This window comes from Trachurus trachurus (assembly GCF_905171665.1).
Source record: "Trachurus trachurus genome assembly, chromosome: 2".
NCBI lineage: Eukaryota > Metazoa > Chordata > Actinopteri > Carangiformes > Carangidae > Trachurus > Trachurus trachurus.
This window is the reverse complement of record NC_139914.1, coordinates 1679240-1940823: the sequence shown is the minus strand read 5'-3', so window position 1 is coordinate 1940823 and position 261584 is coordinate 1679240. Positions and strand designations below refer to the sequence as shown.

The 261584-nt window shown below is 42.9% G+C and overlaps 15 protein-coding genes and 2 long non-coding RNA genes across 29 annotated transcripts; 13 read left to right on the top strand and 4 right to left on the bottom strand.

Moving 5' to 3' along the window:
* Positions 1 to 17760: 17760 nt before the first annotated feature.
* Positions 17761 to 23105, top strand: LOC310997737 (uncharacterized protein; the record flags this gene model as incomplete). The annotated part of the gene is given in 4 exon segments (XM_083987528.1): positions 17761 to 18276; positions 19143 to 19667; positions 19669 to 19696; positions 23089 to 23105. Coding segments are annotated over 4 exon segments (1086 nt in total).
* On the top strand, positions 22129 to 37105 carry LOC310995598 (major facilitator superfamily domain-containing protein 6-A-like). Of its 2 annotated transcripts, XM_083984692.1 has the most exons (8): positions 22129 to 22369; positions 23586 to 24349; positions 25895 to 26601; positions 28945 to 29042; positions 30494 to 30655; positions 30748 to 30846; positions 32483 to 32778; positions 35349 to 37105. In XM_083984692.1, the coding sequence occupies exons 2-8, from the start codon at positions 23588 to 23590 to the stop codon at positions 35550 to 35552; spliced, it is 2328 nt and encodes a 775-aa protein (XP_083840818.1). In that variant the 5' UTR covers positions 22129 to 22369; positions 23586 to 23587; the 3' UTR covers positions 35553 to 37105. The 2 variants fall into 2 exon arrangements, with proteins under 2 accessions (XP_083840818.1, XP_083840819.1); XM_083984693.1 differs by lacking the exon at positions 22129 to 22369 and having other exon boundaries at positions 23551 to 24349.
* A 21860-nt stretch (positions 37106 to 58965) lies between these two features.
* On the top strand, positions 58966 to 73198 carry LOC311000506 (NGFI-A-binding protein 1-like). The gene is made up of 8 exons (XM_083991241.1): positions 58966 to 59032; positions 64182 to 64984; positions 65092 to 65225; positions 65331 to 65382; positions 66444 to 66563; positions 67834 to 68002; positions 70053 to 70232; positions 71035 to 73198. The coding sequence occupies exons 2-8, from the start codon at positions 64184 to 64186 to the stop codon at positions 71109 to 71111; spliced, it is 1533 nt and encodes a 510-aa protein (XP_083847367.1). The 5' UTR covers positions 58966 to 59032; positions 64182 to 64183; the 3' UTR covers positions 71112 to 73198.
* A 5361-nt stretch (positions 73199 to 78559) lies between these two features.
* glsa (glutaminase a) lies at positions 78560 to 94076 on the top strand. Its single transcript, XM_083990531.1, has 18 exons — positions 78560 to 78973; positions 83819 to 83915; positions 84476 to 84594; positions 85707 to 85836; positions 85917 to 85996; positions 86847 to 87010; positions 87344 to 87402; positions 89372 to 89404; positions 89520 to 89578; positions 89671 to 89737; positions 90649 to 90699; positions 90822 to 90998; positions 91086 to 91217; positions 91551 to 91643; positions 91745 to 91806; positions 91908 to 91984; positions 92077 to 92140; positions 93495 to 94076. Exons 1-18 carry the CDS (start codon positions 78714 to 78716, stop codon positions 93646 to 93648), a joined length of 1878 nt encoding a protein of 625 aa, XP_083846657.1. The 5' UTR covers positions 78560 to 78713; the 3' UTR covers positions 93649 to 94076.
* A 1311-nt stretch (positions 94077 to 95387) lies between these two features.
* On the bottom strand, positions 95388 to 108322 carry stat1a (signal transducer and activator of transcription 1a). 5 transcript variants are annotated; one of them, XM_083990914.1, is made up of 25 exons: positions 108214 to 108322; positions 106803 to 106933; positions 106573 to 106717; positions 106370 to 106465; positions 105963 to 106049; positions 105771 to 105849; positions 105566 to 105657; positions 105287 to 105438; positions 103401 to 103559; positions 103177 to 103269; positions 102646 to 102705; positions 102461 to 102481; positions 102278 to 102368; positions 101721 to 101762; positions 101544 to 101633; positions 101356 to 101454; positions 101046 to 101181; positions 100269 to 100324; positions 99759 to 99856; positions 99534 to 99673; positions 98386 to 98574; positions 98222 to 98300; positions 98033 to 98129; positions 96593 to 96634; positions 95388 to 95616 (listed from the first exon to the last, which is right to left on the bottom strand). In XM_083990914.1, exons 2-25 carry the CDS (start codon positions 106928 to 106930, stop codon positions 95590 to 95592), a joined length of 2298 nt encoding a protein of 765 aa, XP_083847040.1. In that variant the 5' UTR covers positions 106931 to 106933; positions 108214 to 108322; the 3' UTR covers positions 95388 to 95589. The 5 variants fall into 5 exon arrangements, with proteins under 5 accessions (XP_083847040.1, XP_083847043.1, XP_083847041.1 ...); XM_083990917.1 differs by having other exon boundaries at positions 99759 to 99853; XM_083990915.1 differs by having other exon boundaries at positions 106803 to 106930; positions 108214 to 108320.
* A 2341-nt stretch (positions 108323 to 110663) lies between these two features.
* LOC310999328 (growth/differentiation factor 8-like) lies at positions 110664 to 114924 on the bottom strand. The gene is made up of 3 exons (XM_083989686.1): positions 114246 to 114924; positions 112849 to 113219; positions 110664 to 111665 (listed from the first exon to the last, which is right to left on the bottom strand). The coding sequence occupies exons 1-3, from the start codon at positions 114589 to 114591 to the stop codon at positions 111285 to 111287; spliced, it is 1098 nt and encodes a 365-aa protein (XP_083845812.1). The 5' UTR covers positions 114592 to 114924; the 3' UTR covers positions 110664 to 111284.
* Positions 114925 to 120497: 5573 nt separating this feature from the next.
* Positions 120498 to 126172, top strand: LOC310997728 (NLR family CARD domain-containing protein 3-like). Its single transcript, XM_083987518.1, has 11 exons — positions 120498 to 120516; positions 121018 to 121125; positions 121368 to 121475; positions 121643 to 121732; positions 121936 to 121996; positions 122110 to 122332; positions 122441 to 124241; positions 124490 to 124663; positions 124853 to 125026; positions 125293 to 125339; positions 125438 to 126172. The coding sequence occupies exons 1-11, from the start codon at positions 120509 to 120511 to the stop codon at positions 125965 to 125967; spliced, it is 3324 nt and encodes a 1107-aa protein (XP_083843644.1). The 5' UTR covers positions 120498 to 120508; the 3' UTR covers positions 125968 to 126172.
* Positions 126173 to 128538: 2366 nt separating this feature from the next.
* LOC310997717 (high affinity choline transporter 1-like) lies at positions 128539 to 134973 on the top strand (the record flags this gene model as incomplete). Its single annotated transcript, XM_083987507.1, has 8 exons — positions 128539 to 128722; positions 129148 to 129261; positions 131001 to 131156; positions 131245 to 131393; positions 131743 to 131886; positions 132812 to 132965; positions 133656 to 133870; positions 134449 to 134973. The coding sequence occupies 8 exons, from the start codon at positions 128539 to 128541 to the stop codon at positions 134971 to 134973; spliced, it is 1641 nt and encodes a 546-aa protein (XP_083843633.1).
* Positions 134974 to 135680: 707 nt separating this feature from the next.
* On the top strand, positions 135681 to 144276 carry LOC310996235. Of its 4 annotated transcripts, none has more exons than XR_014595889.1 (6): positions 135681 to 135743; positions 136327 to 136400; positions 136771 to 136835; positions 136931 to 137005; positions 137461 to 137524; positions 144187 to 144276. It is a non-coding gene; the product is annotated as an uncharacterized lncRNA (long non-coding RNA). The 4 variants fall into 4 exon arrangements; XR_014595892.1 differs by lacking the exon at positions 144187 to 144276 and adding an exon at positions 137671 to 137719; XR_014595890.1 differs by having other exon boundaries at positions 135693 to 135743; positions 136789 to 136835.
* Positions 144277 to 155020: 10744 nt separating this feature from the next.
* Positions 155021 to 158723, top strand: LOC310996125 (protein NLRC3-like). 2 transcript variants are annotated; one of them, XM_083985461.1, is made up of 6 exons: positions 155021 to 155245; positions 155406 to 157203; positions 157286 to 157459; positions 157689 to 157862; positions 157999 to 158045; positions 158171 to 158723. In XM_083985461.1, the coding sequence occupies exons 1-6, from the start codon at positions 155032 to 155034 to the stop codon at positions 158710 to 158712; spliced, it is 2949 nt and encodes a 982-aa protein (XP_083841587.1). In that variant the 5' UTR covers positions 155021 to 155031; the 3' UTR covers positions 158713 to 158723. The 2 variants fall into 2 exon arrangements, with proteins under 2 accessions (XP_083841587.1, XP_083841588.1); XM_083985462.1 differs by lacking the exon at positions 157689 to 157862.
* A 1094-nt stretch (positions 158724 to 159817) lies between these two features.
* Positions 159818 to 179312, top strand: LOC310996116 (protein NLRC3-like). Of its 2 annotated transcripts, XM_083985439.1 has the most exons (11): positions 159818 to 159867; positions 162016 to 162102; positions 163449 to 163561; positions 173906 to 174019; positions 174353 to 174431; positions 174592 to 174820; positions 175131 to 176931; positions 177928 to 178101; positions 178193 to 178366; positions 178535 to 178581; positions 178706 to 179312. In XM_083985439.1, exons 3-11 carry the CDS (start codon positions 163485 to 163487, stop codon positions 179278 to 179280), a joined length of 3270 nt encoding a protein of 1089 aa, XP_083841565.1. In that variant the 5' UTR covers positions 159818 to 159867; positions 162016 to 162102; positions 163449 to 163484; the 3' UTR covers positions 179281 to 179312. The 2 variants fall into 2 exon arrangements, with proteins under 2 accessions (XP_083841565.1, XP_083841564.1); XM_083985438.1 differs by lacking the exons at positions 159818 to 159867; positions 162016 to 162102; positions 163449 to 163561; ... (2 more) ...; positions 174592 to 174820; positions 175131 to 176931 and adding exons at positions 163809 to 163877; positions 164215 to 164293; positions 164454 to 164667; ... (1 more) ...; positions 167210 to 167383; positions 167475 to 167648.
* A 7706-nt stretch (positions 179313 to 187018) lies between these two features.
* LOC310997706 (protein NLRC3-like) lies at positions 187019 to 202308 on the top strand (the record flags this gene model as incomplete). The annotated part of the gene is made up of 13 exons (XM_083987497.1): positions 187019 to 187061; positions 187779 to 187898; positions 187980 to 188114; positions 188226 to 188339; positions 188488 to 188601; positions 188969 to 189047; positions 189208 to 189412; positions 189718 to 191515; positions 191605 to 191778; positions 191878 to 192051; positions 200240 to 200413; positions 200503 to 200676; positions 202272 to 202308. Exons 2-13 carry the CDS (start codon positions 187828 to 187830, stop codon positions 202306 to 202308), a joined length of 3249 nt encoding a protein of 1082 aa, XP_083843623.1. The 5' UTR covers positions 187019 to 187061; positions 187779 to 187827.
* On the top strand, positions 196067 to 197059 carry LOC310996260. The gene is made up of 3 exons (XR_014595894.1): positions 196067 to 196098; positions 196731 to 196849; positions 196935 to 197059. It is a non-coding gene; the product is annotated as an uncharacterized lncRNA (long non-coding RNA).
* Positions 197214 to 199818, top strand: LOC310997444 (NACHT, LRR and PYD domains-containing protein 3-like; the record flags this gene model as incomplete). The annotated part of the gene is made up of 5 exons (XM_083987137.1): positions 197214 to 197282; positions 197649 to 197727; positions 197888 to 198104; positions 198364 to 198784; positions 199797 to 199818. The coding sequence occupies exons 2-5, from the start codon at positions 197719 to 197721 to the stop codon at positions 199816 to 199818; spliced, it is 669 nt and encodes a 222-aa protein (XP_083843263.1). The 5' UTR covers positions 197214 to 197282; positions 197649 to 197718.
* Positions 202309 to 223778: 21470 nt separating the features above from the next.
* pomca (proopiomelanocortin a) lies at positions 223779 to 226080 on the top strand (the record flags this gene model as incomplete). Of its 2 annotated transcripts, none has more annotated exons than XM_083985899.1 (3): positions 223779 to 223850; positions 224253 to 224373; positions 225505 to 226080. In XM_083985899.1, the coding sequence occupies exons 2-3, from the start codon at positions 224257 to 224259 to the stop codon at positions 226078 to 226080; spliced, it is 693 nt and encodes a 230-aa protein (XP_083842025.1). In that variant the 5' UTR covers positions 223779 to 223850; positions 224253 to 224256. The 2 variants fall into 2 exon arrangements, with proteins under 2 accessions (XP_083842025.1, XP_083842024.1); XM_083985898.1 differs by having other exon boundaries at positions 223807 to 223855.
* A 1244-nt stretch (positions 226081 to 227324) lies between these two features.
* On the bottom strand, positions 227325 to 247005 carry LOC310996407 (protein EFR3 homolog B-like; the record flags this gene model as incomplete). Its single annotated transcript, XM_083985786.1, has 22 exons — positions 227325 to 227459; positions 229648 to 229754; positions 229838 to 229886; positions 230396 to 230487; positions 230581 to 230720; positions 231710 to 231777; positions 231901 to 232032; positions 233141 to 233302; positions 233382 to 233457; positions 234230 to 234405; positions 234508 to 234559; positions 235637 to 235748; positions 235838 to 235990; positions 238407 to 238542; positions 239153 to 239231; positions 239714 to 239809; positions 239980 to 240129; positions 240232 to 240353; positions 242406 to 242556; positions 242653 to 242780; positions 243581 to 243657; positions 246735 to 247005. The coding sequence occupies 22 exons, from the start codon at positions 247003 to 247005 to the stop codon at positions 227325 to 227327; spliced, it is 2664 nt and encodes an 887-aa protein (XP_083841912.1).
* A 3407-nt stretch (positions 247006 to 250412) lies between these two features.
* Positions 250413 to 261053, bottom strand: iqcb1 (IQ motif containing B1). Of its 2 annotated transcripts, none has more exons than XM_083985372.1 (15): positions 260915 to 261053; positions 259960 to 260091; positions 259126 to 259300; positions 258249 to 258366; positions 258088 to 258163; positions 257873 to 257972; positions 257593 to 257765; positions 257167 to 257276; positions 256910 to 257028; positions 256267 to 256333; positions 256100 to 256175; positions 255041 to 255204; positions 254804 to 254941; positions 251365 to 251521; positions 250413 to 250657 (listed from the first exon to the last, which is right to left on the bottom strand). In XM_083985372.1, the coding sequence occupies exons 1-15, from the start codon at positions 260973 to 260975 to the stop codon at positions 250416 to 250418; spliced, it is 1908 nt and encodes a 635-aa protein (XP_083841498.1). In that variant the 5' UTR covers positions 260976 to 261053; the 3' UTR covers positions 250413 to 250415. The 2 variants fall into 2 exon arrangements, with proteins under 2 accessions (XP_083841498.1, XP_083841499.1); XM_083985373.1 differs by having other exon boundaries at positions 250630 to 250715.
* Between the last annotated feature and the right edge of the window lie 531 nt (positions 261054 to 261584).

Below are 261584 nucleotides of genomic sequence, written 5' to 3'. Positions count from 1 at the left end.
AACACACGGACAAACTTGAACCTCCTTCTACTTCTTTTTATTCTTCCAGGAGAAACGTTACAGCAGTGTGAGTACGTGCTGCTTTCACTGGTGCACTAACTGCTGGAAATCTGAGTTTCCTCCCATGGTAACATTTCCACAAACAGCCATGAGATTTGGACTGAACACACCAACAGATTATTTAAAAAACATTACATGCGTGTTTCGTTCGTCACCTAGACGTAGAAGAGTCGTACCGTACCGTAGGCTTTAGTGGATGTTGTTCGTCCTGGTGCTTTTACATGTCGACAAAAAAAAACGAAAACAGCATTTCATTCCTTTATATTGTTGAGATGAGATTTAAACAAAGTGTAAAAGGTTGAAATCAGAGGGCGGAGCGGTCGAGAGGTTGTTTTTATTTATCCTAATGCTGCATTTTAGCCTATTTGAGGTTTACAACGATGTTGTGCACTTAACATGTAAATAAGAGACAGAGTCAGAGAGGATCTGATTCGTCCGTCAGTGGCACTGAAATCAAACAAAAGAAAGCATTTTTGTTTCCTGACCGGAGACAGTGTGAAACTCTCCCGTTAATGCCTTGTCTGGGCGGCCGCGGCCACTCAGACTCCCGCTTACTTTACCCTGCAGTGATGTCGTGTGGGAAACACTGAGTGCACTTAAATGCACACACCAAACCATTAAAGGACCTAATTGTAAATAATAGATTACGACTGAAGGCGGAAGAGGAAGTGCATGTTCTTATTTCTCAAGTTTTTTGTTTTCCTATAATCACTAAATTTTGATTAATATTATAATAATTATTATTATTATTATTAATCCATGATTGAGAGAAATGTCAGGAGCAGGAGATTTAAATGTGGTCACATCCTTCAACACAGACTTTAATGACCAGGAGTTCAAAAGTTTGTGATTGAAATATCAACAAGAGACTCAAACTCACCAGAGCTAACAGACACAAGTAGGCCGATCAAACACAACTGTACTTAACTACACTACTACCGCTCTTGAACGTCTCACCAGGTTAAGGATCTCTCTCTGGGCTTCTCTCTCAGAAGCTTCCAGTCTTTTAGCATTTAGCACCGACTCAGAAACCAAATGAGAAACACACGTGTGTGCAGTCGCTCCGTCGTTGAATGTCTCGCGTAAAAAAAAAAACACAAAACACAAAACACAAAGCTTTTGTTTCACGACAGAAAGGTGCTTCAAAGATGTTGTTAGTGTTGGTAGCTGAGGACGAAACTCATTTACAAATTTGCCTCTCTTTTTTTTTTTTTTTTGTAAACTGACTTCATAGAAAACAGATTATTTAAAACCAGTTGTGAGATCAAATGATGTATGAAAGAAAAAAAAATTATGAAGAGACAATCATTTTCCAGGGCGTTTCAAATTGTGTGAGTGTATATAACTGTGTTTTCTATCGACGTGGTTGCAAGCACTACTTTAACTCACTGCTCTTACAGACCGTCTCCAGCACTGACAGTAGTCTTGTAGAAAAAACAACAACAAAAAAAGCATTTTATGACTCTGTGTTGTTTGAATATTGTTCCCGAGAGTTGTGTGTTTTATCTTTATGTCATGTTTGAGGACAGTTTGTCACTTTAGCTCAAAACAAAATGGTGCCATATTATTAAAACGGTAAGACAGACTTACTGTACCTCTGAAGAAATCAATATATTTCAGAAACACTTGAGCAACATTTTATGTAAAAAAGAAAAGAAAAAAAACTTTTTTTTCCTGAAGTCTATCTTTTAGTATCTTTAAAATCCACTTTGTCCACAGATGACCTTTGAAAAACTGAATTAACTGCTTTATATTTATGTTCTCAGCCATTTCTGTCAGAGTTGAACTGGAACTGAACTTTGAGAAAACCAAACTCTCCATAAGCTGTTTAAATGGTGGTTCATGTTTTTAAAAAAAAAGGCACACGGACGTTATTTTGCTACTTTTATCACTGAAAGTCGTAGGTGTGTGTAAACAGGGTTTTTAAAAATGCAGTTTGTCTTCGAGCCGTGTGTTGAAATGTGCTCTTGGATCCTGGAAATAAAGGATTTTGTGCAATCACCCTGAACCGTCTCCGTCGTGCTGATGTCTCCTGTCTTTTTTTTTTCCAGAGCCTGTCCTTCCCCACCTGCCCACCAGGCGTCAGTGTAGCTCCTCCCCCCTCCTCCCCTCCCTCCCTCCCTCCCTCCATCCCTCCATCCATCTCCCATCCCTCCTCCCAAGTTCAGAGTAGCCATCCAGCCAGAGTTACTGTAGGTAAGAGATGAACAGCAGCTTCATTAAAACACAAACACAGGTCGGTTGTTTCACTTTATTGCTCTTAATGCACATTAACAGGCATCTTGAGATTGAGCCTCATCTGTCACGCAGAGATATCACTGTATAAAGGTAGAGCACACATACACTTATCTAGTTCTGACTGTAACTACAAAAAGGGATATTTAAAACAATAAATTAATAAAAAAATAAGTAAAATGTGAATAATAACAGTTATTTAAATAAAATTTAAATTTTGACGTATAAAGGGTCTCATAAAAATAGGTACTTTTCACTGTAACTGGGCATCATGTAGACACATGTTGTTAAATTGAAATCCACCAGTAAATAGTGCTTTTGTTTCACTTAAATGTGAATATTTCCACATTTAGTCAAGATTTTACCAATGAATAGCACTTTTTCTTATTATTATATATCAACTGAGATGCATCCACTCCTGTCAGAGCTACAAACAGCTGCTTGTATTGGTTCAGGAAACAGATGGTGACAGGTGTGTGTGGGAAAAACCTCCACTAAGGTGAAATGACCTCAGAGAGTTGAAACAGTGAAGTGAGGCACGCCACCAACAACCTGACCAAGCTTTTAGATGCTGTCACTGACACACACACATACACGCTGCACTACTGTCCATTTACACCCATGCATTCTTACGCTTTTTGCACCAGCGGCGGATGTGTGAACTCGCGCCCCGCCTGAGAGCAAACAAACACACACTGATACGGCAGGAGATGATCCTGAAACCTGGTTTACTTCTGCTGGGTGTCCGTTGTAGCTCAGACGACACAAACAAGCTGCTGCTACGGCAACGATCGGATTTAATTCCTCAGAACAGACAAACAGTCTGAGAGCGACGGCGTTTAAACTCCAGACTCAGATCACTGTGCTGTAACCTCATGAGTTGTGACAGTAGTGGGCAGAAGTGGATTTGAAAACCAGCATTAATGTATTTTCTGAGAGGAGCAGCCGCCGCCCAGGAAGACGTTTTCCCTCCCGAGTGCAAAACACTGTCTGCAGCCGACGTTACATCTTTAATGAAGCGCCCAGAATCATTTATGAGAGTTTTTCTTCTCCCGCAGTCTTCAGCCGGTTAACTTTGCCCGCTTGTGACGTGATCAATCATCCAAGCAAGATGTTGTGTGTCCCACTTTAGCTTCCTCGGGCCGCCACCGCCGCTGCAGCCGCCGCCGCCGAGGCCCGCTGGGAGAGCTGCAACCGACCGACCGACCACACAGCAGCAGCAGCAGCAGCAGCCGGGAGCCAGGAAGCTGCTGTTGTGTTGGTCACTGAGATAATTCAGCACATTACAAACCAGAGGGAAGGTGACTCAGTGTTGTCGTTGTGTTAATTACTCCACTGTGAGCCGACACCACAGCTGCAGAACCATGAAATCTGAAGCGTTTATTCTCTTTAAAGGTGCATTGGACTGTGCCGACACCTGTTGGTTTGTATAATTCATCAATACTGATTCCCAATCAGAGCAACACATGATATTGTAACATGAGAGTGAATCAAAACAGACAAACAGTGCAGGTTTAACCCTCCTGTTGTCCTCCTGTGTCAAGGAAGAAAGGAAGGAAGGAAGGACAAAGGGAAAGATGGGAGGAAAGATAGAAGGAGGGAAGGAACAGATTGGGTCAAAAAGGAAGGAAGAAGTAAGGACAAAGGGAAGGGGGGGAAAAAGGAAGTAAAGAAAGATGGAGGGAGGGAACAGATTTGTTCAAGGAAGGAAGGAAGTAAAGAAGGAAGGGGAAAAGGATTGTGGAAAGAAGGAAGGAAGGATGGAGGAAGGGAACAGATTGGGTCAATGTGACCCAGAAGGACAACAGGAGGGTTAAGTCATATTGGTTTGTATAATTCATCAATACTGATTCCCAGTCAGAGCTAAACACAACAACACGTTATGTTGTAACAGAGGACGAATCAAAACAAACAGTGCAGTCAGTGCAGCTTTAAAAACGTCTAAACAGAGCAGATTTAACACTTGACGTCCACTCTGTGTGTGTGTGTGTGTGTGTGTGTGGTATTTCACACCTCGATCAGGAGTGTGTGAGGTTGTGCGTCGCCTCTGCTGCACGGAAAAGATATGAAATATTTACTGACCATCTATAACCACTCAGGCCTCCCTCCCTCTCTCTGCTGCTGCTGCTGCTGCTGCTGCTGCTGCTGCTGCTGCTGCTGCTGCTGCTGCTGACCTGTTTTCAGACTCTGCTGCTCACACATCACAAGGTAGAACTCTGATGTTTGATTTCCTACATCTCCCACGATGCCTTTCACCAAAACATGACACAACAGCTGAGTTTAGAGGTTTTTTTATTGATGTTTTGGTCAGACAAATACTGTAACTGTTAGATTATTATACTTACATGTATAATAATAGTCTTTTATTCCCCTTTACAAACTGAATGAATTAATAAAATAATAAAATGTTAAGATTAGTTTAGTTTAATTTAGTTTATTCGATCTTTTACACAAAATTATTTACAGTTGAGCATCAATCACAGTCCGTCAACCTTCTATAATACCGTCATTCGTTCAACTAGTTCATAAATAGATGGAAAAGGTGCAGACTGAAGCTATCTAGCTTATAGATGCCTACCCTTTAATTCAATATTCCATTAAATCCATTAGAGCTCTTCATAGTTTCAGAGTCATAGAAAGAAACAAATATCCAACAATTAACAAATGTAGCCTAAAATAAATAGATAATTAAACAGTATTACAGTTGCAATCAACACCCAATTAATCAATCCTGTTTATAGCTTTCTTTATTTCTATTTCTATTTCTATTTCTATTTCTAAATGGAGTCTGCATCCAGCAACAACGTACAAATCAAGCCAAAACTACAACACAAAGCAAAAAACAACAGCCTAAGAAGTCTACATACAGTAGTTTAAACATCCTGTACCTGATGCAGAGGTAGGTGCTGTCATCTGATCTAATAATGGCCCCCATACTTTATTAATATTTATAAGAGTTTTCCTTTTATACTATAATAAACTCATCTCATCCTATAGTTTCCAGTATAGAAATGTGCATTTTTCATTCTTCGAACTGACGATGAGCCTCCGATTTGATCACCGACATGTTGATTTTTCACCCTTTTCCATCCTTCTCCTTGTATCCGTCCATATGCAGAGCTGCAGCAGGAAACACCGATCTGTGTCTGTGTCTGCACACACACACACAGAGAGACACACACACCCCCGGTCTCCACCCGTCGGCCTGTCACTGTGCATTAGCTCCAGCTGGACAAACAGATACTCCTGCACTTCCTCTGCATCAAGGTAAAACACACTCCTCCTCCTCTTCCTCGGTGATAGAGGAGCTCTGAGAGGCCACCATGAATAATGGACATGGACTTTATTTGTGGCAGCACTTTACAATAACAGATACAAAGTGTTTTACAGACAATAAAACATGAATAAATAAAGTGGGAACAATGAAACAGGACAGGACGTCCAATCTGAGAGAAGGGGATAAAAAAATTAAAATATAAATTAAAAAAACGCACATCCTCTGCTCACCTTTGCTCGCCGGCCGTGACCTGGCTGTGACCGCGCTCCGACTGGAGATAAAAACTCTTCCTCCTCTTTTTTTTTTTTTTTTTTTTAATTCATCACCGGGTGACACAGAAACGTCTGAATGCAAAGCGCAGTGTAAGCTGCTGCCATAAAGGTTTAAACACACAGCTACAGCTAATGGCCGGTGTTAACGGGCAGGACAGGCTTTCAGCGTGGAGACACACACACACTCACACACACACACACTCCACCTCCACCTCGCATCACTGTAACCCAGATCTGAGCTCTGTTCCCTTCCTCCATCCTTCCCTCTTTCCTTCCTTTCTCCTTTCCTTCTTTCCACAATCCCTTTTCCCTTCCTTCCTTCCTTCCTTCCTTCCTTGAACCAATCTGTTCCCTCCCTCCATCTTTCTTTCCTTCCTTTCTCCCTTTCCTTCTTTCCACAATCCTTTTTCCCTTCCTTCTTTCCTTCCTTCCTTCTTTCCCTTCGTCCTTCCTGCCTTCCTTCCTTCCTTCCTTCTTTACCTTCGTCCTTCCTTCCTTCCTTCCTTCCTTCCTTCCTTCCTTCCTTCCTTCCTTCCTTCCTTCCTTCCTTCCTTCCTTCCTTCCTTCCTTCCTTCCTTCCTTCCTTCCTTCCTTCCTTCCTTCCATCTTTCCCTTCGTCCTTCCTTCCTTGACCCAGGAGGACAACAGGAAGGTTAAAGGAGTTTTTGCTCCTTTTAGTTCAACTGTGTGTGAGTCGAGCTTCTGCAGCCATGTATTATTATTATTATGGGCTGTAGTGATCAGTTTTTATTAATAGATAATCAATCAAATCCACAGTGAGAGCACGACGGACGGGTTTGAGTCTGTTTGCTGAACTCCTGGTTCAGAAGTTGCAGGTGGTCCCAGTGGACGTGCAGCAAGATAAAAGGTCACAAACCCTCCAGAGGACAGTGTGTGTGTGTGTGTGTGTGTGTGTGTGTGTGTGTGTGTGTGTGTGTGTGTGTGTGTGTGTGTGTGTGTGTGTGTGTGTGTGTGTGTGTGTGTGTCTGCAGGACGCTGCGGTTGAATGTCCTGACCTTTTCCTGAGTGTCGGCGGCGTTGAGCCTGCAGGCGTGGACCTCAGCGTGACGCTCGGGTCAAACCACCACACCGTTTCTTCTTGTGTGTGTGGAGTCGGACCGCGCCGGCTTTGACTGACAGCTCACGGAGACGGAGACACGCCCACCTGACTGCGCCGCACAAACAAACAAACAAAATAACAACATTCACAGACAGAACAAGTTTCTTTTGAACATTTATTGTGATTGAATAAGTTGAAACACCGACGCCACGTGGCCACAGAAGCAACTGCTGCCCTACTAAGGCAAAGTCCAGTATCTGTCAAAATGCCAAACTGAGAAAAACAGCTTTTTTTGTTTTTCATTGTCACGTTTAAGCATCAAATTATGAATAAATGCTGCATAAATTATACAAAGTATGAATTAAATGTATTTTGTAGTTTGTCTTTCTGACCAATTTTGACCGTTTTATGGCAGATACGGCACTTTGCCTTGGTTTCACGGTGCTTTTTTGGATGGACAGCAAAATAAAAAGCCCAATAATTGTAGCAGTACCAATATCAGATTCCACCAGATTGAAGAGAAAAAAAATGTAAAAACTGCAGATACTGCACTTTGCCTTTGTAGGGCAGAACTGTGGCGTCTTGTGTCTGTACTGTAATGTAAAAAAGTACAGGATGCTGTTTTGTTTGTTTACGCCGGCTGTAAACGCGTCATCGCCGTGGTAATGGGCAGCTGCAGACTGAGAGAGAGGAAGGGGATGTGTTTACTGTTTGTGTTGTGATGGTGTTTGACAGGAGAGCGTTTCTCTCTTGTTTTCTCTCCCCGTGACGCTTCACTGAGCAGCTTCACCCGCACGGTTTGACCTTTAACCCCCGCCCTCTCACACACACACTCCTCAGTGTGTGTGTGTGTGTGTGTGCGGTTACGTGGCCGGTGCTGCAGCGTTCCTCCGTGTCAGTGTGCCACAACAGGTTGGATCAGTGCGTTTGTTTAGTCGACCCTGGCAGACGAGGCGGGTGGAGAGGTCGACTCGGCAGATATCGATGCCGGAGGCTGAAACACAAAACAACTGGTCCCCAAGTTTATCTGCTGACTCACTCCTTCTCCTTCTTTTCTTTTCTTTTCCTTCTTCTTTTTCTTCCTTTTCCTCTCCTTCTTTCAACAATCCCTTTTCCCTCCCTTCCTTCCTTCTTGACCCAATCTGTTTCCTCCCTCCATCTATCTTTCCTTAATGTTTCTCTTCCTTCTTTCCTCCCATCTTTCCCTTTGCCCTTCCTTCCTTCCTTCTTTCCCTTCATCCTTCCTGCCTTCTTTCCTCCCATCTTTCCCTTTGTCCTGCCTTCCTTCCTTCCTTCTTTCCCTTCCTCCTTCCTTCCTGCCTTCCTTCCTTCATCCTTCCTTCCTTCCTTCTTTCCCTTCATCCTTCCTTCCTGCCTTCCTTCCTTCCTTCTTTCCCTTCCTCCTTCCTTCCTTCTTTCCCTTCGTCCTTCCTTCCTGCCTTCCTTCTTTCCTTCTTTCCCTTCGTCCTTCCTTCCTGCCTTCCTTCCTTCCTTTTCCTTCATCCTTCCTTCCTTCATTCTTTCCCTTCGTCCTTCCTTCCTTCCTTCTTTTCCTTCGTCCTTCCTTCCTTGACCCAGGATGACAACAGGTTCAACTGTGTGTGAGTTGAGCTTAATTAATGATTTGAACAGTTTTAAAAACATTTGGCGCCACAAAGCCATGCTTTACACTGCCCCACACTCATTTATTTATTAGTTTTATGTAAATCTGCACTTTCTTTGGGCACTGTTGCACTAACATCTTGGTCTTCTTCCTTCACCCCCTGCCAGTCGGAGCTGTAGTCTAGTAAATCCTTCACGGCAGCAACAGGTCTCTATAGCAGTTAGTGTGCGTTTGACGGGATCCTCTGATTGGCTGGCTGTCGGCTGTCGGCGACGGCGACAGCGACATGACCACGCTGAATAATTCAGAGTGTTTTCCGTGTCCTGCCGCCGCCCGCTTGGGTTTTCCAGGAAACTGCTGAAGCTCACAGATCGGCCTGACCTAAAAGCTCTGACATCTCAAGGGGCGATCGCACACTGAGCTGCCAAAAATACTCTGAGAGTGTGTCTGTGTCTGTGTGTGTGTGTGTGTCTTCAAACTACAGAGCAGACACACAACCTTGACCTAGATACTGAAAAACAACCAGAGGAGGGTTCAAGGAGAAGAAGAGGAGGAGAAAACAGGGAGAGAGGAAGAGGAGCAGGACATGAAAAATGAAGGAGAAACAAAAAGAAAGGAAGAGCAGAGAAAGAAGAGGAAGAAAGGAGGAGAGAGGATGAGGAGGAGGAGGAGGAAGGTGTGGTCGTGGCCGTGCTGTTGCGTTCAGGAGCAGCAGGAACTGTGGGAACTGCAGCTGTAGTTGTATTTACATATATAACTGTAGTAGTAGTAGAAGTGGTGGAGGAGAGGGAGGACGGAGGAGGAGAAGTGAGGAGAGGTCACGGCCTCCCCCCTGTGGGCCTGATGGATCCACACTGACAACCACACACCACTGGAGACTCCGTGTGTGTGTGTGTGTGTGTCTCTTTCTCACACACACAGACACACACACAGGGGTCTGAGGTCACACAGGAAGTAGCTGAGCCGTACAGACGGCAGGTTTCACAACCATCACAGCAGTCGCAGCATCGCCGTCACCGTCATCGTATTTTTCGTCGTATCTTCGAATTACAAACATTTAAGGCACAATTTATGATACAAAGATAGAAAATGTTGAACAAGCTTCCAAAACAAATTTAAAAAAACCCCAACAGAATACAAGAAAAGAGTAAAGGAAATGAAAATGTGAGGGTTTTATTCAAGAAGGGTGAACAAGTTCCTGTAAAGAAAAGAGTCTCTGGGGGTTTCTGTTTGTCGTGTAATACTTAGCTTAAGTTCATTCTTCCATCCGTTGATGTGGGGCTTCACCTTGAGGTATTTGCATCTATTGATAAAATGTTTTCCAAGTGTAATTAAATTGTTCAGCAAGAAGTCGAGGTTCTTCTCCTTTAGCTGCACTCTGCAACTTTAATAGACAAAGTCATTTGTTTGGTTAACAACCAGCTTTGTTCCACCATTTCAACGTCTCTCTCGCAAAAAAAAACACACACATTCTTGTCCCAGTTAAATCTTGCAGTGGTTAGTTATGGATTAATATCATTTAGTATTTTAAAGGTAACCTCTTTGGCTTTATGAGGGATTGGATAAAAAAAAATACGTTTATTTATAGAGCACCTTATAACAACCTAGGTTGACCAAGGTGCTTTACATAAAATAGATAACAATAAAATACAATAGTACATTTCAAAAGATCATTTCAGCAGTGACACATACATTCAGCTAACCAAACAACTTCGTCTCACACAGGTCCAATAGCCTGGGAGAAAAAATGGGTTTTGAGAGAGGACTTAAAAATCTCCAGAGTCTAGGGTTAGGGTTAGGGGATATGCATAGCCAAAACATTTCTAATCAACTTATTAGAGAATAGTTTACCACCTAAACTGACTCCTTTCACATTTTCTGAAACATTTGAATGAACCACCAGTTGTTGAGTAGTACTTTTAGAAGTAGCAGCAGTACTATCAGTGGAAGTAATACCACCACTAGTAGTAGTAGTAGTAGTAGTAGTAGTAGTAGTCACAAGTAGCAGTAGTAGCAGAAGGTGTGAATCAAGAACAGGATGAAACCAGTTGAGTGGTGCTGATGTGATGATGGAGACGATGACACTCGATGACAGCAGCGACACTCAGAGTGACGATGATGATGATGATGATGATGATGATGAAGATGATGATGATGACAGTGACAGCGGCGATGATGTTTATTGGTAGAAATGGCTTCACACTCGGTGAGGAGTCTGTATCGGTGTTTAATGTCTCTGCATGACGGACTGGGAGTGTGAAGTGAGCTCATACTGAAGTCGGAAACTCTATATATCTATATATCTGTATTATTATTATTATTATGGACATTGATTATCCTTCATTTATAGATTTTGTTATCATTTTAACACTTGAACAGTTAAATCTCAGCAGCACGTTGTTGTGTCTTGTCTGAATCCTCACCTGTCTTTAAACAGGCAGCTCTGCCAGCGTCAGCGTCGTTGTAGCGTGAGAATATTATCTTAGGACTCGTCCGACTGTCACGGAGCGGAAGCGTCTCCAGCGTTTTCTATAAAAACACCGAGGCATGGAGGGTGGAGGAGGACGAGAGCCGGAGGAAGCTGCTGCCAACGCGCCGTCAATAGCTCCTATTGTGTTGTGATAATCCACTCAACCTGGACGCTTTCATCCACAGGCCCGCCCCTGTTTACTTTACAGACAAACCCATCACACCGCGGCTCAGCCTCTGACAAACTGTCACTAATTACAGCTCAGCCAACTCCTGCTGTGCACCAACCTGCCTGCACCAGAATAAACTCACGTCACTGTGATGGGAAATTAACTTCTGATTCAAAAATGGCTTTTTAAACTTCAGTTTCAACTCGTCAATGTTCAGTTCAGGACAAATTAAAGCTTAGTTTAGTTTATTTGCACTTTATATAGCCGACAATAGGGAAGATGAAAGCCCATTGAATGTCTTATATGATATGAATGGATGTCTGAGGAAAACTTAAAGGGATAGTTCAACATTTTGGCAAATTGCCATAATCCCTATAGTCATAGCAGTAGGTTCGTTACCTTTAATTGTCAGTGCAAGCTGTTTTTAGAACGGCGGAGCAGAGCCGTGAGCTGCTCAGAGCTACGCTACGGAGGCTCATGGGATTTCTTGGTTTCCCTCATCAAACTCATCAAATACACAATCCAACAACTCCACAACGCTCTGGTGGACAAGTTGTGACCTGCACATTCACCACGCTATGAGATAATAACACAACGTTACCAGACAGAGTTGTTTTAGAGGGAAATGCAGAGACTGTTTGATGAAAAACTGCCCCAGACGGGAACGTGCATCAGCGGTTTTGCATGAATTTACCTCTAAAACAACTCCAATTTGCCAAAATGTTGAACTATCCCTTTTTTTTTCAAGATTATGAACTTTATTCAGGAATTTGCATGAATTTCATAGATTCAAACATTTCTACAGATGTTTATGTCAAAAGATGTCAAGGTCAAACCCAGTCTGTTTGTCAGATCTGAGGACCTGATTGAGGACTTGACGACGGGCGGCAGGGACAATCTGTTCCCGTGGTAACGCCCTCTGACCCCCGTGACCTCCCCCACCTCCCCCCACACCGTCTCTTCCTGTCACAGACTCAGAGATGCCACGTCGGATCTGAGGAGGGGCGAGAACGAAGACGCCGCGCTGTCGCCTTCATAAACACCTCCGTCTGTCACACACACACACACATTCACACGTACTGTACCAGTTTACACACCTAGAGTTATTGTTAAAACACACACACACACAGTTTGCTGACTGTCCTGTTGTAAAGCAGCTTCACGTCAGCTCAGATCTCCTCAACGATGCTTCTGTGAATAAATGAGACGTGACAGAGGCGACTGACACGGAGCTGTGTGATTGACAGCTGATGCTCCGTCATCAGGTGTAAAAACAAAGTGTAAATGTGTCTATTAAAACATATGAACAGAGTCTAGAGCCCCGCCCACCTACCACATCTAAACCCTCTGTTAAACCTTTCTTCTTTTTTTTGTTATTAAACTTTTTATCTGAAGGAAAGAAACAGCTCGTACATGTACAGCTCATCAAGCCTTATCATTGAAGCATATACAGAAAGAAAATAGGTTAAAAGGGAAAAGAAACAAGAGCGCCTACATTCTCTAACACAGCACCCCTGAACATGTATACTACCTAAATGTATAGGTAACTTGAGTATCCAATAGAATGAGAGATAATAATTACAAAGTAACACTAATAACTGTAATAATAGTGAGATTATCTGCCCCAAATGCACCTTCCTTTATTTCTCCTGTGGGCAGTACCTTATCAAGGGGTGATAACAGCAATGACAAAAGCTTCATTAACTAAAATAATAATAATAGTAATAGTAAATAAAATAAAGTAAAGATAGCTTGCTGCCTACATGTACATGAATACCACTGAACTAAAAAGCAGTTTTCACACCTCCAGTAAAAATAAAAGACTAAACATCAACAGAACAGATTTCTATGTCAATACAGTAAACGCTGCTCTCTTCTCCTTTCAGACAGGTCGGTGGCGCCCCCCTCTGGTCGACAGCAGGAACTGCAGCCTGACGACACTTGGACGACCTCATCACCTGCTCAGAGACACAACAGGTGAGACGGACTCACACATGTTTAACTGATCAATAACTGGACGGACGGACTGGATGTGAATCCGATCAGAGGTTTAGATCAGATTTAACCCTCCTGTTGCCCTCCTGGCTCAAGGAAGGAAGAAGGAAGGAAGGAAGGAAGGAAGGAAGGAAGGAAGGAAGGAAGGAAGGAAGGAAGGAAGGAAGGACAAAGGGAAAGATGGGAAGAAGGAAGGAAGAAAGGAAGGGAGAAGAAAGGAAAGAAAGAGGGAGGGAACAGATCAAGTCAATTGGGTCAAAAGGGAAGGAAGAAGTAAGGATGAAGGGAACGAAGGACTGAAGGAAGGAAAAGGGAAGGGAAAAAGGAAGGAAGGAAAGAAATATGGAGGGAGGGAACAGATTAGGTCAAGGAAGGAAGCAGAATAATGGACAAAGGGAGGGAGGAAGGAAGGAAGGAAGGAAAGAAGGAAGGAAGGAAGGAAGGAAGGAAGGAAGGAAGGAAGGAAGGAAGGACTGTGGAAATAAGGAAGGGGAAAGGAAAGAAAGATGGAGGGAGGGAACAGATCAGGTAAACTGGATCAAAAAGGAAGGAAGGAGTAAGGACAAAGGAAGGAAAGAAAGATGGAGGGAGGGAACAGATTAGGTCAATGAAGGAAGCAGAAGGATGGACGAAGGGAAAGAAGTAAGGGAAAAAGAATGGAAAGAAAGATGGAGGGAGGGAACATTGGTTCAAGGAAGGGGAAAAGGATTGTGGAAAGAAGGAAGGGAGAAAGGAAGGAAGGAAAGAGGGAAGGATGGAGGAAGGGAACAGATATGGCAGCAATTTGACCCAGAAGGACAACAGGAGGGTTAAGATCTTGTTCAGTGGATAGAGAATTAAAAGAAAACACCAAACACCGGCTGCATCATCATCATCATGATTCAATAACACAAAATAATCATTCATTTCATTCATATTTTTATTTAAACCAATATTATTATAACTCCTGGGGCTCCTTCCCTACACAGTACGATATAAATAACATGCTACAGTCTTTATTACTGTAATCCCATGATGACACCATAGTGAAACACAGTGTAACATACATCGAAACGTCCAGATTAACAAACATAAAAAGTTGTCAATCAGCGTGAAGACACAGAGAGACTGTAATGTCCAGCAGCAGCAGCAGAACATGGACGTCCAGTACTAATCCTGGTCCACGGGGATTAACCATTAGATTAGCGTCTTCGTTCCCAGGCCGCCGCGGCTTTCAAGCGCTTCGCTGTCAGGGTTTGTGTCTTCCTCTAATCCGCCGGCTCTCTGATACTGTCGTCCCACAGGTCAACACACACTCAGCTGGACCGCACAACAGTAAAGTAAAAGTGGTGAGAGTTGGTGGATGAGCTACTCTACCCTTCAGCATTTTTACAATACAGGGAAAAAACAAACATAAAAAACATAAAAAAAGACCACAACCAACAACGTTAACAGTAATTAAACACAGGAGTAGAGAAGAAATCGTTAAATAACTGAGAAAATAATATAAATAATATATATATATGTAATATAATAAAATCATTAACACTTCTAACCTTCAGAAACTGCCCTAAATACCATTTTTTTGAAAACCGTAAATGAACTACACATTGTTTTATCCATGTTAGCGTTACACTATAGTTTAACTCCAACAATAACAGATATAGTACATCTCCTTTTAGTCTCTTTTCTAGCTTTTTGTACAACTAATATTACAAATAAATCATCTTTTCTCTCTCTCTCTCTTTTCTAATTGTTTTATGTTGTTCTTCACATTACTGTAAGTTAAATTTATGTTGAATGTTTATCTTTAGGAGGACCACTTTCTCCTGCACATTTGCTTTATCTACTGTATACTTTGTATGTTTTGTTGTTCCACTTTTTATGCTGTTTTATATATCTTTTATGTGCTAATACAATACAATACAATCATATTTGGACTCAGACAGGAAGTAACTTTAACTTTGCTCAATACATTATTTGCATCATTTTAGAATAAACCAAATCATTAGATGTCATAACATGAGAACCAGCCTTATTAATAATACGCATGGCTGCTTTTTGTAGGAGGACTGTAGCATTTACTGTTGTTTTATACGTCGACCACCACACTCCCACACAGTCTCATGTATAAGGAAGTAGAAGTGAGCAATAAATGACATGTAGAGCCTTAGAATTGAATATATTTCTATATATTTTGTGGTTGACATCAGAGGCTCCTGTGATCATCAGGTGGAGGTAACTGAAGTAGTTTCCAGCCGCTGTCATTGTGCAGCACAATTATCCAGGTCGAGTCGGAGGCAGCTGTGAAACTGGAGCCGCGGCCGCAGCAGCAGACACACAATACTGTATCTGAGAGAGGAAACCAGGAAAATTGCATGAAGAAGAAGAAGAAGAAGAGGAGGTGACAGGTTGGGAAACACAAAACAAAACAAACAGCTGCCATGAAAACCACAACACATGTAGGGGATCTCAATGAAACTACAGTTTTATGGATGAGATGGGCCAAAGATGTAAAAACTGACATGAATACACCATCAATACTAATCAAACATCTGAAAATGAACTCACATACTGTAGATTATTATATTGTTGTCCAGTGAGAACATTTATTTTCTAACAATAGAACGTTTTCTTCTTGGTTTTTGTGGTAAAACCTGAACCAGACACATCACACAACGTCCTCCTCTCAGGCCTGAGGACGCGTGGGACTCGGCTGAAACATGAAAAGCCAAACAAAACAAAACAGAGCTGGGGGGTAAAACAAGAAAAGCTGCAGGACGAGTTCCACGACAAACTCTGCTTCCTCAATTAATGGAGGTGGACGGACAAACGGACGGAGGCAGAGTGGTTTATCTGGGCCGGGGATTTGGACGGCATTAGTGTAATCTTTCTCTCTGTGACCAACAGGTCTGTCATCATCCTCCCGCCTCATCCTACACAGCAGAGTAAATACTGTCACATCTGTCGGCAAAGACTCACAACTTCAACTTCTCAACCTCCGTTCTCACAGGTGACACCTACAATCATGTTTTACAACTTTTTTTTTTTTTTTTTTTTTAATCTCATCTAGAAACAGATTTCTTTCTGTTGGATCAAAGACAAAATCATTTTTATACATTGTTCAACTTAAACCAGAGCAGCTTTTATTTTATTTTATTCCAGAAGAAGTCACAGACCACAGGAGGCTTTTACAACTGCAACTGCATGAAGGTGAATAATAATAAAAACACCTGCTGCTTCATGCAGACAACACATGACAGAGAAAACAACCTCACAGCAGGAAAGATTCAGATTCAGATTCAGAAAACCTTTATTGTCCTGCAAAAATGGAAAGTGGAAATTCTTCTTTGACATGTGCTACTTCCTGAAACATAAGTTAAAACCACAGTTTGACATAAAACAAACAATACAGATACAGAATAAGACATTAAAAAGATTTCATAGTGGATGAGATTTATAGAAATGTTTGTTGTCAGGAAGAAAACTGTGAGACTAAATATAAAACACTTCATGTCCATCACAGAGTGCGTTGTCCTGCAGGTTTTTTTTTTGTCACGAGTTGAGAGAATTTGTTCGTCGACGTGGACAAAAGAACTTGTTGCTTGTTGATTGAACATGTGCCTATAAATAAAAGCTGGGAACAGTCTGCAGATAAACACCCTCCGCCTGCAATCAATCAAATCTGTCCAGACCCTCTAATTCTCCGCTCCGTGGCCCAGTTTGGCTCCAATCTCTTAAAGCCTAACCCCCTCCCACCACTACTCAACCACAGCGCTGCTGGTGAATAATTGACGAGCTCCCCCTCCTCCTCTTCTCCTCCTCCCCCTCCTCCTCTCTGTGTCTCTTTCCATCACTCTGTCTTTGTGCTGTCCCTTGTCAGTGTTTTCCAGGCAGCTCCCTCCCTCCCTCTCTCACCTCCGTCATGTCCAGTTTCCACCTGTCGCCGTCGCCGCTGCCGACCGCTGCTGCTGCTGCACGTTGACGACAGTCAGGTAACCAGACGGAAACAGAGGAGCAGCTGGTAAGAACCCACACAGAACTGCTTTTAACTTTGTTCAGGTTTTATTTATTCTTTGCACTAAAATCAACTCTGACAATTTGTTGTATTTACTTTTGTACATGACATTTTATTTGCTACTGCTATTTTGCTATTTTATTATGTATAGTTTGTTCTTTTTAATCTTATCCTATATGTTGTTATCGTCACTGTGTTTTTTTATTTATTTAACCTTTATTTAACCAGGCAGAATCAATTAAGAACAAGTTCTTATTTACAATGATGATGTGTGTAATACTGCTGCTGCACTGTAATGTATATCTATCTATCTATCTATCTATCTATCTATCTATCTATCTATCTATCTATCTATCTATCTATCTATCTATCTATCTATCTATCTATCTATCTATCTATCTATCTATTTGATCACAAGATAAAACGGTAAAGTGCAGCTTCTCCACATGTTGGATGTTTATTAGAGCGTGAATCAGCTGTTTGATGTAAACCTCGGCTTCAGAAGAGAAATACTCAGATTATTCCACTCTGGACTGAAGATAAACTCTGGATTAAAACACCTGCTCTGATTTGTTTTTCAGTGTGTGATGTGAATCTGCTCTGGTTGTTGTCAGGAAGCGTCATGAAGGAGTTGTTCCTCCTCCTCCTCCTCCTCCTCCTCCTGGCGGGGGCCGAGGCGTCCTCCAGGTCTCACACCAGCAGCAGCAGCTGGTGTGAGCCGGGCTGTGACTGTCGAGGAGACCTCCGGTTCACCATCTGCTCCCGGGCGCGGCTGACCCTGTTACCCGGCCGCGTGGCGCCCAGCACCGAGCTGCTGGACCTGTCCGACAACCACGTCTCCGTCCTGCCCCGGGACTCCTTCGCCAAGAACCGCAAGCTGCGCGTGCTGCTGCTGCAGAACAACAACATCAGCCTGGTGGAGGACGGAGCCTTCTCCCGCCTGGAGTTCCTGCAGAAGCTGGACCTGAGCTGGAACCGGATCTCCGTCCTGAGCGAGGGCTTCTCCTCCGGCCTGGCGCTGCTGAGGGAGCTGCAGCTGGCACACAACCGCCTCAGCAGCCTGGACAGCCGCAGCTTCCTGCACCTGGACGGCCTGCAGAGGCTCAACCTCACCAGCAACGCCATCCACACCATACAGGTGTGTACCCACACACATCACCCACAAACTGAAAACCAGTGAGATGGGGGGAAAAAAGACAGTGTAAGAACTTTTATAGAGAGCCTAAGCAGAAGCAGGAAGAGCAGCTCGCCATGGGACCTCAGTTCAGTAAAAATCTCCATGTAAGTGAATGGGACTCAACATTTTATTTCTAATCCGATTGAATTGTGTCATGATAAAAATCTCTGACCTCTACCTGTTTAAAACATTGTTTCATGCCAAGAAATCAGCAGTTTGTTGTAAAACTATTATAAAATCCGTGACCAGAAAGACTCCAGGTGGCGTAGGTGACGTCACCACATGGCCCTTTCCTGTGTCAGCTGCTCCACTGTCTGTTACTGTAGTAGAGCGTCTGCACTAAATACATTCTTCTGTTGCCGTTTTACAACAAACTGCTGATTTTTTAGCATTAAACGTGATGTTTTAAATTGGTAGAGGTCAGATAGTTGTCTCATGACGCAATTCAGTCGGATTAGAAATACAATTTTGAGTCCGGTTCACTTAGATGGAGATTTTTTCCACACTGAGGTCCCATGGCGAGCTGCTCTTCCGCTTCCGCTTAGGCTCTCTATTACAACGCCAAATTTTATTTTCAATAACAAAAGTTTTTATTACAACGGCAAATTCAGTTTTTATTCTCTAAAGTTTTTATTACAACGGCAAAAGTTTTTATTACAACGCCAAATTCAGTTTTTATTACAACGCCAAAAGTTTTTATTACAACACCAAATTCTGTTTTTATTCTCAAAAGTTTTTATTACAACGCCAAAAGTTTTTATTACAACGTCAAATTCAGTTTTCATTGCCGAAGTCTAAAGTCCAGGATGTGGGATGTGCCTCCCCAGGTGCGGTCCTTCTCCTCCATGAGCTCGCTGCGGCAGCTCCACCTGCAGGACAACCGGCTGACGGCGCTGCGCAGCGGCATCTTCTCCATGCTGCGCTCCCTGGAGGTGCTCAACCTGGCCGGCAACCGCATCCACGAGATGGAGGCGACGGTGTTCAAGCCGCTGGTCAGCATGACGCTGCTGGACCTGGCCGACAACCGGCTGAGCACCGTGTCCTTCAAGACGTTCCTGAGCCTCCACACCTACAGCACGCACGTCCTGCTGGAGGGAAACCCCTGGAGCTGCGACTGCGACCTGCAGCGTCTGTTCAGGAAGCTGCGCAGCGTGCAGCGCCTCTTCCTGGACGACTACTACAACCTGAGCTGCAAGGCTCCGGCCGTGCTGCTCGACTACCGGCTCACCGACGTGGACTCGGAGCTGTGCATCGCCGAGACGGTCACCGTGCTCATCATCACCGTCACCGTGGTGATCACCGTGCTGGCCGCCATGCTGATGGGCGAGAGGAAGAGGAAGAAGAAGAAGAGGGGGAAGCACTGGACGCAGCAGGGAGAGCTGTCGGATGAGTCGGACTACTGAGACACACCTTCATCCTCTTCCTCCCTCCTCTTCCTCTTCCTCCTCCTCCCTCCTCCTCCTCTTCATCCTCCTCTTCCTCTTCCTCCTCCTCCTCCTCCCTCCTCCTCCTATTCCTCCTCCTCCTCTTCCTCCTCCTCCTCCTCCTCCTCTTCCTCCTCTCTCCAACGCCTCCTCCTCTTCCTCCTCCTCTTCCTCCTCTCTCCTCCTCTCTCCTCCTCCTCCTCTCTCCAACACCTCCTCCTCTTCCTCCTATCTCCTCCTCCTCCTCTTCCTCCTCCTCCTCCTCTTCCTCTCTCCTCCTCCCTCCCTCCTGCTCCTCCTCCTCCTCCTCTTCCTCTCTCCTCCTCCCTCCCTCCTGCTCCTCCTCCTCCTCTTCCTCCTCTCTTCACCTCCTCTTCCTCCTCCTCCTCCTCCTCCTCCTCCTCCTCCTCTTCCTCTCTCCTCCTCCCTCCCTCCTGCTCCTCCTCCTCCTCCTCTTCCTCCTCTCTTCACCTCCTCTTCCTCCTCCTCCTCCTCCTCCTCCTCCTCTTCCTCTCTCCTCCTCCTCTTCCTCCTCCTCCTCTCTCCCCCTCCTCCTCTCTCCTCCTCCTCCTCCTCCTCCTCTTCCTCCTCTTCCTCCTCCCTCCTCCTCCTCCTCCTCCTCCTCCTTTCTCACCACACTTTCCTCCCGTCCTTTATTCCTCTTCATTTTCAGGAACTCTCCGTCGTTACCTAATTCCCCCTCTGGAACATCTGCACGCCTGGAAAGAGATTTGGGATTCTGCCGTTCATTTGGTCGGATTTCTGCAGGAAGGATTTTCCATCTGCTTCAGTCAAACACAACATCTGCTTCAAACACTTCCTTTTTTTATCGAACTGCATTATATTTATCAAGATATTACTCTCTCATTTAACTAATGTATTCATTTTAAAACTATATTTTCTAATCTGAAACGTTTCATTTCTCTGTGAATGTTGTTTCTCATCCTGATGTGACATTAAACAGGAAGTTGTGACGCTTCGCTGTATGAAGTTTCTCTTTTTAACACAAACATTTCTACACTTTTACAGCAGAAAACAACACAACACAAACACTTCTCAGGTCAGTTCACATCGGTTCACATCAGCTGCAGCTGCTGGATGCTGCAGTCTACAGCGACCTCTGCAGGTTAGGAGAGGTATTGCATGGAAAAACATCAAACGACCGTTGATTTCATTTTCCTGTAGCGCCCCATGGGTGGGGTTTGTTTCCTGGTTAGAAAAAAAATGTTATATGTTATGACTCACTCCAGGAACTGTCATTAATGATTATTTTTTAAATTAGTTTCCTCTCCTCTTTGTCACTTTAATTTAACTAATCAGTAAGCAACAAAAAAAAAGACACAACTGTATTAAAATAGAAAATATCTGCAGGATTTTAAAGACTTTTAACGTCAAAGCTTTAATTTCCTATAGATGATTTAAATAAATAAAGGTAAGTACACATTAGTAATGCAGAATAATGTTTATTTTTCATTGTATTATACAGAGCAACAACCACCACAATAAAATGATGTTTGATTTATCTGTGTTATTGATAGATAGTAATGCATTTTAACGCATCTATAATCATTTATGATCATGTTATTAATATGTTATCGCCATAGGGAACATGGTATTTATGTTTATGGATGTTTTCACTGTCATTAATACAAGTTTCCCCTTTAATTGACACACTGGAGACGTTCAGGCGGAGTCGCTCTGATGAGTCAAAGAGCCCGGATTGACCCCCGAGGACTTCCGGATGTAGACAAAATAAAAGCACAGCACACGCCCAGACAAAGAGAACACAGGTAAATGAGCTGGAATAATATTGAATGTTTTTATTTTATTTTATTTTTTATTTTATTTCATTCAGCCGTTATTTATACAAGTAAATTTGTTGAGAGACAGACATGCAATATTACAATTGTTTGGTTAGTTTTTAATCCTGTGTCCTACACAAAAGGTAATTCTTCATTGCAGTTCATAGTTTCTTGAAATGTAAGGGCTTATTATAATTTTTCACAGCCCTTGTGGTGCGTTTAATTGCTTTGATGTCGAACCCAAATATATCCAGTGACGTAACATGTTAACAGTTATACTTTAAATTTGAATGCCTATTTATCATTTAATATGACTGACTTGGTTTGCTGCTGGTTGATTTTGTCTATATCAAGTTTCAGCTTTACATGTATCCAGAAAATTACGATTTACATCATATGCATATGGTTTTTAAGTGCATTATAATAATTAAAGCTGTGATTAACTACATTTAAGAAATTATTTTTCAATGAAATAATATAGGCTAATATATTACAAACAATACAACAATAACAAAGGCTTTTATTTTGAAGGTGGTAACCGGAAGTTGCCCAGCCGGTCGGTGTCACTTTCAGGACAGGTTTAACGAGCCGCTGTTGTTCTCAATACAAAGAGAGCCGAGCCGGGGAAACACTGGGAATTCACAGCAAGAGAAAAACGCGAGCTATTTTATTTCCCCTCATTTTTTTTTAACCATTTATCTCGTGATAAAAGTAACAATTAATACAATTATGCTCGGTTTAATGTGAGAAATGTCCGAGCGAGGAGAAAGAAAGAAATCCATCAGGAACTGCGCAGTCATAGTTTAATGGGAGCGGTGACCTGAGCAGGTGAGTTAATTAAATTCATGTGTTTTATTTTTATTTGACACTGGGTGTTTGTTTTTATTTTTCAGTGTTTAAATAGTTGAATGAGGTTTTCATTTCAGGAGACTCTGTCTGTGTCATTTCCTGCCCGTTCAACCGGTTCATCGACCGGACACGTCGACTTCACTTCGACTGTTTCCGTAAATTCTCCTTTAAATGAACTCGGTTCGTTTTTATATTTTTATTTTATTTCATTCCCCCTTTTTTAACTGTAGTTTTCATGCAGATGTGTCACACACTTCCGCATAGGACCGTCAGTGACGGGGAGACGGTTTCCAAACGTGGGTCTGCGGACCCCCAGCGGTCCCTGTGGGCTCACCTGGGCCGGTCCTGGTGCGTTCACGGTCCACGTTTACAGTGTAGTAATCCTGGGTTTCTGAATGATGCCGTCTTATAGTTTAGTAGTTATCAAATCTGTGCTACTTTGTTTATTTAATTGTTATATTTACATTTCATCATCCTCACTACTTCCTTGTTTTTATTGTGTGTCTATTTAGTCTTTATATGTAGGAAAAGTTTCCCCACAGTTACAGACTGAACTGTGCCAAAAGATTAAAAATAAATCTATTATTGGCAGCAGAACAAAGGCTCATCACACCACAGGCTGCGGCGCTGTGTGACGTTGTGTCTGTGTGTTTCACTGTGTGGGTAAAAAATAACTCCTGATTCTTCTGTTTTCACAGCAAGGAAGAGGAGATAACAGAAATCTCAGGATGTTAAAACCTTCTATTGACGATAATTCATGCATTTAAAAAAAAAAAAAACCCTGATTAGGCTGTTTGTGTGTAACTTAGTCACACCTAAAAAAAAACAGGAACAACAGAATGAGTGTGTTTAAAGCTTCCTAAATGTTCCTCCAAAGACAGATCTATTTATACCGGAGCTGTTTGATTAACGCCAGACTGGGAGGAACTGAAGCTGGAGCGTCTCCAGAGTAATGAACCTTTTTATAGTGAGAGAAAGAATCGGCTCGTTCATCACCGGAGGACGTTTCTCCTCCTCACAGCTGCTGCAGAGGAGCAGCGCCGTCTCTCCATCGGAGCGCCGTGAAATCCTGGTTTGACTTCCGGCCAAACCTCCGACTGTGCTGAGCTGAGCGGCGCGGAGCGGAGCAGACGAGGCGGCGGATGAGCTCAGCATCATTTGTTTAACAACTGCCGTTTTCCTTATCTGGTTGCAGATATGGCAGCTGACGACAAGGTTGCCATCCTGACCGACGACGAGGAGGAGCAGAAGAGGAAGTATGTCCTGGCCGAGCCGTTCAACACTCTGTCGCTGCAGCGGAAGGCCGGCGTCTCCACGGCGACCGGAGATGCACCACCGGAGCAGCAGCAGCAGCCGGCGGCGTCCTCGTCCTCGCAGCCCGACGCCATCGGCTGCTGCCAGCGGTTGTGTCTCCGCGTCAACAGCCACCTGCTGGTCTCCAAGATCTTCTACTTTTTCTTCTACGCGGCCTACGGCTCGCTGCACCCGCTGCTGGCCGTCTACTACAAGCAGCTGGGCATGTCGGCCAGCCGCAGCGGCCTGCTGGTCGGCATCCGCTACTTCATCGAGTTCTGCAGCGCGCCCTTCTGGGGCGTGGTGGCCGACCGCTTCAAGAAGGGCAAGGCCGTGCTGCTGTTCTCCGTCTTCTGCTGGCTGGTCTTCAACAGCGGCATCGGCTTCGTCAAACCGGCCGAGATGAGATGCGAGGAGAAAGACGCCGGCGTTCCCGTGACGACGACGGTGGCGCCCGAGATGACGACAAACGGCACGAGTCTGAGCGGCAACTTCACCAGGAGTCGGCGCAGCATCTTTGAGTTCCCACAGCTGCTGCACAGACACGTACGAAGCGCCGACGGCAACACCACGACGACGACGCCCCCCAACGCCACCACGCTCACGCCCAACGGCACCACCACCGCCGCCACCACCACCACCTCGCCGGCTCCGACCAAGGCCAAGGTAGGGCTGGGACGATACGCTTTTCTCCCGATTTGATTCTTCTACGATTTTTTGGATGCCGATACGATTTAAATTGCGATTCTACGAAATTGCCGATTTTCTCGATTTTTAGTCTGCATTGTTAAAGCAGAAGTAAGCAATATTTTTGTGTTAATATAAGTCTTAAATAGTTTTATCTTCCGACAGCAATCACTTATATAGAGTGTTTGGTCTGAAACACGGGTCTCTCAGTCACTCTGCTCTGCTCTGAGCCGAGGAGAAAACTTTTCTTTTATCCAATGAGGAGAGAGAACGGCATGCAGGGCTGTGTGTGCAGCCAAGGGATGCGCCTGAATGTGGTGACGTAGGGACGAGGACCAATAGATCCATGACGAGGGCGGGGGCTGCTAACTCCATCGGCTGACAAGACGTTATGGTGCATTCAAGGCAGCCCGTAACTCGTGTTTTTCCGACCTGTGAAGTGGTACCAGTTCGATCTGGTACGAGTTCACGGGTCGGAAGTTACGAGTGGCCGTTATAGTGACTTTCACAGGTAAAACAGGTCGGAAAAACACGAGTGGGTTGCCTGGAACGCTACAAAGTCGTAAGTCGTGACTTGAAGCTGTAATTTACGGTTTCAAAAGCCTGCCTGGAACGCAGCATTAGCCAAAACGACCGGATCGCTTACTTCTGCTTTAACACCAGTGAAACAGTTGAATGATTATGATTGTCTACAGACTATTCCAGGAGCCATATTTCTCCAAAAAATACACACCACATGTAAGTCAGTTTTTCAGATTTATTCAGCAGCAATATGTTTACTCTCTTTTCAAAAGCCTGGACTGCATAAAAGAGGCAAAAATAAAAGATAGATAGAAAAAACAGGCTCCTGACAAAATGAGATATAGACTGAGGTAAACTGCTACATTTTAACATTTATCTGCACACAAATAATAATAATGTAGGAGCCTATAAATTAACATACTCCATTATAAAGTGAACTTAAACCCTTTTCAAAACCTGGACTCTCTGTATGTAAAAAAGGCGAACAAATGCACATTGGCATTGCACAAAATAAAATAAAATAAATAGATTTTTGAAAAATCGATTTAAAGGATAATTACCGTTTTTTTTACAATCTGGACCTTATTTCTAGCATAAAATCCGATCATTTCCTCACCCAGATAACTTTGGTGTCATTACAAGTCGTTCTGATGAAATGAGCTCCAGCTGAGAGCCGTGTATATCCGTATAATGGAGTCTACAGGGCAGCAGAATGCAGCCTATAAATAACACATTATCTGCAGAGAAACTCCTTCATTTCACCAATATTTAGTTCTGATAGGCTAGTGCTATTCCCCTCTGAGTCCGGGGTTAGCTGTTATCAACATCCGGGGTCTGTAGGTTGACCTACTGACCTCTGACCTGGATGATGTCATCGTACTTGAAATAATATGCTAGAAATAAGGTCCAGATTGAAATAAGCGGTAATTATCCTTTAAAAATCGTCAAAAAAATATTGCGATACTTGTGTGAATCTATTCTTTCTCCCACCGCTACGCCAAGGAGTACCAGATCGTCTTCAACCAGGACCAGGTGGAGACCATCTTCCTGCTCATCCTGCTGGTCATCATCGTGGGCGAGTTCTTCAGCGCGCCGGCCGTCACCATCGTTGACACGGTGACGCTGCAGTACCTGGGGAAGGCGCGCGACCGCTACGGCCTGCAGCGCATGTGGGGCTCTCTGGGCTGGGGGCTGGCCATGCTGCTGGTCGGCATCTGGATCGACCACACGCACGTCCAGGCGGTGATCGACGGCCTGGGCTGCGTCCCGCCCGACTTCCGCCTCCACAACTACCGCATCGCCTTCATCGTGTTCGGCGTGCTGATGGCCGTGGCCTTCATCGTCGCCACGCAGTTCTACTTCGAATCGGCCGACGACTACCGGCTGGAGCCTCCAGAGGGCGTGGTGGAGCACGCCGACGCCTCCTCCTCCACCTCCTCCTCGTCGGACCAGACTCCCAGCGGCGCTCCGGAGTTCCACTACAGCGACCTGCTGAAGCTGCTGTTCACCGTGCGCTACAGCTCGGTGCTGTTCGTGGCCTGGTTCATGGGCTTCGGCTACGGCTTCGTCTTCAGCTTCCTCTACTGGCACCTGGAGGACCTGAAGGGGACCACCACGCTGTTCGGCGTCTGCTCCGTCCTCAGCCACGTCTCCGAGCTCGCCGCCTACTTCACCAGCCACAAGTTCATCGAGCTGGTGGGGCACGTCAGGTGAGACCATCCAGACAAGACACTGAGAACATTTAACAACCCTGTCAATGAATGAATGAATTTATTTCAGACGAACGAGTCTAAAATGAAAAAAATATATATATATAAGCATCTTCAAATTATAATATGCACAAGTTTAAGAAAGGAGTAGGAAGAAGTATGCACCCCTTTCTACTCACCATGGTTTATATATCTACTACATAAATATCTATATCAATAAACATATAGATCCACATATATATATATATATATATATATATATATATATATATATATATATATATATATATATATATATATATATATATATATATATATATATATATATATTACATAAATATAAATATATATAATATAAATATATTAACGTATAATATCCCATGTATTTAGCAGTTTGTTTTTATCCCTCATCTTCCATATAACTATTTAGAAATAATTATTTATACCTCTTTTTCAGTATATTTATGTTATATTTATGTATCATCATTTAAAAGCTTTGCGTTAACTTACATGAACCTACTCTAGACACATTTTTTACTCCATAATCTAAATAAATAATGATAAAATGATCAGTTATTGACATGTATCTCTGTTGAACAGAAACCACAATGGTTTCTATTCATTGTAAATTCTGCAAAAGGTTAAAAAAGGAGGGGGAAAAAAGTATTTTTATTATTATTATTGTAATTTTTATTCCAAGCTGAATGTGTCTTGTTCAGAATAATTATGTACTGAGTGAGGGATAGACAATATAAAATTAATCTTCTCCCTTCTCCTTTCCAACCAGGGAATAAGAAAGTATTGGCTAAGAGAGAGAAAGAAAGTCTGTAGTTGATATAGAAAAGAAAAACATGAAATTAGAGAATATTTGTCTGTTTTTTTTCAGATTTTGCTTGAATGCATTGCATTTATTTCAGCTCAAATCAAACTCTGTCTAAAGAATCCTTGTGGATTTATTTGATTATAAAACACTCGGCGTCGTGTCATCACAGCTTCAGTCGTGCTGCTGCTGCTGCTGCTGCTGCTGCTGGTGTTGTCATTGTCGTTGTCATTGTTGTGTGAAAGCGTCCGAGCAGCGCAGAGTGAATCTGCCTCTGGAGGGAAACAATGGCGTCATTGATGCTCGGTGGGTTTTTCTGCCGGAGCGAGTCCGGCTCTGCAGCTCACAGGCAGCGGGGACATTTGAGAGGCCGGTGTTAGATGTCAGGCTGCAGCTCCACACACAAAACACACACAACACACACAGAACGACATCCACAAAACGTTAAGGAGCCTCTTAAAGGCCAACGTTGCAACGAAGGGAAGATTCAGATCAACGACCAGCAGAGAAGTGAAATGAAAACTTCACAGCAGGTTGATCTCCGTTGTGTTGTCTGTTGTTGTGTGTCTTCTTGTGTGTGAGGATGTGACACTTTGTGCTGCGAACACACAACATACACACTTCCTGCTTCAACATCGCTCACTGTCACCTGTCTGTTTATAGACGGGACAACTGTGTGTGTGTGTGTGTGTGTGTGTGTTAAATGACCTGTTAGCACTAGAAACAGTCTGAAAGTGAAACCTGACTGTGTCGCCTCGTTTCCAACCACCTGTTTCTATGCACAATTTACATTTAAGCTGATTTGTGCAAAATTATTTTGTATTTTATCATTTTTTGAGTCGATTAAATCTAAATGTTGAAGCATTTCACTGAAACCAACACCAGTACATGAAGAAATGTCACGTTTCGTTAACAACGTTGTCTAAATTTGGATGGAAACTTGTTATAAACTCATTCATTTAACTTGTATTATTAATAATTACATGGCTGATTGACAGTGAGTCAATGCAGTTCAATTTTTTGTCTTCAATAATCAACTTTATTTAACTTTTCATAATGCAGAATAATTGAAGATTTCAGTTGGAAAACAATGCTAAGAAGCTGTTTTTTCTGCACGAGTCGTTTCAGTCGTCATGTGAGTTTTGTTTTAAAGCCCTTATCACCTGGTTGGTTGGTTTGTTTGTTGGATGCTGGTTCGATTCCTGTGTCTGTGTCTTTACGTTAACATCACAGAAAGAGAAGGAGGAGATCTAAATGTTAACAAACATAAAGTAAGAACAATAGAAAAGCGTGTGCATATCAAGCGATAAAACAAAGCACAAACATAAATATATTTAAAAAGAGGTATAAAAAATTATTCTATATAGAAGAGGAAGTGTGATGAGGGATATAAATAAATTTCTTAGATATTTATGTGGATATTTATGTAGTGTATATATAGAAATATATAAACCGTGATGAGTTAAAAGAGTATATTTCTTCCTACTCCTTGATGATACTTTTATTTTTTGTCTCCTCCTCAGGGTGCTGTACATCGGCCTGGCCTGCAACACGGCTCGCTACCTGTACATCTCCTACCTGCAGAACGCCTGGACCGTCCTGCCCATGGAGGTCCTGCAAGGTAACAGCCAGAGGAGGGAGGGGGAGGGAGGAGGGAGGGGTGAAGGAGGGAGGGAATCTAGGACCCAGGGGAGCCGGCGGGATCCAGCTGTGTTTGTCTAACTAACAGGAGGCTTATCATCATCAGCTGCCGGTCTGCTTCCTCCTGCAGCCCGGATCAGCAGGACCTGCAGCAGTTTACACACAAACAGCAGCAGCAGACTGTACTTTAGAGGGGAAAATGAATATTTAAAATACTTATTGTTATTGTCTGTCAACTTGTATTTAACAAGTTTAAACACAAACAGGAAGCTGCATGGATTTAGTGCTGGAGCAGGATGCAGCTTATCAATAACCTCTGAATAAAGATCAACAATAACCTGCAGAGTCGTCAGACAGAGGCAGAACATCATAGTAAAGCCACATTTGACTTTCTATTTACCGTACATCCCCCAAAGCATTATGGGAGCTGTAGTCCCACTCCCACCACGACATTCAGACATTTAGATATTTAAAGATATGTAAAAAAAAAAAAAAAAAAAGGAGAAGCTGCAACCAGAAAATGTTTGCTGCCTTTGTTCAAACTGAAGTGGATGAAAAATGTGAAGCAGGTGGAAAACAAAAGAGCGCTGACGTTCAGTCAACACATCACGGCTCCTCTGTGTGTGTGTGTGTGTGTGTGTGTGTCCGCCCTGAGAAAACACGTCACCTCCCAGAATAAACAAGGTAAAACTCGTCAGCCTCAAGTTCAGCGTCTGTTTCCACTGTGAAGCTGAAACCGGTACTGTAGATCTCAGTGTGACTGGAGGAGACAGGAAGGCAGGAAGCCTTTAAAAATAAAAGCCTTTTGTCTGAGCTCTGATTAAAAACCAAAAAAACATGACCTGTAGGGATGTCACAATTACTTGTTTTCACAATTAATCACGGTATTAAACGCCACAATTAATTGATCGTAAATATTCCTAAATACCGTCACTTTCCAAAAAAGATTATGTCGGAACCATATCGGCAGATGTAGCGCCAAAGTAAAGGTAAATGCACAGATAAAGTCCATTTACATAACATTGAATTGGTAGGAATTTAAATGCTAGAGTGTAATTTGTAATAAAAAAAAAAAAGATTAAAATTAACTTAAACATTTGGTATCGATGACACTTCCCCTGGCGGATTAATAATTGGTCATATTTTAATAGATATCTAAAATATTTTATAATTAGTAATGTATATTTGAACTATATTTTATTTTACACATTAATAGTGTTGTGAAATTAATTAATTCATTATAATCGTGATTATTTCTCTGACAATAATCGTACCAAGAAAATCTGTAATTGTGACATCCCTACAAAATAAAAGCCTTTCCTCTGAGCTGTGATTTAAAAAAAAAAAAAAAAAACATGACCTGAGTTATGTTTTTCACCGGAAATGAACAATATGGAGTGAAATAAAAATAAAGATGTTTTCCTCCTCCAGGTGTGAGCCACGCCTCGGTGTGGGCGGCCTGCATCTCCTTCCTGAGCGCGGCCGTGCCCCCCGCCCTGCGGACGTCGGCGCAGGGCATCCTGCAGGGCCTGCACCTGGGGCTGGGCCGCGGCTGTGGCGCCATGGTGGGCGGCGTCTTCGTCAGCTACTTCGGTACCAAATCATCTTTTCCTTTAATAAAAAAACAAAAACAAAGAGAGGAGATGTTTTGAGTGTTTCTGAGTTTCCCTCTGTTCCCTCTGCAGGCGCCGCCGCCACCTTCAGAGGGATCGGCATGGCGTCCCTCGTCATCCTCCTCATCTTCGCCCTCATCCAGTGTTTGTCTGGAGAGTCTGAGGACAAAGGTGACGATGACACGCAACAAATATTCAACTTTGATCTTTTCTTTTTTTCTTTTTTTTTGATCAACATTTTATTTCAATTTTCAATTTAGAAGAAAAGAACATGAGTGAATAATAGAAAGGCACGGGAGGGGTATACATATAGACAATACACATTACTCAAAAAGACACTCACAAGACGCACACAGAAAATAAAGCAACTTTAAAGTAAGTTAAAAAATGGCTAAAGGATATACAGCTCTGGGGAAAAAATTAAGAGACCACCTCAAAATGATCAGTTCCTCTGGTTTTACTATTCATAGCTATGTGTTTGAGTAAAATGAACACTTTTGTTTCATTCTATAACCTACTGACAACATTTCTCCCAAATGGGAAATAAAAATATTGTCATTTAGAGCATTTATTTACAGAAAATGGCAACAGGTCAAAATAACAAAAAAATTCTGGTGTTTTCAGTCCTTGTATAATACAAAGAAAACAAGCTCATATTCATTTTAAAACAACACAACACTACTTTTTAAACTTAGGAAGAGTTTAGAATAAGAGAATTGTTAGAATTGTTGGAATAATCCCAATTTTTAATCGCAGCAGTGTTTTTTTTATTCATTTATAATCTTTCTTCCTCATTAAATATGATTTGGTTCAGGTTCAATAGACACTGGAATTGATGGCTGCCATACATGTAGAGAAGCTGGGGGGGTATTTTACTGTAGTCTCTCTCTCTCTCTTTCTCACACACACACACACACACACACACACACACACACACACACACACACACACACACACACACACACACACACCTGCGTCTTTACTGTAACTGCTCTGAAGCAGTGCGCTTCTTGTCTGTTCCTCTGAGCTCCTAGATGACCATGGATCAACAATGGGCTCCTACATTTAACTCAACGGGCTGGTACCGAGAATGAAGTCGGGCCGCGCCGGTCCGCGGTCCCGTTAAAAACAATGAACACCGCCGATGATTTCATTAAAAAAAAAAAACCCGGACGCCTCGGACAGGACGTGAAATGTGGACATGTCTGGGCAAACAGGACGTTTGGTCACCGTAAACGTAGCATGCCTGATAAAGTTAACGTCAGCTAGCTGCGGATAATGGTTAATAATAATAAGACTACAACATTGTAGTGACCAGCCCTGTGCACACGTAGCGGTGAGGGGGAGAGGGGGTGTACCTGCCTGCTGCTGTGTGCGTGTGTGAAGGGAGAGAGAGAGAGAGACAGAGGAGGCGGCGTATTTTTGACTGACAACCCATGCAGACGCAGTGCAAGTTATTTATTTTTTTTACTTTGTAACGGAAGCTATTTAAAATAAAATAAAAATTAACATTTCACTCGTCCTCCTGCATGTAGTAGCACCGGAGCGACCACATTACATTTTAACTCGCACCTTAAGAAATTAAGTCGCATATGTGACCTAATAGGTCGCACGCTGGAGCCCTGGTTATAGATATATATTCTTATACACAGAACTCCTAGTGGTCATTGGAATAACTTTTGATTACGTTGCTCGAACAGAAAAAAGACAAAAAAACAAAAACACAACAGCAAAACAAACGGAAAACAGACAAAAGACAAAGATAACAACAAAATAGAACTAAACATCTTTTTTATTCTCTTCTCAGAGGACAAGATCTTAGCGGAGAACATCCCGGTCCCGTCCAGCCCGGTGCCCATCGCCACCATCGACCTGGTGCAGAGCCAGCACGCCGCCGGCAGCCCGTCTCCGCTCCGCCACGCGCCGGCTGCGCTGCCCATGAGGAAGACCAAGCACCAGGAGGAGCAGGAGGACGTGACGCGGCCGGCGTGGGTCCTGTCCGGGGCGCCGTGGGTTACCATCGCCTTCGCCATCGTCCAGATCAAAGAGATGATGAACCTGGCCAGGAGCGGCGGCCCGCCACCGGAGAACCAGCCGCTGCAGGTACACACACACAACACACAGTGGGTTTATGGATCAATACACAAAGTTAAAGGGATAGTTCAACATTTTGGCAAATTGGGCCATTGCCATAATCGCTATAGTCATAGCAGTAGGTTCGTAACCTCATGGCTCATGGGATTTCTTGGTTTCCCTCATCAAACTCATCAAACTCATCAAACACACAATCCAACAACTCCACAACGCTCTGGTGGACAAGTTGTGACCTGCACATTCACCACGCTATGAGATAATAACACAACGTTACCAGACAGAGTTGTTTTAGAGGGAAATGCAGAGACTGTTGATGAAAAACTGTCCCTGAAGGCAATGCGCATCAGTAGTTTTACATGAATTTCCCTCTAAAACAACTCAGTCTGGTAACGTTGTGTTATTATATCATAGTGTGGTGAATGTGCAGCTCACAACTTGTCCACCAGAGTGTTTTTGAGTTGTTGGATTGTGTATTTGATGAGTTTGATGAGGGAAACCAAGAAATCCCATGAGCCTCCGTAGCGTAGCTCTGAGCAGCTCACGGCTCTGCTCCGCCGTTCTAAAAATAGCTTGCACCGACAATTAAAGGTAACAAACCTACTGCTATGACTATAGGGATTATGGCAATGGGCCAGTTTGCCAAAATGTTGAACTATCCCTTTAACAATCAATACACTGATCGATCAGCTCGTCGTCAGAATTGATTCATCTGACGAGTAGTTTCCAGATCAATCGAAGTGAAAACCCAAAAAGGTTTCTCACGTCTTCCTGTTTTAAAACCGACAGTTTAGATTCTCCTTTGAGGTAAATGTGGTTGGTTGCCGTGGCGACACGTGCCACGTGATAATAACAGACTGTTTCCATGTTTTGTGTGTGTGTGTCATCGTCATCATCTGCGCGGCTGCCCACACACACACACACCGAAAGAAAGGTGAGACGGGTTCGTGTGCAAAGGTCGATGGAAAACTACCGTGTGTGTGTGTGTGTGTGTGGTATGTGGGCGTGTACATGCATGCATACGTCTGTGTGTGTCGGTGAAAACTCCTACGCATGAGTCCAGACGTCATGTGAGGTTCATGCATGACTGGGTTACTCCCACTCTGTCTAAGCCACGCCCCCTTTCCCACCCTGACTCCGCCCCCTGGTTAACAGTCAGACATCTATCGCCTGTTGGAGGAATTATAATCAATAGATTTATCAGATCTGAGCAAAGGAAAATGACAGAGAGAGAAATTTTTTTTTAAAAGAAAAGTTTTTGAAGAAGCGAGGAGGAGCTGCGGCTGTCGATGCCGATGTCGTGGCGAGAGAGGGAGAGAGAGCCAATCAGAGCAGAGGAGAGAGCGACAGGATTCACACAGGTCAGTGCAGCCAGGTCACATGACGACGTCTGTTTTTTAAGATTCAGCATCATCAGGTTCAAGATACAAGTGAGTTAAGGCTGCAACTAACCATTATTTGTTGGTCAATAAAATGTTAAAAACAAAGAAACCAGAAATATTCACATTGAAGAAGCTGAAAACAGAGAATTTGGACTTTTTTTCTTTAAAAACTACTCAAATCGATTATAAGATCATCAAACTAGTTGATGATTAATTTAATAATTAATAATAATCGATTATTGTACGATTAATCAATGAATTGTTGCAGCTCTAGAGTTAGGCCTCGTTCTGACACAAAAGACTCTTCTAAGTAATATTTAATATGTGAGCAACAACACTGTTTGCATTGGATCGGATCAGAATTGCATTGAAACCAGCTCCGTATGTGGTTTGAATCCGTTTTGGAAAAATTGGATCTTGTGGGTTTTTTTGGCTGTTCAGACCGTCAAAATATCAAACTAGATACAATATGGATATGACAAAAATCCGATGTGGAGCCAAGGTTATCAACAAGTGATGAATCAGTTTTAGTTTAGTTTTTATTTTAGAGGAATTGACAAGTTTTTATTTAGTTTTTTTATTTAGTCTTAGTTTTAGTTTTTCAGGTTTTAGGAGAAAGCCTCTGAAGATGAACTTCCACATTTGTGGGATTTCCCCTTTTAGTTACATCCCATAATGTCCTCATCAGGTTGCATTCACTCTTATCTACCTGTGGTATCTGGTATCTGCAGTTCAGTGTTGTTTCAGTTAGTTTTGCATCGTCCATTGTAGTTTTTATTTAGTTCTCGTTTTTGGGGAAATTTGCCTTTTTTATTTTAATTTCAGTTTACTAAATTATTTTTCCACTGCTAGTCTTAGTTTTAGTTAATTATAATAACTCTGGTTTGGAGTGACAGTGTCAACAAGGCCTTAATGTGAGTTATGTAGTTAGTTAGTTTATCAGTTTATTAGTTAGTTAGTTTATTAGTTTATTTAATTATGGTAGTTAGTTAGTTTATTAGATAGATAGATAGATAGATAGATAGTTGGTTTATTAGTTAGTTAGTTAGACGTTACAGTTTTATCTTTATTCAGAGTTCAATAAAACATCCATGTTCCTCCATGTTGGTGCCAGATGTGTGTGTGTGTGTGTGTGTGTGTTGCACCTGGATAACCAGCTCCTCTCCGACACCATCACTGTTTGTTCCTCTCCGTTGCCAGGTGCCTAACGACCGGGCGTCGACCGAGTACGCGGCGGTGGCCGACAACGGCGCCGACGCACAGCCGCCCACACAACCAGACGCCACCCGACCCGACGGAGACCAAACGCACCCGGCCTCAGACGGAGGAGGAGGAGGAGGAGGAGGAGGAGGAGGAGGAGGGGCCAGAGAAAACCCCGCCTTCACAGCAGGAAGCACAGACTGAAGCTCCTGTTATTGCTGCAGAAACACGTCAACACTGTATTTGTACAGATTTACTGAGCTTGTAAATGTTTTAGAGACCGTAACTGAGACTTTGGATGAAAAAACGAGGCGTGTTCGTTGGAGGCGAGCAAATCCAACGCACCCCTCGGCTCCGTGCACTGTGTTAACTAACTGCCCTTTACCGGTGGAGTGAGAAGGAAGAGACTGTGCCTCCCACTTTGTTTACATGAAGAAACAAATGAAAGAATCTGAGCAGTAACGTGATTCTACATTTACTTTAACAATCTGAACTCATCAGGTTTTTATTTATTTCTCCTGTTTTAATCCACAGGTTCCCGATGTTTCTGCACCACAGGTTTTATAGAGTGTTTCTTGTTTGTTTTTCACAATAAAAGCCTGTGTGTGTCACCAACAGCAGCAGCAGCAAAGAGTAGAAATTTAAAAAAAAGACTTTTAATTAAAGGGATAGTTCACCCAAAATTCAAATTTCACTCATTATCTCCTCCCCCTCATGTGGACTAAGGGCTGGGAGAAGTTTCAGAGTCCTCCGTGGCTTCTCTGAGTTACAGCGGGGCTCCGTGCAGCACTGCATGTCCATATGACGGTTGAGAACGGGGCTCACTTTTCTTCGTCCAAAAAGACACACCAAAAAACATCCAAATACCTCCATAGTGCTCGTCTGTAATGTCCCTCTTGTATTGAAGCCCCGACATGAGAAATTGTTCCGAAAAAAATTAAGTATGTCTATGTTTTAAGCTTGTTTGTAGCGGAAGCTCCCAGCACTGCTCTTCCTGGTCCATCCAAATCTCACACGATTTGCACTGACGCCGGCGCAAATCGCACGATGAAGAAAATTGAGCCCCGTTCGTAGTTCCCCGTTCGTTGAACTATCCCTTTAAGGATTTAATTGTGTGCACCTGCTGTGTAAACTGCAGCCTGTTCACACGGTCTCTGCTGCTGCTGCTGAGTTTAATTAATCAGATTTTAATTTGATCTGGACCCTCGTCACCCATCACACATCATGTTTAGCTGATGCAAAACTCCTGTTAAGTTGCGTTCAACATGCTGTAATTAATCGTTAATCTGTGGTGCCGGGGTTGGGAACATTTTTTTTTTTACAAATATACGAACTTAACGCAGTGTTTTAGCAAATTCTTGAGCCTTAAATGAAAGTTAATCTGTTTCAGAAAAGCTGCGTTTCTGGAAGGACTTCACATTCTCTTTTAGTTTCAGATTTCATCATCACTCCAAAACAAAAGACTGTGCAGCCGAGGATGAGCTGCTGCTGTTTGATCGCTGTGTATAGTGAAGAAGAAGTGCCTCCGTTAAAGCCGCTGTAAGCCTCTTTAATCATCGTTGTCGTCCAAACTAATTATTAGAAGATGTCAGGAGAAGGATCCCTTTACTCAAACTCACTCCCACAGGAACACCTGTCACACAGGGGATGTTTTTTTTTAAGGTTAATCCCACTGTTTTTGTATTGAAACTGCCAATAACAGAAAGACACACTCTCTCTCTCTATCTCTCTATTTACTGTACAGACTCTGTTTCTGATTTTCATGCCAAATAATTCCCAGTGTTCAGTGTCGATTAAAGGACTTTGGAAAAATCTGTGACGGAGTCGTGGCGACAATTTAACATTAGACTGGTTAAAAACAATGATCAGCACAACTGTTACAAGAGATAAATATTGTACTTTTTACTTTGTACTTAACTTTTAAAACCCTCCTGTTGTCCTCCTGGGTCAAGGAAGGAAGGAAGGAAGGACAAAGGGATGGGATGAAAAAAGGAAGGAAAACAGGAAGGAAAGATAGAAGGAGGGAGGGAACTCTTTTTTGAGGGAACAAAAAGAAAGGAAGAAGTAAGGACGAAGGGAAGGAAGGGGAAAAGGATTGTGGAAAGAAGGAAGGGAAAAAGGAAGAAAAGAAATATGGAGGGAGGGAACAGATTCGTTCAAGGAAGGAAGAAGGAAGGAAGGGAGGGGAAAAGGATTGTGGAAAGAAGGAAGGGAAAAAGGAAGTAAAGAAAGATGGAGGGAGGGAACAGATTTGTTCAAGGAAGGAAAGAAAGATGGAGGTATGGGGAACAGATTGGGTCAATTGGATCAAAAGAGGAAGGAAGAAGAAGTAAGGACGAAGGGAAGGAAGGAAGGGAAAAAGGATTGTGGACAGAAGGAAGGGAGAAAGGAAGGAAAGAAGGAAGGATGGAGGAAGGAAACAGAAGGGTGAAGTTATTAAATAAATACAGTTGAATAAAAGCGTTATTATTATTATTATAAATAGATAAATTAGAAACATTCAGTGCAGTCGGCTCTAATGTTTCAATAAATAAAGACATGAGGGCGATGTTGATGCAGCGACAGCAGGCGGCCACTTGATGGCAGTAGTGATCTGAGAGTGTTAAATGACTAAACAGGCCTGTGTGTGTGTGTGTGTGTGTGTGTGTGTGTGGAGGGTTATTGAGGTTGTGGTGCGCCTGCTACTGATGGGTGTGTGTGGGAGGACAGTAATAGGCTTCCTCAAAAAGTAGACTGTGTGCTGTTGTAAAAAAAAAAGTGTATATATATTTATATATATATATACATATAAATAAATATATGTATATATATATATATATATATATAAATAATAGAATGAGGCGTCTTGGCATTCTCGCCCTCATCCTGTCTGATATCCATATGGAGAAATGTCCTCAGCCTCTGTTCTGTGGATGCTGCTGCTGTTGTTCCCCGATAATAATGAAATAAGAGTATAATGGAGTTGTGTCATGACCATGAGGCGCAACAATGCTGCATGTTTCAATCCGACTGAGGCCGAGGGTTGAGGCGAGACAAGCTTTTTATTCTCTGACACGACTCAGGAAATTGCAGGGAATTAACTGCAGCGCTGACCTGCAGACGTCTTTCCAATTACTGCAACAAAGAGGAGTCGCACATGTTAATCACTGCAGCTTCTTGCTTGTGGGCACTTTGGCAGGACGGTTGGACATTTAGTCTGTTATTTACATGACTTTTCTTCAACTGGACGACCTCTTATTGACCTGATCGGCTGCAAAAATGTCAATAATACATCAAATTCCTATTATAAGTTTTGTATTCAGTTAAACGGGGCCTTCACACCTGAGAAAAAAAGGACACTAAAGGACATTTTCCACCGTCTCAGCTTCTTAACATCCTGTTTTTTTTCTCTCTCTCTTAACGTGCTTGTGGTTTTGTTTCCTCTCAGCCACCCAGACCCAACCAGTCAACACATGCACAGAAAAAAAAAAAAAATGCTTTTATCCACAACCTCTGCACACACCTGAGCCTTAACGGCGTTCAAATCTCTTGTTAATGCCTCGCAAATGGCACAAGCACGTCGTCAAAACACAATAACCGCCTCTTCCACGGCCCATCTTTGTTAATTGCACCCAATTACTATCAATATAAATAAATATGAACGTTATGCTAATCGGTTGCTTCCAGCCAACCGCTGCCCAGATACAACCTGAGGCTATTTTTAGCGTCTCTCTCTCCTCCCTGTGCCGTGATGGAGAGTGGAGCCAGGCGCCCTGAGGAGGCGACTTGGCAGGAACTGTTGAGTCAAGGTGATGACAGCTCCTCTTGTCCTCCTCCACGACTCTCCGCAGAGATCAGGGACCTTTCCCCAGCCCAAACACAGCGTCCATATTGCTCAAAAAGCACCTCGGGGACAACAGGACACTGAGAGGACGCCTGCTCCAACATGCAGTCAGTATGTTTCTAGAAACTTTTCATACAGTTTTGACCAAATTCAAAACTCTGCCCCATTTTTAAAAAGTATGAAAAACAAGACAAGCTGCAGAGCGTCACTAATGTGCTTCTGACTTAGAGTTTATAGTTCAGTTCAGTGGGGAAGACTTTGCTGCAATGTTGATGTCAAGGATGAACTTCTCCTGCATTTATATTTTTGTACATTTTTCCATTTAAAGGGATAGTTCAACGTCTTGGCAAAGTGGCCCATTGCCATCATCCCTATAGTCATAGCAGTAGGTTTGTTACCTTTAATTGTCGGTGCAAGCTATTTTTAGAATGGCGGAGCAGAGCCGTGAGCTGCTCAGAGCTACGCTACGGAGGCTCATGGGATTTCTTGGTTTTAAATACACAATCCAACAACTCCACAACGCTCTGGTAGACAAGTTGTGACCTGCACATTCACCACGCTATGAGATAATAACACAATGTTACCAGACAGAGTTGTTTTAGAGGGAAATTCATGCAAAACCGCTGATGCGCGTTGCCTTCAGGGACAGTTTTTCATCAACAGTCTCTGTATTTCCCTCTAAAACAACTCTGTCTGGTAACGTTGTGTTATTATCTCATAGCGTGGTGAATGTGCAGGTCACAACTTGTCCACCAGAGCGTTGTGGAGTTGTTGGATTGTGTATTTGATGAGTTTGATGAGGGAAACCAAAGAAATCCCATGAGCCTCCGTAGCATAGCTCTGAGCAGCTCACGGCTCTGCTCCACCGTTCTAAAAACAGCTTGCACCGACAATTAAAGGTAACGAACCTACTGCTATGACTATAGGGATTATCTGCCAAAATGTTGAACTATCCCTTTAACCAACAGAAAAAAACAATTCCTGGCTCCTACATGTCTGTTAACTTGTCTTTTCACGTCACCAGTACGTATTAGCTGATCTCTGACCTCAGATCAGATCATAACAACCTGAGTGACAGAGTCAGACATGACAGGTGTAATGACTGTTGCCGCGGCGCCCTCAGCCTCACTGTTTTGGTTTGACTGTGTGTGTGTTGTCGGCTACAAGCTGGTAAACAACACTGTGATGTAACAGAAACCTGCAGTCTGTTGTGCTGCTGCTGGAGACCACCGAGATAAATGACTAAGGTGTAACTGAGCCGTCAGGTCACGGGTTACAGATGAAACCCCCCCTCCCCCTCCTCCTCTTCCTCCTCCTCCTCCTCCTCTTCCTCCCAGACGACCCCGGTTCGACGGCCTGCCTGCAGCGGTGCGATCAGGACCACCTGAGTCAGGTCTGAGTCAGAGTCAAGACCACAGAGAGCCGTGTTATTGGCAGGAAGCTGCAGACTAAACACCACGCGGCTGCTTCCCTCTCCTTCTCTTTTTAGATGGAGAGATAGTTTCAAACACATAGCTATGCTGATTTTAGCTGAGGAGACACAACAACAACAACATCAACACAACACAACTCAGTCCCCATGTGGTGTTTCTCCACAGTGACGCTGGTTGTGTTTGTGCGACTGTCTGCAGAAAAATGAAACCTAACTCTGTCCAGGACTTTCGGGGGGGTTTCCCCATCTCAAACTATCGCCTATACCCCTACCCATCAAACTAATACTAATACTAGCTGCTACTACACACGTCACATCATGTAAAAAAAGAAAAAAAAAGTGAATCATAAATGTGTAATTTATGGATGTAAACTCCCCTTAAATAAAATCCCTGTTGAGTTTACAGTACGTAACAGCACAATGTCTTTGCGTCTGAATTGAACCCACGATCACTGACAAATCAATAGGGTGAAGTCAGCTATTATGGGACATATAAGGTCTGAGGCATTTTGCAATTACAATATTACCAGCCAATGCCGAAAAAATGTCTTTGAGTTGTTGCCGTAACACCTCTTGACAGAAAACAATCAATTTGATTAGTTGTTGGTCACCATGAAGTTCTTGATGACATCTAATCTTCTCAACAAAAAAACAACTATTTAAGTATCTGCAAATTTGTATTTTTATGATGTGTTTAATGAAGTCTTATAATTCTGATAAAAATGTTTGTCAAATACACATCGTTTTTCTTTTTTGTCAATGTTTGATACTATGGGACAAAGATTTCAGCTATATTGGGACACTTTATAAACTGTTATAGTTGTGATGAGCAGTTATGGTGAACAATCCTGTTGTTAGTGTTGTTGTTGGTACTTTTTGTATAATTTTTAACCTTGTACACATTTTGCCTCACACAGTAATAACAATAATCTCTAGGCTAATGTAGTCTAGTCAAGGCTAACAATGTGAATCTACAGTAGGGATTGGTTGCTTTAGCCTGTTAAATTAAATGTGCCAAAATCAGTTTTTGAGAGGATTGATCATTGATTGTTTGCATCTTCTACTGTATGTTTAAAAACCGAACTCAGCACATATATGTTCAGATAAAGAAAAGAAAATCTGTGTGAAAATGAATGTCCCGTGTTACCTGAAACTTGTCTTTCAGTGACTTTATAGGTCTGTAGTTTCCAAACTAATATCTACTTTACAACATAATTTCACAACAGAACTATTGAAGAGATCTGTGAGAAATTATAAAAACACAAATAAAGTGAGTAACCACCTTTTTCTATTTCTTTCTTCTTCTTTTTTTGGTCAGAGTTATTTATTCTTAAGTAATTTGTCAGACCGTGTAGGCTAGCTCTAATTTCAAAATGAATTGAACCCTTTCCATGCAGGGAATGTGTAAATTATAATCTATTATGATTTTGTCAGTAATGTCCGTGCATGGAACAAATAGAAATTAAATAAAAACTGGTACTAAAACAAGAGAAATAAGATTAATGAGTCTATGTAAAGCAGTTAAATATGAACTTGCAGCATTTATTTTCTATAACTCTATGTTTGCATGTTGCATGATTTTTGACTTGGCACGGTTTGTTGAAAGTGTGGCGTCCATAATTAACACATTGTTTAGCTGCTGCGGCTGCTCCCCTGGTCCTGGTACAGTAACACTGACAGTGTGCGGCGGTGGTGTGAACCGGGTGCAGCCGACTAAGACGTATCGGAGCCGACAGCTGTCACAGCCGCTCTGGCTTCAGCACCGCTGGCTCCGCTCATGCTGCCTCCTCACGCTGTTTACACCGGAGCAGTGGAGCCGGACGCCGCGTTGTTGTTACCTGTCACCTGTGACCGTGAACGCAGCACGATGGTTTGATTCACTAATGTCTTTTTTATTTTTTATCAATGCAGGACGGAGGAGAGTGGACGAGCAGCTGATCGTGTTGAGGAGCAGAGCTGTTGAACGGTGAGCGTTCACATCTCAGAGGTGTCGATAAATCAGTTCATACCAGAGATGGACAGAGTACTCCATCCCAGTATGAGTACAAATACTACTGGTCAAAATTTACTCCGTTACAAGTAAAAGTAGCTCAGTCGACATGTTACTCCAGTAAGAGTAAAAAAGTACTTGCTTTTAAAGGTACTTAAAGCAGAAGTAAGCGGAATATGTGTGTTAATATAAGTCTTAAATAGTTATATCTTCCGACAGCAATCACTTATACAGAGTGTTTGGTCTGAAACACGGGTCTGTCAGTCACTCTGCTCTGCTGTAAGCCCAGGAGAAAACTTTCCTTGTATCCTACAACCTTTATCCAATGAGGAGAGAGAACGGCATAAAGGGGCGGTCCCGCGCGTGAATGTGGTGACGTAGGGACGAGGGCGGGGACTGCTAACTCCATCGGCTGACAGGAAGTTAGCCAAAACCACCGGATCACTTACTTCTGCTTTAAAGCAGAAGTGAGTGATATATTTGTGTTAATATAAGTCTTAAATAGTTATATCTTCTGACAGCAATCACTTACATAGAGTGTTTGGACTGAAACACGGGTCTGTCAGTCCCTCTGCTCTGCTCTGAGCCGAAGAGAAAACATTTATCGTATCCTACAGTTTTTTTTTTTTTTTTTTTTTTTTTTTATTGATGTTTATGACAGACAGATACAAACAAATACTTGTTACCTTATTGCAGTTACATGGATAAGATACACATCTTGTATGCATTTATCAGTATCTATCTGCCCAGTCTTTTTTTTTTTTTTCGTATCCTACAGTTTTTATCCAATGAGGAGAGAGAACGGCATGCAGGGCTGTGTGTGCAGCCAAGGAACGCCGTGAATGTGGTGACGTAGCGACGAGGACTGTTATGGTGCGTTCAAGGAAACTCGTGTTTTTCCGACCTGTGAAGTGGTACCAGTTCGATCTGGTACGAGTTCACCGGTCAGAAGTTACGAGTGGCCGTTATAGTGACTTTCACAGTCAAAACAGGTCGGAAAAACACGAGTGGGTTGCCTGGAACGCTACAAAGTCGTAAGTTGTGACTTGAAGCTGTAATTTACGATTTCAAAAGCCTGCCTGGAACGCAGCATTAGCGAAAACGACCGGATCACTCACTTCTGCTTTAAGTACAGTACTCAAGTAAATTTACTCCGTTACTGTCCACCACTGGTTCATACACAGCTGTAAACAAGTTAAAATAATCGTTGTCATTAGTGAAACTGAGCTAATAATCTCCTCCTGCACCAGTAAACAGACTCACACATGTCAAAGCACCTTTGTTTTAAGGAGCTTTAATCCCGGCGCTCCTCAGGGAACCACCCCGGGTCCCCCTGTGGTTTTAATCTGGAAAACCTTAAAGGTTTCCTTTAGGGCCTTTCATGTTTCACAGTGTGCAGGCACGGTAATGTATTTTAAAACATCTTAAGCACATTACGAGCGTGTTGCTCACCATTCTGTTTGTATAATCACATTTGGAAATGACATGCATCATTATCAAGGGAGGAAATTAACATTTTCATCCACCGGCCATAATGGTTGGTGCCTTCCAGAGTCTTTCACCGCTCCACCAGCCAAACATGGATCCTGGGAGAAGCAGGATGGGAGGTTACCGACATGTAGCTGCAGGCTGTTGATGTTTTTCTACCATAAACAGATTAGCGTGTGCAGACACTGTGTTTTTATATTACCAGGAAATACCTGAGAAAAGACACAAAATCAGAGTTGGAAATAACATGAAACCAAAGAGAGAGAGAGAGAAAATAAAGCACAAAACAGAGCAGCTTCATCCATTTTCCTGGCACCACTCATCCATTCACTGGTTCTGACTCATGCACCATATAGATAACATAGCGCGCTCATGCTGTAGATTAGACGTCATGTAGTCGTGAAGTCACAATGGACGTGCACGGCTGATCAATGACAGCGGGCGGTCTGACAGGGTTAATGGTGGATTATGATGATAATTAGCAGAGCAGCAACACACAGTAACCAGACTAATTACAACTAAGTCTCGTTTCCCCCCCAGATGCATCAACATCTGCAGTCTCTGATGGATGGGAGTCAGAGGGGGCGAGGCATCGCTACAGGTGGAGTACAAACATGTCCGCCGCCTTTTAGAGCCTTTAACCCCTCTGTGGTTTAAACACAACACACAACACGTCTCCACTTGACCTTTGACTCTCACATAAATCCACAGGTTTTACTTTTTATGACGACTCGCAACTGCACAAATGGTGCGTTCGCTGCCGCGCGAAAAGTCCCAAGCATCGTAATTCCCCGTGAATAAACTAAAAAAAGCTTTTTATCTGCAATCAAGAAGAATCATTTTGCATTTACAACAAAGAAAGATCACGTCCCTCCCTCTGTTTTTGTGGAGAAGAGCTTTTATTTTGTAGGAGCGGCTGGATTCATGAAGCTCAAATACAGGTAAAACAAAACTCTTCCTGTTCAGATAGATAGATAGATAGATAGATAGATAGATAGATAGATAGATAGATAGATAGATAGATAGATAGATAGATAGATAGATAGATAGATAGATAGATAGATAGATAGATAGATAGAATGGGTTAAAGCATTACAGCAACATCTGTAAACAACCATACACAACAACAACTAAAAGTACATTTTCTTCTTCTTCTTCTTCTTCACCTCCAGCAGCTCCCTGGACTTGAGAACAGGAAGTCGTCGTCGTGAGGCGTCGTTCACACTCACTTTCCACACGTCGACTTATGGAAACTTTCTTGGAAACTGACAATAAATGTATTTACATATCGCTCCACCATCTTTCCATGGTCACAGGAAGACGAGACGACCTCTGAACTTACTTGACTTACTTAAATTCAACTTTTTTTTTAACCAAGCACCAAAACTATGAGAAAATATATATTTAAACTTTGTTTTGCTTGTATTTCTATTTACATAATTTCATCATCTACTGTCTGTTTTCATCGTCCTTCACGTTGGGCTACATCTAATGTTTGTAAAACGCTCTTTAAATAAACTTCATGATGATTATACTCACTGTTATTATTGTTTTTTATTATATTTCTGATGCATTTTTGTTTTATTGTTGTATTTAGTTTGAAGCTGGAGAAATTTATGAACTGTTTCAGTTAAGGTTTGGTTGTTTACTCAGATTTATTGGCCAAGCTCCTTAAATTCATTTAGAAAAAATTATAGTAAATAATTGACGTGAAAAATAAGAAATGTACTCTTACTCTTACTTTTACTTAGAGTAAATTTAAAAGCATGTACTTTTGGATACTTAAGTACCTTTAAAAGCAAGTACTTTTTTACTCTTACTGGAGTAACATGTCGACTGAGCTACTTTTACTTGTAACAGAGTAAATTTTGACCAGTAGTATTTGTACTCATACTCAAGTACTGGGGTGGAGTACTCTGTCCATCTCTGCTTAGTAGTAATAGTAGTGTAGTATAGTAGTAGTAGTACTGTAGTAGTAGTATAGTAGTCTAGTAGTAGAGCAGTACTGGTGTGAGCTGCAGCCGCCTTGCTCTGCTCTGAGCTGAGCTGAGCTGAGCTGAGCTCTCTCTTCCTGCTGCTGCAGCTCCGGCTCAACAACAGGGAGACGTTTTGTCCTGGCTGGGATCAATCGCTCCATAGATGACGCCCACCGGCCCAGGCCTCTCCGTGGGCGGCTGCAGCCCAGCAGACCGGCCCGGTCCGGCCCCGCCTGGGCCTCCTCCGGCCCCCGCAGCCCGCAGGGTCAGCACAGCAGGAGAGCAGAGCAGGAGAGCTGCTCTTCACATCTGAAAGCTTTTCGCTGACACTCCAGTGAACTTTAAAGTCGCTGAAAGAGAGAGCGGAGAGAGCTTTCTTCCACAGCCAGAGAGCGGGAATCACACTGCAAATACAGATAAAATGATTAAAGCAGAAGTAAGCAGAATATGTGTGTTAATATAAGTCTTAAATAGTTCTATCTTCCAACAGCAATCACTTCTATAGAGTGTTTGGTCTGAAACACGGGTCTGTCAGTCACTCTGCTCTGCTGTAAGCCGAGGAGAAAACTTTCCTTGTATCCTACAACCTTTATCCAATGAGGAGAGAGAACGGCATAAAGGGGCGGTCCTATCTGTGTGTGCAGCCAAGGGATGCGCGTGAATGTGGTGACATAGGGGCGAGGGCGGGGGCTGCTAACTCCATCGGCTGACAGGAAGCCAAAACCACCGGATCGCTTACTTCTGCTTTAAAGCTAAAATCAGGGAGATAATTCTAATACCAGACGTGTTTTTGTGCAGATTTTTATCCAAACTTTGCTCGTGTTTTAACTTCATATCCAGAAAATAATCTTCTTTATGGCGTTGGAGTGAACAGTTCCCTCTAGATTTGACTTTATTAACACTTTTAGGCGTCGGTTTTCAGCAGCACAAAGTCACATTAAAGGAGAAATAACTCCAACGCTGAGGCAGCAGGTGGTTCCTCACTCAGCGTGGATTTGTAGTGAACCCGTCAGCATCTGTTGCTGTGGTAACAATATAGGTGTTGATAGGGAGGATGATACTGTACACCTGAGTCATCCGCCTGATCCGCGGTCGGTCACGTCCCTGTCGTTAATTCACTGAACCGAAGGAAACCCGGCAGGATATTAACAGCTATATTTACATCCACATTTGCATTTTTTACTCACTCACCTGCAGCTGCTTTACCTGCGGGAGCTTCCAGTGAAGTCCATGGATGTATTATATTATCTTATTATAGATCCATGGTGAAGTCCCAACCACTTCCTGGTTCCCCGACACGAGCAGGAAGCTGCAGCCGGGCCACGTAGAGGTCAACCTTGTGGGTATTTTTTGAATGAGAAGACTAAGACTCATGTCAGTGGAAAAACAATGGCTCTTACTTTGCATAGATTTCCTTTTCTGAATTTTGTTTTGTTTCATTAAATGTCAAGTTTTTTTCCATATACAGTAAACTTTACCCTAACCCTAGCTGTAACATTTCCCTCGGCGTAATTCACCCAGAATTCATTACCTTGATTCAACTTTCCAGACTTCAAACATGCACAAAGAGAAACAACAGAAACTTTACTGAATAAACTTCAAAATCGCCTGATTCTGTTTTTACTTTTTTTTACTTTTTGAACCAAAATCTGAAACATGACGAACCTCTGAAACCAAACTGCGGGTCGTGCTCCTGCCTGTGGACGCAGCCGATCAATAGCGACCGGTTGAGTTTCTCTGCAGCTGTTCAGCGGACGATATCTGATATTTAATTAAAGGCAGATGAATCTTTATTTCCTCTGCGTGCTCGGCCGCTGTTGTCTCTTCGCGCCGTCTCATCGCAGTGTGTGTGTGTTATGTGTGTGTGTGTACATTAGTTGTCAGCGGCGTCTTTGCATTAATGTCACCGCCACAAATCCCTGTGCATTCATTGTGCGCGGCGATTAAAGCGATGGCGGTTGTGATGTGCTGCAGGGACGTGGGCAGGGCGATGTGGGTACTTGTGTGTGAGGAGCCCTAAGTTGCAGAGGTTTTTTTCTAATTGAGTCAGGGACTTATGCTGGCAAGGTAGGCGTGTGAGTGGGGGGGAGACTAATCCCAAGCTGCTGTTGTTTTTCGTGCCTGCTGGCTTGAGATCAAAAACTTAACAGCAATAATCATGCAAAATGTGTGGCTTCACTTCAAAGCCTGCCTCAACTTTGCTCACACCCTTGTAGCTCGCATTGTTTCATCATTTCTACCAGTTTTTCTTCTTCCTGCGAGGGATTTTTTCCCTCCACTGTTTATCTTTTGTCACATTTCAACATGTCAGCCCGCGAGGTTCACGGCGATCTCATAGATTGTTGTGACCTTTCAGCAGCAGCAGCAGCAGCAGCCTCGCATTAATACTTTTAACAGATTAAACACCTTCAGATAAGCTCAAAGTTGAGGTGTTTTTTGCCACACACACACACTCACACACACGCACACACCACATGTGAGGCCGGATGGTTTCTCTCTGACTGCAGTGTGTGGTCGTGGCAGAGGGAGCGGAGATAGCAGACATGTCAGACGTCAGCAGCTTCTCTCAGGGCGAGGAGGCCGTGGGCGGCGAGGGTCGCTGAGGCCCATACGTGGCCAAAATGGGCAAATCCCCTCCACGTCAGCCCACGGCCCGTCAGCAGGGAGATACAGAGCTTCCCACTGCAGCTTTTAAAGGTGCAACACACACACACACATACTGTAACGCTGCAAAGACCAGTAAAAACCACCTCACTAATGACGTCTGGCCTACTTTTCTCTGTGAACCCACTTCTTTCACACCACAGCAAATAATGCAAATTTGTACTTGACCTTTTTTTTTCTTTTATATATAATTTCTAAACTAGATCAAGTTCCCTCGGCGCCGTTTGGCAGCGCGCACCAAATTTAACTTTGGATCTCGCACACTTCCTGGATGCAGATAGATTATTAACTACAGAGCAAGCCAGCGGCTCTGCAGAGGCCCCGCCCATTTTTGGATTATCTGGGAATTTGGGGGCGGAGTCAGCCAAGGTGCAGTGCTAAACTAACACTCACGCTCACACACTTTAGTCAACAACATGAGCTGTTTGTGTGACGTCTCTTCAAAGACACACCAACACTTTGAACGTCTCAGGCTTTTTCTTTTTTCTGCAGCAGCAGCAGTTTAACCTTTCAACCAGAGCAGGTGAGTCATGACCAACGTGTCACTCGCTGTCTGACGACACACGGAGTCTCCACTTAATCACGACATTTACAATATTCAGTCAAACCCGGTAAATATTGAAGGCGCAGATTTGCATGTTGAGAGGGAAAAGGTTAGTCACTTAAATCAGGTCTTGTTCAGTGAAACAAACCAATGATCTCTGAACTCCTCGTCATTAAAAACATTAATTATGGTTTTACGTTAGCATTTAGCAGCAGCTTGAGCTTCTGTTTCCTCGTGCTACATTCAGGGCACGTCGTAAAAATTCCATAATAAGCATCAAATTTGTGAATTTTTTCCTTTTGTGTTTTATTCTAACTTAATTTCAAATCAAAATAATTCAGATTATTTTTGGAATAACCTTCCGTGATCGCAAGAACAAATTCGACAGCTTCTTATGTCCATATGAACAAATATTTATCAATAAATGATGATTGCAGAATCACCTATTCCACAATATTTAGTCTGTAGGTAACCCCTTAATTTACAGGCCTTTAATTATGTGATAATTTCAAGAAATAGCCTAGAAATAACAGTTAGTTTGATAGTAATGTCATGTTTTTCATAAAGGCAAAAGATTACACGTGCTTTTTTTTTTTTACACATTTTTTGGGAAAGGCCAGATTTTTTCTCCATCAAGTCGTCGCAATCAATTGTTGTTTCTCGGCTATTTCTTGACATTATCACGTAATTAGTGGCCTGTAAATTAAAAGGGGGGGGTTACCGAAAATCTACATTTGTCATAATTGTCAAACCGGGACGCTGATGCAAACGTGGATTTTGAACAGTTTTATCAGATACTGTATGTGCGTGCGTGACGAAAAGCAGCAGAAGTTGCCGATTCGCTCTCTGTCCTTTGATTTACTGTAGGTGGAGCCGTTTTTTTTGTCTTTGTCTCTGTCTTTGTCTCTCCGGACGGTGATGGGACACAGTTTCTCGGCTCCGTGTGTTGATGGAGCAGCAGTGGATGATGATGATGATGCAGATGTAGATGCAGATGCCAGACTCAGATTATTTCCAGGCACATTAGCAGCAGCAGCAGCAGCAGCAGCAGCAGTATCAGCAGGGCCCCTATAGCAGCAGCAGCTTCTGCAGTCCAGACTCTGCAGCAGTAAAGTTTCACACACATAAACACACTGCAGCTAGGAACACTGCAGTCTCTATCTGTATGTCACATAACCTCCGCCTACGCACACTACGCCCACACACATCCTTGCCCAAAACGCCCACACATACACACACACACACACACACACAAGTGTAATGTGTGCAAAGACTCACTCCACACACACACACACACACACATCGCCCCTATACACACTCCCCGCCCACGCAGGCACACACGTGTTCAGTCAGACATAAGCCGCTCATACCATCCCACACTTTCTCAACAGACACAAAGTAAGACTAACCAGGGAGCCTGTGCAAACACACCAGCTTTAGCCACGCACACACACACACTTACACACACAAATACACACACACACTTGCACACGAGCTGTGACCTCGTACGGCATTGTAAACTCAAAAAATATGTTGTGCTTTTATAGACAGAAAACCTGCTCGGCTGCTTTGGCGACCAGGTTTTTTTGATTTCACAACATTGTCTCTTTCTTTCTCTCTCCTTCTTTCTCTCCTTTTTTACTCTACTCATCCACGCCCGACTAAACTAAAAATGCGTCTGCCACCCAAAACGGCAACACAACACAACGACGGCCCAGGGTGGAGTCGACAATAGGAGGCACCACCACCACCGACAGACAAACTCCAGACGAGCCATCCAGCGTTATTATTATTGAGATTTTTAAACTGCTGCTCTCGGCATCACAGTCACGCTGTAACCCATATTCCCTCCAAATGAAAAGGGACACTCCATGACAAGCACTACCACCGCCTGGAGACTGAATCATGCTGCTCTGTTGTTCCTCCTCTTTTTTTTTCTTCCTCCAAAAGAGGAACTTGGATGAAAAGAGCTGCTTTTTTAGAGCGCAAAGTGTTGAGGATGTGGGTTGGAGGGAAGAAGAAGGAGAAGGGGGGGGGAAGGAGGAGACGGAGGGGAGCAGAGCAGCGTGGGCGCTCTGACAGGGCGAGGGGCTGACAGGCCCAGGCGTGGGCGTGTCATTGAAATGTGTTTCTACTCCAGGGGGGGGGGGGGGGGGGAGGAGAGAAGATGGGAAAAAAAAGTTGCAGGGAGAAAGAAAAAGAAGAAAAAGGAGGAGGAGGTGGAGGAGGAGGAGAAGAGAGAGCGAGACGCTGCAGGAATGAAAGGAGCAGCGTCTCCTCCTGAAAAGTGAAATATGAAGAGATGAGATGAGAAAATAAAAAGAAATCAATAAATGTATAAAAAGTGACGCCCACTCTTCAGGGATGATTGACAGGGACGACGCCGTTGCCGTTGCCGTGTGAAACCGTCGTCGTCGTCGTCGTCGTCTCGGCCTCGGAGCGTTTGGAGTAAATTAGAGGATGAGAGGAGTTTTCTGTTTCACACACCAAACTAAAATCTGTGTTTGACTTTTTCTCAGAGATCTGAACCTGCAGCTCCAATACTACTGCTACTACTGCACAGTACTAATCCTGCTCCCACTAAATAACTGATCCAAGGTCAGTACTGATTACTACTACTAAATCATATCTTATATTATTTTACTGCTACACATCACAGAGTCTAATATACTCATACATATGTATACGGGTCAACGATAGGCTCTCGTACACATGTTTTTATATTACATGTACATGAATATTTAATGTACACGTCGTAGTCTGAGTACTCCTGACCCGGCGCTCCTTCACACGTTAACGAGCCGGGAGATGAACAGGAAGTGGCGCGGCGGGCGGCGTGTCTGAGTGGAATAACGTTTGTATTTTTTAACAAGCTGCTGCTGATTCAACAACATTACAACTATCCAACAATCGGCTCATTAAATATGCAGATGTTCAGTCAAAGAAAAACATTATATTTGTGATACATATAGGGCTGGGTCGTGAGATATCCAAAATCCTCCTCTGTAAAAACTTCTGACTATAATATGTCAACAAAATAAAACAAGAATTTTGAAAGTAGCTTTATCCATTGTTCAGATTTCGGTTCTGGAAATTAGTGCATATTTCATTAGATATCGCCTCATTTACATATTTAAACATAAAATTTGACAAAACTTGTAATACAAAAAACATTTGTCTTAATGTGAGTGATAAACTTGGGAAGTTTCATGGTGAAATCTGTTTTTTTTACTTTAAAATACATTACAGTTTTTCTCGATTGTTTACACACAATTTCTGGTTCTTGAGGCACAATGGAACCACGTCTGCTAAACTACAAGCACAATTCCTGCTTTACACTCAATTTGCAGTTCTATAACACACTTTTTTTCAAAACACTACACACAATTTTCTGCATTTGGCTCAATTTTCATGAAGAAAATCTCTTGTTTTCACGAGTAACACACTGTTATTCAAAATTCTAAAGTTAGTTTCCCTACTATGCACACTGACTCATCACATGGGTAAACACCTGTCACACAGTTTTACAATTAGCCATCATAGCTAAGCAAAAAAGGGCAACAGGCAGTGATGGACTGACACCAAAAAGAGAGAAACCCAACACACAGCACGGCTGCATCGTCACACGACCACCTCGGTCGCGTCTTCACGCATTTAATTTGTTACCGTGTATTTGAGTGTTCTGAGTATCAAAACAATATTCTAAAATTTTACAACACATTTATATATATATATATATATATATATATATATATATATATATATATATATATATATATATATATATATATATATATATATAACTGTACTGTCTGTAGTTACAGTAAAAAAAAAAAAAAAAGCCTAAGTCATTATGATGAATGGAGTAGAAGTGTTTTCCATTCATCCTAGTGTTTTACACTGAGCACATCAGTGTTCAACTAGTTCTTATAAATGTCTATTCATATGATGGTCTGTGTGTGTCATTTGAAACTAAAATAGCATTTTGAGAATAAATAACATTGTTTTGAATGTAAAGTTTCATTTTGCAGGAGAAGTGAGGGGTTTTGCCCATTGTGTGTGTGTTTTTGGATTTGTGTGTAGAGTTCTGAGAGTATGAGGCATGCTTTCAGAAAATGTGTGTAAATAATCGAGAAAAACTGTAAAAAAAAAAAAACAAAAAAAAAAACCATAGGCGGAGGTTGAAGGGTCATGGATGTGGTTAAAATGCATCACGGATCCAAAACAATGGACTTTCATTCTGAAATTCGGGACATCCAGAGTTTACCCAGAGATACACCTCCTTGCCAAAAATGAGGCCCCAGTGACCTTTCATTTGACCGTGGGGGAGTTGGTAAAGTGTGAGAGGTGGACGACAAAAATGGAGGTTCAGTGGAGCTTTTATTTTGAAGGAGCTCTGATAATCACATTTCCAAAAGGGAGAACAAGTAAAGTAAAGCTTTAAAGTTGAATTCTTATGTCATTTTCTAGCGTCTGTGAAAACAATCAGGTAAATAAAGCAGTGGTGGCGGCGGCGTGGAGACCAAACTGGGGAAACTGGGACTTGTGGGAACAGGCAGCAGCCTGGGTGTCGACTGCCTCACCGTGTGGGTGGACATCCCATTTCCTGCCGCCGCCGCCGCCGCCACCGCTCTAATTTGCTCTTGTTTGGCTCTTGTTGTTAGTTATTGAGCTCAGTGTGTGTGTGTGTGTGTGTGTGTGTGTGTGTGTGTGTGTGTGTGTGTGTGTGTGTGTGTGTGTGTGTGTGTAGGTGAGACAGAGGGGTGAGGAGGGAGGGAGGTCAAAAGACAGAGATATGGAGCTGATACTTCTCCTCCTCCCTCTCCTCCTCCTCCTCCTCCTCCTCCTCTTCCTCCTCCTCCTCCTCCTCTTCCTCCTCCTCCTCCTCTTCCTCCTCTTCCTCCTCCTCCTCCTCCTCCTCCTCCTCCTCTTCCCCCTCCTCCTCCTCCTCCTCCTCCTCTTCCCCCTCCTCCTCTTCCTCCTCCTCCTCTTCCTCCTCCTCCTCCTCTCCTGGTTCTGTTCAGAATTTGATTTGATCCCCGTCTGCTCGGAGGCTGATCCATGGGAACGCCGTTAGAAGGTCATATCTGCATAATAACACACACACACACACACACACACACACATGGATTTAGAGGCTGGAGGTGGGCGGACTGGAATCCGTATACCTGCCCACCTGCTCCATGTGTGCGTTTGGAAAACACATCATAAACATTTGCATGAGAATCACAGCTTTTTCCGGAGCTTTCGACCACACGGCATGGTCTTCACGTGTGTGTGTGTCTGTGTGTGTACAGTATATGTGTGTACATGTACATGTGTGTGTGTAGTAGTAGCCTACCCTCCCCCCCCCTCTCCCGCAGGATTTTTTTTTATATTTCAGCAAATCTGCAGTTTTGCTTTGATATTTGTTTTAGTTTCCTTCTGAAATTAATTAGAGGATCTGAAAAGCAAGGAGTTCCACCCCACCCGCCCACGCACGCACACACACACACACACACACACACACACACACACACACACACACACACACACACACACAGACAAACACGCTGTACAAATACTAGTTTTCTCATCATTTGGGCTTTTGAAGACACATGAAAGCCGCTGCAGCGCTCGGTGTAAATTGCACTTCTTTTATTTTACTTTATTGCCGCTGTGTTCTTCGGGGTGTAGAGGCGGGTGGAGGTGGATGAAGATGATGATGATGATGAAGATGGTGATGAAGATAGAGGGGTTTGAGGGGTGGAGGGGTGGGAGTAAGGGGAGGTTTGATCCCCGGGGGGTTTTTCTACTGGTGGCGGCGGCTGGCCTAGTTCCCCAGAATAGCTCCTGTACTCACTTCTCTCTGGGCTTCGTCTCACCCAGAATGCAGTGCCACATTAAAGGGATACTTCACCCCAAAAATCGATAATTCACCAATCATTTTACTCACCGTCATGCCAAGGAAGGGTTTGGAGAACTTTCAGAGTCATCAAAACGCTTTAGGAGTTCCAGGGCAACGGGTTTTCATATAATGGCGGTGGATAGAGTTCACTTTTGAATGGTCCAAAACACACACTATGAAACATCCAGACACCTCCATACTGCTGGTCTGTACTGACCCAAGTGTCCTGAAGCCGCCACATGGAAAAGTTGTTGGGAAAACATTCATTTGATCTCTGTTTTTAGATGTTCTTCCGTGTTTACATCAAACATCCAATAGTTTACAACGACAACTTTTTCATGTGGCGGCTTCGGGACACTTGGGTCAGTACAGACGAAGTATCTGGATGTTTCATAGTGTGTGTTTTGGACCAGTCAATAGTGAACTCTATCCACCGCCATTATATGAAAACCCGTCACCAGCCGGACCCCCCTGGAACTCCTAAAGAGTTTTGATTGATGACTCTGAAAGTTCTCCAAACCCTTCCTTGGCATGACGGAGAGTATATGGTTGGTGAATTATTATTATTATTTTGGGTGAAGTATCCCTTTAAGCATAAAATTTGACAAAACTTGTAATACAAAAAATATTTGTCTTAATGTAAGTAATACATTTGAGGAGTTTCAAGGTGAAATCTGTTAGTTTAAATGTTTACCCTATTCACCTGTAGTGTCTCATATTACTCTATATAGTGTTAGAAGGAGCTGAGGTCATATCTGGGGTAATTGCATCATGCCAGATGACAGACAGACCATAATAGCAATGGTACTACATATAGTGCAGTTGCAGTATAGCTGCAATAGTACACAGGAATCAGTACCAACACTTCTAGTATTACAGTAAGTACAGCTGATACAGTGGTAGAAGTAGTATTCATTTAGTGCAAGTAAGTTTTACACATGTGACACACACACACACACACACACACACACACACACACACACTGCATGTCCCGTCACATCGCTGCTGCTTCATGAAGAATTGTGAAATCTGAATCTGAGTATTTGCATAAAGGCGTCGTCTCGGTGACGCACACGCCACTCCACGGACTCACACATGACCGACACACACTCGCACGCACACGCACACACACACACGCACTTCACACTCACCATTTGGGGCAAAAACACACACACACACACACACACAGAGAGTTTCATTTATCAGATGCTATGGGATGTCTGACTCTTTAATGTATTAAACTTAATATAAATACACATACACATTATATATAGACAAACACAAGTTAAAAACACAACTATACAGACTTCTACATATATGACAGTAACACACAGCAGCACAAGTCTATATACAAATATATAGATAAATAAAACACACATACATGATGTAAAATAAACAAATAGTGACATTTCTGATGGTGAAGATGTGACAGTTACCATGGACACAAACGTCTGCATGTTGTCAACAGAGTCTGTGTGTTAATATTCTTTTTGATGAAAATATTATAATGAAATATAAACGTTATGTACACAAAAACACCTCATACAACACATGTAAAGTATATTATAGACATAAATATGTTAATATTGACATTTTACAGGCTGAACATGCAGATATTTGACATTACACATAGAAAACTTACACGTATTAACATCTATACACACACATACATGATGTATCTGTGCATATGGACAAAATAAAGTTCTTTTATTCACTGTGGCATGCAAATACACTTATCAAAGAGGATTTTAATGAATCAAAGCGCCAAAAAAATAAAAAATCAAACTATATAAAAAGCTGTAGCAGAACTCCGTGGATCAGTGTCTATCAGATATCAGATATCTATAATCTATCGACTATTGGTTTTTTCTGCGGAGGATCAAATAATGAAATAAGATCCGCGTTTTTAATTGAGTTTGAGAACATGAAGTGTGCAAACTGCTGCGTCTCTGCGTGTCTCTGTGGGTGTTGAACCTGCCTGTGTTTGGTATTCCGTGCAGAAAGCCTCCCACGCCCCGTGTGTCCGCCCACGCGCGGATTTGCGTCACGCAGGGAGCAGCGTGGGCGCGAGAGAGAGAGAGAGAGAGAGGCTCTGTGGCAACCGCGCGGAATATCCCACTTTCTGCTGCTGCCGCGTGAAGCTGGCGCGCGCCGAGGACACGGCAGACAGGAAGCGTCTACAAAATAAAAGCACCTGACCTTTTGTCTTCCAAACGAAAATGATCAGGAGGATAAATATCTACAAAAATACAAAATAAAAAGAACAAGAGTCTCAGATTCTGAATGAATTGATTGGTCAAACCATCATAGCTATTCAAAATAATCCAGGCTATATTGATTAACCAGTAAAAGGACTGATGATGTTCTGTTTTATTGATGTTTATGTGAAGAACAGTGACACCGAGCTCCAGGAAATATATATTATATATATAAAAACTATAGATTTGCACCAATGGACAAGGAATTATAATAATCCAGTCATGTAGGCCTAATATAATAATAATAATAGTAATCTACAGAAATAAACACTTTTACTTTGAAATTATCCGACTTTTACATCCAATTAAATGATAAATTCAGTATATTGTAGTTTTAGTACTGTTCAAAATAAAAGCACCTGGCCTTTGTCTTCCAAACGAAAATGATTGATAAACACAAAAAATACAAAATAAAAAGAACATGAACAAGAGCCTCAGATACTGAATGAACTGATCAAAATAATCCAGGCTATTGATTAACCAGTAAAAGGACTGATAAACTGTGCATGGTGCTCTGATCTACAGGAAATATATGTTTTATTGAAGACTAAAATGTCTGTAGATAAATAAAAAAAACTATAGATTTGCACCAATGGACACGGAATTATAATAATCCAGTCATGTAATATAATAATAATCTACAGAAATAAACACTTTTACTTTGAAATGACCTGACTTTCTGCATCAAATTAAATGATAAATTCATTATACTGTAGTTTTAGTGCTGTTCCACTGCTCCACTGCAGATTTCTTGGTGTTTCTAATTTTATTGTGATCTTTGAATATTAGTTGTATTATTATATTATAATATTAACTTTTTTTTAAGTCCTAAGAGAGACAGTAAACGTTGACGTTGAACTGGAGTCTAATTATGTAGCCTATTATTTAAGTTATTTCACATTAAAAGTGCACAGTTTAGTTTTGAATAACTTTATTTGTAGGAATAATGAATAATGTTATGTAGGCCGACCATTCTGCCTCTGAGCTTTTATTTTGTAACGCAAAGCGGAAGTGTGTGTGTGTGCGCCTGCGTGCGTTGACGGTGTGTCGAGCAGTGAGTGCAGGGGGAGTGGAGAGACGCTGGGAGAGGACTGAAACACTCACACACACTCACACACACATACACTCACTCACTCACTCACTCACACACGCACAGACACACACTCGTCACAGCGGTGCGCACACACACACTCGGAGGAGAAAGAGACGCACCGAAAAGACGCACACGAAGGTCACAGCGACTGTCTCTGTCTGTGTGTGTCCGTCTGCGTCCTCTCCGAGCGGCGGGAGACAGAAAAAGTTTCCCAGAAGAGAGAAGAGAGAGAGAGACGCGGAGGAGAGAGGGAGCCGAGCCGAGCCGAGCCGAGCCGAGTCCGGGACTTTATCCTCCGACTGGCTCCACTTCATTTTTACGCTTTTTTTGAATTTTACGCGCGGAGCTTTTCTCTGGTTGGATCCTGTTTACGGGCTTTTTTTTGTTGTTGCTTTTTTGTAATTTTTTTTGCAACATATTGACACACGGGGTTTGTGTTGTGTTGTGTTGATACACAGCGAGGAAGAGGAAGAAGAGGAAGAAGAGGAGCCAGACCAGGGCGGACCAAAGGGGGCCAGAGACTCACCAGGTAGGCACGGCTCTAATCTAATCCTGCACCTTACAGTACCTGCTGCTGCTGCTGCTGCTGCTGCTGCTGCACGCTGCCCTGCAGAGGAAACACTACAATAATGTCATTTAAAACATCTGCTCAACTCTTTATTAACAAGCAAACATCTGGATGTAGAACAGACGGATACAGATGCAGCAGCAGCGTCGCAGCTGCTGTGTGTTTCATCTCAGAATATTATATTATTATTAGTGGAGGGGTTTTTGTGGGGGTTTTTTAAAATCACAAACAGCTCAAAACTCATGTGCATGTCAATGAATGTGATGCAGATGTATCATTACAGGTTATTATGTGATGTTTACAGTAACACCTGAGAGGAGAAGTTACTGTAGGAACATTAGGGAAGATGTTTCTGCTGTACAGTAAATCCACTTTTAACTCCACGACTGCACTAAATGTGATGTTGAAAGACTCCAGTGGACACACACACACACACACACTCACTCACTCACTTACACACTGACACACACTCACTCACTCGCACACATAAGGTCATAGTGATGATGAGTACGACAGCATTGTTTGGCGTTGACAAACTGGAAAATTCCTCTTGAATCAGAGTGAAATCAAAGAGCTCCTGGTGTCTGAGGGAGGAGGGAGGAGGGCACAGATAACCGTGGTCGGCTGCGTGGCATTTCACCTGGAAAACTACACACTACACACTACACACCACCTCTGTGTGTGTGTGTGTGTGTGTGTGTGTGTGTGTGTGTGTGTGTGTGTCTGTGCTATTGTATGAGTGCACACCTTCTTTTCCAGGTCAAAAGCTGAACTCGCCAAACTCGCTTTGTGAAGCAGGACTTCAATTAGAGCCTGACACTCACTGCTGCTTATTATACACACACAACACACACACAGACACACACAGACACACACACACACACACACACACACACTGGAGTCAATTTAAACTGTGTGGTGCTTTTAAAGCTGCAGGAATATTTGTATTTGCTCAGGTGCAACTCACCCTTTAACCCTCCTTTTTTTCCCTTCAAAAACGTCCACCTCTGCCTATGGGTTTTTTAATGTATTTTAAAGTAAACAATTTTAACTAACAGATATCACCATGAAACTTCCCAAGTTTATCTCTCACAGTAAGAGAAATATTTTTTGTATTACAAGTTTTGTCAAATTTTAGGTTTAAATATGTAAATGAGGCGATATCTAATGAAATATGCACTAATTTCCAGAGCCCCATAGAAATGTTGTGTTTTTGCAGCAAAAACAACTGGCCAGGAAGGGGTTAAACATTTTGAAACACATGTCAAAAGTGGTTTTCATGTTTAGTCAAGACCCAGCCCGATATGTATCACAAATATTTGGGGAGTAGTTGATGTCTAAATTTTGTCCAGGGGTCATGGAAGTGGTATTATTATTATAGATATAATAGTATTATAGAGTCTGCATTTATAATACAACCAGTCAAACACACTGAGACCTCCTCCTCCTCCTCCTCCTCCTCCTCCTCCTCCTCCTCCTCCTCCTCCTCCTCTATGCGGCCCACTGGCTCGGACCTCGTTGTTCCCTAAAAATCTCAAGACGTTCCCGAACGCATCGCAGAGACGGCTGTGACTCCCACACAGTCGAAGGATAAAAAACGCCCGTTGTCGTCGTCATCGTCATCGTCGTTGTAGTTTATTTTTACAAGTTTATAAAGTGTGTTTATGAAATTCATTCACAGGAAGCTCGGTGTGTGTGTGTGTGTGTGTGTGTGTGTGTGTGTGTGTGTGTGTGTGTGTGTGTGTGTGTGTGTGTGTGTGTGTGTGTGTGTGTGTGTGTGTGTGTGTGTGTGTGTGTGTGTGTGTGTGTGTGTGTGTGTGTGTGTGACTGTGAGACATACAGTAACTTCTACACAGCTGCATGACTCCCAAACTTCTGGGAAGACGAGTAGAAATCCCGGGTGTTGTTGGGGAAACTCCTCGTTTCTTCAAAGGTGCCTTCAAGGACACACTGGGAATGTGTCAATCTCAGTCTCGGCCTCTGATTGGTCTCCCTTGGGGGGTCAACACAGGTCAGCTGCTGCAGAATCAGACCTGATGTGAATATATGTATCTTTAAATCTAAATCTAAAACACTCGCAGCGTCTTTTCTGGTGTGTCGAGTCGAGTGCGATCGCAGAAACACGACGACGGGTAGAAGGAGCTGACTGAATGGTCACTGTTTCCATTCATTGTCCTTCGTCGTGTCACACACGTTGAACTTCCTGTCGTCTCTGACTTTATTTCACCACAGTGAATTTTTGCTGTGTCACCACTTTCTCTCCCTCTCTGTCTCTCTGTCTCAGCTCATCGGTCGTAAACAACAAACTAACTGACAGAGTTTCACATGGAAATTCAGCAGGTTTCTGAAACTCACAACGGCTCAAAGTCCTCACATTAAAGCTCCTTCAGAATAAAGATGTTAAAGTTAAAGCTCCTTCAGAATAAAGATGTTAAAGTTAAAGCTCCTTCAGAATAAAGGTAGAAGTTTCTATTAAAGCTCCTTCAGAATAAAAGTTTCTATTAAAGCTCCATACAGTAGAAAGATGTTTGGATGGAAAACTACAGAGACGGTTTTCAGCTCTTCTCATGGATGCAACCTTTCAAAATAAAACACAGGAAGCGTTAATATAATGTTTTAAAATTAAAGTTGCAGGCTTTAACATGACCTTAGTTTTTATCTCACACAAACACACGCACACATTGACTCAGAGGTTTGAGTAGATAATCATTTATTTCAGTGTAAACTCAGGTGCGTGGGATTGTTTTTTCTTAAATTTCAGGAGTTGGAGTTGACCTTTGCCTCGCTGCTGTCACACTGACCTCCTCATCTGTGTCACAGCAGAGAAACTGAAGGTGCTGATGGTTAAAGGGATAGTTCACCCAAAATTGAAATTTCACTCATTATCTACTCCCCCTCATGTGGACTAAGGGCTGGGAGAAGTTTCAGAGTCCTCCGTGGCTTCTCTGAGTTACAGGGGGTCTCGGCGTAGCAGTGCATGTCCATATAACGGTTGCAAATGGATACCAACTGTCTTCGTAACAAAAAGACACACCAAAAAACATCCAAATACCTCCATGCTGCTCGTATGTAATGTCCGTCTTGTATTGAATCCCCGAAATGCAAAATTGTCCCGAAAAAAATTAAATAAGTCTATATTTCAAGCTTGTTTGTAGCGGAAGCTTCGTCCAAATTTGACGAACCGGGAAGAGGAGCTTCGAGAAGCTTCCGCTACAAACAAGCTTGAAATATAGATGTATTTAATTTTTTTCTGAACAATTTCGCATTTCAGGGCTTCAATATAAGACGGACATTACATACGAGCAGCATGGAGGTATTTGGATGTTTTTTGGTGTGTCTTTTTGTTACGAAGACAGTTGGTATCCATTTGCAACCGTTATATGGACATGCAGTGCTGCATGGAGCCCCGCTGTAACTCAGAGAAGCCACGGAGGACTCTGAAACTTCTCCCAGCCCTTAGTCGACATGAGGGTGAGTAGATAATGAGTGAAATTTCAATTTTGGGTGAACTATCCCTTTAAATGTGGGATGGTTGTGCTCGTCGAGGCCTGCCTGGCTCCCTGGGCTGAGTCTCCCTCCCTCCCTCTCTCTGGGCCTATTCTGGGCGAGGCGAGCCCACCACCTACACATCCTGCAGGGGTGGAGAGAGGCATGTGGTCCGGGCCTGCTGACTGCCACTCCTCTGTTCGCTGGGCTTCCGCAGGGCCTCGCATGCACACACAGGGAGGAGGAGAAGAGTGAGAAACAAGCCTCTCTCTCAGATCTCCCACCTCCCCCCCCCAATCCCCCAACCCTCCTTCTGTCTCAGTTTAAGGTGGCGAGTGACAGGAGTCTGGCACAGATCTGAACGACGTTTCTCTGCTCCGAGATTGTACTGTAGGCAGCAGCAGCGTGAGTGACGGACGGCGTCGCTTTGGGAGATAAATAGCGATCTGACGGGCTGTCAGGGCAGCAAACAGCCCAACGTCACCAGCCAGAAGAAGTTTATTCACTGGGCTCTGCAAACGTGGAGTCTCTAATGCGTGTAGAAACAAAGTGACGGCTGGAATAGTCGATTCAAAAACACAGTTTGAGAGAAATATCCGTCTTCGGTTGTAGATGGACTGAATTAGCTCCTTTAAAGGTGTCTTTTAATTCTATGAGTTTACTCCACACCTGAACATTTTTTTTACCTTCGATCGCCAAAAACACTTCGACATCCTGAATTATTCGAGCTAAAAATTCAGCAGCGGTGGCAAAAAGTCAAATTTTAACCTTTTTCATGCACCTGTGGAGGCCTGATAACCTGAAACCTGCAGCTGGCAGCGGTGGCGAGAGGATTCATGTGTCTGCTTCAGTCTGCAGGATAATGTGCTTCCAGGATCATTTGTGACATGAAATAACCAAGATGTGTAATTTAAAAATGTGCTAATGTTGAGATATTTTAAAGAGCAGGATCATCTACCTTTATTCTGAAGGAGCTTTAACACAAACATCTACCTTTATTCTGAAGGAGCTTTGATAGAAACATCTACCTTTATTCTGAAGGAGCTTTAATAGAAACATCTACCTTTATTCTGAAGGAGCTTTGATAGAAACATCTACCTTTATTCTGAAGGAGCTTTAACATAAACATCTACCTTTATTCTGAAGGAGCTTTGATAGAAAGATCTACCTTTATTCTGAAGGAGCTTTAATAGAAACATCTACCTTTATTCTGAAGGAGCTTTGATAGAAACATCTACCTTTATTCTGAAGGAGCTTTAATAGAAACATCTACTTTTATTCTGAAGGAGCTTTAATACAAACATCTACCTTTATTCTGAAGGAGCTTTAATACAAACGTCTACTTTTATTCTGAAGGAGCTTTAATAGAAACGTCTACCTTTATTCTGAAGGAGCTTTAATAGAAACTTCTACCTTTATTCTGAAGGAGCAAACATCTACCTTTATTCTGAAGGAGCTTTAATAGAAACATCTACCTTTATTCTGAAGGAGCTTTAATGTTTGAGATGTTGTGAGTTTGTGAAATGGTTTGACCCAACAGTCAGAGTTTAGTCAAACCTACTGTGCAAATAACTCTTTCCCAGGATGCCTTGCTGCTCCTCTGATGTTGTCCCTGTGTGTGCAGGTATGGCGGCGGTGTTGCCGAGGACGCTGGGCGAGCTGCAGCTGTACCGCATCCTGCAGCGAGCCAACCTGCTGTACTACTACGAGGCCTTCATCCAGCAGGGCGGCGACGACGTGCAGCAGCTGTGTGAGGCCGGCGAGGAGGAGTTCCTGGAGATCATGGCCCTGGTGGGCATGGCCAGCAAGCCGCTGCACGTGCGGCGTCTGCAGAAGGCGCTGCGCGACTGGGTCACCAACCCCGCCATCTTCAACCAGCCGCTCACCTCGCTGCCCGTCTGCAGCATCCCCGTCTACAAGCTGCCCGAGGGCTCGCCCACGCTGCTGGGCGCTCAGGACCGGGCCAACACCGCCAGCGTCAAGATGTCCAAATCCGTGGGCGCCGCCTGCTCCGACCCGGGGAAGCTGGACGTGGCCAGGGACAAAGTGTCGGCCGGGTCGCCGCTGCAGGGCGGCAGCGAGGCGCGCTTCTGGTCGGGCCACAGCAACGACAGCGAGCACAGCCTGTCGCCGTCCGACCTGGGCTCCCCGTCCTCGCCCAGAGACGCCCTGGAGGCTCTGGACGCCGCCGCCGTGCAGTCCGTCCTGGAGTGCGTGGACCGGATGGCGCCGGGGCTTCCCAAGACGGACGTGGGCGAGGTCAAAGAGCAGCTGAAGAACAACAAGAAGCTGGCCAAGATGATCGGACACATCTTCGAGATGAGCGACGACGACCCGCGGAGGGAGGAGGAGATCCGGAAATACAGCGCCATCTACGGCCGCTTCGACTCCAAGAGGAGGGACGGGAAACACCTGACGCTGCACGAGGTGGGACCACGGAGCGGCCGTACACACCACCTTCTGTGATGCTGTGTGTTTCTGCTCCACTAACCTGTGTGTGTGTGTGTGTGTGTGTGTGTGTGTGTGGCGAGCAGCTGACGGTGAACGAGGCGGCGGCTCAGCTCTGCATGAGGGACATGGCGCTGCTGACGCGTCGAGACGAGCTGTTTGGACTCGCACGCCAGATCTCCAGAGAGGTCACCTACAAATACACCTACCGCACCAGCAAGTAAGAGCCACGTCTGTCCTCCGTCTGTCCTCCGTCTGTCTCCGTCTGTCCTCCGTCTGTAGTTGTGTAAAGTGTTGACGTTCATCTCCTGTCGTGTCTCTGCAGGTCTCGTTGTGGAGACAGAGACGAGCCGTCCCCCAAGAGGATAAAAACAGAGGTGAGGTTCCACTTCCACTTTGTGGTTAGGGTCGCCACTGGATGAGGAAGTCTAACACCGTCACCAAGAGATGAGAAACAAACTGGATGAAAAAAAAGTTTTTAGTGTTTTTTTACAGCTAATTTAAAGGGATAGTTCAACATTTTGGCAAATTGGCCCATTGCCATAATCCCTATAGTCATAGCAGTAGGTTCGTTACCTTTAATTGTCGGTGCAAGCTGTTTTTAGAACGACGGAGCAGAGCCGTGAGCTGCTCAGAGCTACGCTACGGAGGCTCATGGGATTTCTTGGTTTCCCTCATCACACTCATCAAATACACAATCCAACAACTCCACAACGCTCTGGTGGACAAGTTGTGACCTGTACATTCACCACACTATGAGATAATAACACAACGTTACCAGACAGAGTTGTTTTAGAGGGAAATTCATGCAAAACCGCTGATGTGCGTTGCCTTCAGGGACAGTTTTTCATCAAGCAGTCTCTGTATTTCCCTCTCAAACAACTCTGTCTGGTAACGTTGTGTTATTATCTCATAGCGTGGTGAATGTGCAGGTCACAACTTGTCCACCAGAGAGTTGTGGAGTTGTTGGATTGTGTATTTGATGAGTTTGATGAGAGAAACCAAGAAATCCCATGAGCCTCCATAACTTGAACCTAAACTGAACACAACCAGGTGAATCACAGTCGAGCCCCTCGGCCTCTTCGTCTGGCGCTGGTTTTTCCTACATCACTTGAACTCACCAGCGCATGTAGACACACAGAGGAAGTGTAACCTCCGTGATACAGACTGTAACTGCAACAAATCTGGACTCTAAATAACATCAAGTTTTGTCTGTGTGACCTCTGACCTCCTCCTCTGAGAGAGGAACAAAGCTGCTTCTTCAGCCCGAGGTCGTCCCTGAGCTCTGATTGGCTGCTCTCACTCAACAGGAAGAGACACCTGCTCGCTGAAGGGAGTTCCCTCAGGATGCAGTTTTATTGTGTTTATGTTGATTTAACTGTTACAGAACTTTATTTTGTGGGAGTTGCCTGACGTCCTGACTCTCTCTGACCCGCAGGAGAACTTCTTCGACATCCAGGAGGCGCTGCAGGCGATCCACATGAGGCAGGAGATGCTGAGGGAGCAGCTGGCCTGCGCCAAGTTGAAAGGGGAGGAGACGGTCGGGAGAAATCTACAGGTGAGATGTTAGACAGGTGAAGAGGAGAGAGATAGATGAGGAGGAGTGAGACAGGAAACAGCTGTATCAGTCCGCTGCAGAAAATAGTCCCTGACAAATGACTGATAAATAAAACCTCCCTCAAATGCCACGTTATATTTTTGTCTTTGTTTTCTATGTAAATTATTTTTGTTTTGTGCAACAGGATGTTTTTTTTATTATTCCTTTGGTCAAACTTCTATTTTCAAAGTAAAAGTCTAGTTTTTTCTCTTTTTTTTAGTTTTTTTAAATCGTTTTTAATGTGAACCGTGGCGTTTCTTCAGTGCACCTTTTTTAATGCTGTCACGTTAGCGAGGTCTCCGTGGCGACTCGTCTCCGTGTCGGCAGATGTTTGAGGCAGCGGGACCCAGTTTGATCCCAGTAACGGTGGCGACTGGTTTCCTGCTGCTGCTGTGGTTTGTTCCTAATTAGAGCCGGAGAGTGGGAGGAGAGCTTTATGATAACTCATTACCCTCTGAGTGTGTGTGTGTGTGTGTGTGTGTGTGTGTGTGTGTGTGCCCCTTCGCTTCTTCATGCGTGTTGAACATGTGGCCTGTCTTATGTAGATGCGTGTTTATCTGTGTGTGTGTGTGTGTGTGTGTGTGTGTGTGTGTGTGTGTGTGTGTGTGTGTGTGTGTGTGTGTGTGTGTGTGTGTGTGTGTGTGTGTGTGTGTGTGTGTGTGTGTATGTGTGTGTGTGTGTGTGTGTGTGTGTGTATGTGTGTGTGTGTGTGTGTGTGTGCTGCAGTTCCACTTGTCATTTTGATGTGATTTCCAGAAATCGCATTCAAAAGGAAGAAGAGATTTCATGGCTCCATTCACACCACCGGCCTTCTGAACATCCCATAATAATTCAAACTGACAGTAAAGCACAGACAGACGTCAACGCTGTTTGTTTGTTTTTATTTTTTATTTTATTTTTTGTATTATTCTTTAGCGTTTCAGCCGCAGTTTGGACGTCAGTCGTCCTGCATGTTGTGTTCACTGACAGTCTGTTAGTTACAGCCACTTCTGTTAATACAAGTCCGTATGACAGAGATGGGAGTAGTTGTAGACTTTCAAAATAAAAGTGCTTTGCGTTAATATAAGTACATATCTGTCTATGCATCCGAACAGGAAGTTTAGTTTCTAAGGGTATTTGAGCTTCATGAATCCAGCTGCTCCTACAAAATAAAAGCACAGCGATTATTCTTGATATTCATTTAGCGATGACGCAAACTGACCGCAGTGTGTTCATGTCCATGTCCACCCAGATGCAGCTGGAGCGGCTGCTGGCGAGGCAGATGGAGATCCTGCAGGACGCCGCCGTGCAGGAGCGGCTGCAGGCGCTGGACTGGAGGATCCCGCCCGCCGCGCTCAAGTACCTCAACGACGCCCAGAACACTAACGGAGCGGCGGCCGACGCCTCCAGAGACAACCAAGGTGAGACACACACCGCCTGCTCTTTAAAGGGATAGTTCAACATTTTGCCGTGAGCTGCTCAGAGCTACGCTACGGAGGCTCATGGGATTTCTTGGTTTCCCTCATCAAACTCATCAAATACACAATCCAACAACTCCACAACGCTCTGGTGGACAAGTTGTGACCTGCACATTCACCACGCTATGAGATAATAACACAACGTTACCAGACAGAGTTGTTTTAGAGGGAAATACAGAGACTGCTTGATGATAAACTGTCCCTGAAGGCAACGCACATCAGTGGTTTTGCATGAATTTCCCTCTAAAACAACTCTGTCTGGTAACGTTGTGTTATTATCTCATAGCGTGGTGAATGTGCAGGTCACAACTCGTCCACCAGAGCAAAAATCATGGGATTTCTCTGTCCACCAGAGAAATCCCATGAGCCTCCGTAGCGTAGCTCTGAGCAGCTCGCGGCTCTGCTCCGCCGTTCTAAAAACAGCTTGCACTGACAATTAAAGGTAACGAACCTACTGCTATGACTATAGGGATTATGGCAATGGGCCAATTTGACAAAATGTTGAACTGTCCCTACAACTATCGATGAGACGGAGCGTCCCTGAACGCCACACGGTGTTCAACAACACCTGTACACATGGCAGCTGTCACGTCTCCTCCTCCTCCTCTTCTTCTTCTTTTCTTCTTCATCTCCATGTTTTGGTCTCCCTCTCTGTGAGCTGTGAGTCGGGAGGAAGACGAGAGGAGACACATCATCATTATTCAGGATCGTACTTCTCCTCCAGGCCTCGTCTCATTTCCATCCTTCGCCTCCTTCACCCACTCCGACAGCTCATTATAACGCTGTTCCCACAAACGCCACAATGCACCTGTAATTATCACGCCCACGCCTGTTTACCTCCAGCCAGTTGCCCAGAGGGGGGCGTCTCTCTCCTCCCCCTCTTCTTTTCCTTCTTCTCTGCTTTCCTTCCTCTTGTCCCCTCTCTCCATGTCATTTGTCATCTCTTATTTTTCCTCTTCACATCCTCTGTTTGTCTTAATCTCTCCTTTCTCATCCCTCCCTCTCTTCTTCGAAATGTTCTTAAGAGTGAAAACTGAGAATCAGAAACAGAAAACTTATGTAACAGAATAATAATAATAATTCACCCCACCTCATATTCAAACATAAACAAACTACAGATAAATAGTTCAATATTAACATGTATTCAAAATAAGTTTAGTTCAATTTTTTGGCTCCATTCTCAGTCATAATCAATCAGATGACAGGAAATGAACCAACAACAATCGATTAATCTTCAATCTTCTCTATATACGTATACTACAACAGGCTTTTATTTTGTTATTTCCTGACCTTTTTTTGTTATTAAACTTTTTATTTGAAGAAAAGAAACAGCTCATACATGTACAGCTCAGTCTTATCGTTGAAGCATATACAGAAAGAAAATAGGTAAAAAAGGAAATAAATGGGTGAAAGGGAGGGGTGAAAAAAAAGAAAAAAAAAGAAATTCGAAATTCATTTATTACAAAAGCAGCTACATTCTCTAACACAGCACCCCTGAACATGTATACTACCTAAATTTATAGGTAACTTGAGTAATTTCCTGACCTTTTTATTACTTAGATAATTAAAGTAATCTCTCGACACGTCTGACTCAAAGATGAATTTATTCTCAGACAGAACCAGTGACATGGCCTTCGATCATAGGGAAAGAAAATAATGAAAAGAATAAGAAAACTTACAGAACGCAGCGCTGAGAATCAACCTGTAAAATAAAAAACACAGATTAATGTGAGAGAAGCAGAAGAAGCAGGTTCCTCTTTGTCTCTGGAGGAATGAAAGACAAACACAAGGGATCAGCAGCTTCAACGCACACAAACACAAAACTCACTTTGTTTCCGATGGGAATATTCAACATGTTCAACAAAAGGAGCACATCTGGGCTGATGTTCGCTGCTCGTTTCCTGCTGGATTTGTTTCGACTGAATCTGAAATTGTAATTGAGTTTTTATAACAAAGTGTGATAATAAGTCAGAGTTGTGTTTCCTCTGTGCAGACGAGCGTCCCATCAACCTGCGTGTGGTCAGTCAGAGCATGCAGGAGGGAGACCTCCCGCTGGGCAAGCAGCTGGCCAACGAGCTGAAGCGCCATCACAACAGTAACCACAGCAACCACAACAGCAACAACAACAACAGCAACAACAACAACACAGACGAGACCAAAACACCAGCAACAGGTCGGTTTATCTATCTATCTATCTATCTATCTATCTATCTATCTATCTATCTATCTATCTATCGTTCTATCTATCGTTCTATCTATCGTTCTATCTATCGTTCTATCTATCGTTCTATCTATCGCTCTATCTATCTATCTATCTATCTATCTATCTATCTATCTATCTATCGATCTATCTATCTATCTATCTATCTATCTATCGTTCTATCTATCGTTCTATCTATCGTTCTATCTATCGTTCTATCTATCGTTCTATCTATCGCTCTATCTATCTATCTATCTATCTATCTATCTATCTATCTATCTATCTATCTATCTATCTATCTATCTATCTATCTATCTATCTATCGTTATATCGTTATATCTATCGATCTTTCTTGTCAAAATGTCTCGTTTCTAAGTTTTGATAATCAAAACTAATCTCTTTCTACTTACATAAGACTCATCACCTAAAAATGAACTTGTTTTTAGGTCATTTTCACTTGTTTCAAACAAATTTTCACTTAAAATAAGTAGAAAAATCTGCCAGTGAAAGCAAGTTTTTTTGTGCTGGTAATACAGTAAGGAAGAAAAACTTGCTCCACTATCAGATTTTTCTACTTATTTCAAGTGAAAATTTGCTTGAAAGAAGTAAAAAGTGTCTAAAAACAAACTGCTTTTTAATGTGATGAGTCTTATTTTAAGTAGAATGAGATTGTTTTGACTAGAAATGAGACAAATATTCTTGAGTTTTGCAGTGAGGAGAGTTTCCTGCTCCTGTTTCCTGTTCTAAACTTCTTCTTCTCCTTCTTCTTGTGTAGAAAACGGGACGTCGCAGCGGTCGTCCAGCAGCGCAGAGAAGAAGATCATCAAGTCAGAGCCTGAAGACTCCACATAGTGCCTCCTGCCCCCCACCCTCCTCCTGCCCCCGACGTCACTCTACTCACACCTGACCGTATGCAGTTATTACCCGTCAATAGATACTAAGCAAGCACAGCCACAGTAGAGCCTTAACAACCAATGTTGCCTCATGAATAGCATTTATTTCTATTTTTATTTTATTTTCTCTTGTTGTTTTTAATGTTTTTAATTTTTTAATTTTTAAGGTATTTTTGCCAAAGCACCTGGAGCGGCCGTTGCAGCTCTGCAGGTCTTTGTCTGTTGATTATTAATGTGGATGTAATTTAAGAGCGATGTGTAACTCTGGACCTCTGCTCCCTGGTTGTTTCTCCTCCTGTTGCTTCCTGTTGACGCGTCGGCTCCTAACCGAGTCCTAAACTCTACACTCGACGCTCTGCGTGACGGCTGGAACCTCCCGACTCGCTCCGGTGCTGTTTGCTGCACTTTGACTGAATTATTAACCCAATATTGGACATTAATTGCACTAAATTAGCATTTTGATTTATGAACTGACTGAACTGAAGTTTATTTTTATATCGGCAGCAAATTTTAAAGTCAATAGAGCGGCGAAGTCCCGGTACACGGGTCCTCAAAAGTGAAAAATGATCAATGGGTAGATAAAAATTATTTTCTGGTCCCGTTTGAATTGTGCCACGGATTTCACACATTGTTTCTGATATTTAAAGATAATTTTTCACGCAAAGAAGACGACAATTTAGCACAAAGAATTTTGATAATGTTAGGTTTTGTATGAGCCGCTTTGTGACACGTATGATTTACGTCACCACCTGCACTTGAACTCTGCAACAAATCTAACTGAACAATGGCTCAATAAACAGTCAAACTCTTGACATATCATTTAAACCTATAAACAACATGTGTGTAATCCAAGGCACAACGACCGGGGGATCAGAAAATAAGTATTTCATTCATTTTTTACGCTCTGAAAGGTCCCATGGGGTTTCCAGCGGACTTCGCCACTCTATAATCATTAACTCATATTAAAAATAAAACATTTTAAAGGTGCTGGTGGTCAGATGTTGATGTGCACATGGTTACGGTCGTCATGCAAAGTGTTGGATTGACGAGGAAAGACGTAAACCTGTCAGCGTTTTGCAGATTACCGAGTTAGGATTCAGCCCCTGTAGCAGGTTCCTTCTCCCCTCCCTCCCCTTCCTTCCGTCGCTCTCGTCTTGTGTATATTTATGGGATGTAATTTAAGCAGAGGACGAATAACGGAGGCCGAAGCGAATCGGTTCGTTTCACTTTGTAATTTAGCCGAAACACACTGCTGTTGAACCAAAAAAAACAAAAAAAAAACCAACAACAACAACGTGCGTCTGCAAACAAACAGGGAGAATTTCAGGAATTATAAAAAGAAGAAAAATATTGAAGATAACAATAATAATAATAATGAACAGTTTGTGGTTTTATCAGCAGCAGCAGAAAAAAGAAGAAAAAAAAAAAAAAGAGGTCAACTTCCTGTTTGTTGCTGTTCCTCCACTGTAAATACTAGTACTGTACCATGATAACAGATGTGTTCGCCTAATCTCTCAACCAACCAGGGTTTTATCTTGTCCAGTGTAACTTTGCTGTAGATTCTTGGTGTCGATACAGTGTTCATGTTCGTAGAGCAAAATCTAAAAAACACAAAACACAAAAAGAAGAAGACGAACTCTTTAACATGTCTTATGAGGAGACAAAAAAACAAAAAACACAAGTGTGAACGTGTCTGGTGTACAAAAACCTGCTTTACATGATGATGATGATGATGATGATGATGATGATGATGATGATGATTAGCCTTAGCTCCTAACACTTTTTACGCCATCAGAGACGTTGTGTAATGTGTTGTTGCTGTTTAGACGTAGAAACATAACAAAATGAGTGTTCGCTGTGTTTTTTCTGTGTGCGTTCGTTCGCCACATTGTGTAAATACTGTTCGTCCCGAAAAACGTCCACAACTGTGTGTGTGTGTGTGTGCAGATAGTTTTAGTGTCACCACGACGACACGCCAATGCAATATTTCTGTAAGTAATAAGTGTGTGGATCCATCGTACCTGTCGTCTCCTGTATTTAAAGACTTTCTCTCAGCTCTTCTCATCACCTTCTTCTTGTTATTGATGTTGATGTTGATGTTGTTTTGTTTTCGAGCCGCAGGAAAATTCAAATTAACGAGGATCTGAAAAAAACCGACCGTCGTTACGATATATATATATCTATTTTTTTTCTTTTTCCCGGAGAACGGCGCTGCGTCTCAGCGATCAGCCGCTCTCCTCACCGGTTATTGTAAAGTGATAGATTAGGCTTCACCTAGTTATGCACCTGTTTTTTAAACACTAATATATTTTATTTGTTATACAGCACATAAACATTAAACTTTATTTTTTTGAACTCTATTGTGTGGTGCGTTCTGTCATCAATGTCGTCCCCGCGACTCGAGTGTCCTACTAATGTTAGCTCCGGCCCTGCTGGCCGAGTTAATTCCTGGGAAGGCTGAAAAGTACTCTTTTTTTTTTTTTTTCGAAAATCCTATTGGACACAAGCTGTGTTTGTCAGAGAAGGAAACCCTAACCCCTAAAAGCAGCACATCAGTGCAGCTGCTTTCAAAGAGTTCATTCTCACTAACAAGAGTTAAAAGCTCCTTACATTCATTTAGAAACAATTAGAGTCATTCATTGATGTGAAAAAGAAGAAATTTACTCTTACTCTGACTTAAAGTAAACTAAAAGCATGTACTTTTGGATACTTAAGTACCTTTAAAAGCAAGTACTTTTTTACTCTTATTTGAGTAACATGTCGACTGAGCTACTTTTACTTGTAACAGAGTAAATTTTGACCAGTAGTAGGCCTATTTGTACTCATACTGAGGTGGAGTAACTCTGTCCATCCCTGGCTGCTGCTCAGTCAGAAAGTTGTTTAAATGACCTTGGAAGACATTTATTTCTTTAATTTTTGTTTTTTTGGTGCCATAGCTGCAGATTTAAACCAAAAAAAAGAAAAAAATCTGCATGTACATACCCAGCCATCACCGCGTCTCAAGACGTCTTAAGATGTGTCTTAAGACACATCTGTTGAGATGTCTTGAGACGTCTTGGTAATGTCAAGACGTGTCTATAAGACGCGTCTATAGACATGCGTCTTAAGATGTCTTGAGATGTCTTAAGATGTCTTAAGATGTCTTGGAAATACGAAGATGTCTTAAGATGTCTCAAGATGTCTCAAGATGTCTTAGAAATATTTCTGTCTTGAGACGTCTTAAGGTAAAATATCACTGTCCACTATTGCTTTTTCATAGTTGAATTACATTTTAATTTTTAAACACTTTAACACGTTTATCCAGGAAAATGTGTTTAGGTTTTAAACACTTTATCCAACACCATGATTCCTTTGAATGCGTGTTCCTCCTTTTCCTCCTCTGCTGCCACCCCCCTCCAAAAGCTGTAAATCTATAGGGGAAACACTGGAATAATGGAGTAATACAGAACATTGTACTTTAAACTTCTTTATTTTAACTATTATTATTCTATGTTACATTTTATAAAATAATTTACACACATAAAAATATTATATATTAGGCTATATGAAGAACACATTCATACATTACATGTACATAGAAGATCAAAACACAGACACACACGTCCTTGTTCAGGCCAAAATCTTTGAAAAGAATCTGAAATGGAGAAAAATGCAAAAGAGATTGTAATAATACTATACATCAGTGGGATTTTGTATAACAGTAAACTGTTGCTGTGTATGAAAATAATGACCTGTATTTGGCTGATTTCGGGCCAGTGAACGGGTCCCCAATCACGTGGTGCTGGAGGAAGCTGGAAGTAGGTGGGCTACACGTTTGGATAGTTGAGATGGCTCATGTAGGACACCCCCAGGAGGACAATGTGGCATCCAGGACGGTGTTTGCCTGGGTGAAAATGAAAAAACCCTCAGTCACTTCAGTTCAACATCAGTCATATTTGCCATGATGGCAGCAAAAAGGAAACAGTACGACCTGTAAGTTTGGTTGTAAAATTAGTGAACAAACCTCAGGAGAAGTAGCAGCCTCCAAACACACGTCAAACTGCTGTCCAGCAACACAGAGGTCTTCCTCTTCACCCCGCTCCTCTTCTTCCTTCTGCTCACGTGACTGTACGTGCGACCTGCGCTGCCTCTGTCTGTAAAGCAAAAATAGCGTTTTACTATTAAATCTACAAGCATTACATAAAGATAGTTTAATAGCTGTTAATCACGGCATTCCACACACTTTGTAAGGTCTGTTATTTCTTTCTAACAGGCCGTTGCTATGTATAACAGACCGTTGCCAGGGGCCACTCAGCCGTTACTATGGACGCATAGCAACAGCTGTTTATAACTGCTACATGCAGTTTTTCTTTCAGAGGCAATTTATAGATTAAAAAAGATCGCTTTTTCATCACAATTTGTCTTAAATTATTCATTTCACCTGTAAACAGCATTGCAATAACCGAGTACTGAATGAGCAGAGCAGGTTGTCCCTCACTTAACTAGCAGTTAGCCGTTGGCTAGCCTACCGTTGCCGGCCATTATTAGGGTTCATATTAGAGACGATATGGAAGAAAATAAGCGAAAAGTAAACAGTACGACATGTAAATTTAGTTGTAAAATTAGTGAACAAACCTCAGGAGAAGTAGCTGTCTCCAAACAAACGTCAAACTGCTGTCCAGCAACTCAGACGTCCTCTTCTCCCCGCTCCTCCTCTTCGTTTTGACGGCTCAACGGCAGACTGCGGCTCACGTCACCGTGCGTGTACGTGCCCTGCGTCAAGTCTGTCAGGCGAGTTTACTTGAGTTTGACCCGTGACCTGCGCTGTGTCTGTCAGGCTGCATAACCTGTCTCACTTACTCTCAAGCCTTGAAGACAGGCCACATATACAGTGTCTTAAGCCATCTTAAGATTTGAATGTCTTAAGATGTCTCAAGATGTCTCAAGACACTCAATGTCTTCAAGACACAAAATTCTGTCTGAGAGCATCCCGTGTGCTGCCCTTGCATGTCTTAAGACATGGGTGCATGTCTTCAAATTTTTGTCTTAAGATGTCTTAAGACGTCTTGATGTGCAGAAATGTCTTGAGACGTCTTGATTCCACTTATTGAGACATCTTAAGACGTCTTGAGACGCAGTGATGGCTGGGTATGTAGCTGCTGGTGTTAGCATGTTGTAGCATGTTAGCAGGTCTTTGTGCTGCAGTAATCACAGGTTACAGCCTCGGCACTAAAATGCAGTGATGATGATAATGTTTTGCTTGATTATACATCAGCTGCAGGGAGGAGCTGCTGGCTGGAGCATCGCCGGTTTGAATCCTGCATGGCTGAGACTCCCAGTGTGTGTGTGTGTGTGTGTGTGTGTGTGTGTGCAGCACAGGTGAGCAGGAGCGTCGGACGGTGCAGCTTCCTTTAAAGGAGCTTCTTCCCTCTTCTGTTTGTTTTTTTGTGCCATGAGTCTCTTCGTCTCAGGCCATTTGCATCAGCGTCACATCAACACATTGTGAAACCGGCTGATGAGTCACGGTGACGCAGGTCCTTTTCACATACCTCCCATCATCCCCCTCTCCACCCCACGCCCTGCTCTCTCTCTCTCTCACACACACACACACACGCACACACACACACACACACGCGTAGACAGATTTTCTCTGGAGAATAGCTCAGCTCATGAACACCCACGCCGGTTGCTGCTCACAGTGGCAGCCCTGCTCCCCTCCCCTCCCCTCTCTGTCCTCCTCCTCCTCTCCTCCTCCTCCTCCGGTGCAAGTCACTGATGATGATGTGTTGCCGTGGCAACCGCGGGGATGTGGGCGGCTCCACGGGCGGTGGGTGGAAGCCAGCCGCTAAGCAGCGTGGGAGGGATTCTGCCGAGCGCACCCATCACCCTCTTTTTTTTTGTGTTGAAAAGGAGCAGGAAGCTGACTGCTTTGAGAAGGTGTGGGCGTCGGTGAATTATCGCCTCTCCTCCCTGCAGCTTCGTTAAGGATCGCCTTGTTTGTCTCCCTTCCTTCCTTCCCTCCTTTGTTTTCCGCCTCACTGCAGCATGCAGGAGGGAGGGAAAAAAGAAGAGAAAGAAATGCAGCTGCTCTGTGCAAACATTAGAATTAAACTTTGACAGCAGCCCAGAGAAAAAAGTGACACAGATAAAAAGCAAAGACATTAGAGGATTAGAAACCTGTCTCCTTCCATATTCATCCACTGACCAACAGGCTCAAGGAAAATCAATATGACTGAGATGGAAAATGTAACTTGATGTTTATTCTGACAAAAACAAAACAGCAGAAAGTGGAGTAAAGATAAAATAACTCTAACTATTAACACCGACACATGGGAGTCAGTGAGTTCTCCTCCTGAGGATTCAGCCCTAATTCAGGACAGTCTCATGTCCTGTGTGAGACACCATTAGTCAGTGTCAGGTTTGTTTGCTTTAACCTACTTGGAGCTCCAGGTGGGTGGAGTTTACTGCAATTCAAGATAAAGTCAGATGAAAAAGTTTGGGAGCTGCAGGAAAGTAAACCGAAGCAACCCTTCCCTGTGAGTAATCTCCCTCTCTCCCTCTCTCTCTCCTTCTTTTTTTTCTTTGTCTTTTGTAGGTCATTATTTTTACACTGGGTGTCAAAACTCCACCCACCCAGGCTGCCCAAGAGCTCAAAACAAACATAGAGATGCTGCCAGGTCAAATAAAAGAAGACTAATGCATTAGAGGCTTCAGTGCAGATTGTGTTTATATAAAAGGAATTTAACCTGACAAACAAAGTAAAGCATTAGAGGCTGTTCTCTTCTTGAATTATTATTGTTATTTCCAACCAGGTGGCGGCGCTCTAATGGTTTTGTTGAAGGCAGAGAGACACTGCCATCTGCTGCCACTGCCTCGGTGCTGAGTGCTGCAGTAACCGGAACTAACCACACGGTGTCGCTGCAGGACAGGGCATCATTGTGTTCAGACTTTTAAAAGCAGCACATTGGACTGGAAGAAGTTGGGAATGAGTCAAAATAACACAACAGAAATCAAATAAAGTGTGTTATCTACCTCTAACTGTGTAGTGGCTTCAAGATGTACTGAATTATTCATCTAGTTTGTGATATTAATGCACTATTAATGATAAACTTTCGTTATTCCTCCAAATTCCACACCTTTCGTATCGATTTCCGTGTATTTAATTCAATTTTTATATGAAACATTTAAGTAATTGTTTAATTGTGTATTTATTAATTTATTTTGATACTTTAAGGAGGTTTACAGACCTTAAAAACAGTGAATAATCGCGTATTCATGTTCTGTGATGATGGAGATACAGGAGCCAAAACAGTCTGATGATTGACAGCGCTGCCGACCAATCAGGTGCCGCGATGCAGCGTCGCCGTCCAATCAGATCTCAAGGTGCTGTGAAGGGTAGGTTGTGGTTGTATTCCAGTGAGGAAAACCGTTACTCGACCGAGGAAAGAAGCCGACACCGTCCTCGGAAACACGGCTGGACTTTTCTTTCTTTCTTTTTTTCTCCCCCTCTTCGTATTTCTTTCTCCTGCGGTCGGTTTGTTCCAGTAAGTTACTCCACAAATCTTCTCGACGGGGGATTGAAATGTTACATTTTCGGTCAACGGGAGCGCTCAAGGAGTTATTTCACACCCAGCTGAAGCGTCCGTTGACAGGTAGAGTCGGAGGAGGGAAAGCGGCACCTGCGGTCGCCGCCTGCCATGGCTGGTCTCCGGCCAGAGGGAGGGCGTTTGCCGGGTGGAGAGCCCCGCCGCAGTCCGCCAGGAGGCACGGCTCGGTGAGGGGCTTCTGCTCCAAGGGCGACGGCCACAATGAAGCCGCTAAGGACTCCTCTGCAGCGGAGAAGTGAGTGGCGTTAGCCCCGGTGTGTCTGTTAGCCGTTAGCTCCGAGCTAGGCCGAACTCCGTAGGAAAACACTGCAGTTTAAAACAACGGGAAGTAGCACATCTTGAATCAAAACTTTATTTATAATTGAAATACTTTAACATTTACAAACCAAACACACGCCGATTTATTGTTAGCTTTGTGATAAAACGTTGTAGTGAGTGGTGCATGCCTCACTGTTAAACTAACATGTTTTTATTCAACAAACAGCATTTTTCTTATTCCCCACACACTCAGCCCCGCCATGCAGCCAATACAAAACATAAATGATAATATTATTACAAATAAATAAGGGGAAAAGTGGATATTCAATACGATACAAATCTGTGATCATCACTACAAGTTTTCTGAGGTCTCCGAGTCTGCTAGGAAGTGAATAAAACAGTAAAAAAAAAAAAAGGCCTATTAATGAATAAATGTAAAGGATGTAACCAGGCTGGTGTCCAGCTGGTGTCAGGCCGGTGGTGGAGCGACACACACCGGCTTCATGCTTCGTTAGCAGCCGGGATGTGATGGCTGGAAGCGGTGGAGCAGCTGTGGGAGTTCCATTACCGGACAACCACGCCACTTCAGACCCGGTAGAGTTAAAACCCCGTCGCACCGGGACACCACCCGGGGTTTTTTGAGTGGGGGGTGTCGAGGTGGGTCTGTGGCGTGGATGAAGTCAACATTAGCATCTCATCTCGTGCAGCCAGGCGGACATCGTGACCAGCCGGGAGCTGCAGCTTTTCATCCCGCTAATCCACCGAGGCACGAAGCCCCTCCTGAACAAAACCACAACAGCAGCATAACAACAAAATACAACACATAATATACAGTACGTGACCTGTGTACGTGAATGCATCACAGTGATGAGCGTCTCAGTAGGTGACAGCTACAGGCAATGTCTAATGAAGGTCAGGCAGCCCTGCATCCAGGGATGTAACTAATATATTCATCACTGATTATATAAACATAAAGAATGACAAGAAGCAGTGACACAGCTTTATGAGCTTACAGGAGCATCACAGTGATCATTCTCACTGTTGTAAAGCTGCTTTTCACATATTTAATGGTCAACACCACACCAGCTCCTCCATGTTTTCACTTTGTTGTGATGAAACTTCTTGCGTCATGAGCAGCTGATCTTTAGGAAACTGCTGCTGTTCACATCCTGAGGCCACGTCTTCAGGTTGTTGGAGCTGTTCCCTCTCTGACACCACGGCATACAGTATGCTTTAAAACCAAACCCACTGCTGCTCTGTTTGTTTTTATGGGATGTAAATCTGGCTGAAATGTGAAACACAAACACTGGAGTGTTGAGTGTTCACACCAGATACCTGACATTCACTAAGAAGAAGTTTGGTGATGAAAGGTAAAAAGCAGCAGAGCAGTCAGTGTTTATCTTTATGTGATGATGAGTGCAGATGAAGCTGCTCCTGCCTCCTGCCTTGTTGCCCCTACAGGCTCAAGTTGCTCCGTCTGTTTCTGTTTCTGTTTCTCAGACACTTTGCTGAAGTTCAGGCGCTGGTTTAGTTTTTTCCGCTGACTGGTTGTTGGTCGTCAACATCTCATCCCCCTGGAGACAGATGAGAGTTTCTGTGAAGCTTCAGCTGCTTCTGTGAAACCTGAGACAACATCCTGGTCCTCAGGCCAGCTGTGTGTGACATCATCAGCAGGTTTTTATCCCAGACAATCAACCAATCAGCCGCGTGGATGAATCTGGGAGCGTGAATCCTCCGGGGGCCCCCAGCCCGGCTCCGACGGTCCTGAGGCTGTGCCCCGGCTAATGAGGGGTTAAAAATGTTTGTAATGCGGTGGAGCTGATCCCGCCCACGTCGTTTTATTCCACGGCTTTTTAGCAGCAAAGCCCCGGCGCTGGCTCGCTGCCCGGCTCTTGTCAGAGCCCACAGGAGCAGATGAGTCACTCAGCACAGATTGATTTGTGCAGCGCCGCCTCTCCGACGTCTGCCCCCCCCCCCCCTCCACTCCACCTCCTCCACCCCCCACCTCCACCCTCTATCATCTGTCAGGACATAATGTAAAAAACAAACAAAACCAGCAGCTCAGACGACTCTATCAGACTCATAAACTCCTGGAAAATGTAAAAGAAGTCAATAAAAGACCAGAAGAAAAAAGATGAGGGTTACCCTTTAATATACAGGCTGTTAACTACATGATAATGTTAAAGGGATAGCATTTTTTTTAAAGTGGGGTTGTATGATCTACAAATAGCCCCTAAGTACTTTAATTGCAGTAGAAAACTCTCTGCACTCCTCCCGTTAGCAACACCAGCCCATAGTCCTGCCCAGAGATTTACAACATACATTGTTGTGAACAGACCCAAAGAAACGGCCTATTTTCGCAGCCTAAAAGAGGTTTTACCTGAAAAAAAATACACAGTTCCATTGTTCGCTATAATATAATTTTTACAAATACAATACATACAACCCCACTTTAAAAAAAATGCTACTATCCCTTTAAGAAATAGCAAAGAAATAACAGTCAATTTCATAGTAATGTCATGTTTTCCATAAAGACTAAAGATTACACATGCTTTTCATGCATTTTTCTCCACTAAGTCTTTGACCAACATTTTTTAAACATATGTTTATTGACATTTTGATTTAGTATACAGAGTATACATTAACATATAAACACAAACTTGAACAACCCCACCCATCTCTCATCCATCCAGCTCCACAGAAAGAAAGAAAAAGACAGGAAAGTAAAAGTAAATAAGAAGTAAGAATACATAGAGCCGTAAAATTAATGAAAGGGTGACCCAGATGAATCGCCTCCTCCCATTGGCTCTTTGTGTTATTGTTATTATTTAGTTTTTAGTTAGTTGCTCAGCTGTCTCCGTCCTCAGGTCAGTCAGGTCCAGCTATCCTGTCAGGGCTGCAGGGACAACAGCTGGTCCTGGACCTCCTTGTCCTCCTCGTCCTCCTCGTCCGTCTCCACTGATCTGCTGAGTGGACCAACCAGACAGACAGACACACTGACACACAGACAGACAGACAGACGCTCACTTCACAGACAGTGGGACATTTGTGTTTCCTCTAAAAAAAGACTAAAAATCAGAATGTGAATGGATCCTCAGTGCAGCGTTGGTTTGGGTTTCACCTTCTGGTGTGTTGACTCATCATCAGCTGACCTTTAAACACACACACACACACACACACACACACACACACACACACACACACACACTGCTAACCAGCAGCTGAGGTGGATTAATGAGGCCGGTCCAGATGTTCCAGTGCTCACCTCTGACCTGCAGGTGATGATGATGATGCTGTGACGTCTAGAAGAGCTTTAATAATAATAATAATAATAATCATAATAATAATAAGATGTTTATTCTGTTCATTCACTTCCTGTTTTGACTGTTTGTCTCATGCAGCTGTGCACATGTGTCACTGCCACTAATTCAGTATTGTTCCCTCTGCACACTCTCTCTCTCCCTGTTGTTGGTCTGCTTGCTTTCCATTTGTAAGTATGTTTCTATTTTTATTTTTATTTTAGTTTTAGTTTTTGTCTTGAGTTCTGTTCTGTCTCCGTCCTCCAGTAGAAGTAGAAGGTTTTCTCCAGAAAGCCCACAACCGCTTTTACCTTGAAATGACCTCACTTCCTCCCAGCGGCTGTGCTTGTACCCCCTCTCCTCCTCTACCTCCTCCCTCCTTCCCTCCCTCCTCCCTCCTCCTCCTCCTCCCTCCTTCCCTCCCTCCTCCTCCTCCTTCCTCCTTCCTCCTCCCTCCTCCCTCCTCCCTCCCTCCTCCCTCCTCCCTCCTCTCTCCGAGGCATATTCCAGGCATCGGGCGTCCGTCATCGAGGTCACAGACGGACACGATCAGAAGGACCGGACCACATGCTAATAACTCAGTTAGCATGAGAACTGCAGCTGCTCGCATGTTGTAGAGTCAGGAGACATCCCATAATGACCACCACCACCACTAATTGATGGACAGTTCTTTGCAGCCTGTTTGTTTCCTGGTGTTTCAGACAGTTTCATGTTTGATGCTTTTGCTGTTTCAAATCGATTTGATCAAATCTGATTTACCTGCCTCTGATTGGCTGCTGAGAGGAAGCCGCCACCTGCCGTGCAAAGCTTTTTACCCCACAGCCTCACGGTCCCATGATGCATTGCAGGAGGTGGTGAGCCGGCCGGGGGCTTTGCAGTTTACACTAAATCCAATTTGGAGTTGATATGAATCATAGCGGAGCCTCAGCCGGCCGTCTGCCTGCCTCCTGACACGCTACTAACTTTCCTCCCAGAGTCCAGTTGCTGTGGAAACCTGCTCAGAACACCAGCCAGACCATAATACCGCATAGTAACGATCGACGGTGGCGGGTGGCTGGCGCTCGTTTCCCAGCGTCCCCCGGGGCGTTGGCAAACCTCCACGTCACAGCAGCTTCCCCCCGTCTGGCCGGTTCCTCCAGCAGCTTTAACTCTCTACAGGACGGTGGCTTCACACCAGCTGCTGCTCCGCTTTCACTTCATTATATCTCTAATTATTATTATTATTATTATTATTATTATTATTATTATTGTCATTTTTAATTTAATTTCATGTGATGTATCTCCGTGTGGACCCCAGTAACTAATGTGCATCCAATTAAACATAAATATAACCTGCAGCAGTGAGCAGTAGCTGCTGTGAGGCCGCCGTCAGCTCATGTTCTCCACTGTTTCTGCTTCTCCTTGCAGTCAGAAAGCTTCTCTCCCCCTCCTCCTCCTCCTCCTCCTCCTTTATGCTCCTCTGCTCCTCTTCACCTCCTGCTCCGACCACTCACTCTGTCTGTTGTTGCTGTTGTTCCCTGCAGGAGAAGGAAGGCGGGCATCCTGCCCAGTCTGGAGGACCTGCTCTTCTACACCATCGCAGAGGGACAGGAGAAAATCCCCGCGCACAAGTTCACCACAGTGAGTTCAGTTCACACAGCCTCATTTAGTCGACCGTCCTATACGACCAGTGTGAGTTTGAGCTGTGATTTAAAGGGATACTTCACCCAAAATTGATAATCCACCAATTTTTCTACTCTCCGTCATGCCAAGGAAGGGTTTGGAGAACTTTCAGAGTCATCAATCAAAACTCTTTAGGAGTTCCAGGGGGGGTCCGGCTGGTGACAGGTTTTCAAATAATGGCGGTGGATAGAGTTCACTTTTGAATGGTCCAAAACACACACTATGAAACATCCAGACACCTCCATACTTCTGGTCTGTACTGACCCAAGTGTCCTGAAGCTGCGGCATGAAAAAGTTGTTTGGAAAAAATTAATTCGATTGATATATTATAAGAAAACAAAGAAATTCTATGTAAAATCAGATGTTCAGCATCAGGGAGCACCTCTGTATTAAGAATACGTACCATCTTTTTTTTGTTGATGGACAGATCAGATCTCTCTGAATCGAATCAAATCGTCCAATAGTCAACTATTTGATTTCAAGGTCACACCTAGTTCTCTCTCTCTCTCTCTCTCCAGGCTCTTAAAGCCACGGGGCTTCGTACTGGCGACCCCCGTCTGAAGGAATGTATGGAGATGCTGAAGGTGACCGTGAAGACGACCTCCGACGGAGCGCTGGACCGCCACCTCTTCAAAAAGTACGACTTCCCCTCCTCCTCCTCCTCCTCCTCCTCCTCCTCCTCCTCCTCCTCCTCCTCCTCCTCCTCCTCCTCTGTTATGATCAGCATCAATCTTTCATCACATTCAGAATAATTAATTATTAACGCCGGGGCCAGAGTTCATTCATTATTCATCATCTCTCCTCGGCCGCTGTGCGTTTAAACTCTGGGACACGTCACCACGCTGCGACAGACAGACGGAGGCGACAGCTTGTGTCTGGTCCTGGCTCTGATCCATCACATCCGCTCCCTGGGCTTATTTATAGAGCCGGGCCTCGGCCTCGGCCGCGGCCGCGGCGCTGCAGAGTGGCGTGTGTCGTCTCCCCGGCTACAGGGATTAGACGGCTGGATGCAGTGAGATCACTGAGCCACAAATCTCTGTCCTCCCTCCAGATTTCAGATGTATTTATTTTTAAAATGGGAACAGTTCATATTGATGAACACTGTTGTGTAAATATGTGGGATTGTAGCCAAGTGGCTAATTCCCATCCCCAGTCCCATTGGCAGGTTGATGTTAAACATAACAACAATGAAGATAAAAGCACAAGAGGCAGGACTACGACTATAGAACAAAGCATCATGATAACACCTTGACATCTTACACAAACATATGACATGAACAACATACGTATGTTAATTGGCCAAAAAAGTATTTATAAAGTGCTACAGTGCTAATTAAAGTGCTATGTGCTGAAGTGACAAGTGCAAGATTACATTTAATCTGATTGCACGATGCCCCAATAAAGTGCAGGATTGACTTAAATTGCACTATGCTCATGGCACCCGACTGCACATGCAGATGTGTCTAATATTGCACTGCATTTGTATACATAAATGTGTCATGTACACACTATTGTAAGAAGTTGAGATACATAAGTATATGTATATACAATATACAAAAAAAGAAATAAAAATACAGAGTGGTACCTCATACAATGAACACTCTTAGACAGGATTATGATCACATATCTGATTTTCCAACAGCCATGTCTTGAGAAGCCGCCGCCGTGTTTTGTGCAGCGTTGTGTTGTTTCCTGTTGTAATAGTCTGTGTGATGGAAAAGATCAGCTGGTCTCTGTCTCCCGTCCCAGATGTGTCCAGAGCAACATCGTCCTGCTCACCCAGGCCTTCAGGAAGAAGTTCGTCATCCCCGACTTCCAGCCGTTCTGCGCCCACATGGACGAGCTCTACGACACCGCCAAGAACATGTCAGGAGGACAGGTGAGTCTGTCTCCATCTGCGAGGCGTCTCCTCTGGAGTCGGAGCTGACACCTGACCTTGTTGTGCTGCTGTCGCTGCAGGTGGCCGACTACATTCCCCAGCTGGCCCGCTTCAGCCCAGACCTGTGGGCCGTGGCGCTCTGCACCGTGGACGGACAGAGGTAACGTAATAGCCCTTTAATCATAATAATAACTTTATTTAGTATATAGCACCTTTAAAAACACAAGTGCTTCACAAAACAACATATAAGAGACAAGTCATAAACGCCATAAACCAATACAGCAACAAATGAATGGTGCGTTCAAAACAACTCGGAAGTCAGAATTCCCAACTGAATATGACAAATATATGCAACAGCAAATTCTGTTTATTTTGGAGGCAAATGAAGAGGAGAGGAGACGTTACATACAGTACGAGGACCACAACGTCACACAATACAACAGTCACAGCTTAATATAAACGTATTTCATATACTGCAATAATACACAAAACAATTTGCATTAAAACCTCAATTAATAACTTCAAATGTTTAAATTCTTGATAGAAATTCTAGATATATTCTAGATAGATAGATAGATAGATAGATAGATAGATAGATAGATAGATAGATAGATAGATAGATAGATAGATAGATAGATAGATAGATAGATAGATAGACTTTATTGATCCCAAGCTGGGAAGTTACAGTTTCCCAACATGCAGGATGAAGTTAATTAGATTAAAAAAAATAAAAACAGGGGTATGCATGATAAAAAGAGAAAATATGAGATACAATAAAATAAGAGAAAAGTTAAAACAGAAGAAGTGTAAAGTAAAACTAAGAGCATCTGAATAAAACTGAGATAAAATAGATGATAGAAAGAAGAGACGACCAGCAGAACCCGTTCCAGAGGATCTAAAGCTGCAGACCGGCTGGTTCTGGTTCTGGTTCTGGTTCTGGTTCTGGTTCTGGTTCTGGTTCTGGTCCTGGTGTTACATGTGTTGAGGATGTTTCTCCTGCTCTGCCTCAGACACACGGTGGGCGACACCAAGGTTCCCTTCTGCCTGCAGTCGTGCGTGAAGCCTCTGAAGTACGCCATCGCCGTGCACGACCACGGCACCGAGTACGTCCACCGCTTCATCGGCAAAGAGCCCAGCGGCCTGCGCTTCAACAAGCTCTTCCTCAACGAAGACGGTGAGCCACGCCGCCTCAACGTGTGTGTGTGTGTGTGGTGGGTGTTCTAGAGAGATCGTGGGTTCGATTTCTTAACTGTCTCGGTCAGTTTTTGTTTTTTGAAGTCCAGCATCCACTCAGACGCTCTGAGAAGCAGCTGAAGTGTCTGAGCCGCGGTCGGCAGGCGCTGGACTTCAAAATCCACATTGGCTCATAAGAATCAAACCCACGATCCCTGAAACACACTGATCCACTGGGCCACACGCACACACACACACACATACACACTTTGTTTTTCTCAGCAGGAGAAGTTGGATTGTGTCTTTTCCGACTTTCTGTTTCTCTCTCCTGCAGATAAACCTCACAACCCCATGGTGAACGCCGGCGCCATCGTCTGCACCTCCCTCATCAAGGTACGCTGCACCGATCAGACCGATCGATCAATCAATCAATCAATGTTGCATCTTTTAAAAAAAGAGTGTGAATCTGTGTGAAAATCTGAGACGATGTTGGACGATGACGAGTCTGCGGCAGATTACTGCAACACGGAGAGATTAAGGTTATAGAGTTATAATCACGCTGAGAGGGGATTTGGTTGAAAGCAGTGGTTCATACACACACACACACACACACACACACACACACACACACACACACACACACACACACACACACTGAGTGGATGGAGATGGAGAAACCAGGAGGAACTTGTACCTGAGTGGTTAAAGGTTTTGGGGAGATGTCAGCGCCACCTGCTGCTGGTTCTCACTAGTTAAAGTTAATTAACTGGAGCTTCTTCCCTCAGTGGCCTCAGAGTTTAATCACAGCCTCACACACACACACACACACACACACACACACACACACACACACACACACACACACACACACACACACACACACACACACACACACACACACACACACACACACAGGGTAGTTCAGCATTTTGTTATAGCAGTAGGTTCATTACCTTTAGTTATCGGTGCATGTTTTTTTTAAAAATTACTTTTTTTATCTTTTCATAACATAAACATGAGGTTATAACATTCATCCGGTCACATTGAATGATACATTTAAATATTAGTCACTGTCATTCACAATTGTGTTTACAGCAACTCTGCATCAACTAAATATGTACTATAACCCATTTAGCCCTCATCTCAAAATCAAAGTTATACAGTTGTTTTGAGACTCATCAAATACACAATCCAACAACTCCACAACGCTCTGGTGGACAAGTTGTGACCTGCACATTCACCACGCTATGAGATAATAACACAACGTTACCAGACAGAGTTGTTTTAGAGGGAAATGCAGCCGGAACTACATTCCAGACACGGCTGCTGGGCGGAGGGATTTCAAAAGCACAAAGTAGTTCTGAGTATTTGCTTCATGTGTCGTAATGTTACATGATTATCTCATAGCGTGGTGAATGTGCAGGTCACAACTTGTCCACCAGAGCGTTGTGGAGTTGTTGGATTGTGTATTTTATGAGTTTGATGAGGGAAACCAAGAAATCCCATGAGCCTCCCTAGCGTAGCTCTGAGCAGCTCACAGCTCTGCTCCGCCGTTCTAAAAATAGCTTGCACCGACAATTAAAGGTAACGAACCTACTGCTATGACTATAGGGATTATGGAGAGAGGAGAACTGACTAAATGTTGAACTATCCGTTTAAAACACTACACATCAGTGTCAATTGATTATCAGTGATCAGTTGTGCATGCACCCACCCCCCCTTCAACCCCCCCTCCTCTCCCACCTTGAATCATGTGTACTGTACCTTTTCCAGGCTCGTTGTGTGGTTTATTGTGTTGTTGCATATTTTCCAGCATTAGGATCTTTGGGGTTTTATGACCACAGCCACAGGTCAATGACGTTCGTTGGTAATTGTCCTTTTTGATCCTTCCTCCTCCTCCTCCTCCTCCTCCTCCTCCTGTTTCTGTTCCTCTTCACCTGCATCCTCCAAAACCTGTTTATACGTCTGGGTTATAAACAATGAGACGTTCACTGCTTTGTTTTTTAATTTCTACCGTAGATACGAGACTAAAACTGAAAAATGAAGCCTTTTGAATGAAAACATTTGTCATAATAATAATAATAATAATAGTGAGAGAGGATCTGTAGACATCTGTCTGTGTTTGACTTTCCTCCTGAGTGATTCTGAGTCATTAACTTGTTTTATTTCACCTCCTCCTGTCGCCTCCCACCTCTAATCTCCACCCATCGGTCTGACTGGTCACGTGACTGACCGTAGCGTCTCCTAGTTTAATCTCCTAGAGCGTGATGATGATGATGATGATGTCATGGCGTTGGCAGCTTGTTGTGTTTTTTTTAACTGATAATTATTGCTAATCACTGACGCGTTTCGTGTGTTTCAGCAAGGAGCGAGCAACGCAGAGAAGTTCGACTATGTGAGTTAGTTGATCGATCAATTAATCAATTAATCAATGAACCTTCATCCATGTATAGAAGGAATAAAGAGGTGGAGGAAGTGATTGATCCCCGTCTTCTGATCACATGTTGCAGGTCATGAACTTCATGAACAAACTGGCGGGAAACGAGTACGTGGGCTTCAGCAACGCCACGTGAGTAGTGAGGCACCCCGTCGCCGTGGAGATGAACTGTCACGTCTAAACAACAACAACAAAAACCCTCTCTCTCTCTCTCTCTCTTCCAGTTTCCAGTCGGAGCGAGAGTCTGGAGACAGAAACTTCGCCATCGGCTACTACCTGAAGGAGAAGAAGGTGAGCTCACTGATGCTAATGAGAGCGTTTAAAGGACGATTCCACGCAAATTCAACCTGGGGCTCTAGTTTCCTAACATGTTAGTGACTCGCTTGCTCACGCGATTTCTCGTTTGCCTAGTGGAAAAAACAGAAACGAGTCAGTTAGAAATAAACAGAGGATATAGACAGATTATAATACCGCTTATAATAATGAATTTATTTTATTTTATTTTATTTTATTTTTCTTATATGGATCAAAAGACTTGGGACAGAATCATTTCTGCTGTTTAAATGATTCGTTTGTACTAGTAATCAAGAAATCCACTTATACTGTTCATTTTTTGTCATTTTATGAATGAAAACATGTGCAAAAACAATTTAAAAACTACTGTACATGTATTTATTTTATTTCTTACTTCCATGATTCCTCACCAGACGTCTGCTTCTGCTGCTGGCTAACGTGGGCAGTTTATGTTCAGTAAAAAAATAAGAAATAAGTCACGGCCAAGCTGCAGCTTTTATAATTGTAACCACAGTAAGCCACATTACTGTGCTGTTTTGTGTACAGTATTTGAGTTATGTCTGCGCAGTAATGAAACTTGCCATGGTGCCTCTGGAAAAGCATTTGAAACGACTGTACATTAAATAAAATTCAGTAAATGCTGAAGCTGTCCAGCTGTTTTGTTACATTTTTCTCTTTGAAAAACTCTACAAAAGGCATTTAGATGATGTTCTGCATAAAAAATGAAGTGAAATAATAAAAAATCAGTTATAATAGTCGACCACATTGACTCTGGATTCGTTCTGTTGGAGATAAACTATTAGAAACTAGAGCCTCAGGTCGGATTTGAGTGGAACTGCCCTTTAACCTGATTCTCCTGTTCAGTATTGATCAGTCAATGGAATCTGATTATGGATTTTCTCTGACAGTGTTTCCCCGAGGGGACGGACATGACCTCCATCCTGGACTTCTACTTCCAGGTGAGCAGCACGTCGTCATGTGACCACGTCGTCATGTGACTCTGCTGGTTGGCGTGGCGACGGAGGCTGAGCTCACTGACGGTGTCTAATGTCTGGTTGTTGTTGTTGTTGTCCGGTTGCAGCTCTGCTCCATCGAGGTCACCTGCGAGAGCGCCAGCGTCATGGCGGCCACGCTGGCCAACGGCGGCTTCTGTCCAATCACAGGCGAGCGCGTGCTGAACCCCGAGGCCGTGAGGAACACGCTCAGCCTCATGCACTCCTGCGGCATGTACGACTTCTCCGGACAGTTCGCTTTCCACGTGAGTGACCCGACCTGACTCGAACCGAACCGAACCGACCCGGCGTGGCTCGCCTCGGCCCGTTGTCATGGTGACTGTGTGTTTCAGGTGGGGCTGCCGGCGAAGTCCGGCGTGGCCGGAGGAATCCTGCTGGTCGTCCCCAACGTGATGGGCATCATGTGCTGGTCGCCGCCGCTCGACAAACTGGGAAACAGCGTCAGAGGAATCCAGTTCTGCACCGTAAATAATTAACCCTAAAACTACTGATTAACTAACCGATCGATTAATGAACCGATCGATTAACTTCAACTATGATTAATGAAAGAATCAAACTGCAGCTGAGAAAACCTTCTTCTTCTTTCTCGTCTTCCTTCTCATCCTCTCCCTCCTCCTCTTTCTCTTCCTCCTTCTCCTCTTTCTCTTCCCCGACTTCTTCTTCCTCCCTGTCCTCCTCCTCCTCCTCTTCTTCCTCCTCCTCCTCCTCCTCCTCCTCCTCCTCTTCTTCCTCCTCCTCCTCCTCCTCCTCCTCCTCCTCTTCTTCCTCCTCCTCCTCCTCTTCCTCTTCTTCTTCAGGACCTGGTTTCTCTCTGCAACTTCCACAACTACGACAACCTGCGACACTTCGCAAAGAAGCTGGATCCTCGTCGAGAAGGAGGCGACCAGAGGGTGAGGAGGAGAAACACCATCGTGTGTGTGTGTGTGTGTGTTGCACAGCTCCCCCTGCTGGTTTCTCTGAGCCGTGGTCTCGTCTCGTCTCTGTGTTTCAGGTGAAGTCTGTGATCAACCTGCTGTTCGCTGCGTACACCGGAGACGTCTCGGCCCTGAGGAGGTGAACACACAAACACACACACACTGACTGACACACACACACACACACATATACACACACCGTGTTGGTTTGAGACGTGACTGACCCGTGTTGTGGTCCAGGTTCGCTCTGTCGTCCATGGACATGGAGCAGAGGGACTACGACTCCAGGACGGCGCTGCACGTGGCGGCGGCTGAAGGTCAGACACCGAGTTCAACCTCTGATCCGTCTGTGTGTGTGTTCCACTTCACCGTGCTCATATGTGTGTGTGTGTGTGTGTGTGTGTTTCAGGACACACTGAGGTGGTCCGCTTCCTGCTGGAGGCCTGTAAAGTCAACCCGGTTCCCAAGGACAGGTGAGCAGCTTTAGGTTTCTCTTTGTTTGTTCACACTGAAACGATATTGTCTATTTTATTTTATGCAAATAAAAACGTATCATATTTATCTTTTTATGTTAAATAATGAAAAACCCGTGTGGTAACATAGAAAATTGAGGATGTTTTGCATCGAAATGCGTCGTATAATCGAATCGAACCGAAGTTAACGCGCTAATTTATAAACCAATCGGTCGACATTCTGTTTAATTTACAGAGGGAAATTCGGTGCGACGTGCTTGTTTTTTCGTGCAGTTCACGGCAGCGTGGTGGAGAAGAAGGAAGAATAAAAATATGTTGCATGTCAGTGTTTCCCCCAGAAAATGTGTTAGTTAAGGTGGTGTCTGCCCTGTTGACGGGGGGGGTGCGCGCGCGAGCGGATCGATCGATCGATCGATCGATCGATCGTCCGGGGGGGGGGTTCGGCGCGCCGTATTAAGTTTAGCCACGCGTGCTGCTGTATGCATGCGCGCTTCTCTGTGGTGTGCATGTGTGTGAGAGGATGCGGAGATGAATGAAGGCGCTCGTCCGGCGGCGAATATCGCTACATTTTTTATTGTAGTTTATTGTAGTTGTATTGTTTTTATTGTAGTTTATTGTTTTTTATGGCCGCCTTAACAGGAAAGCGCTGCGGGAAACCCTGCATGTGCAGAAGTGGTCTGGATGGTTTTGATATCCAACCTGCACTTCAACACATGTAGCCTGGGTTTTGTTATTATTTCCGTTGGAGGATATGAGCAAGGTGACTTTTTTGTGCCAAATCTGTAGAGAAACTGTGTTCAAAGTTTAAAGAAAGCCTTTAAAATAGTCTCTGAATTTAAATACTTTCTTTGTGTTCATTCTACATTAATTAGATGATTTGACATTGATAAATATTCATTATAAGCTTCAGTTTTGTGCTGCCGTCTTGGCCAGGTCACTCTTGGAAAATAGTTTTTTTACCTGGTTAAATAAAGGATATTGATTGATTGATATCGATTCAGTCGTAAATGGACAAATGCAATTAATTAATTGATAAATGAATCGTGATTGATTACAGAAAATTGTGCAATTAATTAGTTGTTTTTTAATAATCGATCGACAGCCTTAGTAATACGTTTGCGTTTTGCAGAATATGCCACAATCCTTGAACGCAATATGTGATTAACTTTGCCGCATTTGTAATAAGTTGTTACATATTGCACCAAATTATTACATTTAAACATCTCAAAAAAGTGCAACACTCACATTTTGTAATGACTCATGTAACAACTTATTACAAAATGCAGCAAAGTTTATTAAGATTTTATCACAAAATGTGTCATTGTTCCCTAACGCGGCGTCTCCGTGTCGTCAGGTGGGGCAACACGCCCATGGACGAGGCCGTGCACTTCGGACACCACGACGTGGTCACCATCCTGCGTGACTACCACACCCAGTACAGCCCTCAGGAGAGCAGCGGCGGCGACGACAAGCAGAGCGCCGAGAAGAACCTGGACGGGCTGCTCTGACCGCCGTCGCTCTGGAAACCAACCAACCAATCACTTTGCACTCCGGGAAAGAAAAGAAAAAAGAAACAAGGAAAAACATTTTGAGTCTCAGTAGACGAGGCGTTCACTGTCCCTCCGGTGCAACGGCTCTTCCTCTTCCTCCTCCATCATCATCATCATCATCATGTCGGTCGATGTTGTTGGTTTTGTATTTTATTCATGTCCGTCAGCTCTGCAGCCCTGATGCATGCTGGGTAAACTCAGCCGGAGCTGGAGAGCTGATGCTTTTAACTCTCCTGTCGTCCTTCTGGGTCAAACTGACCCAATCTGTTCCCTTCCTCCTTTCCTTCCCCTCTCCCTTCCTTCTTTCCACAATCCTTTTTCCTTTCCTTCTTTCCTTCCCTTTGTCCTCATTTCTTCTTCCTTCCTCTTTTGATCCAATTGACCTGATCTGTTCCTTCCTTCCATATTTCTTTCCATCCTTTTCGCCTTCCTTCTTTCCTCCCTTCTGTCCCTTCTTCCTCCCTTGAACGAATCTGTTCCCTCCCTCCATCTTTCTTTCCTTCCTTCTTTCCCTTTGTCCTTACTTCTTCCTTCCTTTTTGACCCAATCTGTTCCCACCCTCCTTCTATCTTTCCTTCCGTTTCCTCCCATCTTTCCCTTCGTCCTTCCTTCCTTCTTTCTTTCCTTCCCTTTGTCCTTCCTTCCTTATTTCTTTTCTTCCTTCTTTCCTTCCCTTCGTCCTTCTTTCTTTCCTTCCTTATTTCTTTTCTTCCTTCCCTTCGTCCTTCCCTCCTTCCTTCCTTGACCCAGGAGGACAACAGGTTAAAGAGCCCTCACCTTCATCATCATCATCATCATCATCATCGTCGTTGTCGTCATCACAACGTGGTGGACCGTGCGTGTGTGTGTGTGTGAATATTCCTGAGGTGAGTTAGTGTAAATACAAAAACACTGATGTAGATTTCACTCCACATTTAGACAAACTGGATTTTGGATTTTTTTTTTCCTTCTGCTCTTCTGTCTTATCGACTATTTATTTAATCTTTGTTTTATTTTTTGTAACATGTAAGTAAAGTTAAACAGTTTCTACATATCGGAGACGACACTGCCAGCACTGACTCAACAACAACTTCCTGTTTTTATTTCTGAACCTGAACGTTTCCTCTTGTGTTTACAGAGACGGGAAAACCCAACAACTCATAATTATGATTAATAAGCAATCAATCTATTCCACAGGATCTACTCACTCTGTCGATTTTTTTATTTTAATGTCAAAGTCTTAAGTCTTTGTTTGTTGAGTTCAGTGTCGAGGCTTTTAGCTGGGACGTATCACGATCGAGTCTGTAAAAAAAGGAAAAAAAAAACTTTCTACAGTTTGTTGAGGTTTTTTTAACGCTGCGGTGTGAGAGGTTCGCAGGTCGAGGTCGGGGTCGCTCACGTCGATTAAAAACTGTTCATTTGGAATCAAGAGAAGCACAAACGGATGAAATCAGCAATATGGTTCTGATCCCGACCTGCAGCTCGACTGAGTTTTCCTGAATGTAACGTGTTTCCGTGGCGTTGTCGTCGTCATTATTGTTGTTGCTGTATATTTATGCCCAGATATTTATTCACAGATTAAAACATTTAATAAAAGTTAGAGGGAAAAAAACAGTTGGGTGTTTGTTGTCTTTCTTTCTGTTTAGATCAATTCGTCTTATATTAAATCAGCTGTAAAACACTAGAAACAACTATTAATCATCCCAACAACATTTGAGTTCAGATCCGTTAAACTTTATAATCATCACATTTCACATGTTTCCACAGGTTGGCTTCAGGAGTTTAAAAAGTTATGTACAGGAGTAAAGTGACAGGTCAAGTGCTAACAAAGAAAAGCTGACAAACTCTTTTCAACATCATCATCATCGATCTCAGCCCGGGGCTCAGGTCTATGCACAGTTCAGTTCACCCGGACCCGGTTCAGTTCTGGTCCAGGGCCGAGTTCATCTGAGGAGACGGGAGGAAGAGGAAGAGGAAGAGGATGAAGACGACAGGTCAGAAGCTCAGACTGAGACACAAAGCAGCTGCAGCAGCGACGGAGGCAGTAGAGATGTCACGATTAGAGACTTTATTATTACGCTTTAATTAATTTTACCACTCTTATCTATGAATGTGTAAAATCAAATATAGTCAAAATATAATGACGTAACTAATTATTTACACAAAATATTTTAGTATCTATTACTATAGGACCAATTATTAATCCCCCAAGGGAAATGTTTGAAACAATCAAAGTGATTATTGTCCTCTATGTCAAATGTTTAAAGGGATAGTTCAACATTTTGGCAAATTGGCCCATTGCCATAATCCCTATAGTCATAGCAGTAGGTTTGTTACCTTTAATTGTTGGTGCAAGCTATTTTTAGAACGGTGGGGCAGAGCTGCGAGCTGCTCGGTTACCAGACAGAGTTGATTTAGAGGGAAATTCATGCAAAACCGCTGATGCGCGTTGCCTTCAGGGACAGTTTTTCATCAAGCAGTCTCTGTATTTCCCTCTAAAACAACTCTGTCTGGTAACGTTGTGTTATTATCTCATAGCGTGGTGAATGTGCAGGTCACAACTTGTCCACCAGAGCGTTGTGGAGTTGTTGGATTGTGTATTTGATGAGGGAAACCAAGAAATCCCATGAGCCTCCGTAGCGTAGCTCTGAGCAGCTCACAGCTCTGCTCTGCCGTTCTAAAAACAGCTTGCACCGACAATTAAAGGTAACAAACCTACTGCTATGACTATAGGGATTATGGCAATGGGCTAATTTTCCATAATTTTGAACTATCCCTTTAAGTTTATCTTAATTGTTTTGTTCCAGTTCACTACTTTTGGGCTCATCTGCCTCTATGAATCAAACCGCGGTTAATTGTGAAAACAAGTAATCGTGACATCCCTACGAGGCAACAAACGACACATTAAAGCTTTTGATTGTACCTCAGCGTCAAAGTCTCCAAATCCAATCAGATCGCTCGAAGCCTGAAGGCGGAGCAAGAAGACAGGAAACAGACACACAGACATCACACACAGAGAGACACACACACACACAGAGACAGACAGGAGGATAGTTAGAGCCATTTGTGTGTTCCGGTGTGTGTGTGTGATGTTAATGTAGTTGTAAACGCCTCCAGGCTCCAGTAGGGGGTGATGTGTGTGGAAACATACAGGTACAGGTAGGAGAAGAAGAGCCACTTCCTGTGCAGGTGTGCTGCTCTGCTACTAGTGACAAATGGAAATGAATGAAGTGAAGTGATGGAGCTGGAGGGACAAACTGCGTCAGTCAGGTCGCTGCGTTTAAGTTAAAACCTTCAGCTTCAGTTTAGAGTCTCTGAGCTGGAAGAAGCTCCAGACTGACACCGGTCATCATCGGCTGAAGACCGACCGCCGGCTGCAGCAGCAAGGGACAGGTAAAGACTCAACGTTTTCTTGTTGTTTGCGTACTGAAGTGTGTATTTAAACATTATGAACTAAAGGATGTGATAGAGGGTCGATCTACTTCCTGCCTCTCTTTAAAAATAGTTAAACGGTGTGTTCAATGAACTCACATGACTCACAGAAGCCACAAAATGTAAGAAGAGATCAAAACGAATAAGGCCAAAGGAAACTCAGGAGCTTTATGCAGAACAACAGAGTCAAAGAGGTGAAATGTAAACTGACAAAAATATAAATATATACAGCTCTGGAAAAAAATAAGAGACCACTCCCAAAATGATCAGTTTCTCTGGTTTTACTATTTATAGGTATGTGTTTGAGTAAAATGAAATAAAAAAAAATTTGTTTTATTCTATCAACTACCGACGACATTTCTCCCAAAATTGAAAAAAAAAAATTGTCATTTAGAGCTTTTATTGGCTGAAAATGACTAAACTAGTCAAAATAACAAAAAAATTTCAAGTCTTTTCAGACCTTGAATAATAATTATAATGCAAAGAAAACATGTTCATATGTATTCCTAAACAAGAAAAGAATGACTGTCATACATGTAGAGATGCTTTGAAGAAACATTTGTGAAAGTGGTCTCTTAATTTTTCCAGAGCTGTATATGTACAGTGGTGGAAAAAAGTTTTGGGCTGTTTTCCCTGCACATGCAGACAGGATCAGGATGTGGTCATTTCCCGATAATTAAAGGTAATGAATTTATTCTTATGACTATAGGGATTACAGCAAAAAAAATGTTGAACTATCCCTTTAATGAACTGGCTCAAAGCTACACGGTTGATTACGTTTCTTTGGAAAAAAAAGAAACAAAAGTAGAAAAGAAGAAAGAAAAGCATGCGATCAAATAATGACCAAAGCGAACCAAACATAGATGGGATAGCAGGTGTGTGTGTGTGTGTGTGTGTGTGTGTGTGTGTGTGTGTGTGTGTGTCGTCTCACCACAGCGTCGATGTCTCTGCTCCCGACAAAATGCTCCAGCACCTTGTAGTCGTCCGGAGACATGGGCATCATGTTGTCCTGCAGCCGGGACGGGTGTCTGCAGCAGAGACATGACAGGAAGTGATGTCATAGCGCCAGTGACGAATCAAACTGTGCGTGTGTGTTTGTGTGTGTGCGTCTGCTTATTACACTTCAGAGACGGAGATGAGCTCCGTCTTCATGTAGCCGCTCTTCTCTCCGCTGTTCTCCACGTCCATCGGCTCCACGGCTGGAATACGTCAGAGGGAAAGCGTCGTTAGCGTCGGCGTGAACACGTGGGAATCGAACAGGCACCGTGTGTGTGTGTGTCTTACTCTCTGTGGGTTTGGGGTAGTACTTCCCGAAGGCCTTGTCCTTGGTGATGTTGGGGTAGAGGAAGCGCAGCGGGTTTTCCGGGATGTTCTCCGCTGCCATCACCTTGTAGGTGCGGATGATGTCGGGCAGCGAGACGGCGCCCAGCTCCTTCTTGGTGTACGGCTCCACCGAGTGGAACAGCGGCTTGTCTGAGGGGGGAGACACAGGTTCGATTCCCACGTCATAGATAGTCGTTCAAAAGGTCCATGATCCAAATCCGATCAGATTATCTTTCAACAACTGATCGGATTCTGGAAAATCGATCGGATCAAATCTTGAAAATGAGTTGTTTCAAAACTAAAAACGGATTCTGAGATTAAATAAACAAACATTTATAATGTTGCATATAAACATTTATTGATTTTTAAACAATTATCGTGATGAATTAATAAAGTTAACTTTTGATTATTCCACAAATTAAGAACTTTTCCCCAACTAATGGATATACAAATGACTACTGTACTGTATATTTGCTTTTTTAAATATATTTATCTAAACAGCCAGACTGTATCTGGTCTGGTTGCTTAAAAGACATCGAAGAAACAAAAAAAACAGCACAGAAAACAACACAAACATCCCATTTTCAGACTGATCCAATCCAACTGAGCTCTGAACGACTGGGATAGATTAAGTAAAGGTGGATTTAATGATCCTGGATGGAAAAACAAGGGATGAAAATCCGGATTAAACCTTTTGAACAACTGGGTCCTGGTTGTTCAGAGCTCAGTTGGATTGGATCAATCTGATCCAGATACAAACTTTTCAAGATTATTAAATTATTTTATTATTTTAAATGATTAAATCTGGATAATTAGTGTTTAAAATGTGACTGTGTATCACACTGAAGGCTGATCGGTCTGTAAACTATTGTATATGTCTTTTAAATAAAAAAAATAAAACAAATTTAATTTAAGTATCCAAAAGTATTGAAAAGTTCTTAATTGTTGAAAAATCAATAGTTAACTTGATTTACTTTACTAAAACTCAGGTGCAACATGTAAATATAAATCAATAAATGTATACGCTACATTATAAATGTTGTTTATTTGACCCATTTGTTCCTGAATCCACATCCTCCGTCTGGTGCGTTGCCGCGGTAACCCCTTACCGTGGACGTCGTGCTCGATCCAGGTGAAGGTGATGGCGCCCTCCTTGCTGCTCTCGCTGAAGCGCAGCAGGAACGTTCCCGGACACTTGTCGCTGAGCAGAGCCTTCTCCCGCTCCTTACTGATGAAGCCCATGATGGAGCTGCAACACAGGCAGGCGCCACCATTATTACCCACAATGCCTCGCTCCAGGCCAGCGGGGGCGTGGCGATGTGGCTCGTACTCACCCGTCGTTCCACAGGAAGAGCAGGTGTCTCTTGATGAGGTCCAGGATTCCCTCGATCCACAGCCAGAAGGGGAAGGCCTTCTCGTTGGCGCTCTGCTGCTGGACATAAGCCAAGGGGAAACACACAGAGTTAAAGGACAATTCCACGCAAATTCTCCTCATTTTTGCCTATATAACATTGATTATGCACTTGAGGTGGAACTCCTGTACAAGCCAATTTGGGCTTCGTTCCCTCCTTGCACCATTGAACTTAAATGTGTGCTAAATAACAAATCAAATAGTGGTTTTGTGGGATGTAAACAGCCTAAGATCCGTCTGCTCCCGTTCTACGCTGCTGTGTTGATGCAGGGACAGAAAGAACTACTGCAGGACAGGAGACAGTAAAAAGAAAATCTAAACATTCATTCTGTTAGAGCTGCGATATTAGAAACTAGAGCCCAGGTTGAATTTGCATGGAATTGTCCTTTAAACGGTGTCATTCATTTTCCTCTCTGGGCCGGACCGGACTCACCTTGCAGAACTTGGTCCAGGGGATCTGTCCCTCCGGGTTCCTCTGGGCTTTGGCTCCTGCAAACACACAAACACAATTAACTTTTGATTATTTCAGAAAAAAATTACTTTTCCCAACTTCTGGATAATTAAACGAAAATTGAAATTTGTATTTTGAATTTTGAAATTCAAATTTGAAACACATGGAAAAAATATTCACAATGTGTTTGACTAATGTACTGCAAATTAGTTTGTTTTTTATTCATTTGTTGTTGGTCAGATCAGGTCTAATCAAACTCATCAAATACACAATCCAACAACTCCACAACGCTCTGGTGGACAAGTTGTGACCTGCACATTCACCACGCTATGAGATAATAACACAACGTTACCAGACAGAGTTGTTTTAGAGGTAAATACAGAGACTGCTTGATGAAAAACTGTCCCTGAAGGCAACGTGCATCAGCGGTTTTGCATGAATTTCCCTCTAAAACAACTCTGTCTGGTAACGTTGTGTTATTATCTCATAGCGTGGTGAATGTGCAGCTCACAACTTGTCCACCAGAGCGTTGTGGAGTTGTTGGATTGTGTATTTGATGAGTTTGATGAGGGAAACCAAGAAATCCCATGAGCCTCCGTAGCGTAGCTCTGAGCAGCTCACGGCTCTGCTCCGCCGTTCTAAAAACAGCTTGCACCGACAATTAAAGGTAACGAACCTACTGCTATGACTATAGGGATTATGGCAATGGGCCAATTTGCCAAAATGTTGAACTATCCCTTTAAAAAGTCACACACTCACCCAGCAGTTTGTCGGCCAACATGTTGAGCTGCTCCTGGTTCAGGCCTCGCTTGGTGACGGAGGAGAACTGCCAGCTCAGCACCTCGGACAGCTGGGACCACTTGGCCGGCGGCGGAGACAGAAAGAACTTCAGGTTCTGACCACGGAGAGAGAGAGAGAAGGATCCGTTACTCACAGTGGAGTCGAGTGTGTGTGTGTGTGTGTGTGTGTGTGTGTGTGTGTGTGTGTGTGTGTGTGTGTGTGTGTGTGTGTGTGTGTGTGTGTGTGTGTGTGTGTGTGTGTGTGTGTGTGTGTGTGTGTGTGTGCTCACCTTGGGCTCGGTGGTCAGCATGTTGTACCAGAGGATGGAGGCCCAGCCGCTGGGCAGCTGACACACGTTGGAGATGACCACGACCGGCAGAGACATGGCCTACCATGACAACGACAACGACAGGAAGTGAGCTGAAGCCTGGTGATGTCACTGTGACACGGTGTGTGTGTGTGTGTGTGTGTTGTCACCTCCAGCTTGATGTCGAGTCCCGACTGGTTGAGCTGCAGCTCTGACTCGAAGCTGAGCGAGTGGAGCTCCTCGGTGACAATCAGAGGTCCCTGAACACACCACGGCAACACCATTGATTGATGATGTCACAGTATTTATTTTTTTAAATTTTTTTTACAGTTTCAGTCGGTTCTCACCTCGTTCGTTCTGTTCCCGGCGACTTTCTGCTCCTTCAGTTGCTGTGAGTGAAGAAACGACATGGAATTAGAGACCTGCACTGCAAAAACTCAAAATCTTTCCAAGAATATTTGTCTTATTTCTTGTCAAAATGTCTCATTTCTAGTCAAAACTAAACTCTTTTTACTTAAAATAAGACTCATCACCTAAAAATGAACTTGTTTTTAGATCATTTTCACTTGTTTCAAACTAATTTTCATTTGAAATAAGTAGAACAATCTGCCAGTGAAAGCAGGTGTTTTGTGCTTGTAATAAGGAAGAAAAACTTGATCCACTATCAGATTTTTCTACTTATTTCAAGTGAAAATCTGCTTGAAAGAAGTAAAAACTGTCTAAAAACAAACTACTTTTTATGTGATGAGTCTTATTTTAAGTAGAATGAGATTTGTTTTGAAATTAGAAATGACATTTTGACTAGAAATAAGACAAATATTCTTGGTAAGATTTTGAGTTTTTGCAGTATGAGGGTTTTCCAACAGCGGTGACATTTGGTCCTCTGACCCTGACGGACTCTCACCAGGTGTCTGAACTCCGCCGCCAGGCTGCCGTTCGACTCCTCCATGTTCATCACTTTGGTGTTCGTTCCCAAGATGTTGAACTTTCTGAACCTGATGAAGAGACGGATCAATGAGCCGATCGGCTGCCGATCAATAACTCACCTGAGTGTTTTTGTTCTGAGGCTTCGGTTTTGGACACATACCCTTTCTTCTCTGTGACGTCCCTGAGGAGCAGAATTTAGTTTAATAATAGATTTAATATGATGAATGAATGAATGAATGAATGAATGAATGAATGAATGAATGAATGAATGAATGAATGAATGAATGAATGAATGAATGAATGAAGAGTTGGTTGAAGCAGCAGAGGGACGTGACAGGAACTCACTTATCAAACACAGCTTTGACTCTGAGCTGGTAGTTGAACTCCTGCAGCTTCACCAGGAACCTGCAAACACACAAACACTCAGACAGGAAGTCGCAACAACAGGAAAAACCTCCTCCAGTTAAAGATAAAGCCTTAAAGGGATAGTTCAACATTTAGTCAGATCCTCCTGTCACCATAACCCCTATAGTCAGCAGTAGGTTCGTTACCTTTAATTATCGGTGCATTTGTTTTGAGATCTGCGGAGGGATCTCAAAAGAGAAAGTAGTTCAGAGTATTTGCTTCATGTGTCGTAATGTTACATAATTATTTCATAGCTTGGTGAATGTGCAGGTCACAACTTGTCCACCAGAGCGTTGTGGAGTTGTTGGATTGTGTATTTGATGAGTTTGAGATCTCAAAACAACATGCACCGATAATTAAAGGTGCTGTGACTATAGCAGTGTGAGGAGGATCTGACTAAATGATGAACTATCCCTTTAATGAACCATCAGACCTGGAGAGTTCATCTATAACCAACTAAAAGTTTCTCACCTCAGCTTCACAGTGAACTGGACGCCTGTTTTCAGCACCAGGGGCCTCTGAGGGTGGGTGGGCATACAGGGCTGCCTCTCTACAACCAACGAGCTACAAACACACACACACACACACACACACACACACACACACACACACAAAGGTTTGAGCCGTATGATCAAACTCTGACTCTGATTGATAACCGATAGTAAAGGAAGGCGACTGATCGGCAGCTGGCTCACTTGGACAGCAGGTTCTTGAGCAGGTCGAGCGCTCGAGCCTCCAGGAAACTCTTCTTCTGTGTGATGGGGTCGCTGTCGTAGGTGAACTTCTGCTCCAGCTCCTGCAGCTTCTTCAGGTGCTGACGGACCTGCTGGAGGCTCTCGGCCACCGCTGTGAACCTGCAGCAGGAGGACCAGATGAAGAAGAAACAGAGTTTAGTTTAGTTTATTATTATGGATCCCCATTAGTCACTGTCTCAGCAGCAACTATTCTTCCTGGGGTCCTACATCACAATACAAAATTTAAAGAATATATATACAGTATATGCTCAATCCGAAAACATACATATACAAATATTTAGGGCTGCCCCCGACCAAAGATTTTGTTGGTCGACCAGTAGTCGTCACTTATGGCGATTAGTCGACTAATCGACCCCCCACCTTGACGGAAAAAAAAAAAAATTAAAATTAAAAAAAAAAAAAAAAAATTTTTTTTTTTTTTTTTTTTTGCTGCCCGCGGTCAGGTTGAGAATTAATTAATTAATGCTCGTGACTCCGGCCGTGTTGGGTCCGAGATTCAACAACAAGCCGGTCGGGTTTCACCGTTATTACCGGCAGAATGCCTGTTTATCACCAATAAACACAGTAGATGAGGGGGGTAAAAAGTTACTGAGCTCAGGCTGTGTGATGGGGGTGCGGGGGTGGGGGTCCGCGGCGTGGAGCGGTGCGGTATGGGTGCGGGTCTCTGACTGCAGCGGGGACTGTCATGGATCTGCTCCGTGACACTGAGACTGACCGCCGGTGAGCGCTGTGGGACGGGACCGGGGCTCAGACAACACCCGCTAACGGTGACAGCGGTGATACGAGAGAGACTGCCGTGCCGTGTAAAAAAAAAAAAAAAAAAGTGTCACGACTTCCTGTATCTGGCCCTTCAAAATAAAAGCCCAATAGCCTTTCATATACAGTTCAGTCATTGATGTTGGCTTAATTTTGACAAGACACGGCTCCAAATGTTTGTTTTTTTTTCCTGCGACCAATCGACCAATGAAATTTTGGTCGGCTAATGATTTTTTGGTCGACCAGTGCTTGGTCGACTATTTGGGGGCAGCCCTACAAATATTACATACATGTTAAAATATTTAAGACATTCAAGACAATTCTCCAGACCTGTCCTGTAGCAAACAACAACTACTGTACTTTCCGGACTATAAGCCACTACTTTTTTCCCCGCCCCGGTGTCCCAGCTCTCATCTCTGTGGCACCGCTCCATAACCCATAATCTTTTGTTTATGACAGTTAAGACTACATATAACACACGCCATAACAGTTGCTTTTGCACTTGCACAGTTCCCTACTGTCTTTCTGTGTAAATAACTCATGTTACAACATGAAAACCTGAGGCTTATATTCAAGTGCGGCCTATGTATGTATAGGCCGCATTTCTTTTCTTTTAAAAGAAATGCTGCTGCGGCTTATACTCAGGTGCTCCTTTATAGTCCGGAAAGTACGGTACAAATGACACATCAAGCCAAACTGGGAAGAAAAGAAGAAAAAAAGCTGAATGAATGAATGAATGAATGAATATTACAAAATAATAAAAATAAATGACAGTTGAAAAAAGAAAAATACAGAAAATAAATGAGGCAGATCATAGAAGCCCATAACCAAGTAGGAAAAAAGAAAAGAAAAAAAAAACAAATCTAAATATTAAATGCAGTCCAAAAAAATGTCTTTCTGTCAAAACTTTCTTTTAGTCTTTTCCGGAAACCAACTCTACTGGTGTTTGTCTAGTTCCATGGTAGGAGGAGGAGGAAGAGGAGGAGGAGGAGGAGGAGGAGGAGGAGGAGGAGGAGGAGGAGGAGGAGGAGGAGGAGGAGGAGGAGGAGGAGGAGGAGGAGGAGTCTCACCAGTTCTGCAGCTGGTCCACGCAGGCGTTGGGCGGTCCTCCGATGCAGGCGATCTGCTGCCGCTGCTTCCACTCAGGAAGCTCCTCTGAGATCAGGTCAGACAGCAGCGCCTGGGTGACGTTCAGCAGGTCGTTGAGCTGAGTCACCACGTCCTGAGGAGGAGGAGGAGGAGGAGGAGGAGGAGGAGGAGGAGGAGGAGGAGGAGAGCACAGGTGCATGATGGGACTTGTAGTAAAAACAACACCATGCATCCGAAAAGAAGTGGCGGGTTCACCTCACCTGTCGCTTGGCCTTCAGCTCGAACTCCATCCTCGCGATCACCAGCTTCTCCTTCTCCAGCTCCTTCGGCGTCATGCCGTTCATCTCGTTCTCTGCTCAGACAGGACGGCACGCATCCATCAAACACACACAATAACACACACACATACTGTACACACACAAGCGCGTAGATAACCGACCGATAAGCAACGACGACGCTCCTCACCTCTGTTCTTCAGCGTGTTCATTTTGAAGTCGTACTCGTCCTGCAGGTCCTCAACGTTCTTAATGTTCTGATCCACGATCTGGAGATTTGGAGATATTTTATTACATTTCATTCACATTCTGCATCAAAAATGAATAAATTAAAAATGTCTTTGATCATCTTGACGGACAGAAACATCAAAGTCTAACTCACCTGCAGTCTGTCTCTCATCTCCTTCACCTTGTTGTCCAGCTTCTGTTTCTCCACCACCATGGCCGACACCGACACCTCGCCCTCCTGCTGTTGAAAAATATTTATTAACTCTTTTAATCATTAACTCTTTTTCTCTGCGGATCAACTGAACATCTCATCAGTATTTATCGCCAGAATAGATGGAAATTATGCCTCAATCATGAAGTAAAGCACTAATAAATGCACAAAATAGAACGTCAAACGTGAATTTGCAAAGTGTGAAAAGTTCTCATTATTTATACATTATTATGCTTTTATTTTACTCGTACGGTCCAGGTGAGATCAAACTAAAACTAAAACGAGTTTGACGACCCTGAAACAGAGTTGTCTCCTCATCATTTCAAAATAAAAGCTGTTCTGTTTTGTACCTCGGCGCTCTTTGCACTGGCCAGGATCTTCTGCTCCTCCTTCAGGTTTCTGGAGATGATCATGGCCATGTGGACCGGATCTTCCTGGAACCGGTCCTGTGGGAAACAAAACGACAACAAAGTTTCAGCTCCAACCTCCGACCACAGAGCACACTCGCTCTCCCTCCTCAGCGGTTTCTAGTTTAACCTCCTCCAGCTCCGACCTGCAGGTTCCTCTTGATCTTGCGGATGTTGTGCTGCAGCAGGAAGTTGTTCTCCAGGGCGAAGCGGCTGTGCTGGTCGTCCAGCTGAGCCAGGAGGTCGTGGAAGCGGACGGTGGCCAGCGAGTCCTGCATCGCCACCGTGTCCCTGAGGAAGATCGCACACATTCAGTTTTAATGTGGCGACTCGTGTGGAGAGAAAAAAGGAGGAAGATGGGAGTTTGACTTCTCACCAGTCGATGCTTTCGATCCACCTGCTCAGGTACTGTCGGATATCCATGGGGAAGGAGTCGTCGTACAGCTGGTCCACCTGCTCCAGGTACTTACAGTCCAGCATCTGGAGCTGACACCACTGCGCCATCTTCTGGAGAACAAGAGCAGCTTCATGAGGACAAAAAAATCATCTGATTTCATATTTATTAGTGCAGTGCTCAGCAGAATCACTGCTGCTGCTGCTGCTGCTGCTACTGCTGCTGCTGCGGTCGGACACGCTTCCTACCATGATTTTATTTCAACATTCTGCTGTTGAAACTTCCCAGTTCATCGTTTCTTTCTCTTCCTGTTCACTTCATATCGGTGTAATCTGTCACTTCTCGTCCGTGTAACATATAACTGTAATCCTGTGAGGCGTCTGAGCCCAGTTCCTGTGTTTGCGCTGGACTCAGGACTCTAGACTTACTGTTTTTATCAGGAGCACAAGCAGAAAATTTAGGGGTGCACACTGTAAATCCACTTGCAAAGCAAATATTCACAATTTACTGCTTCCACACGTGCAATTTACTTGCACCGTGTCAAATTTTAGCAGGGAAACGCCTCCATTTAGGGTGAGAGCCTGCAGCCCCGGCACTCCTCTTTCACATTAGAAACCATTATAAATCTGTGAGGATGGCGTTTAACCTCGGCTTCGGTGAAGAGTTAAGACATAATGTGCACCTGGAGGAGCTGGAAAACATTCAATTATTGTTGCATTGCTCATTTTTTTTACATTTTAACTCGTATTACTTCACATTTTTTTGATATAACAAAGTGAAAGGAGGATGACAAACAAACACCTGGTAGGTTTCAGTTTCCCAGCAGCAGCAGCAGCAGCAGCAGCTGTGTGCCAACAGGACACACCTCTACACAGGGGAGTCTGCATGTGAAAAGGGTGTTTTTACAGCTCCCATTAATTATTGATTATTAACTACACACTTTGATGGAAAAACTGCAGTTTTAGTGGTGCAACGTGTCACAACCTGCAGGTTTACAGGGGTGACCTCATCACCTGCCTTGGGCCTGTAGTTTGTTACTGTTCACTATGTCATGTACAAGTTGGACAGGTGGGAAGTCAACACCTGAACGTCTCAGACCCTCGGCTGGTGGGCGGTGACGTGCACGGTGAACCAGCGTAATAACAAGTAATAGAGTACAGCTGCGTCTGTAATCAGTAATGACTAATTAATATATTCAGCTGTGTGTTTGTGTATCAAAGTTGATCATATAAACGCCTTCACAGGTGTTTTTGTCTGACTTGGTCGACTGGAAAAGCCAAAGTTGAACAGCTCAGTTTGTTGCAGCGTTATAAGACAGTCACGGTAAAACCACAGGGAACAGGTTCAGGGTTAATTAACGTCCCTAAAACAGGAGATAAGATGTTAAACTTACCTTTTATTTAGAGGAAGTGTGTGCAGTCTGTCGCAGGAGCGGAGTTTTCCTCCCGAAAAAAGCCCCGAGTCTTCCAGGTAAACCGACAGCCTAGTTTTTAGTGTATCTAACTGTACGGAAGCGCCGTCAGCCAATCAGCGCGTGGGATTCACCACATGCGCCCGCCCCTTTGCATGCGACAGCCAATCAGAGCGAAGACGCGACGGCTGTTCTGTCAGTCAGCTCGCCTCCCCTCATCAACAACTACAAACAATCTGTTTAGTGTTAATTTAACGACAACAGCAGAAAATTAGGACAACACACATTTAGTTCTGTGTTTTTTCAGACTTCAACTTTATAAAACTAAATGTAAAACCAGTTTTTAATGATTTAAAGGCCGATAATACAAAGTATTTAGATGGAGGAAAGCCCGTACACAGAACAGCGCACAGTGACCACGTGTTTTCAGAGAAAGAGAAAGTAAGCCAAGCTGAGTCTGAAACCAAAACTTATCTCTCCACAAAGACCCGTTCATCATGATCATACTGTCCAAAACAAGTAGAAAATGTTTTAAATTAATTTAATAATTTATTTAAGTTTTATTGTACAAAATACTGCGTATTATTGTACAATACAACTTTATTTATCAGCAGGATATGGTCAAAATAAAAAACAGCAAGAAGCACTTTATCACTTTTAGGTTTATGATTGAACCCAATATGATAAAAAAAAATAATAATAATAATAACAATGATGATGATATAAATGTTTTTATAGAATCATTCAACTGGATTTATTTGATAAGACTTAGACGTCTGAAGATGATTAATGAGACAGAAAAGTTTGGAGATGTTTTCCTCTAAATCAAGGCTTTTAATAATATTCTTTTCTTTTACGTTCTTTTAGTATTTTATTCAGACACACGGGAGGATAATGCAGCTGTTAATCAACAACACTGAAATAAACCAAGTATCCAAGAAGTGCAGTTTGCAAAGCAGCTGCTAATATTTATATTAATGCAGAGACATTAGTAATGACAGTGAATGTTTTTCACACCTGCAGATGTCGGCTGTGGCTCTGACTTTTTTGCAGCACCTGTGCAGATCAGTTCATCACTTCAGTCCTTCAGTGCAGCATCAGCTCATGTGTCTAGATTGTGAGTCTAAATGGCAACAATCAAGTCGTTCATGTAAAGATAAATACACAAATGCAAGATAAAACAAAAATGCTTAAACATTTCAAAATCAAAATGCTTGTTTGTTTGTTTCGTTTTGCAGAAAAAGCCTACGTGTGTGTGTGGGCGTCGCTGCAGCCGTGCCGTGTGTGAAGTTAACTCCAGTTCACCACAGTCACAGTGAATCTGTGTCACACGTGGACGTTCTGTTCCAACAGCACAGTGAAGAAACTCCCCGTGAAGCACAACAACAGTCAGGACATCTGCACACAGACCAACCCCCACTCCCCCCGCCGAAGACACAAAGACATCACTGCTCTCTATCTGAGGTTGGTTGTTTAAAACTTTTTACTAGGATCAAACTTTGATCCAAAAAATGATCCCAGCAGTTTGATGGATTCAGGAACAAAATGTGATTTAAATTCAATTCAAACTGGTCAAATGAACAACATTTATAATGTAGCATATATTCAATGATTATATCCAGATTTTCATCCCTTGTTTTGTCATCCAGGTTCACGTAATCCATCTTTATTTTACTCCAGTTGTTCAAGGCACAGTTGGACTGGATCAGTCTGATCCAGATACAAACTTTTCAACATTACTAAATCTGTATAATGGTCAAATAAACAACATTTATAATGTAGGATATACATTCATTGGTGTTTGTTTTTCAACTGGGAAAAAAGTAAAGACGGACTAAATTATCCTGGATGGCAAAACAAGGGATTTCAAAATCCGGATAATCTTGATCCATATTCAACCTTTTGAACAACTGGGCCCTGGAGATTAAAGTGTGGAGTCATTTAGATCATGATGAGGTGTTTCACACAGCTGACCCTGGGCCAGTGTGACAGGCCACTTCAGAAATACACAACAGGGAAAGTGTGAGGCGTTTCAAACACAACGTCGCCGTATAGGAGGCGACCTTTCCCAAGATTCATTGCGCAGCAGGAATGAAAACAATATGGCCGTCAGGGAGTTGTACAAAATTCGCCTGCGTCACATTTTCTTGCTGCAACATTTTTCAAACTTAACGAAAACACTTTCAGCTGCAACTCGAGTTCATTATTGTCTCTATCTGGGGCAGAGAGCGGGCGGCATGTCGGCCCAGAGTCACTCGGTTCATGTTTTTCAAAATAAGACGCCCCGCGGAGGTTTGTTCTGATCAGGGCTCAAATCAGGACACGTTTCATAAGACAGGAAGCAGCAGGAGTGTGTCCACGGATCAGCGCACCACGGAGCGTTCATGGATGAAAATCAGCAGAGTTGCATCTGATTGAATGTTAAAACTGTGTGCTGCTGACCTCTTCAACATCTTCATCTCTGAGGACACGCACCACCAGCAGCACCACAATGCAACAATAACTTAAAGGAGACATATTCTGTCCCTTTTCCACAAATTAAAACAGTTCCCTTGTGTCTTAAAGACATATCTGTGACATGCTTCGGTCAAAAAACCCCAAGGATCAAACATCACAGCTCAAAACAGCTCTGTTCAGAACGGCTGGTTTCAGTGCCTGTCCCTTTAAATGCAAATTAGCCTCTACTTGCCCCGCCCCTTTTACGGAGGGGTGGTTTTACGCAAATTCGGATCCTAATTACGTCACTGGAAGAGAACTGAGGGAATAGCTCGTAAAACCACATGGATTTCAACCTAAGGAGCCTGAAAATTACAGATTTTTTTTGTCAATTCTCACATTTTGGGGACCGGAAGGTGAAACAAACACCTAAATATATGTTAAAGCCTTCAAGAAGTGATATTTCCATAATATGTCCCCTTTAAAGCAGCTATTTAATAATAACAATGGATGGAGTGAGAATGTGTTGTGCTCGTGTGTCTTTTTTTTTTTGGTTCGGATAAAAGAATAAAGTCTGAAGCTACAGAGGAAATCCCGTAAGTCCTGCAGGAGTTCCCTCAGGAGCAGCCGCAGTGGTCCACCACCATGGACGGGATCTTGCCGTAGATGATCTGCTCCTTGCGGTTGAAGTAGAGCATGTTGATGGGCGACATCTTGGTGGGCGTGCAGCAGGGCCCGGCGCTGCCCCGCGGGTTGGCCTTGTTCACCAGGTGAGCGTGCGGGTACTGCTGCAGGTGCATGAACTCGCACTCCCCCGAGCAGTAGTTGGCCCGGTAGCGTTTGGGCGCGATGATCCAGTCCCAGCCGAACTCCTCGAAGTCCACGGTGAGCGGGTAGCGGCAGCAGCGCGTCTCCGAGGACTCCTCGTCGCAGTTGAGGCCGGAGTCGCGGCGGGATCTCTTGGGGCTGTCGAGGATCTTCACCTCGATGAACGGTTGCTGAGGAGGAAAATACAACAACGTCACGTTTTCATTCACAAAGCTGAGGTGAAACATCTGGACCCAGTTGTTCAAAAGGATCAAAATGATCCAGATTTTCATCCCTTGTTTTGTCATCCAGGATCACGTCATCCATCTTTAGTTTTATCCCAGTTGCTCAGAGCATCAGTCTGGTCCAGATACAAACTTTTTAAAGATTAAATTAAAATTTCAAATTTCATTTAAATATCCAGAAGTTGGGGAAAAAACATTCAGAGTTCTTTGAATCATTTGTACGATAAAAAGTTAATTTCATTTACTTTATCGTTGTAACAGTTTAAAACTCAGGTGCAAAATATAAATAAATTTGACCCATTTGAATTTAATTTATTTACATTTATATACATTTTGTTCCTGACTCCACCAAACTGCTAGCCTGACAAACCAGACTACATCATTAAAATGTCTAGTCTGGTAACGACCGGTAGACCTCGGCTCAACCCAGGGGGCGGGATGAAGGCTGTCTTTCAAACTGCCTCTGCACCAATAGGGTAGCGCTACGACCAATCAGAGCAAAGAGCAGGATGATGTAGATTAAACTTTTCCCATATCCCGTCGGCAAAACACCAAATACATCCTTCTTCCAAATGAATGACTTCAGTGCAGTTTCTTGCTCAACTTTTAAAGAAAATTACAAGTTTAATCCTTTCAAAGTTGATGCCAACGCCGATTTAAACGATTCCTTTGCCAAAGCCATCTTCCTGTCATGTTTTTCACCGTAGCAAGTATAGCTAAGCCCGCCCAACGACTCTCTAAACAGATAGAGCGCTGTGATTGGTGAACACAAACGGTGTTCGAGACTCAAAAAGTTCCTATGGCTCGTTTCTAGACCCACCCACGGAGCAAATAGATTTGCTGCCGCTAGGGTGCAGCTAGATTTTTAGGCTAGCAAACCGCTGGGATCAGAATAATCCTGATGTTTTGGATCAAAGTTTTGAGCGACACAAACTGAGGTTTGATCCATATTATAAAACCAAGACTGGATCACGTGATCTGATCCGATCTCAGAATCTGTTTTCAGTTTTGAAACGACCCATTTTCCAGATTTGATCCGATCCATGATCAGGTAACTTTTGAACAACTGGGCCGTGGTGACGTCACCACCGGCGGCTCCAGATGTTGCAGCTGCTGCCCTGCGACTCACCAGCCCCTCCTCGCCGGGCTCTGCCGAGGTGATGGCCAGGTCTTCTCCTCTGGAGTCGAAGGCGTTGATCTCGACGCTGTAGTTGGTCTCCGGCTGACGCAGCCAGACCTGCAGCAGCGACTTGATGTCCACGCTCTGCCAGGAGCTGGCGCCGGCGTCCGTGTCGATCTTCAGGGAGCGGACCCGGACCCGCGTGTTGTTCCCCTCCCGGCCGGGTTTGAGGTGGGAGATCTGCAGGAAGACGGTGGTGACGGCGTCGGCCGGACGCAGGTGCACCCACAGCTTGGCGCTCAGGATGTTCTTGGGCTGGATCTTTGGACTGAGGCTGAAGAGGCAGCAGGAGAACAACTCGTCCTGGGCGATCGGATTGGCTGGAAGAAACCAATCAGATAGATCACAACATGATGACCTCATCACATAAGAGCAGCTTTAAAACTTTGTTTCTCTGTTCATTAATACAACAACATGAACACCAATGTGTCTCCATATGGATGTAATTATATGATTTAATTATGGTGAGACACAGATTTCACCATGAAACTTCCCAAGTTTATCATTTACATTAAGACAAATGTTTTTGTGAATGTTTAAATATGCAAACGAGGCAATATCTAATGAAATATTTGCTAATTTGCATATATTTCCAGAACAGAAATCTGAACAATGGATAAAGCTACTTTCAAAATTCTTGTTTTATTTTGTTGACATATTAGAGTCAGAAGTTTTTACAGAGGAGGATTTTGGATATCTCTTTTTATCACTCTGTAAATGAGAAAATACTGTCACCAGCCCTAAAAAAAAAAAAAAAATTTCGCCCTTTTTTTAGTAATAAAATGTTGTATAAATGAGGCTGTGAATGATATATCAACAATCCCCTCTGTAAAAACCTTCAGAATATAGACAGGGATCAAAGTGGAAGGTTTGGTGTCTGTAAGTGCTGCTGAAGTGGAGATTTCTAGCTCAGAGTCTGAGTCTGAAAAACTCACTTTGAGAAAACGGCCTTTAAAGACTTGGACTGTAAAATTCAAAGGGAAATAACGATTTTTGGAGCTTATAACATGAAAGATCATTGTTCAGGAGAGAGACAGAGATTTACAATGATACCTGACAGACGAAAGAGACATGATAAAGAAGCAAAACAGCCCAAAATCTCAAAATTGATCCGTGCATGAAAAAACTGTTTTCGCCTTTCGTGTCTCGCTTTAATATTTAAACCAACTGAGATGACAACGATAATCTAAAGAGATTATATTTTGTGTTTAGCAGGATACAAACGAGCTGCCTGTCCGTGACTGTTCGGCGAAAAAAAAAAAACTTTACGCACGGTTTTCGCTTTTTACGCACAAAAAAAGAACCAGAAAAAGAAGCTTTGCTTTGGTTTGGTTTGGTTTAGTTACGCATGGTGGCCATGGTGATGATGGTCTCCGTGGTCGCGTGGTCCTCGTCCTCCACGCGCGGGTCGTACTGGTCCAGCAGCTGCGTCAGAGGCGGCGCTTTGGGCAGCAGCTGGCGGATCATGTCGCGGCTGATGTTGGGCGCCTGCTCCAGCCGCAGGATGCTGAGGATCTGGGACCTGATGTTGTGGAGCCGCATCTGCTTGCTGTGCTCCCGGAAGTCGCAGGCCGAGCACTGCTCTCCGCTGTCGGCCGCCGCCTGCAGCAGCTTGGGGCTCTGCTTGTTGGGCTCCATGGACGAAGCTGCAGCTGCGGAGAGGACGACGGCCAGAAGGAACCAGAGGAGCATCCTGGGCAGACGGAGAGAGAGGCCGGAGCGGTGACGCCGGCTGATATGAGTCTGTCCCTTCTGTCCTTCTCCGCTTTATGATTGGCTCCCGGGAGGAACCGTTCATTTTTCTCTTTTTTTTAATCAGATGGGACATTTAAAGAGGTAGCAAAACTTTATGATCAATATCCAGATGATTCAGTTAAGGATCTCCACTTCAGATGAGATCAGATCTGAAAATGTTTTTTATTTGAACAATTAAAACCTGGAGTCACTAAATAAAGTTGCTTTAGTTGCAGGATAAAATCAGCTCAGATAAAAAAAAAAAAAAAAAAAAAACACAGACCATCATCACTCTGCCCTGCGAGCTGTGTAAACTCCCACCCTCTGCAAGGACCCTGAAGGCACCGTCACCTGTTGACCTCAGGCCTTGTATCTAAACCAAACAGACATGACCCACTTTCTACTTCTGTTTTCACCTGTAGCTCTAAAACTCTGGTGTTTTTTATTAGTTCTTTACTTTTTATTGATCTATTTCAATACAATGAACTCAAAATAAAAGTTTAACTGAATTGATTCAACTCAAAACAGACGGTAAAATAAAACTTCTGGGTCACATTATGGATCTGGAAAACATGCACATGGCTCAAATATGGATTTAAAGAAAGTTTATTCAACTATCCAATGAATTAAAATAGAGATAAATGACTTATAACTGTAAATGACAGGTCAGGGGACACAGGGATGTTGTTATGGGATGGGTGGGACGGATCGATGTGCTCCTCCTCCACTCTGCAGGAGGAGGAGGAGGAAACTTTAAATCAACCTGCTCTCCGTCCACGCCGGCCTTTACATGTGACAGTGGGTGGGTGGATTTCCTCCCCTGTAAGAGGCCGTACCTGGTTATTACAGACTGGTTCTACTGTTGTTGGTTCAACAGAAGCTCACAGGTGGTTATTTAGGGGGAAACACTCTTCTTCTAACCGCCACTTGGAAGTTGTGTCATGAGACTGAGAGAGGCTCTGTGAGATGGGATGTAACCAGTCCAGGAGCTCGGAGCAGAAGGAGCAGGAGGAGGCCGAGCGAGGAGGTGAAAGCACAGCCTTATTCCTGCAGGAGGAGGTGGAGGTGGAGGAGATGGCATCCGACTGCTCTTCGCCGCTCCCTCCTCCTCCTCCTCCTCCTCCTCCAGTTGGGACACGAGTTCTGGATTTTGCCCACAAGATGTCGGAGGATGTGTTGGCTCAGGCGCTGCAGCTCTGCTGGCAGGTGGAGGCTCGGCACAAGGACCTGCCGTATATTGACGACGAGGGCGACTATCTCGTATGACAGAGAGAAAACGCAGTACAAACATCAACACACGTCTGAGCTTTTTCTGTCTCAGCTCCTTTTAAAGCTGCTCACAGGAGGAAATCAAGCTTTCCTTTCTGGTCTGGTGTCTCCTCCTCTGTGTCTCTAACCCTCCTCTCCTCCATGTGATGTGCATTTGTTTTTTTCAACGAAGCCAGTGAGAAATGAATTCATGGAGCGGTGGATAACGTTACACTGCAAAAACTCAAAATTTTTCCAAGAATATTTGTCTTATTTCTTGTCAAAATGTCTCATTTCTAGTCAAAACTAAACTTTTTCCACTTACAATAAGACTCATCACATAAAAATGAACTTGTTTTTAGATCATTTTCATTTGTTTCAAACAAATTTTCACTTGAAATAAGTAGAAAAATCTGCCAGTGAAAGCAAAGTTTTTTTGTGCTTGTAATAAGAAAGAAAAACTTGATCCACTGTCAGATTTTTTTACTTATTTCAAGTGAAAATACGCTTGAAAGAAGTAAAAAGTGTCTAAAAACAAGCTGCTTTTTATGTGATGAGTCTTATTTTAAGTATAATGAGATTTGTTTTGACTAGAAATGACATTTTGATTAGAAATAAGACACATATTCTTGGTAAGAATTTGAGTTTTTGCAGTGCATTTATCATCATGTGTATTTTTGTGTGGTTTTATCTGTCATAAACAAGAGATTACGGGTTACGGGTAGCGTTTGTGACGAGAGCTGGGACACCGGGTCGGTGGCTCTGATCTTACAAGGTTGGAAATCCTGCAGAGTTCCTCTTTAAAGCCTCTTTAACACTTCCCTACGGATTATTCCTCTTCTACATCTGGACAACTGGACTAATCAAGTGAAAACCTACAGAAGACGGAGCCTCAGGCCTCGGAGACGAGTCACGTTGCACAGTGTCTCCTTCATTTGCTGTGGGACGTGGTCGTGTGTCACGCACCTGTTGGACAGGACGACCTTGTCACTCGACGTGTTTACCGACAGCGCAGGCAGCGTTTCTGTGGACATGACAACAGAGGCAGACTGAGGGCGGCTCAGGGTTAAGTCAATGTTTCCCTGCTCGGCCTTTCATGTCTGACTTTGGCAGCAGAACAGATAAAAAAAGACGACAAAGAGAAACACACAAAATCATGTTGCAATGAAAACAACTAAAACTGCATTTAAATAAAGTTCATTTTGACTTTTAACATCAGTTTGAACTGTAAAATCATTTGTTACCTCGTTATTTGCAGGAAGCCTCTGTTAAACCCACTGTGTTTAACTGAGGCTTCATGGTAAAAACTTTTCACCTGCACATTCCTGTTCCTTTCAGGTGAGTCATTCACCTGCACCAGGAGGCAGAGCTACACCTGTCGCCTGAAATGACCCTGCAAGGAGGAGGAGGAGGAGGAGGAGGAGCTCTAAAGATGTTCTGTAGTTACATAACGAACACATATTATAATTATGATTACATAACTGAATTCAACAATGTTATTCGTTAAATAATTTATGATCTGTTGTTACATTTACTCAAGAATCAACATCTTTACTAAAACTCAAGATATAATAGGAGAAGCTCAGATTAGATTTAAGATTTTAAAAAAGACTGAAAGATTGTTTCTGTTTAAGTCTTAAGTAGATTTTATTTGTTTCAAGTGCAGAAATACAGCAGCAACAGAGCAGGAGTGTTGGATATGTGCAGCACAGTTCATCCCAGTGCAGAAGAGGAGCACAGCGGCAGGCAGCGTCTCAGTGCGTCTGGTGCCTGGAAGACAAGACAGAGGGAGGTAACACTTTACAATAAGGTACACAAAGTTAGAGTAGTTACTGAGGAACTAAGGTACAACATTAGAGTAGTTACTCATTGTGATGTCTCACTTCACTTTAGGGTCCAAAAAGAGTAACTAATGATTAAGTAATAGTTAGTAACAGTAATTTGATTAGGGTTTACTGAAGAATTGACCATTAACTAATAGTTAGTTCCTCATTAGTTCCTCAGTAACTCATTTTCTACCTTATTTACTTTTAATTTATTTCTCACCTTCCTACCAGTGTCCACGCCCGTGGCCGCGACCACGCCCGTGCCCCTGGCCGTGCTTATGTTTGTGTCTGCGTCCATGTTTTCCATGGCCGCCGCCGCGCTCGTCATCACTGCCGCTCTCTCCACTGCCGCTGCTGCTGCCGCTGCCATGGCGACGACGAGGGCTCCCATCGGCGCTGCCATGGCGACGACGAGGGCTCCCATCGGCGCTCCCATGGCGACGGCGAGGGCTGTGGTCATGTTCGCGGTCTCCATGGTGATCGGGGCTGTGCTGGTCCCGGCGGTGGCGGTCATCGTGGTCACGGTTGCGGTCACGTCTCCTGTCACCATCTTCACCATCTTCTCCGTGCCGATCTCCTCCATGCTGATCTCCATGGCGATCTCCTCCATGGCGATCTTCATCCCGATTTCCATGGCGATCTCCTCCATGGCTATCTCCATGGCGATCTCCTCCATGGCGATCTTTATCCCTATCTCCATGGCGATCTCCTCCATGGCGATCTTTATCCCTATCTCCATGGCGATCTCCTCCATGGCTATCTCCATGGCGATCTCCTCCATGTGAGCCCTGGTCGCCCGGCGCGGGGCCGAGGTCGTAGCCCGACGGGTGGCTGTCTGTGGATGGGCGAAGACAGAGGTAAATTTAGAGGAAACACATCTGCAACATCTGGAGAGACGGTTGTCGTTGGCATGGCGACGATGATGCGATGTCTCACCTGAGCTGGTGCTGAACATTTCCTGTCTGTGATCTCCTTATGATGCACTATAATTAAATAAAAGAAGAAGAAGACGAGCAGGGAGGGGCCGTTCAACCAGTTTGACTGAACAGAAACAACATTTAAACACTCAACAAAGAGCAATGTCGACGTTTTTACAAACCAACAAGTCAGTTTTGTGTTATTTTTTTGTATTTTTTATATTTCCAAGTTGTAGCCTAAGCAGTTTAAAACTTTTTCAACCATAAAAACAATCCTTTCTGTTTAATTTCCCATAATTTAACAGCACAAAAAAACAAAAACAACAGACAACTTTAATAGATAAAGTATAAAGTAGAATAAATAAATAAAATGCAGAGGAATACAGTGGAATCAAGCATCAATAAATAGAATGAATAAATAGATAGGTTACTAAGATTGACCAATAAGATATGCCGTACATGATAAAATGAAATAAAATCATTATAAAGAATTTAAGAGACGAATAGCGACACTGAATTAAAATACTGTCGTCGTCCTCCATGAAAACATTTCTAACAACAGAAGATAAATCTACTTACATGATGTGAGGAGCAGTCAGCTGCTGCTGTCGGTGCAGAGGAGACGATGACACTGTAATTAATAAACTCAACAGCTGCATTCTTGTGTCAGCACGTCAGTGAGGCGTCCACCTTGATTTGTCATTCAAATTAAAGAGGAGCACTTCACTTCTGTCGCCTCCTTTTTTTTATTGTCGTCATGTTAACAAAAAGAAGAAAAAAACAAAATAAAGGATGAATATGAGGTGTAAAAACTGACTGAAAGAAACAGACATCTCTCTATAATCAGTAACTTCTGAATGTATCAAAGACTGAGAGCTGCTCTGGATTAATTCAGATAATAAACTATTATAAAACTGTTCTGTCAAAAATAAAATGCTGCACCGCTCCTGGTTTTGTTTCCAGCTTGAAAAACCTCTGATGTGTCTGAGCAGCTTCAAAGGGAAGACAAAGACGCCATGTTGGATTCCAACACAGGCCGAGTTAAAAAATAAAATAAAATAAATAAATAAATAATAATAATCTTAATTTAGCCAATTTCATAACACAGGACAACAGAACAGCAGCAGTCACTGTTAAAATCCTGATTTTATATCCATAAATAAAAATTCACTTTGCTTTATATCAATATTTACATGTCAAGATCAATGCAAAAAAAAGTAGCACCTATTGATAACTGATATGTGTGATATAATTGATATTATGAGGATGTAATGTAGACTAATTTCTTGTTAATTTCAAAATGGATACAAGTCCCCATTCAATCTGGATAGTTTATTATTATACTTAAACATTTCATGTTTATTGATGCTGGGCTTTTGTTCACTGTGCACATATAAATCTGCCTGATCGTTGACCTTTGTCCTCGGTTTATTCAGGTTTTATAATCATAAAACCTGAATAAACCAAGGACAAAGGTGACAGAGCGGAGGCAGCAGTGTTCGACACATCTCACTCAGTCGACGGGCTTTTACTTCGGCAGATGTGTAAAGAAGAAGACAGATGAGGAACACTTGTCTCCCACTGACCACAGTAAGTACAGTCATCGTTACAGCTGCTATAAGTAATAATAGAAGGATAAATCTAGATTTTCATGCTATAAAGAAAGAAATGACATGCAAGAGTGCTTCACGTGAGAAGATGTAAACATGAAAGCTCATTAGAGGCACTGAAATAGAATAAAAACATAGAATAATTACATAAAAAAAAGAGCAAAGTTTCGATTTTGAAGCCAAATCTGTGTTTTTATCCGATATACCATTACTTTAATTGACTATCTTTTCTCTGTCTAGTCCCACATCAGGGCGGCTGCAGATTAAATACAACATGGACAGGTAATCCATACTTATTACAATTTTTATTCCTATTACTTTTATTTTATTATCAGGCTGTGGCGCTGATACTTGTACTTTGGACCGTCTCTTTACAAAAACAACATATTATCCATGTATCTCTGTAGACGAGACCTTATCACAGATCTTTGACCTTATGTTCCTTCTACTTAACTGAAGACATAAAAACAAAGTCTGATATAAAAAGCTTTATGGACACAGAGCCTGAACATTGTGCCAGGGAAGCGCTGTCACCCTCTAGTGACGGTTTCACTAATACACCGGTGGATAACCCAAACCTGCTCTGCAAAAACATTCATTTGGAACATTTTGCACTGGCAAATATTTTTAAATTCTTCGAAAATCCAATATAATCTTATCAATATTAGATATTTATGCTACAAAGTACACACCATGCAGTGCATTAGTTAAATTTAACATTTTATCATGTCCACACCTTAGACTTGGTATAAACCAACGAATGTGTAACCGTCCATCCACCAGGACCCACCATGATGGACCTGATCCCAGCTGTGTGTCCATGAAGAGTGACCGGTCAAAACAAGACATAGTGAACTTAAAAGATGGACATTGTTCCAGCCGGACACAGAAGTACGTGACATTATAGTGAAACAAACAGTAACTTAATCTGCACAACTCATTGTGCTTTTCTGTTTGGTGAATGCATGATTTAAGAAACTAAGTTTCTGCAAAGTGTTTAATAATTTGCAGTGAAGCATGTGCAACACTGATCAAACACAACTCCAATCTAATGTGTAGCATTTAGCAAATTTTATTTGTTTGTTTGTTGTTGTTTTCAAACCTGCATGTGTGTGTAATTGTCCATCCACCAGGATCCACCATGATGGACCTGATCCCAGCTGTGTGTCCATGAAGAGTGACCGGTCAAAACAAGACATTGTGAACCTCAAAGACGGACATTGTTCCAGTCGGACAGAGAAGTAAATGAAACAAACAGCTGTTAGTAAATAACTCCATCTGCACAACTCATTGTGCTTTTCTGTTTGGTGAAGAAACTTCTGCAAAAGTTTCTGCAAAGTGTTGACTATTTTTTTGCAGTGAAGCATGTTGTTGTTTTTACATCTTAAAGTAACTGTCCATCCACCAGGACCCACCATGACAGACCTGAGCCCAGCGGTGTGTCCATGAAGAGCGACCTGTCAAAACAAGACATAGTGAACTTCAAAGAGGAGCAGAAGTAAGCTCTATCTCACTGATTACTGTCACAAGAAAATCATAATCTTTATCTCTTCATCTTTATGACTTTATGTGATCAGGTGAGAGGCAGCTACAAGAAACCAGCTCGCTGTGTCAATCATCTCCCTGTTACAGTCAATGGAGCATAAACATGGTTTTAAACTGTCTTTTTAGTCACATAGTGTTGTTTTGTTCTTCCTCCAGTGTGGACGAGGTGTCGGACTCAGATCAGTTGAATGAAACCGATCTGGACTCCACATTACAGGTCAGCATTTGGACTTTGAACGCCAGCTATGCATGAAATGAAAAACAAACATTCATTTCAGTGTCGTCTTCTTCTTCAGTGTTAATGTCTAAATCGCACTTTTGTCTTTATAGCTTTTTGAGGACAGCATTAATACGTTTGTGAAAAATGAGCTTAAGGGGTTTCGGAGGGTTTTGAACACTCGTCCAGATGACAAGACGAGGAAGAGGGAGGGTGAGGAGGTGGCTGATGGTGAGGATGAAGAGCAGATGAGGAGCAGAAGATCTTTTCTGAAGATCGCAGTGAGCTTCCTGAGGAGGATGAAGCAGGAGGAACTGGCCGACCGTCTGCAGAGCAGTAAGAGGATCTTCACATTTGACCATAATGTGCTGAGTTCAGAACATGTTTAAGATATTACAGCTGTGAGATCTACTCGTTGGTCTGAATCCTTGTTTGCTCCTTCAGGAGGTTCTGCTGGCATGTGCCAGGAAAAACACAAGTCCAACCTGGCTAAGAAGTTCCGGTGTGTGTTTGAGGGGATCTCTAAAGCAGGAAAACCAACTCCTCTGAACCAGATCTACACAGATCTCTACATCACAGGGGGAGGGACTGGAGAGGTCAATGATGAACATGAGGTCAGATGGATTGAGACAGCGTCCAGGAAACAAGCTGGATTGGAAACAACCATCAGACAAGAAGACATCTTTAAAGTCCCACCTGGAAGAGATGAACCAATCAGAACAGTGGTGACAAAGGGAGTGGCTGGCATTGGGAAAACAGTCTTAACACAGAAGTTCACTCTGGACTGGGCTGAAGAGAAAACCAACCAGAACATACACTTCACATTTCCCTTCACCTTCAGAGAGCTGAATGTACTGAAGGAGAAGAAGTTCAGCTTGGTGGAACTTGTTCATCACTTATTCTCTGAAACCAAAGAAGCAGGAATCTGCAGGTTTGATCAGTTCCAGGTGGTCTTCATCTTTGACGGTCTGGACGAGTGTCGACTTCCTCTGGACTTCCACAACACTGAGATCCTGACTGATGTGACAGAGTCCACCTCAGTGGACGTGCTGCTGACCAACCTCATCAGGGGGAAACTGCTTCCCTCTGCTCGCCTCTGGATAACCACACGACCTGCAGCAGCCAATCAGATCCCTCCTGAATGTGTTGGCATGGTGACAGAGGTCAGAGGGTTCACTGACCCACAGAAGGAAGAGTACTTCAAGAAGAGGTCCAGAGATGAGGAGCAGGCCAAGAAGATCATCTCCCACATCAAGACCTCACGAAGCCTTCACATCATGTGCCACATCCCAGTCTTCTGCTGGATCACTGCTACAGTTCTGGAGGAGCTGTTGAAGACCAGAGAGGGAGGAGAGCTGCCCAAGACCCTGACTGAGATGTACATCCACTTCCTGGTGGTTCATCTAAAGCTAAAGAAAGTCAAGTACGATGGAGGAGCTGAGACAGATCCACACTGGAGTCCAGAGAGCAGGAAGATGATTGAGACTCTAGGAAAACTGGCTTTTGAGCAGCTGCAGAAAGGAAACCTGATCTTCTATGAATCAGACCTGACAGAGTGTGGCATCGATATCAGAGCAGCCTCAATGTACTCAGGAGTGTTCACACAGATCTTTAAAGAGGAGAGCGGCCTGTACCAGGACAAGATGTTCTGCTTCGTCCATCTGAGTGTTCAGGAGTTTCTGGCTGCTCTTCATGTCCATCTGACCTTCATCAACTCTGGACTTAACCTGATGAGAAAGAGATCAACCTCTTTTTGGTCTAAACTATTTCAAGACAAATGTGAACTGACCTGTTTCTACCAGAGCGCTGTAGACACAGCCTTACAGAGTCCAAATGGGCACTTGGACTTGGTCCTCCGCTTCCTCCTGGGTCTTTCACTGAAGACCAATCAGCGTCTTCTTCAGCTCCAGTTTGCGCACAAAGGAAGTACCTCACAGGCCAATGAGGAAACAGTCCAACACATCAGGGAGAAGATTGGTCAAACTCCTTCTGCAGAGAAAAGCATCAACCTGTTCCACTGTCTGAACGAACTGAATGATCGTTCTCTAGTGGAGCAGATCCAACTGTCCCTGAGTTCAGGACGTCTCTCCACAGACAAACTGTCTCCTGGTCAATGGGCGGCTCTGGTCTACATCTTACTGTCATCTGAGGAAGATCTGGACGTGTTTGACCTGAAGAAATACTCTGCTTCAGAGAAAGCTCTTCTGAGACTGTTGCCTGTGGTCAAAGCCTCCAACAAAGTTCTGTAAGTGAAGAGAGAGTTCAGTCATTTTAAGATACAGTGGCAAGAAAAAGTATGTAAACCCTTTGGAATTTCTTAGTTTTCTGCATTGATTGGCCATCTAATGTATCCGATCTGCCCGCAATGGAAAGCAAAGCAATTGATGCAGAAAACTAGGAAAATCCAAAGGGTTCACATACTTTTCCTTGCCTCTGTAGTTTGGTCCGAGTGGAAAAGTGTCATCATGTTCTTGTTTGTTGATGTTTCTCCAGACTGAGTGGCTGTAACCTCTCAGAGAAAAGCTGTGAAGCTCTGTCCACAGTCCTCAGCTCCCAGTCCTCTAGTCTCAGACACCTGGACCTGAGTAATAACGACCTGCAGGACTCAGGAGTCAGGGTCCTGTCTGGTGGACTGAAGAGTCCACACTGTGGACTGGAGACCCTCAGGTGAGGATCTAACTCATTCAGCGAAACACAGGAAAGATCTTCACGAAAGACAAGTAGTCAAGCCTAAACGTGATTCGGTTTCCTGAACAATTAACAATCAATCAATACTGTATCTGTGTGGATCCTGCTGGTCTAAGTCTAGGCTGTGAAGCTGATCTGATATGTATCTTGTGCATGTTTTGATTGAAGGTTGTCAGGATGTCTTGTCACAGAGGAAGGCTGTGCTTCTCTGGCCTCAGCTCTGAGCTCCAACCCCTCCCATCTGAAAGAGCTGGACCTGAGCTACAACCATCCAGGAGCCTCAGGAGTGAAGCTGCTGTCGGCCAGAGTGGAGGATCCAGACTGGAAACTGGAGACTCTCAGGTATGGAGAGGCTGCTGCCAAATATTTGAGCTGAAACCCACTGTTTTTTATGATCCTTGAAGTGAGATCTCAGGTTTTAGTGAGATGTAGGTGGATTTGCACTTACACTTTACAAAGGTAGACAAAATTAGAGTAGTTACTGAGGAACTAATGAGGAGCAACACCTCATTAGTTCCTCGTCCGTTCCTCATTAGTTCCTCAGTAACTACTCTAATTGTAAAGTGTTACCAATCTACAGTATAACAAGGAAATGTTCTTTCTTCCAGAGTGGAAAACAGTGGAGGCTGCAGGATGAGACCAGGTCTGAGGAAGTGTAAGTGTGTTTTTAACTACGAATGAAGAAAACAACTCTCCAACTACTTTTTATTTACATCATCAACCAGGAGTTTTCTGTCGTGTTCTCTCCATCAGATTTCTGTGAACTGACGCTGGACTCGAACACGGCGCTACCAAAACTCAAACTGTCTGACGACAACAGGCAGATGGTGGCGGTGGAGGAGGAGCAGCCCCGTCCGGATCATCCAGACAGATTCGACCACTGGGGTCAGATCCTGTGCTCCGCCGGTCTGACCGGCTGCTGTTACTGGGAGGTGGAGTGGGACGGCTGGGTCGACGTGGGCGTGACCTACAGAGGGATCCGGAGGAAAGGGGACGGGGCTGAGTCCAGGCTCGGAGGGAACCGTCAGTCCTGGGTTCTGGACTGTTCCACCGACGGTTTCATCATTTGTCACAAGAACAGCGGGACGTCGGTCCATCCTCCGGCTTCCTGGTCCAACAGAGTGGGGGTGTACCTGGACTGGCCCGCTGGCACTCTGTCCTTCTACAGCGTCGGCTCCGACACACAGATCCACCTCCACACCATCAGCACCACCTTCACTGAACCCGTCCACGCTGCGTTCAGGATCCGGGACAAGTCGTCGCTGACACTCTGTCCACTGTGAAACGAAACCGGTCAAGAACTATTGACGACTTCCAATCAGTCATCAGACAGACAGAGATCTGATCTCCCCTCACTTAGAGCAAGAACCACGTTACTGTGATTGTGTCCGTTTCCCTCAGGTGATAAGTGTCGTGTCGTCAGACTGCGTGGGAAAGGAGGTGAAAAGCGACAACCAGGAGTGCTAGCAGGCAGCAGCCCTTTATTAGCGTGCAACCACCTGACTGAGGAGGAAACCCCGTGACACTCTTTTCTACATACTTCTGGCGCCCTCTAAGGGACATAGTGTGCAACACCTTGAACAGCGGGGCGCTGTCTAACCTGACACCCAATTTAACCTTACTTTAACATTTGTTGTGCTTTTCTCTTAAACACCACAATAAGTTTAGACTTACTTTATTTTTTCTTACTGTTTTTACTATTGTTATGCAACAAGACACCAAAGTAGATTCACTGTTCTGTGTCGACGTGGAAATAAAGCTAAAGCTGACACAACTGAATGTGACACCTGTTTGTTATTGAACAGTTAAAGTTAATGAGGTGGTGATTGAACTGTTTTATTGCTGTGTGTGAAACTTTATACATACATAGATGTAGGAATGTGGGGGTGGGGGTGGGGGGGACAGTGGAGAAGAGGAGGAGGGGGGAGGAGCAGAGGAAGGGGTGGGGGCAGTGGAGAGGAGGGGGGGGGGGGGGGCAGAGGAAGGGGTGGGGGGCAGTGACGCGAATAACTGAGTTCTGTTGAAAATTTAAAGTTTCACCCAAGCCACTACAAGAGGAGATGATTAAGCTGTTTGGCTCCTCTAACACCTCACTGTATTTTTCAGTATTTGTTCTTTTTGTATTTGGTGTCTTGGGCGACATTCCCGCGCTGGCGCACAGGAAGTAATGGTGCGTTCCAGGCAACCCGAAACTCGTGTTTTTCCGACCTGTGAAATTGTACCAATTCGATCTGATATTAGTTTGACGGCACTTTCACAGGTAACAGGTCGAAAAAAACAAGAGTTACGGGTTGCCTGGAAGGCTACAAAGTCGTAAAACGGGTTCAAAAGCCTGCCTGGAACGCAGCATAACACATTCCACTCGGTTTTACCTGTGTAGTGGGAACTTTCTAACACTGAGTACTCGCAAACAAGATGAGCTTCTTGCCAGTTTATTCACTTGCAAGTGGGCGTTCCCGACATAGACTTGAACCCTTGTAACAGCTTTACATAGAATGTACAGAGAAAAGTTAAAATAGAGTACAGACCATATAAGGGAAAACCTCCAACAGTGTATTTTCCCAATACACCTGACAAAGAGAAGGGAGGTTCAGAAGTTAGATAACACTGGAAATATTCTACCCTTTGCAGATTTCAGCATTAAATTTGATATTGATGACAGAAAACAATACAATAATGTGGTCAAGGCAATTCCTCGAACTGTAATTGTGATGTCAAACAGCTTACGCCAAAGTGGTACAGTATAAACCTTTATCAATGAATTGTATCCATTTTCAACAAACAGAAACTCAATTTTAAACTTTTTCTCAAAAAAGGAAGCAGAGAACATTGGGCTCTATGCACGTCCACTACTTCCTGAACTTAAGGCCAAACTTATTGGCCAAACTGATGAATCCAGGTGTGTCTGGCCATTGTGACTACTCAGACACACCTGGATTAATCAGTTTGTCCAATAATGTAAGACAGGAAATAAAAGAGCAGCCTTCAGTTCAGGAAGTGGAGCTGTGCATAGAGCCCATTGCACCAAAAGTGAAGGAAGTACATTTTGAAATCCTCAGTGAAATATACCCCTCTGCTGAATGTTTACACTGTCGTTTTGGTTTTGAATGCAACAACTGTCCATTTTGTGATGATGAAGTTGAAACCACAGAACACTTGTTCTATGATTGCAGGTATGTTCATGTTTTTTGGGAGGATCTGAATGACTGGTTGTCTTCCAGATTTGCCAATTTCTCTGGTGTAAAGAATGAGGATATTTTAGGAACCTTCAAATGACCTCGGAATCAACACAATAATTATCCTTGCCAAATTCTTTATACACAAAAACAAAGTTATGAAGACAAGGCCCCGAATCTATGTCTTTCATAAGGAGCTGTGTCACCAGTTCTCTTCTTTAAAATGTATGGAAACAAAGAATGCTATGAAACTTCATGAATTAGTTCTTTTTTTCTCTCTCTCTCTCCTCCTATCTTTTCTTCTCTCTTTTTTCTTCTTCTTACAAGCAAACTTGAATCTTCTGTACTAAGCTATTTCTAATGCTTGTCTGTAGCCTATGTTTATTTAGCATTGCACTGTACTATGCCAATTGTTTTTGTAAATGTATCTATTGTTTATAGAGGAGTGACAGACGGTAGCGGTGGGCAGAAACCCTCTAGGGGGCGATAGAAGTTACGCACTACAGCTTTAAATTTGATAGGCCGAATGAAGTCACATGGTGGGAATGGCATGTCGTAGCCCAACTTTTAGGAGGCAAACATCTGAAATCACATGTGAATGCGCCTCCAGGATCCAGAGCTCCCAAAGCTGACCAGTTAATTTCTGCGTTTTAAAACTGCAACAATCAATCAGCTGCGATGGCTGTAAACATACCAGGTCTGATCATGATGCTGATCTTCTACGTGCTCGTGATAGGAACTGGGATCTGGGCATCTCTGAAATCCAAGAGGATGGAGAGAAATACACAAAGTGGAAGAATTGAAGCCTCTTTGTTGGGAAACCGGAGTGTCAGCTTGGTGGTGGGGGTCTTCACGATGACAGGTGAGCTTTCATTTCATTTGTGTGTTTATTTTTAATGGGGACTCTGCGTATTCATGAACATACAAAAAATAACTTGTAACTGTGCCAGATGTAGCTCCAGAGCTAATTTCCATCTGTAGTCCCATGGTCCATGGTTAACTTAAAGCCTTAGAGATCCTCTATTCATCCCAAAGGAAATTCAAGTATCCAGTAACAGAATAGAATTGAATAGAATAATAGAGTAAAATAAATACACTATATACATCCATATACAATTATGTACATCAATATGTTGAGATAAAATACTAGGAATAGAATAAATAGGGGAAAAAAACTATACCAAATAAAATATGCATAATATATAAACTGTAGAAAACTGTGCAAAGAGTTGTTTGTTATAATTGTTTTTCTAATTATGTATCTATGTGTTTTTATTCCTGCTTCAGCCACATTCGTTGGAGGTGGCTTCGTCATCGGCATCGCAGAGTCGGTCTATGACCCCACTCAAGGACTCATCTGGGCTCTCATTCCTGTACAAATATCAATTTCCTTCATCATTGGTAGGTGCAAGTGTAAAATGGGATGTTTGTTTTGATCTGTATCAGACACGGGTTCGATGTTACACACAATTGGAGGTTGTTGCAGGAAGAAATGACAAGTGTTCACATGCAAAAAACAACATACAAACACAAAACACTGAAATAAACATAAACAATAGACAGATCACAGATGTTGACAATAAATAATTAAGATTAAAGACACTGAGCTGTAACTGGACCAAGATGGCCAAAGTGCTATTAGATTAAAGTTTAAAGTGCGCTGTGCGATGCGCTACCTCCTCCTCTTAGAGTTGAGGAGGGAGACAGCAGATGGGATAAAGGATTTTTTTTTTTTTAATATCTGTTGGTTTTGATTGGTGGAAGCCTGAAAAGGGAACCAGAAGGAAGAAGCTCAGATTGTTGGTATAGTGGATGGGAGCTGTCAGACAGGATGGATAGTGCTCTATTGTACAACTCTTTGTTGTACATATCCTGCAGGGTTTCTTGGTCCGTGCCAGTTATTTTACAGCAGACGTTGAACGCTCTGGACAGTAGATTTTTGTTTTTGATATTAAGGGATTGAAGCCAACAGAAAAAAGAAATAGTGACTCAACATAGGAACAGTAAAACATGTTCCAACAGGTTCCTGTCAACCTGGAATTTTGCCATCTTCCTGTGACAGAACGACGCTGCTGGCTCTTCTTATATAATGAAACAGTCAGTTTCTTGTCAAGACTGGTACCTAGAAGTACTTATAGGAATCCATAGATTGAATGTTTTTACCATGAATTACAGTGTTAACAGGAGAAGGTTGTTATCCTTCTTCTTAAAGGCATTCATTTCTAAAAACGAGTCCTGACACCAGTGCATAAAATAATCAACCACTGGACCATGAGAGAATTCATCCCTGTTCAGCAGGACAGTGAACGTTTGTCAGACAATTTCCCATTTACTCTCACTTTTTGAGTCCTACACGTAAGGAAATCAAGTCTCCAGCCAGCAATACTATTATCCACAGTTGAGGCTGGATAGTATTGAAGGCTGATGAGAAATCAACAAACAATAGTCTGGCAGGAGTGCTAGAGCCCTCAAGGCGCACATTTAAAGGAGTTTCTAACAGTGTGGACATTAAAAGCACACATTGAGTCACTGAAGTCAGACAGAGTTTCTTTTAAGGTGGCTCTTTCTTTACTAAAATCATGCAACTCAAATTTGCAATAACATTTATTTAGCTCATTTGCCAGGACTTGATCTGAGGAGAAGCCCACTAAAGCCACCTTTTTTTTCCTGGTTTCATTAGTTTGCCTCGTCATTAACTTGAGGCAGAGCCCAGATTGTTGTTACTTAGTTTATTTTCAACTTTCTGTTTGTAGCGCAGTTTAGCCCTTCTGATCTCCTGTTTAAGCTTTTTTTGGACAGCCTCAAGCTCTAAGAGATTTCCAGTTTTAAAAATGTGTTTCTAACCCTAACTCAATACATACACATACAATACAGTTTAAAATGCAACATTTAATTCCATATTAAACTCATCTGCCATGCCTGTTTAACACCTCTGTATTCAGCAGAGCTCTATTATGGAGGATTTGATCCAATCTATTCATTGCCTCAAGAATGTCATGTTTATTCAGAATTTCAAAGTTTGTTACTTTTTTTTATTTTATTAAATGTTAGAAAATGATTGCATCCTTTGCAAGAAGGGAGGTCACACCTTTGACCTTTGACCTTTGACCCCCCTCCCTTTCTCTTTCATCTCTTGAAAGGTGGACTGTTTTTTGCAAAACCGATGAGGGAGAGCAAGTACATCAGTATGATGGATCCCTTTCAGAGGAAGTATGGAAGAAAACTGACTGCGGTTCTCTCCATTGTTCCCATCATGGCAGAAATAGTCTGGATCCCCCCGTTAATGATTTCCTTAGGTAGGCTACACGTCGTTCACACACTCACTTTTTTTATTTCATCATACTTTTTCTGTATATTTTGAGCTGTTTGTTTCCTCTGCTGCAGGAGCATCCATTAGTGTCGTTCTGGATCTGCCCTTCAGTGTGTGTGTGTGGATCTCGGCCGCGGTGGCCATCACCTACACCGTCCTGGGGGGTCTGTACTCAGTCGCTTACACTGACGTCATCCAGATTTCACTGGTGCTCTTAAGCTTGGTGAGTTGAAACTGAAGAGATGACGCAGTTGAGATGTCTATGGATATTCTCATTCGTCCAGGTCATCGTTCTTTTCTGTGCAAATTGAGTCGTAGGCAACTGGACTTGTATTTGTCTGGGAAGACGTTTCACCTCTTATCCAAGGGGCTTCCACTGTCTTTGTCTAGCTAGTTGGACTAGTGAGACTTGCTGCGTACGAACTGATGAAGCCCCTTGGATAAGAGGCGAAACGTCTTCCCAGACAAATACAAGTCCAGTTGCCTACGACTCAATTTGCACAGAAAAAAGAAAAAAAAAGACGCAGTTGAGATGTAATTGTCTTTGTCTTGATGATTCCCTCTTTGCACAGTGGCTGTGTGTTCCCTTTGTTCTGACGAGCCACGCCCACACTGCCATCGCCGTGACGGCAGACAACCACACACACCAACCCTCTTGGCTCGGCCGCCTGGAGTCTGACGATGTCGGGAGGTGGATTGACAATTTCCTGGTGATGGTAAGATGATAAACACACCTAAACACAGGGTTACACTTTTTCCAGACTTTAATTACCAGACTTCTCTGTAAAAAATATAAAATAATTTGTGACATTTGAGTAATTAGATGTGTATCATGTATTATGCAATTAATCTTTTGTTTTCATTGTTCTGAATTTGTGCACTGCAAAAACTCAAAATCTTTCCAAGAATATTTGTCTTATTTCTCGTCAAAATGTCTCATTTCTGGTCAAAAATAATCTCTTTCCACTTAAAATAAGACTCATCACCTAAAAATCAACTTGTTTTTAGATCATTTTCACTTGAAATAAGTAGAAAAATCTCCCAGTGAAAGCAAGTTTTTGTGCTTGTAATAAGAAAGAAAAACTTGCCCCATTATCAGATTATTTCAAGTGAAAATCTGCTTGAAAGAAGTAAAAAGTGTCTAAAAACAAGCTGCTTTTTCAACGTGATGAGTCTAATTTTAAGTATAAGTAGATTTGTTTTGACTAGAAATGACATTTTGACTAGAAATAAGACAAGTATTCTTGGTTGGATTTTGAGTTTTTGCAGTGTGTGCCATTATGTCACCAAATAATTTCCAGGAGACTGTAGGTCGGTACAAGAGCGCATACAAAATAATTAACCCAAATAACTTCAGATCAGACAAAACCCAGATACACATATTTCCATGTAATAGTTTCCATTTTCCATACTTTTCCACAGACCTGTAAAAGTAGGCCTGTAAAATCAAATTCCATATTTTTCCATACTTTTCATACTTGCGTAGGAAAGGCAAAGAAGTTACTAGTAGGTGTAGTAGAGTAATGTAATAGAAAGAATGTGTTGTTCCAGATGTTGTTTAGAAGAACAGGGTACTTTGATTTAAAAAAAAAAAGAGGATAAAATGCAGTTTCAGTTGGTTCCCATTGCCTTGTTTGACAGTCAGCGGGAGCCATGGCTGGTCAGGACTTCCATCAGAGGACGCTGTCGTCCAGCTCCACCTCCACCGCCAGAACCATCTGCTTCATCGCAGCCGGAGCCGTCATCATCCTCGGAATCCCACCGACGCTGATCGGAGCTGTGGCGGCTTCGACAGGTGATCAGTCAGTTGTGTTGATGTTAATTGGCCCATTGCCATAATCCCTATAGTCTTAGCAGTAGGTTTGTTACCTTTAATTGTCGGTGCAAGCTGTTTTTAGAACGGCGGAGCAGAGCCGTGAGCTGCTCAGAGCTACGCTACGGAGGCTCATGGGATTTCTCAGTTTCAAATACACAATCCAACAACTCCACAACGCTCTGGTGGACAAGTTGTGACCTGCACATACACCACGCTATGAGATAATAACACAACGTTACCAGACAGAGTTGTTTTAGAGGGAAATTCATGCAAAACTGCTGATGCACGTTGCCTTCAGGGACAGTTTTTCATCAAGCAGTCTCTGAATTTCCCTCTAAAACAACTCTGTCTGGTAACGTTGTGTTATTATCTCATAGTGTGGTGAATGTGCAGGTCACAACTTGTCCACCAGAGCGTTGTGGAGTTGTTGGATTGTGTATTTGATGAGTTTGATGAGGGAAACCAAGAAATCCCATGAGCCTCCGTAGCGTAGCTCTGAGCAGCTCACGGCTCTGCTCCGCCGTTCTAAAAATAGCTTGCACCGACAATTAAAGGTAACGAACCTACTGCTATGACTATAGGGATTATGGCAATGGGCAATTTGCCAAAATGTTGAACTATCCCTTTAAATTTTTTTATTATTTTTGTTGTGGCTAATGTCTTTCTCAGACTGGAACTCTACCTCGTACGGCTCTCCCTCTCCTTACGATCGAGGGATGTCTGCCATGGTGTTGCCCATCACCCTCCAGCATTTTACCCCGACCCCGGTTTTCGCCGTCGGCATCGGAGCCATTGCTGCTGCCGTGATGTCGTCCACTGACTCCTATCTTTTATCTGCGACCACCATCTTCACCACCAACATCTACCAGACCATCAGGAGCCAGGTAAAAACAAACAGGGGTCGGTCTGGGGGAGTCGATTCCATCCGTGGCCCTTTGCTGCATGTCTTCCCCATTTCCTGTCTCTCTACAGCTGTCCTATAAATTAACCCTCCTGCTCTGTTTCCTTCCTCCATCCTTCCTTCTTTTCTTCCTTCCTTCGTCCATCCTTCTGCTTCCTTTCTTGACCTAATCTGTTCCTTCCCTCCATTTTTCTTTCCTTCCTTTTTCCCTTCCTTCCTTCGTTCCCTTTGTCCTTACTTCTTCTTCCTTCCTCTTTTGATCTAATTGACCCAATCTGTTACCTTCCTCCTTATTTCTTTCCGTCCTTTTTCCTTCCTTCGTTCCACAATCCTTCCTTCCTTCCTTCCCTTCGTCCTTACTTCTTCCTTCCTTTTTGACCCAATCTGTTCATCTTATACTTCCTTTTTCCCTTCCTTCTTTCCTCCCATCTCTCCCTTTGTCCTTCCTTCCCCGACCCAGGAAGAAAAATAATAAAACAGCGTGGAAGTGGCTTTAATCCACTGACGGTTATTTCTACATGTGTAAATATTCACTGAGGTTTCATGTGCTCTTCTGTTCAGGCATCGGATAAAGAACTGCAGTGGGTGATCCGTGTCTCCATCGTGGTTGGAGGGCTTGTGGGAACATCCATCACCTACCTGAAGGGCAGCGTGCTGCTCTTTTGGATGCTTGGCGCAGACCTGTCTTACACGCTTTTACTCCCCCAAGTCATCTGCATCCTCTTCATCAAGGTTTCCAACGGCTACGGAGCTGTCGTGGGCCTCCTCGTCGCCGTGGTGATGAGAGTACTGTGTGGCGACTCTTTATTAGGCCTCCCCGTGGTCCTCTGTTTCCCAGGTTGCGTTTTAAAGGACGGCGTTTACACTCAGCGCTTCCCCTACAGGACGGCGTGCATGCTGTCTTCGCTGGCGTGCATCCCGTTGTTCTCGCACGTGGCCTCGCTGCTGTTTCACAAGGGCGTCCTGCCCCGGAGGTGGGACGTGTTCGAGGTGGCCTCCCATGGAGCGCCAGCAGATGGTGCCAGAGACACTGCTGATGCAAATGAGGAAAACGAGGAAAATGAAATATTTGATCTGAAACCGTGATTTATTTTTCTTGCTTTGTTACAATGTACTTTTTTTGTGTCTGTTTATGTAACGGAATGGCTGAATTTTATTTTATTTTATTTTTTTTTTTTGCTATTACAGTAAAATGTGCGAAAAACAAAGAATGTATTTCTATTCTTCAGAGCATTGCATTGCATCCTTTGTGTGTTTCTGTGTATGTGCTGTGCTAGTTTCTGCTCCCCCACCACAAATCAACAAAGACAAAATAATAATGAACAACACACTTGGTTCGAGGATAGTTTGTTTTGCAACACTTGTGGCTTTGGTTTTGTCTGCATGTTCAGACTTACACACAGGTTCAGTCAACACTTTGTTGTTACGCTGCCCCTTGAACTTCAGGTTTTCTCTCTTACATCTCTTCCCGTGGTTCCTTGCTCCTGAGGGAGAACGTGTTGTGCTTAGTTAATGCTGAGGTGGATGAACTGAACAGGTGAGATTTGTTTTGAGACCATATTTTCAAAGGTGGGAGCCATGTGTAGGTATGTACCTGTCTGTCTGTGGTGATGTAGGTTTGTATATGACCAACTGTGTTTGTACAGTATATGAATGTATGTAGCTTATACATCTGTTTCTGCTGTTCTGTTGAGATCCATGGTTCAGGTCTGATCAACTCCTTCTCCTCCTCTTCACCTCCAGGTGTCGCTGTCAAAGCTGCAGCAGCTTCCGCTTCACTTCCTGTCTCAGGTGTATGACGTCACCAGACAACCTGAAGATCACCTGAGTCTACGAGAACTTTGCTCCAAGTCTCTGTAAGTGCGATAAAACTTTCACTAAACTGACGAGCAAAGTTTATGAAGAAGCTGTTGAAGCTGCAGAGACGTGATGATGATGTATCCGCTCCATGTGTCCATTGTAACAGAGACAGCAGCAGCTAACAGCTAACTGGTAGGCCTACTAGCAGGTGAAACAGGAAGTGTGTTTGTGATACTAAAACTAACATTGAGTGTTTTCATGTCAGGAATAAGATTTAATTTCTAGACTTTTAGTGTCTAATGAGAAATGATTGATTTGATTAGAAACATGTTGAAATGTCCTCAGAAGTCTGTCATTTAACTTCATGTATGGAAACAAAACACAGGTCTGAATATCCATTCATGTATGTATGTACACGTATATATATTTGATACAGGTATGTGTGATGATATTATGAAGCCTTAGTCTTGTTTGTCCCTAAGAGACACACAACAGTCCACCACAGAGCCCAGTTCACTGACTGAAGTTTCCAGATGTTTATTTGACATAAATGTAGAAAAGAAGCAGGAGAGTAAATGAAGACAGACAGAGACGCAGCAGCAGCCTCCATGTTCATCATCTCTGTCTCTTCTGACACAGACAGTCCCCGTGAGGACAAGCGGATCCGATGGAGTCTTCAGGACCTGGACGGAGCTGCAGGGAAAAGAGGAGAGGTGAGGACCAGACCAGACTTTGTGCTCTAACAGTATGTGGAGATGTATGTTAGTGTGTTCATGCAGACAGGCTGGATTGTTTACTTTGTACCTTTGTCTTAGTGGCCACAGAGCTAGATCATATGATTACAGTTTATTTCACTTTGTAGTAAAAGAGTAAAAACTACAGCCCCTTCATGTAAAATTCTTTATAGTTGCATCAATACTAACTAATCCAGCTAACAGTGTTTAATATTTTTTATCTGCATAGTGTCAGTGTGAGAATTATAATAAGAAAGTGTTTGTCAACTTTATTAATGTTTTCAATGTAAACTGCAGGTTTTCTGTCATTTAAAACTAACCAGGTGTAATTCTATACTTTGACCAGCAGATGGCGCCAAACCAGCAGCTGGAGCCAGGAGTGAGCCACCTCAATGTTTCTGGAGAAAACACAATGTAAGTGTGATTTGTAGCTGAAGTGTTGCAGCTCAAACATTTCTAAATGTCAGGATGAGTGTGACTAAATGTTTTTTGTGTATGTGTTGTCCCAGGTGGAGAGTCAGAGGTGTTTGTGAACATCACACTGAAGATGAAGCAGGAGGAGCTGACTGACTGTCTGCACAGCAGTAAGAGCATTTCTTTATTTGTCATTAATGCTAGTTTGTTTTTCTGGGGTTCCCTTTGGGACCTCATTGATGTGTAGCCATGTGTGTATTCAGTAGGTTTATATATGACCAGCTAATTGTAACTGTAAATACTAAAGCTATGGTCAACAATACATGTGTTTATGTTGTGTGTAGTATGTATAGGTATGCATGTATCTTTACCTTATTGCTCATGTATTTCTTGAACATATCTACACTGACTCATTTACTCCAGGTGTCTCCAATTTGATGCTCAACAAGGTGACGTCCTCCTGCTTCTCCATTGGCCGAGCACAGGTGTCTGCACTCCCGTGACGATCAACTAACGATCATCAAGGGTAAGTGAGTTTGCTCACTTTATTCAATACCTCTTTTACTTCAGGTTTTATTCATTGGATAGTGTGTTTGTTTGACTCTAATCTTTGTCTCCTGTGTAGGTGTTGAACCCTGAGCTGACTGGCTCCAGCTGCCATGTGCTTGTACTGCTGCCACCTCTACTTGGTAAGAAACACTCAAGGCATACACAGAGAAATCTTTATTTACTTCACAACACACATAGTCACAGTTACCTCCATCTTGTTCAGTCTGAAAGACAAAGGACACATTCAACATGAGGTAGAGGACTCTGCTTGTCCATGTCGTTTCAGGAGCTGCTGTCCACCACCGAGTCCAGAAGAACTTCACCACCTGGTTCAAAGAAGACATTGAAGACTCAATGTTTGTCAACCTTGATCCATCTCTGGTTTGTGTTGGCAGTGGAGTCTACCATGTGCTTCACTTGGTGAGTCAGCCATTTTGTAGACCAGGCCATGTGGCTGCAGGTGTTTGTTCCAACAGCCAAGAGTACTCCGACTGATCAGCTCAATAACTGAGTCGATCAGAGTACTCTTGGCTGTTGGAGCAAACACCTGCAGCCACATGCACTGCAAAAACTGGGATTAGTTTTGACTAGAAATTACATTTTGACTAGAAAAAAAGACATATTCTTGGTAAGATATGAGTTTTTGCAGTGTGGCCTTGTCTACAAGATAGCTGACTTACCCAGTCAAGCACATGGCAGACTCCATTACCAACACAAACCAGAAATGGATCAAGGTTAAACACAATGTAAAGTTGTTTGAAAATGAAATAAAAGTACAAAATAAAAACCAAACCTGAAGTTAAAGACATAAGGCGTTGTGCTCCATGGCTCCATCTCAAAGTCACATTGGGTAAGTCGCATCTTCTAGCTGGTGCACCAGCGAACTGAATGACTATTTGTAGGACACTGCTCCTCTGTTTGCTGCGGCTGCTCATCAGGACCAGAGTGCAGACACCTGTGCTCGGCCAATGGGGAAGCAGCTCCGCCTTCCTGGAGGACGTCACCTCGTTAAGCACCAAACTGGAGACATCTGGAGTAAATGAGTCTGTGTGACAGTGAGGTGGTCACTCCTGGCTCCAGCTGCTGATTTGGCGCCATCTGCTGGTCAAAGCATAGAATTACACTATGTTAGTTTTAAATCACAGAAAACCTGCAGTTTACATTTTAAACATTAATAAAGTTGACAAACACTTTCTTATTCTAATTCTCACACTGACATTTACATTTATGTCAAATAAACCTCTGGAAACTTTACACTTGTCTTTTGTCAGTGAACTGGGCTCTGTGGTGGACTGTTGTGTGTCTCTTAGGGACAAACAAGATTAAGGCTTCATAATATCACACATACCTGTATCAAACTATAGAGTCAAACAGCATAGATCAGCATCATGCTGATCTATGCTGTTTGACTCTATAGCTACTGGTTTAGAGTATGTGACACTTGGGGAACAACAGTCAGGTGAAACCCTGGTGAACGACGATCGTTGAGAGTCGTTAGAGGAGTTGTTTAATCTCCTGGGTACAGATGAAAGGGCAGCGTTGTAAATGCCATTGTTGGGCTCGAAATCTACAATCTAATCAAATCAATCATTTCTCATTAGACACTGATCTAAAAAGTCTAGAAATTATGACCAGAAGAGATGGTGAAGATCTTCTGGAGCCTGTTTACTTTTTATCAATGCATTTATTTGTATTTTTATATAAATAAATGGTAATTATTTACTCTTTGTATATTTATACTTTTATATATTGCTCTTCCCCTGGCACAACAGTATTGTTATGTACACAAGTGTTAATAAAGTTTAAAAAAAAAACACACACACACAACCCATCAGGACAGCCCGAGCTACAAATACCAATCGCCAATTACAAGAAAGGGTGTTTAATTTCTTAATTCTTCTGTCTTTCATTGTGTTACTCTATCTCTAGATCTCTAGCCGGAAAAGCTAGCTATAGAGTCAAACAGCATAGATCAGCATCATTTGTTCTCATGATGCTGGAAAAGGTTGAGGGGTCTGTCGGTCCCTGAACACCAGGATCCTCTCACGATCAGCACTCCCAGTTTTTTTTTTTTTTCCTCCATCAGCTGCTTGTGGTCCAATGGATATGCACCCTGCCTGTCAACGCAGTGGTCGCTGGTTCGAGACCACGCAGTTTTCATCATCATCATCATCATCATCATCATCATCATCATTATCATCATCATCATCCTGCTCCAAAACAATCTCATCAACAAAGACGAACCAAACATGTCAATGAAGGAGACTGTCAGAATTATTCACTTATTCATCTTCATGAGAGAACTCCATCTCTTCAGCTCAACATTCAATCACTCTGCAGTACAAAGTCCACATGTTCACACCTGGAACTGTTGGTGGTCTGGTGGCGCAGTGGGTTTACTCATGTTATTGAACGTGGAGATCGTGGGTTTGAGTCTATGTGCTGCTTTTGGTTTGTATATGGTGTTGTGCAGCCGTACGAGTCACTACACAAGTTCCAACACATCAGGAACCACATCCAGTGGTTAGGGCAGTGAATCGACTACTTACCTGTAAACACAAACGTTGCTTGTTCAAAGCCACGCACAGCTTTTGTTATGTATGTTGTTGTGCAGCCGTACGAGTTAGTACATGTTCCAACACATCTCATCTCAGATCCACTGCTGGTGTAGTGGATCTAGTACTGGCTTTGGACTCAAGAGATTGTGGGTTCAAGTCCTGGGGCCTCATTTATCATTGTGGATACACCTTTTTTTACGCCATTTTCCCCCCGTTTTGTGCGTACGCACTTTTCTCCGCCAAATTTGGGATCTATCAAGCCAAAACCTGACGGGGAAAAGTGCGGACATTTACACCCATTTTGACCCTGGCGTACGCCTTTTTTGAGGAACAGGAGGAATTGATGACACCGTTGCTGAGTCAGAGAACTGCAGTGTGAGAGGGAGAGAGGAGCGGAGTACATTTAGAAGAGCACAGTAGGATTTTTTAAAGTAATTGTGGTAGTGGTGGACCGTTGATGCTGGCAATCCAACCCGCTCTATAATAACACTAGGCTTTATGTTAATTGATAAACAGAGCGCATTGTGGATTTTTATTTTTTGATTAGGCTATGTGTGACGTCCGACAAGGATCAAACCATCCAAGTTTAAAAACACACCGGCAGCAGCGCAAACTGATCTGCAGCCTAGACTGTTATTATTCTGTCACCTGAGTTAACGAGGTGCACGTGTGTTTGGAGCTGACGAGAGGAGAGAATAAAGAGTGAGACAACGCGGCCCTGAGGAGGAACTGTGAAGGACTCAGCTGTAATGGAAAATGACCTAAACCGAGTCCAGTAGAGCTGTAGAGCTGTAACTGTGTAGTGGGAAGGCGTGCAAAGTAATGGTAACTATCGTCCTGCTTCCTACATTGTTTTAACATCTAGGTAAAAAGAAAAAAAAAAAAAAAAAAGATTTTCTGGGATAAACGGGCAGATTACATAAGATTCTTCTTCTTTCTGCTCCCTTTTGTTGAGATTTGGGAGGTTTTTGTTTTTATTGTAGCTTATTAAAATGCAAGATCATTTTTCTGACTGATTTATTGCCCGTGTATCTGCTTTCGGAGAAGCGGAGAAGTTCCGCTTCTTTCCCTCGTCCTCCGCCGGTTGTCTCCGTTGTCACTTTGTTGTCACAAAAGTTGCTGCGCCACAGAGCGCACATGGCTAATTAAATATGCACGTGCTGACCATATATAGTTGTATATAGGCGTTCCGGGGGTGGAGTAAGAGGTGTGTTCACGTGTGCACCATTCTTGAGTCCTGTGTGATTTATTGCGGAGAGTTGTGAGTACGCACAGTTTGATTGATCTGAAAAAGGTGTAAATATTTAGGGTGTACGCCATTTTCGTCTTTTCGCCGTACGCAAATATTTAGTAGCAGTTTTACACCCTCTTTGATAAATGAGGCCCCTGGTGTTGGCTTCTTGGTTTTCTCCTCAAGTTTCTTTGTATGTGCTGCTTTGACTATGTCAAATACACTATGACCAATGTCTTTGTCACACTGATTAATGGTTGAGTGGGTTGCGCTGCCGCTTTGGGTGCAGCAGAACACGGGTCCGATCCCCAGGGGGGACAGAGAGAGATTTTCTCCTTAAAGCAGAAGTGAGTGATCCGGTCGTTTTCGCTAATGCTGCGTTCCAGGTAGGCTTTTGAAATCGTAAATTACAGCTTCAAGTCACAACTTACGACTTTGTAGCGTTTCAGGCAACCCACTCGTGTTTTTCCGACCTGTTTTACCGGTGAAAGTCACTATAACGGCCACTCGTAACTTCCGACCGGTGAACTCGTACCAGATCGAACTGGTACCACTTCACGGTCGGAAAAATACGAGTTTCCTTGAACGCACCATAAAGTCCTCGTCGCTACGTCACCACATTCACGGCGTCCCTTGGCTGCACACACAGCCCTGCATGCCGTTCTCTCTCCTCATTGGATAAAAACTGTAGGATACGATAAATGTTTTCTCCTCGGCTCAGAGCAGAGCAGAGGGACTGAGAGACCCGTGTTTCAGTCCAAACACTCTATGTAAGTGATTGCTGTCGGAAGATAGAACTATTTAAGACTTATATTAAAGCAGATATCAGTGGAATGTTTTTGTTAATATAAGTCCTAAATAGTCCTATTTTCCGTCAGCAATCACTTACATGAAGTATTTCAGCCTAAACACGAGTCTCTCCGTCACTCTGCTCTGCTGTAACCCGAGGAGAAAATTTTCCTTGTGGGATACAAGTGTTATCCAATGAGGAGAGAGAACGGCATGAAGGGCTGTGTGTGCAGCCAAGGGATGCGCGTGAATGTGGTGACGTAGCACGAGGACCAATTGATGCCTGACAAGGGCGGGGGCTGCTAACTCATGGTGCGTTCAAAGAAACTCGTACTTTGTGTTTTTCCTTCCTGTGAAGTCATACCAGTTCGATCTGGTACGAGTTCACGGGTCGGAAGTTACGAGTGGCCGTTATAGGGAACTTTCACAGACAACAGGATGGTAAAAACACGAGCTACGGGTTACCTGGAACGCTACCAAGTCGTAGTTGTGACTTGAAGCTGTAACTTACGGTTTCAAAAGCCTGCCTTGAACGCAGCATTAGCCGAAACGGCCGTGAAGCTGATATCTGCTTTAACACAAATATATCACTCACTTCTGCTTTAAGTTTCTTTGTAGCTGCTCTGACGATGACAAATACACTATGACCAGTGGATTGTCTCGGGCTCGGTGGTTGAGTGTGTTGCGTTACCGCTTTGGGTAGCGAAGGCCACGGGTTCAAGCCCCAGTGGGAGCGGTCCCCTCCCCCCCACCATGACGGTGGGTCACAAGAAGGCCGGACAAGGGCGTTACCGACTGACCTGACTGGATCCGACCGGTCCCGACCCAACCGGACCCGACTGGTCCCAACCCGACTTATGTGTCTCGTTCGTCTCTGTGTTGTGTTGTTCGTCCGTCTGAATGAATGTGGGTAGATAGGTCATAAAATAGGAACTAAAAGTAAGGAATAAAATAAAAGTAATAATAAGTAACTAAAAGTAGTGTAGGTAAATAAAAAAAACTAAAGTAAGAACTATTATTAAGTATTATTGTATTTTTAAGTAATAAAGTCAATAAAATCCCACTTATTTACTCACTTCTCATGCATCTCTTTAAGCAGCCTTCTTCTTCTCTCACTATCCCCCCCGGGGATCGAACCCGTGGTCTGCTGTGCCCCAAGCGGCTGCGCAACCCACTGTACCATTAATTGGTGTGACAGAGACATTGGTCATAGTGTATTTGACATTGTCAAAGCAGCACATACAAAGAAACTTATAGGGATAGTTCACCCTAGAATGATATTTCGCTCATTATCTACTCACCCTCATGTTGACTAAGGGCTGGAAGAATTGTCAGAGTCCACCGTCCCTTCTCTTAGTTACAGGGGGTCTTGGCGTAGCAGTGCATTTCAATGCAACGGTTGCAAAGGGACACCAGAGCTCTTCGTAAAAAAACACACACAAAAAAACATCCAAATACCTCCATGATGCTCGTATGTAATGTCCGTCTTGTGCTGAAGCCCCAAATTGCGTAATTGTCCCGAAAAAAATTAAATAAGTCTATATTTTAAGCTTGTTTGTAGCGGAAGCTTCTCGAAGCTCCTCTTCCTGGTCCGTCCAAATATCGCGTGATTCGCAGTAACCGCACTGACGCCGGCGCAACCAGCGATCTCTTGAGTCCAAAGCCAGGAGGAGATCCACTACACCAGCGGTGGATCTGAGACCAGACATGTTACTGACTCGTACTGTGACACAGATTGAATGTTGAGCTGAAGAGAAGACGTCCTCCAGGAAGGCGGAGCTGCTTCTCCATTGGCCGAGCACAGGTGTCTGCACTCCCGTCCTGACGATCAACTGCATCAACCAGAGGAGCAGTGTCCTACAAATAGTCATTCTGCACTGGAGCGTCAGCGGAAGCGTCAGGGAATGCGACTTTGCTCAAAGACCAGGCATCTTACACTTAAGGTTTTTATTCATTTGATAGTGTTTGTTTCACTCATCTTTGTCTCTTTTGCAGGTTTTCAACCCTGAGCTGACTGGCTACCATGTGCTTCTACTGCCACCTCTACTTGGTAAGAAACACTCACGGCATACTGTTGAATACACACAGCATCTTTACTTACTTCCACAAGACGCATAGTCACACAGTTGCCTCCATCTTGTTCAGTCTGAAAGACAAAGGACACATTCAGCATGAGCTGCAGGTAGTCCTGTCTAACACTGCTTGTCCATGTTCTCTCTTTCAGGAGCTGCTGTCCACCTTGAGTCCAGAAGAACTTCACCACCTGTTCAAAGAAGACATTGAAGACTCAATGTTAATCGTGTGGAAATGTTTGTCAGCCTAGATCCATCCCTGGTTTGTGCCATGTGCTTCACTGGGTGAGTCGGCCATCTTGTAGACCAGGCCACGTGGCTGCAGGTGTTTGTTTCAACCAAGAGCACTTTGACTGAGTCAAGTCTGGTGTACTGCTGCTTAGTTGGAACATGGCCTGGTCTACAAGATGGCCGACTTACCCAGTGAAGCACATGGCACAACCCAGGGATGGGATCAAGGTTAAACAATGTAAAGTTGTTGTAAATTAAAATAAGTACAAAATAAAAATATCTTTCATATATAAAACCTTTGTGATGTAGCTTGTTCTGTGGTTCACCTCATTAGTGTGTGTGTATAGGTGGGATTCACCTCATTAGTATAGGTTGTATGGCCTTTGTAACTGTACATACTAAAGCTATAGTCAACAATACATGTGTTTTAAAGTTTTGTATTTTTTATGTAAACAATTTATTGCATCTTGCCTTATTGTTTGTTATACCGTCACAGACTAATTTACTCAAGCTGTCTCTAATTTGACACTCCAACGAGGTGATGTCCTCCAGGAGGGCCATGGAGCACAGATCTTACTTCAGGTTACTTATTTTCATTTACAAACAACTTCACATTGTTTAACCTTGATCCAATCCCTGGTTTGTGCCATGTGCTTCACTGGGTGAGTCGGCCATCTTGTAGACCAGGCCATGTGGCTGCAGGTCTTCGTTCCAACCAAGCAGCAGTACACCAGACTTGACTCAGTCAAAAGTGCTCTTGGTTGAAACAAACACCTGCAGCCACATGGCCTGGTCTACAAGATGGCCGACTCACCCAGTGAAGCACATGGCACAAACCAGGGATGGGATCAAGGTTAAACAATGTTAAGTTGTTTGGAAATGAAAATAAGTACAAAATAAAAACCAAACCTGAAGTAAAGACGTAAGATCTGTGCTCCATGGCCCTCCTGGAGGACGTCACCTCGTTGGAGTGTCAAAGGAGACATCTTGAGTAAATGAGTCTGTGGCAGTCAAATACATAAACAATAAAACAAGCAATAAGGCAAGATGCAAAAAATTATTTATATACACTGCTCAAAGAAATAAAGGGAACACTTAAACAACACATCTTAGATCTCAATTAATGAAATATTGCAGTTTAAAATCGTTATTCAATATATAGTAGAGTGTGTTGAGAACAAAATAACATAAAATTATCAATGTAAATCAAAATTATCACCCCAGGTTGATTTCACACGGGTGTGATATACTTGGAGTTACAATGTGTTGTTTAAGTGTTCCCTTTATTTTTTGAGCAGTGTATATAAAAGATACAAAACTTTAAATTTAAAACACATGTATTGTTGACCATAGCTTTAGTATGTACAGTTACAATCAGGTCATATACAAACCTATATATACACTAATGAGGTGAACCCCAGAAAAACAAACTAGCATTAATGACAAATAAAGAAATGCTCTTACTGCTGTGCAGACAGTCAGTTAGCTCCTCCTGCTTCATCTTCAGTGTGATGTTCACAAACACCTCTGACTCTCCACCTGGGACAACACATACACAAAAAACATTTAGTCACACTCATCCTGACATTTAGAAATGTTTGAGCTGCAACACTTCAGCTACAAATCACACTTACATTGTGTTTTCTCCAGAAACATTGAGGTGGCTCACTCCTGGCTCCAGATGCTGGTTTGGTGCCATCTGCTGGTCAAAGCATAGAATTACACCAGGTTAGTTTTAAATGACAGAAAACCAGTTTACATGGAAAACATTTAAAGTTGACAAACACTTTCTTATTATAATTTGCACACTGACACTATGCAGATAAAAAAACTAATATTAAAGATTGTAGGCTGGGGGGAAAAAAATTGCAGCAAATATTGTGTTAAAAAATAAAGGGTTTTACATAAAGTGGCTGTAGTTTTTACTTTTTACTACAATGTAAAACAACAACAATAACACACAATCTAGTTCTGGTAGATAACTAGAGTGGTCACCCATTCTGTGGCCAGTGGCCACTCCAAAACAAAAAGCACAAAGCAACCAATCCAGCCTGTCTGCATGAACTCACTAACATACATCTCCACTGTTAGAGCACAAAGTCTGGTCTGGTCCTCACCTCTCCTCCTTCACACTCAATAAAAACCACATCAGACAACACAGTTTGTAACTAAATAAAGCCACACGTGCTGTCACCATATAGGCTACTCCACAGGAAATGAAGTAAAGAAAACACAGAGAGAAGTGAGGTCTATGTATGACAGTGGAAAAGTACAAGACACGTATAAGCAAAGTGTAGCCTAAATAAGATACTCCTGAGACTGGATCACAGGATCACAGCCAGATAGACATTAATACACTGCTCAAAAAATAAAGGGACACTTAAACAATACATTGTAACTCCAAGTATATCACACCTGTGTGAAATCAACCTGGGATGATCATTTTGATTTACATTGATCATTTTTATGTTATTTTGTTCTCAACACACTCTACTATATATTGAATAACGATTTTAAACTGCAATATTTCATTGAGATCTTAGATGTGTTGTTTAAGTGTTCCCTTTATTTCTTTGAGCAGTGTATTACAGTACATGTATAAATATATATGTAACCTTTCTGACATCAAAACATGAGGCAACTTTATAAGACACAACATGTTTCACTAACACAGCTTTTCTCAAAGTGGGTGCCGCGGCACACTGGGGTGCCGTCTGACTGCGTCAAGGGTGCCGTGAAAAAAATACCTCTTCTGACATTTCATAGAATACATTCTCTTTATATATGCAAAGGGGCCGTGTCCACCGTCTACTTTCCATTCAGATCCTATGGAGCTCAGAAAAAAGCTGTCGGAGTTTCCTTTTTTTGTTGCGGCACTCAGAGCGCTCAGAGTTGAAATATATATATACCAGCTGCGGAACGGCTATCAGGACGACCAGGAGAACTCCCGGTCGGCCGCCCAGCCAACATGCTCCAGCATACCATCGAGCAGGTTGCCCTGCGCGGTTATGCGGCCTTTATGACCAGCCTCAATGAGGGTAATGTTAGTCATGATTATCATGATAATCTTCAAGGTTTCCTTGAATTAATTGATATTAACAGTCCAGCCATTATTTATACCACTTCTTGTCTTTTTACATCTCACTCATGGTTGCGATAGTGACGCAGACTCTCATCAATCCAGACTACTAAATGATTTTTGTTTAGCCCCCTGTCTTTATCTAATTCTTTTTGTTCAGATGTAACTGAACTTTAATGACCAAACATATAAAATAACCAGCAATGTTTGTTCGTTCTTAAATTGTAGAATGGCGCAAAGCCTCATGGGAAATGGGAAACGCGCTAGAGAAAAGTCACTGAGAAAGTCATTTAACTAGCGGCTACGGCTAAAAACAGAACGACTCACGGAAGCTAAACAGCAAAGCTTATCAGTCCTGCCCGTGTGTCACGTTATTTATAAGTTATATTAATTTAACAAGACAACACAGTCCGTGCTAAGTGGGCCGGTACGTCGGTACCTGGTCGGTGCGCGGTACCGTTACTTCTGGATTTTAACCACTTGAGAGTCGGAACCTATGGGCACCGAAGCATTGGTGAGTAGGACAAGACCTGAAACCGTGGCGTGTGCAGCGCTGTCAGTAAGATCCATTCGCAGAGCAGAGTAGGGAGAGGGAAATATAGGCTACCTGACTGGATGTAATGTTATGGTCAGCAGCGTTAATGCTTGAGTGGCACTAATTGCAGCTCTTTCACCCCATTTAGCATTTCTGTAGCCTACTTTAATACAAATCCATGATCTAACTGGTGCCCACTTCTGAAGGAAATAGCAAAATATAGCTACCCATATTTCTTATTTTTCTTATTCTAACCCTGCCCCACTCCACCCCTGATATAGCCTACAGTCTATCAAGCGGCGCTGGCGGCTCGGTTCGGCAGCATTCAGAGAGAGAGAGAGAGACCGCTCCGTGGACACGGCCGTTGGTCACGGGCACTCAGAGCAGTAGGGTCCGTGTCCACCGGACGCTATGAAAAAAATGCGTCGTACCAGGCTCACGTCTCACATTGATGGTGAGTCACAGCCTCCTCTCTCCTCTTCCACCGGTGGAAATTCTCTGATTGTTCGCAACGGAGTCAGAACGGAGCGGAGACGCCGGTGGATATTCATGTGAACGCTGCCTGCGGTGCGCATGTAGACCTTTCTCTCTTCCTCTCACATTGAGGATTATTGTGTGTGTGTGTGTGTGTGTGTGTGTGTGTGTGTGTGTGTGTGTGTGTGTGTGTGTGTGTGTGTGTGTGTGTGTGTGTGTGTGTGTGTGCATATGTAGGCTACATAGGCACCTATGCATAAATACTGTAATACTGTCCCGTCTAAATAAACAGGACATTTACATTTAGGCTATGCAGTGTCATTTTGAATTATATTTTACACAGGGGTGCCGTGAGATTTTATGCACTTTTGAAAGGTGCCCTGACTGAAAAAAGTTTGAGAAACCCTGCACTAACACATCCAGCTAGTGATTGGAGCCAAATGAAGCGGAAGTGTCTGCGGGCTGCAGCCATAGACTGTAAAAGGCTGCAGCTTCAGCGGTGCATCATCACTTTCGGGGCAACAACTGTGTCAAAGTGGTTCAGTGCTTCAGAAAGCTTCGGTTTCACCACCACTACATCCAGCTCTTTACAACACTCTAGTTCACACATTTACATTGGTCATAAACGGAGCTAAACAGACACACAGCTGAAAGCTAACACTGCTGTTGCTATGGACACGGAGCGGCTTATAACGTCTCTTTCTACGTGTTGACGTCTCTGTAGCTCCTCGACCAACTTTTCTTTTCATTTGTGAAGGTTTTATCGCACTTACAGTGACTTTTAGCGAAGTTCTCGTAGACTCCGGTGGTCGGTTGTCTGCTTACTCCATGGATGAGCCATGCTTCCTTAACCGGAAGTGGTTGGAGCTGCAGCTTCACCAGCGCCGCCTGGTGGTGAGGAGCATAGGCAGGGCAAGGCAAGGCATCTTTATTTATATAGCGCATTTCATACCAAGGCAACTCAATGTTCTTTAAAAAAAAAGAAAGAAGAGAAGCATAAAACAGAATAAAAACAAACAAACAAACACTAAAAACAGAGTTAAAAGCAAGAGCAAATAAAAGAAAATAGATAAAGTTTAAAGTTCTTCATAAAACAGAATAAAAACAAACACAGCAAATAAAAGTAAAATAAAAGAAAATAGATAAAGTTTTAAGTTCTCAGCTATAAGCACGTGAAAAGAGAAATGTTTTTAACCTGGATTTAAAAGTGCTTACAGTTGGGGCTGATCTCAGTTCTACTGGTAGTTTGTTCCAGTTGTGTGCAGCATAACAGCTAAATGCTGCTTCACCATGTCTAGTTTGAACTCTGTGTTCAGCAGAAAGCAAACACACTAAAGGTGACCAACAGTAGAAATTCCCAGGTGAGCCTCTCAGGTTGAATGGTGGTCTAGAGGATAAGCTCCTGTCTTTGGACTCAGAGGTTGGAGGTTCACAACCAACTCCAACCAAACCAACTCCTACTGCAGTGTAATCATTGTAAGTGGTCACTTATTCATCTCATGAGTCAAAGTCTTCTCATATCATTTCATTTATTGTTTATTTGCAGAGGACAATGCACATTACAATGCAACAATTTAACGCCGTGGCGTCATGTAAGTGTGCCGGATTTAGCCCAGAGCTAGTTAAGGAAAAGTACAAGACACACGTATGTACATGAACAAAGTGTGAATAAGATGAGCAGATGGATGGATGACAGCTGCACTATTATTAATTTATTAAAGGTCGTTTCTCATCAGCACACATAACAGTGTCATATCTGCACTGTCCTATCTAATGGAGTCAAACATGTCCCCCAAAAAACAAGACACAGAGTCAAAATGTAAAACTTTTATTTATAAACCAATGAAATGTGCTTCAGTCCATCTGTGTCTTCTAACTCAACAAATACTATCATCAACTTAACAAAAAAACATGGCAAAACATGACAGACACGGGTTTCATTGGAGGGGAAAACAGGCTGAATACAGTCTGCTGTGAAGAAAGACAAAGTCTAACTGAAGCTTTATAACTTGATTGTGGAAGGTTTGGGGGTGTGGACATGTCAACAGGAGTTTTCCTCTGCAGTGAAGCAGTCCAATTAGTAGTAAGTAAGTGAATAATAAAGAAAGAAAATGAAGAAAGAAAGTAATGAAGTAATAAATAAAGACAGAAAGTAAGTAAGAATCAGAGGTAAAGAGGGAGTAGAGGGGGAATGTACAAAAACAAAATTATGTTTGACATTTAGTCGTAGTCACAGGGAGCTTTCACACTGTCGTGTGTTCTCGTTCGGTCCCTGTGCAGCAGCAGTGATCAGATCTATTGACTTTGTGGATGACATCGCTGAGAGGACTCATGAGGATGCAGTCGCTGTCGATGTCGATGTCGATGATGGTGTTGAGGTGGTGAGCGATGGTGAGCACGGTGCACGCTCTGAACTTGTCCCATATGGTTTTCTGGATCAGCTCATCTGTCCTGCACACACAAAAATAAGCAAACAATAAAAGAGAGGGTAATAATATTTTAAAAAGAACAAATATACTAGGTAAATATACAAACAAACACACATACAAGGCAAAAACATTGCACCTCGAGGGTGAACCTTCTTTTTACAGTCTATGGGGTGAACAGAGACATTATAAAGAAAAAATAAAGAAGACCTAAAAAAAAATAAGTAAACACAGTAAATATAAAAAAACAACATAGTGGTCGACTAACCGTTGCTGTCCTCTCCAATGTAATACCGACAGCGGTTCCAGAGAGTCCATCCTTTATGAAGAAAGGAAAGGAAGACGTGAAAACCTAAGGTACGGACAACGCTGAAGAGTATGTGTACTTCAGTTCAGGGAGTAAAACTATGGAATGGATTACCAGATGAGATTAAAATAAGTAAGAATATTTATCATTTCAAAAAAAATGTTTATAAAATCTAAACTTGAAGGGTATGGACAAATCTTGGATGCATAGGGGCAGGGAAAGGGTCTTTGAAGGTTTATGTATTTCTGAGTATGAAGGTTTTGATGTTGGCTCGTAGCTTTAAGACTTTGTGTGTTTTGTACATGATGATTGAATCAAATGTGTTCATGTAAATTTACTGTATTCACAGTTATTATAGACATCGGTGAAATTAAGTTAATCATTGTTCTTCCTTGTTTATGAAATTGCTTTAATAAGTTATAAGAAAGCTATTCCTCATTTCTCATAAAGTGTGAGGTATGAATTATGTATGGATTTTGCAAGAGCAACCCATATTCATCGTCTGATTTTCTTATTTAACAATGTTTGCTTACTGAATCATGTCTTCAAACTTGTCTCTGTATTATATGTAAGTACCTTAGTGATATGTCTCTACACCATGATTGATTGTAAATGTAACAGTTGCAAGGGGGTAGGTTCCTCATAAGCCTTTGGCTTCTTACCTATCCTTTTCGTATGTACTGTATGTCTGTCATTCATACAAAATAAAAACAATCAGTCAATCAATGCAATGTCCATCAATTCAAAATAGGCCAAGACTTTTCTATAAAAGATATAAAAAGAAAGACTCACTTCTCTCTTCTATCATTCAGGAAGTGGTCAGGATGTTGGGTAATGTGGGTTTTTCTCACGCAGGCGAGGAAAAACCTCCCACTGGACCACATCACGTGTCCAACAGGACTCCCTGAAACAACAGAGAAAAGAATCAGATCCTGTCTCCTCTTCTTTAGCTGAAAGCTGCAGAGGACAGTGACCAGTCAACACTTCTTCTTCCACTTTCTGTCTGGACTGGAGGCCTCAGTTGTAAGTTTGTTGTTTGTTTTGTTTTTTTACAGTTGTTCTATCGTTACAGCAGTTAGAGCATGTTTCATTCTACACCTTGAACAGCCGTAGTGCTCACAGAGAAACCTCCATGCTGTGACTTTACTCCAGTCAAACAGTGTAATCAGCAGCTGTTACAACACCTGACAGAGACTACATCTTGATGCTTTCAGGGACGCTTAGAAACTGTCAGACTTTAGTCATTTAAAGCTCTAACTCAGTCAAATCTCATCTCAGACGTTGTTCAGCTTCATGACAGACACCAAAACAAAGTCAAACTACTGTACAACTGACCACACTCTGGCGCTGAGTCAGCTGTTTCTGCAGTTTCTGCTGACCACCACCTCCTCCTCTATATTTAACTCTAAGTTTCACTTTCAAAGAACATGTGACGCAGTTGAATTTCTCTTCTGAGGTAATGTGAAGCTTTTATCGTCTGACTCATTAACGCATGACAGTAGCACACGTCTCTTATTGGATTTTTCTGTTGTTATAAATTTAGTGTAACTGGACTGAGAGTTTAAACACATAATATACAGTGGTGTTGATATGATTAATCACTCCACATTGCTTCTCTGATGTTGAAATATTGCAGCTCACAAATCCTAAGACAGGGCTTTAGTATTTGGTATCTAACAGATCTGATAACTGCCTTCAGAGTCTGTCGTTCAACAGGTTCTCTTTGCTTTAGGGAATAACTTTGACAAGTTGAAACAAAAAACAAAAAACTCATGGAACTCTGTCTGACTAAGTTTGTGATCAAGGTTTCTAATTATAAGCACTTCGTCTCAAAGAGTTTTGATGAATGCACGATCACACAGAGTACCAGCATAAAAAACTTCTTTTCAGCCTCACATCTGGGAAACCACCAAATCTGCATTTTTTCTATCTCTTTAACATTGCTAAAAGTCCACCCTGTTTTTTCTCATCACAATGCTGAAAATTGTCCTCCGTGCTCTAGCGTCTTCCAGACTAGACGACTGTAATGTTCTTTTCTCTGGCCTCCCGTAGTCTTCATCTTGTGCAGAATACTGCCACTAGAATTTGGACCAAAACCAGCAAATACAGCAAATACTTGTCTTACAGGAGCGTCTCTCCATAGGTTGCTTGTCCAGACCAGAGCTGATTTTAAGATCCTTCTTTAAACTTATAAGTTAAACTTATAGTTTTTGGTCATTCCCTCAGTCGATAAAATATAATTTGGTTGCAGGGCCTTCTCCTACCACACTCCATACCTATGGAATAGCCTCCTGTTACATATTAAAGAGTCCACCTCCAATGCAATATTTAAAACACACCTTTCTACCCAATGTTTTGGTGTAGTTTCAGTTTCTAATTATTCTATGTCTTGTGTTCTTTTGCTTATTTGGCCTGTCTACTTTTTTGACTTGATTGTTTTTATTGTAATTGATTCAGTAAAGTGTATTGAGACCATGTAGCTACCATGGTGACTTTACACTAATAAACTGAACAGAACTGAACTAAATGAATATTTGAGAGACACTTCTGAGTAAAGACACTGACTCACTCCACATCAGCCTCTCTGGATCCTTGGCTCCATCTAGTGGACTGAGAGTAGAAGTGCAGCAGCTTCCTCTTCCTCACAGAGACGAAAAGCCAGATGTTGGAGGAGCAGCTGGACGCACGATGGACATGTCAGTTGATGTGATGTGTGTTTCCTCTGCAGGTGAAGCTCCAGAGTGTGTGTTACCTCAGCAGCATGGATCAGTGTGATGGCACAGAGGAGGGAGCGCCTCTTTCTAAAACCACTCCGTGTGAAACCGTTAATTCTGCTGGACCCGAACCTGGACCAGGATCCAGCTGTTTGTCCGCAAAGAGCAACCACTCCATCGAACCTCCCCTTCACTTCAGACAGTCTGTTAATGGAAGGTAAGAATACAACACTTAGAGCTGGAAAATGGAAAAGTCAAAGGACACAGGACAGTATGATGAAGAGATTTCTAAAGTCCCTTGACATAACTTATATTAACTCACACTACACATTTAAATCTGACTCAACTTGGCTTTAAAATAATGATTAATGATGTGTCCAGGTTGCATTACAAGTTGATGTATAAGACCATTGCTGCATTGACAGCTGGTCACTATGATTTCTATAGATTTAAATACTTCCTTCATCTACACAATGTTGTTGCACCCTAAAGGACAGTGGACATCAGTTGAACATTGGCCCAACAACACACAGTGGCTGATGGATGCTTTGATAATTGCTCTTTGACCTAAACTTGCAGACAGGTCAAGTCATCACATTCATATTAATTAATTGTTTGTTTGTTTCTTTTCTTTTCAGGATGCAACAGCAAACAAAATACTCTTCAGAACTGGGCTGTCTTTCTTTCAACAGCAACAAGTCAAGGGACTGGATCTTGACTTTTGGAGGACAAGAACAATCAGCTGATCAGGGGTAAGCTGTAAAACTCTGGTTATTATTCTAAAGATCCCAGCCTTCAAAGAGAGGACAAAGTGATTTAAATATGGAAGATAACTTTTCCATGTGTCCTGTCCTGGAAGACGTTCAGACAGTTGACCTCAGTGACTCACATGAAAAGTAACAGAAGTAGTTCTCACCTGTTGATTCAGAAGAAGCAGTGGCTGAACCGTTGACTTGTGTTTGTGTTTTGATTCCACAGAGTGGACCAGGAGAGCTCAGAGGTTCCCAGTGGTCAGTCTGCCCAGCAGCATCAAACACACCTGGACTCCATGTTTAAGGTGAGGACATGTCCAACAGCTGCTGTCACATCTGTTGTGTTCACAATCATCTCCATGCTGCACTTTGACACCAGTGGATTGTCAGTCTGTCCAACATGGATATGATGTTTGGCTCCATGGTTTAGTTTGATGCCGTCACTCATAGAGTTTCTGTTCCAGCTGCTGGAGGAGAACATGGTCACTTTTGTCCAGAATGAGCTGAAGAAGATGCACAAAGCTCTGAGTCCAGATTACCCAGAATGCTCAGGGAGTCAGAGGGAGGATGAGGAGGTGTTGGACGGTGAGGATGAAGAGCCAAGGAGGAGCAGCAGAGAGGCTCTACTTAAGATCACAGTGAACTTCCTGAGGAACATGAAAGAGGAGGAGCTGGCTGAGCGTCTGCAGAGGAGTAAGTTTCTCTAAAGATTCAATGTGATGGACAAATGAGACATTTCAATTGTGACGTCACGCCTATTAGTGCAACCTTGTTTTGAATCTTCCTTCTCTCTTGCAGCTGAAAAAGTTAAGATACAACCACATTAACAAAATGTGTTTTTGTGTTCTTGCAGGATCTCCTGCTATGTGCCAGCAGAACCTTAAATCTGACCTGAAGAAGAAGTTCCAGTGTTTGTTTGAGGGAATCTCTAGAGCAGGAAACCCAACTCCTCTGAACCAGATCTACACAGAGCTCTACATCACAGAGGGAGGGACTGGAGAGGTCAATGATGAACATGAGGTCACACAGATTGAAACGGCGTCCAGGAAACCAGACAGACCAGAAACAACCATCAGACAAGAAGACATCTTTAAAGTCCCACCTGGAAGAGACCGACCAATCAGAACAGTGATGACAATGGGAATGGCTGGCATTGGGAAAACAGTCTCAACACAGAAGTTCACTCTGGACTGGGCTGAAGACAAAACCAACCAGAACATACACTTCACATTTCCCTTCACCTTCAGAGAGCTGAATGTGCTGAAAGAGAAAAAGTTCAGCTTGGTGGAACTTGTTCATCTCTTCTTCTCTGAAACCAAAGAAGCAGAAATCTGCAGGTTTGATCAGTTCCAGGTGGTCTTCATCTTTGACGGTCTGGACGAGTGTCGACCTCCTCTGGACTTCCACAAGACTGAGATCCTGACTGATGTGACAGAGTCCACCTCAGTGGACGTGCTGCTGACCAACCTCATCAGGGGGAAACTGCTTCCCTCTGCTCGCCTCTGGATAACCACACGACCTGCAGCGGCCAATCAAATCCCTCCTGAGTGTGTTGACATGGTGACAGAGGTCAGAGGGTTCACTGACCCACAGAAGGAAGTGTACTTCAAGAAGAGGTTCAGAGATGAGAGACAAACCAGAAAGATCATCTCCCACATCAAGAGATCACGAAGCCTCCACATCATGTGCCACATCCCAGTCTTCTGCTGGATCACTGCTACAGTTCTGGAGGAGCTGTTGAAGACCAGAGAGGGAGGAGAGCTGCCCAAGACCCTGACTGAGATGTACATCCACTTCCTGGTGGTTCAACTAAAAGTGAAGAACATCAAGTACGATGGAAGAACTGGTACAGACCCACACTGGAGTCCAGAGAGCAGGAAGATGATCGAGTCTCTGGGAAAACTGGCTTTTGAGCAGCTGCAGAAAGGAAACCTGGTCTTCTATGAATCAGACCTGACAGAGTGTGGCATCGATATCAGAGCAGCCTCAGTGTACTCAGGAGTGTTCACACAGATCTTTAAAGAGGAGAGCGGCCTGTACCAGGACATGGTGTTCTGCTTCGTCCATCTGAGTGTTCAGGAGTTTCTGGCTGCTCTTCATGTTCATCTGACCTTCATCAACTCTGGACTCAACCTGATGACACAACAACAACCAACATCCAAGAGGTCTGAAAGAAAAGTTGAATGTACCCTGAACTGTTTTTACCAGAGTGCTGTGGACGAGGCCTTACAGAGTCCAAATGGACACCTGGACTTGTTCCTCCGCTTCCTCCTGGGTCTTTCCCTGCCAACCAATCAGACTGTCCTACGAGGGCTGCTGAAACAATCAGGAAGTGACTTCCTGACCAATCAGGAAACAGTCGAGCACATCAAGAAGAAGATTGAAGAGATTCCATCTGCAGAGAAAAGCATCAACCTGTTCCACTGTCTGAATGAACTGAATGATCGTTCTCTAGTGGAGGAGATCCAACAGTCCCTGAGATCAGGAAGTCTCTCAACACAAAAACTGTCTCCTTCTCAGTTGTCCGCTCTGGTCTACATTCTGCTGTCGTCAGGAGAAGATCTGGACGAGTTTGACCTCAAGAAATACTCTGCTTCAGAGGAGGCTCTTCTGAGACTGATGCCAGTGGTTGAAGTCTCCAACAAAGTTCTGTAAGTGTAGAGAGAGTTGAATCAATTCAGGATAGTTTGCTCCAAGTTGTGTAACACAATCATGTTGTTGTTGTTTCTTCAGACTGAGCGGATGTAACCTCTCAGAGAGAAGCTGTGAAGCTCTGTCCTCAGTCCTCAGCTCCCAGTCCTCTAGTCTCAGACACCTGGACCTGAGTAACAACAACCTGCAGGACTCAGGAGTCAAGGTCCTGTCTGGTGGACTGGAGAGTCCACACTGTAGACTGGAGACTCTCAGGTGAGGATCCAACTCATTCAGCGTAACACAAGAAAGATCTTCATGAAAGACAAGTAATCAAGCCTCCACGTGATTCATTTTCCTGAACAATTAACAATCATGTCAGAAATTGAGCCTGAACTTCAATCACCCAATGCACAGTATCCGATCCCATGTTATGTATGAATCCTGCTGATCTAAGTCCAGGGTATGAAGGTGATCTGATATGTATCTTGTGCGTGTTTTGAAGGTTGTCAGGATGTCTGGTCACAGAGGAAGGCTGTGCTTCTCTGGCCTCAGCTCTGAGCTCCAACCCCTCCCATCTGAGAGAGCTGGACCTGAGCTACAACCATCCAGGAGTCTCAGGAGTGAAGCTGCTGTCGGCCAGAGTGGAGGATCCAGACTGGAGACTGGAGACTCTCAGGTAGGAGAAGCTGGAGGAGCTTCATGCAGATGCACACTTTACTATTAGACAAGGTGATGAGGTGTTTCCTCCTCGTCTCCTCCTGCTCTGTATCATCACAACATGAAGACTAAAGCTCCTTCTCTTCTTTTTTCAGGGTGGAGCCTTGTGGAGTCCAATGGTTGACACCAGGTCTGAGGAAGTGTAAGTGTGTTTGGACTTTGGTTCATGGAAGCAAAGCAGCACATTCAATCATCTTCACACTGTCACATCACCGAGTCTTCATCAAACTGTCAATAACTACAGTTGTGTCTTGTTCTCTCCATCAGATTCCTGTCGACTCACAATCGACACAAACACAGTGAACAAAAAGCTCATACTCTCCGACGACAACAGGAAGGTGACACATTTGGAGGAGGATCAGCCGTATCCTGATCATCCAGACAGATTCGAACGGTGGCCTCAGCTGCTGTGTTCAACTGGTCTGACTGGTCGCTGCTACTGGGAGGTGGAGTGGACAGGGGATGTGGATATATCAGTGAGTTACAGAGGAATCAGAAAGAGAGGAAACAGGGACGACTGTGTGTTTGGAATGAACCATCAGTCCTGGAGTCTGCGGTGCTCTGATGGCCGTTACATCTTCTGGCACAATAACGTGCAAAAACCCATCTCCTCTTCTTTCTCCTCCTCCTCCTCCTCTGGTTCTAACAGAGTAGCAGTGTATGTGGACTGTCCTGCTGGCTCTCTGTCCTTCTACAGAGTCTCCGCCGACTCTATGATCCACCTGTACACCTTCAACACCACCTTCACTGAGCCTCTGTATGCTGGGTTTGGGGTGTGGTGGTCTGGTTCCTCAGTGTCTCTGTGTTGAGTGTAGCAGAGAAACACGTGTTCCTGTTGTTACAGTTCAGTCTGTAAATGTTCGTCTTTTTCACTCACATACGTTTTCAGATTAACGTCTGGATTCCCACTGGATCACGTGTGCAACATGATTGTTACTGTGACGTGTTTTCAGTCAAGTCCATCTTTAGCTAAATGCTGCTGCTTCACCTCAACCTGCCAAACTCATCTCCATCATGGGTGGAGCTTCTTCTTCTTCTTACGCCTTCTTTTTGTTTACACTGTGTAAGGTTTGAAATAATTCAATATGTTTACAGCAAATAAAGTCAATTTCATTCTAAACTTTGAAGAACTGTTGTGATTCATCCTGTTGACTTTACTCCAATCAAACAGCTGTTGGCTGGGTACTGAATGTGATCTCCACCAGGGTAAAGGACATCACACTGTAGTGTCATGATGATGGTAATGGTAATGGTAATGTGGAGTACTGGGTGGACCAAAGATTGCTGCCATATGGGCTATCAGATAAAATAAAATCTACAACACACATTGTGATCCAAGCAGGTACAAACATTCAAAAATCACCAAGATGATCACAGTCACAACAAGTCAAGACAAGACTTAAGTCTAAACCTGCTCAGCGACTTTGAATTCCTTACTCCCTCTCACCATTTTCTTGTTGAAGTTAAGTTTCACTTTCAAAAAACATGTTTCTCCTCTGAGGTAATGATAACTCCTTATTGTTTGACTCATCAACACACATAACTCTAACCAAACAGTGCAATGTCTGTTGGTGACAGAGACTCTGACAGAATCTCAGAGCTGAGCTAAAGGATGAACTTGGTGCGGTCTCACCTGACATTTCTGTCATTCAGAAACTTGTCAGGATGTTGAAGAATGGAAGTCTTCATCCACTCCTACATGTTCCCCTAAAATAAAAACAAAACAAGACTGATGGAGGACATTTGATAAGAGGCCCTGCAGTACACATACACATGTTGTCAGTCAAGTTTTTCTGGACAGTGAACACATAACATGATGCCACACCTCTTTCAGTTGCACCTCCTGCCTCCATAACAGGTGCAGTCCTGACTTATTTACATAGGCACTTCCCTACCAGCCTGTTCTCTACCAGCGTCGAATGGAAATGTCTCCTCGTCATCTCTCTGGACTTTCTGAACTCTTCGTAAGTTTGTTGTGTTTAATCTCTTAATTTAATCTATAATGAATCAGTTCCTTCTATTTTCCTGCTCGGTAATGATTGTCAGTATAAGGCCAGTTTTGATCTCATTTGAACAGACTCTTGTATTCAAAGCAGTTGGTGTTGTAACTGAAACAATCCTGGCTGCAGTCAGAAATATAACTGCGTCACACACCTGTCTCTCGTCCTACAGGAACCAGAGCTTTTTGCAAATCTGAATTTACACATAATCAGTGACGTGATCAAATAGATTTTGTTTAAACTACTTTTAGTCATCAAAGTGAAGGCTTTATTAAGACTGTAAATTTGGACATGTCTCTATAAACTACTTTAAGGAATACATCTGATTTTGATCATCCTGTGATAAACAGTGACTACATACATTTAGCAAAATCTTTACACTCTAATTACATTTCCACATTCTACTGCTTTATATCGTTGCACTATTGTACTAAGTATGACTGTGCAATGATGATAAAGATTTATCTTGAACTATAATAAAAACACAACATTAACATCACACAGTTAAAGTATTACTTAGGGTACAGTATTCAGACTTTTAAACACATTTCTCGTTTAATTTCGACTTGTAAACTGTGTTTCTTGTATTTGTTTTGGACAGCAGCATAGTAGAAACTATGGGACCGGCTCAACCTGATCAATGTTTTGTTTCATATCTGAATCTCTATGGCTGTTTACAGTGTAGAAAACCTGTCCGTCAAGACATTACGCACTTCGTCTGTGTCTCTGTTGTTGCTGGTACTTTGTGCCGGTTCAGACTTACTACTATTAAACTATTAAAGAAAGCGACCCTGGTCATTATTATGACATTACTCATTATTGTTACTACAGATGTCAGAATGTGTCAGCGTCCTTAAAAACAGGAATATTTTAAGACTAACTAACCCCACATCAGCCTCTCTGGTCCTGTGGCTCCATCTAGTGGACGGAGAGTAGAAGTGCAGCAGCTTCCTCTTCCAAAAACTGAAACAGAGAAGAGCCAATCAGTGGAGGAGCAGCTGGACACATGATGGACATATAAGATTATTTTATTTTAATGTTTATTTTGCAGGGACGATACATACAACATTGCCACAAAGAATGAAAAATGCGATGCATACAAGACTTCTAGCTTCAGCTAATTTGCAGTCTTTGTCCCTGGTCAGGCTAAAGAAGGATAAAAGATACTAAATACCGTTACAATAAATGCAATAATACAAATACAGTGAATAATACAGTGAATAGTTATCATGAATAAATAAACACAGCTACAAAATTTAGATTAAGAAATTGCACAAATTAAATACATTAAACATTAGTAAAATGCTGTATTGACAGTGACTTGAGAGAAGTTAGTGTTCACATTTCTGCTGCTGCTTAAGCCAATGTTTAGCTCTAGCACTAAACATCTTTAATTCTGTTTGGGATTTGATTTCTGGTGGTAAAGAACTCCATAGGTGTGTACCCAGCACTGAAAGGGATGATTGACCGAATGTTGTCCTGCATCTTCGAATTTTACAGTTTTGCTTGCTCATGCTCCTTGTCGTTGTCCCACAGTTGTCTGACTTAGTAAAAATCTGTGCCATCGCTTGTGGGGCTAGTCCACTGACACACTTAAAAACAACTTTCAAAAAAGAGAATTTTATAAAATTAGAAAAAGATAACAAATTATACTTCTCAATGATTTTACAATGGTGCCACTTTTGTGGCTTCTGATCTAAAATTTTTAAAGCTTGTTTGTGGAGTGAGAATAAAGGTCTAGTTGCTGTGTCAGTGGCCTGGCCCCAGGCAGTGATGCAGTAGGACAAATGTGAAAGGACCATAGCATGCAGGTATAAATGAGCTGCCCTGAAAGAGAGACAGGACCTGATGAGTCTGAAACAATTCAGACTAGTTTTTACAGTTTTAGACAGCTTCTTTATATGTGCTTCAAACTTAAGTTGAGGATCTAGAGTTACACCTAAATATTTAAACTCATTTACCACTTCAATTTCTTTATTATCAATAGTGATGTGAAATTTCTCTAAGGCTTTCTTTCTTATTGAGAAGCACATTGATACAGTTTTTTTGTGATTAAGTGTTAAGTGATTCCTTTGTAGCCATTCTGAAACAGTAACCATCTGTCTGTTTAAGATATCAGAGGCTTGACAGGGATTCTTTGCTGAGACATAAAACACTGTGTCATCAGCATACATCTGACATTCAGTGTCTGTGCAAATGGTAGGTAAATCATTTATGTATAAGCAAAAAAGAATAGGACCTAAAACTGATCCCTGTGGCAGACCAGTCTTACTGTTCAGAGGAGATGTTTTCACATTCTGTAAACGAACACACTGTTGTCGATAAGTCAAATATGAGCTAAGCCAACTAACAGCAAGAGCAGAAAAGTTAAATTCATGTCTTAATTTACTGATAAGTATCTCATGACTTACAGTGTCAAAGGCTTTCTTTAAGTCCAAAAACACTGCTCCAACCACATTTCCATTGTCAAGGGAACATTTTATTCTCTCACTGAAATGGCACAATGCCATCTCAGTTGAACATTTTTTACGAAATCCAAACTGTTTAGAATGGTAAAACCGATTGTTTTCAAGATAGGTCATTAATTGATTACGGATAACCTTTTCAAGTACTTTTGACATTGCTGGAAGAATTGATATTGGTCTATAATTGCTGGCCTCAGTTAAAGCACCAGATTTATAAATTGGGGTAATAATAGCCATTTTAAAACTTTGTGGAAATTTCCCTTCTTTAATGGACAAATTTATCAAATGGAGTAATGGGTTTATCAAAATAGCACTATGTTTTTTCAAAAATAAAACATCGATCCCAAATGTATCTTTTGCCTTTGAGTTGTTTAATTGCATTATAATTTTTTGAATTTTGGTGCGGTCAGTTTCTTCGATGTTAAAACAGGAAGCCCGACCATTGTTGTTTAAAATTTGAAATTGTTGAGAATTTAAGTTAAGTTCATCTCTGTTTGGAGTTTTTTGAAAATTCAATGTAAGTTCATCTACAGATTGTATGAAGTATGTATTTAATTCATTAGCTATTTCCTTGATGTTAGTGGAAATCGTTCCTTTAATACTAAGTTCCTTTATTTCTCTATGATGCTTTGGTTTATGGTTTAGGAGTGTATTAATATGTCTCCAAAGATATGAGCTATTCCCACCCGAGTAATTTATTAGTTGCATGAAATAATTAGTTTTTGCCTTTCTTAATTCAGTAACAACCCGATTTCGTATCCCCTTATAGATAAGGGTATCTCTATGTAATTTTGTAGATAGTGATATTTTTAATGCATGATCCCGCTTCTTCATCAACTGAAAAATGTCATTATTTATCCATGGCAGAGTTGGTTTATGCTTCAACTTAAGGGGGCAAGTGAACTTTTGGATTACATCTACCACATTATTTGTGAGAATATCGCAACATATGTCTGTATCACTAGTTTGCAGGACATTATCCCAGTTTAGATGTTTTAATTCATGTTCAAATTGATTGACTTTTTGTTTAGGGATTTAGATGGCAATGATGTGTGTTTCTTTTACATGTGAAACTACAAGGTGTGTGTGAACTGATGTGGATGTGAACTCAGCAGCATGGACAAAGAACAGGGAGACCCTTCCTCTAAAACCACTCTGTGTGGGGAACATGAGAGCCAGATCAAAGGTCAAAGGTATAAGGACGACTTCTCTATCATTGTTACTCACATTAAAAGCTGTGTTAAATTCAGTCATTCTGGTGATGGAAGGTCAGAATTAAGACATTCAAAAACTTTTCTCATTAAAATGTACCTGTTGTGTTCATTAAAAGATTGAGGACATTTTTCATTAGGTTTTCTCCAACATGCACATTTATCAGTTGTGTTGTTGTTTCAGGATCCAGCTGCAGAGTCCGGACTCTCCTGGACCCAGCTGTCTGTCTTTGAAGAGCAACATGTCAAAGGACTGGTTCACTGAGTTAAAAGGAGGACAAGGATCAGCTGATCAGAGGTAAGCTGTAACTGACACTCAGACTCAGGTTAATGTAGAAAACAACCAGTTGTATAAGGTGTTGTTGGACCAGGTCAGAGGTCAAAGTGTCTCTGTGTTGTGAACGTCCACACTGGAAGGTGGAGGTCAAACTGTGAGGGGTGGTGAGAGCTGTAGGGACTGAACCAAACACTGAGCTGAAGCCACAAACAGCTGCAGACTGAGCTCAGCAGGACTAGTCAACCTTCAACTCTACAGAGAGGCGTCTGATTGGCTGTCACATCAAACCTGACTTCATGGACCTTCAGCTTGTGTGGACAGACAGGATGTGAGCTCATTCTCCATGATTCCTCCACAGAGTGGACCAGGAGAGCTCAGAGGTTCCCAGTGGTCAGTCTGCCCAGCAGCATCCAACACACCTGGACTCCATATTTAAGGTGAGGACATGTCCAACAGCTGCTGTTACATCTGTTGTGTTCACCATCATTTCCATGCTGCACTTTGACACCAGTGGATTGTCAGTCTGTCCAACATGGATCTGATGTTTGGCTCCATGGTTTTAGTTTGATGCCGTCACTCATAGAGTTTCTGTTCCAGCTGCTGGAGGAGAACATCAAAAATGAGCTGAAGAAGATCCACAAGCTTCTGAGTCCAGATTACCCAGAATGCTCAGGGAGCCAGAGGGAGGATGAGGAGGTGTTGGGCTGTGAGGATGAAGAGCAGAAGAGGAGCAGAGAGGCATTAGTGAAGATCACAGTGAACTTCCTGAGGAGGATGAAGGAGCAGGAGCTGGCTGAGCGTCTGCAGAGGAGTAAGAGGATTTCTCTAAAGATTCAACATCATTTACTGACATCAACACAAAGTGTTGTTCATATGTTCATATAGTTGTTTCTTATAGGAATTAAAATTCCTACACAATCTACTCAATGAATTCACATCATTCTGTCAATGAATCAGTCATGAATTTTATTTCTCAAGTAATTCTTCTGCATTTACTGGACACTAAGCACAACCTTGTTAGGGTCCGGGTTGCTAAGCAGCCAGGACCCATCAGATTTTCTCTTGTGAAGCAAAACACTTATCATTAAAAACAATTCACCAACATTCCCATGCTGTATAGATAGAATTAACGTATTATCAGATTTTTGTTTAGTTAACAGAATTTCTGACATTTTGATTTTTGAAATCTGCCATGACAACTGCTGCCTGGCTTTGACTCCCTGAGTCTATTTGAGCAGTCACACACCAGGTCTCACTCACAATTAGCTCAATGAGTTAGGAGCTGGTTCTTGCTGTCCGAGGATGTGGGTTCAAGACGCAAAGAGGGAGTTGATGATAACACATCAAAATACCAGATGGTCCTTGTGAAACAAATAATAATAATAATAATTTGGAATTGTTCTTGTAGCTGAAAAAGTTAAGAAACAACCACATATATAATAAATGTTCTTTTGTGTTCTTGTAGGATCTCCTGCTATGTGCCAGCAGAACCTTAAATCTGCCCTGAAGGAAAAGTTCCAGTGTGTGTTTGAGGGGATCTCTAAAGCAGGAAACCCAACTCCTCTGAACCAGATCTACACAGAGTTCTACATCACAGAGGGAGGGGCTGCAGAGGTCAATGATGAACATGAGGTCACACAGATTGAAACAGCATCCAGGAAACAAGCTGGATTGGAAACAACCATCAGACCAGAAGACATCTTTAAAGTCCCACCTGGAAGAGACCGACCAATCAAAACAGTGATGACAATGGGAATGGCTGGCATTGGGAAAACAGTCTTAACACAGAAGTTCACTCTGGACTGGACTGAAGACAAAACCAACCAGGACATACACTTCACATTTCCCTTCACCTTCAGAGAGCTGAATGTGCTGAAGGAGAAAAAGTTGAGCTTGGTGGAACTTGTTCATCACTTCTTCTCTGAAACCAAAGAAGCAGGAATCTGCAGGTTTGATCAGTTCCAGGTGGTCTTCATCTTTGACGGTCTGGACGAGTGTCGACTTCCTCTGGACTTCCACAACACTGAGATCCTGACTGATGTGACAGAGTCCACCTCAGTGGACGTGCTGCTGACCAACCTCATCAGGGGGAAACTGCTTCCCTCTGCTCGCCTCTGGATAACCACACGACCTGCAGCGGCCAATCAGATCCCTCCTGAGTGTGTTGACATGGTGACAGAGGTCAGAGGGTTCACTGACCCACAGAAGGAGGTGTACTTCAAGAAGAGGTTCAGAGATGAGGAACAGGCCAAGAAGATCATCTCCCACATCAAGACATCACGAAGCCTCCACATCATGTGCCACATCCCAGTCTTCTGCTGGATCACTGCTACAGTTCTGGAGCTGTTGAAGACCAGAGAGGGAGGAGAGCTGCCCAAGACCCTGACTGAGATGTACATCCACTTCTTGGTGGTTCAGTCCAAAGTGAAGAAGGTCAAGTACGATGGAGGAGCTGAGACAGATCAACACTGGAGTCCAGAGAGCAGGAAGATGATTGAGTCTCTAGGAAAACTGGCTTTTGAGCAGCTGCAGAAAGGAAACCTGATCTTCTATGAATCAGACCTGACAGAGTGTGGCATCGATATCAGAGCAGCCTCCATGTACTCAGGAGTGTTCACACAGATCTTTAAAGAGGAGAGCGGCCTGTACCAGGACAAGGTGTTCTGCTTTGTCCATCTGAGTTTTCAGGAGTTTCTGGCTGCTCTTCATGTTCATCTGACCTTCATCAACTCTGGACTCAACCTGATGACAGAGCCACAAACAACATCTTGGTGGTCGTTTCAAATATTTAGAAAAAAACCTGAAATAGCACATTTCTACCAGAGCGCTGTGGACGAGGCCTTAAAGAGTCCAAATGGACACCTGGACTTGTTCCTCCGCTTCCTCCTTGGTCTTTCCCTGCCAACCAAACAGACTCTCCTACGAGGGCTGCTGAAACAATCAGGAAGTGACTCCGTGACCAATCAGGAGACGGTCCAGTACATCAAGAAGAAGATTGAAGAGATTCCTTCTGCAGAGAAAAGCATCAACCTGTTCCACTGTCTGAATGAACTGAATGATCCTTCACTAGTGGAGCAGATCCAACAGTCCCTGAGATCAGGACGTCTCTCAACACAAAAACTGTCTCCTGGTCAATGGTCGGCTCTGATCTACATCTTGCTGTCATCAGGAGATCTGGACGTGTTCGACCTGAATAAATACTCTGCCTCAGAGGAGGCTCTTCTGAGGCTGATGCCAGTGGTTGAAGCCTCCAACAAAGCTCTGTAAGTGCAGAGAGAATTGAATCGATTCAAGATAGTTTGGTCCGAGCTGTGTAACAGATTCATTGTGATTGTTTGTTGTTGTTTCTTCAGCCTGAGCGGCTGTAACCTCTCAGAGAGAAGCTGTGAAGCTCTGTCCTCAGTCCTCAGCTCCCAGTCCTCTAGTCTCAGACACCTGGACCTGAGTAACAACGACCTGCAGGACTCAGGAGTCAAGGTCCTGTCTGGTGGACTAGAGAGTCCACACTGTGGACTGGAGACTCTCAGGTGAGGATCCATCCAGCTGTTGATCTGATGACACTTGAACATACCTCCAGGTGTTGACAGAGGGTTCCTGTGTGTTGTTGTGTGTGTTCAGTCTGTCAGGATGTCTGGTCACAGAGGAAGGCTGTGCTTCTCTGGCCTCAGCTCTGAGCTCCAACCCCTCCCATCTGAGAGAGCTGGACCTGAGCTACAACCATCCAGGAGCCTCAGGAGTGAAGCTGCTGTCGGCCAGAGTGGAGGATCCAGACTGGAGACTGGAGACTCTCAGGTATGGAGAAGCTTCATGCAGGTGCACACTTTACTATTAGACAAGGTGATGAGGTGTTTCCTCCTCTTCTCCTCCTGCTCTCTATCATCACAACATTAAGTCTCCAGCTTCTTCTTCTCTTCTTCTTTCAGTGTGCAGCCTGATGGAGTCCAATGGTTGACACCAGGTCTGAGGAAGTGTAAGTGTGTTTGGACTTCATTCAACCATCTTCACACTGTCACATCACTAGCGTCATGAGTCTTCATCAAACTGTCAATAATTAATCAGATTGTCAATAACTGCAGCTGTGTCTTGTTCTTTCCATCAGATTCCTGTCAACTCACAATTGACACAAACACAGTGAACAAAAAGCTCATACTCTCCGACGACAACGGGAAGGTGACACATGTGGAGGAGGATCAGTCGTATCCTGATCATCCAGACAGATTCGAACGGTGGCCTCAGCTGCTGTGTTCAACTGGTCTGACTGGTCGCTGTTACTGGGAGGTGGAGTGGAGAGGAGCTGTTGACGTGTCAGTGAGTTACAGAGGAATCAGCAGGAAAGGAAACAGTGAGAGCTGCAGGCTTGGAAGAAACGATCAGTCCTGGAGTCTGAAATGTTCTGATGATGGTTACTCTGTCAGTCACAGTAATACAGTAACATCCTGCTCCTCCTCTGTCTCTAACAGAGTAGCAGTGTATGTGGACTGTCCTGCTGGATCTCTGTCCTTCTACAGAGTCTCCTCTGACTCACTGATCCACATCTACACCTTCAACACCACCTTCACTGAACCTCTGTATCCTGGGTTTAGGTTCAGGTCTCAGCAATCCATGGTGTCTTTGTGTACAGTCTAGAGCAGGGGTCTTCAATGTTTTCCAGGCCAAGGACCCCCAAACTGATGGAGAGATGGAGCGGGGACCCCCTACTTATATATATTGTATAAAATTGTGTTTTATATTTAACTGGTCCTGTAGTGCCATACAGGGCCGTTGTATAGGGGAGAAAGGTGATGATAATTCTAGGGGCCCAGCGCCCAGTAGGGCCCACAAAAACCCCAGTAGTCTAATCTTTGTATGACTGAATTATTCTGCATAAGACCCTGACGACTAATAGTCATAGTAATGCTGCATTAGCATCAAAACAAAGTAGGCTAAATAAGAAATGATAATAGATACGTAAAAGTGGAAAAGTCAGGGGGCAGGGGCCCACTTTAGTATACTTTCAGGGGGCCCAGGATTCCTGGCAACGGCCCTGGTGCCATATGCCAAAAGTACCATATTATGAACTATAAATCACGCTTTTTTTAGGAGTTTGGCTGATCATGGGACTCTTTATATTTCGAAGGGACTTACATAAAAAATATATGCCATGCCATGGTCACAACTACGCTCGTGGTAACTGAAAGCTGCTACTGCACCAATGAAAGAATTACTAAACCATAAAAAGACAGAGAAAACAAAGCAGTGTTTCCCCTACTTTGTTTTTTTCTCAGGCTTTTTATGCATTTATTTTGAAAGGACAGCTGGAGAGAGACGGGGAAGCGGAGAGAAAGTGAGAGGGGCGATTGACACGCAGCGATGGGACTGTCGGGTCGCTGCGCTGCAGCGGCCGTGCTCTACCAAGACATATGACGCTCGCGACTCACCCCCAATCGTCAGCACCGTGGTCACCGGAGCTGATTCTGAGAACATTTACACCGGGCCCGCCGTGTCATGTCTCGGTTCCACCGAGTGTTTCAGTGACGGCCTGACGGTGCTTCATTGTTGCTGCGCTATGAGCAGACGTGGCGGCGCGCATAAATGTCACCGTCGTATGAGTGTGTGCTGTGAATTAACGAGTGTGTATGGGGAATGAAAACTAAAGTCCCATCGTTGTGTTGTGTAGCCGACGGTTCAGGGACCGAGTGTCACAGCACCACTGACAGCTGTGTGTGTGTGTGTGTGTGTGTGTGTGCGCGCGCCTGTCATCGGGATGATTTTAGAGGCGGGTGGGGGGGAGTGAGCGAGAGAGAGTGAGGGAGAGACGGTGCGCCGCGTTTGTAGATACAATACAAAGTCTCGCCTGACACCTATATTATAGGAAAACAAAGGACTTTTATGTAAAAATCTGATGTTCAGCAGCAGGGAACACTCCTATATTCACAATGGAACTTTTTTTCATAACTTCCATATCTTTTTTCATATTTTTTTTCCCTCAACCAAAACTTTCGCGACCCCCCTGCAGTACCTCCGCGGACCCCCTAGGGGTCGCGGACCCCCTGTTGAAGACCTCTGGTCTGGAGTCCAGACTCTCCAATTTCTCCATTTGTGTTTCTTTTTCCCCTCTTGTTTCTTTTTCTCTAGCATATAACAAATTGTGCTTGGGCACATGTTCATCCATCTGTTAGTCCACAGTTTCTCCTTTTCAGATTATTTAAATGTCGCAAGTTCAAGACTTTATAGTTGGTTCCTTTTGTTGAGCTTGTTCTGTTACAAAAAGTGTTCTCCAATGTTGTCCCTATAGTTGGATAGCCTCTTATTAAAGGATAATTTCCGTTTTTTACAACCTGGACCTTATTTCTAGCATAAAATACAATCATTTTACTCACCCAGAAACTTTGGTGTCATTTGGAGTTGTTTTGACGAAATTAGCCCCAGTGGAGCGGCGCGTATATCCGTATAATGCGAGAGCACGGGGCACCCAATGCAGCCTCTAAATAACACATTATCCGCCGCAAAACTCGTTCATTTCGCCAATATTTTGTTATGATACACTAGTGATATTCCCCTCCGAGCCCGTGGTGGCATGTTATCAACATGCTGCGCCTGTAGGTTGACTACTAACCTCCGACCTGGATGATGTCATCTCCGACCGCTGCCCGGCTCATTCTGATAATAATCATTCTGCTTCGGCATTCGGGTCCATTTCTATCTCAACTAGCCGGAGCTTTAGTGAGTCCAGGTTGAGGAGAGGAAGCCTGTGGAAGCTGAACTTCATCCAGCTGCTCATTTTGTTCTGACGAGTCAGAAACACGCAGAAACGAACCATAGCATTAGCGGTAGCAAGTTAGCCGCGCCGGGCAGCGGTCGGAGATGACATCATCCAGGTCGGAGGTTAGTAGTCAACCTACAGGCGCAGCATGTTGATAACATGCCACCACGGGCTCGGATGGGGAATATCACTAGTGTATCATAACAAAATATTGGCGAAATGAACGAGTTTTGCGGCGGATAATGTGTTATTTAGAGGCTGCATTGCGTGCCCCGTGTTCTCGCATTATACGGATATACGCGCCGCTCCACTGGGGCTAATTTCGTCAAAACAACTCCAAATGACACCAAAGTTTCTGGGTGAGTAAAATGATCTTATTTTATGCTAGAAATAAGGTCCAGGTTGTAAAAAACGGAAATTATCCTTTAAGCCTGTCCGATCCTCTGGCAAACATGTGTCCAGTGGTTACATGTATATAATTTGCATTTAGCGTTGCACTTATTGCTGTATCTATCTCTTCCCTTGTGATATCTACCAACAGAGTAGCAGTATGTCCTGTCTCCTCACCTTTCCACCTTCAAATGCTCAGTGAGCCGAGATCCTGGCCTCACTATGTAAACATATTGATTTTTGGTGAACACACTGAATGAAGAGGAAGCCTCAGAATCTCCATCAAGACATACAATCATAAAAACAGACTTTCTGTGAGGACACTGTCTGAACATCAGAACACAATGTCTGCATTACTACAGTCTTTATTGGGATAATGTGGGTAATCATTGTCTTTGTAAGGGACAAAGGATAGGAAATTGATTGATTGATTGATTGATTGATTGATTGATTGATTGATTGATTGATTGATTGATTGATTTGACTTAATTGATTGTATTGTCTTCTGATTTTTATCAAAATAAATATTCATTCATTCAAGTCAGGATTATTGATTCCTGTGAAGTTTAGCTGCTAGCCGACTTCTGTGATTGAAATAAAATATCTGAAGGGCTGTAAACCGAAATGTCACATAAAGGTGATAATAAAGAATACTTTTGGAACTGTTTCAGGTGTGCAGAACTTACGTTTTACTAATTGTATACATTTTTTTTTTTTTTATCTAGCACCCAGTTCTTATTTGTGGATGTGTGTTTAGCTTCTATAGCCTAGTTTTTCCACTGAAACAAAATTAGTTTTCATAAGGCAGTTTTTACTGTGCCACAGCTGCTAGACTTTGAAACTGAAGTTTGTTATCAGTGCTGTCAACAACCGCAGGCTTTGTTTAAAATCGGTCCCTCCCTCCATATCCTGGTTGAAGTTAGTTTCACTTTCTAACTCAGCATGTGACGACCGTGAATTTCTCCTCCGAAGGTAAGGTCGACTGTTTTTAATGTTTTACCAGAGACTTTGGTTTTACTCAGTAATGGCCACCTGCCGTCTTCTGGGGCGCGGTGGAAAAACAAACAACCCTTATCGTCTCTTGACTTTCGTGGTCGCTCTTTATTTACTTTTGTCGCTGTAACAGTAAAGTACAGGCGGGGACGGCTCCGCCACGTCTCATACCTTCTCTCGGTAACTCCGCCCACGGATGACCGGAGGCGGCTGTACTTTTTTTTTTACAGTCAATGACTGTACCCGACTGTAGCAGCGGGAGGAGGAAGCGGGAAGAGCCGCTGCTGTGCTCGTAAAGTCTCGCTGATGCGGACTGACTGTTAAAGCCGTCCTACAGAAACAATCATGGCCGAACATGAAAAGCAGCTGCGCCACTGTAGCCTACTGTTCCTCCTCAAACAGGAAGTCGATCTTATCTTTATTTAAATTCAACCCTGTTAAGTGACGTAGGCCTAAATAAAGACATTTCAAATTAACTATAGGCCTACGTTCAAACGTAATTTTGCAAACTTTACTTAGACTGTCAGTCATTTATCTTTACACAGATGTCTCTGTTATAACTAGTGCTTTAGTACAATCTGTGTTGTATCAAATTTCACGTTCTTATTCTTTATAGCCTACTTGTTCTTCATTAAATGATAGCGAGACTACATTCACTGTCAGTAATATAATGGCAGGTTAATGTCACTGTAGGTAGCCTACACAACTTGTACTTTCACTTTTGAGACTTGTAGAACCTGTTCATGACTATTACTGCAGCAAAACTATGAAGCAATTTGACTTGTGGAGTATTTTTTTTTTTTAGCCCACTTATTAACATTTTTTCCCCTCACAATTTGAATTTATGATGACAGTCATATAAATGTTCTATAGATCATATCAGACTCCCTGGTAGGTGATGTCAAACAATGTAAACAGAACATCTGTCTGTCAAAAGATACCCAGCCAGTATTGCTTACTGAAGTGATGCCCATCTGCGTCTCTGTTGTTGGTTTATTTATTGCTTGTGCTTTATGTAGGTGAGACTGATTGAACTATTAATCATATAAGGTGGCCCCTGACTGGTCCTCTGAGGGAGGATGAAGTGTTCAGATCACTCAAGGAGGAACAGTGCAGTTTAGAAATAAGATACAACCTTTCTGCTGCCAGGTTTAGTTTTAAGATCTACAGAGACTGACTCACCCCACATCAGCCTCTCTGGTCCTGTGGCTCCATCTAGTGGACTGAGAGTAGAAGTGCAGCAGCTTCCTCTTCCTCACACTGGAACAGAGAATAAAAGCCAAATCAGTGGAGGAGCAGCTGGACACATGATAGAAATGTGAGCTGGTAATGATGTGTGTTTCCTCTGCAGGTGAAGCTACAAAGTGTGTGTGAGCTGATGTGGATGTGAACTCAGCAGCATGGACAAAGAACAGGGAGCCCCTCCCTCTAAAACCACTGGGGAACATGAGAGCCAGACTGGACGTCAAAGGTTAGATGCGGACTGCTCTGTCATTATTACTCACATAAAAAGCTGTGTTAAATTCAGTCAATCTGTTAATGGAAGGTCAGAATTAAAACATTCAGAAACTTTTCTCAATAAAAGTTACCTGTGTTCATTACAAGATTGAAGACATTTTTTATCAGTTTTCTCCAACATTATCAGTTGTGTTGTTGTTTCAGGATCCAGCAGCAGAGACCAGACTCTCCTGGACCCAGCTGTCTGTCTCTAAAGAGTGACTACTCAAAGGATGTTATCATTGAGTTTAAAGGTGGACGAGGATCAGCTGATCAGATGTAAGCTGTAACTAACTGTTAGACTGAATGATTGTGATCTTGTGACCTTTTCTTACTAAAAGTTACTTGTTGCATTTATTAAAAGATTGAAGACATGTTCATCAGTTTTCTCCAACATGTACATTTATCAGTTGCGTTGTTGTTTCAGGATCCAGCAGCAGAGACCAGACTCTCCTGAACCCAGCTGTCTGTCTCTAAAGAGCGACTACTCAAAGGATGTTTTCATTGAGTTTAAAGGAGGAGGAGGATCAGCTGATCAGATGTAAGCAGTAACTGACACTCAGACTCAGGTTAATGTAGAAAACAACCAGTTGTATGAGGTGTTGTTGGACCAGGTCAGAGGTCAAAGTGTGTCTGTGTTGTGGAGGTCAAACTGTGAGGGGTGGTTAGAGCTGTAGGGACTGAACCAAACACTGAGCTGAAGCTACAAACAGCTGCAGACTGGGCTGTTGATTCTCAGTGATTTCAGCAGGACTAGTCAACCTTCACCTCTACAGGGAGGCGTCTGATTGGCTGTCACTTCATGGACCTTTAGCTTGTGTGTGTCTCTGTGGACAGACATGATGTGAGCTCATTCTCCATGATTCCTCCACAGAGTGGACCAGGAGAGCTCAGAGGTTCCCAGTGGTCAGACTGCCCAGCAGCATCAAACACACCTGGACTCCATATTTAAGGTGAGGACATGTCCAACAGCTGCTGTCACATCTGTTGTGTTCACAATCATCTCCATGCTGCACTTTGACACCAGTGGATTGTCAGTCTGTCCAACATGGATCTGATGTTTGGCTCCATGGTTTTAGTTTGATGCCTTCACTCATAGACTTTCTGTTCCAGCTGCTGGAGGAGAACATGGTCACTTTTGTCAAGAAGGAGCTGAAGAAGATGCACAAGTCTCTGAGTCCAGATTACCCAGAATGCTCAGGGAGCCAGAGGGAGATTGAGGAGGTGTTGGATGGTGAGGATGAAGAGAAGAGGATGAGCAGCAGAGAGGCATTAGTGAAGATCACAGTGAACTTCCTGAGGAGGATGAAGGAGGAGGAGCTGGCTGAGCATCTGCAGAGCAGTAAGAGGATTTCTCTAAAGATTCAACATAATGGAAGAATGAGATGTTGACTGACGTCTCAAATCATAATAAAATGTTGATGCATTCTTTAACACAACACAATATAACTACAGGCCTTATTCCTTTTTCATTGAGAATGACATTCATATTCACATTTTACAGCAACACACCATCTAATATATTTTCCTGACACCCAAACACTGTGTGTGCCCGATTAGCAACTAAACAAAAATAATCAACATACTTGATCACATTATAGTCATCTGTATACTACTCTCCGTTATCTATCTCATTTTTTTCTGTCACTCAGGAACCCCTGTTCCAGTTTGTCAACGTAAACTCAAATCTGCCCTGAAGAAGAAGTTCCGGTGTGTGTTTGAGGGGATCTCTAAAGCAGGAAACCCAACTCCTCTGAACCAGATCTACACAGAGCTCTACATCACAGAGGGAGGGACTGGAGAGGTCAATGATGAACATGAGGTCAGACAGATGGAAACAGCGTCCAGGAAACCAGACAGACCAGAAACAACCATCAGACAAGAAGACATCTTTAAAGCCTCACCTGGAAGAGACCGACCAATCAGAACAGTGATGACAAAGGGAGTGGCTGGTATTGGGAAAACTAGTTTAACACAGAAGTTCACTCTGGACTGGGCTGAAGACAAAACCAACCATAACATATACTTCACATTTCCCTTCACCTTCAGAGAGCTGAATTTGATCAAAGAGAAAAAGTTCAGCTTGGTGGAACTTGTTCATCACTTCTTCTCTGAAACCAAAGAAGCAGGAATCTGCAGGTTTGATCAGTTCCAGGTCGTCTTCATCTTTGACGGTCTGGACGAGTGTCGACCTCCTCTGGACTTCCACAACACTGAGATCCTGACTGATGTGACAGAGTCCACCTCAGTGGACGTGCTGCTGACCAACCTCATCAGGGGGAACCTGCTTCCCTCTGCTCGCCTCTGGATAACCACACGACCTGCAGCAGCCAATCAGATCCCTCCTGAGTGTGTTGACATGGTGACAGAGGTCAGAGGGTTCACTGACCCACAGAAGGAGGTGTACTTCAGAAAGAGGTTCAGAGATGAGCAGCAGGCCAGAGAGATCATCTCCCACATCAAGACCTCACGAAGCCTCCACATCATGTGCCACATCCCAGTCTTCTGCTGGATCACTGCTACAGTTCTGGAGAAGCTGCTGAAGACCAGAGAGGGGGGAGAGCTGCCCAAGACCCTGACTGAGATGTACATCCACTTCCTGGTAGTTTATCTGAAACTGAAGAACATCAAGTACGATGGAAGAACTGAGACAGATCCACACTGGAGTCCAGAGAGCAGGAAGATGATTGAGTCTCTGGCAGAACTGGCTTTTGAGCAGCTGCAGAAAGGAAACCTGATCTTCTATGAATCAGACCTGACAGAGTGTGGCATCCATGTTACATCAGCCTCAGTGTACTCAGGAGTGTTCACACAGATCTTTAAAGAGGAGAGCGGCCTGTACCAGGACAAGGTGTTCTGCTTCATCCATATGACTGTTCAGGAGTTTCTGGCTGCTCTTCATGTTCATCTGACCTTCATCAACTCTGGACTCAACCTGATGTCACAACAACAAACAACATCCAAGAAGTCTGAACGAAAAGCTGAATGTACCCCGACCTGTTTCTACCAGAGCGCTGTGGTCGAGGCCTTACAGAGTTCAAATGGACACCTGGACTTGTTCCTCCGCTTCCTCCTGGGTCTTTCCCTGCCGACAAATCAGACTCTCCTACGAGGTCTGCTGACTCAGACAGGAAGTGACTCCCTGACCAATCAGAAAACAGTCCAGTACATCAAGAAGAAAGTTGGAGAGACTCCCTCTGCAGAGAAAAGCATCAACCTGTTCCACTGTCTGAATGAACTGAATGATCGTTCTTTGGTGGAGGAGATCCAACAGTCCCTGAAATCAGGAAGTCTCTCAACACAAAAACTGTCTCCTGGTCAATGGTCGGCTCTGGTCTTCATTTTACTGTCATCAGGAGAAGATCTGGACAAGTTTGACCTGAAGAAATACTCTGCTTCAGAGGCGGCTCTTCTGAGGCTGCTGCCAGTGGTCAAAGCCTCCAACAAAGTTCTGTAAGTGTAGAAAGAGTTCACTCAATTCAGGATAGTTTGGTCTGAGCTAGGGCTGTTCGATTTTGCCCAAAAGTAAAATCTCGATTTTCTTCTCTCAAAAATCGATTTCCGATTACGATTACGATTTTTTTGTTAAATGACAAACTATTTTGTGTGCTGTTTGTGTCTTTTTAAATGGACCTAGAGTCTAATTTAAAAAAAATAAAATTATATCTATCTATCTATCTATCTATCTATCTATCTATCTATCTATCTATCTATCTATCTATCTATCTATCTAGCTAAAAACGTGACGTCAACTGACTGCCTTCCACTGATTGGCCAGAGCGTTGTCACCGGAAGAGTCGCAAGCGCGACGTCCGACCATACGTCCGTCACGAGAATCAATAACTAAAATCGCTCATTTTACAGTAAAAACACACCGACAAACTGTTGTTATTCTGTCACCTGAGTTAAATGTCTGCTGTGTGGAAAACCACGCGGTCCGTAGTCGAGACGACACGGCCGTAGCCGCTGTTATATGACGACCCCGCCCCCGCTGAAGAACTCAGCTGTAACTTAGAAAATCCTTGTCATATCACAGTACCGCTGTGATATGACGGCCGAGTCGAGCCGAGCTGAGCCGAACCGAGCAGACCTGTAGCCTAACTGTGTAGTGGAAAAGGGCTGTTGGTCTTTTCGGCAATTAAATCCTCACTGGTCATAGCAGAATGCCGACATGCTTGTTTACAGTGTGTGGGGAGAGCAGTGGGAGAGCGTGATGGGAGGAAGGAGGCGGCAGTCATTACGGTAGCCTAATTCAGCGCAGCGCAGATTCATGAACGGGGGCTTACCGTAATTACCCTAGTTAGAGTAAAAAATCGATTTTTAGAATTTCACGTTTTTAACATCGTCCTAGGCAAATAATCGCGATTACGATTTTAAATCGATTAATCGAACAGCCCTAGTCTGAGCTGTGTAACAGAATCATGTCCTTGTTTGTTGTTGTTTCTTCAGACTGAGTGGCTGTAACCTCTCAGAGAGAAGCTGTGAAGCTCTGTCCTCAGTCCTCAGCTCCCAGTCCTCTAGTCTCAGACACCTGGACCTGAGTAACAATGACCTGCAGGACTCAGGAGTGAAGCTGTTGTCTGGTGGACTGGAGAGTCCACACTGTGGACTGGAGACTCTGAGGTGAGGACCCATCCAGTTGTTTATCTCAAGACACTGGAACACAGCAGCAGGTGTTGACAGATGGTTCCTGTGTGTTGTTGTGTGTGTTCAGTCTGTCAGGATGTCTGATCACAGAGGAAGGCTGTGCTTCTCTGGCCTCAGCTCTGAGCTCCAACCCCTCCCATCTGAGAGAGCTGGACCTGAGCTACAACCATCCAGGAGCCTCAGGAGTGAAGCTGCTGTCGGCCAGAGTGGAGGATCCAGACTGGAGACTGGAGACTCTCAGGTATGGAGAGGCTGCTGCAGCCACACAATGTCTGATAGGGTAGGAGCTTCATGCAGGTGCACACTTTACTATTAGTGATGAGGTGATGAGGTGTTTCCTCCTCGTCTCCTCCTGCTCTGTATCATCACAGCATGAAGACTCCAGCTTCTTCTTCTCTTCTTCTTTTAGGTTCGAGCCTGGTGGAGACCGATGGTTGACACCAGGTCTGAGGAAGTGTAAGTGTGTTTGGACTTCATTAAACCATCTTCACACAGTCACATCATCACTGACATCATGAGTCTTCATCAAACTGGCAATGGCTGATCAGATCATCAATAACTGTCTTGTTGTTTCCATCAGATTCCTGTCGACTCACAATCGACACAAACACAGTGAACAGAAGGATCAAACTGTCTGAAGACAACAGGAAGGCGACATATGTGGAGGAGGATCAGTCATATCCTGATCATCCAAACAGATTTGACTACTGGCTTCAGCTGCTGTGTTCAACTGGTCTGATTGGTCGCTGTTACTGGGAGGTTGAATGGAGTGGAAGTGTTTACATATCAGCGAGTTACAGAGGAATCCAAAGGAGGAAAGGAAACAGTAAAGACGGTGAATTTGGAGCGAAAGAGAACGATCAGTCCTGGAGTCTGAGTTGCTCTGATGGTCGTTATCGTTTCTGGCAGAATAACACAGAGAAAACCCTCTCCTTTCCCCCTTCCTACTCCTCTCTCTTCTCCTCTGTGTCTGACAGAGTAGCAGTGTATCTGGACTGTCCTGCTGGCTCTCTGTCCTTTTTCAGAGTCTCCTCAGGCTCATTGATCCACCTCCACACCTTCAACACCACCTTCACTGAGCCTCTGTATCCTGGGTTTGGGTTCTGGTCCTGGTCCAAGCCTGGTTCCTCAGTGACTCTGCGCTTCTTGAAGTAAAGAGTCTCCAGCAGGAAAGTAAACAGTGAAGTAAGAGCTGCAGGTTTGGAGGGAACGATCAGTCCTGGGGCCTCATTTATCAAAGAGGGTGTAAAACTGCTACTAAATATTTGCGTACGGCGAAAAGACGAAAATGGCGTACACCCTAAATATTTACACCTTTTTCAGATCAATCAAACTGTGCGTACGCACAACTCTCCGCAATAAATCACACAGGACTCAAGAATGGTGCACACGTGAACACACCTATTACTCCGCCCCCGGAACGCCTATATACAACTATATATGGTCAGCACGTGCATATTTAATTAGCCATGTGCTCTCTGTGGTGCAGCAACAAGTGACAACAAAGTGACAACGGAGACAACGGGCGGAGGACGGGGGAAAGAAGCGGAACTTCTCCGCTTCTCCGAAAGCAGATACACGGGCAATAAATCAGTCAGAAAAATGATCTTGCATTTTAATAAGCTACAATAAAAACAAAAACCTCCCAAATCTCAACAAAAGGGAGCAGAAAGAAGAAGAATCTTATGTAATCTGCCCGTCTATCCCAGAAAATCTTTTTTTTTTTTTTACCTAGATGTTAAAACAATGTAGGAAGCAGGACGATAGTTACCATTATTTTGCATGCCTTTCTACACAGTTACAGCTCTACTGGACTCGGTTTAGGTCATTTTCCATTAGGCTACAGCTGAGTCCTTCACAGTTCCTCCTCAGAGCAGCGTTGTCTCGCTCTTTATTCTCTCCTCTCGTCAGCTCCAAACACACGTGCACCTCGTTAACTCAGGTGACAGAATAATAACAGTCTCAGTAGCTGCAGATCAGTGTGCGCTGCTGCCGGTGTGTTTTTAAACTTGGATGGTTTGATCCTTGTCCGATGTCACACAGCCTAATCAAAAAAGCAAAATCCACAATCCGCTCTGTTTATCAATTAACATAGAGCCTAGTGTTATTATAGAGCGGGTTGGATTGCCAGCATCAACGGCCCACCACTACCACAATTACTTCAAAAAATCCTACTGTGCTCTTCTAAATGTACTCCGCTCCTCTCTCCCTATCACACTGCAGTTCTCTGACTCAGCAACGGTGTCGCCAATTCCTCCTGTTCCTCAAAAAAGGCGTACGCCAGGGTCAAAATGGGTGTAAATGTCCGCACTTTTCCCTGTCAGGTTTTGGCTTGATAGATCCCAAATTTGGTGGAGAAAAGTGCGTACGCACAAAACGAGGGGAAAATGGCGTAAAAAACGGTGTATCCACAATGATAAATGAGGCCCCAGGAGTCTGAAATGTTGTGATGATGGTTTCACTGTCAGTCACAATAAAACAGTAACATCCTGCTCCTCTGTAACAGAGTAGCAGTGTATGTAGACTGTCCTCCGCTGACTCCCTGATCCACATCCACACCTTCAACACCACCTTCACTGAACCTCTGTATCCTGGGTCTAGGTTCAGGTCGTGGCGCTGGACTGACTCTTCAGTGTCTCCGTTTTTGTTGTAATCTTTAAAACCCTTTTTAAAAAAATGCTATTTTTGTGTTTCTAACATAGCTACACACACTTTATTACTTTGCAACCAGTGGCGGCTGGTGACTGAAAAAATTAGGGAGGACAACACCAGTCCACGGCGTCATGTTATTTTATAGCACTACTTATCCCTAGCTTCTTATATTCAATGAAAATTAAATAGTAAAACAATGTCTTACAAGATTTCTTAAAAACAAGATAATTTTATTCAATCTTACTGTTTTCAGATTAACACAGGCCTAATGAAAAAGACAGAGCCATTATCATGGATGTAAAAAAAAAAAAAAAAAAGCAGGCCAGTGTTCAACACCTGTAAATGTCACAGTGGGGATTTTACACCCTCTGATTTTAAAGGAAAAACAAAAACCATGAAAATCTGTAAGCAAAGTGTTCCACTCAAATTACATAGGTCTACATATTTGGCTTTTACCTCATAGACATATGCTTTTACCTGAGCTGACGACGCAGAAAAAAAAAAAAAAAAAAGTCCGGTCGTGTCTTTGTTTACCCTCCAGCTGCCCAGGTCACGTATCTGAAAACTATGAACAATCCCTCTGAATACTTCTCTCTGATATCTCCTAACAGTTTATCCAGAAATTTGCTGATATTTCCTTTCAAATCGATGCCAATATCTCTGAAACTCCGTATTTCTTGTGCTAGGAGCATAGACTGTAAAAAGAATGGACGTAGCGTCCGTGACGTCACCCATTGGTTTTGGGGAGTCTGTTTTGTGCCGCTACTACGGGGGTTTGAACCGCGCCATGTTGGATTCTACTTGCCATATTTGGAGCGGTGCGGCCGTTGGCCGGCCGAGGCCCCGCCCACTGGCCTCGTAACAGCGGTCGCCGGACCTGTCACTCAACGGTTCTGCGCCCTAATTGGCCAGAGCTTTAAACCTAATAATAGTAAAACTGTAGAGTTTAAAAAAAATTCACCCCCCTCAGAGTGTGTGCGGGGGTAGAAACTATCGATTGAGACCAAAAAAATAAAATGTACCAGGCTGTAAATATGTTTTTTTAAGCTGTAAAATCGGCTATTTTAACATGGGGCTCGATTGGAGTTGCTCCCTTCTGGAGCCAGCCCCCAGCGACAGCCGAGGGGATTGCAGCTTTTTGAACGCGGAAGTGAGCTTCACTTCTCAGACCGACAACTGCCCCCTTGGCTAGGAGCAGCATGAGCAGCAAGGCTGGGAGTGAAAGTTTTGCGCACATAGCAACAGTAACCAAGGGGGGTTGGAGAACTGTCATTGGACCAACCTGATGTCAATCTTGTGTTCTGGTTGCATTTTACATGTCTTAGCCAATCACAGATCAGCATGAAAAAATCCTAAATGCATTGAGTGAATGGAAGGAGATCCCGCCCCCAGGTGTCTAGAGGAGGACAGAAGCCCTCCGTCCTCCCCTAAGCCCCCACCTTCCTGCTCCCTGTTCCTCACACAGACTACTGTCTCCCGCGCCTGCAGGCGGCGCTGTTGAGCTGTTTTAAGTGGATTTAGTGGATTTTCTTCCATAAAAGAGATTTAGAAATTTAGATTTAAAAATATATTATAAATAATTTGGTAATGGTTTATTTCAACCAGTTACTCTTAATTAAAAAATATGTTGATCTTCCTCTTGCCTCTAAAAAATAGAGGAGGACCAACCTCCTCTGACTCTATGGACCAGCCTCCACTGTTTGCAACATATAGAACCTAAAAGTGTATAAAACACATACACAGTTTTTACAGACCTGGGGCCTCATTTATCAAAGAGGGTGTAAAACTGCTACTAAATATTTGCGTACGGCGAAAAGACGAAAATGGCGTACACCCTAAATATTTACACCTTTTTCAGATCAATCAAACTGTGCGTACGCACAACTCTCCGCAATAAATCACACCGGAGCCAAGAATGGTGCACACGTGAACACACCTCTTACTCCGCCCCCGGAACGCCTATATAAACTATATATGGTCAGCACGTGCATATTTAATTAGCCATGTGCTCTCTGTGGCGCAGCAACTTTTGTGACAACAAAGTGACAACGGAGACAACGGGCGGAGGACGGGGGAAAGAAGCGGAACTTCTCCGCTTCTCCGAAAGCAGATACACGGGCAATAAATCAGTCAGAAAAATGATCTTGCATTTTAATAAGCTACAATAAAAACAAAAACCTCCCAAATCTCAACAAAAGGGAGCAGAAAGAAGAAGAATCTTATGTAATCTGCCCGTTTTTTTTTTTTTTATAACTAGATGTTAAAACAATGTAGGAAGCAGGACGATAGTTACCATTACTTTGAACGCCACTACACAGTTACAGCTTTACTGGACTCAGTTTAGGACATTTTTACAGCTGAGTCCTTTCTCCTCAGGGCCGCGTTGTCTAGCTCCATTCTCTCCTCTCGTCAGCTCCAAACACACGTGCACCTCGTTAACTCAGGTGACAGAATAATAACAGTCTCAGTAGCTGCAGATCAGTGTGCGCTGCTGCCGGTGTGTTTTTAAACTTGGATGGTTTGATCCTTGTCGGACGTCACACATAGCCTAATCAAAAAAGCAAAATCCACAATCCGCTCTGTTTATCAATTAACATAGAGCCTAGTGTTATTATAGAGCGGGTTGGATTGCCAGCATCAACGGTCCACCACTACCACAATTACTTCAAAAAATCCTACTGTGCTCTTCTAAACGTACTCCGCTCCTCTCTCCCTCTCACACTGCAGTTCTCTGACTCAGCAACGGTGTCGCCAATTCCTTCTGTTCCTCAAAAAAGGCGTACGCCAGGGTCAAAATGGGTGTAAATCTCCGCACTTTTCCCCGTCAGGTTTTGGCTTGATAGATCCCAAATTTGGCGGAGAAAAGTGCGTACGCACAAAACGAGGGGAAAATGGCGTAAAAAAAGGTGTATCCACAATGATAAATGAGGCCCCTGGTAATAATTGAACTGTGGGACACTTAACTTGTATAGTAGTAGCATCTGGACATGGAATCTGACAAGTGTCCCCAATAAAGTGTATACATTGTTTTCCAGTAACTGAAGCAAGTCTTTCTTTCTTTCTTTCTTTCTTTCTTTCTTTCTTTCTTTCTTTCTTTCTTTCTATCTATCTATCTATCTATCTATCTATCTATCTATCTATCTATCTATCTATCTATCTATCTATCTATCTATCTATCTATCTATCTATCTATCTATCTATCTATCTATCTATCTATCTAACAATGGAAAGTAATGTTCAATGCTGAACTGTCTTTAAACTCAAGTTCTTCAGTACTTCCATTTCAGTAAAAATCTCTAACATTCATTGGTAATAGAATTGTATTTGATCAGGATGATCTGTACTCTGACACAAGTCAATAAATTGTTTGCTTCACACAATTAAGAGATTATTACAGGATAAAAATATTGTTTTGTTATTTTCCACTGTCACTTTGTCATCTTTTCACAATAAAAGCCTGAGAATATTTGTGTTTGTCTCTGAATCATTGAAGAACTGATATGATCAGGTTCAAACTAAAATACTGTCACCGTTTACATGAAATGTCTGGGCAAAGAGACAGTGAAAGTATTCCAGAGGCTCTCAATGTTGAAGCATTACATCCAGAACAAAGACTAAGACGTTCCAAGGAATTGGGTTTCCATGAACCTGCTTAATGTGTAATTTGACATTTTGAATTTAAAGGGACAACGAGGAGTTTTGGAAAAGCGAAGCGTTTTCACACTACATTTATGAGCCTCCGCGCGCACCGTACATTTCTTTGACCCGGCGCAAGACGGACTCATGTTTTCATTCATCAAAAATTAAAGTCAGAGGTTCAAAGAGGTTCACATACCATCGTAGTTCCGACCATAAACGGCGATTCTGCGGCGTTATTCTCATAACTCGCCATGAAGGAAACGCTGGTCGGCTCGACCAGCATTTCCGCCACCACTAATAATAACAAAATAACGATAGAGACAGATCGATATATTTAGCGAAAATGGAGCCATTAACAAGTGTGAGTAGCGGAGATTCATCCACATTAACGTGAGACTTTTTTATAACCGAATAGAAACTCCTCGTTGTCCCTTTAAACAATCTGTAATGGAAACAACAAAAAACTGTATTTTCAGTCAGTCAGACAGGGCAAAACTTTAATAATTTTAATGGATAGAAGAAGATTTGCTCTCCAACCTTAGTAAGGAGATTATCCAAAACTGGTTTACAGTATGTTCTTAAATTCTTCTTCCTTCAGTATGACCACTCTAGGCGTTTCCCTTCTCCTCCAGGTCACATTCAGGGCCCACCACAGCTGTTGGAGTACCTTTGAACAGTTCTTACAGATTCTGTGGGGCACTCTGCTTTATTCTGGCGCCGAGCTTGATCTTGCCCTGTTCACCATTTCTCAGGATCAATAGATGCTTTCGGAGCATTGCCTGGATGTCGGCAAAGGTCAGCCATCTCTTCTTCCCCAGAAATCCTGCACTGGTTCTTTAGCAACCTGAGAGCTGGATCTTCCTTGCTCTATTATTCAGAGTAAAGGGCGCTGCTGCAGGTTTGGCTGCCTCCGTGCAAAAACGCTCAGGTGCTATGTTGATGGTGAGGGTGGTCATGGAGCACAGCCTGTGGTCCACTTCACCCTCGGCCATTGCTTCCCAGATCTGGTCAACATCCTCATCAAACTGTTGCCAGACAGCTCTCTTGAGGATTTCGGCCACTTGATCCTGGGTCTAGCGAATGGAGCTGATGGCGTGCAGCCTGGTGCTGTGGTTGGTGACTCTGTGGGTTTCATGCATTCTGACCCTTGGGGGCTGAGGGTGGATTGCTTGCAGCAGGTGTTGGCAACACTTGGAGGCTCTGGGCACAGTGATTTGTCTCCTGACCTAGCTCCTCCTGAGTATCACCAGAGGTAACTTCTGTGTCGTTTGTTCCACTGTCAAGCATTTCATCCTGCTCTGATGTATCTTCAAGCCCTTCTCGTTTTTGCAGATCTATGTTCCCCTATCAGGGAATATAGGACCTTCTTTTTGAAAAAGGGTCCTATGTTCCCCGTTTTTCCCAAAAAGGGGCCTATGTTCCCTGGTCGCAATACATACTCTGGAACATAGGATCCTTTTTCTGAAAAAGGGTCCTATGTTCCTCAATGTTACCGGGGAACATAAGAGCTTTTTCTTTTTGTTTGTTTGTTTGTTTTGTTATGTTCCTCACTGTTGCTGGTTGATGGACTCTCTCTGCTTATCTGGACTCTATCTATCTGACCTGTCTAGCCTCTACCCAGTCTTTTTACTAAACTTAACTCCTTTCTTCATTGCCTAAACCCAACCAATGGGACAATTACACTCACTCAAAGTCACAACTCAACTTCTCAAAAATAGGCAAAAATATGCAAAGTCACTCACAACTCCACTTCCAGGTATGGGCACAAAAATTGCATGTTCCCCGGGTCCTTTTGGGGAAAAGCTGGGAACATAGGACGCTTTTTCTAAAAAAAAGGGTTCTAATACAAAGTGTGGAACATAGGACCGGGGGAACATAGGGATGATCCCGCTAAGGGAGCTAACCCTCTCCACCCCAGTTGCCATCTTTCTGGCTGGCCTATGTTTCTCCAGATGTCACAACTCTCTTTGTGGTTGTCACCCAGTTTATTCCTGGTTGTCAGTGGTGCTCCAAGAGTGTTATGGTTTCCACAGCATATTCTGATGCACACACTTGGACATATCATCAGTGTTGACAAACGTTTAATATTTGATATCTAGGGGAAAATATCTTGTTCTTGTTTCTGTCTTTGTCTAGCAGCTGTTGAAAACTTGTCTACAGTTTAAAAGTCATGGGTTTCAATCCTCAGTGATTTAATGAAGTTCGAGTTTCATCACTAAGCATTCAAAACTAAATTGTTCACACCAATCATATTGAAGCCTATCTTTAACAAACACCTTCACAATTTGGCAGTTACTCTGCAAGCTTTACTTTTGGTATTTTCAGCACATGATCACACTAATGGAAGTTTACTCTGGTTAAATTATAAAGAAGGAGTTTTACTTGTACAAAAGTATTTTGACTATTCAACAACTTTGAATTCGGATTTTTAAAGTGTATTTTTGTGTTTGTTTAGGAGGGCAGAACAGCTCTGAAACTTTTCTGCGCAATATCTTTTCTTATCTTTGTCTTGCACCTTATCCTCCTGGCAGTTACTCCGCCCCCTGCCCCCCCACAGATACACATGTCTATCTCCTTGTTGACATGTTACTGATCAGTTTCACTTTAAACAAACTTGGTGTCGCAGATGATTTTCTCCTCTGAAGGTAACGTGAGCAGTTTTGAAATGTTTGACTTGTTAACACCTGTTGTTACCTGAACATACGACTGCTTTTAAACTCCCAGGGGTGGACACATCACCACCGTGGGGCCCTGACAGCTATGGATACTCTGAAGGTGGTTCATGTGTTCTGATCCTTAAAGAGTTAATACTGCAGTTTAGAAATACTCCTGTACGAGCCAGAATTCTGCATGAAATGTATTACTCATGGTTTTTTTGGTTCTCTAGTTGATGTGTGAGGAGCATTTTAACATCTATTTCAGTTTAAACTTTGATGGACATGTTGTTTGATTGTTATTCTCATCTGTTGTTCCACTGCCTCACTACATCACAATTTATTCTCTCTTCTTCATTTGTGTTGGGAAACATGTTGTGTGGATATTTGCACTACAACACTTCACTGTGTTGTCAGAGTAGACTACAACTGTTGGCCACCTCTGAGTCCTCATGCTGCTTTCATGTGATGTGCGAACTAAACGTGGTCTCCACCTTTCTACTGCTGGTTTAGTTTGACGGATCTGTGAGACCGACTCACCCCACATCAGCCTCTCTGGTCCTGTGGCTCCATCTAGTGGACTGAGAGTAGAAGTGCAGCATCTTCATCTTTCTAGCACTGAAACAGAGAAGAAGAGCCAATCAGTGGAGGAGCAGCTGGACACATGATGGACATGTGAGCTGGTAATAATGTGTGTTTCCTCTGCAGGTGAAGCTACAAACTGTTTGTGAGCTGCTGTGGATGTGAACTCAGCAGCATGGACAAAGAACAGGGAGTCCCTCCCTCTAAAACCACTGGGGAACATGAGAGCCAGATCAGAGGTCAAAGGTCAGATGAGCATCTTGAAGTGTCTATAACTTACATCACTGCTCCGTCATTGTTATTTACATTAAAATCTGTGTGTGTTAGGGTCAGAGACACACATTACTCTGGACCTGGACCTGGACCTGGACCTGGACCTGGACCTGAACCCAACATGGTGTCCATGAAGAGTGACTGGTCCATGGATCGTTCTCTTAGATTCAGTCAATCTGTGGATGGAAGGTCAGAACTTCAAAACACTTTTCTCACTAAAAGTTCTTGGTGTTCATTTTAAGATTGAAGGCATTTTTCATCAGTTTTCTCCAACATTTATCAGTTGTGTTGATGTTTTAGGATCCAGCAGCAAAGACCAGCCTCTCCTGAACCCAGCTGTCTGTCTCTAAAGAGCGACGACTCAAAGGATGTTATCATTGAGTTTAAGGGAGGACAAGGATCAGCTGATCAAATGTAAGCTGTAACTGACACTCAACCTGAATGATCCTTCTCTTGTAACTTTTCTCTCTAAACATCACTTGTTGCATTTATTAAAAGACTGAAGACATTTTTCATCAGTTTTCTCCAACATGTACATTTATCAGTTGTGTTGTTGTTTCAGGATCCAGCAGCAGAGACCAGACTCTCCTGGACCCAGCTGTCAGTCACTGAAGAGCGACTACTCAAAGGATGTTTTCATTGAGTTTAAAGAAGGACAAGGATCAGCTGATCAGATGTAAGTTGTAACTGACACTCAGACTCAGGTTAATGTAGAAAACAACCAGTTGTATGAGGTGTTGTTGGACCAGGTCAGGGGTCAAAGTGTCTCTATGTTGTGAACGTCCACACTGGAAGGTGGAGGTCAAACTGTGAGGGGTGGTGAGAGCTGTAGGGACTGAACCAAACACTGAGCTGAAGCTACAAACAGCTGCAGACTGAGCTGTTGATTCTCAGTGGGATCAGCAGGACTAGTCAACCTTCACCTCTAAAGGGAGGTGTCTGATTGGCTGTCATATCAAACCTGACTTCATGGACCTTTAGCTTGTGTGTGTCTCTGTGTGGACAGGCATGATGTGAGCTCATTCTCCATGATTCCTCCACAGAGTGGACCAGGAGAGCTCAGAGGTTCCCAGTGGTCAGTCTGCCCAGCAGCATCAAACACACCTGGACTCCATATTTAAGGTGAGGACATGTCCAACAGCTGCTGTCACATCTGTTGTGTTCACAATCATCTCCATGCTGCACTTTGACACCAGTGGATTGTCAGTCTGTCCAACATGGATCTGATGTTTGGCTCCATGGTTTTAGTTTGATGCTGTCACTCATAGAGTTTCTGTTCTAGCTGCTGGAGGAGGACATCAAAGATGATCTGAAGGAGATCCACAAGTCTCTGAGTCTAGATTACCCAGAATTTCACAGGGAGGATGAGGAGGTGTTGGATGGTGAGGATGAAGAGCAGAGGAGCAGCAGAGAGGCATTAGTGAAGATCACAGTGAACTTCCTGAGGAGGAGGAAGCAGGAGGAGCTGGCTGAGTGTCTGCAGGGGAGTAAGTTTTTCTAGAGATTCAACATGATGCACAAATGAGACATTCACTGACATCAACACATGGAGGGAAACATGTTTATATAATCACTTGTTAGAGGAATTTAAAAAATGTACATGATTGTCTCTATAATTCAGTTGTTGATTGGATTTCTTCTATAATTCTTCTGTGTATATAATACTGTATATAATATAAAACTATAGGAGGAGCTAACACTGCAACCTTGTTTTGAATCGTCCTTCTCTTTTGCAGCTGAAAAAGTTCATTCACAACCACATTAAGGTTAATTTTCTTTTGTGTTCTTGCAGGATATCCCACTATCTGCCAACAGAACCTTAAATCTGGCCTGAAGAAGAGGTTCCAGTGTGTGTTTGAGGGCATCGCTACAGCAGGAAACCCAACTCTTCTGAACCAGATCTACACAGAGCTCTACATCACAGAGGGAGGGGCTGGAGAATTCAATGATAAACATGAGGTCACACAGATTGAAACAGCATCCATGAAACCAGTTGGATTGGAAACAACCATCAGACCTGAAGACATCTTTAAAGTCCCACCAGGAAGAGACCGACCAATCAAAACAGTGATGACAATGGGAATGGCTGGCATTGGGAAAACAGTCTTAACTCAGAAGTTCACTCTGGACTGGGCTGAAGACAAAACCAACCAGGACATACACTTCACATTTCCCTTCACCTTCAGAGAGCTGAATGTGCTGAAGGAGAAAAAGTTCAGCTTGGTGGAACTTGTTCATCTCTTCTTCCCTGAAATCAAAGAAGCAGGAATCTGCAAGTCTGATCAGTTCCAGGTGGTCTTCATCTTTGACGGTCTGGACGAGTTTCGACTTCCTCTGGACTTCCACAACACTGAGATCCTGACTGATGTGACAGAGTCCACCTCAGTGGACGTGCTGCTGACCAACCTCATCAGGGGGAAACTGCTTCCCTCTGCTCGCCTCTGGATAACCACACGACCTGCAGCGGCCAATCAGATCCCTCCTAATTGTGTTGACTTGGTGACAGAGGTCAGAGGGTTCACTGACCCACAGAAGGAGGTGTACTTCAAGAAGAGATTCAGAGATGAGCAGCAGGCCAGAAAGATCATCTCCCACATCAAGACCTCACGAAGCCTCCACATCATGTGCCACATCCCAGTCTTCTGCTGGATCACTGCTACAGTTCTGCAGGAGCTGTTGAAGACCAGAGAGGGAGGAGAGCTGCCCAAGACCCTGACTGAGATGTACATCCATTTCCTGGTGGTTCAACTGAAACTGAAGAACATCAAGTATGATGGAGGAGCTGAGACAGATCCACACTGGAGTCCAGAGAGCAGGAAGATGATTGAGTCTCTGGGAAAACTGGCTTTTGAGCAGCTGCAGAAAGGAAACCTGATCTTCTATGAATCAGACCTGACAGAGTGTGGCATCGATATCAGAGCAGCCTCAGTGTACTCAGGAGTGTTCACACAGATCTTTAAAGAGGAGAGCGGCCTGTACCAGGACAAGGTGTTCTGCTTCATCCATCTAAGTTTTCAGGAGTTTCTGGCTGCTCTTCATGTCCATCTGACCTTCATCAACTCTGGACTCAACCTGATGTCACAACAACAAACAACATCCAAGAAGTCTGAAAGAAAAGTTGAATGTACCCCGACCTCTTTCTACCAGAGCGCTGTGGACGAGGCCTTACAGAGTCCAAATGGACACCTGGACTTGTTCCTCCGCTTCCTCCTGGGTCTTTCCCTGCCGACCAATCAGACTCTCCTACGAGGTCTGATGACACAGACAGGAAGTGACTCCCTGACCAATCAGGAAACAGTCCAGTACATCAAGAAGAAGATTGAAGAGATTTGCCCTCCAGAAAACACTATCAACCTGTTCCACTGTCTGAACGAACTGAATGATCGTTCTCTAGTGGAGCAGATCCAACAGTCCCTGAGATCAGGACGTCTTTCCAAAGATAAACTATCTTCTAGTCAGTTGTCGGCTCTGGCCTTCATTTTACTGTCATCAGGAGAAGATCTGGACAAGTTTGACCTGAAGAAATACTCTGCTTCAGAGGAGGCTCTTCTGAGGCTGCTGCAAGTGGTCAAAGCCTCAAATAAAGTTCTGTAAGTGTAGAAAGAGTTCAGTCAATTCAGGATAGTTTGGTCTGAGCTGTGTAACAGAATCATGTTCTTGTTTGTTGTTGTTTCTTCAGACTGAGCGACTGTAACCTCTCAGAGAGAAGTTATGAAGCTCTGTCCTCAGTCCTCAGCTCCCAGTCCTCTAGTCTCAGACACCTGGACCTGAGTAACAACAATCTGCAGGACTCAGGAGTCAAGGTCCTGTCTGGTGGACTGAAGAATCCACACTGTAGACTGGAGACTCTCAGGTGAGAATCCATCCAGCTGTTTATCTGAAGACACTTGAACACTTGAACACAGCAGCAGGTTTTGACAGAGGGTTCCTGTGTGTTGTTGTGTGTGTTCAGTCTGTCAGGATGTCTGATCACAGAGGAAGGCTGTGCTTCTCTGGCCTCAGCTCTGAGCTCCAACCCCTCCCATCTGAGAGAGCTGGACTTGAGCTACAACCATCCAGGAGCCTCAGGAGTGAAGCTGCTGTCAGACGGACTGGAGGATCCAGACTGGAGACTGGACTCTCTCAGGTATGAAGAGGCTGCTGCAGCCACACACACTGTCTGATAGAGGAGGAGCTTCATGCAGGTGCACACTTTACTATTAGACAAGGTGATGAGGTGTTTCCTCCTCGTTTCCTCCTGCTCTGTATCATCACAACATGAAGACTCCAGCTCCTTTTCTCTTCTTCTTTCAGGATGGAGCCTGATGGAGTCCAATGGTTGACACCAGGTCTGAGGAAGTGTAAGTGTGTTTGGACGTTGGTTCATTGAAACAAAGCAGCACATTCAACCATCTTCACACTGTCACATCACTGACGTCATGAGTCTTCATCAAACTGTCAATAACTGATCAGATGATCAGTAACTGCAGCTGTGTCTTGTTTCTCCATCAGATTCCTGTCGACTCAAAATCGACACGAACACAGTAAACAGAAGAATCAAACTCTCCAACAACAACAGGACAGTGACACTTGTGGAGGAGGATCAGTCATATCCTGATCATCCAGACAGATTCGAACACTGGCCTCAGCTGCTGTGTTCAACTGGTCTGACTGGTCGCTGTTACTGGGAGGTGGAGTGGACAGGAGCTGTTGATGTGTCAGTGAGTTACAGAGGAATCCAAAGGAAAGGAAACTGTGAGAGCTGCAGGTTTGGAGGGAACGATCAGTCCTGGAGTCTGAAATGTTGTGATGATGGTTTCACTGTCAGTCACAATAAAACAGTGACATCCTGCTCCTCCTCTGTCTCTAACAGAGTAGCAGTGTATGTGGACTGTCCTGCTGGATCTCTGTCCTTCTACAGAATCTCCTCTGACTCTCTGATCCACATCTACACCTTCAACACCACCTTCACTGAGCCTCTTTATCCTGGGATTAGGTTCAGGTCGTGGCGCTGGATTCACTCTTCAGTGTCTCTGTGTTCTATGTAGTATCTTTAAAACCCCTTTTAAAAAATCTGTCTGTCTTCTGTATCTATCACTTTCCATTTGCAGTGTCCTAATGATTGTCACTAGATAGAGATCAGGAGGGAGACGCTGCCTCAAACTGAAAATAGATTTCTTTTATTGTAAATGGTTGCTGTGATTAACATGATTCACCACTTCCCTTCAGATTTGACATTCTGTAAAGACTCACTTAGATAAAGTAGCCTACTATCCAATGCTGAACTGTCTTTAAAATATAGTTCTCCAGTACTTCCACTACAGTAAAAGTATCTAACTCTATCATTCACTGGTAATGGAGTTTGACCAGGATGATTTGTACTCTGACATAAGTCATGAAGGTGTCTGCTTCATACACCTCAGAGATTATTGTAGAATAAAAATGTTGTAGAGTTTAACTTTTTTACTACGAGTGTCATTTAGTTGTCTTTTCACAATAAAAATCTGACAGAGAATATTTGTGTTTTGTCCCTGAATCTTTTTTTTTTTTTTTTAACCTTTATTTAACCAGGAATAATCCCATTGAGATTCAGAATCTCTTTTGCAAGGGGGTCCTGGCCAAGAAAGCAGCACAGTACATCCACATCAAGTAGCCTACACATTTGGACAACATCAACAAAACAAACATAAAAACAGCTAAAACAGTAACAGCAAATCACATCAATACATTATAATCACCAGCTGCGTTCGGTGACAGGACAGGTGCATTCAGTAGTCAAATAGTCCTTGATCCTAGCTTTAAAATCTTCCATACTTGGGAGATAATCCAACTTAAGATGACTCTGTAATTTATACCAGGACGAGGGTGCGAATGCTTTGAAGGCACTTTCCCCAAAGACAGTCCGTGTACGAGGAATAGTATACATTATCAATCTATCGTGCCTGAGACTACAGCTTCTGGTGTTGACTTTAGGAACCAACCATAAGGAAGCAAGTCACACAGGATGGCCTTATAAAGAAAACAATACCAGTGTTCCCATCTACGATTGTACAAAGAAGGCCAGCCAACACTCTCATAAAGACTACAGTGATGAGTACGAAAACCTAAATCTGTTACAAATCTTAATGCTGCATGATACACCGAATCCAGCATTTTCAGAGAGGAGAGATTTGCATGCATGTATAAGATATCACCATAGTCAAGTATTGATACAAAAGTTGCTTGAGTCTTTTTCTCGCATTAAAGGAGAAACAACTTTTGTTTCTATAATAGAAACCAAGTTTAACCCTGAGTTTCTTTGTAAGACACTCAATATGATATTTAAAAGACAGATTTTCATCCAAGTAAAATCCCAAGTATTTGTAGACTGAAACTTGTTCAATCACTTTCTCATTTTGTGTAACAATCTGACAAGAATCATCTGTCTTCCCTGATTTTGAAAAGCACATCAATTTAGTTTTGTCAGAATTGAGCACAAGTCTTAATTGATTAAGATTACTCTGAATGACATTAAAAGCAGATTGTATCTTTTGTATGGCACTTGTTAATGATGAAGCAGAACAGTACAAAATAGTGTAATCTGCATAAAAGTGAAATTTGGCATCATTTACATTTTGACACAAGACATTTATATAAATAGTAAATAAAATGAGACCCAATATGGACCCCTGGGGGACACCATTTTGAGTCAACAAAGGTTTGGAGGATACACCATCAACCTGAACACTTTGTGTTCTGCCGCTCAAGTAGTTGCCAAACCACATGACAGCTTTTGAAGACATTCCAATATCTCACAGTCTCTGGCACAAGACCAAGTGGTCAACTGTGTCAAAGGCCTTTGACAGATCTAAAAACAATGCAGCACAGTATTCTTTAGAATCAATAGCACTTATGAGATCATTTAAGACTTTCATAGTGGCAGTGACAGTACTGTGCTTTTTTCTGAAACCAGACTGCAGTTCATTTAAAATGCTATTTGTTGTCAGAAAATCTTTCAACTGGTCACTTATAAGCCCTTCTAAAACTTTGGCTAAAGCAGACAGTTTTGATATTGGCCTATAATTATTAGGATTTTGTTGACTTCCAGACACTAGGAATTATTCCAGTTTCTATAGTCAGGTTGAAAATATATGTCAAAGGTTCTGCAATATGTTCAGCAGCAATTTTCAAGAAGTATGGGTCTAACCCATCAGGACCAGAGGATTTCTTGGTATTTAACTTAATGAGAGCATTATATACCTCCTCTTTAGTAATGAGAGCAAGATCAAAATCACAAAGTACATTTTCACCAGACAGAGAGTAATCCACTTGACTCATCTCTTGTTTCAATTCCTGCCCAAACAACGAACCAGAAGATATAAAATGCTGGTTTAAGGAATCTAACATACTTTTCTTTTCTGTAATGATCTCATCATTCAGCTTTCAAGTATTCGGAAGTACAGTGTCCCTTGTGCCTGAAGACAATGATTTAATCATCTTCCAGAATTTAGAAGGGTTGTTTGTGCTATCACATATTTCATTAACATAAAAATCTGCTTTAACTTTACGTATTTGGGAGACACACTTGTTTCTCAGATACCTAAAATGTTGCCAGTCTGACTTATTTTTGGATTTTCTTGCAGTTGCCCAAGCAAGGTCTCGTTCATGAATTAGTTCAGACAGTTGCTCTGAGAACCACGGGTTATCAATTGAAGAATCATTGAGGAACTGACCTGAACAGGTTCAAACTAAAACACTTTACATCAAATGTCTGATGATGAAAAAGACAGCAAAAGTATTCTAGGACAGCAGAACAGCTCTGGAAATTTTCTGCGCAATAAGTTTTCTTTTTTTTTTATGTCTATTTTTGGGGCTTTTATGCCTTTATTGGACAGGAAAGTCGAGAGAGAGACAGGAAATGGGAGGCGGGGGGGAATGACATGCAGGATTGGGCCGCTCGGCACGGGATTTGAACCGGGGTCGCCTGCAGTGAGGATGATAGCTGCAACACAACACATGGGGCGGGTGCTCTACCAACTGAGCTAAACTGCGCCCCGCAATAAGTTTTCTTATCTTTATCTTGCACCTTATCCTCCTGGCCCTTAGTCCGCCCCATGCCCCCCACAGACACACATGTCTATCTCCTTGTTGACATGTTGCTGATCAGTTTCACTTTAAACAAACTTGGTGTCGCAGATGATTTTCTCCTCTGAAGGTAAAGTGAGCAGTTTTTAATGTTTGACTTGCAAACACCTGTTGTCACCTGAGCATTCGACTGCTTTTTAACTCCCAGGGGTGGACACATCACCACTGTGGAGCCCTGACAGCTATGGATACTCTTAAGGTGGATTATGTGTTCTGATCCTTACAGAAGAAATACTGCAGTTTAGAAATAGCCAGAATCCTGCATCAAATGTATTACTTGTGTTTTTTTTTCTCTAGTTGATGTGTGAGATATAAGCATTTTAATGTAAACTTTGATGGACATTTTGTTTGATAGTTTTTCTGAGCTGTTGTTCCACTGCCTCGTGACATAAAAGCTGATTCTCTTTTTCATTTCTGTTGGGAAACATGTTGTGCACAACAACACTTCAATGTGTTGAAAGAGTAGACTGCAGCTGTTGACCACCTGTGTGTCCTCATGCTGCTTTCAAGTGATGTGTGAAATAAACGTGGTCTTCACCTTTCTGCTACTGGCTCCTGTGGCTCCATCTAGTGGACTGAGAGTAGAAGTACAGCAGCTTCCTCTTCCTGACACTGAAACAGAGAAGAAGAGCCAATCAGTGGAGGAGCAGCTGGACACACGGTGGACATGTGAGCTGGTAATGATTTGTGATTTCTCTGCAGGTGAAGCTACAAAGTGTGTGTGAACTCAGCAGCATGGATCAGTGTGAGGACAGAGAGGAGGGAGCCCCTCCCTCTAAGAAACTGTGTCGGGAATATCGGAGACGAACCACAGGTCAAAAGTGAGATAAGGATTAATAAGTATCCATGAGGCAGAACACTGCTCCATCATTATTACTCACATTAAAAGCTCTGTGTGTATGTTAGGGTGATGGGCAAACAACAGACTGCTGGACCTGTACCTGGACCTGGATCTGGACCCAGCTGTGTGTCCATGAAGAGCGACCGGTCCAAGAATCAGCCCCTTAGATTCAGTCAATCTGTTGATGGAACGTCAGAATTAAAATGGATAAAATCTTTCTCACTAAATGTTACCTGTTCATTAAAAGATTTAGGACATTTTTCATCAGTTTCCTCCAAGATGTACATTTATCAGTTTTGTTGTTGTTTTAGGAGACCAGACTCTTCTGGACCCAGCTGTCTTTCTCTAAAAAGGGGTCATTCAAAGGACTGGAAAAATGAGTTTAAAGGAGGACAAGGATCAGTTGACCAGAAGTAAGCTGTAACTGACACTCAGACTCAGATTAATGTAGAAAACAACCAGTTGTATGAGGTGTTGTTGGACCAGGCAGAGGTCGAAGTGTCTCTATGTTGTGAACGTCCACACTGGAAGGTGGAGGTCAAACTGTGAGGGGTGGTTAGAGCTGTAGGGACTGAACTAAACACTGAGCTGAAGCTACAAACAGCTGCAGACTGAGCTGTTGATTCTCAGTGGGATCAGCAGGACTAGTCAACCTTCACCTCTACAAGGAGGCATCTGATTGGCTGTCACATCAAACCTGACTTCATGGACCTTTAGCTTGTATGTGTCTCTGTGTGGACAGACATGATGTGAGCTCATTCTCCATGATTCCTCCACAGAGTGGACCAGGAGAGCTCAGAGGTTCCCAGTGGTCAGTCTGCCCAGCAGCATCAAACACACCTGGACTCCATGTTTAAGGTGAGGACATGTCCAACAGCTGCTGTTACATCTGTTGTGTTCACAATCATCTCCATGCTGCACTTTGACACCAGTGGATTGTCAGTCTGTCCAACATGGATCTGATGTTTGGCTCCATGGTTTTAGTTTGATGCCGTCACTCATAGAGTTTCTGTTCCAGCTGCTGGAGGAGGACATCAAAAATGAGCTGAAGGAGATCCACAAGTCTCTGAGTCCAGATTACCCAGAATGCTCAGGGAGCCAGAGGGAGGATGAGACGGTGATGGACAGTGAGGATGAAGAGCAGAGGAGGAGCAGAAGAGAGGCATTAGTGAAGATCACAGTGAACTTCCTGAGGAGGATGAAGCAGGAGGAGATGGCTGAGCGTCTGCAGAGGAGTAAGAGGATTTCTCTAAAGATTCAACATGATGGACAAATGAGACATTCACTGTCATCAACACATGGAGGGAAACATGTTCACTCATTAGAGGAACTAAAATTTCCACACGATTCAATGATTTCACATAATTTTCTCCATGAGTCAGTTGTAGATTGGATTTCTTTTAGAATTCTTCTGTATTTATTGGAAACGAAGGAGGATCTAAGTTAACTTAAGATACAACCACATTAACTAAATGTGTTTTTGTGTTCTTGCAGGATCTCCTGCTATGTGCCAGCAGAACCTTAAATCTGACCTGAGGAAGAAGTTCCATTGTGTGTTTGAGGGCATCGCTAAAGCAGGAAACCCAACTCCTCTGAACCAGATCTACACAGAGCTCTACATCACAGAGGGAGGGGCTGGAGAGGTCAATGATGAACATGAGGTCACACAGATTGAAACAGCATCCAGGAAACCAGACAGACCAGAAACAACCATCAAACCAGAAGACATCTTTAAAGTCCCACCTGGAAGAGACCGACCAATCAGAACAGTGATGACAATGGGAGTGGCTGGCATTGGGAAAACAGTTTTAACACAGAAGTTCACTCTGGATTGGGCTGAAGACAAAGCCAAGCAGGACATACACTTCACATTTCCCTTCACCTTCAGAGAGCTGAATGTGCTGAAAGAGAAAAAGTTGAGCTTGGTGGAACTTGTTCATCTCTTCTTCACTGAAACCAAAGAAGCAGGAATCTGCAGGTTTGATCAGTTCCAGGTGGTCTTCATCTTTGACGGTCTGGACGAGTGTCGACTTCCTCTGGACTTCCACAACACGGAGATCCTGACTGATGTGACAGAGTCCACCTCAGTGGACGTGCTGCTGACCAACCTCATCAGGGGTAAACTGCTTCCCTCTGCTCGTCTCTGGATAACCACACGACCTGCAGCAGCCAATCAGATCCCTCCTGAGTGTGTTGACATGGTGACAGAGGTCAGAGGGTTCACTGACCCACAGAAGGAGGTGTACTTCAAGAAGAGGTTCAGAGATAGGGAACAGGCCAGAGAGATCATCTCCCACATCAAGACCTCACGAAGCCTCCACATCATGTGCCACATCCCAGTCTTCTGCTGGATCACTGCTACAGTTCTGGAGACCAGAGAGGGAGGAGATCTGCCCAAGACCCTGACTGAGATGTACATCCACTTCCTGGTGGTTCAACTAAAACTGAAGAAGGTCAAGTACGATGGAGAAGCTGAGACAGATCCACACTGGAGTCCAGACAGCAGGAAGATGATTGAGTCTCTGGGAAAACTGGCTTTTGAGCAGCTGCAGAAAGGAAACCCGATCTTCTATGAATCAGACCTGACAGAGTGTGGCATCGATATCAGAGCAGCCTCAGTGTACTCAGGAGTGTTCACACAGATCTTTAAAGAGGAGAGAGGCCTGTACCAGGACAAGGTGTTCTGCTTCGTCCATCTGAGTGTTCAGGAGTTTCTGGCTGCTCTTCATGTCCATCTGACCTTCATCAACTCTGGACTCAACCTGATGTCACAACAACAAACAACATCCAAGAATTTAGAAAGAAAAGTTGAATGTACCCTGAACTGTTTCTACCAGAGCACTGTGGACGAGGCCTTGAAGAGTCCAAATGGACACCTGGACTTGTTCCTCCGCTTCCTCCTGGGTTTTTCGCTTTCGACCAATCAGACTCTTCTACAAGGTCTGCTGACACAGACAGGAAGTGACTCCCTGACCAATCAGGAAACAGTCGAGTATATCAAGAAGAAGATTGAAGAGACTTCCTCTGCAGAGAAAAGCATCAACCTTTTCCACTGTCTGAACGAACTGAATGATCGTTCTCTAGTGGAGCAGATCCAACAGTCCCTGAGATCAGGACGTCTTTCCAAAGATAAACTATCTTCTAGTCAGTTGTCGGCTCTGGCCTTCATTTTACTGTCATCAGGAGAACATCTGGATGAGTTTGACCTGAAGAAATACTCTGCTTCAGAGAAAGCTCTTCTGAGGCTGCTGCCAGTGGTCAAAGCCTCCAACAAAGTTCTGTAAGTGTAGAGAGAGTTGAATCAATTCAGGATAGTTTGCTCCGAGCTGTGTAACAGAATCATGGTGATTGTTTGTTGTTGTTTCTTCAGACTGAGTGGCTGTAACCTCTCAGAGAGAAGCTGTGAAGCTCTGTCCTCAGTCCTCAGCTCCCAGTCCTCTAGTCTCAGACATCTGGACCTGAGTAACAACGACCTGCAGGACTCAGGAGTGAAGCTGCTGTCTGGTGGACTGGAGAGTCCACACTGTAGACTGGAGACTCTGAGGTGAGGATCCATCAAGCTGTTGATCTGATGACACTTGAACACACCTCCAGGTGTTGACAGGGTTCCTGTGTGTTGTTGTGTGTGTTCAGTCTGTCAGGATGTCTGGTCACAGAGGAAGGCTGTGCTTTTCTGGCCTCAGCTCTGAGCTCCAACCCCTGGCATCTGAGAGAGCTGGACCTGAGCTACAACCATCCAGGAGCCTCAGGAGTGAAGCTGCTGTCGGTCGTACTGGAGGATCCAGACTGGAGACTGGACTCTCTGAGGTATGAAGAGGCTGCTGCTGCTGCAGCCACTAGGGGTGTAACGGTACATGTATTTGTATTGAACCGATTCGGTACGGGGTGTTCGGTTCGGCACAGCGCTGAGAACGAGTGAGTTTCGGTACAGAAGTTGTGTGTGTTTACAGTCCGCCTGCAGCAACACGTGCAGCCCGTTTACGTTGTGGCTATCGCTAATGCTACCGCTAGCGAGAAAACAGAGGTTTGAAGACCCTTCCTGCTTGTAGGAGGAGTGGAGGTGGGGGCTGTGGCTCCTATCTCCTCTCTGTCTGTCTGCCCCTCTGTCCGTCCGTCCCTCCGTCTGTCTGTCTCTCTCTCTCTTGGCGCATTTCCACTAGCACGGTTCGGCTCGGTACGGCACGGCTCGGCGCGCTATTGCGTGTTTCCACTAGCACGCAGTACCTGCAACCGGGTACATTTTTGGTATCACCTCAGCCCTGGTTCCAAGCGAGCCGAAGCGTTACTAAAACGTGACGTCAGCCGACTGCCTTCCACTGATTGGCCGATGAGTGTCGTCACTGGAAGCGACGACCGACAACAGATTTTCTAACATTTAGACTGGCTCTGTTAGTACGTGACTTTATTAAGTTTTAATATTTTTTTATGCGAGAAAGTAACTGTTTAGATCCCCATGTGCGGTTAGTTTATCCAAACGACGGCTGTTTAGAAGTTTGCCCCGATGTTTTTCGGAGAAGTGAAGCTCCAGGTCCGAGCAGCGACCGGTTCATCACAGAGGCAGCAGCCCGGCTCCTGACGTGCTCCGCCGGCCAGCCTACCATCGTCACCCCGAGGAGAACAGACCGCTAATTAACTTCCCCGATGGCTTTTAGAGGTTTACCACCGGCTGGTTAAACTCTTAAATGTTGGTCTCATTGATGAACCTAACAATCTAACAATCTAACAATTGTGGCTGTAGCAGAAGTTTGTTTGTGGTTAGACAGAAGAGCAGCAATGCCTTGGGGTCTGTACGCACAGAAAACACCACATTTACATCAATAAATAAATGTTTTACAATGAACCAGGCCGATCTCAGAGCTGGTAGACTCTCCGGTAAGGCATATTGAACGGTTAAATGCCGTTAACGGGACGAGAGCAGTCAAAACGGCGGTTTAAAGCTAGCTACAGCGAGGGTAGGTTCACTTCCTGTTTACAAAGTAAAAGCACCAATTCTATCGTAATGGCTTTCCTTATGATAAAAGGCAACGGGTATTTTATTTTGTGAAAATAACCGGAAGTGCGTTGCTCACTACGGCTAGCTTTAGTAACGCCGACTTCGTTGAAACAAAATTGTAAACAGCTGGTATTTTGTCAGTTTTTCAACACGGTGGGGATCTAAACCACTACTTTCTCGCCTGAAAATGTTTCAAATGTTGCTAAAGTTATATATTTACAGAGTTTAGAGCGTTGCTCGGCGCCGTGTAAATGACGTCACGGCGGCACTAGTGATACTCAGTTGTAATGGAAACACAACCAAACCGAGCAGAGCCGTGCCGTGCCGAGCCGTATCGAGCCGAGCCGTGCTAGTGGAAATGCGCCATCTGTGTCGCGCACGGGCTCCAGCACCTGTGGATCTGCTGCAGATGCGCCCAGAGCAGGCGCATGTCGCTGCTGTGTTGACACTACGCACTGTGCCGATCGTGATGATCCGCGTTATTCATTCATTCATTTATTTATTTATTTGCGGCCGAACGGTTGCATCGTCAGGCAGCCGTTGTGGCATTTGCCCACATTGCCGGCTTGAACTGTTAGTGCTGCACTTTACATGTAAAAAAAAAAAAAAAAGTTGTGTGAGAAGTTTTTTTTGTTTATTTGTGAATATTTTATTCATTGTAAGGCTTATTTTATATGTTTTGTTAATTTGAGAATAATTTATTGAACTTATAAGGCAGCACTTTACAACAGTAGGCTATTATTTTATTTTTCATATTTTGTATAATGGTTTAGTAAGTTTATAAGTTAAGTGTAATACGTTTATACGTTTATTTGTACCAGGGACAATGTACCTACAACATAACATTATTAGATGAGTAAAATAATTACATTTGACTAAAACATGTAAATTTGGTTTAGAAGAATTCCTAATAAACAACAAGCAAATTTATGTTTTGCATTTGGTTCTCTTACTGTACCGAAAATGAACCGAACCGAGACCTCAAAACCGAGGTACGTACCGAACCGTGACTTTTGTGTATCGTTACACCCCTAGCAGCCACACACACTGTCTGATAGAGGAGGAGGAGCTTCATGCAGGTGCACACTTTACTATTAGACAAGGTGATGAGGTGTTTCCTCCTCATCTCCTCCTGCTCTGTATCATCACAACATGAAGACTCCAGCTTCTTCTGCTCTTCTTTCAGGGTGGAGCCTGGTGGAGTCAGATGGTTGACACCAGATCTGAGGAAGTGTAAGTGTGTTTGGACTTCATTCAACCATCTTCACACTGTCACATTATCACTGATGTCATGAGTCTACATCAAACTGTCAATAACTGATCAGATGATCAATAACTGCAGCTGTGTCTTGTTCTCTCCATCAGATTCCTGTCCACTCACAATCGACACAAACACAGTGAACACAAAGATCAAACTCTCCAACGACAACAGGAAGGCGACACATGTGGAGGAGGATCAGTCGTATCCTGATCATCCTGACAGATTTGATCAGTGGCCTCAGCTGCTGTGTTCAACTGGTCTGACTGGTCGCTGTTACTGGGAGGTGGAGTGGACAGGAGCTGTTGATGTGTCAGTGAGTTACAGAGGAATCCAAAGGAAAGGAAACCGTGAGAGCTGCAGGCTTGGAGGGAACGATCAGTCCTGGAGTCTGAAATGTTGTAAAGATGGTTTCCTTGTCAGTCACAATAAAACAGTAACATCCTGCTCCTCCTCTGTTTCTAACAGAGTAGCAGTGTATGTGGACTGTCCTGCTGGCTCTCTGTCCTTCTACAGTGTCTCTTCTGGCTCACTGATCCACCTCTACACCTTCAACACCACCTTCACTGAACCTCTGTATCACGGAATTAGGTTCAGGTCATGGTACTGGACTGACTCTTCAGTGTCTCTGTGTTTGTTGTAGTATCTTTAAAACCCTTTTTTTTTATTTAAAGGAGTATTATCGCAAAATTCGGCCACTAGATGGAGCCAGGCGGAGCTTATCAGATATAAACAAGTGGGCAGCTGTCAGAGAGAGAGAGCAGCCTCGTTTAGTCCCCCCCCCGCCCCCCCTCCTTCTCCCTCCTCCCTCCTCCTCCCTCCTCCTCCCTCGCCAGGCTGAATGAACGTGCAATCGCGGGAAAAAGAAAACTCGCTAGTGGAAGCGGCAGCTCTACGTCGCGCACAACCACAACAACGACAACAACAACTGAAACGTCCTCCTCCTTAATAACGCTGAGAGGACAGCTGAAGAAAGACACAGGGACGTGGAGACAAAGTGTTCTACCAGCGATTCAGTGACTGTGAGCAGCCTAACACTGCTACATTACTTACTGTTGCATATTTGTCCGGTTCGGAGGTCTGATTTGCGAGTTCCGAGTGCATTTTAACGCAGCAAGCGCCGGGCCGGCTTGGATCATAACAAAGACAAATGCTGCATTTGCCCCACAAGACACTATACTGTTGGCGATTTTTTTTGTAAATTTAGTTATGGCTCCCCCCGACCCATCTTTTACATATGTCAGCTTATTTTATGCTATTACTGCTGTATTTGCGATAATGCTCCTTTAAAGGAGTCGTCACCTGGTTTTTTATGTATCCAATCCCCCTTAAATTGCTTTGAATCAGTTCTTAAAACTTATTGGAAACATTTTTTTTTTAAATTCAAACATAGAGCTTGTTCTGACACTTTTTCATACGGCAACTTTCTCTCGTGAGAGTAAGCGCAAGGTCTTGACTGGTCCGGATGTTCATTGTATTAATATGTAATGAGGCGCGCATTGATTGGACGCAGGAAGGACAGAGCCGGAATGGTGGCTGGCCCAGTGGGCTTCTTGCAGGCTGTATTGGAAACCGCATACTATGCTGCTCTCTGTCGTGTACCGTAACCATGTTTATAACTTCATAAAATAAAACAAAATTGTATCGGTTCATTGTAAAACATGTATTTATTGATGCAAATGTGGTGATTTCTGTACGTAAGCTACAGAGCCCCGGGGCAAAGCTGCTGCTGCTTCACTTTTCATTCAAACAAACTAATACGACTGCCACAGTTGTTAGATTTCATCAATGAGACCAACATTTATCTCCTAAAAATAATTTAACCAGTCGGCGGTAAACCTCTACAAACCTGCGGGTAAGTTAATTAACGACCGTTTCTTCCGCGGGCATGACAACGTAGTTTGACCGGTTAACGAGCAGCTGCAGGCGGGTTGCTGACGAGTCACTCTCCGCCAGAGGTGGGGACTTGGACTCGAGACTTGACTTGGACTCGAGTCCCGATTTTGATGACTTAAGACTTGCTTGATCAAATAAAAAAAAAAGACTTGGACTCGCTTGGGACTTGATGCCAAAGACTTAAGACTCTACTTGGACTTGAGAGCAAAGACTTGAGACTCTACTTGGACTTGAGAGCAAAGACTTGAATTCAAGTCAAGTCACATGCAGCAAGCACAAATATTAGAATATTTTAAAAAGTGTCACATCAATGTCATACTGTAGCAGCCAGCCAGAGACGTCTATATAGAACCCACTCCTGTTATGAGCCTTGGCTGTATAATTAATGCTAACACACTAATGCCTACCACATAGATAATCTGTCTGATTTTGCACCGATTTTCCCCCTTCCGACCAAAGACAAAAATCGCCTGATTATCATTAGGCTCTTGATATTATCTTATGAGATTCTCCTGTAGTGTGTGGTGTTTTAAGATTTAAATTCTCCTGACAATCGACTCGTAAAATGGTTGGCAGCGACAATCGTAAATATTAAACATGTTCAATATTTACGATTGTTGGCCCCAACAATTGTGACCGTTTGGATCAAAAGTTGGCTTGTGTGTGGGGGAACACGACAATCCTGAGTCACCGTCTCTGCAGAATGTGACGTGAAATTGAATGTAACCAATATAGAAGCGAGCTGACTGCAGCACACGTAGCATAACAAACCAGTGTGGCTAACGGCTCCATGGCTACCAAAGACGGTTTAATAGAGTATCTTTGATGGCTACCATCAACAGAGTACGTCAGATCACGTTTGATCACACGAGATTTCTGACGTGTTACTGTACGTCAATTTTAAATAGCTTTATTGGCATGAGAAGGCAGTGCTTATATTGACAAAGCATATCACAATAGAATATTAATAAAAATAAACAGATGAATAAGTGGCAGAACATTAACAATAAAATATAAACAACTTAACAATTGAGGCGTGGTCATGATCTTTATGTATCATTAATTATAATCGATTTGTTTGGGACTCGAAACAAAAATCTTTGGTAGCACTACATAATACGGCCCGCGACTTACAGCGTACCTACCGCTCTCTTGCCGCGTAGGTTGCCGCTTATTCACACAAGTACTGAGTAACTGCAGCTCACTTTCCCCCGTTTCCCCCGTGCATTTACAGTGTAACTAGGCTGCGTCTTAGCGCGTAATTTACATCCTGCTTCACACCAACTTCCACAGAAGTACAGGGTAACTCTCGCTGTTTTACAGTTTAACTAGGCTGCATCTTGGCACGTAACTCCTGTCCTACTTTACACCAAATTACACAGTAACTCTCGCTCACTCCGCCACTAATTACCCCGCATTTTACAGTATAACTAGGCTGTGTCTTAGAGCGTAACTCCCGTACAATTACGTCCTACTTTCCCCGGACTTACAGTGTAACTCCTGCCAGGTACATTAGAAATTAAATAGTCTACTGTACAATATGAGCACAGTTGCAATCCATGTTTTCCAAAAGTGTCAGCAGCGACATTTCACCTCTATTTCAGAGATTTATTATTCATTATTTAATTGTATGGTTTGGAATAGGTGAGAAATGGGTATAGAGTGTGGACATTTTCCAATACAGTAACAGGCTGGCTGGTAGCAAACTTACCTCTCTAAAATGCACATCTATGAAAGTCTAGTTCTGTCATCCAAGGGCAAAACACAAACAAACAAACAAATACAGTAATACATCCACAATAATGAGTCATTCGGAGAGTTAGAAAATGTTTTTATTATTTATTAACCAGAAAACACATGACACATCCACATCCATGATCATTCATAAACTTTAAGTAGGCCTACAGTAAGTAGACTACTGTAAGTGAGCACTGTTACCCCTCCTTAGTCTGCACCTATACAGTAGCTGTCATGCACCTACACACTACTTGTCTTAGAGTTACCCAGTAAGTAGAGGGTAACGGGCTGTATTATAAAGTAATGGCTGTTACTCCCTCCTTAGTCTGCACCTATACAGTAGCTGTCATGCACGTACACACTACTTGTCTTAGAGTTACCCAGTAAGTAGAGGGTAACGGGCTGTATTATAAAGTAATGGCTGTTACTCCCTCCTTAGTCTGCACCTACACAGTAGCTGTCATCCACCTACACTGTACTTGTCTTAGAGTTACCCAGTAACTAGAGGGTAACGGGCTGTATTATAAAGTATTCTTTGTTATTCCCTCCTTAGTGTGCAAATACACTGTAATTGTCCTGCAACTACAATGTAGTTGTCCTAGAGTTACCCAGTACCTTCTACTACAGCTGTAACTACTGTCTAAGTAGACCCAGTAAGTTAGAACAGTTTGTTTCACGAGATAACATCATCTGAAAGTACAGTAATACAAAGACAAAACTAACTGAAGTGCCCCTGACATCATAAAATAACAGATTTCTACTGGCTTTTGTTATTTACATTAAAGTTCAGTTTTGTTCATTCTGTTATAAACTGTTTCATTTAGTTTTGATCCATCTGTCTGGTCCTTCTAGGTCTAAAATAGTCAGTCAATTCAGTTTCATTTGACAAAATGTACTTTCTAAGTTAGAAGAGTCAAGTTGAAAAGATCGTTGTGATACTACTATCACACCGGAGTGTGACACTCAGTAATGGAGAATGGATGGGCTCCTCCATAAAAGGTGATCTTGATCTTGATCCAGCTCCTTGGGTCAAGGCAGAGATCAGGGTCATGGGTGGCGTGCCATCTCCCTCGTCAGGTACCATTTTCATGGCATCTCAAAAACCTCACCTGTGTAGAAACATAATTATATATTGTATCATCAACTTCATCACATAAATGCATCACTGTAAAACAAAGTGAGAAAATTAATAACTTTGAACGGTACAGTTTTTCTCATCATGGAATACTTAATCCCGGTTTTACCTTTCACATCATGAATCATTAGCCTTTTAAACCATAACTTGTGATTTTTAAGCATATTAATCAATTACAAATTATACATATTTTTTTCTTTAACTATTGAGTAAATATTTTAACCATTTAAAAATCTTCAATTTTACAAAATCAATGCTATTACCATACTGTTTCACAACTGTAGGCTGCACCAGTACATTAACTGTTAATGTTACTCTTGACTGTATTCATCATAACATTCATGACCAACAGTAGGCTAACGTTAGCTAATGGAGCTAATGTGTACAGTGCTAACACAAATACAACCTCAAAGCAAAACAACCGCAGCACTTACAGTTCCCGGGGTTAGCCTGGTGCAGGGGAAAACACACACTATTATCTTTAGCACAAGCTAACATTGCTAGCTGCGTTAGCATAGCTACTTAACTCACCAAGAGGTTGATAACGCGGTGAAACTGCCGTCGCACAGGTCCTGGGTTCATCCCTCACGTCTCCCGGGGTGTTTGCTCTGTGTTTATATCAACATATCACATCGTAGACATTGCATAATTTCCCTCATTTCTCCACTTCGTCTCCTCCTGTCGTCCCTGTGGCGGTGTCAACAAGCTCCGTCCTCGCTGTGGGGTGGGACTTTCTACCTTCTCAACAGGCAACCAATGAGAAGTGAGCAGCTTCTGGTCTGACCAATGACAGATGGTCAAAGGTGAGCGACTGTGATTGACAATTTATGTGATCAATGATGAGCAGCGTAGTTAGACAGGTTAGAATCAAATAGGATGAAATAAGTTGTCAATCACAGTCGCTCACCTTTGACCATCTGTCATTGGTCAGACCAGAAGCTGCTCACTTCTCATTGGTTGCCTGTTGAGAAGGTAGAAAGTCCCACCCCACAGCGAGGACGGAGCTTGTTGACACCGCCACAGGGACGACAGGAGGAGACGAAGTGGAGAAATGAGGGAAATTATGCAATGTCTACGATGTGATATGTTGATATAAACACAGAGCAAACACCCCGGGAGACGTGAGGGATGAACCCAGGACCTGTGCGACGGCAGTTTCACCGCGTTATCAACCTCTTGGTGAGTTAAGTAGCTATGCTAACGCAGCTAGCAATGTTAGCTTGTGCTAAAGATAATAGTGTGTGTTTTCCCCTGCACCAGGCTAACCCCGGGAACTGTAAGTGCTGCGGTTGTTTTGCTTTGAGGTTGTATTTGTGTTAGCACTGTACACATTAGCTCCATTAGCTAACGTTACTGTTGGTCATGAATGTTATGATGAATACAGTCAAGAGTAACATTAACAGTTAATGTACTGGTGCAGCCTACAGTTGTGAAACAGTATGGTAATAGCATTGATTTTGTAAAATTGAAGATTTTTAAATGGTTAAAATATTTACTCAATAGTTAAAGAAAAAAATATGTATAATTTGTAATTGATTAATATGCTTAAAAATCACAAGTTATGGTTTAAAAGGCTAATGATTCATGATGTGAAAGGTAAAACCGGGATTAAGTATTCCATGATGAGAAAAACTGTACCGTTCAAAGTTATTAATTTTCTCACTTTGTTTTACAGTGATGCATTTATGTGATGAAGTTGATGATACAATATATAATTATGTTTCTACACAGGTGAGGTTTTTGAGATGCCATGAAAATGGTACCTGACGAGGGAGATGGCACGCCACCCATGACCCTGATCTCTGCTTTGGCCCAAGGAGCTGGATCAAGATCAAGATCACCTTTTATGGAGGAGCCCATCCATTCTCCATTACTGAGTGTCACACTCCGGTGTGATAGTAGTATCACAACGATCTTTTCAACTTGACTCTTCTAACTTAGAAAGTACATTTTGTCAAATGAAACTGAATTGACTGACTATTTTAGACCTAGAAGGACCAGACAGATGGATCAAAACTAAATGAAACAGTTTATAACAGAATGAACAAAACTGAACTTTAATGTAAATAACAAAAGCCAGTAGAAATCTGTTATTTTATGATGTCAGGGGCACTTCAGTTAGTTTTGTCTTTGTATTACTGTACTTTCAGATGATGTTATCTCGTGAAACAAACTGTTCTAACTTACTGGGTCTACTTAGACAGTAGTTACAGCTGTAGTAGAAGGTACTGGGTAACTCTAGGACAACTACAGTGTAGTTGCAAGACAATTACAGTGTATTTGCACACTAAGGAGGGAATAACAAAGAATACTTTATAATACAGCCCGTTACCCTCTAGTTACTGGGTAACTCTAAGACAAGTACAGTGTAGGTGCATGACAGCTACTGTATAGGTGCAGACTAAGGAGGGGTAACAGCCATTACTTTATAATACAGCCCGTTACCCTCTACTTACTGGGTAACTCTAAGACAAGTAGTGTGTAGGTGCATGACAGCTACTGTATAGGTGCAGACTAAGGAGGGAGTAACAGCCATTACTTTATAATACAGCCCGTTACCCTCTACTTACTGGGTAACTCTAAGACAAGTACAGTGTAGGTGGATGACAGCTACTGTGTAGGTGCAGACTAAGGAGGGAGTAACAGCCATTACTTTATAATACAGCCCGTTACCCTCTACTTACTGGGTAACTCTAAGACAAGTACAGTGTAGGTGGATGACAGCTACTGTGTAGGTGCAGACTAAGGAGGGAGTAACAGCCGTTACTTTATAATACAGCCCGTTACCCTCTACTTACTGGGTAACTCTAAGACAAGTAATGTGTAGGTGCATGACAGCTACTGTATAGGTGCAGACTAAGGAGGGGTAACAGCCATTACTTTATAATACAGCCCGTTACCCTCTAGTTACTGGGTAACTCTAAGACAAGTACAGTGTAGGTGGATGACAGCTACTGTGTAGGTGCAGACTAAGGAGGGAGTAACAGCCGTTACTTTATAATACAGCCCGTTACCCTCTACTTACTGGGTAACTCTAAGACAAGTAGTGTGTACGTGCATGACAGCTACTGTATAGGTGCAGACTAAGGAGGGAGTAACAGCCATTACTTTATAATACAGCCCGTTACCCTCTAGTTACTGGGTAACTCTAAGACAAGTAGTGTGTAGGTGCATGACAGCTACTGTATAGGTGCAGACTAAGGAGGGAGTAACAGCCATTACTTTATAATACAGCCCGTTACCCTCTAGTTACTGGGTAACTCTAAGACAAGTACAGTGTAGGTGGATGACAGCTACTGTGTAGGTGCAGACTAAGGAGGGAGTAACAGCCGTTACTTTATAATACAGCCCGTTACCCTCTACTTACTGGGTAACTCTAAGACAAGTAGTGTGTACGTGCATGACAGCTACTGTATAGGTGCAGACTAAGGAGGGAGTAACAGCCATTACTTTATAATACAGCCCGTTACCCTCTAGTTACTGGGTAACTCTAAGACAAGTAGTGTGTAGGTGCATGACAGCTACTGTATAGGTGCAGACTAAGGAGGGAGTAACAGCCATTACTTTATAATACAGCCCGTTACCCTCTAGTTACTGGGTAACTCTAAGACAAGTAGTGTGTAGGTGCATGACAGCTACTGTATAGGTGCAGACTAAGGAGGGGTAACAGTGCTCACTTACAGTAGGCTACTTAATGTAGGCCTACTTAAAGTTTATGAATGATCATGGATGTGGATGTGTCATGTGTTTTCTGGTTAATAAATAATAAAAACATTTTCTAACTCTCCGAATGACTCATTATTGTGGATGTATTACTGTATTTGTTTGTTTGTTTGTGTTTTGCCCTTGGATGACAGAACTAGACTTTCATAGATGTGCATTTTAGAGAGGTAAGTTTGCTACCAGCCAGCCTGTTACTGTATTGGAAAATGTCCACACTCTATACCCATTTCTCACCTATTCCAAACCATACAATTAAATAATGAATAATAAATCTCTGAAATAGAGGTGAAATGTCGCTGCTGACACTTTTGGAAAACATGGATTGCAACTGTGCTCATATTGTACAGTAGACTATTTAATTTCTAATGTACCTGGCAGGAGTTACACTGTAAGTCCGGGGAAAGTAGGACGTAATTGTACGGGAGTTACGCTCTAAGACACAGCCTAGTTATACTGTAAAATGCGGGGTAATTAGTGGCGGAGTGAGCGAGAGTTACTGTGTAATTTGGTGTAAAGTAGGACAGGAGTTACGTGCCAAGATGCAGCCTAGTTAAACTGTAAAACAGCGAGAGTTACCCTGTACTTCTGTGGAAGTTGGTGTGAAGCAGGATGTAAATTACGCGCTAAGACGCAGCCTAGTTACACTGTAAATGCACGGGGGAAACAGGGGGGAAAGTGAGCTGCAGTTACTCAGTACTTGTGTGAATAAGCGGCAACCTACGCGGCAAGAGAGCGGTAGGTACGCTGTAAGTCGCGGGCTGTATTATGTAGTGCTACCAAATCTTTGGACTTGGTTGGGACTCGAAAAAAAATCTTAGGACTTGGTTGGGACTCGAAAAAAGATCTTAGGACTTGGTTGGGACTCGAAACAAAAATCTTAGGACTTGGACTTGACTTGGGACTTGAGAGCAAAGACTTGAGACTCTACTCGAGACTTGAGGGCAAAGACTTGAGACTCTACTTGGACTTGCAACATAGGGACTTTCTCCCACCTCTGCTCTCCGCTCCTCTGCCTCGCTGGGGCTCGCTGGAGCTTCACGTCTCCCAACGCGAAGCAAACTTCTAAGCCGTCATTTGGATAAACTAACCGCACATTGGGGATCTAAACCCTTACTTTCTCACATGAAAAAATATTAAAACTTAATAAATTAACAATCGTTTCCTCCGGCGGCATGACGATGTCGTTCGGCCGGCTAAACGAGCGCTGCAGGCGGGTTGAGGAGTCACTCCTCCGCTCCTCTGTCTGGTGCTCGGCTCGCTGCAGCTGGCTGGAGCTTCACTTCTCCCAACGCGGAGAAAACTTCTAAACAGCCGTCATTTGGATAAACTAATCGCACATTGGGGATCTAAACCCTTACTTTCTCGCATGAAAAATTATTAAAACTTAATAAAGTGACGAAATAACAGCGCTACAGTGGGAAATAAAACAATAAGTAATGGCGGCGCGGCAGAAGTCGGGGTGGTGGAAGAGAGGTGTGTTTATGAAAGCAGTCTCCACGGTGACGTCACCGTAGGAGCAGAATCAAAATCTCGTAATTTTGTAGTGTGCAGCCTCATGAGCTACTCTGGCTTAAACGAAGAGCCCAAACGAAAAACCTCAGCCACTTTCAAACCCCATGTTTTCAGGCAAGTTTCCACTGAGGTCCAACACCAGTATACATGTTTTAACAAGGAAAAATGCGATTTCCGGGTGATGACTCCTTTAAAAAAATGCTATTTTTGTGTTTCTAAGATAGCTACATGCACTTTATTACTTTGCAACATATAGAACCTTTAAAGGTATTCAGAAATGGCAGAGTTTCCACAAGTTGCCGCACGAGTTTACCAGAGTAAGGAAAACGAATTTCATTGGTCGTTATAGAGCGGGCCGGATATTCAATGCTTGGGGCGAGACTGAGCTTGGTGTGTGTGTCTCAGACGTTTGATCAGAGGTGGCAAGTAACGAAGTACAAATACTTCGTTACTGTACTTAAGTAGATTTTTCAGGTATCTGTACTTTACTTGAGTATTTATTTTTCTGACGACTTTTTACTTTTACTCCCTACATTTATACGCAAAAATATGTACTTTCTACTCCTTACATTGTAAAAACAGGCTCGTTACTTTTTTTTTGACACGACATAAAAGCACCGGTAAAAGACGTGACGAACTAGAGAGGGAAAGAGGAAGAGAGAGGGAGGGGGGGGCGGTAGAGAGAGAGCCGAGTTACCAACTTGTAGGCTACTGTAGCAGCGACATGGAGGCAGCAGCATGGAGGAAGGAAGCGATGGTGGTCGGACTATCCGACTGGGGGGGTTGAACACTGTACAATCAGCGCGATATAGCGCATTTACCGTTTACGAGCGGCAAAGCGCAACCTGTCCATGTGCCTGTGTCTGTGTGTACGTGCGCGCGCATGTGCGTGTGTGCGCGCGTACGTGTACGTGCGGTGCGACCGCACACGAGAGAGACGGCAGGTGGACTGACTGACAGAGATGAGAGGTGATGAAACGCTGTTTAAAAATGATTATTATTATTATTTTGTGAGAGTCTGTGGCGGCCCAGACGATGGGAAACACAGTCTCTGGTCAGTTCAATCTTCATTATTCTGGCTGAACTTTTTTTGTTTAACAAAATTATCAAATGATGTAGGCTAGGTTTCATTAACGGCAAAAATTCATTTTTACTTTTTACTTTTACTTTGAAAGTAGGCTACATTTCAGAGCCTGTACTTTCTTACTTTTACTTAAGTAAAGGAGTTGAATCAGTACTTCTACTTTTACCAGAGTATTTTTTTTACACATGTATCTGTACTTCTACTTAAGTACAGAATATGAGTACTTTTGCCACCTCTGCGTTTGATTGACAGATGACGGCTCCAATATCAGTGGCTGATGAATTGTGAGCAGGGTGACACATAATTTGTGCGCCTGCATTATCCAGTGCGAAAAAAAAAAAAACCACACTTTCATCCCAAATTTACTCGAAAATAGAATTTTGCACAAAGTTTGGCCTCCATCGTCTGATAGATGAGTTATTACACTAATGTTAGGACCCACAGTGGGCTCAAATTCAATTTTCTTTTCCGTACAGCTTTAAAAACAAAAAAAAAAAAATGTGTTTCTAACATAGCTACATGCACTTGATTACTTTGCAACATATAGAACCCTTAAAAAAAATGCTATTTTTGTGTTTCTAATGTAGCTACATCATGCACTTTATTACTTTGCAACATATAGAACCTAAAAGTGTATAAAACACATACACAGTTTTTACAGACCTGGTAATAATTGAAATAATAGTAGCATCTGGACATGGAATCTGACAAGTGTCACCAATAAAGTTTATACATTGTTTTCCAGTACCTGAAGCAATTCTACCTACCTACATACTGTACAGTATCTATCTATGTATCCATCTATGTATGTATCCATCTATGTATGTATCCATCTATCTATCTACTGTATGTATCTATCTATCCATCCATCCATCCATCCATCCATCCATCCATCCATCCATCACCTTCGATTTGCAGTGTCCTAATGATGGTCACAAATAGGCCTAGAGATCAGGAGGGAGATGCTGCCATGTTTAAGTTGTTTGAATACAGATTGCTTTTATTGGTTGCTGTGATTAACATGATTCATCACCTACCTTCAGATTTGAAATTAGATTCTGTAAAGACTCTGTGGATCACTATAACAATATCTTGATGCTGAACTGTCTTTAAAATCAAGTCATCCAGTACTTCCACTATAGTAAAAATGTCTAACTCTAACATTCACTGGTAATGGAGTTGTATTTGATCAGGATGATTTGTACTCTGACATAAGCCATGAAGTTGTCTGCTTCACACACCTCAGAGATTATTACAGAATAAAAATGTTGCAGAGTTTAACTTTTTTTTACTACTGTGACTGTCATTTTGTTGTCTTTTCACAATAAAAGTCTGACTGAGAATATTTGTGTTTTGTCTCTGAATCATTGAAGAACTGACCTGATCAGGTTCAAACTAAAACACTTTACATGAAATGTCTGATGAAGGTCAATAGAAAGCAAAAGTATTCTAGGACAGCAGAACAGCTCTGAGACTTTTCTGCACAATAAGTTTTCTTATCTTCATCTTACACCTTATCCTCCTGGCAGTTACTCCGCTCCCCGCCCCCCACAGACACACATGTATATCTCCTTGTTGACATGTTGCTGATCAGTTTCACTTTAAACAAACTTGGTGTCGCAGATGATTTTCTCCTCTGTAGGTAAAGTGAGCAGTTTTCTTTTTTTTTTTCAACTTTATTTTTATTGAACACCGCCACAGAAAAATACATTTCAGTTGTTACATTCTCTTTTTTTTTTTTGTTAATATAAACATTCTGCTAGATCAATAAACAAGGACAGCAATGACAACGAAAAAGAAACAAATATCACAATTTTAGCACTGGTACTCAGGTTGATAGACTTTAACAGTATTCCAACCTCACCTAGCCCCATTCCTCACCCACCATTTCCAGCCACGGTGCCCATCTGTCTGCAAATTTTGTGTTTTGGAGTCTCAACATAAAAGTTTTCTTTTCCATAATGAATATTCTCTTGACTACTGACCGCCATGTATCAATTGTCGGGGGATCTTTTTTAAGCCAGTTTAAGGTTATTGCTTTCCTGGCTGCCGTAAGTAGTATATGCAGTAGATATGTCTTTTTCCTAGTCATCTCTGTTTCAGGGAGTGCCCCAAGGATGGCCAGCAGTGGGTTCCTAGGCAACTGAGAAACACAAATTTTATCCAGTGAGTCCAATATCTCCCCCCAAAAGTTGTCTAAGATTGGACACTTCCAAAATACATGTGTATGGTTCGCAGACTCTTCTCCGCAATTCCTCCAGCATGCACCTGTTTGACTGGGATCTATTTTGGAAAGAATTAGCGGGGTTCTAAAAAATCTGTGAACTATTTTCCACTGGAACTCTCTCCATAGGTTTGCACAAGTGACTTTATGCACTTCTGAAGAAATACTGTCCCAGACCTCCATGCTTATCTCTAGTTCAAGTTCTGCTTCCCATTTTTGTTTAATATGCAGAGTGTTTTCTCGTTTCATACTAGACAGCGCACTATATATACTAGATACTGGCCTCCCAGTATGCTCCCTTTTTTGGATCCTTGTCAAGTACCGCTCAATTGGTGAATCTGATTTTTTAATGATAGTCCAGTCTGGGTGTTTAGACAGATAGCTTCTTACCTGAAGATACCCATAGAAATCTGATCTTGGCAGACTGAATTCATCACCTAACTGTTGAAATGTTTTTAATTCCTGTTCCCTAATAAGCTGATGGACAAAATTTAGGTTCAGATGACTCCATTTTTTATATCCCCCGTCCAGTTTCAACGACTCTTTTAAATGAGCAATACTTGACAGACTTACGGAGTCCGACATTGTCTTTGCAAAGTTGCAAACCGAAGCCATATTAACCTTGGTTAACTCCGACTGGCGAAGCCGGGTGTCATTAGCACCGACATGGATTACAATCTTACTGTATTTAACCTTACGTTTACATGCCAGCAGCTTTAGATTAGCCTCAACGTCGCCCGCTCTGGCCCCTGGGATGCACTTTATGCTCGCTGGAGTCTCTACCTTCATGTTCCGTAAAATAGAGCTGCCAATGACTAATGCCGACTTCAAAGCGGGGCTGTGAGCAACAGAGTCGACATGTTGAGTTACGTTCTCAGCGGGAATGAGGTTGTTTGCTTCACACACCTCGGAGATAATGGGAGGATAAAAATGTCGTGGAGTTTAACTTTTTTACTACTATGAGTGTCATTTTGTTGTCTTTTCACAATAAAAATCTGACTGAGAATATTTGTGTTTTGTCTCTGAATCATTGAAGAACTGACCTGATCAGGTTCAAACTAAAACACTTTACATGAAATGTCTGATGAAGGTCAATAGACAGCAAAAGTATTCTAGGCAGCAGAACAGCTCTGAGATTTTTCTGCGCAATAAGTTTTCTTATCTTTATCTTGCACCTTATCCTCCTGGCAGTTACTCCGCCCCCTGCCCCCCCACAGACACACATGTCTATCTCCTTGTTGACATGTTACTGATCAGTTTCACTTTAAATGAACTTGGTGTCGCAGATGATTTTCTCCTCTGAAGGTAAAGTGAGCCGTTTTTAATGTTTGACTTGTTAACACCTGTTGTTACCTGAACATACGACTGCTTTTAAACTCCCAGGGGTGGACACATCACCACTGTGCTATGGATACTCTGAAGGTGGATCATGTGTTCTGATCCTTACAGAAGAAATACTGCAGTTTACAAATAGCTAAAATCCGGCATCAAATGTAGCCTATTACTTGTATTTTTTGATCTCTCGTCGATGTATGAGATATAAGGAGCATTTTAATATTAATTTAAATGTAAACTTTGATGGACATTTTGTTTGATAGTTTTTCAGAGTTTTTGTTGTTCCACTGCCTCGTGACATAAAAGCTTATTCTCTTTTTCATTTCTGTTGGGAAACATGTTGTGTGGATATTTCCACTACAATACTTAACTGTGTTGTCAGAGTAGACTGCAGCTGTTGGCCACCTGTGTGTCCTCATGCTGCTTTCATGTGACATGGGAAATAAACGTTGTCTCCACCTTTTTGCTACCTCGTTTAGTTTGACGGATCTGTGAGACTGACTCACCCCACATCAGCCTCTCAGGTCCTGTGGCTCCATCTAGTGGCATCTTCCTCTTCCTAACACTGAAACAGAGAAGAATCAGAGGCCTTAACGAGTCCAAATGGACACCTGGATTTGTTCCTCCGCTTCCTCCTGGGTCTTTCACAGAAAACCAATCAGGCTGTGTTCGAAACCGCATACTTCTCCTACTACTCGTACTACTCATACTAACGATTTGAGTATGCAGTATGTTCACACTGCGCAGTATGCGATTTGCAGTAGGCGAGAAGTTCCCGGATGCATACTAGATTCGGCCGAAATGTTGAGTATACATCATGAGGTCACTACTCATACTCAAACTACCCAAGATGCAACGCAACGTGACGTCAAGGACCGCCTCTTCCTTGCCGCGAAAAAAAAAAAAAAAAAAAAGAACGGAGAAGGAGGAGCACGAGGTCGGTCCAAACGGCGTTTCTAAGCTAGCCACAGTGGGGACAGGTTCACTTCCTGTTTATAAAGTAAGAGCACTGACGTCATTGTAACGGCTTTCTTTATGGTCAATTGCAACGGGTGCTTTATTTTGACACAGAAACCGGAAGTACAGTGCTCACTACGGCTGGTTTTACTAACGCCAGAGAAGTCCGACTTCGTCCGACTAAAATTGTAAATAGGTGTTATTTTGTCATTTTTTCAACACCATGGGGATACGAAGTAGTACTTTCTCGCCTGAAAATGTTTCAAATGTTGCTGAAGTTATATATTTACAGAGTTTAGAGCTTAAGTGAAATCAGCTTCAGGGCGGCTGATTTCGGCTCGGGCAGGAGCGAAATGCATTGTGGGTTATCATAGTACGCAGCAGTGTGAACGCTCTGCATACTGTATGATCGATTAGTATGTAGTATGGAGTATGGAAGTATGCAGTATGGAAGTATGTAGTATGGAGTATGTGGTTTCGAACACAGCCAGACTCTTCTACAAGGTCTGATGACACAGACAGGAAGTGACTCCCTGACCAATCAGGAAACAGTCCAGTACATCAAGAAGAAGATTGAAGAGACTTATTCTGCAGAGAAAAGCATCAACCTGTTCCACTGTCTGAATGAACTGAATGATCGTTCTCTAGTGGAGCAGATCCAACAGTCCCTGAGATCAGGACGTCTCTCCAGAGGCGATTTTAGAGTCTGCTGGGGCCCTAAGCAAAAATCCCCAGGGGGCCCTCCAACCAGTGTTTATCGCCATAATTTTATAAATAATCGAACACCAACAAAAAATGTATGAAATTTAAACTTTTTTTATTCCAAATGTCCAGTTATGGTGTAAGCTGGTGACGTGTCGTCTTCATGATGGGCAGGTGTTGCTGTCTCACTGAAGGTGTACGTTCAACTGATATGACAAAAAAACAAAAGACAGTTTTACTTTAATTGATAACATATGCCATGCCCTCTAAAGATTCTTTATGACAATATACTTACAGTTTTCACTGTCAGCACTGGGAGGGGGCACTTTGTCCCTCTGTTTTGCTGCTGTCAGAAACCTAAATAATAATCCTGAGGAGAGATAAGAGAGTGATTTTTAAATGTTTTCCTTGGGCATAGCTTTCATAGCACCAATAGCTTTTACACTTTCAAATTATTATAATAATAATAATAGGCTACTCACTTCAATACAGTAACATATGTCACCCTGCTAGCTAGCAAGTTAATAGTGTTGTTACTTGCTGCCAAGGAGGCCAGCAGATAACGTTAAAGCAGAAGTAAGTAATATTTTTGTGTTAATATAAGTCTTAAATAGTTATATCTTCCGACAGCAATCACTTACATAGAGTGTTTGGACCGAAACACGGGAATAACGCTACAGATCAGCTGGCGCTGTTGCCGCTGTGTTTTTGAAATTTTTTTGATTGTCATGTCGCACGTCGCGCTTGCGCCGACGCTCTGCCCAATCAGTGGAAGGCAGTCGGCTGATGTCACGGTATAGCATCGCTTCGGCTCGCTTGGAATCAGGGAGGAGGTACTAAAAATAGGTACTAGGGCTAGTGGAAAAGCAGGTAATGCCCGTTCAATCGCTCTTTAGCCACATCTGTCTTCTATCACGGACACCATTTATTCTGATGTATAAGTTAATTCAAAATTTCCTTACAAGCAATTTAAATCTGCCTAATTTTCAATGGTTTCCAATGGGAGTTAACCCTTCCGTGACCATTGTTTGTCCGACCTAGCAACAGTAACCGTGGAGGGCAGGACTTGACAAAGGGTCAAATCTGCTTTTGTGCAAATGAAAGTGACAACAGATGCAATGGAGAGGCAAAACCAAGACAAGCCACCAAAAGGAGACTGGTTTTGCATGTGGCACAGACAACTCTCCGTGTCCTTTCTGATCGAGTCTTCTCGAGTGTTGGATTTCGCTGGTGACCTTGTCGCTACTGGCTGCATGAAGCAGTATCTGCAGATCAATCAGGTTGCACAGGTAGTTCGGCTTCTCCAAGATGGCTCAACTAAATATGTGGTTGACAGGCTCGCTGTGTCTCCCAGCACAGTCTGGAGCCCTGCAGGGACAGGCTGTAGAAGCAGGATCTGGTTTTTAGTGCATGGAAGATTTTCTGACCAGACTGTCAGATATCAGAAGCAGCCTAGACATTTTTGGGTGGTGGTCTTGGTTTTTATTGACTGTTGTTTTGTCACTTTGTTCTCCACAAATTGTCGAATGTTTCCAACTTGAATGATCCAATGTGCAGTTTAAGTGTTACCCTACTGTAATTGTTTCGAGCGACGTATTTACACAGCATTTTGCTTAGAGCACTATTAGAAATATGTTCTGCTTTCACTTATTTACTTATGTACTTATGTACCTTTATTAAGTGCAACATACTGTATTACACTATATGACTGAAACTTCAAACAACACTAAATAATATACAAACTTGAACTTGAATATAATTATAACATAATAAAGAAGATACAAAATGATTTCCAGTCCATGTGTTTTTCATTTACTTACCACCATCCACAATTTTGTTCAGATAGCCACACACTTCTGTCCTTGTTCAGTTTTGAGGAGATGAGAAGGTTTGATGTAATTTTTTCTGCATCAGCCTTTAGTATTATGTGTATTGCCTCTCAATCAGTCTCAATATCTGTGCTAAGAGTCAGTATTTTTAATAACCATTCTGATGTGCATGTTTTAACAACAGCAACACACAGGCCGAAGGATGGACGTCAGAGTAACTGCGACGAAACACAGAGTGGCTGAAATTAATGACTGCAGCCGGTGGGTGAAGTGCCTCCACTTTTGATAATGTGTCGTTAAAATGTCTTTGCTTTGAGCTCAGCCCATCTGACTTTTGCCTCATCATGCCATTACCTCCCCCCTTCCTGAACATATGAGTGTGTGTGTGTAATGGATTGAATGGAGGTTCAAGGCTGTGAAAGCGGTCTAATGGGTTTATATTTACCTGCTTGCCTCCAGATGCTCCTCAATTTGTTCCATTAGAAAAACAACAACAACAAAAAAGAACAGCCCTTTGGAGGAATTACTTTACTATTACTGAATGACAGGAAGGACTGAGGCTTTAGTTCTGCTGCACAAACATTTTATATAACCTTGATGCAAACACTGGACTTTTAACATTTATCATATTTTAAACACCAAAGCTGATGAACATGAAAATTGACCTGGCACTAAGATAAAACTATAAAACCTGAGACAGAATTGTTGTTTCTCTGTTGCAGCATGTTTCAAACATGTTTTAAACACCTCAAGGATTTTTTTTGTCTACAAAGAGTGCTAAAACAAAACAGGCTTGTGACATACGAAGAGGTTTCAGTAGATGTATGTAGAGCGTTTGGGGAGTTTCCTGCCTCAGTGGGGATGAAGCAAAGAAAACTGAATGGGCCTGAAAGAGACGTGGCAATAGGGTAAAGAGGGAGGGAAAAAGGAAGGAAAGATAGACGGAGGGAGGAAACAGATTGGACCAATTGGGTCAAAAAGGAAGGAAGAAGTAAGGACGAAGGGACGGAAGGAAGGGAGGAAGGAAGGCAGAGAGGGAAAAAGGATTGTGGAAAGAAGGAAGGGAAAAAGGAAGGAAAGAGGAGGGAGGGAATAGATTTGTTAGAGGAAGGAAGAAGAAGGAAGGACAAAGGGAAAGAAGGAAGGAAAGACAGAAGGAGGGAGGAAACAGATTGGACCAATTGGGTGAAAAAGGAAGGAAGAAGTAAGGACAAAGGGATGGAAGGAAGGAAGGAAGGAAGGAAGGAAGGCAGAGACGGAAAAAGGATTATGGAAAGAAGGAAGGGAAAGGGAAGGAAAGAGGAAGGAGGGAATAGATTTGTTCAAGGAAGGAAGAAGAAGGAAGGACAAAGGGAAAGAAGGAAGGGAAAAAGGAAGGAAAGATAGAAGGAGGGAGGGAACAGATTGGGTCAATTGAGTCAAAAAGGAAGGAAGAAGAAGTAAGGACAAAGGGACGGAAGGAAGGAAGGCAGAGAGGGGAAAAGGGATTATGGAAAGAAGGAAGGGAAAAAGGAAGGAAAGAGGAGGGAGGGAATAGATTTGTTCGAGGAAGAAGGCAGAAGGGGAAGAAGGAAGGGAAAAGGGAAAGAAAGAAAGATGGAGGGATAGGGAACAGATCAGGTCAGTTGGATCAAAACCAGAAGGAAGGAAGGAAGGAAGGAAGGAAGGAAGGAAGGAAGGAAGGAAGGAAGGACTGTGGAAAGAAGGATGGATGGAGGAGCCTGAAAGAGGAGCTTGGTATCCGTCACCTTTCCCTCAGCGGTGCGTTAAGTGAAGATAAACCCGCGTGGAGCTGCAGCATCGGTCACACTGAGCATCCAGACAAAGGGAGGACGCTGCAGCAGCTGCGTCCGTGTGTAATAGGAAACCCGTCGCCCGCAGGTTTGAATCCCGTCTTCCCCTCCGGTGATGACATGACGGCTCCGTGTTAATCTGCCAGATCTGCCGCCGCCGCCGCCTGACATTTAACACTGAGCATCGGAGGCGGTGAACGTCACCTGCCAGTTCGGTGCTTGTGTGTGTTATAACTTTGTAAAGTGTTGAACTCACCGGTGTTTGAGCGGTTGCTGTTCGTTTGTCGGTCCTGAAAACAGAGCAGAAAGCAGATGAGCCGTTAAAAGATAAAGAACATATTGCAAAAACATTCACTTCTCACATTGAATATGATAAAAGTTCAGCTTGTGGAGTTACAGGGAAACTGTGTGTGTGTGTGTGTGTGTGTGTGTGTGTGTGTGTGTGTGTGTGTGTGTGTGTGTGTGTGTGTGTGTGTTTCTGTGTGGGAGGAGGATGAGGTATATTTCATTGATCGTCCATTTTCAATGCAGCCGTGTGTGTTTACGAGCATGAATGAATGTTGCTGATGACGTTTTGTCTGTGTGTGTGTCTCTGTGTGTGTGTGTGTGTCTGTGTGTGTGTGTCTCTGTGTGTGTGTGTCTGTGTGTGTGCGTGTGTGTGTCCTTGGCTGACAGAATATAAAAGTCAGCCCAACGGTCAGAGCGACAGAAGAGGAGAGGAACGACAGAAATCTCCATCCGACGGCCGAGCGACAAGAAAACACCAGCAATAAGAAAAAGGACGAAGAGACAGAGACAGGACGGTGCGGTGAGACATTCTTTACTCTGCTTAAATATGATCTCAGTTACACTAATTAATTTAGTTTTAACTTTACAAAGTTTCACCAAATCTTTCTCAGCAACAGAACTGAATCTAAATGGATGATTTATGAAATAAAAGACAAGATTACGTTAAAGTAATTCAGTATGGATGTAAAAAGCTAAGAATAAACACAAGTTTGAGATATATATATTCTGCCATCATGATATTAACAATATATTGTATTTATTAACATGTACGTGTGTTGTTGTTGTTTTAATACATCAATTAATAGAAACTGGAAATAAACATACCGTTATATACCACATGAACTTACAAGAAAAATATATATTATATAATATTTTATGTAAAATCATTTGTCTCCTCGTCTGTGATTGTCCAACAGGAGAATGTGTCCTGCGTGGTTATTGGTGGCGGTGGTGGTTGTGGGCGTGGCCAGAGGAGCCGTCGGTCGGTGCTGGGAGCGTCCGAGCTGCCACGACCTGAGCTCCGAGAGCAGCATCATGGTAACATGTAGTTTTTATTTAGTCTGAATTCCAAATATTGGAATTCCGGCATACATTTGTCTAAATGTGTAAGATACAAGATGATTCAGTATAACATTTTATGCAGAGCCTATATGACTCCTGTCAGACTTGCAAAGATGTCGGAAAATGCTGATGGTTTGTGCTGGCATAATTGTGGCCTTCGTGGCTCATTATTACATCTCTTATGGGAATGTCCAGCGGTCCAAACTCTATGGTCGGAGATGCATGCAATTATGACAGAGATCCTTGATGTCACCTTCACCCTGTCTCCCATGGTATGCATTTTGGGCTGTAAGCCTGACAAAATAACCTGCCCCATTATCAATCGCCTACGGGCTGCCTCACAGTCAAAAGGTTGATCCTTTGTAAAGGAAGTATGGCTTGAAGAATACTTAGACCTCCTCAACATGGAAAGAGCAGCCGGTTTCCTGAAAGATTTTGATAGGGGTCTTGGTAGACAATGGGATGTTATTAGGAGATATTTGAATTAGATTTGGTCCTTCCAGCATCATATTCTCGTTGAGTTTTTGTGTTTCCCCGGACATTGTTTTGGAGTATCATGTAACCCCCCCCCATTTTATTTTGTTTGTGATTTTGTCCTGTCTACGTACCTGCTGTGTGTTTGGTTTATGTTATGTCTTGTCTCCATAAATTGGAAAAATTTTGAAAAAAAAAAGAAGAAGTTTTTATTTAGTCTTAGTTGTAGTTTTTATTTAGTCTTAGTTGTAGTTCTTCAGGTTTTAGGAGAAAGCCTCTGTCAGACCTCTGAAGATGAACTTGTTCCCTTTTAGTTGCATCCATCCCATAATGTTCCCATCAGTCCTCATCAGGTTCCATTCACTCTTATCTCCCTGTGGGTCGTACTCCAAGTCGTCCCATATTGAGCTGTGGCGTTTTCTTCCTGCAGCTTTAGACATCGACAAGAAAACTACAACTAAGCTGCTGTTATCAGACTCTACTTTAATTTAACATTGTTCATTGTAGTTTTTATTTTTATTTCAGTTTCCTAAATTATTTTTTCACTGTTAGTTTGAGTTTTAGTGAACTATAATAACCCTACAACTCTGTGTACTTGTATTGTTGCATCACTTCCTTCTCACCTTCCTGCAGGACTGCATCCAGCTCTGCCGCTCTGACCTCAGCGCCGAGACCCCCGTCGTCCCAGGCTCCGCCCACCTCCAACCTCCGCCTCTGTCGGACCCCTCCTCCTTCGTCCTCCCGTCCTCCTCCTCCTCCTCCTTCATCCTCCCATCCTCTTCCTCCTCCTCCTCGCCTCAGGCCAAGCGCTCCTACTCCATGGAGCACTTCCGCTGGGGGAAGCCGGTCGGCCGCAAGCGTCGCCCCGTCAAGGTCTACACCTCCAACGGCGTGGAGGAGGAGTCGGCCGAGGTGTTCCCCGGAGAGATGAGGAGGCGCGAGCTGGCCAGCGAGCTGCTGGAGGACAAGGTGCAGGAGGTGATGGAGGCGGCGGAGGCGGCGGAGGAGGAGGCGGAGGAGGAGCAGCAGCAGCTCCTGAGCGGAGAGAAGAAAGACGGTTCGTACAAGATGAAGCACTTTCGCTGGAGCGGGCCGCCGGAGAGCAAACGCTACGGCGGCTTCATGAAGAGCTGGGACGAGCGCAGCCAGAGGCCGCTGCTCACGCTGTTCAAGAACGTCATCAACAAAGACGGACAGCAGCAGAAGTGAGGGAGAGAGGGAGAGAGGGAGGGAGGAAAGAGGGAGACAGAGAGAGAGATATCTTTTTACCTAGGTGAGAGGCAGGAAGCAGGGTTCTGATTGGCCGAGGGAGCTCGTTAGCGGAGGAGGATGGTGACCAATAAAAAGCTCTGATGGTTTTTGTTGTTTGTGTTTGAACCTGAATGAATGGGAGAGAGACACAGAGAGAGAGAGAGAGAGAGAGAGAGAGAGAGACGTTTTGATATTTATTGATTATTGATGTAAATAACTGTAAATTATATGAAAACATAAAGAGATATTTGCAAGCAACGAAGAGACGTCTTTACTATCTATCTATCTATCTATCTATCTATCTATCTATCTATCTATCTATCTATCTATCTATCTATCTATCTATCTATCTATCTATCTATCTATCTATCTATCTATCTATCTATCTATCTATCTATCTATCTATCTATCTATCTATCTATCCATCCATCCATCCATCCATCCATCCATCCATCCATCCATCCATCCATCCATCCATCCATCCATCCATCCATCCATCCATCCATCCATCCATCCATCCATCCATCCATCCATCCATCCATCCATCCATCCATCCATCCATCCATCCATCCATCCATCCATCCATCCATCCATCCATCCATCCATCCATCCATCCATCCATCCATCCATCCATCCATCCATCCATCCATCCATCCATCCATCCATCCATCCATCCATCCATCAGTGTTCTCACCAGTTTTCCGATCAGTTGTTCTCTGACTGACGAGCTCTGGACCGTGAAACAGGTTCTGAAACGTAAAACAAACCTGAGAGATAATTAATGATCTTAAATGAAATAATAATAAACAACAGACACAGACACAGATCAAAGACTCAATAGACAAAACACATTGGAACCATTTATTGATAATTTATTAGAGCAGCTCCTACTGAGTGTACAGGTTTTACCTCTGATCAGACGGAAACACATACAAAAAAAACAAAAAAAAACAGGGACAAAAGGTCACAATCAATGAATAAATCAATCAATCTAATGAGACATTTAAGGAACCAGCAGAAAAGACTAAACATTCCCTGACATAAAATTAATTAATTATTAAAATTAAGTAAAATAATTCATCTTTATCTAAGTACAAGTGTCTTTCCTGCCCTACCTCCATCGTCTTTCCTTCCCTACCTCCTTGTTTCCTCGTCCCTAAACATGTCACATTACATAAAGGAAAGTGCTTGTGTGTTAGCATCTAGTAGACGCAAAGGTCAGGAAACTTCATCTCGTAGAGCGGCGTGGAGCGCGGCGGCGAGTGTCCTGACGGAGACGGAGGAGGACGGATGATCAAGTCGAAGACCTGGTCCAGTTTGGACTGAAGCAGCGACGTCTGTGGAGGGAAAGTAACGGCAGATGATCATGTGTCAGAAGACCAGTCTGGCATTTTGGAAAGAAAAGGTCACACAGTGCATTATATACTCATTTATATATACATATATTTATATACAGGACCACTGCTTAGAGGGTCAAAGTGTGATGGTGGTTAAACTGCGTGGCACCAGTCTGTACTAATTTAAGGGTTAACACCTATTTTCCATCACAGATCTGCTTCTGCCTCTGAGGCGATGACGGTTGTGTTCCTAATCAAAGAATAAGAAAGATAATCTGTGATTTATTTGCTGCTATCTCAGAGAATTGCCAGACTATTCCTTTAATGTTAATTCAAATGGTCAATGTACTTGATGTAGTCAAAATTATGTTCTAAATTTCGCATTATTTTCATTTATTAATATCATAGAATTGTGGGAAATGCACCAAAACGTACTATGGTTACACCCTTGCCTTTATTGTCTATTTTTTCAATGTTTTATTGCCACAATTCAAATTAATTTGCTCCGCCAGTGTGTCTCTTGTGAAAAAATAGTGAGGATATGATGAGGATTTAACGGTATATTTGGTCATTATTTTGAGTCTGATATAGAGGATCTATATCCTGTATCAGATGTATTTTCATTAAATTTCATTGAATTCATTAAATTTCATTAAATATGTCAAAACGTACCGTTATCTCTACAACTAGCCACCATTAATCCTCCATTGTACGACTGCCCATGACTGAGCACCAGTGTAGCCTATAAGCTAACATTCACATACGACAGTTTACATTGAGATAAATGGAAATCCATAGACACACGTTAGCATTCATCTATAGACACCTGACACAAAATAATTCAGAAACTATTTAATGAAAGTGAAATTGATTGAAACTATGAAAGTGATTAAGTAAAGTGTATTAAACAAGCTAAAAAGATGGCGCAAAGTCTTTTTTCCTCTTTCTTTCTTTTCTTTTCTCTTTATTTAACTATTTATATGCATGAGTGACAGGTGCAGTTTTAAAACGTACGTCCTTGCAAACTCCACTTTTTCACAGGGTGTAAGGAGATGATTTTAAAGTTCACACAGAGTTTCAGGGTTGTTCAGTTCCGCATCATATTGACCAATGAGAGCAGGGGCCTGTTGTTCGAAACCTGGATAAGGGATTAAGCCGGGATATGTTGGTTATCCTGGCCTAATTTAGCCTCAAGTCGGTTGTTCGAAAGCTGGATACCTTTATCCTGGTCAAGTTACTATGGTGATTTATTCTCTGGAGCTAGCCTGCTCCAGACCAGGCTAACAGCCAGGCTTAGTTGATTCTGTTGTCTTTATCTGTCAAGTCAGCAGTCACTCTGATCAGAAATCAACGTGTTTCATACATGTTCTTATGTACATATTGGCCTGAATTATAAACAAATAAAATGCATTAACAATAATCAAAAAACATGAAACATTTACAATATTTATTAGGCTTTTTTTTTCCATAATTAGGCCTTCAAAATTATTTTCATAAAATATGTTACAATTATATTGGCCTAAATATTGGTTGAGGTAAGAAAATAAGAATAAAATTGAGTGAGTGTGAGCACCTTCCAAATAATTTATAGACCTCGTCATCATTGTTATCGGCAATTTATTGAAGAACCAAACAGCATAATGTTCTAATATTTAATTAATTTTCACCTGTTGCACATTTGGCCATGTGCTGTAAACTTTACTTCAGATTTGTGCAATGAATCAACTTCCACTGCTCATCATTAAGGCAAAGTGCACAACTGTTGATTTGTGAAAGGAACTTGAGTTGTGATTATAATTTTGGATTATTAAATCAGTCCGCAGTTGTCCGCTGCGCTCTCTCTGAGCTTTACGACAGCAGCGGTGCTTTTTTTTTTTTTTTTTTAAGAGAGGTGTGTCCCCTGACATCAGCATTAAGCTCCGCTGTTGATTGGAGGAAAGTAGCCACACCTGTCCTCTCATCAGTGAATCTGTGATCAATCTCTGTGGTCTACTGATGAGAGAATTAGTTACACCTGGCTTGACAAAGCTGCTCCTCCTCAGCCTGGCTCGGCATTCCAACAACCAACTAAACCAGGATGGACTCATGAGACTTTGTCCAACCTGGCTTTTCCACTTATCCTGGATATCTTTATTCTACTTTCGAACAACGGGCCCCAGGTCTTAATCTGTGCAGATCAGTTTCTCACCCGCGCTCCACAGTGAGCGGCGATCTCCTCAAACGGCGCCGTCTGGAACCTCTCCACCACCTCCATCCTCCTCCTCCTCTCCTCCTCCTCCACGCTCCCTCTGTCCTCTGAGAGACACGACAGGACGGTTACACACACACACACAGATTTCATCACGTCAGCCAGTGTGTGTTCAATATCAAACACTTACCGATGGCGTTCTTCAGCGTCTCAAAGGTGATCTGCTCCGTCTGAGGTTTCTACAGCAGAGAGAGAGAGTCGGTGTAAGCTATTTTTAGAACAGTGGAGCACGGAGGCTGATGGGATTTCTTGGTTTCCCTCATCAAACTCATCAAATACACAATCCAACAACTCCACAACGCTCTGGTGGACAAGTTGTGACCTGCACATTCACCAGGGACAGTTTTTCATCAACAGTCTCTGTATTTCCCTCTAAAACAACTCTGTCTGGTAACGTTGTGTTATTATCTCATAGCGTGGTGAATGTGCAGCTCACAACTTGTCCACCAGAGCGTTGTGGAGTTGTTGGATTGTGTATTTGATGAGTTTGATGAGGGAAACCAAGAAATCCCATGAGCCTCCGTAGCGTAGCTCTGAGCAGCTCACGGCTCTGCTCCGCCGTTCTAAAATAGCTTGCACCAACAATTAAAGGTAACGAACCTACTGCTATGACTATAGGGATTATGGCAATGGGCCAGTTTGCCAAAATGTTGAACTGTCCCTTTAACCTGCAGAGACAGATAGCTACCTGCTGAGCGTCAGGGCTGTACTGAGGGTCCATGTCGATTTGCAGAGAGACCACGTCCCCGATGCTCTTCCTCTTCGACAGGCGATCCTCATCTACAACACACAGCGACGTTCTGAGTGAAAACAGCAGCTTCATGTGTGTAAGTGTAAATGTGTGTGTGTGTGTTTAAATGTGTGTGTGTGTACCTGAGAGCTGAGGTATGTACGGCGTGTTGAAGCGTTCGGCGTGAGCGCTGTAGCTACTTCCTGTCAGAGCCTCGCAGATGTTTGACTGGGTGAAGAGAAGAGCTTCGTCCACCTTCAGCTCACCTAACGGCAGCCTGACACTGACACACACACGACACACACTTTAAGCTATTTTTTTTGTTCATTTGTTTTGTTCTTAAAGGACAATTCCGGGCAAATTCAACTTGGGGTTGTATTTTCCTAACATTTTAGGTCTAAAAGAAGGAATCTTAAGATTTTCATTTTAATTGCTCCTGTTTTGCGGTAGTTGTGTCTGTCCCCGCATCGCCACGGCAGCGATGAATGGGAGCGGATGGAAGTTCCGCTGCTTAGGCTGTTTACATCCCTCAAAGCCGCAGTTTTTTTTTTCCACGGACTAAGGAAAAAGGAAGGAAAGAAAAATGGAGGGAAGGAACAGATTAGGTCAAGGAAGGAAGCAGAAGGATGGGAGAAGGGAAAGAAGGAAGGAAGGAAGGAAGGAAGGAATGGAAAAGTGATTGTGGAAAGAAGGAAGGGAGAAGGGAAGGAAAGAAGGAAGGATGGAGGACAATTTGACCCAGAAGGACAACAGGAGCAATTAAACTGAAAATCTTCAGATTCCTTCTTTTAGACCTAAAATGTTAGGAAAATACAGCCCAGAGTTGTCCTTTAAGTTTTTTTATATGTTATTTATATATTTTGTTCGTTTATCTCTTTGTGTAATTTCCCTATGATCATTTGTCTTTTATTATCATTTATATATTTCTGATTATATTTAACTGTTAACTATAGGTGGAAGCATCTACTGTAATAAGCTTTTTGAGTTTTCACCTCTTCCAGCTGTAAAATATCAAATTGTGTTTGTTTTTTAACTGTGCAAAATAAATCTAAATCTAAAATCTCTCTCTCTCTCTCTCTCTCTCTCTCTCTCTCTCTCTCTCTCTCTCTCTCTCTCTCTCTCTCTCTCTCTCTCTCTCTCTCTCTCTCTCTCTCTCTCTCTCTCTCTCTCTCTCTCTCTCTCTCTCTCTCTCTCTCTCTCTCTCTCTCTCTCTCTCTCTCTCTCTCTCTCTCTCTCTCTCTGTGTTTCCACTGTGAGTGAATGTCTCTCTACCTGGGCGGCTCAGAGAAGACGTGCTCAGGCAGCAGGTGAGGAGCGTCTCTCTGTCGACTCTCTATCACCTGCACACACAAACACACACAGACACACACAGGAAATAAAACAACATGTGATGCTGTGCTGCAGACACACACCTTCATTTGTCATGTTCACACACACACACACACACACACACACACACTCACCTGTGTGACGTGCAGGTGCAGCGGCGGCGGCGGGCCCAGCTGGGACAGCAGGTGGAGGAAGGCGGCGCAGACGGCGTGAACGCCACAGCGGTTAAACACGGACAGACACTCATGACTGGACAAAGCCAGCTCCTGGGCAGCCAATCAGAGAGCAGAAAGGGTCAACAACTACTTCCGGGTAGAAACCCAGCATGAGAACAATAGTGACGGACGAGAGTTTCACTATATATATCTCATTTTTCATGTCACTATATCGCCGTTTAGACTTAATAAAGTTTATAAAACCAATGATTGGACAAACATTACTATTTACGTGTGCACATTTTTGTAATTATTCATGGTTATCATAGATTAGCCGGGCTAACGGTTAGCTACCTGTTTAACTAAATAACTCAGTGACTCAACAAACGGTCCATGAAAAAATGTTTTTTCCAGCAGATATCTGAGTTCCAACATGACTGAGCTAACTGGAGTAGTTTCATGTCGTGTCCCACAACGGGAGGGTTTTAACAGCTGACGTCCTGATGTTAGCTTAGCTAACGGTGTTAGCTTAGCTACCGCCGTTAGCTGTCCCTGTCAGCTGCAGCCACTGATGCTTTCTAGACACTGTGATTCCCCCAAACTGAATAAATACAACACATAGCAACACAAAACACACACACAGAAATAGTAATGCTTCTTCAATCATTTCAGATTTGTCTAAACGGTGATAGGGCGTGAAAAACATGATAAAGCTAAACTCTCATTCGTTACTACTGTTCTCATGAATGAATGAATGAATGAATTTATATTTATTTAAGTGTCATGCACCAATTAAGGCGCCCAGCCTATAAGGGCTTACAAGACACATTTCATATACAAAATCATCAGAGCACAGACAATTCACATAAATAATTCACTTTTTCTTATTGTCCAGGCACTTTTTATGAAAGTAGCTATAGTAAAGACTTCTTTTCTGAAGAACCACTCTAACTTTACCTCATCATCAGCCTGAAACAACTCAGGCTTCACATTTTGCATTTTCTGAAACAAAAACTGGCTTCGTCAAATAACGGCCAATCAAACACAAAATGCAGTTCATCCTCAATTACATTTAGATGACATAATGTGCATAGTCTTCCCTCTTCAAGTACTGAGTACATTCAAATTACGTGCTGATTTTCTACCCGGAAGTAGTTGTAAACAACAAGGCAATTGAGTCTATTATTATTATTGTCTTGATGATGTCATCTCTGCTCACCTGCAGAGCCAGGACCAATCGGATCAGGTCGACCACCACCTCCTCATTGGCCAGCTCCACACTCAGCACAGCCAATAGGGTGACGAGCGCCTGGTAGTGGCTCCGCCCACTGCTCTCCTCCTTACAGGTCAAGTACACGTGTCTGTAGAGGCGCTGAGCATGCTGCACACACACACACACACATTAATAATTAAACATTAAACCATGTGAACATTAAAGCAGAGTAAACGTCTCCTCTCACCTTCCTCATGAACAGGTTGTCCTGTCGAGAACACCTGTCCTCCTTCAGCTCCAGCACCGACACGTCAAACGTCACACTGCACGCACACACACAGACACACACACACACACAGACACACACACACACACACACACACACACACACACACACACACACACACACACACACACACACACACACACACACACACACACACACACACACACACACACACACACACACACACACACACACACACACACACACACACACACACACACAGATAAAGTCATTTACAGTTCATCCTGATCATCTTAATTCATTTTTCTGAACGTATCAACCGTTAAAACTCGTCAGCGTGTTTGCACAAGGTCGCAAGTCATCTGAAACATTTAGTTTACGTTGTTGTGACAGTGACATTTTTCCTTCCTTCCTTCCTTCACTTCGCCACACGAGAGGAAGGACAGGTAGGTGTTCTTCTTACCAGAATGAAAAAAAGAGATGTATCCGTTTCAAAAATTAAAGTTTACTAAAAGAAAATGCAATTGCATTTGAGCCAAACTGGTCAAAAAGTGAAGAACCTTTTTCACCACGATCAATACAAACTAAGTTGAAAAAGCTGAAAAACAAACTTGTGTGACTTGTGACTCTCACTCTTTTGCACACATGTAATAAAATACTACAGTTTGTTGAAATGAGTGAAAAATCCACAAACTAACTGGTCAGAAATTTAAGTTTAATGTTTTAAAAGCTTATTTTCTTATCTGAGAAGCAGCAGCTCAGTGTGCAGTGACAGGAGTCGGCCACAAGATGGAGGCAGTTCACTTTAAAACACTCTATAACCACATTGTGTGTGTGTGTGTTGTGACCTGGGTGTGCTGCTGAGCCTAGCGGCGTTGTGGCGGCGGTCGATGAGCGAGGTGAGGATGGAGAGGACGAGCAGCCGGATCTCGGGCTCCTCCATCAGGGTGAAGGAGAGCAGCGGCTCCAGGAAGGAGGAGGGCAGCGCCGTCAGCAGGTTGGTGCTCTCGTAGCGCTGCGACACCTGAGGGAGGGGGCGGAGTCAAGTCAGGCTACAGCAGCGAGTATTTTATAATAAAACACATGTCACTGTAAAGATGGAGGATAAGACACGAGGTGAGCTCACCTGCAGGAGGGACTTGAGCAGCATCACCTGGATCATCCTGCTGCCTTCAAACCTGAGACACAGGAAACGGTCCGTCAATTTAATAACGGGAAGGAAAAAAGGATTCCCTGGATTCTTGTTTGTTTTTGGTTAGGGGGGTATTTTCTAATTATGTTGCCTTAATAACGACCTAAATTAATAATATATGCTCAATAAACATGCACCAAACCATTCGGGAATTTCAAATGGTTCAGTCGGTGAGCTCACTGTTAATGAAATTTAATGAAAAAACATCTGGTACAGGATATAAATCCTCTACATCAGACTCAAAGTAATAACAACATACAGAAATTTAACTCAAATATACCAACCCATACGTAATATCACTTACAGTGTAAATACAAATAACAGAATAATCCAAAAATAATTAATTAATAATCCCACACATTACATTTGAAGTGATGGTGAACTAAATTTGTGTCATATAGTTATTACAGTACAGTTTTCTATTTATTATTGTTTTATCTTATCATATATTTTAAAACTTATAGTTATGTATTTATACTGTTTTCTCACATGAGTCTTGATTATAAGTGTAAAGATTATGTGCAGGAAAATATGTAAATGAAAGCAAATGTATATGTCATGTTACTGTGTTAATGAATACAAATTAAGTAAAAATAAATGAATAAATAAATGAATAAAGTGACGGTGGAAACAGGTAGATGCTTCAGAGTCCACGTCTGAGCAAAACAAACCATTTATGAACGTAAATACCCACTCTGAAAGTGTTTTGTATTGAGCCATGAAGCACAATAATGATAATAATCAAAATAATAATAGTTGTTGCGAGGCTGGTTTGTGTTTTTGTTATTAAAGTGGTCTGAAGTTATTTGTACGCTACTTTATAAAAGTGAGTTTGGAGCGATGTCCGGCTCCGGGTGAACTTTATTACTGTGACTGTTACTTTGTTGTGGTTTAAATAATGTGGAGGACTTTTCATCGTCTACAGCGAGTTAAACATTTTTAATAAAGTTGTATTGTTGAATTTATCAACATATAAACATGTAGCAGCTTTAAAGGAATAGTTCACCAAAAAAAAAAAACTATTCCTTTAAAGCTGGATTCACAAGTCTGTAGAGAGTCGTACCCGGCGTTGGGCGACCCCAGGGCGGGGTAGATCCCAGGAACAGGAATCTTCCCCATGATGAAGAGCATGACCTCTGACCTCTGGTAGACAGGAAGCGTGTTGGCGAAGGATCCTGGACAAGACGACGTCACATCAGAGGAAATGAGGCGACGTTGCTTCAGAAAAACGTGTCATGTCACAGCAGGACGTTGGAAAACTCACCGATGGTTTTGATGACGGCGTCCTGCAGCGTTTTCTCCTCCAGCGACGTCGTCCTGCGTCTCCCCGCGCTGTCGTAGTAACCGGTGAGCTCGTAGTCGACGCTCTGCCTGAGCTGCCGCAGCAGCGTGTTGAACACCTCCAGCACCGTGGGGCCTGCGAGGGAGGACGGGGGGGTTAGTTAAAGGTACATTGTGTAGGAATTCCTCCCATCCAGCGTTGTGGTTGTATATCTCAAGCAACTCAGTCGTATTTTTCATGCTGCATTCAGGTGAAATTGGGCAGACGGCAGACGGACGACAGCCGCTGCACGTAACAGCATAAACAAGCCTCTATGTAAACAAGTGGTCCGTCAGCACGAGGCAAAACAATACACGTGACAATATGTTGTCATGGCGATGTGGTATTGTTTACCTGACCCGAATTATGTTATACAACAAAGAAACATGGTTAGCTTTAAAATGAAACTAAGAGATTATTATTTTGATTGCAATTTTGACCATTAGTAGCCTATATTTGTATATTTGTAAATTGGGTCCTGGGGCCTGTTGTTCGAAAGTAGAATAAAGATATCCAGGATAAGTGGAAAAGCCAGGTTGGACAAAGTCTCATAAATCCATCCTGGCTTAATTGGTTGTTGGAACGCCGAGCCAGGCTGAGGAGGGGTGGCTTTGTCAAGCCAGGTGTAACTTATTCTCTCGTCAGTAGACCACAGAGATTGATCACAGATTCACCGATGAGAGGACAGGTGTGGCCACTTTCCTCCAATCAACAGCGGATCTTGACGTAAGTTGACACACCTCTTAGAAAAAGAAAAAAAAGCACCGCTGCTGTTGTAAAGCTCAGAGAGAGCGCGGTGGACAACTGCGGACTGATTGAATGTGGAAGTAGCCTAATCCAAAATTATAATCACAATTTAAGTTCCTTTCACAAATTAACAGCTGTGCACTTTGCCTTAATGAAGAGCAGTGGAAGTTGATACATTGCACTCATCTCTTATCATCTAAAGTAAAGTTCATACAGCACAAATACAAGTGACCAAAAGTGCAACAGGTGAAAATTAATTAAATATAAGAACATTATGCAGTCTGATGCTTCAATAAATTGCTGATAACAATGTTCAAATGAGGTGTATAAATTATTTGGAAGGTGCCTGCTCAAACAATTGTATTCTTGTTTTCTTCCCTCAACCAATATTCGGCCAATATACTGTATTTTGTAACATTTTATAATAATAAAAATAAATCTATTGCTATTTTTGCTCCATTGCTTTTTATGAGAAGCCATGTAGTACCAGTGGTCATAGAAAATATCATAGATGGGTCACAGATATCGAAAATAGTTTGTATTGTCTCAAGAACAGTGTGCACAATTCTGTGCTAATGTGTTTTACAGATTTCACAAACCGTCAGACATCTGTAGCCCTGCATTTGAAGAAGCAGGCAGCGCTGGCAGATGCAATGATTCAGTGTGAGAAGCACATGAATAGCCCTAATTATGAAAAAAAGAAGAAAAAAAAACCTAATAAATATTGTAAATGTTTCATGTTATTTGATTATTGTAAATGTATTTAGTTTGTTTAGAAATCAGGCCAATATGTAGGGTACATAAGAACATAACTGTATGAAACACATTGATTTCTGATCAGAGTGGCTGCTGACTTCACAGATAAAGACAACAGAATCAACTAAGCCTGGCTGTTAGCCTGGTCTGGAGCAGGCTAGCTGCAGAGAATAAATCACCATAGTAACTTGACCAGGATAAAGGTATCCAGCTTTCGAACAACCAACTTGAGGCTAAATTCAGCCAGGATAACCAACATATCCTGGCTTAATCCCTTATCTAGGTTTCGAACAACAGGCCCCTGGTATCCTTGTTGTGTAGTGATTCAATGTAGGAGCGGGTAATATATGTTAAGTGTTTGTCTTGGATGTTTTGTTTTCATGTGTATGTATTAAGTATGTGTTTTCTGTATGTATTTTTGTTTTTATGTATTAATGTGTTGTGTGTTAATGGTTTGTATTTGTCATTTATTAAGATGAAAAGACCCCAGGAACAATAGCTGCTGCGTGGCAAAAGCTAATGGGGATCTAAATAAACAAAACAAAACAAACCCACGTTTTACCGGCTTTCTCTGGACTTCTGTGACTAAACTGACATCTGGTTTGTTAGCGACGGCCGTCTGCCCGACTGCAGGTGAATGCAGCATCAGTGTAACGCTCCATTCCTCCTCACTGCGTTACCGCGGTGACTTTTCACAGACGCCACCTCGACCTGAGCCGACAGCTCCGGTGTCTCCGCTGAGTTTCCGTGGTTTCCTACCGTCACGCTGCCACTGAAGGTAAAAACATGGCGACACCACATGGCAGCAGCACCGAGCTTACCCGCTCCATGGAGATATGAATGATATGAACGGCTCATTCAGAGCTGAAAGGAACACTTCACTTTGTTGATGGGGGGATTACTGGTTAATGAAAAACAGACTGAAGAACCAAATAATCGATTTTCCTAAATAGATAACAGGAGAAGTTACACAATGTCCCTTTATCTAGCAGCAGGGGCGTCAACTCACCCACAGACCCGGAGGCTTCGATGACGGCCGCCTCAGACAGAACCTCCACGATGCCAGCCCGCACCGAGGCCCGGCTCCGGCTGTTGGCGTCCAGGTGACCCAGGAGCTGCTGGATGACCAGGTGGGAGTGCTGCGACTGAGAGGAGGAGGAGAGTAACGGTAATCCTTTAATTTAGGCCGTTAATTTTGTGATAATGTCAAGAAATAGCAAAGAAAAAACTATTAATTGCGTCATAATGTCTAGAAATAGCCCAAAAATAATGTTTAAATTCATAGTAATGTTGAGAAATATCACCAAGACTTAACAATTGTGTAGAAATAGCCAAGAAATAACGATCAATTGGTCGAAGACTTGATGGAGAAACAATCTGGCCTTTCCCAAAACATTCAAAGCATGAAAAGCATGTGTAATCTTTTGTCTTTATGGAAAACATGACATTACTATGAAATTGACCGTTATTCTAGACTATTTCATTACATTACTACAGTATGCAATTAACTGTTATTTCTAGGTTATTTCTAGACATTATCATGTAAATTAACATTATCCTGTGAATTAAAGTATTACCAAAATGTCTTCAACATTTTCTTGATTTAAAATGGTGGCACCTTATCACAGGCTCACACATATGTATTATTTTAACGCATATTTATATATTTTTGTGATTTGTCCGGCATTTTAGAACGATCTGGGCATTGAAGGAAAATGTCTTGGTTATTTCTTCAGAGTCAGAGGCGTCACTGACCTGTATCGAGTACATGATGATCTGAAAACAGCGAACGGCAAAACTTCTTCCTTCCCAAAGACCGCGACTGTCCAGGTGCCTGAAAACACACACGGTACGGTCTATGTACTGGAAACACACAGTAATTAAGGCAAGGTAAGGTAAGGTAATACAGGCAAAAATATGAGATTTGGGGCTAATTTGCTTCTTTAACACGTCTTCTTTCAGAATAGTGGAAAGAAATAGAAGAAAATCCACATTAAGCTTTTTATGTTACTGCATTTTGTCATTTTATTACTAAAAACATGGCGAAATTTGATTTTTTTTTAGGGCTGGTGACAGTATTTTCTCATTTACAGAGTGATAAAAAGAGATATCCAAAATCTCCTCTGTAAAAACATCTGACTCTAATATGTCAACAAAATAAAACAAGAATTTTGAAAGGGGCTTTATCCATTGTTCAGATTTCTGTTCTGGAAATATATGCAAATTAGCGCATATTTCATCAGATATTGCCTCATTTACATATTTAAACATCAAATTTGACAAAACTTGTCTATGTGCTGGGTCGGTGTCTCTTACATGAGCACAGGTCTGATGGCGTTGGTGATGTGTCCGTACGCAGCTCGGCCCAACAGCTCCCGGAAACACACCTCAGTCTGCTCTGCTGGAGACTCACTACACACACACACACACACAGACACACAAAGACACACACACAGGGTCTTAAAACACTAATATCTCATAATATCTCCAAAATTCCCGAAATACAACCCCCAAAATAGCTTCAACTCTTCAGTTATGTGCAGGTTGTGTGTACCTGTTGGTGTGTGTGTGTGTGTGTGTACCTGTCGGCGTGTGCGTGCTGCTGCAGGTTGACCAGCAGCGCGGGGACGATCTGCTCCATGTGACGCGGCTCCCAGATGTTCACCTGCAGCTCGTCGTCCACCGTCTTCCTGACCACGCCCTGCAGACCACGGATCCCCGACACACGGATCCTCAACACACACACACACACACACACACACACACAGACGAGTTAACGATCAGATATTGGTTGATAGTAACATCGATTGATCTATCGACCTTCTCTGACTGACTTGTTCTGGGTGTCGACGTCCTCGTGCTCAGAGTGACACATCTCACTGAAGCGAGACACGAAGAAGTCGTAGCTGCGATGGTACGACGGCGTGTCCTCCTCGATGTTTGCAAACTTCACAAACTGCACGCACACACACACAGACACAGATGCACACACACAGACACACACAGTTACAGCGTGAAAACAGGACAAAACAAACAATATCTACATTAAAATAAGAACAGAGGGACGTGAATGAATGTTTCCTACAGAGATAAACCTGCCGTGGCTCAACCAGATAATCCCTGAGTGTGAGTGTGTGTGTGTGTGTGTGTGTGTGTGTGTGTGTGTGTGTGTGTGTGTGTGTGTGTGTGTGTGTGTGTGTGCGTGTGCATGTAATATACTGTATTTCTTCCAAGGGGAAATAAAAATATATAAAGGCTTAAAGATTACATAAACACATGATCTCTGTCCCAGCTCTAATGTGACCCTCACTCTGCTGCTTCACACCTTCATGCATGTTTTATATGTTGTATGTGCATTAATACATTGTATATATATTCATGTATGTTGTATATAAATATCTATCGTATGACTGACTGGCTAACATTAAATGTTTTCCTCAGGTCTCTAGATCATTCTAAAATGCTGGACAGATCATAAAATACATATAAATATGCATTAAAATAATACCACCTCATTTTAAACCAAGAAAAATGTTGAAGGCATTGTTTTCAAAGATCAAATTTGACAAATTCCAGACAAAATTATGCTGACTGCTGTGATATTTGTTGAAAATGTTGACAAAAATGTATTCTTCAGGCTGTTAATTATGTGATAATGTCAAGAAAAAACAATTAATTGCGTAGTTATGTCAAGAAATAGTCTAGAGGTAACCGTCAGTTTCATAGTAATGTCATGTTTTTCCATAAAGACAAAAGATTACACATGCTTTTCATGCTTAAAATTTTCTGGGAAGTCTTTGACCAATTGACCGATATTTCTGGGCTATTTCTACACAACCAATCTTGGCGATATTTCTCGACATTACGATGAAATTAACTGTTATTTCTAGGCTATTTCTTGACATAACTACGCAATTGATTGTTATTTCTAGACATTATGACGCAAACCAAAGTTTTTAGAGTGTTTTATAGGAATAACATATTGAAAAATATACCAAAAGACTATTTATAATTTCTGGCCAGTAGATTTTTAAAGCTCACTAGCCAAGTAGTAAAGTTTAAACCCTGTATATATTCATACATGAATACGTATGAATATGTAAAGCTGACTTCCACAGTCAGTTCACGTTTGACTAAATTTAAAGAAGTTCCTGTCCTAAACACAACTAGAGCCACAACAATTAATTAAACAATAATCAATTATTAAATTAACCGTCAACTATTTTGATAATCGATGAGTTTGAGTAGTTTTTTAAGAAAAAAAGTCCAAATTCTCTGATTCCAGCTTCTTAAATGTGAATATTTAAGGTTTCTTTGTTCCTTTATGACAATAAACTGAGTCTCTCTTTGGTTTGTGGACAAAACAAGACATTTGAGGACGTCGTCTGGTGGTTTGGGAAACACTAATTGACGTTTTTCAACATTTTATTGACCAAACAACTAATCGATTAATAGTTTAAAGCAGAAGTGAGTGATCCGGTCGTTTTCGCTAATGCTGCGTTCCAGGCAGGCTTTTGAAATCGTAAATTACAGCTTCAAGTCACAACTTACGACTTTGTAGCGTTCCAGGCAACCCACTCGTGTTTTTCCGACCTGTTTTACCGGTGAAAGTCACTATAACGGCCACTCGTAACTTCCGACCGGTGAACTCGTACCAGATCGAACTGGTACCACTTCACGGTCGGAAAAATACGAGTTTCCTTGAACGCACCATAACAGTCCTCGTCGCTACGTCGCCACATTCACGGTGTTCCTTGGCTGCACACACAGCCCTGCATGCCGTTCTCTCTCCTCATTGGATAAAAACTGTAGGATACGATAAATGTTTTCTCCTCGGCTCAGAGCAGAGCAGAGGGACTGAGAGACCCGTGTTTCAGACCAAACACTCTATGTAAGTGATTGCTGTCGGAAGATATAACTATTTAAGACTTATATTAACACAAATATATCACTCACTTCTGCTTTAAATAATCAACAGATGAATTGATAATGTAAATATGTGACGTACAGAGTTGGTGGCCAGGATGTGCAGGTGCGGCTTGTCGGCCTCCAGCAGCAGACGCAGCGTACTGAGGAAACTCTCCACCAGCAGGTTGATGCTCTGGCAGTGACACGCCAGCAGCAGCTGCTCCAGCGCCTCCATGGCGATACACACATACCTGACACACACACACACACACACACACACAGAGGGAACGCCTGTTAACACCTGACAGCAGCAGCAGCAGTGTGTGTGTGTGTGTGTGTGCGCTGACCCGTAGCGGTGGCGGTTCAGCTCTCTGGTCAGCCGCTCCGACAGGTACGCTGCGATCCGATCCAGTTTCTCCGGAGCCGACAGAGCGAAGAATGTCAGCTTCTCCATGTTGGCCTTCACCAGCCCATCCTACACACACACACACACACACACACACACACACACACACACACACACACACACACACATTTCAACTCCTTATTAAACCACAACAAGACAAAAGAAGACATCAACATATCTTTTTCTTTATTTTTTAAAGGGATAGTTCAACATTTTGGCAAATTGGCCCATTGCCATAATCCCTATAGTCATAGCAGTAGGTTCGTTACCTTTAATTGTCGGTGCAAGCTATTTTTAGAACGGAGGAGCGGAGCCGTGAGCTGCTCAGAGCTACGCTACGGAGGCTCATGGGATTTCTTGGTTTCCCTCATCAAACTCATCAAATACACAATCCAACAACTCCACAACGCTCTGGTGGACAAGTTGTGAGCTGCACATTCACCACGCTATGAGATAATAACACAACGTTACCACACAGAGTTGTTTTAGAGGGAAATTCATGCAAAACCGCTGATGCGCGTTGCCTTCAGGGACAGTTTTTCATCAAGCAGTCTCTGTATTTCCCTCTAAAACAACTCTGTCTGGTAACGTTGTGTTCTTATCTCATAACGTGGTGAATGTGCAGCTCACGACTTGTCCACCAGAGCGTTGTGGAGTTGTTGGATTGTGTATTTGATGAGTTTGATGAGGGAAACCAATAAATCCCATGAGCCTCCGTAGCGTAGCTCTGAGCAGCTCACGGCTCTGCTCCGCCGTTCTAAAAACAGCTTGCACCGACAATTAAAGGTAACAAACTATAGGGATTATGGCAATGGGCCAATTTGACAAAATGTTGAACTATCCCTTTCAGTGTGTGTATGTGTGTTTACCTCAGGGTCTTCTGGGAAAATATTGTCGACCAGCCTCTTGTAGCGAGGCCGTAGCGCCCAGCAGCAGCCACACAGACCTGCACACAAAGACACAAACACTTAATTTATATTTAATTACACATATAAATAAATATATTAATATACACGTTCCAGCCTCCGGGGGGCGCTGCAGCATCTGACCTGGTTCTTTCTTTAATATTTCATCTCTGTGGGTTCAGTTTAATAGATTCTGGCAGATTAAAGAAGACACACACGCACGCACACACACAGACACAGACACACTACAATGCAGCAGCAGTGATGCTACATCTTAGCGTTAATCCTGCTGCTGCTGCTGTTGTTGTTGTTGTTGTTGTTTGGTTGCGTAATGTGTTTATGTTGTCTGTATTTTAGTTAACGCAGCTTAAGAGGGCTCGTCGATGTCGCCGTGAGGTCACAGGTCAATCCCCAAAACAAGACTCGTGATGACGACGAGCTGTGAACGAGCCGCGTTCAACGTCTTCCTGTGTTTAACTTTAAAAATTAAAAAGTTACGCATGAAAATTAAAAAAAAAAAAAATTTAATTTAAATAATCTCATTTTATAGATTAAAATCAAATAGATTTCTTGTTGATTTTTTAACTTTATCGACTAAAATAATGAGATAAATGAACAAAAAGCATCTTTATGAGTTTTGAGCTTTAAATTCAGCAGGACTTTTATTAGTAGATATTAGTACTTTTACTGCATGAATACTTGTTGTACTGTTGTATATTATCACTTTAAATCATGATGTAAGCGTTGTTTTTTTGGAGCAGGGGATTAAAATGTTTCCTGGATTTATGAACACAACTTAAAAAGTCAATAAAGTTTTTACTTTTTGTGGTCCATTAAAACCAAAGATTAAAAATAAAAAGGAACATCTACATCCACATTAAAAATCCATTAATCATCTGTATCAGATTTTATTCTTAATACTATCATCACATTATATAATATTGTTTTGAGATGATACATCACACATTAAAAACTCAAAATCTTTCCAAGAATATTTGTCTTATTTCTTGACAAAATGTCTCATTTCTAGTCAAAACTAAACTCTTTCCACTTTAAATAAGACTCATCACCTAAAAATGAATTTGTTTTTAGATAATTTTCATTAGTTTTAAACAAATTTTCACTTGAAATAAGTAGAAAAATCTGCCAGTGAAAGCAAGTTTTTTTGTGCTTGTAATAAGAAAGAAAAACTTGCTCCACTGTCAGATTTTTCTACTTATTTCAAGTGAAAATATCCTCGAAAGAAGTAAAAAGTGTCTAAAAATAAGCTGCTTTTTAATGTGATGAGTCTTATTTTAAGTATAATGAGATTTTTTTGACTAGAAATAAGACAAATATTCTTGGTAAGATTTTGAGTTTTTGCAGTGCAGACCTCACTGATATATTATAGTATATAATATAAATCAGACCTCACATATTAAATATTTCATATAATATAAATCCATATTTCATATATTACATGTTATATATTTTAATGACACAACGTTTAAGCTGCTCTCAGATCAGAGAAGAAGTAAAATGTGTAAATATTTTTCTCACCGTACATGAAGACGACTCCTTCAGCTCACGGCTCCTGTCTCACACACACCGTTAATCCTCCACACACACACACACACACACACACACACACACACTGAGCCCGCCTCCTGTCATTCATCGTCATCATCAATGTCAGTTAAAAACCTCACATCTCCCTCCGACCGACCGACTCATCAAAGTGTCAGATTTAAAATAAAAAAAAGTCACAGTTTCAGGGTTTTTTTTGTGTGTTTGTCGTGTTTGTTGTCGTTAAAACACAGATTTAATACAGAGCCGTGTGTGTGTTCATGTTCAGTCCTGCTGTTAACAGGGAAAGGTTTTTACTCCGTGTGTGTGTGTGTGTGTGTGATCCAGGCCATGTGCAGCAGCTCAGCTCTGTAATCTGGATTTATTTATCATTCCAGCAGAAACAGAGGAAAAAAAAAATTTCAGATGAGAAACCAGGAGCTGGAAACAGAGACAGGAAGAAAAGACCAAAGAGTTTGTTGTGTCAGAGCGTTGTTATTGCTGATTAACACCTTTTTATGTGGAGTTTTATTTAGTCAAACAAAGGGAGATATTAATATTTTACACATGGACCAAGCATGAAGTCTAAATTGGCTGAAACACTTCGATTAGTTCATATTGAAATGTCATTTTGCAAACTGAATTCAATACTAAATGGGACAAATGGACAACGTATAAAGACTCTGAATGAAGTTAAAAACATTGTAAAACCACAACAAACAGACAGACATGTATATCCCTCTGACATGGCTGTTTTCCCTTTTCGTGTTATTTTTCCTTAAAATGAAATAAAGAATGAGTTCAAAAAAAGAAAAGAAATGTATTTTTCCAGACTTTTCTGTAAAAAAAAAAAAATTCAAATAATGTGTGACATCTGAGAAATCAGATGTGTATCATGTACTGTAAATAGACAGTACTAGATTACTAGATTGTTATGTAAGTTGTGTCTTGAAAGTACTTAATTGTTGCCCCTTTTTTGGGCTTTTAGGTTGCCTTTAACATCTGGCCAGGGACAACGGACGAAAACTAGCCTTGTTGGCTAACTCTGGCCCACTTACAGTTTTCTTTTAACTCTGTTGATTAGTGGTGCACTGTCCCTATGAAATAAACTAATAAATGAAAAAATGAAAAATAAATAAATTATGCAATTAATTTAATTGTATTTATCAATTGTATGCCATTATGTCACCAAATAATTTCTAAGGGATTGTAGCGAGGCATACAAAATAAATAACCCAAATAACTTCAGATAAGAGCAAACCCAGATAAATATATTTCCATACAATAGTTTCCATTTTCCAGACTTTTCCGTGATATTGGTGAAACTTTATTTTGAAGCCTAGTTTATACCTTGCAGCTGTTTTAGAGCTTTAACTACAGTAATTAATGAAGTCATGTATAAACAGAAAACTGTAATTTAAAGTTATCCTAAATTAGATAATTAGAAAGAGTCCGGTCTGTTATATTCATTCATATTTCTTTACATGACAGCAACAAGTGCATCTACTGTATATAAATACGGTGAATTTACTGTTAATACAAAACAATAATAAGTGTGTTAGATGGTCGTTACCTCCGGGCGTCTGGTGGTCCAGCACGGAGCAGCAGTCCTGCAGCAGCCTCCGAGGAGCCTGGGATACGGTCGGCATGGCGACGACGGCCCTGGGCAGCGACATGCCCCTGGGCAAGCTGGGCATGGTGACGCCCCGCGGCATGCTGGGAAAACTGGGAAGACTGGGAAGACTGGGCAGACTGGGCATGGTGATGCCCCGGGGCAAAGTGGGGGGGTTGACGGAGCCGAGCAGAGCCGGCATGGTGGGAAACCTGGGCAGCGTCCCCGACATGACTGAGGAGGAGGAGGAGGAGGAGGAGGAAGGAGCACGGATGGAGAGAGTGAGCGGAGGTGAAGGAAGTGAAGTGGAAAAGCCTCCACACATTCCTCTGGATCTTAACCCCCCAAGATACAGCACTAGTGGCACTGATGACGGAGGAGCAGCGGCCAGAACTTTACTCTGACAGTGTAAAGCAGATGGTGCACTGGTGCGAAAAGAACGCCCTCATCCTGAACTCAATCAAAACTGAAGAAATCATCTTCGGAAACAGTAACTCTGCTTTAATCCCAATAACTATTCACAACAAACCCATCAAACAGTCTCAATCATTCAAATACCTGGGAGTGTATGTGGACAGCGCTCTCTCCTGGTCAGACCATGTCAATTACATCTGCAACAAGGTACAACAAAGAATCCACTTTCTGAGGAGACTCAGATCTTTTGGAGTTAGTAGAGACATTCTACATCTGTTCTTCTGCTCCACAATTCAATCTGTCCTGCTGTACGTTTGTCCGGTCTGGTTCTGTGGTCTGTCTGTCCAGCTAAAGAGCAGGATACAGAGACTTCTGAGAATCTGCTCCAAGCTGGCAGGTGTATCTGTGGAGAGTGGCTTTCTCCACAGTTGGACTGAGCACTCCCTGAGGCTGGCCAGGAAAATCACACTGGACTCTGCACATGTGCTACACGAGGAGTACCAGCTCCTGCCCTCTGGGAGACGCTTCAGGGTTCCACGCTGCAGGAAAAACAAATATAAGTTTTCCTTTGTCCCTCACTCCACGGCTCTACTAAACAACTCGCGCTGACCCCCCCCCCCCCCCCCCTTAATCATGCACACACACTCACACCCACACATTACGGGATCCCTGGACTCTTGCATACACCTTGACTTTTACTTTTATTTATACGTATGATGCTTCTTTTTAATGTATGATTTGTTTAAGTATGATATGTGTTGAGTGGGATTGTGATGATTGTTGAGCTGCTGTGCAGCACAAATTTCCGCAAGGACAATAAAGGTCTTTTAAGTTTAAGTTTTTAAGTTAAGTCTGACCACGTGCTGCGACGCAGAGCCGACAGGAAGTTCAACATACAATAAAATAAAGTAAAAACTAATAAAATATCATTATATAAATAAACTTCTGGAAACTTTACATCAAAGTTTGTTTCTGCAGAAAACTTTGAACAACAAACCAGTTTCTATCTCACTGATTCTATCTTTCATAACACGTTTTACACTGCACATTTATATACTAATACACTATATATTTATGTTTTTTATAAAACTGAACTGTCATCACATTACAGCACGATGGCAGGAATACATTCTAGTGAGAGTTTGTTTAACAGACTCAAACTTTTACTATTCTTTCTACAAATTGTCACATTATTATTATTTTAAATCCGTGTAAAACACCGTATGACCACAGGATGTTAAATAATAAAAGACCCGAGCAGACAGGAAGTTATAGATACAATAAAATAAAAATGAAACTTTACATCAAAGTTTGTTTCTGCAGAAAATTTTGAATTCATTTCACTGAAAACAATAAACCAGTTTCTATTTCACTTATTCTATCTTTCATAACACATCTTACATTGCATATCTATATATAATCATGTACTTATATATATAGTATATATATATATATATATGATAATTGTGACATTATTATTATTTCAAATCCCTGTAAAACACTGTTTGACCACAGGATGTTAAATAATAAAAGACCGAAGTTACAACAAGTTAAACAGTGAATATCAACAGTATCAGCAGTTACAGTCTGAATGATGCAGAGCAGCTCAGTGAACTCGATCTATAATCAATAATCATCCTCTCTGAGCTGATCGGTGTCGTGTCGTGTAGAATATTTTACCTGTGGTGGAGCAGCAGATAAAAACAAACCCTGCGCTCTCGTCGTCTCCACCGCTGCTGCTGCTCTCTTCCAGCTGTTTCCCTCTCTCTCTCTCACGCCGACAGCTGCTTATGTAACATCTGCTCAGCCCTCGGCCGGCCGCGCAGCTCACTGATCAATAATCAATGAGTGCGATCGATCGGCTCGGGCTCGGGGCTTTGTGCGATGGAGCTGCACCTCCGACACCAGCCGTGTTATTAGAAATAAAAAATAAAACAGTTTCATCTGGACGTTTTTCAGACGTTACAGGAACGTTATCACATGACGTCATCGTTAGAAAGATTATTGATCCAATATTTAAACTGATCAAGTGTGAAACTTTAATGAGTAAAAAAAAAACACACATAAACTCTATAACACAAAAATAAAACTAAATATGTGTGAACCTGTTTTCAGAACAAAGATTATCCAGACAGGCTGCACAAAGCACAAAAACCTCCCTCCCTCTCCCCCCTCTGTCCTGGGTAAAAACCTCTTTTCCCATCATGCACTCTGTCGTGGTGAGGAGGAGACGGCGCCCTCTGCTGTTTGAGGCCGGTCACTGCAGCAATGACCCCCTTGGTGTGGGACTCGAACCTGGACCGGTGACAGAACAGACTGGACAGATGTTTTCACTCAGCTGATGATGATGATGATGATGATGATGATGGACGTCCACAAAACATCTGGCGAGCCTCAGGTGAGAGGAGCAGGTGTGGAGAGGTGAGGGGGGGATCAAAGAGGGGAGGGCAGGGAGAGAGGAAGAGAGAAAGAGGGAGAGGGGGGAGAGGAAGAGAGAGGGGGGGAGAGGGAGAGGGGGAGAGAAAGAGAGGGGGGAGAGGGAGAGGGGGAAAGGGGGAGAGAAAGAGGGAGAGAGAAAGAGAAAGAGGGAGATGGGGGAGAGGAAGAGAAAGAGGGAGAGGGGGAGAGAGGGTGAGGAAGAGAGAGAGAGGGTGGAGAGAGAAAGAGGGAGAAGGGGGAGAGGAAGAGGGAGACAGGGGGAGAGAGGGAAAGAGAAAGAGGGGGGGAGAGGGAGAGGAAGAGAGAGAGGGGGAGAGAAAGAGGGAGAGGGGGGAGGAAGAGGGAGCGAGAAAGAGGGAGAGGGGGAGAGGAAGAGGAAGAGGAAGAGAGAGAGAGAAAAGGGAGAGAGGGAGGGGGAGAGAAAGAGGGAGAGAGAGAGAGAAAAGGGAGAGAGGGAGGGGGAGAGAAAGAGGGAGAGGGAGAGAGAGGGGGGAGAGAGGGAGAGAGAAAGAGGGAGGGAGGGAGGGAGAGAGAAAGGGGAGAGAGGGAGGGAGAGAGAGAGAAAGAGGGAGAGGGGGGAGAGAGAGAAAGAACACTGTTGATGGAGATACGTTAGGAGGACGACTCCTGAATCATTCAGCGTCTCACACGTCAGCTGAGCCTCAGGTGAGTCCAGGTGTTATAGTCCAGTCTTTTGTCTCCTGTAAACGGCCACTAGAGGGCGCTGGCGGCAGCGCTGGCGGCGGCGGCGGCGTCGTGTCCTGAGGTGACCTGCTGTGACCTGTGACCTCATACGTGTCTCTTCTTCTCCTTCGACCCTCCGACGAACAGTCCTCCGAACTCCGCCTCCAGCTGCTGCAGGTTGCCGGGGCCAACGCCGTCGGCCGCCTCCCCCAGCGTCCTCCACCAGGGCAGCCGGCCCGCCTGCAGCAATGCATTGTGGGCGTCGCGGGCGCGAGCGGCGACGGGGCCCGAGGGGCTCAGGAAGGACTCGGCGTCTGCTGCCGTGACGACGGAGAGGGGCGGAGCATCTGGCGGCGGGCGGAGGAAGGTGGAAGCGTTACGGACGGAAAGGAACAGAAACAGAAACTTAGAAAGTTAAAAACCAGAACCAACACCAAATTACAATGCACTACGGTAACAGCTGTTCATTTATGGAACAAATTGGAGAATGACTTAAAAACATGCAATACCATAATCTTATTTTTAAAAATAACAGAATAAACAGGATGATTAATTTATATAAGTTAGATTAATGAGTGGTGACACGTGCTATGCTGCTGCTATTTTTGTTTTGTTCTGTATGTTTGATTGTCTTTTTCTTTTCTTTTTTTCCTCATTTTTTGAGGAGGAAGGAAGTAGGGGAGGAAGAAGGGAAAGGAGAAGAAGGAGGAAGGGAAAGGAAAGGAAGAAGAAAGGGAAATCAAATCAAGCAGCTTCTCTCTCTTCACTCTTTTGTGATTGCTTATTTATTTTATTAATAAATAACAAATTGTACATTTTAAAATGTTTTAATTAACTTGAGTTGTAACAGGGTAGGCGTAATAAGCTATGCTTCAGCCTATGCCTTTTCGGTCCAAATTTTCTTTTTCTGTTTACTTATTTTTTACTCTGATCGATGTTATTTTTAAAAAAAAATTTCTCTCTGGTTTGTTACTTCTCTTTAAATGACATGTATTGACTGAAATAAACAAAACGAAACGAAACAGTGTGTGTGTGTGTGTGTGTGTGTGGTCACCTCGGAGCAGCTCCAGCTGAGTGTGTGTGTGAGCGAGCAGCGCCTCCACCCGCTGCTCCGCCCGCCGCCGCCCCTCCCCCCCCTGCAGCTCCGCCAGCAGCAGCAGCTGCACCTCGTCATGGAAACGCTCGCACTCCTCAGGAGACACACGGGACGACTGGAGGGGGTTAATGTATATAATATAAGTATATGACAATATGTATAATAATAATAATTAACCCTTTGTAATTATAATATTATTATTATTATATGTATGTACGTATATAGGCATATATATGATAACAAATGTAATAGCTTTATATTTAGAATCCCTCATATTCACTATTTATAGCTTAAAATGTATAAATGTATAATATGTATATATGGTAATATGTATAATAATAATTTATATATATATATATATATATATATATATATATATATATATATATATATATATATATATATATATATATATATATATATATATATATATATATATATATATACAGTACAGGCCAAAAGTTTGGACACACCTTCTCATTCAATGTGTTTCCTTTATTCTCACTGAAGGCACCAAAACTATGAATGAACACATGTGGAATTAACAAAAAAAGTGTGAAATAACTAAAAACATGTCTTGTCTTCTTTGTCTTATCTTTCTTCTTTTCTTCTTCCTCTCCTTCTTGCTCCCCCTCCTCTATCTCTGACCCCTCCAATTCTAGTTTCTTCAAAGTAGCCCCCCTTTGCTCTGATTACTGCTTTTTGCTCTTGGCATTCTCTTGATGAGCTTCAAGAGGTGAACCTGACCTGAACATGGTTTTCACTTCACAGGTGTGCCTTGTCAGGGTTCATTAGTGGAATTTCAGTGAGAATCTACAATGTAAATAGTGATGAAAATAAAGGAAATGCATTGAGTGTGTCCAAACTTTTGGCCTGTACTATATATATATATATATATATATATATATATATATATATATATATATATATATATATATATATATATATATATATATATATATATATATATATATATTTATATATACAGTATATATGAATATAAGCATATATATATATATATATATATATATTTTATAATATATATTATTATAACCTTTATTTAAACTCAGGAATATATTGAGGAGCATAGCCGAAGATAAATTGAAAACAGAGACGTCGAGTTAAAAACAGGAGCAGTTGGAGGTCAAACAAGATGCAGTTATGGATTTAAATTGTCCTAATGATAAAAATGAGTAAGTTTCAGATAGTTTTACAAAGTGTTCCAGGTATATATATTTGTATTATAAAATCACTCATATTCACTATTTATAGCTTCAAAATGTCTGGATATCGGTTAAAATTCTCTCTGAATCACTGTATAGTTATATAAAAACCTTCGGCAATATCAATTAATCCAAAAAATAAACACATCATGCAACAAAACAACTGTTTATACACCAATTCGGCGAAATAACCGTTAGTCGAGCAGCCGCCATTACTGCGGTGACAGCTCCCAGTCAGGCTGCGATGGGTTCTGTGCGTGAAGCGGGCATTTGAATGCAAGCGCCAAGAAGTGGACCTTTTCTCTTCTGTAAATATGTCTAGGAAGGCTGGGAGGACATGTGCCGTCCTCGACTGCTCTAATATCAGTAGGGCTGCCCCCGACCAAAGATTTTGTTGGTCGACCAGTAGTCGTCACTTATGGCGATTAGTCGACTAATCGACCCCCCACCTTGAGGGGGGAAAAAAATTAAAAAAAAAAAAAAAAAAAAAATTAATAATTTTTTTTTTTTTTTTTTTGCCCGCGGTCAGGTTGAGAATTAATTAATTAATGCTCGTGACTCCGGCCGTGTTGGGTCCGAGATTCAACAACAAGCCGGTCGGTTTCACCGTTATTACCGGCAGAATGCCCGTTTATCACCAATAAACACAGTAGATGAGGAGGGTAAAAAGTTACTGAGCTCAGGCTGTGTGACGGGGGTGCGGGGGTGGGGGTCCGCGGCGTGGAGCGGTGCGGGCATAGACAATGTCTATGGGTGTGGGTCTCTGACTGCAGCGGGGACCATCATGGATCCGCTCCGTGACACTGACCGCCGGTGAGCGCTGTGGGACGGGACCGGGGCTCAGACAGCACCCGCTAACGGTGACAGCGGTGATAGGAGAGAGACTGCCGTGCCGTGTAAAAAAAAAAAAAAAAAAGTGTCACGTCACGACTTCCTGTATCTGGCCCTTCAAAATAAAAGCCCCATAACCTTTCCTATACGGTTCAGTCATTGATGTTGGCTTAATTTTGACAAGACACGGCTCCAAATGTTTTTTTTTTTTTCCTGCGACCAATCGACCAATGAAATTCTGGTCGGCTAATGATTTTTTGGTCGACCAGTGCTTGGTCGACTATTTGGGGGCAGCCCTAAATATCAGCAAAACACAGCCCCTTACTTCAGGAGGAGTGTCCGTGTTTAGACCGTAACGTTACGTACAGCAGCAGCAGCAGCAGCAGCAGCCGCCAACGACGCAGTCACAGCTGACCTGTACAGTAGCTACAACCTGGCTGCTCTCCCTTCTCACCGTTACCTTCACATCGTGGTAAAAGTGGACAGTCTGTGAATGTCTCACTGATCCCTTCAATATGATGTGATCATGGTCGTCTAAAAGCCGGTCTAAAATATGTCCGACCCATCCGGAGCTCAGGTAATTTTGACCATAAAAGAGACCTGTAATTGACGTTTTTTCTGGTCATCGGAGGCCAGCTGATCAATAAAATGTTCTTGAATATCTAAAACAAAGCACAAGTTGTTGTTTTTATTCATGTAGCCTGTCCACATGATTAAATATCCCGCTGCTGGCTTGCTAACGTCAGCACGCATAATGGTATGTTATATTGTTTATGATACAGTCTCTTATCTCCCTGTTACTCTAATCTTTCCTGCTAATCGCTCAAACAAATGATTAATTCCTAAATTAATATTGGTATTCATGTAAGATACCTTAACCAGTTACTGGGGGGCACTAAACATCACAAATGCAGCCTATTTATGATGCTGCCATAGAGAATCAGTTTACTATGACTGACGTATGTCACCGCAGCAATGGCGCCGCCGCAAGATGGCGTACACAAATCGCTCACCGAATTCGTGTATAAGGTCATAAACTGACAAAAATCGATCATATTCACTATTTATAGCTTCAAAATGTCTAGAAATCGGTTAAAATTCTCTCTCAATCACTGTAAAAGTTATATTAAAAACCTTAAACAACATTAAAACATACTTTCCTAATCTGTATTGCCGTATTTGTGAATGAATAATTTCACTAATTTCACTAAAATCTCCACAAACAACAGTGATGTCATGACTCAGCACTTTGTCATCAACTTCACATGTTTAGTTTTTGTGTATCTGATACAACGTGTGCGTAAATGACCAGCAACAGTCGTGGTTAACCGAGCGTCTCTCACCCGATGGACGGAGACGTACGCCTCCACCTGCTCCTTTAGCTCCGCCCTCCTGCTGTCCGTCAAACCCTTCTGACCAATCCAGAACGGAGCGAGGGGCGGGGCCTCCGCTGCCCGGCGCTCCTGCAGGAAGCGGCGCACCTGGAGAGTCGAGAAACCAGGAAGTTCAAATAAATGTTCTGAGTCAGAAAAGATCAAAGAGCATGTGTGTGTGTCTGTGTGTGTGTGTGTGTAACCTACCGCTCTCTGCAGCGTCCTGGCGGCGTCCTGCCGTGTGTGTGTTTCTCTCAGCGTGTGTCGCAGCGTGCGGTCGTAGCGCCGGCGCTCTCTGAAGCCTCGCCAGTGGCTCTGGATCACCACGGCCGCTCGGCGCTCACACTCCTCAAGGTACGACTGCACCTGGTCTGACAACACACACACACACACACACACGATCAAACCTCAGATCAGGGACCAGATTCACAAAACCTTCTTAACAAAAAAAATCTTCTTCAGTGTCATTTTTTTTTTCTTTACTTCAGTCTTAAGAAGAAAAAAGAGAAGTCATATTCTCCAAGTATTTTCTCAACTTTCTTCTTAAGATAAAACTTAAGAATAAATGTTATTCTTGAAATCAAAGTTCTCAAAATTGTTCTTTACTTTTTTCTTAACTTTAAAAAGGTATAATATGTAGGAATTCCCCCCATCTAGCGGTGCGGTTGCATATCGGAACGTATTCTTGATGTTGCATTCACGCGAAATCGGGCAGACGTCAGACAGACAAACGTCGACTTCAGTGAAATACATATTTATGAAAGCAATATTTGATTTTTGCTAATAAAAAGCCAAATGAGTTACATACTGGGGCTTTAAGACAACCTTGACCTGTCTTAAAGTCCTGTGCTGAATAGGTAAGCCTCTTATATAATCTTTTTCAACAAATTTAGACCAGTAGGTCATAGTTTAAGTACATATAATTTGTAATTAATTACACAAAAAGTCTGTTAACTGTTAGTTAGCATGTTAGTTACTTACAGCAGCATGTTAAATTACTATAAACTGTGTATGCAAACTATATATATATGTTGTATTGGCGTGTGCAATGCAATGAAGTGACGTATTTTAAGAGGAAAAATATGAAATTCGTAAGAAATGGCTGTTCTTAAGAAAATATTGAGGAATTGCAATAAAAAACTTTCTTGTGCTTCTTAATTTTAGATCTTAAGACGTTTTTTAAATCTTTCTTAAGAACATATTGGTGAATCCGGCCCCAGATTTCTTGTGCAGGAATCGATTAGTTGTCGTTATGTGGTTCGTTACCAGGAGGAAGCAGCTGCAGCAGTTTCCTCTGCTTCTGGTGGAAGGCCCTCCTCGCCTGCTGACGCCTCACACACACCTGAAACACACACACACACACACTTTACACGTGCTGCGTTCAGGTACAGGAAGAGATCCTGTTAAAACCAGATGCTCAGGCTTCGTGTCACCTGGTACTTGAGCTCCTCCTCCCACTGCTGCGCCTCCTGCTGCCGCTGCTGCTGCCTCCTCCGAGCCCTGGATACGGATTTAATGAAGCCGCATTAGTATTTTATTCTTTCTGTGTTTTGTCCAGACGGAAACGCCGTTTTGGGAGGGAAACGGGTGGGAAAATCGCCCAAAACGGATCTTTTCTGAAACGATGATGCAACTAACCATGTTTCCATCCACTTGCTGATTGAATTATCTAAATATCGATAAAAATATAAAAGCGATAACACCGGTTCAGGTGCGTTTCCATCTCAGACCTTATATTGAATAAAAAGCCGTGCGTAATGACGTCATGTGCTGTTTTCAACTCACATTTATCCTGCAAAGAGCTGTTTCCATCAGCATCTGTCGCGTAAACTTAATATCGATCAAGAGAAAATCTGATGAAATCGACCAAATTAACTTTTTATCAATATTTAATCAAATTTTACTGTTTCCATAAGACATTTTTAATTCTATATTGCTTAATGCGAATAAAAACGTGTAAATGTAAACATGGTTTCTGATATTTCTTGAAATGTTTACGGAGATTTTTTTCAGAACAAGAAGAAGATGGTTTTGGGTGAAGCTGCGTTTCCGTGTGGACGCACGCGGCCTCGGTACCTGTATCTCCTCTGCAGCGCCGTCACCGCTCTGCTCAGACTCTTCACTCTGCGTCTGGTCTGATACGACCTCCAGGCCGCCTGGATCACACACGCCGCACGCACATGCTCAGCACTGACCTACACACACACAAAGGCGGGGTCAGAGGTCAACAGACAGTTCCGCAACATATCTGCATCCAAACAGGTTCAGTATGTACCGTCCATTTGAATGATATCATCATATTAATGTTAATAAAAAACACAAACAAGACTCACCTGAGCGGGGCTCATCCTGCTCCTGCCGGATCGGATGAGTGCGATCAGCTGATCCACGTCCTGGTCGAAGCCCCGCCCCCTCCAGTCTTTGTGCAGCAGGTTGTCCAGACCTGCAGAGGAACAGAGGGAGTGAGTCTTTGTGAGGCCGATTGTAATCTTGTCCAAAAGCAAAAACAAGTTACTTGCAACTGCAAACATAAGCATTAATATGTTGTTGGTACTTGAAGTACTTATAGAGCAGAGTTATGTTGCATCATGCAGTATTTGTTCTTAAGGTATGGAGAAATTTAAGTAATTTCTATTTAACTTGTGTATATTTTAGTCACAAACATTAAAAACAAACTCTTTTTGGTAGTAAAATAAGAGTAAAAGGTAAAAAACGGAATTCCCAAAAAATTCAAACGGAATTTGGAAAAAAGCTCTGACCTCTGAACCTGAGGAGGAGGGGCTGGAGCCGCGGCTGCAGCCGATTGGCCATGAGGAGGATGAGTTTGACAGAGGCCCCGCCCACCGCAGAGTCAGAGCTGACCGCTAATTGGCCGACGGTCTCGTTAAGGAGCAACAGGACGGAGTCGTCGCTCAACCCGGAGAGGAAGTCCCTGCAGAGAGAGAGAGAGGGAATCAGTGTAAACACAAGTGTCTGACATCATGACATCATGACATCATGACATCATGACATCACGGCATCCTCGTCTCCTCGTCTCACCTGCTTCCTGTGCAGGTCTGGGTCCACAGCTGGACACACAGCAGAGACACGGCCTCGTCGTCACACATCTGGATCCGCTCGTAGTGGACGGAGCTGAGGACTGGAGGGAGGGACGGACAGGAAGTATAGATTAGATAAGAAGTCGATGACATCACTCGTCTGTCTGTCTGTTTAATCAATACACGGATCGATCAGGAGCGTGGCGACTGACTGACCCTGCGTGGTGAGCCGAGTGTGAGCTCGCAGCAGCCAGCCGACGGCGTCCATCACCTTCCTGAACAGAGACGAGCACTGACACACACACACACACACGGGTCAGCTGTGTGAGTTATTACAGTAAAAGATATTGTTGTCGTCGTAACAACAAGAGTCTCACCTCTTCCCGCCTCATCAGCTGGTCGGCCAATGAGAGGAGGCCGTCCATGACTGACGGCAGGAACAGCCTATGAAAGGCCTTCGATCGCTCACCGGGGTCCAACCCCACGCAGCAGGAGCTGAGAGGACACACACGTGTTTAAATCACACAAAGGTTTTTTTTTAATTTTGGTAACACATTATTTGACGCATTATAACCATACTTATAATAGTTATAATGAAGTTATAGCACTGTATAACTATAGTTATAAACACTATAAAGCATTTTATCATGACTTATAAGGTCAGGTATTATAATATGTTATAATTGTTAGTAACTCGCTGACAATGCCCACATCGATAATGCATTATAAATATAGTTATAATGTTATGTTATAATTGGCTTATAAACGTGTATAACTATTATTTTAACACTCATATGCAATAAACATAACACATTATAGAGCATTATAACTCTATTATAAGACTTGATCTTATAAGCCAGTTAAGCAGTCAGTGATGTCGTTTAAATACTCAAATTAAAGGAGCATTTTAAATATAAAATAAATACAAACTATGAAATTCAAAAGCTCATGAAACTATTTAATTTAACTTTCATTCATCCATAAATCAGGGCTCTTTCAACACTGAAATGAAAAGTGGTTTTGTGGTCGTTTGAGCCAAACTGGTCAAAAAGTGAAGAAGCTTTTTCACCACGATCGATACAAACTAAGTTGAAAAAGCTGAAAAACAAACTTGTGTGACTTGTGACTCTCACTCTTTTGCACACATGTAATAAAATACTACAGTTTGGTGAGAAATCCACAAACTAACTGGTCAGAAATTTGAGTTTCAATGTTTTAAATCTGAACTCTCTTTCCTCCTGAGTTGTACAGTACCTGGTGAGCTGGGCCAGCGTGGCGACGGCGCTCCAGTTTCCTCTCAGTTTGCCCGGCTCCAGTTTGAGGGCGTGAACACAGTGAGTCAAGACGCCGGCGTGATACAGCTGAGCCTTGACCCGGGTCAACACGCTGCTGCTGCTGTGGGTCTGCACGGCCGCCATGTTCAGAGCCTCTGATGGAGACACAGCAACACAACGAGGAGAAAACATCTTCATTAGAGTTTTGTTACTGGAACTCCGTAGTAGTTTGTCCAATCGGAGTTGTGCTTTCTGTCTATATATAAAAATATTACCATAATTCCTGCGATTTCATTTTAAAAGGAGGAAAAACAGACAGAGCTAGAGTGAAATACATAGAGCAGAGACAGAGTGATCCTGTGGTGTTTTTTGAGTAAAAATAGTGTTTGAGAGTGTGTTGTATTGTATATAGTTTGGTTTTGCACTTTATTTTTGCACAGTTTTTTTTGTGTGTGTGTAAACCCAGAGCCCTATAGACTAACACAATTACTAGATTGCTTCTCAACATGTATAGGTTCTCATTTAAAATGTTAAATCAAATCTTCATGTGCAGTAACAGTATTTTTCCTCACTAAACACCTCAAAAGATCAAGTGCTTTTTGTGTTTTTCTTTAATTAAACTGCTAATACTTCCATACCATGTGCAATAATCATTTATCAGATGTTAAAAATGTCATTATATGATATAAACCTGACTGCTAGCAGATTTAACAGGAGTTTTTTTTTTTTTTTTTTTTTTTTTTTACAGTTATTCAGTTTTCCTGAGGATATTTCAGACATTCTAATGTGACAGTGATGAGGCAGGTCGTCTCACTGTTGATGCCGCCGTTCAGCAGCTTGATTTTCTGCTCTGGGTTCAGCTCCCCGTCCTCCAGCTGCTTCTTCAGCTCCGACACCAAGGCCTCCTCCTCCTCCTCCATCCTCACTGCAGCCGCCTGACAACCAACTGTGTAAATAAAGCGTTTAATATGAAAAAAGTCCATTATCCTCGTCTAATAATATATACAACCATCATAAATAACCGTTAAACACACACTACGACCGGACAGTGCTCAGATACAGAGCTTTGTAAAAGTATCCACATTTTGTCACGTTACAACCACAAACTTAAATGCATTTTATTGGGATTTTATGTGACAGACCAACACAAAGTAGTTCACAATTGTGAAATTCATGGTGCTTAAGATTTTTTTTCTACAAATTAAAACCCAAACAAACAAAATGTTCTGTCTTCTTATCTCATAAATCACTGTACAAGTCAGACATAACACCCCCACAACACACTTACACCTAATATAATATGTCTTTCCATTGACACTTGCATAATTACATTATATGACACCTTGTTTTGTCTGAATGATTTGTCTATTTATAGTTTTGTTGTTTTTTTAAACTTGAACTTTTTGGCCTACGTGCACATTATTAGTACTTGTGGGTGGATTTGTTTCGCAGCAGGAGGGTAAAAAGGGTAACAAAACACTTAAACGTCTCACGAACATTAAAAACACAATAGATAGATTAAAAAAAATAGATAAAATACATTAATAATGAGCTAAACCTGATAAAAAGGAGTGAAGAAAGTGCACTACAACTTATTAAAAGACAAACAGCAGCAGGAACAAAACTATCACATAAAACCACAATCATATACATGAAAGTTTGTGGTTGTAACGTGACAAAATGTGGAAAAGTTCAAGGGGGATGAAGACTTTAGTGTATTTACAGGTGTACGGAGCTGTTACAGATGTGTGTTTGTGTGTGTGTATCACCTGTCAGTGTGTTTGTTAGTTTTTCATTCAGTTGCTCCTCGAGCTGAACAGCTGTTAGCATGCATCGGAACCGGAGCTGCAGCTTATTTCGTGTTTTTTAACCGACAGTTATAAATAATAACCGGTGATAAAAAGCGACGTTAGCCGGTGACACGAACCGTCCGTCGACTCGGTCACGTTTCCACGTTGTTTTCGAGACGCTACGGGGACGAATCTACACAAGAGTTTCCCTCGGAGCTAGCGCCGTTAGCTGCTTTAGCTTTAAGTAGCTTCTGGGTTTCTAGGGCAACGTGACGTCATGACGCTGCGACGACGCACGCCCCTCTGCACCAAATCAGACAAAAAAAATAAAAATAAAGTCAATGAAAGCGCCTTTTTATTTACTACATCTAACAATTAAACAACGAATTACATAAAAATATTAATATATTAAATATTGATGTCAATTTAAATAATTTAAACAACAATATAAATATAAATAACTGAGACAAGAAAACACAGAGGCAGCATTAAATCGATCAGTCAGTATTTTCATCGACACAGAACTTTGCAGGAAATTATTAAAGCAGTTCGAATAGAATAGAATAATAAAAATTAAAAATATATATATATGTACGATTGAATAAAATAACTTAGCAATAACATTAAGGATAGAGTAACTGTGTAATGT

What these genes read in the sequence shown, in the direction of transcription:
- iqcb1 (XM_083985372.1), bottom strand. Translation starts at nt 260,975, where the DNA reads ATGCTAACAGCTGTTCAGCTCGAGGAGCAACTGAATGAAAAACTAACA. An exon ending in ACGCTGGCCCAGCTCACCAG is followed by an intron (nt 258,367 to 259,125) that starts GTACTGTACAAC and finishes GTGTCCTCTCAG; the next exon opens with CTCCTGCTGCGTGGGGTTGG. An exon ending in CACTCGGCTCACCACGCAGG is followed by an intron (nt 257,973 to 258,087) that starts GTCAGTCAGTCG and finishes CCCTCCCTCCAG; the next exon opens with TCCTCAGCTCCGTCCACTAC.
- LOC310999328 (XM_083989686.1), bottom strand. Translation starts at nt 114,591, where the DNA reads ATGCTCCTCTGGTTCCTTCTGGCCGTCGTCCTCTCCGCAGCTGCAGCT. An exon ending in CATCACCATGGCCACCATGC is followed by an intron (nt 113,220 to 114,245) that starts GTAACTAAACCA and finishes GGTTTCTTCCAG; the next exon opens with CCAATCCGATCGCCCAGGAC. An exon ending in AGCCCGGCGAGGAGGGGCTG is followed by an intron (nt 111,666 to 112,848) that starts GTGAGTCGCAGG and finishes TTTCCTCCTCAG; the next exon opens with CAACCGTTCATCGAGGTGAA.
- LOC310997728 (XM_083987518.1), top strand. An exon ending in GGCCGACCGTCTGCAGAGCA is followed by an intron (nt 122,333 to 122,440) that starts GTAAGAGGATCT and finishes TTGCTCCTTCAG; the next exon opens with GAGGTTCTGCTGGCATGTGC. An exon ending in TGTGGACTGGAGACCCTCAG is followed by an intron (nt 124,664 to 124,852) that starts GTGAGGATCTAA and finishes TTTTGATTGAAG; the next exon opens with GTTGTCAGGATGTCTTGTCA.
- LOC311000506 (XM_083991241.1), top strand. Translation starts at nt 64,184, where the DNA reads ATGGCGGCGGTGTTGCCGAGGACGCTGGGCGAGCTGCAGCTGTACCGC. An exon ending in CCAAGAGGATAAAAACAGAG is followed by an intron (nt 65,383 to 66,443) that starts GTGAGGTTCCAC and finishes TCTGACCCGCAG; the next exon opens with GAGAACTTCTTCGACATCCA. An exon ending in CGGTCGGGAGAAATCTACAG is followed by an intron (nt 66,564 to 67,833) that starts GTGAGATGTTAG and finishes ATGTCCACCCAG; the next exon opens with ATGCAGCTGGAGCGGCTGCT.
- LOC310996125 (XM_083985461.1), top strand. Translation starts at nt 155,032, where the DNA reads ATGGTCACTTTTGTCCAGAATGAGCTGAAGAAGATGCACAAAGCTCTG. An exon ending in TGGAGACTGGAGACTCTCAG is followed by an intron (nt 157,863 to 157,998) that starts GTAGGAGAAGCT and finishes TTCTTTTTTCAG; the next exon opens with GGTGGAGCCTTGTGGAGTCC. An exon ending in GACACCAGGTCTGAGGAAGT is followed by an intron (nt 158,046 to 158,170) that starts GTAAGTGTGTTT and finishes TCTCTCCATCAG; the next exon opens with ATTCCTGTCGACTCACAATC.
- LOC310995598 (XM_083984692.1), top strand. Translation starts at nt 23,588, where the DNA reads ATGGCAGCTGACGACAAGGTTGCCATCCTGACCGACGACGAGGAGGAG. An exon ending in CGGCTCCGACCAAGGCCAAG is followed by an intron (nt 24,350 to 25,894) that starts GTAGGGCTGGGA and finishes CGCTACGCCAAG; the next exon opens with GAGTACCAGATCGTCTTCAA. An exon ending in CGGAGAACCAGCCGCTGCAG is followed by an intron (nt 32,779 to 35,348) that starts GTACACACACAC and finishes CTCCGTTGCCAG; the next exon opens with GTGCCTAACGACCGGGCGTC.
- LOC310996116 (XM_083985438.1), top strand. Translation starts at nt 163,822, where the DNA reads ATGTCAAAGGACTGGTTCACTGAGTTAAAAGGAGGACAAGGATCAGCT. An exon ending in CAAGGATCAGCTGATCAGAG is followed by an intron (nt 163,878 to 164,214) that starts GTAAGCTGTAAC and finishes ATTCCTCCACAG; the next exon opens with AGTGGACCAGGAGAGCTCAG. An exon ending in GACACCAGGTCTGAGGAAGT is followed by an intron (nt 178,582 to 178,705) that starts GTAAGTGTGTTT and finishes TGTTTCCATCAG; the next exon opens with ATTCCTGTCGACTCACAATC.
- glsa (XM_083990531.1), top strand. Translation starts at nt 78,714, where the DNA reads ATGTTACATTTTCGGTCAACGGGAGCGCTCAAGGAGTTATTTCACACC. An exon ending in CCGCGCACAAGTTCACCACA is followed by an intron (nt 83,916 to 84,475) that starts GTGAGTTCAGTT and finishes CTCTCTCTCCAG; the next exon opens with GCTCTTAAAGCCACGGGGCT. An exon ending in GACCGCCACCTCTTCAAAAA is followed by an intron (nt 84,595 to 85,706) that starts GTACGACTTCCC and finishes CTCCCGTCCCAG; the next exon opens with ATGTGTCCAGAGCAACATCG.
- stat1a (XM_083990914.1), bottom strand. Translation starts at nt 106,930, where the DNA reads ATGGCGCAGTGGTGTCAGCTCCAGATGCTGGACTGTAAGTACCTGGAG. An exon ending in TGGATCGAAAGCATCGACTG is followed by an intron (nt 106,718 to 106,802) that starts GTGAGAAGTCAA and finishes GATCTTCCTCAG; the next exon opens with GGACACGGTGGCGATGCAGG. An exon ending in CCAGTGCAAAGAGCGCCGAG is followed by an intron (nt 106,050 to 106,369) that starts GTACAAAACAGA and finishes ATTTTTCAACAG; the next exon opens with CAGGAGGGCGAGGTGTCGGT.